This window comes from Suncus etruscus, chromosome 10, assembly GCF_024139225.1.
Source record: "Suncus etruscus isolate mSunEtr1 chromosome 10, mSunEtr1.pri.cur, whole genome shotgun sequence".
NCBI lineage: Eukaryota > Metazoa > Chordata > Mammalia > Eulipotyphla > Soricidae > Suncus > Suncus etruscus.
The window spans coordinates 70,633,075-70,921,432 of NC_064857.1; the positions used below are offsets into that span (position 1 = coordinate 70,633,075).

The window sequence follows — 288,358 nt, forward strand, 5'->3', positions numbered from 1 at the left end:
TTTTTTATTCTTAAACTTTTTGGGTACATAGTTTTTGTCAGTTAATAAGTCACTGGCTGTGCAGTACTGCTGGACATAGCACTGGACCCTTTAGGTCCTTTCTCCAGAGGCCACAAACATGGCATTCCACCCCTACAATCTCTTCTCTCTGCAGCTGAGCTGACCGACTGTATGAGATGTTGATAGTAGAAAGGACTATACTAGAAAAACACTCAACCCTAAAGTAGAATACCGATGCTGCTCTCGGCAGGCTTCTCGAGCCCAGAACCACATTAATTTCAATGTCAGGGCTTGAGCACTAGTATAGCAGGCTGGGCATTTGCCTTACACGTGATCAACCCAGGATCAATTCCAGGCACCATATGTGGTCCCCAGAGTGATCCCCAAATGCAGATCCAAGATAACAGCTCGGGGTGGCCCTAAAATTAACAAATAAAAAATCCTAATCTTGGCTCCTATGTGGCAAGCAGGCTCAGAAAGAGGACCAGAATTATTCTAAACAGAATAAAAGCCAAGACTCTTTTCTACATAGGCTGCTGAGCCAGGAAAATGATTTTTGAATTTGTTAGCTGTACTTTCATTAATCTGATCCCATATGGAAAATTGGAATAAAGGCAGGGGAAGGAATCTTTTCTAAAAACAGATATGTGACTTTTAACAATATATTCTTTTGGGGGTAGACTGTAATCATTGGCTGTTTGCATGTAATTGAAGTCATGATCACAGTTAGCTAATTAACACCCACAGTTACACTTTTAGTAACTTGACAAATTTGTAATCCATTCATAATACATTAGAATCTATCCACATCACACAATGAGTAACTCTCCACTGTTTACACAATAGTGACCCATTGATAACCTATTAGTAACACATTAATAGCCATCCAAAGCTACACAATTAGTAACCCTCCTAGGTTTACTCCTTAGAAGCCATTAATAACCCATTAGTGGGACCAATAAAAAAGCCCTAGTTTAGGGTTTGAACTATGACCTGCACAATAATCATGATCCCCAGTCCCAAAGGTCCGGCAGAGACAATTGTAACGGAATGGGGCTTTTGAAAGCACAAAGAAAGATGCTATCCTAGGTGCCACCCTAGGTTCAGTACAAAGACCAAGATCACCAACCACAGAAGATGGATTAAAATGACACTGAGGTAACAGAACCTCTAGAACCATAAAGACTGACTTCATCATAAGTCCCACCTCAGGATCTGTGCAGATACTGAGACCTCTAAACACAGAGCAGAAGTCTTCCACACACCAAAAAAAGAAAAAAAAAAAAAAACACCACCGGGAAAGTAAAGGATCCTGAGCAAAGTCTAGATTTGATCCCATGACAGTATGCTCCAAGGACGGAGAAACCCCATATCTCTTAGGCCAAGTGAATTCCTTTTCGAATGACCCCAGGGCAGGAGGGAAAAAACAAAAATACAAAAAGCACAAAACCTTGGTTATTATATATATATAATTTTTTTACCTCCATTTATTATTGTTATTATTATTTTTATTTACCTATCTATTTTGGTCGATTTCTCTGTTTGGGTGAGAGTATTGAAATTGTCCCCAATTATACTTATTTTTTTTCTCTTCCTTTCTTTTCTTTCGTTATGTGCTATGCCATGTTTCTCACTTCAAGACCATGGCGTGTTTTTTGTTTGTTTGTTTTTGTTTGTTTTTTGTTTGTTTTGCTTTTTGTTTGTTTGTTTGTCTGTTTTTTTGTGGTGCTTATCGATATAGCTTGAGCCCTCACTGGATATTTGACACTTCTTTTGGTACTGGTGGAGTGTTTCACCTTCTTTTTCTCCATCTCTCATCTCATCCATCGATGATGAGAGCCTCTAGAAGGATTCCAACCAGTTTCGGTGTATTAGACCCTTACCCCAGTTTATTACTTTTCTCTTTTTCAAACAAAACCACGCAACTTGAACTAGCTAGTCCTGCCTCCAGTTAGAGGGGGAACTAAGGGTGGCATCAAGACCAAACAGGTGCAAGACTACTAAGTAGTGGGTTAGATACAGAGGGGACCACATATTCTAGCCGCCCTGGGGTGAGGGAAGAGGAAATGGGAGGTAGGACAGAAACGGAGGTGTAGGGAGGACAATTTGGTGATGGGAATCCCCCCTGATTTTATGTAAATATGTACCTAAAATATTAATGTCAACACTATGTAAACCACTATGATCAAAATAAAAATTAAAATAAAAGAAAAAAAAATAACCCATTAGTATTCATCCACAGTTAGGAACCCTCTACAATTTACACAATAACAACACATTAGTGATACATACCCACACACAGTTACAAAGTCCCATTTTGGTGGTGAGAAATACATCTATTCAGAACCCAGGAAGCACATTACAGGGCCTATGCTCCACCATACACCCCACAACACTGTTATTTCACAAGGGGACATCCCACACTTTTCTGCACCGACAATACCAATGTAGGCTCATTGTAAGTTGGTTTCCTTGGGGGATTCCATCATAAGGGAGATGAGACAGTGTCTGACTTCTTTATTATATTGAACACCACACCTTCAAGTTTATCCATGTTGTCAGTGGCTGGTTAATCCTTTCCTGGTACGTTTCCTTCACCCATTCCTCTCTCACTGAGCACCCAAAATTCCAGTATCTTGGTTATTGTAAATAAGGCTACAGTGAGCGTGGATTTGCTCATGTAGGTTTCAGATAGTCTTTTCAGTTTTAACGGGAACTTTGCTAACCCACTAAATCAATGCTCTTGAGGCGAAAGGCGAATGCATGGAGTTTAGAAGCATGAGGATGGAAGTAAATAGGATTATGACTTAACTGTCAATTGACAAGAAAGTTAGCTAGAGCCACACTTGGAGCCAAGTCCTTTGACTACCAGGAGCTGCAGAAAGCAAGAGCAGGCAGGAACTTCATAACTGTGTCTGGGCAATCTGAAACACAGCCGATGCTAGCCTGGACTCCTCCTGCCATGGATGTAAGTGATGAAGCCACGAACTGACTCTATTCTCTCTCATTGGCTTCTCTAATAGTCCAGGAGAGACTTTAGTTCTGTAGGGGGAGACCAGGAGAGCACCCGCCGAACTGGGCCAGCAAGCTACAGGGCTCGGCTAGATCAGGACGCCACCTGGCGATAGAACCGGGCATAACAGGGCATACCAGAGAAGACACTGAGAGCCCGGTAAGTCACATCCATTGCACAGAGGTCAAACTCTTCTGCCGAGTGGTGGTGAGAAAAAAAGTTTTTGCTGACTTAGATTCCCACCCGCCTCTTAGGGTCCATCATTTCCGGCCCCAAGGGAACTCCCTTAAGATACAGCCAGAGGAATAAGCATCTCCAACATCTCCCTTTCGTTCCAAAGGGAGAGTGCTCCAAAATAAGCAGTGCTCTAAATACCATCCCCCAATATTCTCAGAAATGGGAAGTCCTTTTGGCATAACATGAATGCAGATATTTTGTATGGCTTCTTGGAACGGGTTCCAAGTCATTGCTTTAAAGTGGTGACTGTGATTCATTTTTGAACCAATCTCTCTAATACTCCTGCTTCTAAAATAGCACAAGATAGGGGAGAAATGAAATGAAATAAAATCTCTACACAAACTTTATTCTGGCAGAAATGATATGTTGAGAAAAAGAAACTATTTTGCAGTTCTGTCTATGATGTTCAACAAGAGAGATATACTCTTGGAATGAAGTAAATGCACTTTCTTGCCTGGGCTATGGGGAGAAATCAGGTTTAAAGAGGTCCACCAGCACCTGTTTATCCTACTTGAACACTATTGGATCCCAGAGTGAAGAGTGCCAACATGTTGGCTATGCCAGTGATGGACATGATATTAGAGCTGATGCTGTCAAGTCTCAGTCTCTGGTGGAAAGAACCATGAGGGGATTGGGAGAATTGTGATTCTTTAGGCTTCTGCCAAAACAGAGTTTTGTAATCATTCTGTTCTTTGAAAGAATGTTGCTTTCCCTCATTCCTACCCACTTCTTTCACAATAGCCTAACTAAAGATTCTTTCACAAATGCCTCTTTCTCCTCTCAATGCCCGACCTTCACCCTTCATCCTGCTCCCTGGAGCCTCCTTAAAGAGGCCCTTTCTTCCCTGAGTCATTCAGTTTTTGTTTATTTTTTATTTTTTGGGTCATTTCCAGAGATATGTAGGGGTTATTTCTGGCTCTTAGCACTGAGAAATTACTCCTGGCTGTGCTCAGGGGACCTTATGGAGTACTGGGGATTGAACCTGGTTGATGGCATTTGAGGCAAATGCTCTACCCACTATGCTATCACTCTGGTCCTCACTCTTTTTTGTTTTTGTTTCTTTTGGACACACCCAGTGTTGCTCGGGAGTTGCTTCTTGATTAGTCTTGGTGGATCTGTCTCATGTAAGGCAAATGCCCCCAATATATTATTGCTTGGGTCCTCACTCTTTTTTAGGGGGTGCACACCCTGTGACACTCAGGGTTACTCCTGGCTATTCACTCAGAAATAGCTCCTGGCTTAGAAGACCATATGGATGCCAAACCATGCCAAACCATGTGCTCCGCAGCTGTGCCATTGCTTCAGCCCCATGGTCTTCACTCTTTTTAAACATAATGGGTCCTGCAGGCAGCTTTTTTTTTTTTTTTTTGCATCTGCCTCTTTCTTTTCCTGGTTTTGAAGTTTTTCTCTCTCTTTACAGATTTTTTTTTCCAACTGTGGAAGAGAATTCTGTTCAGTATTCATGGCTCTTTTTGATGGGGGATTGGATGTGGGTTTCTCCAGGGGCTACCTAGAACTTGCCTTGGAATTGCTTGCTCTGGATGGTGGGACATGAGGACGGCAGTGGGGTGGTGGCGAGCTGTTTACTCCTGTGTCAGCTCTCAGGGTGATGCTGAAGCACCCTAGGTGTGAGAAGCTCACGGCTAAGATGTTGTCTCTTACTTCCCTCCTTCTACCTGTGTGCAGCCTCCCTAGATGCCTCCAGAGGAGCCGGCAAGCTCGGAATCTTTTCTGACAAATGCTGGAACTTTGGCAGGCGCATTTCCAGACATGTTTGCAAACCCAGAGGAGCCAGCAGGTACTAGTCCTAATGGGACTAGTCTTTGGGTGGGAGCAAAAGAAGCTCGAGCCAGCAGCTACTCAAAGCATCGGAGGCCTCAATCCAAGGTGGTCAGCGAGAACGAGTGCTGCTTTTCAGGGTTGTCTCCCCAACTTAGGGGCAAAAGGTGGGTGGGGACTTGGTGTGCCCTGGAACACTCACCGGGAGGCTTGCCAGGGGTGAATCAGCTCAGATTGTTTGGTTGCATATTAGAGGACTGAAAAAAATGCCATAGATGCTTATGGTTCAAAAAGATGGAAATTCATCTCCTCCCTTTAACATCTAAGGGCAGAAGTGTAATGGCTCACTAGCTTTTTTCCTGTGTTACTATTCTCTGTGGTTCATGCTCTAAGATGCTGCTAAGTTTTCAGCATCCTGTGCAAATCCGGACCCTCAAAGAGAAGAGTTGGTTGACTCTTGAAAGGCAAACAAAATTTAGGTGAATTTTTATTGGCTGGCACCTAGTCACGTGATTAGTGACAAGGAATGCTGGGAAACGTAGTCTTTATTTTAGGTGTTCCTGTACCAGCTAAAACCCAAGAGATTTGCTAGTTAGATTTGCGGGTTAGAATAGTCAAGTCTAGGGCCCGGAGAGATAGCACAGCGGCTTTTGCTTTGTAAGCAGCCGATCCAGGACCAAAGGTGGTTGGTTCAAATCCCGGTGTCCCATATGGTCCCCCGTGCCTGCCAGGAGCTATTTCTGAGCAGCCAGCCAGGAGTAACCCCTGAGCAACGCCGGGTGTGGCCCAAAAACCAAAAACCAAAAACCAAAAAAAAAAAAAAAAAAAAAAAAAAAAAAAAATCCCGGTGTCCCATATGGTCCCCCGTGCCTGCCAGGAGCTATTTCTGAGCAGCCAGCCAGGAGTAACCCCTGAGCAGTCTAATGTTAAGGTTCTAGGACAGACATATACTATTTCTAGATTCCCAGGACCACCCCAGAAGATCCCCTGAGTTCTTTTGTTAGTTGATAGATTGCTGATAGGCTGACCTCAACTTTCTTCTCTCTCTCTCTCTCTCTCTCTCTCTCTCTCTCTCTCTCTCTCTCTCTCTCTCTCTCTCTCTCTCCAACTCTCTCTCCCTCTCTCTCCAACTCTCTCTCCCTCTCTCTCCAACTCTCTCTCCTTTTTTCTCTCCCCCTCTCTCTTTTGCAGGTGGTAAGGATATGGAGCACATCTGATGATTCTTATGGGTTGGCCCTCTTTTTAATTAGATTCACAACGTGTAATATATCACATAGATCTCTTGGGTAGTAAATTCAAAATGGCTTATTTTGCAATGATGAGAATCCAATGCAGGGGCTGACACCTTCAAGGTAAGGGCTCTCCTTTTGAACCACACCTATATGCCCCTAAATTATAACTTCATTACTTCCTAAGTCCCACTTTGGAGACTTCTGAAACTGCAAGAGTCATCCTGTGATTTGTAGCAAAGTGGCAAGTAGTTGTGGTTGGACACATTACTGGATGGTAGTATGACTGAATCTCTGGTAGATTCCAGCCATTGGTTAGGGCACACCTGGAACCAAGCTGTCTTGCTCAGAAACTTCCATCTGGGTACCTCAAGTCCCAACCAACTCTTTCTGGGTTGCATGCTGGCTAGCATAAAGTGTGGAGGCATCATTATGTCCTGAAATATACTGGAGACAATGTTAAAATGTTCTAGGATGGGGCCTGAGAGGTAGTGGGTTAGGCTCTTACTTGCCTTGAATGTGGCCTTCCTGGGTTTGATCCAGCAGAAACACTGGGGAGTGATCCCTGAGCTCAGAGCCAGAAAGAAGCCCTGAGCACCACTGGGTGAGCCCAACCTCCTCATTCCTATCATAAAAGAGAGATGATAGAAAGTGAGAGTGAGAGAGAGAGAAAGAGAGAGAAAGAAAGAGAAAGTTCCTGGGCTAGATTCTAATCATGAAGCTGCAACAACAATGTCAGGTGAGCAGTGTGGAGGTGAGCAGGGAGTGAGATTAAATTTAGGGCCCAGTTCCAGACAACATGACAATTGATTGGAACTTCAATCCATAAAGCAGAGGACTTAGTAGGTGCAGGAAGAGGGCGTGGACCACCCCAAAAAGACTCACAGAAAGTATGTTCCTGCTCGCCCCAAAGATTTCCTCTGGGGGCAAATCTAGGCCTACCGACCAGTGGGAAGACTGTTCCCTGCTCCTTCTCTTGATGTGGAGTTCTGTGGGGAGTCCAGTCTGGAAAGACAGGAGGTCACTGTCTTCCCATGAGATGAGCAGAGGCGGGATGGGGGCAGAAGGTATTCACTTCGATTTTGGGGGAGGATGAGTTGATCAGATGTGTTCTATGAAAAGTGGTGGCCCATTGCTGCTTCAATGAACACCCTGCTTTCCTCTGTCAGGGCTTGAAGGCCCATATGGCTGTGCTGTGTTCTGCATATTTGCATGTAAATGTGTGTGCATGTATGCACAATCATGCAAGCATATATACACAACATGGGGTGGGGTGGCAAAGCACTATTACCAATGCCACATGCTGTCTACCTCAAATAACTTTCTTTTTAAAGCAGATTTTTTGCTTTTGTGGCAAACCCAGTGGTGCTCAGAGTTCATTCCTAGTGAGGCTCGAGGAATCATATGGGACGCTGGGGATAGAAACTAGGCTGGCAACATGCAAGTGGCCTTTGCACTGTGTTCTCTCCAGCCTGTGCTGAATAATTTTTAATATGGATCTGAGTAATTCCTTCATTTAATTGGAAAGGATCCTTGTCTGCTGGATCCAGTCTCTGGGAGGCCGGATTTAGGGCTGTTCGACTTCCTATGAACTCTTGGTGTTCAGCTGTTGAACAGATGAGTTTTTAAGGCTGGACATGTGGCCCCTTGGCAGAGGGTCCCAAGGCTATTTCAGGAGCAAGTCTAAGTCTAAGTCAGCCATCAGCAGTTTAAATCAGACTCTAGCTCCCAACTCAAAAGGCATCCAACAGATTCCACAATTTATTTTCATCTGCTTTTTCCTTTCCTTTAAGGAACCAAGATATGAAATTTGAAAGCAGTGTGGCTGGGGAGAGAGGCAAAGAAACAATGGGGGAACCCCCCTTGTGGTCCACAGTAATCTCTACAGTGGGATGTACTTGGGAAACCCCAGAAGTTACCCTCTTGTCCCCTAGCTGGGGGCTCAAGCCTCAATGACTCATATCTAGTGGCATCTAGGCCCACAGACCTGGCATTAGGCTCGGCTGTTGGGGTGCACACTCAGGCCCTAAGGGAGGTGACCTACTCAGAAGGTTGCTTCCAGCTCTTCTAAGAAAGCTCATGCCCCCATCTCCTCTCATTTCTTCTGCCAAAAAAAAAAACTCGCTTTAAAGTACAAAGCACAGAACAGCCAGGTAAGAAAAATAACTTTGTTATTAAGCATGCACAATCTCATCTGCAGCCGTTCAGAGCATCTTGGTCCATGATTAACAAAGCCTATGATTGCTTGGACGGTTGGTGTGAGGGGAGGGAGCCCCAGATGCTGACACAAGCCACTCTCAGGGCACCTTTGTCAACATTTGGGGGAGGAGCTTGAAAAGACCAAGATGTTATGTTAGAACCAGGACAACTGTGAGATTTGTTTTTCGTTTTTGCAGATGGAAAGTTCTTTTATGATTGGTTGTGAAGTCTGTTTGCTGATGGCATGAGGGAAAACGCCACTGATTTATTTCTATGACTCCTTTCTTTATAATAGATAGCTTTTCTCTCCTTACCTGTTTGCTATGTTCCTGCAGATGCATTTCTTATCTGAAAGGTGTCTGTAACTGCATCTCTATGACAGACTGGGGTGCCTGAAGAAGGGCAGGAGGAGGTGACATGTTCCATATCGTGGAGGTGTTTGCCATTAACCCTAATGTATGCCTAATTCTTAGCTGGGGCCAAAGAGGTTCAGGACCACCAGGAGTCTAGAAAGGGAACATGACTGGGTCTCCTTAACATACCTGCACCTTTATGACAATGGTCATGTTTGGCTGGGACTACACCAGTTGGCATCTATGTGATAGAGATGACCCGCAGCAGGAGTTGGAATGAATGTGTGTGTATGTGGCTTCCCATTGTGCCCCATTTTGGGGACATCAGCAACTTCTCAGGGACTGGTGGGGAATTACTTCTGGAAGGAAATGTCATTTTCAGCAACAGGACCCCATTTCCATCCCCCTTCCTAAAAAGAAGCCCTTATCAAGCCCAGTTATCAACTTCAAGTTACCAAGATACATAGAACTGAAACCAAAGGAAGGGACGGGGGAAATAGGCTGCACAAAAACTTCCTGCTCCCTCAAAAAACCACACAAGACTTCAGCAAAATTGCAGTAGATTTATCTTCCAACGGCTTTTCCATTTGTTTTTGCAAATTCCTGTCAGCATTATGCCTTATGAAGTCTTCTCTCTGGGCAGAGAATGGAGTCCCATGGTCTTAACTCATAAGGCACAATGTCCCTTAAATAGTGTTAGTGGTGACAGGCTGGATGATATAAAGCAGATTACCTGTGTTTTGTTGGAAAATACAGCCTAGAACAGTCTTACACATCCCCGATATTCCCATCTTCAGTTCATGATATATAGACATGTATAAATATTTATATATATGTATTCTTCTATTTTTTGCCTAGGGTCAAATGTAATGTTTGGTCATGCTTGATATGCAGCTGATAACAAAAATATAATTTTAAACAATCTTCTATTAACAAGGGTATAAAATTGTCGTTAAAATAGAAATGATGAGTGGCCAGAGTGGTGGCGCAGCGGTAGGGTGTTTGTCTTGCATGTGCTCACCTAGGACAGACCACAGTTCAATCTCCAGGTGTCCCATGTGGTCCCCCCAAGAGCCAGGAGTAACCCCTGAGCATCACTGGGTGTGGCCCAAAAACCAAGAAAAAAGAAATGATGAAGCCAAGCTAGATGGTTTCTTCTCATGCCTGAAACTGACTCCTCCCCATGTTCATCCTCCACCGAGGGCTGCACTCATCTCAGTTCTGATGGTCCAGGGCTGAGTTTTGGGGATGAGTGTCCTGGAGGCTGGCAGGTTCCTGCTGTGATCGTCTCAGAGACTGAGGCTGGGCAGGGAATAGGCTAGAGGTGAGTGGTAAGTGTATTTGGGGCATTTTCAGGTGTCAGGAAGATCAGGACATGCACTGCTCTGAACAATCTGCCCTCTGTGAACAGGAACAGCTACATAGATCAGAGGCCTGTGACCTGGACACACCCAAGCTTCCTGGGGAGCAGCAAAAGGCTTTCAAATACCAACAGGTTGGTGACTTTCTCTGAAAGAGCTTCCCTAGGGGAGCATGAAGGGGAAATACTATGGACAGTATCTCCCAGAAATGCAAAGCAGACAGCAGTGGGGGAAATGGAGGCACCAAAGTTGCTAGTGTGCTGAGACACTGTCATTGTGGGGCTCAGTGCCAGAACTTGGGGTCCCCATAGCTGTGTCAGATCAGGGAGGAGAGCTGGGCTGAAAGTCTGGGAAGCTGTCCCTGGACATCCTTCCTCCCTCCCTCCCTCCCTGCCTCCCTTCCTTCCTTCCTTCTTTCCTTCCTTCCTTCCTTCCTTCTTTCCTCCCTCCCTCCCTCCCTCCCTCCCTCCCTCCTTCCCTCCCTCCCTCCTTCCTCTTTGTTGTTTTGTTGTTTTTTTGAGCCACACTGGGCAATGCTCAGAGATTACTCCTGGTGGTGCTCAGGGACCATATGGGATGCTGGGGATTGAACTCAGGTGGGCTACCTGCCAGACAAATGCCCTCCCTGCTGAGCTATTGCTCCAGCCCCAGGACACCCATTTCTGAACCACATCCCTCTTAGCTGAAGAATGTCTGGGTGTCCCACTGGAAAAAATGTTTGAAAGAAGAGATGGAGGCAAAAAGCTGAGAAGGTTCTTGAAACAGTATCATTCCTTTCCCAGTTACTGGACCCGTCCTTTCTTTGTCGGAACAGCTGAAAGGGCTGGTGGAGATGCAGGTGGAGTGATGAGGGTGTTGATTAAGGGAAGACATCTCCAGGCCCCCCCAAGTCTCCCATTTCCATCCTCGTTGGTACATCATCTGCGGAGCCAAAGTCCAGGCTTTCAGGGGAGTTGGAGAATTCCTGAGGTGCAAGGAATTCATGGTCTGTGTAGACATGGGGACCCGATACCTGCTCCTGCAGGTCAGCGATGTCATTGCGGATGTCGGCCAGCATGAGCAGCAGAAAGTCGAAGGAGCCGGGGGGACCCTGCACACAGGGTGGCAATAAGAATCCAAATGGCCCTCCACACTTGCAGTTTCAGGGGCCACCTAGTGTCCCCCATGCAATGAGCCTAAGGCCATGTCACCACCATGGCATGACCACTGGCTCTAGTGACATTAGAGAGAAGGACATTCTTCCCAGGGGGGCCTCTCCAGAACAGAAATGAGTACATCAGACATTAGGGGCTCTCTTGGGTTTGAACCTGCTACTGCTGGGCTTGGTAGCCCCAGGTAGGTAAGTGAATGTCTTTGGGTCTGTTTTCATTTCTGGGCCCTCCCACAAAGGGCTCCATGAAGGTCATGGGTTGGGTGAAAAGTGAGTAACATGGAGCAGGTGATGCTCACATGCTCCTGAATACAGGGTCATGGGAGTGTCTGGAAGGACAGGGGTGTCACAGCACCCCCATGGGCAGAGAATGTGAGGGGAAGGCATTCAGCCCACACCAAGTAAGAGCTCTTTAGTACTTTCTGTGTGTCTTTCTTACTTAAAGTGAAATAGCATTGAGAAAATGGGGGATGGGGGTGGGCAGAGGGAAAGCAGAAGGGGCATGAAGGGGACAAGAAAAACCATGTCCCCAAGCAAGAACAGGAGCAGTACCAGATGCTCTAACATACTGACTCTGGGCTATACCTCAGCATGAGCCACTGGGGGGAGGGGCTGGTGCCCATGGCTTAAGGATGCCTCATTCACCCCAGAGGTTCAGAAGAGACATGAAGGGACAGTGCCACAATCAAAAGTGCTGCAATGGAGATGAAAACCCAGACCTACAACCTCTGAGTCCCAGGGGACCCAAGACCTGAGTCCTAGCTCTCAAGAGTGCCTCCATACTGGCATCTGCTCTGGACACTATGGGGGTTCATCTCAAAGTTCCAGACTCGCTGGTTCCTTTTGGGGGTTCTGGCCATCGGGCTCCCCTAGTGCTGGAATGCTTAGGCGGTCTTAGGGGTTTGGCTTCATCCCTCTTCTCCCTGCTCTCCTCTGGGACAGGGGATAAAACCCAGGACCTCACACCTGGCAGGCTGCCCCAGCTCCAGACTGAGGTTCCTTCCTCGTCTCTTTAACTCCTTATTTTATTTTATTTTTTGGGGAGGAGGCATTATTCGAGGTGCTCTTGGCTGGCACAGATGGAACAGGGTTTATGCCCTTCTGAGCACTTAGGCTTTAAGACATGCCCAGAAAAGAAAATAACGTAAGGGCAAAACATGGATTTTCAAAATAGTTTCCAAGAGGCTGCTTTGGGCATGCCTGCAGAGGGGATGGTGGTGTATGATGACAGTAAAGGGCTGGCTTTGCCAAGGAGTCCAACTTGTCAGTGTCACAGCTTCTGGAACATTCCAGCTACTTACTGGAGAGCCCCTGGGTCCCGGTGCTCCTCGCTCTCCCTAGAAAAAGCAGAGAAGGTCAGTTTTCTGAGCCATGCACCCTCTCACCCTTCCAGAACAGGTTCCAGCTTTAAGCACAGAACCATAGATGTTTTCCTTTTTCTTTTCTTTCTATTTTGGTTTTGGAGCCACATCTGGGAGTGCCCAGGGGTTACTCCTGGCTCTACACTCAAAGATCACTCCTGGTGGTGGTCAGGGAACCATATGAGATGCCAGGGATCGAGCCAAGGTTTGGCCACATGCAAGGCAAGTGCCTTACCTGCTGTTCTATCTCTGGCCCCAACACAGATGTTTTCTATGGGAAACTGAGGCAAGCTTGAAATCGGCCTGCCAAGAGCTCTCTTGGGCACAGAAACTATTTGAGTTTCCTCAGGCCACGCTGAGAAGCTTTGTATGCCTAGAATCATGGGAAGTGACTTCAAAGTTTCCAGAAAAACTCACCCACATTAGGACATAGGGGCTGGTTGAGAAAGCACCTGCCTGAATAGATGGGAACTCTGGGGTGAGGGTGCCAGCAGAGTGGCTTCCAGACACCAGAGGCCTGAGGCAGTGTGAGGGGTGTTGCCTGGTGTGTGGAACCTTCTCTCTTAGGAGCAGTTTCTCTGAGGGGCCTTTGTCTTTGCTGTGGCAGTCTCATATTTATAAGGAAAGGGGTCCACGGGGCCTGAGTCTGTCACATACAGCCCCGGGTGGGCCTCTGCTTGCTGCTCAAAGGAGTAGGTGTCCAGGGATGCTTGGGAGTGCTGGGCTGTGAGGCCCAGAGCTAAACTCACCTTGGCACCATGTCTTCCCGGGGCACCAGGCGGGCCCTGCCAGAGAAATATGTGGGTAAGTGGGGGACACAGGCTGGGTCCCCCTATCCCACTGTCCCCACAATACTGACCACAGGGCCCCTCCGGCCTTGCTTGATATGAGACAGGTCTGGAGACGGGCCCATGGGGCCTATGGAGCCTCGGGGACCAGGTTGACCCGGGGGACCGGGCATTCCAGGGAAGCCAGGGCTGCCCTTAGGTCCTGGAGAGCCTGCAAGGAAGACACCCCAAAAGTGCCCTCTGAGGGGGACAGAGGCCAACACTTTGGTAGTGCCCTATGAGGGGGACAGGTTCGGGGCCTGCATCCCTGATAGTGCCCTGTGAAGGAGCAGGGCTGTGTGCCCACAGCTGCCATCCCAATATCCATCCATTTCTCTTCGCTGCCCTCAGGCCTGCTCCTTCAGGTGCCTGGACTCATCAAACCATCAAATCCAACTTTCCTGGTCCCCTTCCAGGGCCACTTCCCCTAGCCCCCCATCTGCTGTCAGACATGTTCACACCCTCGATCTTCCTCCGGCTAGCAGTGCTAGGGAGTCCAGGCCAGCTGGATGTGGCAGGTGTTTCTCTGAGAAAGAGATGCTCGGCCCCCTCACAGCTAAATGCACCTTCCCCGCACCCCATCCTCACACAGTGTGAGTGGAGTCCCTCTCCTCCAGCCCCTCCTCATTGACTCATACATGTGTATATACCATGGCATGCATAAATTTAGGGGAACTCAGGAGGTACACCAGATGTATCCCCAGATTTCCCTGATGTGGACAGTTGAAATAACCCCCATGAGGTTTCTTAAAAGGCCCACTGTGAATGCTTCTTCCCCTGCGTGGATAGTTGAGAAATTCCTGAAGAGATAAATCCATGCTTGGTATTAAATTTTCTGTCATTATTTGGCTATCTCTCCTATGTAAAATCTCAGGCAAAAATATGACCTTAATCAAATTCTTTTCAGAAATCCCAGCACCAAAAATTACTAAGAGAAACCCTTTTCTAGATAATCAAAGACAATATTTTTCTCTTTTTTCAAATATGTCCTTGCAGCCTTAATTTCTGGTAATCAAGGATATAGCCAGAATACAGATTCTGAGCTATTGATTCTTCCCAGAAAATGGGAACTTCACCTTAGTGGATATAGCTCTTTCCTTTCCTTTACCACTAATTACAGCTAAAACAATAGAGCCATCTCAGCGAAGATCATGTTCCTAGATTTTTTTTTCTACTTCTTAATAATCCCTTATTTTGCATTCAAAGTTAGCTTACAAAGAGTTGCCTTGAGTTGTGATCTTCTCCTTTGGAACTCAGAATTCTTACGGCTCACACCCATAGCTTAAGTATTGTTTACTGTTAAACTTTGCTTTGTGATTGCAAACATTCTTCTCTATACCCATGGGTGGCTTTACCCCTTATAAAACCCCCTGCTTAAAAATTAAACTTGTCACACTCCTGCCAAAAGATGTGTTGACCCCGCATACTTGTGTGTGGTTTCACTGTTTCATATTTCACTGCCCGTGCAACCCACTCGCTCTGAAGTGGATTCGTTAAAATCCCACTGGAGCTGTAAGACAGAAGCCGCCTTTAGCATGTGTGACTTTGAGTCTCTGTATGAACATGTGAGTATATGTGTGTGTGCGACTGTGTGAGTGTGAGTATAGGTGTGCATGGCATTGTGTGTATGAGTATATGTGACTGTGAGTGTAAGAATATGGGTTTGTGTGCATGTGACTGCATATATGTATATGAATTTGTGAGTGTATGTGAGTATATGTGTGTGTGACTATGAGTATATGGGACTGGTGTGTGACTGTGTGAGTGTGTGTGAGGTAAAGAAAGAGCAGTGGAAGACTGTGGATGGGCACAAGGGAGGTCTGTGGGCTTGATGGCACATATCATGAAGATACCGGGTGTGTGCAGTGGTCCAGCCCCCCAACTCTGCTCTAAAGGATTCTTATATGATTAAATTATGTATGTATTATTAAATATCAATAAAGTTGAATAAAAACATTTAAAAAAAGCTCTGCCCATGCTCATAAATCATGGGGCAGGAGGATAAGGCGAGGCAGACAAGAACAGCACAGGGCATGAGCAGAGCAGGCAGTGGATAAGTAAGGGGTCATCTGTCATCTCACCTCTGTTCCCTCCAGTGAACAAAGCTGTTTCCCCACAACCTACAATGCAGACTGAGCCATTCCTTCCCCCATGGGCTCACAAAGTTCCCATCCTAGGCTCTAGTCTTGGGAGGCCTCTTCTTGCATTTTTTGGGGGGCACTCCTAGACTAGGCTTCTTCTGCTCTCCTCCCTGCATTGGAGCACCCCAGTAGCCCCCATGAACTGTGAACTCTGGACAGGCCTCTAGAGGCACCAGCCTTTGTCCCCACACTCACCAGGGGGGCCCTGGCCCCCTGGCAGGCCAGGGGGTCCAGGAAGGTACATGTTGGAGGCCAATGCCTTGTCCTGGGTGAGGTACTTGCCTAGGTCGGCTGCACTATTGGGAAACAGAGAAATCTGCAAAGAGAAGGGGGGCTGTGGGTCAGGAAGTGGGGCTCCCCTCTAGGTCTGCCCTTCCCTTGAGGCCTTCTGCAGCCCCTCCCTCCCAATTTTGCCCCTCAGTGAGGGGAAGGGGACTCACACATCCAAGGCTGAGCCTCCTGCTAGGTACTGCCTGAAACCTCCACAGTATCAGTTACCTCGTGTTCCCCATAGACTCAACACCCCACAATCCACAGAGGCTGTCCGGTGTGTTTGCTCCTCTGAGGTTTACTCAGACTTCTTGGGAGTAGAGGGGTAAGCCGGCATCCACACGGGGTCCCCGCTTTTCAAGATCTTGCAGCCTTAGGAGGCAGGACTGGGGTGCGGTGCATGGTTCTCCACATATTTCGAACTCACCTGGCATACCAGCTGGTCAGATCCAGGAGATCCAGCCCACCACATGGCCAGTCCACTTCTGAGAAGACTCCTGGCACCCCAGGACAGAATTACACCCAGGGGGACAGGCCCAGCTAGGATGACTCTGGACAATGTCTGTCATGGGGAGTCTAACCAGGAAAAATCGAGACCTCAAAGACCAGTTGCTTTCTATAATGCAGCCTAGAGTCAAGTCTGGGGTCCTATCAAACCCTATCTCTTCTGCAAATTCTAGCAGAATGGCAGCACAAGCTTGACCTCGCTGCTTCCAGGGGACTCGGCAGCAGGGTTAGAGTTGGGCATGAGCAGATGTGGGCCAGAGCTCAGACTGGGCTCGGGTGACAGGTGTCCCAGCACTGCAGAGAGGCTGATTCCACATGGACACAAAAGATGATCCAAACCACATTCCCAGACCCTGAAGGAAGTGATGAGCCCACAGGTGAAATGGAGGCAACTTTAGCTAGTACCCCTACATGGGCTTGTGAAACATGTTGATTTCTTCCAAGAGCCCTTTGGAGTCTGCTTGTCACTCAATGCACAATGGGGGAAGGCTGGCCCCCAGACAGCCGTGACACTGTCTCTCACTCACTCCTCCAGGTGGCCTCTTTGCCCACAATTGCTGCCCAGGTTGTGATTGGACTCTAAGTATATTTCCTTAGCTTGAGCTGAGTGCATCACCCCCTAGGTGGCCACCAGCCCTGCCAGGCCCTTTCTCAGCTTGGCCACAACCAGGGACTTCCTGGTCACTGTGATTCTCATTAGGGATGACCACGTGCTCACTCAAAGCAGAACCAGCCTTTTGCTCATTAACCCTCTGCCCTTTGCCAAAATGGGATGCATCACACATGCCGCTTTTCTGTGCCAGGAGCTCCAAGCGGAAGAGATTTAACAGACGTGTGCAGTTGCCATTGCCTTTCATCATCCTCAAAGCTGTTTCCAGGGCTCTGAGAAGCAGGTGACCTGCCTGACCTATGGCCTGAAATACCATCTACCTAGGCCCTGCCATGCTTTCCAGACCTGGCCACACAGCCCCAAACGTGGCTCACAGCTCAGCATCAAGCCCAGAAACAACTCACACTCATAGGGCTTTTAGTGCAAAGAGCCCCAGCACAGCCACTCTCCAGGGTGCATGGAACCCTGACAAAGGGCCTCCTATTTGGGAAGTCCTGAGAGCAGCAGACAAACCAAAATCCTTTGAATACAAAATCCCCATGGCAGGAAAGAGTCACTCTGCCCTTTATGGATTCTGCATTCATTTCATACCTATAGTAGCTACTTCTAGGGTTGCTACACTGGGGGAGGCCCAGGGGCCCATGATGGTGCTGGAATCACTCAGGATCTCACATATGGACCCTCCTACCACTGACCAGCCCCTTGTCCAGTTTTTCAGCTTTGCTGCTGAGGGCAGGTCTGACAGAGTGGACAGAGCACCCCAGGCATGTCTCACTGGTGACCATTTCAGCAAGAAGCCATTGGTGGATGGAATGGTATTCATGCTGCACAGGGTGCTATTGACTTTTGGTGGGGCTTGATGCTGACTTCCGGTGGGGCATAGATCCTCCCTTGCCAGCCAGCCACTCCCCCCCCCCCCATGCCTCCTCACTGCAGTTCTCTGCACCTACCTTCTGCTTGAGCTGCAGTAGTGTCTGCTTCATCTGGTGGAACTCCTTGCAGGTGCCACAGCAGGCCCCTGTTCTCACAGCACTCTCTGACTTCTCCTCATGCCCTGGGAGAGGAGACAGGCTCAGGGCAACACCAACACCAGCTAGGGGAGCAGGGGCAGCTGGTGACAGAGCAGCTGACAGAGATCAGAGACTTGACAGGTCTCTTTGAGCCCCACGGTTGGGACCCAGATCTCCCCACTCAGTCACTCCAGCCTCCTGTGGGGAGTGAATGTGCACTGGCCCTTCATTTTCCCAGTGGCTCTAATGAGGCCGCCCCACTGCAAAGGACCCATTTCTAAGTGACCCTCTAGTTCTTGCTTTGGGGTTTGGGGCAGGCCCCTAAAGCTGCTGTCACACAAAGGATCCAGCTGTTAGGAGACAGCGGGTCACAGAGGTGAAGGCTGGCCAGACATCTCACCCTGAGATGGGAAGATGCCCTTGAACCCCAGGAATATTACCAGGAGTGCCAGCAAGGGGCAGTGCACTGGGGCCTGAGTGCAAGGGCATATAGTGACTTCCCTCAGCTGCCCTCTGTGTTCTGGTTAGTGACCCTTGACCAGAAAACACTGGCCTGTGTGTAACCCTTTTGTGGAACTCTCAGAAGACAGAGAACATGCACACATCACAAAGAAGGAAAATAAGCAGTGCTAGCAGGGATGTGGAGAGAAAGGAACTCTTTTTCACTGCTGGTGAGAATGCCATCTAGTCCAACCTTTATGGAAAGCGATATGGAGATTCCTCCAAAAACTGGAAATTGAGCTCCCCTATGATCCAGCTATACCACTCCTAGGGATATACCCGAGGAACACAAAAATACAATACAAAAATCCCTTCCTCACATCTATATTCATTGCATCGCTATTTACAATAGCCAGACTCTGGAAACAAGCAAGATGCCCTTCAACAGATGAATGGCTAAAGAAACTGTGGTACATATACACAATGGAATATTATGCAGCCATCAGGAGAGATGAAGTCATGAAATTTTCCTATACATGGATGTACATGGAATCTATTATGCTGAGTGAAATAAGTCAGAGGGAGAGAGGTAGATGCAGAATAGTCTTACTCATCTATGGGTTTTGAGAAAAAAAGAAAGACATTTTTGCAATAATTCTCAGAGACAAAAGAGTTGAGGGCTGGAAGGTGCAGCTTACAACATGAAGCTCACCACAAAGAGTGCTGTTAGAGAAATAACTACATTGAAAACTATCCTAACAATGTGAATGAATGAGGGAAGTAGAAAGCCTGTTTTGAGTACAGGCGGGGGTGGGGTGGGGAGGAGGGAGATTTGGGACATTGGTGGTGGGAGTGTTGCACTGGTGAAGGGGGGTGTTCTTTACATGACTGAAATCATACAACTACAATCATGTTTGTAACCACGGTGTTTAAAGAAAGATTTAAAAAAAAAAAAAGAAGACAGAGAACATGATTAGTTTTCTTCAAGAGGCACATGAAGCTCCTAAAGACAATGGTCATCAGGATCTAAACCCTGTTCTGCCACTAAAACCTTCCTAATTGAAGTCTCGACTCTGGTATCACCCTTGGGAACAGGTGTCAGGACTCAATGACACCTGGAGATTCCAGAACTGTTTCCTGAGGGCAGATGTGCTGTAAACAAACACATTCCATGAATCAGCATACAGACTCAGTCACTGGTGGCAGCAGTGAGTACTATGATGTGTGGCACAGTGTCATAGGAGCTGTGTGCTACAATATGTCTCACAGTGTCACAGCTTTGTACTATGACATTTCAATGTCACAGGAGTTGTAGCTATGATGTGCCTCACAGTGTCACAGGAACTGTGTGTTATGACATGCTTCACAGTGTCACAGCTGTGTGTTATGGCATGTCTCAGTCATAGGAGCCATGTGCTATGATGCGAATTAGTGTCACAACAGCCATGCGCTATGATGTGTCTCACACTGCCTCAGGAATCACATGCTATGAGGACCTCAAAGTGTCACAGGAGCCATGTTCTGTGACATATCCTGCATTGTCACAGACACTGTGAACTCCAAGACACCCCAGTATCAGATATGGGGTAGTCCTGTGACAGGAACCTCCAAAAAAAAATGCCTTGAGCAGGTGTGCAGTGGCCTGGAAGAGTCTCCTCTGAAGAACTCATTGAGAAATCTGGGCCAATGCCACTGACCTTGCATGCCTCAGTCCTCTCAAGACTGTCGTCATGGTCTGTCACAGGTCTATGATGGGGACTCCCCACTTGTGGATTGCAGCCTCCAGGCTCCCCCCCCCCAAAAGCAGGACAGTATAGCTGTAGCACATGCACTAGCAGCAAACCTCCACAAGGGGACGTGCTACACACACACACACACACACACACTCACATACACACAGCATTAGAATTTCTTACATACTGTACTAGTAATATTTAATAAATCCAGGAACTACAGAATGTTTCCCTACATACTCCCATGAACAAGGCCTATTATGTTTATGAGCTGTTGTGCAGACAGCCTCAGACTCCCTGTATTGGCGATTTTTCCAGCCTCCCAGGTGAAGGCCATTGTATTAGCCAGGCTTTGAAGGTTATAAGAAACATCTGGTCAACCCTGACATTCTGAACCAGGGGTCCTCAAACTTTTTAAACCGGGGGCCAGTTCACTGTTCCTCAGACCATTGGAGTGTCTGACTATAGTAAAAACAAAACTTATGAATGAATTCTTATGCACACTGCATATATCTTATTTTGCAATGAAGAAACAAAACAGATACAAATACAATATGTGGCCCAAGGGCCATAGTTTGAATGGTCCCTAAGTGCTGCTGGGCATCATGGTCATGTTATCAGAAACTAACTAGAGACTGCCATAAGCTGAAAACTAGAGACCAAGATAATGACTGTGGAGCCAACATGACCTTAATGTCTCCTCCATCAGATCTCCCTGGGACTGGTTCCAGCTACATATTCCTAAAGAGAATTCCAGAGACATGGAACATACAGTCCGATCTTTCAGCCATTGGCAATATCCCATGCTGGGTCACAGATCACCCCTTTCTCTGGTCGAGCCCATCCTAGGGGCAACTCCTTTCTGCTTCCAGTGGACGATGGCCCGGATCTTTCATTCCTCCCACCATAAGGACACAGACCCTGGACAAAGCGAATTTAAAGGCAGCAGTGGCTGTGGCTAAAATGAGGGGCAGGATAGCTGGCTCCAGAGCACATGCCTGGAATGCTCCTGATTCTGAGTCCCAATTCAGACTCTCTGCTCTAGGAGCCTGGCTGAGTTCAACCAGCAGCAGGCCTGCTTGTGCCTCCTTCGAAGCACTTTTGGAGTGACCACATAAAAAAGCAAATGGCTCAAACTCAATATAGTAATCATTCTCCATAAAACAAAATAACTGCCATAAATACGAGGCCTATTCATCCAAAATAGACATACCCTGTTGGCTTCCTGTGATGTGGTAGACGTGCAGCCTTTGGATACCCATTATCCTTGTGCTAAGCACACCTCCATGAGAGTCTTCTCTCTGGATGTGCACATCATTTTATTGTACTTTATTGTATTTATTCAGTTGAGCCTAGTGACAGAGCGATAGATAGTACAGTGGGTAGGGTGTTTGCCTTGCATGCATCTGATCCAAGTTCAATCCCAGGCATCTCATAAGGTCCCTTGAACCTTCCAGGAGTAATTTCTGAGCTCAGAGCCAGAAGTAACCCCCAAACACCGTCAGGTGTGACTAAAAATAAAGTTGAGTCTGAAGCACTCAGGGGTTACTCCTGATTCTACTCAGCAATCACTTAGGCAGGTTCTGGGGACCACCATATGGGATGCCTGGGATCAAACCTGGTGCTGTGTGCAAGGCAAATGCCCTACCTGCTGTGCTATCACTGGAGCTCCATGGATGAGCACATCATTTTAGAGGCAAGTTACACACAAAACAGAAATAACTTACATTCTGAAGTTCAAAAAGGGAGGCAGAGAACCACTGCTTGACTGTGCAGCCCGCTAACCATCACTCCACATTGGGCATATTCTGGAAACTGGGTCTGAATGATTCAGGCTCTGAAAGTGTCACTAAGCACCTCACTTCATGGTATCCCCTACAGTTATTTTTGTTATCATGTTTGGTTTGGTGTAGGGCCACAACGGAGGGCACTTAGAGGACTGTATGCAGAGCGGGGATGGAGCCCAGCTTGGTTGGAGGCAAATCAAGTACCTTAACCCTTCTCCTGCCCATCCAGCCCAGGCTTGTCCATTGAGGGCTCCCCTGACTCAACTTGGTTGTTATCCTTGTGAGATGACTGGGCCCCAGCTCCAATGCCATCAATGTCAATGCTAATTCCCTGAGTTTAAAATCTCACAGGGCAGCTGGAACCACTCCCAGGAGCACACAGCCACTTCTGGGGCCATTATCTCCGGGTTTCCCCCAGAAGCCTCTTCCCCACTGGCCTGATTGGCACAGACCTCTGGGGTCCTGCCCTTTTATGCTAGAGGGAGATGGAGACATCTCTGAATTTGGGACTTGCAGCAAGGGTTGAAGGTGAGAGTGCAGGGCGCTTTGCCCCCTTCTCACTTATTTCCCTTAAATAAGCCACTGCACAATGCACCAGACCAGACTGTCCCCAGCAGTCATTCACTTCAGCTGAACTTGAATGCTTTGCATTCTCACACCTTCTCCCCCTGCTGCAACAGTGGCCTCTAGCAGTCTGCTCCAGTGCAGGGAGGCTGGGAGCTTTGCACCAGACTCAACTTTTTCTTTAGTCACACCCAGCGGTGTTCGGGGGTTACTTCTGGCTCTGAGCTCAGAAATTACTCCTGGAAGGTTCAGGGGACCTTATGAGATGCCTGGGATTCAACTCGGATTAGATGCATACAAGGCAAACACCCTACCCACTGTACTATCTATCACTCTGGCACTAGGCTCAACTTTTGCAAAATGCAGTGTTAGTAGAAGAGAAATGCTGAGCAAAGGATTTCCAAACACTCCTTCTCTACTGTGTCCCCCTCATGCCAGTGGGGACCCCATGTCCCTGGGCAGCTGCTTCAGTGCAGGGCAGCTAAGAACTCTATAAGCAAGCGGGGTGGGTTTTGTGTTGCTCAGGTAACTTTTTTCAGGTGTGGGAGACCCTTCTGTGAACTCACCCTAGCGCAATGCTTCTCAATTATTTTGTCATGCTTCCCTAGAAAGAAGAAAACATTTTTACACCCCCACCCCGCACAACTGTAAGTAGTATCTTTATTTAATAAAAACCTTTAACCAACAAAACAAAAATATATAAAAATAATTTGAGCTGATTTTTTAATCAGAGGTGATGTCTGGATCAATGGCTACAGTAGGCACATTTTGCAATGCATAGCTTTTCAAAGCGGGGTTTGAAGCACGACACAGCAACTCTTAGCTCCAGAGACATACAGAGACATAGACACGGGGCTTAGCTTGTTATGACAGTGTTTGCCGAGGTCAAACGCGCCCCCCTTTTACGGAGCCTGTGCCCCCCGGGGGGTGCACCCCACTATTTGAGAACCACACCCCCCAATGCATACCCCACCCCAACCTTTGCCTTTGGATTCCACCTTCTCCCACACTGCCCACCATTTATGCACTGCCCTTCCCAATGCTGTTCGTGGGCCCCCTGGTGCACCTGCATGAGAGTCAGGCTTGTACTCACCATTGTCCCTGGGGTAGCTGTCGGCTGGGGTGCACGTCCTGCCACCGTCCTCCTGCACGTAGCCTGCCCGGCACTCGCAGCGGAAGCTGCCCGGTGTATTGACACAAATGTGTGCGCACAGTGTGGCATTGCTGGTGGCGCATTCATCCACATCTGGGGGCGAACCAGAGGCAGGGCCGCTCACACCACACCGGAAGTTCCTCCTGTGTGCCAGGGGACTGGGAAGCCTGATTGGGTGTACCCGGGGGCCCCAAGTACTGGTGTTCTCAGCATAACTAGGAGTTCAGCAAGAAACCCGTTTACAGGGTAGAGTAACTTCTGCCTCTCTCATGATCCAGTGAAGTCCACACCTCCAGGATCCCACCCTTGCACGGCTAGGGACTCCATGAAAATTAGATGGGGATTTGAATATCTGGATTTTTTTGTTTGTTTGTTTTGGAGTCACATCCAGTGGTGCTCAGATCCTGACTCTGCTCAGGGATCACTCCTGGAGGACTTGGGGACTATATGTGATTGAACCCTGGTGGGGCATGTGCAAGGCTATGCCCTACCCACTAAACCATTGCTGTAACATCCTTGGTGGGAACATTTGAAGGAGAGAATGTGGCGTGAGAATTTTCTGCAGTCCTAACCATAACTCCCTAAAACCTACCCCATCTCTGTGCTCTCCTGTTCCCCTTCATGTTGAGAGTTACAAGCCCCTCCTGTGACCTAAATAGACTAAAGAGGATCTAGGGAAGCTGGACGTCCTGGGTGGGCCAGGGCGGTGACTCTGTGCACATGTGGCCTGGTCAGATTGAAGACATCATCCCAGTCCTGATCCCCACACGGGGACCTACCTAGAGGCTGGGCATACCTGTCCATAGAGAGGGGGTGGGCTGACCTGGAGACCTACTGCATTGAGCCCTGGATCATTTCTGGATTGATGGGTTTGATGACACCCCCTCAACCCCGCAAATCCTCAGCCTTTTCCTCCAGCCCCTGCCTACAGCAAAACCAAATTTCTGCCATGGTGTGGGTGTTTTTTTTTTTTGTTTTTTTTTTTTGAGGACTAACCGGTAGGGGCACTAGAGAGGCACAGGAGCCAGAAGTGGCCTGCAGACAGCACTAGAGAGCTGAGGAGGGAGAAATGTCCTGCAGGGGGTGCTAGAGAGCTCGGGAAGGGAGAATATCCTGGAGGGGGCACTAGACAGTCAGGAATAGAGCCTACTGTAAGCGTTGATCCCCAAGGGAAAAAAGGTGTTTGCAGGTCTCTATGGGACAAGCCCTGGTCCCCATGCCTTTCACTCAGTAGCCTCAACCCAGGCTTGGTGGACGTGTGTGACACCAGAAGTCCTCACCAGGCATCCCCTGGTTTTGTTGCATGTTGTGGGTACCATGGTTTTCTCATACACTGTTCACAACACCATAGCACCTGCACTGAATATATTTGTGAGCTGTGGTGTCTTTGGACTCGCTCACATAGACTCAGACCCATTTACTGCTGTCTCAGACCCAGTGCCCTGGAAAAGACCACAGAGTCAACACATTTTATTGTGTTTTCAGAAACTGAGACCCACTGAGACTCACTCTATGGCATTGCTGATTGGAAACTGTAAGTCTGGGACCTGTATGGCAAGGCGAAGCTGCCTGCAGCTAGAACTTCTAACAAGCTTGGACTGGAGTTGCTGTTGAGATGGGATGTGAAGGGACGGGAGTGGGGCTCCAACCAGTTGCTTAGTATCTCCTTATTTCCCCACCATATCTGCATGGTCCATTCAAAGCTTCCAGTGAAGATTTGAGAGGTATCCACAGGGCAGACTCTTGGGCCTTGAGTGTGCAGGGGGCAGGGGATCTAGTTTCCATGCAAGCCCCAAGATGCAGCCAGGCAGGTCAGTCTGGACTGCTCCCTTCTTTGAAGCTGCACTCCCCTCCCCCATGGTGCAGTGACCATTCCCAACCCAGAAACGAACCTGTGGCCTGAATTGACAGAGGCTAGGTTGCCTGCACCCTCCCTCCACTCTCATCTGCTCCTTCTTGCTGCTCTAGCTCATGTGACAATCACACTTGCTTGGCCAGGCCCCAAATGCTCCCAAATACCCCTGAAGCCTCATCCCTGAGCCATCAAGTGAGCGGCACCCTCAGCCCCAGCGACAGTGTCAGGACGAAGGTGCCTGGGAGTCAGGCAGGCACACACCCAGACAATAGGGCTTCTCCCTCCGGCGGTGCCTCTCGCGGTCGTAGCGGTACCCGGGGTAGCAGGTACAGAGCACGCGGCCAAAGTTGTCTGTGCACTGCTGCTCACAGGGTGCCCCGGCACACACATCATAGTCTGCAAGAAAGAGGGGTGTGCATCAGCTGGGGGCAGGGGGGCTGTGGGGTGACCCCCCCCCACTGCAGAAGCTCTTTTTGGTTTTGAAGCGGTGGTGCTCAGGGGTTACTCCTGGCTTTGCATTCAGGAATTATTCCTGATGGTTCTGGGCGACAATATGGGGTGCCAGGAATTGAACCCTGCTTGGCCACCTGCAAGGCAAGCGCTCTCCCTGCTGTGCTATCACTCCTGTCTCCTGGCAAAGACATTTGTGGGCAGTGTGACTTGCAGCTGAGGCTCATTTACTCCTTAGGTGCTGGGTCCCTGAGCAGCTCCACTGGGAGCTAGACATCAGAATAGATGTTAGAGGCAGACACACCTCCTTCAGGGAGCAAAAGTGCCCTTGGTGAGAGGGCCACTGGGTACATTCCAGTTCCCAGGGCGGTGCTACCAGCTGTCTTTCAATTGGAGCATTGCTCAGCACGGAGCATCCCAGGGCCAGTGTTCATGATGGGACAGGGGACAACCAGTCTGTGAGGTGGGCTGGCACTTCTGCTGTGAGTGCAGGAAGCCAGGCGGGGACAGAGAATGAGTGACTTGGCAGAGAGGTGACCTCTGGGTGCTGTAGCTGTGTCCTGGGGTGTGTGTGTGTCAGGTTTCTGCCTGCAGATAAAGGGCTGGATGGGAGCCAGTGGTTCAAGGTCTCCTGGATGCCTCCCCACTGCTTCTCGTGGAGGTGGGTCCCCAGGGTGGGCCCCCAGAGTGAGGCATGTCTCCCTGTATGCTTAATGAACCTCTGAGGGTCTGGCTGGAGGCAAGTGCTCTGGCCCATGCTGGCCGTCATGAATCACTGGGCAGACTCTCTAGGTGCTGACAGATGGACAGACCTGGACACAGCGCCTGATTGGGCTGCTCTGCAGGCAGCAGTGGAAGGGGGTTATGGCCCGGCTTTGGCTTTGGCAGTGTCATTCTGACAGGGAGAAACCCTGCATTCCCACGAGCCTGACTCAGACCTGACTTGACAGTGCTCCACCAGTGCCTCCACGAGCCTGACTCAGACCTGACTTGACAGTGCTCCACCAGTGCCTAGACTGCACGAGGCACCTGGACTGCAGTGCCTGGCCTCCTCGGAGGCCTTGGGGCCACATGCAGGTCTTGTGTCACTGAGCCACATTCCTGCCCCTCAATGATTATTATTATTTTTTGTTTTCTTTTGCTTTTGGTTCATATCTGACTTGGAAGCTAGCACAGGGGCTATTCCTGGCTCTGTGCTCAGGAGTGACCCCTAATGGGACTAGAAGGGACCAGATGTGGTGTCTAGCTCAAACTGAGATTGGTGAGATACAAGGCAAGTGACTTCTCTCTTGTTCTATCTCTCTGGCAAGCCCCCTCAGAACTTTAAGCAAATTTTTCATCAGTCCCTCTACCTTGATTTTTCCACCTCTTCTGGCACCCATCTCTGAAGAACAGGTTTTCTGACTCATTTCTGGTGTGAACTGGGCTACCCCGATTTTTTTTTTTTTTGATGCTAAGAATTTCTCTTTCCCCTTCTGCTCGGTTCCTTACTCTGCTCCTAGATTCTCACAGTTTCTTCATTATTTTTCTTCTATTCCTTGGCCCTTTGTGCTTACTGTAAATCCTTGTCACTGGGGTGGGTGTAGGGGGCACTGAGGATTCCCTTTCTGAAAGCAGCTGGTTAATGCATCTCTTTCGTCTTTCCCAGTTTTGTGACAGCATCTCCGAGCCTCTGACCTTGCACCTGCACCTGCAGTTGGCATCATCTTTCTGTGTCCTCTGTATACAAACCCTGAGAGCTGCTCACTCTGCCTCCCCACTACCCAGTGGGCTTAGTACCTCTCATGCCTGCATCCCACTATGCTCATTGCTGCCTCTGTGTAAGCTCTGTCAGGGTTGAGGGTGGAGCAGAAAGCACTGAATCAGGGAAAGCAGTTTCAGGAGCTGCTCTCTGTTCCTCTCTCGGGATCTCAGGTCTCTAAGCCTCAATTTTCCTTTCTCATAAACTAGGCAAAGAACAGTGGACATGGACTTGCCGATGCTTTGACAAAGACCAAATTGCTCAATGCATTAAGCCCAGTTAATGCATAACACAAAATGTATGCCATTGCTCTTTGAGGTCTTTTGTTACAAGTTGGGGTATCTGGCAGGGACTTAACTGCTACAGCACAATCTCTCTTTACAGTCTATATTTAATTAATAATTGCCAACAGAACAAGATTAATCACCCTACTTCCTGGGCAATCAAGAGACCACTAAGAGCAGTGGATGGGAATTTTTTTTACATTCCTGTGAATTTAAATGACATTTTAGTTCTTGATATAAAAACTCATGATTTTGCATTGAAGCACACAGCTTATAAACTAAGTACATGGAGAAAAATTAATCTCATATTTGAACTGAATTCACATAGATGAATGATTTCTTCTTTCTGGAGACTAATTTTATGGTGTGATTCATAAGAAAAGTATTTATTTGAGGTGACCTGAAATAAATCAGCATATATTCTATGCATATCCCCTTTCAGTGGTACAATGGATCAAAATTGAGTTAATATAATTTTTAGTACTTCTAACTGAAATCAATAAAAATACATGAGTCCAACTACAGAAATATCTGATAGTACCAGAATGATTCTATTACATTAGTGTTCTGTCATCCTTGTGCAGGGGTCATGCTAATCTTCTCTGTATTTTTTCAATTTTTAGTCTATGCTGTCAAAGTGAGCACTGTTACATCAGTGTTCTGTCTCCAATTGGTTATACCCACTTATATCTGCCACCAACATAGTTATATCCATCATCAAGACAAACTAGTAATACTAAAATCTATGTTGTTCTAGTATGAAAATAAAATAAACATATAATTTCAATCTGGCATCAAGAATGATTATGAAGCAATAAGTAGATGTTTACAACTTTTGAACAAATATTTCGCCCTCGGGCAAATATTTTTTGTAAAGAGACCATGAAAAAAATTTTGACTTTGCTAACTAACCTTTATGATGATGATGATGATGATGATGATGATACTCTATGACACCACTTTTTTAAAGTTATTTTTTTTGTTTTTGTTTTTTTGGAGCACACCTGATGACACTCAGGAGTTACTCCTGGTTATTTGCTCAGAAAATGCCCCTGGCTTGAGGGACCATATAGGACGCTGGGGATCGAATCACAGTCTGACCTAGGTCAGCCGTGTGCAAGGCAAACACCCTACCAATGCACCATCACTCCAGCCCCCTATGACACTATTTTTAGGGTCAAATCAGCCATAGATAATTAAGGAAATGGCGGTGGCTCTATTTCAAGAAAACTTTATTTGCAAACATAAGCAGGGGACCAAGGTCAGAGGGTTCCAACAGCCACATGTCACTAAGAAAAATGTTTAGAACACTCTAATTTCCTTTTACTGCTTGTGATGGTTAATTTTATGTCAGCTTGGCCCCATTCCCTGCATGGCAGAAGAGACAAATCCTAGGTCTAAATGTTTGAAACTGCAACTCCTACTGTTTAAGTAAATTAAGTATGTGATATCCACAGAATATATTTTTAGTGAGATTGGGCAAGGTCATGGTAACTTGGATTTTAGAGGGGTGGATTTAAACTTCATTTTCTGTGTCTCCTAAATGGAAGCACAAAGGCTACAGCTTGCAACCAAGAAAATCTATCTTATAAAAGAATGCAATAACTTGGACCTTTGTGGGTTTTTCCACCCATCGACAGAAGGGGGAGACCCCCAAGCCTCGTGAGCAGTCTCATACTGAGGATCTCCTAAACCTTTCTGAAAAAGTTTCTCAGAGGTCAAAGCTTGCTCCCATAAATAGGCAGGATCCATTAATTTTTCCTTGACAAAGAACTTGCTCTCCTTAAGATAACTTGGCTGGGCTCCAGATTCTTTCAAGAGACCAGGCTTCTTGGGTCAGAGTGAAGTTTAAAAGAAAGGGCATAATACACTGCTCAGTGCTGGACACACTCATCTGCCCTTCCAACCAGTTCCTGGGCTCTTCTACCCAGTCTGCCTTGAACCCTTTGCAGTTCTTCCTCCTACAGGTCTAAAGGCCTGTGAAGCCTTTCTTGGCTTTCACAGATCCAGGACAATATGTCCTCATGAGGCCACCTCTGATTGTCCCTGTATTCTATTCTTTGTTCCTTTGAACCTTTCCTGTGCTGAATGCCCCAATGGCAACACTAAGTTTTCTTCACGAGGACAGTTGTACTTCAGAGTCTCAATTTTTATCAAGTAGTGAACAAGAGCCAGCTCTGTCCAAGAACTTAACTTCCACCAGCATTCTTAAACCAATCATAGGAATCCAGGGCTAATGCTTTTTCTGACATAACTAAGCGATAGCAAGTATCATAGCTTGGAAGTTGTATGATGGCTTGAACATTATGTTTTCCTGAAGTTTCTATATTCAATTTCTACCTCCACATGCAGGTACTCGAAGAGAAGCACCTAGAGAAGGTGGTTATATTATGATAGTGGTGTCATTATGAAAGAGATCAGTGTCCTTATAAAAGAGATTTCTCAACACTGAGAAAAGACATAACCCAGACACTAAATCTTCTTGACCACAAACTCTAACCTCCTAGATTCCTGAACTGTCCATAATATTTGTTACAGAAGCTTCAGTGGACTAGTTATATAATGTGGACATGCGATTAAAATCCATGGGACTGATTGCAATGATGAGTCTTATCTCTAAAGTTTGAGGATATTCGCCTTGAGGACTGAGGCTAGAGAGATAGTAGAACTGGGAGGATACTCACCTTGCATGAGGGTGACCCAGGTTCAGTCCCCAACATAGCATGGTTTCCTGGGCACTGCTGAGTTTAGCTCAAAATTATGAACAACAACAGCAACCACAAAATCACTCAGGGTTTATGTGAATGTTCAGTAATAAAAAAGGTAGAGAGGTATATGTATAACCAAGTGACTTAAAATGATTTCATGTAAAAAAATGACACACATAGAGCTAAAGATACATACATCCCACAAACATCTGAACTTCACAGTGACTCAATACAATGCAGAGACACCATCTCTCTCACATCACATACCTTCTGGAATGCACTGTCCAAAAACAAATTTATATCCTTTGCAACACTTCTTCCTAAGAGAGAAACAAAAACAGATTTAAAACATGTAATTAGATAAAAAAAAATACTGTTCTTTTCAAGTTTGGATTTTGAAAGAAACAATTTGTGCGTGGGAAAATCTGGGCATAAAGAAAAAATGGGATGTGATGTGTGTGGCATTTCAAAGATAATGAGATGAAAAGGGAGAAAAGGATCAAAATTATATGGCTGCATCCTTGTAATAGCATGAGGTCCTTTCCCAAGTGACTGTAATACTCTGACATTTTTGAAGGGAATGAACTCTGAGCCTCAAGATATTTCTATGAGGTGATCAGAGGCTTATATGATCTAAGTATGAAAAGAACCTTGGGAGGGTCAAAAAGTCACAAAACTTGTAATGACAATAACAAAGAGTTGATGATAATGATGGATCATTATAACATGGTGATTGCTCATACAAATAGCATTAGAGAGTCAATATTCAGGGATAAATCCAGAACCCAAACACTGTGCCCCATTTTAGTGACTCCTCCCAGAGTGACTCTTTCCAGACTCTCCTAAGATTTGAAAGGTGCCAAAGTGAGCAGAGTGGTGAACACAGGCAACTGCTGCCTGAACTGTTGGGTCTGATGGTACATGGTATTGACTTGGTGTTATCAAAAGCGCTTACTCTGATGATATGTATCAGGCCATTTTAATAATTGGAGGTGGGAGGGAAGTGAAACAAATATTGTCTTGAAGAATTAACATGACTTAGTTTTGCTTATATCTTACTGAACTTTAAATAGTAAGCCTTAATGTGTACAATAAGCTTTCATATGTATTTTCTAGAAAAAGCTTTTATATATATTTGCTAAAAAATATTCCCTGAAGGAAACTGAGATATGGTATCCTGGGTATAGTATGCAAACCCCAAAGATGCATTCTCTGACTGAATATTTGAACTCCGAACAGCACAACTCTCTGCAGATAGCAATGAGCTTTGGTAGGAATAAAAGCAGACAAACCCAGAAGGAGAGGTGAATTGGTAGAGAAGGGATAGAATGCAGATCTCTTACTACTTTAGCTTTTGGGAAGTTGACAGATGTCCTGTGAAGTGACAAGTTAGGAACTCAGAAAATCTGCAGTGGTTTGTAGTTTGATCAGAGGATAATGGATTGGAATTATGAGGAACTGAGTGGGGCCAGAGAGCCTGAAATACACAGTACTAAAAGAGAACCCTAAAGTCTGTGTATCAGCTCTACAGAGGCTCTAGTTAATCCATAAACCCTGTGTGTGAAAAACAGACCTTTACCATGACAGCCAAAGACTAAAGGTACCAGACTTAAGCAGCCACCCACTGTAGTTTCTCACCATTGTCTACCCAGCTTTGTTGTCTGCTAACATATGAGAAATGCTCACACTTTTTTGGAAAATAAGGCAGGATACAGAGCCACTACAATATGTCTAACATATATAGAAATGAAACATTCTCAGGGTCAAAGACAACCAAAGGTGCAAATCCAAGGTAATCCATATGATGGAATAATCAAAGACTGTAGCCATTACAACTACGTTCAATGGTATATAAGGAAGCATAGTTACAATGAATGATGTCTCAACAGAGAACTAGAAATGGAGAATGAAAGGAAGTTCTAAGGAGGAAAAAGACACCTGAAATTAAAGAAAAACTTTGTTGAACAGGCTGAACAGTGGAATAGATATAGAATATAGAAAAGAATTGGTGAATTTGAGGAGGAATTAAAAATGATCCACTCTGAAAAGAGAAGATTCTAAAGAAGAGCAATATCTTAGAGAGTTATTGGATAGTACCACAAGGTTTAAAGTATGGTATTTGAATAGCTTAAGTGAAGAGAGAGAAGGAAGCAGAAATGGAAAACAATGATCTAAATGCCCACAATTTATTGAAATAATAAATAAGAAATATTTTAAAATGAAATTCATGTTTATTTTAATTGTAATGACACTTTCTTTTTTTTATTGTGAAGTGATGCTTTAATTTATATTTCAAGCAAGATCCTGGGTGAATATCATTTGAGTAGAAAAGATTGCTTCCAGAAACCGTCTGATTATCCAACTCGACATTAGCTGCAGGTAAACATTCTTGTTTAATAAGAACCCATTGCTACTTGTTATGCAGAATATAATGTGGTTAAGATGTGGTTAAGGCATAATTATTTACTAAAGAGATAGTAGTTTTGTCCTGAGCATAGAGCGCTCAGGACAACAACTCAGCTCAACAACTAGTCTAGTTGTTGGAATACAACTATTTGGGGGAATGTATGTTACATATCTGTCCTTTGCTTCTCCTTGTAATGACACTTTCATTACACCTTGAATGCCCTTTTGATGGAAGAAAAGAAAATCTATTTGTATGTGTTTGTTTTTTGGTTTTAATTTTTGTATTTTGTATTTTGCTTTTGGAATACAGCAGATGATGCTCAGGGCTTACTCCTTGCTCTGCACTCAAGAATCATTCCTGGGGTTAAAGTGGTATCACAGAGGTATGGCATTTGCCTTGTACACGGCTGATCCAGGATAGACGTGGTTTGATCCCCGGCATCCATATGGCCCGCCACACATTTTCTGAGCACAGAACCAGGTGTAATCCCTGAACACCACCAGATGTGCCCTCAAAACAAAAACAAACAAACAAACAAACAAAAAGGAATCATTCCTGGTGGTGCTTTTAAGATGCTGAGGATCAAACCTGGGTCAACTGCATGAAAAGTAAGCACCATAGCTCCTGTACTATCAACTCTGACTTTGAAAATAGAGAAATAGGATCTGTAGCTGGGAAGCTACAATCATAACATTATCCATGTGAGCATATATTCCAGCCAGCAGTGGACACCAAACTTTACCCTGATGGGGAAATGACCATTTCCTATGGCAGGGTCCCCAGAGCAAGCCTTCAAGAAGGTTACACAAGACCTCTATCTGTAGAATAAGATACAATCAATGCTTTAATACAACTAATTTTGGTAAAAGAAATTCAATATAACATGCTTTTCTACTTTTTAAATTAGTTTAATTGAACACATTGACTCTTGATGTCATCAGCTGTCCTAGACTGGACTGCTGAGGAGAGGACTACTCAGAGAAAAAACAAAATATGCCAACTCTGGGCAGCCATATGTGTCTCTCTTGCCTTCAAGGGGCTTCAGTAGTAGAGCTGTGCTTCACCAGAAAACACCAAACTAAAGTGTAGCATGAAAGTTTGGCAACAACGATTTTTTTTTGTTGTTGATATAGCCTGTGTGATGGGACATCCCCATGTGAGCCACTGGTGGACTGCCCCAGTGTCATTGTGCTCAGAAATTTCTGGCTAAAACTAACCCCATGATTACAGCCACCATTAATAGATGTTGTATAAAGCACCATTAAAATCACAGCTCACAGTCACCATGTTTGACAAGAAAAACTCCACAGACCACAGTGCAGCACCCAGTTGCCATTTCTCATGTACAGTAGAGTTATAGCAATTTGACAAGCAAAGCATGTGGCCTCCATTAGAAAAAAAGACATTTGGAGTGCACTGCAACAAACTTTAGTGAAACAGGTGATGGACTCCCAACAAAGAACTTTTTTTTTTTTTTTTTTTTTTTTTTTGGTTTTTGGGCCACACCCGGTAACACTCAGGGGTTACTCCTGGCTATGTGCTCAGAAGTTGCTCCTGGCTTGGGGGACCATATGGGACACCGAGGGATCGAACCGCGGTCCGTCCAAGACTAGCGCAGGCAAGGCAGGCACCTTACCTTTAGCGCCACCGCCCGGCCCCGCAACAAAGAACTTTTATGGGTTTTTGTTTTTGTTTTGTTTTGTTTTGTTTGCCTGCCTGCACTTTCCCACTTTCTATAAGGCTTTTTGTTTATAGGCCACATTCAGGTGTCCTCAGGACTTATTTTTGACTCTTGCTCAGCAATCACTCCTGGTGGGCTTGGGGGGCCATATTGGATGCCAGGGATCAAATATCAGTGTACCACATGCAATGTAAACACTATACCTGCTCTACTATCTCTCTGGCACCCTTTAGGCTTTCTGAATCCTTTTTTAGCATCTCTCTAGGAAATTTCCAGGTATGAATGTCATGCAGCCATGCCCCAAATTTTCCCGTATCAGTTCCCAGTATCTCTAACTGAAGAACAATTTTATGTGACAAGATAAGTTCACGGGGGCTAAGTTGCTACCTAGGAGGCTCTCTAACTGAGAAGGAATCTACCTTGACATTCCTTTGTGTCCCGTGATAAAGGCCACTTCAAGTCCCTAGCAAAGAAGATGAAAACTTGGTGTCATCGAGTGTCCATTAAAGTCTTCTGTTTTTGACATACTGTATTAATCGGGACTGTTCGGCAGAAAGCTCTGAAAAGAGAGCAATGAGTGCACTGGATGATGTGAAATCCAAGCCAGCCACTGAGCAACAGGAAAGACATGTGTTTTTGATCCTCTCATCGCAAGAGGAGCACCACATGGAGACATCTGGTTTTGCTTTGTCCTGCTTAAACATACCTTTAAGGTGTAGCCTCGCGGAGACGATGGATGGCATATCCAACGTCAGGAGCACAGATGCTCCCTCTACATCGGCGCCCTGAGACTTGGGCATTCCCACCTTCCCTAATCTTTCCAGGGCTCAAGCCTGGCCACTCGACTGACTCAAAGGAAACCTGCCATTTGCAGTTCGATGAACTTCTACGCCAACCACGTGATCGGACACACATTCAGATGGCAACTGAACTCGATCAGGACTGTCGTGTCCAGATGGGCAAGACTCATGGAAATACCTGCATAGTTCAGCATGAACTCCCTACCTGGGCCCCTTTTTGATGCATTGTTTAACTAGCACCAGCTTTGTGCTCTGGGACAGGAGGGTAGAGAACCCGTGGCACCACCCCCAACCCCCAGAGTTCCTGGGAATACCACATTATTCTGCCTATTAAGCACTAATCAATCACAAACTCCCATTCTTAAGTAAACAAAGAGCAATTCCAAAGTATAAAACAAAACAAATACTGGCTGCGTAGGTTTCACCCTTTCAAAGCTCCGATTCAGGCAGATTGGAGCCAACGGCTGCTTGTATTGCATGAAGGAGCATTGTCAGACCCAACTACAAACAATGCTCATGTGGTTTTTATCTTCAAGAAAAACAAACACAGATGAAGAAAGTACATGTGTGTATAGTGGTGGGTAGGAAGTTGAGTCCTTAACATACCTCATGTGTTACAGCTTGGATTTGCTGCTGCAAACACTTTTTTTTTTTTTTTTTTGGTTAACTTCTCAGCCCAGGAAGTGGTGATGATATGCTTGAGGTAAGGAAGGGAGATATTTGGAAATCAGAAAAGTCTGTAAAAGTGTCTTTTGGGTGCCCTTGAGTAATAACACATGGAAACCTTAACAGCACAGCCAAAAATATAGCCCATGTGTTTAGGAGGAGGAGAATAAAGAATCCGGAAAATGAAGATATCAGAGACCCCATCAGTTAATGGTCCTCTATTTGCAAGTCTAGAAAAAATATATTTATTTATTTGGGGGGGGGGGTTAGGGCCACTCCCGGTGACGCTCAGGGGTTACTCCTGGCTATGCACCCAGAAAATGCTCCTGGCTTGGGTTATATGGGATGTTAAAGATCAAACCCAGGTCTGGCCTGGATCAGCCAAGTGCAAGGTAAATGCCCCACTGCTGTGCTATCACTCTGGCCCCTAGGGGGAAAAACAAACAAATAAACAACAACAACAAAAATATATATACATTAAAAGTGCTTTCAGAGTTAAAGGACTTGAAGGAACCATGGCAGGTTATGTGAGGTAGGAACGAAATATTTCAACACTCAATCTAGTGCAACAGAGAATTTTCCTAAGATTTATTTGGGTTTTCCTCTGCATAGTTGCTCAGCTATGTACCAGATAGATTAGATTTGTTTTGAAACAAGAACGAACAGCATAAGTTTTTTCTTTTTTTAAAGACTAGTTTAGAGATATGGGTGCCAAGCTATCTGTAGTGGATTGGGGTTTTGGCTTTGAGGTCAAACTAATCAGTTTATAATTCCAGCTCTGTCACTTTATAGCTCAGGATACAATCCTGGGCTAAGATCAAATTCATGGAGCTACAGACAGCTTAGAGCTAAGCCCTAAATAAGTGTTTGCTTTGTGGACTCCATAAAGGCTCTGGGCACTGAAGATGCCTAGCACTGGGCCTATTAGCAGTATTCTCACTTTGTGAGCACAGCAGAAGCAAAGTTTCCAGATGGTTCCATCCCACGATTCATCTCTTTCTTCCCTCCTTGAGTGGCCTAGGTCATCTCTTTTCCCCAAATCAAGGGAGTGGGAAGAGGGTAGGAGGAGAGAGAGAAACATCTGATTTCAAGACGAGGTAAGGTAGCTTTTCTAAGCCTCTTTTAGAATTTAATTCCAAACAAGGAGAACAAGAAATGAAAACATGGAAGCTTAGATTCCAAGGAATTAGGAGACCTCTCTATCTCTGAAGCACAATATATGGAAAAGCTTCCTGGAAATATGAACAAGACTCCTGGATGAAAGTGTGGGGAGGGGCATTGCCCCTAGAACTTTGTCACAGAGAGGGAAAATGAGCTAGGCAAAGATATGATCTTCTGTACAAGGCACATTCTAGGACAACTGTCCCCAAAAAGTTCACGAGAGAATAGACTGAACCCTAGTCCAGAGGAGTCATTGTTGCTAGGCTTGAGTTTCCAAAAGTCTAATTTTATTTTTCATAAACAAATTTTGTAGTATGAATATATACCTAATTATATACCCTACTTAATTGATAGGGTTGGCCTTGCATGTGGCCAATTTTTTGGGGGGGCCACACCCGGTGGTGCTCAGGGATTACTCCTGGCTATTCACTCAGAAATAGCTCCTGGCAGGCACAGGGGAGCATATGGGATGCCGGAATTGGAACCAATAACCTTAGGTCCTTGGTTAGCTGCTTGCAAGGCTAACGCCGCTGTGCTAACTCTCCGGCCCCATGTGTGGCCAATCTTGGTTCAATCCTAGGCACCCCATATGATTCATTGATCCAGCTAGAAGTAATTCCTGGATTCAGGGCCATGAGTAAGTAAGCCCTGAGAATTGCATGGTTTGTCCCCCAAATAAAAACAAAAAATATAAAAAATGTTTATTTTCTGGACTACTGAAGACTTACTCTTAGGTCTGTACTCAGGTATCAGTCCTGGTGGATTTGGTGGACACTTTGTGTACCAAGGACTAAACTCAAGTCGTGTGTGTGTAAAGTGCAAGTGCCTTACTTGCTCTGGCCCATCCAAAGTGTTTTAAAGGAATGCTTGAATTTGGCATTTTATTTACAAAGGTGGAATCTGGCAATCTTTTGTTGAAGGTAAACTGATGGGTGCATTGCCTATTCTGGTCCTCTGGGAAGATGTGGCAGCCACAGAAACTGTAAAGTCTGACTTTTGTCTTGATTCTCAAGAGCTGAAAACAATGCTGAGTTTGCTGGTAGAGGTCCTCAGAGACAATTGCTTACTACCTTCCTTGTCCCTTCTTCTCATGGTAAATATGTTCTTAAGTTTTGCATGACTTTGTGTGAGCTACCAGAATTCTTCCATACCAGATGCCCTGAGAGCAGAACCTCATAAACTGGCTCACCTCCCCATGAGGCAAACTGAGTTCCAGCCTTTAACCAGAAAGAATGCTCCCCTGAGTTGAACGGAATAATATCATGTTTACTAGCAATCAGTAAAGGAAAATTAAACAAACAAAAGCAAACCTACCCATTTATTTCCTTACTGCTGAATCTCCAAGACAAGTTAGACTTTCATAAGGAGTCTATTAGATATCATTTGCTTTTACATTCACAACTGCCAATAGCTAGGATTAAATGAGGAAAAATGAGGACATCTTCAAAATATGAGATGGTTGCCCCATGTTCCCATAGCTTATCCTCAGAGCATATACCCCAAAGAACTGAAAGTGAACTCAAGCAGAGTAATATCTTTCTATTAGAGTTAAGTACACCAGCCAAAAGGCAAAGACAGGCGTTATCCATATTCAGATAAAGGATAAATTCAACAAGACCCATGCATACAATTGAACAGTACTTCATCTTAAAAGAACAGGTATTTTCAGGGGCCACAGAGAAAAAGAGAGCTCAGTGGTCAGTTTGCATGTCCAGGGATCTGAATTTTATCCCCATGAACCAAGACGACAGGAGGAGAGTGAGAGATGGCAGGGAGTGAGCTCTCAGGAAGTACTAAAACTAAGATGTGATTTCAAGAAGTTATGTTGTCATTAACCCAAAAGTAGACAAAAAGCATTTGGATACAACATTATAGACACAAAAACTCAAGCTAAGAAGGCTCCAGCTGGCACCAGCTCTGGCCCAAGAATTCTGGATCCTCCTCAGGAGAGGAGAAATTTCATCAGGAACAAAAGTCTGTGAAAAGGGCAATGAAAGGTCATTAGGAGACTTAATGTCTTTATTGATAATTTCCTGATGACCTCTGACATCTACAGAAAGGCCAAGACAACCTGAAAAATGTCCACCCACATGCATCCCCATCCCAACAGTCAATCAGGACTCTCTCCTCTTGAACATTTCTCTCTACAACTCACTCTTTCCTCCCTCGGGATTACTAAGCAAAGCTATTTTACTTCACAACATGTCTCCTCCTGAAATTCTTTCCTGTGAGGGGAGGCAACTAGATTTTCTGGAAAACCTAGTTAGGAACTGGGACTGCTGATCCTTCCCTGCAAAGAGCAATTCTCCTAAACTAACAGCTTCCAAGAAGTTGGATGACAGGGATCAGTTCCCATGCCAGACAGAATAAATGGGGCTCAGGAGCAGTCTGATGCCTGCAGGAGGAGCTGGTGAGACGTAAAGTCTGGGCCATGTAGGAATTCAAAGTAGACTTTCATCAGTCCTAAACTTCCTCAGGCACTGTCCCAGCTGACCACAGTGAGTAGAGAGGAAAGCAGTAAATTCCTTATCGAGGCTGCCACCTCTCTTCTTCCCATTTCACAACAATCACCTTCAACAGCCATAATCTCTAGGTCCCTTGCCCCCCCGTGGTGCTGGGCATGGACCTGGAGGCACTGGGAATGTCCTGATGGCACCTAATCCTGCAGGGCCTGAGCAGCAACAGTATCATAGGGCTGAAAATTGGCCTTTTTGTTAGTTGACAGAGCTTTTGCCAGTGGCCTTCAGCCTCTTGAAGGGATTCTCCTCTCCTGTCAAAGATGGAAGTTCTCATATAACTGTAGATAAAATTTTGAAAATGTGATGGTCAATGTGACCATACAAAAGAACCAAAATAGCCTAAAACACTCTTGATTCTAGAGCTTAAAGAGGAGGACAGAGAAGAAAAGAAATCAAGATGGGAAGGAAGATAAAGAGAAAGGAAAGAAATGGGGTAACTGGAGTCGGAGCTGTGGTTATATTGGTGATGTGGGAGAGTGGTGTAGCTCTACATCTAATGCAGATTTAACAACACTGAAAACATGAAATCTAAAGTGAAATCACCAGACTGTGTAATGTACTTATCAAAGTGGCAAACCGGGGGGTCGGGGTGATGTGGGATGACAAAGTATGGGAGCACTGGCTATGGAAGTTGGCACTGATGGTGGGATTAGTGTTGCCTAAAACTCAACTGTCAATAACTTTGTAAATCATTGTTTAACTAAATAAAAACTTTGTAGAGGAAAAAATATAGAACACTGCAATTGCACTGACATTGGGTCCTGGCAGAAGCCTGTTTCTGGAAAGAAGGGAGCAGGGGAATTGGGGAGATGGGGGAATGCTATTTCATGGAGTCAGACTTGTAAGATGGGAAGTGTGGAGATAGATGATATGATGATGGCCTAACTAGATGAGTGGGCATGAGTCCACCTAGAAATGGTGACAAAGGTACCAGAACTTTGGGGGTGTATAGTGTCACTTCTAAAAAACACACAGTGGTCAAATATCTCCTCCATGAAGGAAAAGTCGACAGCTTCCAGTCACTTTATTTTTTAGGCACCCTAACTGTGGTCAGGGCTTTTTCCTATCTCTACCAGGTAAATGCTCTATGCTCTGTCCTGTTCCCACTCACTTTTACAGTTGCATATTCCAGAAGCCCTTGCTCCTTGTATCTGCATCACTTCCGGTTGAAGTATCAAGTGTCAAATGCATTCTCATGGCCAACATGACAGAAGGAAATGCATCCATGGGGAGAGGCTGCTGAAATGCAACACTGGCCAGTTTATAGAGACCTGGTGGTGAAGTGACCTTTCACTTTGTTCCAGCAACAATAATGATAGTACAGGGGAGCCCTGCAGCTCTATGGAATGCTGACCCCTGTACCTTCACTGTCTGTGGGCTTCCTTGTCAACCATCTTGAGCAGAACGATTCTGCTCAGACAGGACTCTGAGCCCCTTCTCCTTGCAAAACTCTGCTGGCACAATGACTTAGACCATATAACCAGCAAGATCTGACTTCCCAGGTGAGAACTCACATGGGTACATGAGATATGAGCTCTCAGGCGAGACCTTGGGGTGGATAAACAACATCAACACAGAAATGCTAGATCTAAGTTCTCAAGCGAGACCTCCATATATATGCACCCCCATCCAAGGGACAGATGCAAACTCTGTGCAGGGGTCAAATCTGGGGAGTGAAATGAGAGCAGCATCAAGTTTCTCTTCTGATGACATTGAAAGACAGAGGGACCCTCTCTGAGATCTTTTGTCTGTTCATTCATCATGGTATGTATAATATGTCCTCTACAGGATAAAAACTTCCAGGAGAAGAAACTACAACTGACATTCATGCAGAACTGACTTGCTAAAAGGAGATACATGCGTGACCCTGAAGGTAAGACTCCTACCTCTGAGCCACTTGCAAATGGAGAAGGCATCTTCTTGTTCTTTTAGAAAGCTATATTCATATTTCTCCCAGAATATCAATTTCGGGTTGAAGAGAGAATACAGTGAGTACTTGTTTTGCACACTGTCCACTTGGGTCCAATCCCCAGCACCACTTATAGTCCTTTGAACAATATCACCATGAGTGATACCTGAGCACAAAGCCAGGAATAAGCTTTGAACACAGCCAGGTATTGACCCCCAAACCAATAATCCAAAAAGTTCCCCAAATAATGCTGAATTAGTTAAGAACTGGATTGATTTAACTGAGAGCTTTTCTTCCTTACCCTTTTCCATACACTGTTTGTCTTATCCAAAGCCTTCCTGACAACTGGAAACACAAAACACTTAACTAGCCTGTTTACATTTTCAGTGGAACCAGACAGGAGCCACCGTCCTCTCAAACTGACTGTAAGAGGAGAGGCTAGTGGATATATATGAACTTGATTCTTATTCTTCTTCCTGGTGTGAGTCCACCTAGCATTGTGGGAGTGGGGGATACACCTGCCTCACTGTTTCAGGGACCATGCAGGCAATTGCCTGGAGGATTATCCTGCAGGCAAGCATATGCTTCAGTCCTCCAAGTTCTCTCATAAGATGATGTGGGAATCAGCACTCACACCCAGACATAGAACTATGAGTCCAATTGAGGCATCATAATGGGAGGACGGTGTATTTCTCTTGTACACAGGGAAAGAAGAAAATACAGTGGCCACAGCAATGAATGTTTTTTTGGGGGCTCTCACACTTGAGAGCTCTATCAGGATCCATATAAGGGTCTTACCTTATGATCTATGGTCTTGGTACCCTTAGAGCACTGCCACACTGCCTAGAATCCCTAGTTAGCAGACCAAATTCTGCTGAACATGGCCCTGATGAAAAATACCAGAAAGCATGTATGAGGAAGCTCTGGCTTCTGGGTGTGCTATGGCCTCTGGGTCTGGTTTCTGACTCCCTTTGACTCTGCCCTTCTTTTTCCTTTTCCAGTTTCCAGAATCACACACCTGAAAGAGCAGCAGAAGGGAGGAGGGGATCTTGGGATGCTTCGCTGGGACACAAATGACTTTACCATCCTCTGCTTTCAGGGGCCACAGCCTGCCCTGGAATGGGCTGGAAGATGCCCTATACCAGAGAATGCCCTGTCCTTGTCTCTGCACTGCTGAAGCCAGAGCCTCAGAACAGGGGTTTCCTGATCATCTCCTGCCCTGGCTGCAATGACACTGACCCTGGATGTCCACTGGGTCTCTGCTGAGGTTCAATGCAGACCTCATCAATAAGTACAGAAAGAGACTCATGGTCTCAACAACTGTTTATTTGTTGGTTTGTTTTGCGGCCAATCCTGGTGGTGCTGGGGGAAACATATGTAGTGCCAAGAACTGAACTGAGGTTGGTTGGCTACAGTCAATATGCCTAAACCCCTGTGTGATCTCTCTGGCTCCCCAATTTTATATTCATTCCTGAATTAATGTCAGTTGTGGATATGTTACATTTCAGTTGTTTCTGAAAAAGAACATGTGGACTTTGTATGTGCTTTGATCAGACTGTCCCAAACACTGAATGGGTGGCTCAGCTTGGTAGATAATCTGGTGAAAGGAGAAGTCCAGGGAAGGAAGCTATTTGAAAATGGAGATACTTCTGGAAGGATGCTAATAGAAGAGGATCAGGGGATGCCCATGGAATCACGAGCCACACAGCAGCATTACAGCATTACTATTCACAGTAACTCTCCCAGTCTCTTCTTAATGTGGACTTAAAGAATATCTTTAACTACTCATAACCATTACAAGGAAGCATCCTGAAATCTTAGAATTCCTCAGAGTGAAACAGTGCTGTGACTTACATCGAGTCAGCAAGTAATCACTGATTGCCAGGTCTGGACAATCATTGATAGATGCCCTGGGAAAGACAAAGAGTCACAAGATAATTGAGCCTATCTGATGATCAAGGACATAGAACATAAGAAATATTCAACCTCAACATGATCCCAGATGAGTAGAAATGACTAAAGACACAGAAAGAATTGTGATTGATCACAAAGCACCCACGTGGGCAGCAGACCAAGCACAAGGCATCATGAAGGTTCATTATGAACAGAAAGTTGGTCTCAGGGGTAGCATGAGATGCATGGTAGAGAAGAGAAGAAAAGAGGGATCCACACAGGGATAGGGATGAGGGCCATGAAGGACAGACGGTACTGATCCAAGGTTACCCACCATCCAGCTCCCTCCTCCAAGACATATCAGGGACCCTGACCTGTATTCTAGTCCTGTGCATGGTTTCATACTCACACAGACCAGTGATGACACAGGCCTTAGGATACCTGCTGAGAAGTGCTTGGAGGGACCCTAAAGAACTGATGCCTCAAGTTAAGGAAGGAGGAAGACTTTTGAGAGAAGTGGGGACATTATGAGGGGACAGTGTCTCCTCTGTCACCCAGTTGACCTGCCCATGGCCCACTCTGTAAACTCTGCTTACAGGAATGGACAGTTGATGAGGCTCCAGTTTGGGCTAAGTCCCTCATTGATTTCCACAGTCATTGAGTGCTTGGTGAGAAGCACATGTGTCTCATAAGAAATATTCCATTCATCTGGCATGTGTAGTTTCTCACAGAGAGGCCAACAAAGCTCAGTATCCAGGTTTTGGAGGCATTCATGAGTAATTTACTCATGGGAGACCTGGAGAGAGGCTGAATTTGGGAATCAATCCACCAGCTGTCAAGTGTGACCATGAAATGTGATATCTCTAGAGGCCACAGTGAGGTTGTGTGTCTCTGGCCACAGAGCACACAGTCCCCTCACTGCCATGGGCTCCATGTCCTTTTCTTTGGGTCTGGTCCCCAGACCCAGCCAACAAGACTGCTAAGGTTTCGTCAAAGAGAATGATAAATAGGAACGTGCTGTGCCGTGGGTTGACTATCCCATGGGGTGACTGTTTTTTCTGACTCCCTCCACCCCCTCCAGAGCGCTAAAATCTTTTCTAACCTGTACCCCCTTGCCACCTCCTAGCCTGGGGACAAGGGCTCTCAGAAGTCAAAGAGGGCCTTTTTTCTTCCATCTCTTGTGGGTGGCATTTAAGATAAGGGCAAAGACACCAAGTGATTAAGTGAGTCACGTAATCCTTGAAGAAACTCTGAAGCCTTGAAGGGGTGGCCACAGAGCCCTGCTATGCCCACCCATACAACCAAGTCATGCTAGAAAGGCCAGAACCAGAGGCCAAGAGAACACGTACCCCAAGAAGATACCACAGTGCCTGGGTGGTGGCTGCTTGAGTAGGTGGCATCCAGGCTGCAGAGCTTTATAATGGGAGGGCGCTGGGTGGGGTGGGGTTAGAAAAGGGGGTCTTAAGGGTACTCACATGCGACACTCACTAAGCTATTGTTTCCCTGTGCAGATTCGTGGCCACTGGACTTGGGCATCTCTTTGTTTACCTTTGTGCCATAACGGATGGTGCTCAGAGCTTACTCCTAGCTCTGAGCTCAGGGATCACTCCTGGGGTGCTGGAATTGAAGCCATGTCAGTTGTGTGCAAGGCAAGTGCCCAATCTGACATTGAATACTATGTCTCCAGCCTAAGAACTGGGGCACCTCTAACATGGGTACATCCTTCTCTGCACAGCGACTGAAGTATAGGGGGTGTGCGTGACAGAAAAGGGGTGATGGTGGTTGATGCAAAGCTCCGATTAAATGAGCTGGGGAGAAGCCCCTATATCGCCCCAGGATATGGCTCAGGACTTAGGGTAGCTATGGAAAAGGCCATGGGGTGGTCTGACAGATGGGGCCATAGTTCTCCCACATCACCTTCACACTCCAGCAGGGTGTGCTGGTGTCCTGGAAGTCCATCCTGGACCATCCAGACAACCCCCCCCCCCAGTGCTAATTGAGCATGCCCCCCCCTCTACCACTCCCTAAACTGAGTATTGCTTATTGCAGGGTCCAAAGCACACTGGCCCCCAACTGTGTGAATCCCCCATTGACCACACCTGGCCCTGGTTTCTCAAAAGGGGGTTCTCTTGTAGAGGGACTACAGGCCTAGCAGGTCCTCAGGTGGCTTCCTTGTAGCCTGATGAGCTCACTTTTATCAGGGATGTGCTGCCTTGGGCTGCTTGGGGCCTCCTGAGATACTTCTAGAAGGCATCTCCCAGCAGGGGCAGAGCAGAGAGAGGAACTGCCATTTAGATCTTCCGAGCCCAGCATCGCCTGGGGGGCTTCTGTGGTGGACTCTTTCCCCTAACCGTACCAACTCAGTCTCATCAGCTGACATCCCCTCAATGGAAGAACAAAATACGGCCAGAGAGACGAACATCAGGGAAGGTGCTTGCTGCCACTGGGCCTGGTTTGAGGCTGGAACAGCTTATGATTCACTGAGCACTGACTGCTAGGAGAGATCCCTAGCACTATGAAAGTGATCCCCATTTACTGCCAGGAGTGGTCCCCGAGTATGTAATCCCTGAGCACTGCCAGGAGTAATCGCTGAGTAGAGCCAAGAGTGACTACAAGAGCACTGCCAGAAGTGATCCAGGAGAACTTCCAGGAGTATCCCTGAGTGCTACCAGGAGTGATCCCTGGGCACTGCCAGAACTGATTCCTGAGAAGAAGAGGAGTGATCACAGACACTGCCAGGAGTGACACTTGGAGTGAGTCTAGTCAGGAGCAATGTCAGAGCACAGCTGGGTGTGTATCTCCCTGCAAAATAAGCCAGAATTAAGTCCTGTTGCCCAGAGCCTGATTTGGGGAAGAGCTATGGGGTGGCAGAGACACCCCTCAGTATGGGATTGACACTCAGAGGGTCCCAGCCCCTGTCGGAACCCAACACCCTGCAGTCCACCCAGTGCCCCAGTACTGTCAAGGTGGGAAGGGCCTGATGGGGGACTCTCTGATCTCAGGAGAGATGTGGGAGCTGCCCTGGAGTCACACTGAGTTCTCCCAAAGGAAGGTGAACAAGCACCCCACATTGGCAGAGCCAGGCCAGCTGCCCCAAGGTGGGCAGTGTAGCTAGGTGTTGTCATGGGTGGAGGAACCTGAAAACAGAGGTCTAGCTGTACCCCCAGTTTTATGAGTATCTGGGGGGCTCTCTCCTCTCTGGAGTCAGCCCTCCTCCAGGACTCTGTAGGGAAACTGAGGTTACTGGTCTGAATCCTCAAACATAAGGCAGGATGGCTGGTAGGAGCACCCAAGGAACTGCAGGCTGCCTTGGGAACTGGAGGTGGGAACATCCCTGGACCAGCAAGTTCAATGTGAACAGTTTTCTTCTCTGTACCTGCATTCTGGGCCTGCACCCTAAGGCTTAGCCTGTTCTGCTCAGGGATGAGAACAGGGGTCTTTCCTGGAGGTCTGGGCTGTCCACTGGTGGGACCTGTTTGCTGGCCAGTGAGGCCTGTCTGGGACCTCTCCACCCACTCTACCCCCTGACTGCTGGAGACCCACTGAACAAATGTGCAGCCAAAAATGCCAAGGGCAGCTAAGGCTCACAAGGTTGCCTAGGTACGAATCAATGAGTAGCACAGGGCAAGTCTCTGCCAGGTGGGTGGGCAGCTCTGCAAGAGCTGGAAAACTCTGTCCTGCCCTGAAAGACCCAGGGGCATGTGAGGGGCTAATCAGCCTGGAGGGTTGGAAGGCAGGACCCGGGCAAACCTGGGAACAGCAATTTCTGGGCCAGGTCAGGCCTCTCAAAACAGAGAGTATGGTGGTATAGAGCCTTATCTCCCGTTTTCAATTAGGGAGCCTGCAGCCAGATTCCTCTTGCCCCGCTGAGGCTGGAGTCCTGGCAGCAATGCCTTTTCCATTCTATATCTAAATCAGGGTGAGCAGGAGGGCATTGGCCCATACTTGCCTTATGAACTTGAACCCAATTTCCAGCCCTTGAGATTCTCAAGCTTATATGACTGGGCCAGATGGATTCAATTTCCTTATTTTTTTTTTAAAAAGAAAAAAGAATAAGAAATGCTTTTGGAGAGGGGCACACTCTTCCGAGGTTGTAAATTCCACTGGAGAAGCAAGTGATGTGCCAGAGGCAAGTGCTGTGGACGCCCGGCCGGCCTTCGGCTATGTGGCACGATGCCTCCGTTGCTAGGCAGCTGCTACCAAACAGTGATAACTGCCTGGCAGGGACAGAGCCAGCTGAAAGCCTTCCAGTTTTCGCTGTCTCTCCACATCATACCATAGATCAGGGGCTTGGGAGACAGTATAGCAGGAGGAACGCTTGCCTTGCATGCAGCTGACCTGGATTTGATCCCAGCATCTCATGGGTCTCTTGAACCTCACCAGGAGTAAGCGCTGAGTGTAGAGCCAGGAGCCTGCCCTAACAACTACCTGTTGTGGCCCCAAAACAAACAAACAAACAAACAAAACCAAGAAATCAGTTTGTGAATGTGAGTGGGACCAGGATAGCATTGAAGCAGGCAGCACTTCGAGCCCTTCTCCCTGGGGATGGCCAGGGAACTGCCTATTTTACAGGATACCCAGAGCAGCTGAGGGAGCAGCTATAAAGAGCAACATGCCAGTGGAATGTGGGGATATTTGAGTGAGAGCAACACAGCAGGGCATCTGCTGTCATTCCCCAATTCTCATGACCTGCCCTTCATCCCTATGCCCCTTGCATTTTCTCCTTCCACTCAGGCCAGACTGTGGATGGGGACTCAGGATCTCAGACACTCAACATAACTAACAGGTGTCAGGGAAAGGCTATGCACCTAGTGTGACAAGTACAATGTTCTTTGACCTTTCCCAACTAGTCTCAAAAATCACCTAAAAATGTTTCTAGGATCCTCTGCTCTTCTCCTCTCTGTGCTAGTTCAATATCCCCCCTGAACTAGTTTCAAAGCCTCTTTGAATGGTATCCCTGACTCCTGTCTTGTCCCACATTCTAATAGGAACAAAAACTCCAAGATTCATCAGTTCTGAGTCTATGAAATATTGGTTTTCAGTTCCCATTGTCTCTAAATCCAAAACCTTTGCAGAGCCATCCTGGCCCAGGATTTTCTCCATCACTCCTCACTGGGACTTAGGACAACCCAATTCTGATTATCCCCAGTAAAACTCACTCCTTCCACCTTTCTGCCTCTGCACCTAACTCAGATGACCCTGCTCTCCCTGCCATTCCAGTACAAGATCCTCAATTGCCTCATGCAGCTCTATTTATTTATTTATTTATTTATTTATTTATTTATTTACTTTTCTACCCAGACTGTGAACTCCTAGGAGACACGAGGCTTGTCTTGTTAATCTGACATTTGCCTTGGATCCAGCATAAGTTAAATACTAGTACATGCTCCACGGCTGTTGTTGAATAAATGAACAAAATCTCAAAACAGAAAAACAATTAAAGATTCTTGAATTGCTGGACAACCAATTTTTACTTGGGTCTTGTTAACAATATCATTGCTCTAGATTTGTGCTATTTTGTTTACTCCTGGAACAACCATAAGAAATTATATGAAGAAATTAAATTATAGTAAAAGCCCTCTTTCCTTCATTTGATTGTGTATTTATCCTACTCCAAAGCTTTTTTATTCTATAAGGAAAAATTTTTTTCTAAACTTTGTTAGCTATTTGTATACAGTGGTATCTGATCCCAGAATGCTGATGTTCATTTCTTAGCCCAAGTACAATTTTCTTAGTAAACTTAGGTTTGTTAACCTTGGCTGTTTCCAGCTGTTGAAATAGGGAGCCATTGCCTGGGCCCCGCTTCCCAGAGTATGAATGTGTTTCCCAGAGACAATACTTGGTTGTTTATTTTCAGCCTCTTTCAGATTCCTTGGTAGGTATACTTCTATGGTATTCAGTAGGATGGAGTCTGGAACCTTTCAGGTCTTCCCAATGTAAAGTAGATTTGAACTAAACTCTGGCCTCACTTCAGGGTTTATCTCAATTTCCTCTTCTGTCCCTGAATTTCCACTGGTATTTGCTTTCTTTACCAACTGAACCACCCAAAACTCCTGTAGGAAATCCCAGGAGAAAATACACTGAATAAAACAGGCAGACAAATAGGGGTATATTCAACCTCTTGGGGTGCATACTGACCTATTGGAATATATATGTATTGAATTATTAGGGAGCTGGGTTCTGATTTCAGTCCTCTGGGCCTCTATTTGTTCTTAGCAATATGGTGGAGTTAACAAGAGAAGTACCAAAATGTAGAGCTTTAGGAACAATCCCAGCTATGACAAACATGAGCTTGGATGTTACATTTCTCCCAAAGGACCACATGATGACATCCTTGAGGTGGTCCGGCTGAGTTAGCAGGACCCTCTGTGGGCCTGATGCCACAACTGAATTAATAGGCTGTGAAATGCTCCTCGTGATGAAGTTGGATTATCACAATTATATACAAACCCAGAGGACAAAACAACTTAAACATTCTCTAGCCATGACCAATGAGTGCAAATGAAAGATATAATGCTTTATTTAGGCTTGCCAAATGTACATTCCCTTGAATGCAAAAAACATAGATGCTCAAAGTTGATTTCTCTAAGGATGAGTTTCAAACTGTAAATGACTTGGCAAGAGAAAGGGACATTGGAGACTTTTTCTTATAAAATTACACAACTTCATATCTTTAAAATAATTTATAAAATCTTCTTCAAGTGAGAACAAAAATAATAGTACCGTGGAAGGGAAAGGATAAAACACAGCAGCATGGAAGCTAAGAAAAGCTTCCACAGTTGGGTGTTATGTTTGCTTTTTCTGGGGGCTGGCGCAAAGAGTGCTCTGAGAGATTAGATCTAATGGAGATTTCTGTACAAGAGGAAGAAATGTACCAAAGAGCTGTTTATCCTCAAAGTTCCAACCAAAAAGAACAGACACTCGAAAGTGAGGCTGATCCAAGGGGAGGTTGTTTATGAAGAGACTAAAGTGCAAGTAAATGGTCAGAGTATTAGAGCTATCAGGACAAGTACAGGAACTCAGAGCTGACTGCCACTGGAAGAATGTTGCTGGGTGGCTTAAAAGACACAGAGGAGTGGCCAGTTGAAGACTGAGGCAAAGCCATGTGTGTGCAAAACAAGAAACAGTAAGAATTGCCAACAACCACACTAGGGAAGGTCCTAGGAGAACATCTCCCTTTAGCCCCCTGGAGCACTGGCCAGGACATGGAAACAGTCTCAATGCCCATGTCAGATGAGTAGGTATAGAAGTTGTGGGCTATAGTCACAATGAAATCTAGGTAGCTATCAAGAAATGAGAGAACCTTGTAATTAGCTGCAGTGTAGAAGGAACTGGAGGAGAACATGTGAGATTGAAGTCAGGCCTAGAAGAAGAATAGATAAATACTGGATGATCTCACTTATCAGTGGCATAGAGAGAAATAAAACAAAATGGTCAATAACAACTGAGCACAAACATTTGGCTTTGTATTACAAAAGTAGATCACCAAGGTGTGGGGAAAGAAGAGGTGGACTAAAGATAACATAGGGTAGTTATGGTGGATGTTGGGCACTTTGGTGGTGGGGAAGTGATGTTATTGTACATCAAAACCATAAACGTCAATGCTATTGGAACCATTTAAAACATTGTCATCAGAATAATGATGTAGCAGTAGAAAAGAATCTTCAGAGAGATGTAACCCAGATGACAAGCCTCTGACATCAGACATACCTCTGGTTGCCTAAACTATAAGGACACAGATTTCTGCTCTTTATGTTTTTTTTAGTAGTACCTTCAAGAAATGACTCTAGTACCCCATTTAGGGGAATTAGATCATGTTATGGTACTCAGGGGGCTGTATGTGGTGCTGAGGACTGAACCAGGATTGGTCACGTAGGGAAAATACCTTTCACACTGTATCTCTCCAGCCATGGAAGTCATTTTTAGCTACCTTTGACCTGGACATTGGCAGATAGCTGGTTGCTGGGCTCCATCAGAAGCCCCCATTCTTTTTTTTTTAATATTTTATTTAAACACCTTAATTACAAACATGATTGTGGTTGGGTTTCAGTCATGTAAAGAACACCCCCCCCCATTCTTATCCCTTGTCTTAGGAAGGCCAACATTCTTCCCTTGCATTACTGCTGTAAAGATAAGCAGAAAGAAGTGCAGAGACAATGGTTTTTCCAAACCAGCAAAGCTGAACACAGTGCTGCTGTCTCAAAACGTCCTTCATTCTTCTTTAATTGATCCCTTGAGAAGCTGACCACAGGAGGTTGCCAAGTTATTCTGTATTTATCAATATTGTTAGTTTACTCTTACTCATGGTTTAAGACCTGGCACTGGAATACAGAGCTAATGAACAAAAAGTGGGATGAGAGAAAAGAGAAGGCCAGACCAGAACAAAGGGAGAGAGGTTGGGGCATTTTGGTGGTGATGAGTGTAGAGATTTTGTGTTTCAATACTATAAACTTTTTGTTGTTGTTTTTGAGCTACACCTTGTTCTGCACTCAGGGATCACTCCTGGAGGGCTCAAGGGACCATATAGAGTATCAAGGATTGAACCCAGGCCTACTGCATACAAGGCAAACTCCTTGGCCATGGCACTATTTCTCTACCCCAAGATACCATGAACATTAACACTACTGTAACTTTATAAACTTTAATATAACAGAAAGCAAAAATTCATTGATTTAGCAATGTAAAGATGTCAACGACAAAAAAATTGTAGGCATGTTCAGTCATGCAGATGGTATCACTGACATTCTTTCTTGAAAGAAATTATTCCCTAAGTTTGCTGTCATTGAGCACATAAACCACCCCTATGTAAATATGTTACTAATACACTAAGCAAAATTTGGGCAATTATTTTTATGTGTATTGTAATGCATTTATAGGTGCATGATAAAGACCGAGACAATGTTAACATGTAAGCGTTATATATAATTAAAACAAGGGAATCAAGACAATGAACAATGACAAAGAATTTGGTCTCTTTCCAGAACCCCTCACAGGCACATACTGAGAGCATGAGCTTTGGGATGCATGTTGATGTGGGAGCCCACCATTGTTGGTGGCGGTTGCAGAAGCAAACAAACCACATGGAGAGGAACCTCAGTGCCTCTTGGAGACAAGCCAAGTCGTTGAGGAGGGGCTTGGAAGCAATGATTTCATGAGCAATTTCTAATAAACTTCCTGAAATCCAGATGGTTTCCTTTGCTCTGAAAAGTATTTTTAGATAGGGCTGATTTATGAAATGTTATTATTATTGAGCTGGGTGAGAAAAGGGGTGCTTGTTTAAGCAGCCCAACATGTTTTCAAAGTGATAGCATGGTGGTAGCACAGAAAACTCTGTGCTCTACCACTGTGCCCCAGAGATATGAAGGCTCCATTGGAAACATGAGCCACTGCCCCATAAGACCCAGGGCTCCCAACATTAGCAAGTTTAGCCTGGAACCCTCCTCTCGTTCACCATGAAAGATCAGGATCCCTTTCAAGGCCGCATATGGTACAGATACATAACCATCTGTTTTGTCCAAACTCTATGGGGGGCAGTGATCAACCACCATATTGAATTCTCAGGAAGGGAGGGTTTCAGAAGTCTGAGAACTTAATTATATTTGCTCCTTCTCTGCTCCCATCTTCTCTGTCTTTAGACCCAAACTCCTACTAGCCTCTGGAGAATGACCTTGACAAATATCAATTCCCCAACGCATCCATTGCAGAAAGAAGAAAGTGCAACCCCCCACTTTTTCCCACATAAATGGCTTAGAGCAGGGATTCCCAAAACTGATCTGACCCACCATTCTCTTTTCAGAAAACAGAAGCACTCAGTGTTCCCCTGGAAATCAATGTGAAAGGAACCAAGGGGAAGAAATCTCTAACTGTATGCGAAGATCCTACTTATACCCTCATCCATCCAGAGCTCTCCCTTCACAATAAGGTAATGCACACTTTGGAAAATCCTGGTGCAAAGGGTCCTCTGTGATGAGATTCCAGGGTTACTCTTCTTTAGTCCCATCCACAGTAAATTTCCCCTTCTCATACACTGAAAATTGACATTTTGCAGAGCACATCCAGCAGTGCTCAGAGGTTACTTCTGGCTCTCAGAAATTACTCCTGGCAGGCTTAGGGGACCATGTGGAATTCAACCCAGGTTAGCCACATGAGAGGAAAATGCTCTACCTGCTGTGCTATCACTCTGACCCCCAAATTGGCATTGTTAGGGAAAGTAAGATGGATTCTAGTAGTGGCTGATCTCAATTTACACCAGCATCAAACTGACCTAGTCCCAGACACTCACCCAGCAACCCTCCCCCCATGCCTGTAACTAGTACATCTCTGTAGAACTTTGCTACCTTTACTGATGACATCATTATGTCTCATGGCCACCAAAATTTTGTCCATTGTTTGAGACACCATTATTTTATAAAATACAAAGTACTGAAGTGGACAATTAAATGCCAACATAATGCTTATCAGGACAGTCTGTCACCCTAAAGCACCTCTTTTCATCTTAATTACAGGCACTAGTCATAAATCACATATGTGGAGCTACATCCAGGAAAATAAAAGGTTGGTTAAAGGGTTTTAAAATGCCACCACTGATAAGCTGACTCTAAAATCAGTAGTTTTGGGAAGAATCCTTCATTGGTGAGGTTTGCCCTCAAATTTTGAAATGGTCTCTCTCTTTCTCCCTGAACATCTAGAGCAGGGGGTCTCAAACTCAATTTACCTGGGGGCCGCAGGAGGCAAAGTCGGGGTGATCCTTGAGTGCAAAGTCAGTAGTAAGCCTTGAACATTGGGAGGTGTGACCCAAACAACTAAAACAAAACAAAACATAAAAGATTTATCTAGGGCAGGGCCACAAAATGTTGTATGGAGGGCCACAAATAGCCCACCGGCCACGAGTTTGAGACCCCTGATCTAGAGAAAACAGGTAGTGGGTGTGCTGTGAATGAGCAGTTCAGCCTCAAAGCCATCCATTCATTAGGGGATGCAGCATGTCCCAGGAGCAGCCAGAGAGTGGGGTTGGGAGGAAGCAAGTGGCATGGACAGGTGCCTGGAACAAGCTTGGGGGTTTTCCTGGCCTTGACTCCTGCTCCCAAACATAAATATACCTGCTCTGCTTCCCATCCCCTCTGGGTTCTTAGGTGTTTAGTCAACTGTGCAGGTGGAAGAACACATTCCCAAGTCTCCAGTACTTTCCACCAAACAGCTAAAACCTATGCACTTCTGGTTTTCTGAGGTGCTGGACAGGTGCCCAGAAGATATGCATTGCCCTGTGGTCAGGCCGCTCTCCCCAAGTGGAGAAGTTGTCTCTCACACTGTAACTTTGTTTCCCGGAGCTCAGCCTTGGTTTGGCCAAGCCCCATGACCTCTTGAGTCAGTCTGACTTGGAAGGCCTTGGTTGACATTTCAGCTGGCTCTGGCTGGGAGTTGGAGCTTATGCCTGGATGGGTAGGTAGCTTGTGGCCAGGACTTTGTTTGCTATGAAATCCAAACTTCCCAGTGGTGATTCAGGCATGTTTTCTCCTCAGCCCCTCTTTGTCTTAAAAAAAAAAAAAAAAACCACCACCACCAACAACAACAAAAACAAAAAAAAGAGGCTGCAACCCCAAATGGCATCTGTTGACTTGGGAGAGCCTACATCTAATCATTCCACAGATCTTCCTGACCACAAAACAAAAGGATTTTGGATTTTAATCATGAAAACACAAGGGTTATGATAAGATATCACTCTTGACAAATACCCTTTCAGATGTTGGGACCACTGTTCCTTAGGTGTTTAGTGATTCCAATTTATGACCTAATTCCAATTTATGACCCTTTTGGCCCCCAGCTGCCCTTGGGAGAATTTCAATTAGCAATATCTGTTGAAGCAAAAACCTCATGACCTTATCCCAGGATATTGGGGAAATGTGGGTCTGGAAGCAAAAGCCAACACAGGAAATAATCCACACATAGTTAAGGAGGTAAAACAGGTTCCACACGCAAGCCTTCTGCTCCTAGTATTAATACCAGCAAGCAGATAGCTCAGTAATGGAACACCAAAACCACAGCAGCTTCTCCCTGAGACCCAGGGTCTCCAGGGTCTTTATTCAGAAGCAAAAGACCACACCCTGGGGTGGAGAACAGGTAGAGTAAGGGGCCAATCCAAAAGATATTGTAATCCAAAGGTGCTTCCATCCAATGAGTGACAAATACCAGCAAAAAAAATTATCCTGTTGGTAATTCCAATGGTCTGTTGGCTTGTGGGCTGTCACGTTTGCAAAGCTGACAAACAATAAGTTGTATAATAATAACAACAACAATAATGCAGATTTTTATATTATATGTCATATAATATAATTATATCATAATAATTATTTTTTGGCTACATCAACACTGTTCAGGGGTTTCTCCTGGCTTCAAGCTTCGGGATCACTCCTGGCAATGCTCAGGAGACCATATGAGTTGCTGGGGATTGAACCTGGGTCATCCATATGCAAGGCACGTGCCCTACTGACTGTACCATTGCTCCATCTCATTTGTTGCTTTTGAATAAGATGTGTGTTGCCGGCTTTGTCAACACTGGATAGGTCAACCAGACTGAAACCGAACAATAATATACTAGACCTGAGGAGAGAAATGGAAGAAAGAGGCCTAGTGGATATATATAGGACACTCCACCCCCAGAAACCTGGATACACATTCTTCTCCAATGTACATGGGACATTCTCCAGGATAGACTACATGCTGGCACATAAAACATATCTCCATAATATCAAGAGGATAGAAATTTTGCAGACTACCTTTGCTGACCACAAGGCTCTGAAATTATTTGTGAATTCCAAAGGGACTCAGAAGAAAAACATTAACACCTGGAAGTTAAACAGCCTCATACTCAATAACCAGTGGGTCCGAGATGAAATCAAGGAGGAAATCAAAAGGTTCCTGGAAACAAATGACAATAAAGACACAAACTATCAGAACTTATGGGACACAGCAAAAGCAGTACTGAGAGGAAAATTTATAGCTTTGCAAGCACACATCAGGAAGGAAGAAGGAGCTTACCTGAGTAGCTTAATGACACAGCTAATAGAACTAGAAAGTGCTCAACAAAAGGACCCAAAAATAGGAAGACAGAAGGAAATAACAAAGCTGAGAGCAGAAATCAATGAAGTGGAAACCCAAAAAACAATCCGAAAGATCAACGAAAGCAGAAGTTGGTTCTTTGAAAAAATAAACAAGATTGATAGACCACTGGCAAACCTAACAAAGAAAGAGAGAGAGAGAAACTTGATAACTCGTATTAGGAATGAAAAAGGAGAGATCACTACTGATATGACAGAGATTCAAAGGGTAATCAGAAACTACTTTGAGAAACTCTACACCACTAAAAATGAGAACCTGGAAGAAATGGATAAATTCTTGGACTCTTATAATTTTCCACGGTTGAAGGAAGAGGATGTAGCATATCTAAACACCCCCATCACCATTGATGAAATCAAAACGGTAATCAAAGGTCTGCCGAAAAACAAAAGCCCAGGCCCAGATGGATTCACTAATGAATTCTTTCAAACTTTCCAAGAGGAACTACTACCAATCCTGGCAAGACTCTTTCATGAAATTGAACAAACAGAAACACTTCCAAATAGCTTTTATGAAGCCAACATCACCTTGATACCTAAACCAGACAGAGATGCTACAAAAAAAGAAAATTACAGACCAATATCGCTGATGAATGCCGATGCAAAGATCTTCAACAAAATCCTGGCAAATAGGATTCAATGCCTCATTAAGAAGATCATCCACTATGATCAAGTAGGTTTCATCCCAGGAATGCAAGGCTGGTTTAACATCCGTAAATCCATCAACATCATACACAACATCAATAACAAGAAAAATAAAAACCACATGATCATATCAATAGATGCAGAGAAAGCATTTGATAAGGTCCAACACCCATTCTTGATCAAAACTCTCAGCAAGATGGGAATGGAAGGAACCTTTCTCAATCTAGTTGAAGCCATCTACCACAAGCCAATGGCAAATATTATCCTCAACGGAGAAAAACTAAAAGCCTTCCCTCTAAATTCTGGTACAAGACAAGGCTGTCCTCTCTCACCACTCCTATTCAACATAGCACTGGAAGTACTTGCTATAGCGATTAGGCAAGAAAAAGATATCAAGGGAATTCAGATAGGAAAGGAAGAAGTCAAGCTCTCACTGTTTGCAGATGACATGATACTCTACTTAGAAAACCCTAAAGACTCCACCAAAAAGCTTCTAGAAACAATAGACTCATATAGCAAGGTGGCAGGCTACAAAATTAACACACAAAAATCAATGGCCTTTCTATACACCAATAGCAATAAGGAAGAAATGGACATTAAGAAAACAATCCCATTCACAATAGTGCCACACAAACTCAAATATCTTGGAATCAACTTGACTAAAAATGTGAAGGACCTATACAAAGAAAACTATAAAACTCTGCTCCAAGAAATAAGAGAGGACACGCGGAAATGGAAATGCATACCCTGCTCGTGGATTGGCAGGATTAACATCATCAAAATGGCAATACTCCCCAAGGCATTATACAGATTTAATGCTATCCCTCTAAAGATACCCATGACATTCTTCAAAGAAGTGGATCAGGCACTTTTGAAATTCATTTGGAACAATAAACACCCTCGAATAGCTAAAGCAATCATTGGGAAAAAGAATATGGGAGGAATTACTTTCCCCAACTTTAAACTGTACTACAAAGCAATAGTTATCAAAACAGCATGGTATTGGAATAAGGACAGGCCCTCAGACCAGTGGAATAGACTTGAATACTCAGAAAATGTTCCCCAGACATACAACCACCTAATTTTCGATAAAGGAGCAGGAAACCCTAAATGGAGCAGGGAAAGCCTCTTCAACAAGTGGTGTTGGCACAATTGGATAGCCGCTTGCAAAAAATTGAACGTAGACCCCCAGCTATCATCATGCACGAAGGTGAAATCCAAATGGATTAAAGACCTCGATATCAGCCCCAAAACCATAAGATATATAGAACAGCACATAGGCAAGACACTCCAGGACATTACAGGCATCTTCAAGGAGGAAACTGCACTCTCCAAGCAAGTGAAAGCAGAGATTAACAGATGGGAATATATTAAGCTGAGAAGTTTCTGCACCTCAAAGGAAATAGTGCCCAGGATACAAGAGCCACCCACTGAGTGGGAGAAACTATTCACCCAATACCCATCAGATAAGGGGCTAATCTCCAAAATATACAAGGCACTGACAGAACTTTACAAGAAAAAAACATCTAATCCCATCAAAAAATGGGGAGAAGAAATGAACAGACACTTTGACAAAGAAGAAATACAAATGGCCAAGAGACACATGAAAAAATGCTCCACATCACTAATCATCAGGGAGATGCAAATCAAAACAACGATGAGATACCACCTCACACCACAGAGAATGGCACACATCACAAAGAATGAGAACAAACAGTGTTGGCGGGGATGTGGAGAGAAAGGAACTCTTATCCACTGCTGGTGGGAATGCCGTCTAGTTCAACCTTTATGGAAAGCGATATGGAGATTCCTTCAAAAACTGGAAATCGAGCTCCCATATGATCCAGCTATACCACTCCTAGGAATATACCCTAGGAACACAAAAATACAGTACAAAAACCCCTTCCTTACACCTATATTCATTGCAGCACTATTTACCATAGCAAGACTCTGGAAACAACCAAGATGCCCTTCAACAGATGAATGGCTAAAGAAACTGTGGTACATATACACAATGGAATATTATGCAGCTGTCAGGAGAGATGAAGTCATGAAATTTTCCTATACATGGATGTATACGGAATCTATTATGCTGAGTGAAATAAGTCAGAGAGAGAGAGAAAAACGCAGAATGGTCTCACTCATCTATGGGTTTTAAGAGAAATGAAAGACATTCTTGCAATAATAAGTTCCAGACACAAAAGTGAAAAGAGCTGGATGTTCCAGCTCACCATAGGAAGCTCACCACAAAGAGTGATGAGTTTAGTTAGAGAAATAACTACATTTTGAATTTTCCTTATAATGAGAATGTATGAGGGAAATGGAGAGCCTGTTTAGAGTACAGGCGGGGGTTGGGTGGGTAGGAGGGAGACTTGGACATTGGTGATGGGAATGTTGCACTGGTGATGGGTGGTGTTCTTTACATGACTGAAACCCAAAAACAATCATGTATGTAATCAAGGTGTTTAAATAAAAAAATAAAAATTAAAAAATATAAAAAAAAAGAAATATTTGTAATTTAAAAAAAAAAAGATGTGTGTTGCACAATGTATGTTGTAGCTTCCTTCAAGGATTATATAAGGATGTATGTCGGGTTAATCAGCCTTCACCATAAACTATCATGGCCATGTTAATCTTCACCCTTAATAATGATGATTTTCCCTTTTACATGTCAAAGACCCACCTGGGTGAAAGAACTTCCATATAGGTTCTTTTTTTTTTTTTTTTTTTTTTTTTGGGCCACACCCGGTGACGCTCAGGGGTTACTCCTGGCTATGCGCTCAGAAGTCGCTCCTGGCTTGGGGGACCATATGGGATGCCGGGGGATCGAACCGCGGTCCGTCCTAGGCTAGCGCAGGCAAGGCAGGCACCTTACCTCCAGCGCCACCGCCCGGCCCCCATATAGGTTCTTTACCTAAGTTCCCTCCCCTGTCACCCATAAGGCTGGTCCTGACATTCCAATAAACACTGCGGTCAGCTGGCATCTCCCTCTTGCTCTGTGTGGTGGGAAGGTCTCTGGACCTGTGTTTCATCTCTTTTCAGCCTGGTTTGAATTATTTCTTGTTGTGGCCCTGCTCCAGTCCTGCTTCCCACTTCCCCATGGAATTACCACATGTGGACTTACTCACATTGAAGTATAATGAAATACACAGTGAGTGAGGGTCAGAAAGTAAGAAGAGTAGGAAAAGAAAACACTAACCCCTATAAAAGAGCCCAAACTAAAACACATTACAATCAACTCATTGGTATGGTGGGTTCTTAGCACTGAGCTGGTCTTGCCACTTGGCAAATAACTACTGTTTTATTTAAAAAACCACCATCCAGAATGAAATATAATCTACCAAGCAATTAAAATAACAGCTACTGGTGTTGGAGCAATAGTACAGTGGAAAGGGCACTTGTCTTGTATATGGCCAACCTGGCATCCCATATGGTTCCAGGAGTCCACCAGGAGTGATTCTTGAGAGAACAGCCAGGAATAACCCCAGAGCACTTTCAGGTATGGCCCCCAAACAAACAAAAACTAACAAATACTGAGGTTGAAGAAAAAATACAGCAGGTAAGGTGCTTGCCATAGTGCCATATAGAAGAACCCTGTTAGATGCCTGGTCCTATTTATCATCCCCGAGCACTGCTAGGAATGACCCATAAGCACAAAGCTATGAATAAGCCCTGAGAATCACTTATATAATCCCCAACTCACCCTGTCCCTAAATCAGTGAATTGCTTGTTCTCCAAAAGTTGGCACCAAACACGATATTGACTTACTTCCAATAATAGACCTGAATTACAATTTACCCCCAAACAGCGTTATTTAAAATAGTGTCATCATGAGATTTTCTTCTTCTCTGTCCTGATTTTCTCAGATGGGACAGGAGTTTACTGAGCTGGCAACATTCCTTGGCTTCATCCCCAAACCTCTCCTGAAACCTGCCTTGAACATGACTACAGGTGCTAGAGCCAATATGGCCTTTTGGTTTGCTGAAAATTAATTAAGGAGGGGACTGGATAGATAGCACAGCAGTACGACATTTGCCTTGCATGCAGCCAACCCAGGGCAGATGATGGTTCAAATCCCTGTATCCCATATGGTCCCCCAAACCTTCTGGGAGTGACTTCTGAGCACAGAGCCAGGAGTAACTCCTGAGTGCTTCCAGGTGTGACCCCCCCTAAAAAAGTATATATGGAATCTATTATGCTGAGTAAAATAAGTTAGAGGGAGAGAGACACAGAATAGTATGACTTGTCTGTGAGTTTTAAGAAAAATTAAAGACATATGGTAATAATGCCCAGAGACAATAGAGATGAGGTGAGAAGGACCGGCTCACAATATGAAGCTCACCAGAAATAATGGTGAGTACAGTTAGGGAAATAACTACAGTAAAAACTAGCATGACAATGTTAATGAGTGAGAGAAGTAGAATGCTTATGTCAATACAGGTAGGGGTGGGGTGGGAGCATTGGTGATGGGAATGTTGCTCTGGTGAAGAGGGTATTTTGTTTATGACTGAAATCAAGTACAATCATGCTCGTAATCATGGTGCTTAAATAAAGATTTTATAGAATAAAAATAATTAAACAGTTATATTCATAGCAGCAGAAAAAATTAAGGAGGTAGAGAAAAGGATCCTGGGGGAAAACAAACATTCCATTTAACATGCACCATGGTTTGTTTAGGTCAAATCCTGTGTCCTTGTAAAATCAGCTTGAGCTGGATGGAGGAGAAGTGACCCCAGGAAGGCTCTTTGAGTTCCAGTCCCATCTCTGCTACTGGTCCTCTGCCAGTTGGAGAAGTCAATTCCCCCGAATCTCAGTTTTCTCAATTAAAAACTGGCACAACATCTGGCAAGTTTGTGAGGGGAGATAGAAAGTGTTTAAGTAGGAAAAGTCTCTGCGTGGCCCTGGAAACTCTCTTCCCTGGACTCAACTCTGCATGGATGAACTGTCCTTACTCATGGAAACCCTCGCCAAGGACAAGGCTCTTCCTCTTCTCCTTCCTCCCTGGCTAGGAATGCAAATATGTCCAAGTCTCCACTCCAGCAGAGGGATAAGCAAGAGCCAGTGTGATGAGAAGGGCCAGCGCACATGTCAAGTGGCCGACAGGCGCTGCCAGTGTTTGCTGTTGCAACAGCCAGTGGATGGATGGGCTCATTAACATTCCACTGATAGGGGTGAGACAAACCGTGATGAAAAGGAAAGTTTGGGGGTCAACTGGGTTTATCTTTGTTTACTCCTGCCATAGCTCTTCTTCAGTGTCTGCTTCTCTTCAAGAGAAACCAGGCAGCTCATTACTGCAGACCTTCCTGGCTCACAGGCCACATTTCTGCTTAATTATCTTCCACAGGGTGACTGGGTTCCTGAGACATCAGGGACTTCTGAGGCTTTTCTGTGGTTTCCGTGGCTACGCAGGCATGGCTGGGATTGGCTGGTCATTGGTAAGGTAGGTTCGAGTCTACACCACTGCCCACACCTCTATGTGCCAGGAAATTCTCTGTCCAAACTTAGCTTTTTCATGGGTTCACACCATTAAAGTGTGGGACCCTCTTTCCTCCTAACTGCTCCTAACAGTTCTTGAAATGAACCCAATATTAAGATTCCAATATTATGAATTGGAATTTTATAAATTTTCATTCCCTGATAGTAAGATTCCTAGTCCAAACAAGACAGCTTGGATACCACTGTCTGTTCCATACATAAAACAGAAGCCAAGAATGCAAACCCAGAATGCCTGTTGTTTTTCAAGGGCAGGAAGGATGGTCCATTGGTAGTGGGTGTCTAGTATTGCCTGAGTCTCTTGATGTCTGTGTTTCAATGTTGGCAGTTTTGCTAGAAGGGGGACAGAGGATGCTGGGAGCAGAGTGGACTGTGTTGAAGTGTGTGTCAAGATGAACAACAAATGCATTGGTTCATGCTGTAACAAGTTTCTTTATACTGTTGTCTTCTCCTTATTAGGAATCCTGGGCATTTGACAGTTATTTTATTTGGAGGGGCACCTGGCAATGCTCCAAGTATATACACTCTTGAGTATATTTAGGAATCACTCCTGATTGTGCTTGGGATCAAAATGGGATCAGCCTTTTGATCACTATGTAAGGCTAGTGCTTTACCTTCTGTCTACTGACATGACCTCACATTTGGCATTCTGAGACTATTCAAAAGAATTCAGCTCTATGAACAAGATTGCCTTCTGTTGATGTAGGAGAATTTACATCAGTTTTTAATGTGTATTCACCAAGGTCTTCCCCAAAGAAGGTTCCTTTGGCTTTATGCTCCATATGAAAACTGTTAGATATTCAGATTAAGCACAGAAAGCCAGGGAGGTACCTCTAGGCCCTATACAACCAACACCAAGCCTGATCAACCATCTCACAGCATACTCTATGATAGCTTTAACATACTCTATAATCTTAGCTTTGACTGGTTAACTGTCCTTTGACCCAAAAGCCCCCTGCTCATGGTAACAGTGTCATAGCTAGTGAGGTCATTTCCTCTGTTTCTTTATTCCTAGAGTCAGTTGTCACTTGCACTGAAACTGGGAGCTCCCATGAGCACGTGTGAACACCGCAGATTCCAGTTAGGGCTTCTACTGCTCATTCATAGCCAGGATGACAGTGGTCAAAGCCATGGCTGCTAAGAGTCACACTTGTTGAGTTTTGAGTTTGGAGAGGTAGAATACCACTTCCTGACTCCCCAACACACCTGGTCATGGGATGGGATGGGAGTTTCAAAGAGCTAAAGAAGGAAGAAGGATGTTCTCAGTAGATTCAAGATTTGGGTGGCAGGGTAATACTCTCCATGACACTGTCCGTGGTTCTGAACCCACAGGCATTGCTCTGTAAGGTGGAGGAAACTGGTGGGATATTGTTCCAACTGGGATCAGCATCCAGAGGAAAGAATAAACGTTCTGTGTCTAGAGCAATAGGACTAGAAGAGTGCTGGACACTCTGGAGATTTGTTCCAGTATTCCAAGGATATGCTCATGGTAATCCCAGTTCTTCCAGGGTCTTAATGCCACCTCTTTGGGACACTTCTCAGGATTGTAGATGGAGTCAGATAAGATAATACAATGGTGCCAAACATATGTATGTAATGCATACATGACCTTCTATAGTCACTGTTTCAGTCACACACACCATGTATGCATATGCCCACATACATGTGTGAATCTACATTGGTCTAACAACAATTTAGTTTCATCTCCATCTCTTCCTTGACATGAGTAGAAAACAGGTTTCAAAGTACATATTTTGGGCCAGAGTGATAGTGTAGTGGGGAAGGCATTTGCCCCAACATCTCATATGTTCCCCTGAGTAATTTCTGAGGGTAGAGCCAGGAGTAGACCATGAGTATTGCCATGTGTGACCCCCCAAACAAACAAAATTAATCTTTAGGAGAGTCTTTCTTCAGAAGTCTTTACTCTTTGAAGAGTCTTTTATTATTATTTTGTATTTTGGGGCCACACCCTGAAGTGCTCAGGATTCACTCTTCATAGTGCTCAAGAGATGCTTTGAAGTATGGAGTAGGGTTGGGGGAATGACACTGGGTCAGAGCATGCAGGGAAAGTGGTTTCCTTGTTGTACTCTCTCTTCTTCCTGAGAATCTTTAACAGTTCTCTTTATTGCTTGCGTATGTGTTTAATTTGAGTGACTAGTTCGCATATCACAGAAGCCAGGAGCATAAAAGAGATGTTGAAGGAGAAGCTGACACTAAGGGAACCTCAACCCAATCCCCACACATTTACAGATGACTAGGCGGGCGTTCAGCTCTGCCTTGCTGCTGATAGGCTGTGATGCAGGGCAATCCCTCCCCTTGGGTGGGTAATGTTTTCCATCACTTCTTGAGTTCTCACCCAGTTTATAGTGTGCGCATGCTTACAGACTCTGCTTCAGAAAACAACTAAGTAACAAATAATAAGAGATTTCTGGTCAGGCTGTTTGCTAATTGGTACTCGTCCCAGTTTGGCCTTTTTGCTTGGTGTGTCTTTAATTTTTCCTTTGCCCACACGAAATGCTACAGGTTAAACTTACCTAGCCGGGATCAGTGTCAGCTGGGAGAGAGGGTGGTGGTGGGGTAACTGGCTCTTAAATCAACTGAAAAGTTTGTGGGCACAAGGGCTCTGAGTTATCAAGCTTCACGGAGAAGTAGAGATAGGCAATGTTTGAGACCCATCACTCATCTCAATATATAAATATTATGGGGTCAGGTTGCATCAGCAGGGCCTCTGTGTTGATTTTTTGGGGGACCTACTCTGGACATCAGAACGTGCATGCCTGTTGGGAGGGCTACCCAAAGTGAGGAAGAGGGAGCAATCGGGAATTCACACCTCTCAGCCAGTCTCTACCACCTAGGATGGGCAGCTCCATGACCCTGGGCCTAAATGTTGCACTATTCCCAAAGCCCCCCATGATTAAATTCCAGCTCCTCACCTGCTAACTTGCTTTATTGACCCCAGCACTGCAACTGCATTAAGTCTTATTCAAGTTGAGCCACTGTCGATGTGCAGTCAATGTGCATTTTCAAGCTGGTGTTAGACCTTCCCTTCTCAGAAGCGTCCCCAAATATATTATATATATACATACATACATACATACATACATACATACATACATACATACATACATAGAGAGAGAGAGAGCAATTATACCACATGCCCTTACATCCTTGTCTCAGGGTCTATCTCCAAGAACCCCAAACTAAAACCTATCACCAAGTCCCCTTCTGCTGTGTCAGAGCAGGAAAGAGGCAGACAAACAGTCCTGGCTCAGGGAGGTTGTGTCTATCAGCCTTGAAAGAGAACTGGCCCTGGGTCTCAGCCAGCACTCAGAATTCTACATCCTTCCACCAAAAATTTCATTTGAGATCAGTGGCACTTCTGAAGATCTCCAATGCACTCAGAAGAAAGAGGAGAGAGAAGAAATGAAAAATAAGCTACCGGTAAGTTGTACCTTCACTGTTCTATCACACTGTTCTAAATTGCTAAAATAATACAATAGCTAAGATACAGAATCATCCAATGACAGGTGAGTGGATTATAAAGATATGGTATATATACACAATGGGATACTATGCAGTTCAGAAAATGATGAAATGTAAAATTTGCTGCAATCTGGTTGGAACTGGAAGATATAATGTTGATTGAAGTAAGCCAGAAGAGAAAAGACAAACACAGGCTAATCTTACTCATCTGTGGCATAAAATAATTGTATTAGAAAACATAATGTAGTAAGGTGTGATGCCTAGATCACCCTTGACCCCAGAGCCTAAAAGAAAAGGACAGAGTAGAAAAGAATCAAGGTGGGAAGAAGATGAGAAAGGGAAATAAAGGTAGAACAGGGGTCTGGGCTTCAGTTATGGGGATGAGGAAGAGTAAAAAGCACAGACTCACCAACACCGATAACATGAGATCTAAGCTGAAACCACCCAACTTTAATGTGCCAAGGTGCCAGGCAGGAACTAGGAGAGATTGGTTAGGGGTGGAGATGGCAGAGTATGGGAGTACTGGTAATGGAAGTTGACACTGGTGGTATTGGTGTTGAAATATTATCTTCCTAAAACTCAACTACCAATAACTTTGTAAACCATGGTTCTTTAATTAAATTGTACAAAACAAAACAATAAAACTCTCCTCCTACCCACATATCCCCAACAAATAAGCAATCCACTAAAATGGATCATATGTTTTAGAAAAAATATGTTTAGCTAAATATATTCCCTATTGTTATTTTTAAAGTCAGCAGACATCTGAATCCACCCCAAAATATGCCTTTCCTTGTCCTCAGAATAATGCTTTCTGCCATGCAAAGCCTGGGTGTCACACATGCAAGGCAAATGCTCTGCTGCAGAGATGTGGCCCAGACACTGAGAATTTCATGTTAACTCTGAATTCTAGAGACAGGGTGTGAGAGAGGCTGGGTGGGTCTGCTCAGGCAGTAGACAAAGATGGATGTTGTTTTCTTTCTTTAGTTTTATTCCTGAAGTGTTGAAGAGCTTTGTAAATTGTATTACCATGTTGGTGCCAACTTACTGTCTACCCACCAAATATGTTTTAAAAATGACAGAAAGAATAAACTAAGCCCTGCCCTGGTTCCATAACCCAGGACATCAAACTGTGTTATTATTTAATTTTTTAAAAAAATGTTTGGCAATTTATTAGTTATCATTCCACTGAGAAGCTATTCACTTTATTTTACTCTGCATTTAATCCCATCCACTTATGTTCCTGATGGCTATAAAATCCCGCTATTTAAATTAATTAATTTATTGGTTTTCAGACCACACCTGCCACTGCTCAGGGTTTACTCTTGGAAAGCTAGGGAGACCGTAGGGGATGCTAGGCTCAAAATCAGGTGAGCCAAGTGAAAGATAAGCACCCTACTTATGTTCTTTTACTCTGGCCTGAATTATGCTAGTTTCAGACCAGATTCTGCTCCTAGGTACCCCCATCTTTACTTTTAAATGAGTATTTATTTTTCCCCACTTAGCTTGAATTGTATCTGTTAGCAGTAACCTGGTTTTACTGCTCTATATAGTACTCTCTGCTGTGCTGGTTCTGGCCCAAGAGCTGGATCCCTCCCACCTCTATGGCATATTTAAAGCAGCGTTTGGGGGCCTCATTTTTGTTTTTAAGATTTTCTCAAAATCAATGACTTAGTCCAAGTTTGAAAGTATTTTAAAGACTCTTAAGAGCAGGATGTTTGCACAATTAGAAAACCAGTTTATTCTTCACATTTTAGAAATGACAACTGTATCTTATCAACATTGACCTCACACAGTTTTCACTAAATTCCCCACGAGAAATGGCTTTTCTAAGAAGAATCCTACCTATTGTAGGGCCACCAAGTCCACAGCATGAAAAATTAAAACCATGAGCAAAATGAAGATGTCAAATCCAAGGTCTGGTTCAATAACCAGTAATTTTGGAATGAAATGTTCCATACCAGTGATGTCTACCTACTTGATTTGACAACAAATCAATGGCTATTTTAGGGGGTGTTCATACAGCAGTGCTGAAGGTTTATATTTGGTTTTGTGCTCAGGGATTACTTCAACAGTATTTGGGGGACCATGTGGGGTTTGGGAATCAAACACTGGTTGACAGTGTCACAGCAAACGCTCTACTTGCTGAACTATCTAGCCCATTAGTGATAATTTTTATTGATTTGGGGGCCACATACAGTGATGCTCAGTGGTTAATCTTGGCCATGCCCTCAGGAGTCACTCCTGACAGTGTTTAGAGGACCATATAGGATGCTAAGGATCAAACCCAGTCGGCCTCATGCAAGACAGTCACCCTACTTCCTGTTCTATTGCTCTGGCCTCCATCAGTGAAAATTTTGTTTAATAATAATTTCTTTACTTAAACACCATGGTTACAAAATGTTTTTAGTCATCAAGTGAATACCACCCTTCACCAGTATAACTTTCCTGCCACTAATGTTCCCCATTTCCCTCCTCCCTGACATTCTATTTCTCCCTCTCACTATCATTGTCACTTTTTATGTGGTTCTTTCTGTTTTGACTTTCTCCAGAAACATTATACCATAAGCACATTTTAGATAAATGTCAAACTATCAATGCATGTTTTACTCCAGCACGCACAGGCATGCACCAAGCAGGTGACAAGGCCCACAGAAGGAAAGTAGGCTAGCTGAAGGGCCCAGAACCACATGTAAATTTATGGTTTTTGATGGGGGTCACTTTCTCCAGACCACATAGCTCCAATTCCTTTATAAAAAAAAAGGAAAAGTTTTTAGTTGGGTTTCATCAGTCACCAAAGGATTGTAAAGCTATTTTTCTGGAACAATACTCTCTGAATGCTGAACCTCTCCTGTTACTCAATCCATCTGTCTTCATTTCTCCGCCAGAAGTGCTGATTTTACAGATGAAAGTGGAATCTTTAGCTTTCTCTGCCAACATCGAATCCCATGTGCTACACTCACAATTCAAATATTGCTCCATAAGAGTCCAGAGGACTATTTTAAGGAAACAAAATTTCTACTAAGTGGAAAATTAAGAGCCAAATTCTAAAAAGCACTGTCCACATAAAAATCCCCCTCCTCAGACTTTGATATGTGTCTGCACTGGGATTTGGGGTTTAGCTCACATTTCGACATTGCCTGCTTCTTGGTTGTGGTGTCCATAAAGTGATGCGTTCATGAGTTCAGGGATCTGCAGTGACCAGAAGCAGAGTCATCCTTCCAGGGGGAAAGGGTCACCTTTTTGTGGTTGGGGGGAAGCATTTAGCAAAGAAATGCAATGGAGTCTAGGAATTAGCACAATGGCCTGAAGCATCAGCAGGCCCCAAAGTCTCTTCTGTAGCATGTTCCCCACTTCACCTCACTTCTGTGCCTTGAGATTCATCAAGAATCTTCTGTTTTGGTCACTTTGAACTCAGGTGAAAACAAAAGGGAGTTTTCAAACAAATTTATATTACTACTCATCTCTTCCTGCATATCTTTACCTTGTTTCCCCTCATCCCTTCCCATTTTATTTTTGTTTGTTTGTTTGCTATTTTGTTTTGGGGCCACACCTAGCTGTGCTCAGGGATTACTCCTGGCTCTGCACTCAGAAATCACTCCTGGCATGATTGGAGGACCATATTGGATGCCGGGTATCAAACCTGAGTCAGCTGCATGCAAGGCAAACACCCTACCACTGTGCTATCTCTCCAGTCTCATCCCCCTTCTCATTTTCCTGGGGATCCACTCCACTCTCTAATGCATAAAAGCAAGTGCTCTACCTCTGAACTACTTCCCTGGCCTTGGTTCATTCTTTATATAGGAAGAGGAAAACTATAGGCTGAGAGATGAGAAGTCTTACTTTCATCTTTTTTATTTTATCAAGTTTTTTTTTTTTGCTTTTCTTTGTCAGTGATTTTTTTTTTAATTTGACCAAAGTGGATTACAAATCTTTCACAGTAATATTTTAGATACATAGCGACATTGAATCAGGGGCATTCCCACCACTAATATTGTCCTCCTTCCATCTCTGTTCCCAGAATGCATCCCATATTCCCCTCCTTTCCCCCCCCCCCACCCAGGCTGCTAGGATAAGTGGTCCCCTCTGTGTCTAGCATGTTGTAAACTGGGTAATGAGTTTATTAAAAATTAAAAAGTACATAGAACTTTAGAAGAAACACAATAGTCAACTTGTGAGGTGAAGAGGGTGACCATTTTCATCTTTATTATAGAAAATATGTCAGCGTATAGCACCCAACTCAAGTTTCTCATCCTGCTATTCCAGTGGATTTTATCAGTAGATAAATAACAACTTGTGAAAACAGTAAACAGCCCTGACTTTAACAGCCCTGACTTTAACTCTGGGAAGCCTGTGTCTGTGGCATAATAACAGTTTCATCTCTTGTGATTGTACCCACAGGGCTTCATAGTTTTCTTTAAAAATACTTTACTTGAGGACATGATTTCCCATACTATTCATGACAGGCTTTCATATACACTCAGTTCCAGCACCACACCTTCCACCAGGGTATCTGATGGCTTCCACTGCAGTCCCAGGATCTAGCACTTCCCAAGCCTTGTGAAGTTCAATTCTGTAGAGCAGATCTCAGGTTCTCTGTAACTTTAGGTCATCTGTTGCTCCCCTACTATGTTCTTTATATACCACATCTGTTTCTGTCCCTCTCATTGGGACAAACTTCAATCATGATACTCTCCAAAACCATTCAAGTAGCACATGGTATTGTCTAATTTCTTTATTGGTGATGTTGAATTAACTGTCCTCCAGGCTGAAGAATAAGTACTCTATAACTAAGTCATATCTCCAGCCCTTAAACTTTTAAAACAACATATTCATTGAGCTTAAAACATTTTCTCTGAGGACAAAAAAGTGTAAAGAAAGCCTATATTTTTTCTTTTTCTTTTTTTTCTTTTTTTGGTTTTTGGGCCACACCCAGCGGTGCTCAGGGGTTACTCCTGGCTGTCTGCTCAGAAATAGCTCCTGGCAGGCACGGGGGACCATATGGGACACCGGGATTTGAACCAACCACCTTTGGTCCTGGATCGGCTGCTTGCAAGGCAAACACCGCTGTGCTATCTCTCCGGGCCCAAAAGCCTATATTTTTTCTAAGGAACAAAATAGTAGGGATGATTAGACAACTTTGAACAATGTCACCAATGGACAAGCTAACCAATACTCCTATGTGTCTGATACCTTATTGTAGGAGGCATCCAGACATCCTCAAACAAGGCCTGTGCTCCTTAGACTCTGTTATTTTGGGAGCTGTTCTAGAAAGCTTGTATTTTTTTTTTTTTTGATTTTTGGGCCACACCCAGTAACGCTCAGGGGTTACTCCTGGCTATGTGCTCAGAAGTTGCTCCTGGCTTGGGGGACCATATGGGACACCGGGGGATCGAACCGCGGTCCGTCCAAGGTTAGCGCAGGCAAGGCAGGCAAGGCAGGCACCTTACCTTTAGCGCCACCGCCCGGCCCCAGAAAGCGTGTATTTTTGTTGTCACAACACATTTTGTGAACACATGGCATTTACTGGCAACATCATAAATGAATCAGGCAGGTTAATAAATCACAGTCGAGCTTTTCTCTAATTATTGTACATTTTTGTTGTCAGAATTTCTGCTACAAAGAGACACACGGTATTTAATAGATACCTGTGACAATATCCCTATCATTATCTATTCCATATTCCTAAACAGGATGCAAAGGCTCTTAATTGCTAAATTGTTCTCCAGCAAGAGAGGAGCCCACTGATGTGACATGGAAGGGCTGCATCTGCACTCCCCCTACCCCACGGTTGGCTGGAGCACTGTTCATGAGGCTGTGGAGGCTGGAGGAAGAGGCCAGGTGTGGGGGGGTCCCATTCCAGATAGCAGAAGAACAGAATGGGATGTTACACGGATAAAGTAGACTCACAACTTAGAGTCTTGTTGGGTCCTTCATCCTGGGAACCCCTTTTTCACAAACTAATCACATTATTCTTCTTTTCTTGATGCCTTTTAAACCTTTCACATTAATCGTCCTTGTGAAACGTAAGTTCCCAGATGCCATCTATAAATGACCATCAACTTGCTACTGACTGTGATTTGACTGGCTGCTGAGATTCAGGGTGAAGGGAGAACAGAACAGTCAGAACACTGGCTTCCCAGGCCACTTGCACTGGGTTCACAAGCTCAGGCCAGCACATGATATGCACAGCCCTGCAGTGAGGCCTCTGTGAGGGTTAGGGATATGTTCTGCCCTGTCTATTGGGTTGTGCAGTGAGTGGCCTCTCTCTGTATGACTGCAGCTGGTCTGTGCCCATCTTAGCTCTTGAGAAAGAATCTGGGGGCGGCGGGGGGATGAATAGAAACTGAGCTTCAGCATCTGCTTTACGCATGTTAGCCATAAGGTAAAAAGAGCTCAGATCACAGGCCTCTTAGAGATGCAGGGCCAGACTCTGCTTTCAGATCTCACAAGTCGTGAGGGCCTTGGTGGCAAACTGAATTCAGGAAACACAAGATCACTCTTTTTCTGCATTTTGAGGTCTGCACTCCACAGCCCACACACATACCATACCTCCATATTCTGTGCAACAAAGTTTCTCAAGAAATCCCTCTTGGTTGCCCAATCCAGTGGATAAGAGAAGTTCAAGCTCATCTTATGACTGCAGGTATCTTGGGGGCTGTTTCTGATGGGAAGAGACTATCTTTAAAGCTACAAGATCTGGACTGAGTAGCTCATCTGAGTTAATTCTAAGAAGAGAAAAGAACCCTGAAAGAGCTACCCCACCAAAATTCAAAAACTAAAAAACTCTTTGAGTTATGGTGTAAAGTCTTTAGAGTTATAGGTATCAAACTGGGACATATACCAATATCTGGATACCAATAGAGGGAACTTTCAGGAAGGAGGTGAAATATTAGAAATAACTATAGTTGTAAGTGAATTTTTTAGGCCATACCCACATTCCCTTTGCATTGTTTTCTTTCTTGTCCATTAAATATGGTGCAGTGGAGACAGAGTACTCCTTGCCATCATTCCCAATAACATCAGGATAAGTCCTGGAGCTTGTCCTGAGGCTTATGGGAAAACCTTGCTCCAGAGACCAAGGCCCTGACAACAAATACCAACCCTTACAGAACTATCTTCCATGGTCAAATTCTCTTCTAAGATGCTTGGAGAAAGACTAAGGCTCACAATTAAGATAATGAAATTTCATCAGCCATAATTGTTGAAGATGAGGCTCTTTATACCATATTTGAAATATAGTCTGAACAATTTTTAGTTCTGTGCTTTGAAAGGATGATGGAGACATTTGTGTTTTCGACATATGACCTAGGAAAGCCCAGTCAGTATCCAGGAGGATCCGACTACACCCAACTGGCCAAGATTTCTCCTGGGTAGGATGACTGGGCAGGCATGACCTCTAGGCCATGCTGCTATGCTTTGGTGTGGATGGTCTCTGCCTCTCCCAGCCCCAAACCGACTCTGCTATCTTAACAGAAACTCTCTGCATGCCCCCCCCCTTTGTATGTGCTATGAATTTGTCCCTTTTTTCTGCACATGAATGTGGCAATAAAACTTGGGTTCTCTGGAAAGCCTCTCTTGAAGGGTCTAAAGAAAACTCTTATCCCTTCAGAACTGGTAACTATGGTCTTTAGCATCTAGAACAGAAGAAGATAGGCCCTCAGAGGAAAGAAGCTGCTTCTTCTCTCCCTGTTCCATTTTTTAAGTCCCAGGTCAGATAATACCAAACCCAGTGTGGGGGCTTCACAGAATGGGAGTTGAGCACAGAGAACCAGACCTGTCTCCAGCGCAGGCCTCTGTCCAATGGGCTCTGATGGCTTCAGGGTGTGTTAAGCTTTTTGCCTTCCCATGGATAAATGTTAAGACTCAAATCCAACAATCAGGAAATGGTCTGAACAAGCCAGGAGACTAGGTTGTAAGAGGGACTGGAGCCTCCTCTTAAGCATTATGAAGTGACTGGAGGATAGGATGGCTCAGAGCTTGGCCTTAACCCCAGAGACCCTGTATAATATCCAGAGATGACTATAGAGAGCACATGAGAGCCTGGAGAGGTTACTCTGACTGGAATGGCAGCATCTGATGATGTCAAAGGGGGCACCATCCCAAAAGACCAAGAGAGAGGAAATGAGAAGACATACTTAGGCCCAAGTAGTCATCAGAAATTTACACATACACCTGCCATTGGGCTGGGTGTAGGGCATGAGACAAGGTCAGAGATGACTTCTTGAGCACTCTCCAAATAAAGGTGGCACAGGCACATGAGACTTTTCTTCACACCACTGATTATGTGGGCAAAACAATTAAATTGATAACGAAGTAAAACCACTATCCCGGTCATGACAGAAATGCAGATCAAATTAACAATTGAGGTACCTCTCACACCAATAAAGAAGGCCTCACTCATAAAGGCCACAAATAGCAAATTATGGGGTAGGGAAGAAAATGAACCCTAATTTACTGCTGATGGTAAGGTAACTCATTCAACCTTTTTGGAAAAGAGCATGGGGCCATGGCAAATTAAAAAAAAGAGCTACCGGGGCCGGAGAGATAGCATGGAGGTAAGGCGTTTGCCTCTCATGCAGGAGGTCATCGGTTCGAATCCCGGCGTCCCATATATGGTCCTCCCGTGCCTGCCAGGAGCAATTTCTGAGCCTGGAGCCAGGAATAACCCCTGAGCACTGCCGGGTGTGACCCAAAAACCACAAAAAAAAAAAAAAAAAAAAAAAGAGCTACCATGTAATTCGGCAGTTACACAATAAGGTTTTTGTTCAGAGACCACAAAAAACGCTCACCAGTAAAGATCTTAGCACACCTGTGTTTATTGCAGCATTATTTACAATAGCTACAATCTGGAAACAATCAGTGTGCCCCAAAACAAGATGCATGGATGACCAAGTTGTATATATACACAATGGAATATTTTCAACTGTGAGACATGGTAGAATCTTGCCTTTTTCTATGATAAGGACAGTCTAGGATGGGGTCATGCTAAGTGAAATAAGTCAGAGGAGAAAAAAACAACAGGAATTCTACAGGAAGAGACAGCAGGAAACACAGAGACCAGTGCTGTGAGGAGGATGGGGGCAAAGGTGAGGGACAGCATGAGCCTCCCCAGAGAAAGCCCACAAAGAGACAGACACCAGAGTCTGACATCACAGGGAAAACAAAAGGGTTTCACAGAGAAACAAGGGCCTGATAAACATTAAGTATGAATGTCACCTCAACTGCTGCTGAACTCCAGTACCATTGCCAAAGAGTTAGTGCTTGGAGCAAAGGAGAAAAGATGAAAATGAAGAGAGAGAGAGAAAATAGAGTAAATAACATGCATTCCTTCAAGAAACGTAGATGCCAAAAGAAAGGAGAGATGGACAAGAGCCAGCAGATTTTTTGGGATGAGCAGTATACAAAAACAGCAAGAGAGAGAGAGAGATAGAAGAGAGAGAGGATAGAGAAATGAGACAGAGAGATACAGATAGAGAAAGAGAGATAAAGAGAGAGAAATGACAGTATTTGGCCTCTTGGAGCAGTAGCGAATGAGGTCAAGGCTGAGCATGGCCTCAAGCTAGAAAGTAGAAGAATATGAATTTCCAATTCTCTTGTCTTTATTAGCTGGTTTTCATGAAACTTAGAGTGTAGAATTTTTCAACTTAGCAATATTGTATGCCATAGACAGGAATAAAGAAAGGGAGAGACATAAAATAAAGCACCATCTTCCATTTGGTCCACTATAGATTTTTTCCAATGCCTTTCTAATCAATAACACTCAATTATATTGCTGTTATTACAGATTACAGTTTTCAAATGACTTTGATATTATCTTGTGTTAGTTCTGAACCTCATGAATTCTTTTTCATTTTGTTTTGTTTTGGGGCCACACCCAGTGGTGTTCAGGGATTACTCCTGGCTCTAAGCTCAGAAATCATGCCTGGCAGTGCTTGGGGGACCATGTAGGGATGCTGAGACTCAAACCCAGGCTGGCTATGTTAAAAAAAACACCCTATCAGCTGTGCTCTTGCTCTGGTCCAAACATTATGATCTCTTGAATTAGCCATACCATTAGCTTTCTGGAACACAAAGTTTCAACAGAATGCCTAATGCTGACCAGCCAACCCTTCTGCAGCTCTGGTGGATTCAATACTGGGAGAGAAAAATACCCTCAAGCCCAGATGAAACTTTCTCTCAAGAGCCTGGTCTTGCTAAATTCTTCTGAGTACTTAGTGTTCTTCCAACTTAATGAAGGGTCACGGGGTAAGCAGAATTATCTGATATCCCCCCAAATCAACTTGTTGGCCATGCAATTACCAAACCGACAGGAACTCTCAACATTAGAAATGACCCAGATATTGGAAATACTGCCTCATCGCTGGCCCAGCCAGAGTGGAAGACGAGGAGAGACTCATTCTAGATAAAAATAAAACCACATTTACTTTCAACTTCATATGCTCTTTTTCCTTCTCTGCTCCAAGAATCTCCTGGGATATCAAAGCAGGAATATTAGAGAATCAAAGAAAAATGAGGAACAGAGAGAGGAAAAAGGAAACATCTTGCCCTCAGCATCACAAATAGAAAGATTTATGTTCAAGGGACTGTGTGTGAAAAGAAGGCAGGGATGCCTTCAAATGGCAATTTATTTCAAGACCAAAATGACAATATAGCATTAAAAAAGTCATTCAAGTTGGAATCTGGCTTGTATAAATGAAAAGTAGGATCCTGCCAGCTGCCTTGTCACTGTACCCTTCACTCCCCCGAGTCTGAGATCCTTAGTGAGCAGCAAAACCAACCCTCTCCACCTGTCATTGCCATAACCATAACCAAGAGAAGGGGAAATAATAAAGACCAAGACCAACCTGTTTCCATGCTCCTATCATATACTGGACAGTGAACATGCAACTCAGCCAGCGTCCCTCCCTGCTTTACGTTCTTGTGTATTTGACTGTCATGCTTTGATTGTCACCATGTCAGGCCACTGGGGAATGCAGAATGTAGCATTTTTAGGTTCAACTTTCCTCCAGTGATAATAGCATGAAACCAGAGATTGTTTTAAAGGCTCAGCCTAGAATCTCTCCACCTAGCCCCTTAATAGACCTAAGGTCTACTACATCTGCCTAGTAATCATAATCTTCTGTCTGGCAAGTCCCCAATACCTGTGGGCTTTAGAGTCCCACAGAGAAGGGGTGGGAAATCTCCAGGAGGAGCTCACAAGGAAGGGAAGTATTCCATTGGGTTATTTTCTTTTCATAATATTTTGAAGCTTTGGTCTTCAATATTTTCCCTCCCTAAGCTAGTCTTAGTTTTTATTCCATCACATTTGATATATGCTCAAGTAAAAGCTTAAAAACAAAAAAAAATAAAGTAGTTACAACTTGAAATGACATTTTATCCTTTGCACAGTAGTTAAATAATTGGCTACTGGAATGGTTCTGATTAAATGTAGTGTTAGTGGTATCACAAGGACATGCATGTGATTTTCTAGTCAGATCTGACATCTGATTTTTTCTTTTAAAATAGAAAATAAATATTTCAACCAGAGGCTGGAGAGAGGGGCTGGAATAGGAAGATGGAACCTCAATGTTTCAGGGTCCCCCCATCAGCACTTCTGGGTATGTCCACAGAGGTCACCATCACTGCTGAACCCAAACACTGAATCTTCTGGCCCTATTGATTATTGATGGGAATAACTGTAGAGCCCCCTGAACACTACTTGGGAGACTCCTCCAAAACAAATTTTATTATTATTTGGTTTGGGGCCACATCTTGTGGTTATGGCTTACTCTTGACTCTGTGCTTAGTGATCACTCTCTTCAGTGCTCAAAAGGATTGTATATGATGCCTGTTGAACCTGTGTTGGTTATATGCAAGGCAAGTACCTTAACCCTACTCTATTATCTCTCCAGCACCAGCCACACCCCCATAGATTGTTAGAAAACTTAAAATAATTAAGTTATCTCAAAGGAAACCAGAGAAGATAAATAGCACTAGCTTCCTAGTTTTCAAATTAGTTTTCAACCACTATATTCAAACAGATATATACAATTATAGATATATAGATAAATGTACTCTATTATGTGTACATGTATCTCTGAAAAAGAAATCAAGAAATATGGAAAGAAAATAATTTAATTACTCACATTGAAAACATTTTAATATGAGAGCAAATTCACCTAGAAATCAGCATAGAAGTTCTATATTTAATGTATCAAAAGAATGACCCGGTGTAAATGTCATCCAGATTGACAAACAGACCGTCACTAGAATCTCACAATTTCATTTCCATACCCATTGCTGTTGACATGTCTTAATAAAATTACGCAGTCAAAACACAATTACTCATTTTTCTAAACAAATCATGACTGTACTTTGTAATGGCAACCACCAAATGTTCCTACTATTACCTGATAAACACAGCCATGGATGTCGCCTGATCCATTTTCTTGGGAATATATCACATAATGAAACAATTTAAATTTGAAAAATCACACTAATGACCCCATTCCTCTGAAAAATTGTGAGTCATTCTTCATGACAAAGAGATGAAAATTTACAATTGCTGACTAATGATCAATAATGCACGCCCATTATCATCTAAGAATAATAATCAATAAAATCAATAATGCTCACCCATACATTCCTGTCCATACATTTCTGTTTTCCCTAAAAAGATAAGATACCTATGACATTAGTTCAAGCATGAAACCATTTAATAGTTGAAAGCTACAAATTTGAAATAAAGACCATATGCTATCTATTAACTTCCTCATCCATGAAACCTGGGTTTCACTTGGCTTAGAGTTGTCCTGAAATGTTGAGAAAACACCCACTTTACCGTAAAAGTGCAATTAAATAAGAATCATTCGTACACTTCCACCAGCCAGACCCTGGCCTGAAATGCCATAGCACTGTGGCAATCTAGAGCTAGATTGGCCCTTTGATCTGTGACAGTCTCTTGGTTTATTACCTTCCCTACTTTGGGGTACATTTTTATAATTTGGCAGTCATCAGCATGTGATTTTCCAGTATCATCACCTGGAAACTGGCCAGAACAGTAAAGTTTCAACTCTGCCTTGGCTGAAACAACAAGTCAGGCAATGAAGCTAGGACCAGGAAAAATTTCAAACCACTACGTTTTTGTAAAAGTCATCAATTAATCATGCTCATAAAGGAGACTATTTATAGAGGAAAAGGAAGTGGAGAGGGTCGTAAATAATGGAGCTAAAATTCAGAGGAGAAAAATGTTTTTCCATTTTTGAGCTCCACAATGAAAAAATTATTTTTAAGTTTTTGAAGGTAAATAAGATATTATAAGTTACTCCACATTATAATTTCTACATCAGTTTCTCCCAATAATTGAAGTCTAAGTACTAAAAAACATAAAAAATGTTTTTTAAATGATCAAGTTCAATCTTTTTAAATATTCTTTGAACATCAAAATGTTATAGTTTTGTTTCAATGATAATGAAATCAACAGCATAATTAAATTTTGATGCTGGAAAGGTAATAGGAAATATGGAGAGAGGGGCCAGAGAGAAAGAGAGAGAGAGTTTGTGTAAGGGGTAAGATACTGGACTTGCATGCAAATGACCTTGGATTGATCCCCAGAATAACATGTGGTTCTCCTGAACATTACCAGGAATGATCCCTGAGAATAAAACCAGGAGGAAGCTCTGAGCACCACTAGGGGTACCAAAAATAAATAAATAAAAAGAGAAAAAAAAGATGTTCCTCAATGATAGTGATAATTAATCAAATTTATTTCACACCTCTCAGAGGGATATAAGTATAAAAATAAGATGTAATCAAGTGTTGATAAGCATAGAGAGCAAAAGGAATTCTCTTACCCCTGCTGTGAGTGAAAATTAGCACAATCATTTGCAGATCAGTATGTAATGCCAATTGAGGTTGAAAATTCTGCCTAATATTCCAGTAGCTACAGCTCTAAAGGTGTCAAGGACTGGAAGACAGAGCAAAAAATTCACTCAAGATAGTTTTTAAAGGGGCAGGAGAGGTGGCACTAGAGGTAAAGCATCTGCCTTGCAAGTGCTAGCCTAGGACTGAATGTGATTCTATCCCCCGGTGTCCCATATAGTTCCCCCAAGCCAGGGGCAATTTCTGAGCACATAGCCAGGAGTAACCCCTGAGTGTCAAACAGGTGTGGCCCCAAAAAGCAAAAACAAAAACAAAAAGATAGGGGCTGGAGAGATAGCATGGAGGTAGGGTGTTTGCCTTGCACACAGAGGATGGCGGTTCAAATCCCGGTACCCATATGGTTCCCTGAGCCTGACAGGAGCGATTTCTGAGCATAGAGTCAGGAGTATCCCCTGAGTGCTGCTGGGTGTGACCCAAAAACCAAAAAGAAAAACAAAAAAAATAGTTTTTAAAAGTTAGAAAATTTGGTTTTAGCACAAATGTACAACTAGAGCATGAATAAACTGTGGCTTGTATATCTATATTTATGTCTATGTCTATATCTATATCTGTATCTATCTATATATCAAGCCACATATATATGAAATACACTACATGCCTTGATATTGTTAAATATAAAAAGCATGCTATAAAAGGACAGAAATAATCATAAAATCAGGGCCGGGAAGGTGGTGCTAGAGGTAAGGTGTCTGCCTTGCAAGAGCTATCGTAGGACGGACCGTGGTTCGATCCCCCAGTGTCCCATATGGTCCCCCCAAGCCAGGGGTGATTTCTGGGTGCATAGCTAGGAATAACCCCTGAGCGTCAAATGGGTGTGGCCCAAAAAAACAAAAAAAAATTCATAAAATCACTTATGTTGATGTTTAATACTTGAAAGAAGTTCCTACTGCTATGGAATGCAGGTTTATATCAACATTAAAGACATTTCTGAGAAAGAATAGGACACATATTTGGGCAGTGAGACTTCTTTGAGGGGAGGAAAGGGGGACACTACGGGTTTCCAGTGTGTATATATCAGTTTTTAGTTTTACAGGTGAATAAAAAGGGCCCTGATATTTTCTCACAATATTAAGGCCTGATCAAAATGTATGTTTTGAATCTAGAAAGTTATTGAAATATTAACTTAAACTTTTTAGTCATGGGTCTGATGCAACAAATTTTTGAGTCTTTGTTTTGTAGTCTGGGATGCGAAACTTGGAAGGGTCCAGGCAGGGGTCATTTTTGAGGTGCTCTATGTTTTGTCTTGTCTGACACACAACACTCAGGAGATCTTTGGGTCCCTATCTAGAGTTGTCTTTACTCCCTTTTCTGACACAACCAACCACTTACCTACAGCTTCTTTGTGAGGTTGCTTCCAACTTTGCTATAGGTGAAGAAATGATCCTTATTTGGAAATCCCCAAAGCAATGAAAGAGGGACTGTGGTACATGCAAGGGAAGAGAGGTATGTCTTGGGTTAAAGATATACCAGCTTGCCCAGATATATGAAAAGATAACAAAGTGCTAGGAGAATCTCATCCAGGTAAACAAATGAGAAGAATGATGGTCACATACTCAGTGGCTAAAATTGTCCCAAAAAGGCAATTTTACTTCTATACATGAACTCAAGGAACCAAAAGAACATTTAGGAAGCTTTGTTTCTGCTGGTTCATTTTGTTTGTTTGTTTGTTTTTGGGTCACACCTGACTCTGTGCTCAGAAATCACTCCTGGCAGGCTCAAGGGACCATATGGGATGCCAGGATTCGAACCACCATCTGTCCTGGGTCTGCTGCATGCAAGGCAAATGCCCTAATGCTGTGCTATCTCTCCGGTCCCTGCTGGTTCACTGTTTTAAAAATAATATATTTATTTAAGCACCATGATTACAAACATCTTTGTAGTTGGGTTTCAGTCAAAAAAAAGAACACCTCACCTTCACCAGTACAACCTTCTCACCACCAATGCCCCTCTATCTCCAGTAGAAAAAGCAAAATAATTCTTAGAGCACTGCTCCTTGGTATTGTAGGGAGACCTCTTATGTCATCAGTTAGAGATTTAAAAAAAAACTTTATGAGGCTGGGGCCCCCACCCCTACAATTAACCTCACTCATTTTCTATCAGCTCAAATCTAGGTTCAAGACCTTCTTTTTATAATCTTGTCTCATATTTCAAATGGAGACTCTCAGATTCTCTGTGTTCAGTCTAAGACGCAAGGCCAAGCAAACCAAGGTAACATACTTTGAGATCAGCAACTAAATTTTTTTCCTTTTAAAAATCAAGTTCACCATGGTCAGGACCTGACTCCAAAGGATCTTGGCTAATACTGCTTTCAGTACATTTTCCTTCTCATCCATCAAAGTGAGATTTAACCACATGATGCACCTTGGTCGAATCCAATTTACAGTTCCACCCCAGTGAACCATGCCCGTGGGCAAGGCACTTAACCTCTCAGCTGTCACTTTTTCTATCAGAAAAAGATGGCAATAAGAATTCTGACTTAGTAGGAAAGTTAGGGGAAGTCAGTGAGTGATATTTTCAAATACCTTGAAAAGTGTCCAGAGCATAGTGAATACAATATACATTTCGAAGTGAACATGGTTATAAATTAACTGCATTGACAAGACAAGGTGCTATTCAACAGGACAGCTTGCTTTTCATGAACTAGGCTCAATAGATAATGCAACTAAAGATTTATGGCCCCATATATCCATCATGTCGAGAATGATATGAACACACCTAATATATTATATAATTGCTCCAGTAAATGCTAGGAAACAGATGAGTTCATTCTCCAAAACTCCATAGTAAATTTCAGATACTCCACACTTCAAAGAACTCCAAAAAAATGTTCAACTCACTTGCCAAAATACACACACACTTCTTCCTCTTCTCATTTCCATCCTTAAATGTCTCCAGTGAAACCATTATTCTTCAGTCCTTTAATCCATAGAGCTTAAAGATCAACATTTGTGCATATATTTATTAGGCGCTTTCCAAAGAAACTTAGCAATGCAAAGACAATTCGGTGGGCTATCTGTCACATCTGTCACATCCACCTATTCTCTACAGAACATACAGACCATGTTCTTGACCCTTACTAAATACCAAATTCCCCAAAAGACAAATTAAGGACCTTGAAATATTTTCATTTGATTCTGGAAAGTACTAGCCTGAAGATGGCATGCATGGAAAGCTGGAAAATCAGCTTCCTGTGTCTGGAAGGATGAGATAGAGAAACTGAAAGTGAGCAGCATGATGTGGTGACACTGAGCTTACTTATAGGAAGAGTGTTCCCTGGACTGGGGGAATAATATAGGAAATTGTTTAGGTCCATGGGAAGCCAACTCTAACTTTTTCTTGTTATTGATGTTGTGTATTATGTTGATAGATTTACGGATGTTAAACCATCCTTGCATTCCTGGGATGAAACCTACTTGATCGTAGTGGATGATCTTCTTAATGAGGCATTGAATCCTATTTGCCAGGATTTTGTTGAGGATCTTTGCATCTGCATTCATCAGCGCTATTGGTCTGTAATTTTCTTTTTTTGTAGCATCTCTGTCTGGTTTAGGTATCAAGGTGATGTTGGCTTCATAAAAGCTATTTGGAAGTGTTTCCGTTTGTTCAATTTCATGAAAGAGTCTTGCCAGGATTGGTAGTAGTTCCTCTTGGAAAGTTTGAAAGAATTCATTAGTGAATCCATCTGGGCCTGGGCTTTTGTTTTTTGGCAGACATTTAATTACCGTTTTAATTTCATCAGTGGTGATGGGGGTGTTTAGATATGCTACATCCTCTTCCTTCAACCGTGGAAGATTATAAGAGTCCAAGAATTTATCCATTTCTTCCAGGTTCTCATTTTTAGTGGCGTAGAGTTTCTCAAAGTAGTTTCTGATTACCCTTTGAATCTCTGTCATATCAGTAGTGATCTCTCCTTTTTCATTCCTAATACGAGTTATCAAGTTTCTCTCTCTCTCTTTCTCTGTTAGGTTTGCCAGTGGTCTATCAATTTTGTTTATTTTTTCAAAGAACCAACTTCTGCTTTCGTTGATCTTTCGGATTGTTTTTTGGGTTTCCACTTCATTGATTTCTGCTCTCAGCTTTGTTATTTCCTTCTGTCTCCCTATTTTTGGGTCCTTTCGTTGAGCACTTTCTAGTTCTATTAGCTGTGTCATTAAGCTACTCAGGTAAGCTCCTTCTTCCTTCCTGATGTGTGCTTGCAAAGCTATAAATTTTCCTCTCAGTACTGCTTTTACTGTGTCCCATAAGTTCTGATAGTTTGTGTCTTTATTGTCATTTGTTTCCAGGAACCTTTTGATTTCCTCCTTGATTTCATCTCGGACCCACTGTTTATTGAGTATGAGGCTGTTTAACTTCCAGGTGTTAAAGTTTTTCTTCTGAGTCCCTTTGGAATTCACAAATAATTTCAGAGCCTTGTGGTCAGCGAAGGTAGTCTGCAAAATTTCTATTCTCTTGATATTATGGAGGTATGTTTTATGTGCCAGCATGTAGTCTATCCTGGAGAAAAGATGGCATTAAATCCCAGGACAATTCTTTCTCTCAACGTCAATGGACTAAATGCACCAGTCAAGAGACACAGAGTGGCTAAATGGATCAAAAAACTCAATCCAACCTTCTGCTGCCTACAAGAAATGCACCTGAATAGTCAGAACAAACATAGACTCAAAATAAAAGGCTGGAGAAAAATTATCCAAGCAAACAACACCCATAAAAAAGCTGGAGTGGCCATACTAATATCAGATAATGCAAACTTTATACTCAGGAAGGTGGTAAGGGACAAAGATGGACATTTTATATTAATCAAGGGGTATGTAGAGCAGGAAGAAATAACTCTCCTAAACATATATGCACCGAATGAGGGGCCAGCAAAATATTTAATACAACTGTTGACAAATCTGAAAAATAATATCAATAACAACACAATAATTGTGGGGGACCTTAACACGGCTTTGTCAACACTGGATAGGTCAACCAGACTGAAACCCAACAAGAATATACTAGACCTGAGGAGAGAAATGGAAGAAAGAGGCCTAGTGGATATATATAGGACACTCCATCCCCAGAAACCTGGATACACATTCTTCTCCAAAGCCAACTCTAACTACTGCAATTCCTGCCATTGTCTGCTGTCCTCAGGAACTTTTTTTCCCTTTGAGAGTAGCTGAATGTCCAATCTGTTTCTCATTAACCAACAGTCAACTGAGGGGACTTCATTTGTGGGATCAGATTCTAGAAGAGAGACCTCATTTTATCAGCTGCCTCTTTGACTTGTACTTGTTGGATGAAACCGGTTAAGAGGCCTACTCAGGAGGGATGGAGTTGGGATGACCTTTTTTCTATAGTGAGTGAAGAACTGTCTTTTTTCCAGCATCCCATGAGAAATAGAATCCTGCCAATAATCCACAGTCCAGCTGAGGACTCAGCATAGGCCTCAGCATAGGCTACAGAGTCTTAGTGAAGTCCCAGGCTGTAATGTACCTGGATGATTCACCTGTACAGAAGATGAAGCAATTTTCATCAGTTGGGGAGGCCTCTCAATCAATATCAGAGAGCCCACAGCCACTCTTGGGAGTTCTTGGTCAACTAGGTTACCATTTGTTGGATGCTAAGACCCAACAATGTGATGCCACTCTGGGCCTGTGGTGCTGGAGACGCCACACCATCTTGGAAGCACCAGAACTATCCTCAAAGGATGTGATGCTAAAGATGGAACTTAGGTCAGACCTGTGTGAGGCCCATGTTCTAACCTGGTACTAAATCTCTGGCCTCAAACATTTCTCGATTTTACCTTTAACTTTTGGTCTGCTTTTTAACACGGCCATTGCTGATGGATGAAAAGTAATTTTCATTTAGTAATTTAGTAATAGTGAAACTTTAGTAATAGTGAAAATCAGACAAGATGTAAAGGTTTAGCACAAACATCATCCTGATCTTCCAGAGTTGGACAATCTGACTTTATCTTCTGGGTTCTTTAGAACAGCTCAACTTCCATTTATCAGTTCAGAAACAAAAATTAAAAATAAATACCTTATTCTTCAAAAAATTGTATTACTTAATGGGCTTTACTGTCTACACAAAGAGTCAACCTATTTTTTTTTTTTTTGATTTTTGGGCCACACCCGGCGGTGCTCAGGGGTTACTCCTGGCTGTCTGCTCAGAAATAGCTCCTGGCAGGCACGGGGGACCATATGGGACACCGGGATTCGAACCAACCACCTTTGGTCCTGGATAAACTGCTTGCAAGGCAAACGCCGCTGTGCTATCTCTCCGGGCCCGAGTCAATCTATTTTTTTAAGTTCATTATAACCATGTCATATCAGATGAAGATATCAGTTGTTATTCTTTCTGTAGCTGTATTCTGAACACATTAACAAGCTTTTCTTATTTTAAAATATCAAATTATTTTATGCTTACCAGGATTTTTCTCAATTGACCTACCAATAGCCCCTGGTATGATTCCAAGTGGCATATTCTATAGGGGAATCAGGCCTCACTGTCTACCTCCAGAATCTTCTGGATTATATTTACTTGGCCATATAGAGCAGCGCAGAATGTAGAGCCCATAAAACTGAGTTCCAAGATAAACCTCTCAGTTTCCATGGTGAATAAAATAATGGGAATAGGAGACATTTATAAATGATAAGGGTATACTTAATCCACCACTGTTATCTTTGAGAAATTGCTGGACTTTCTATAAGCAGAATTCATTAATGCTTTTTGGGCATGGAAGACAGTTAAATATTAGGAGGATCTCCTATTGTTTGCTTTAGGTTTTATGTTCAGTTCATCATATTGGATCTAACCCAAAACAGACAATAGCTCAATTTCTTATTTATCACCTGAGAACATTATATCCAGGCCGCAGGAGCCAGTGCTGCTCTTATCTCTTACCAGTAAACAGAAATAATTTAGTATTAAATATGACCCAATGAAGTTGAGCACTAATAATATCTACTCTGGAGCTGGGCTGAGGCAAACCTTGTTCTTGGATGTGTGGTATTGGTGATTAGTGGAAGAGAGATATAGCTGCTATTTTAGGTTAGATTTGGGGTTCTTTTGATATTTGACACTATCCCCCTTCGTTTCCCTTTGTTGCTGTTGTGATGACTGAGGCCTGCTCTCACTTGGTTTTTGTGCTTGCTGGGGTCACATTTAGCTATGTGGAGACTGTACATTCTGCCCTGTCACTGGAGGTTTCTGATAACATTGTGTTGGTAGCATGTGGGTAGTACCAGGGATCAAACTCATGACCTCATACTAACAAGATTTTTTTTTTTTTTTAGCCACTGAGCCATCTGTGGGACCCTAATATTTTTGGTCATATCAGGAGTTGGGGTCATTCTTGGCAGGGCTCATGGTGACAGTGATTTGAATCCAGGTTGGCTGCATGCAAAGCAAGTGCCCTGCCTGTTGTACTATGTCTTGCCACCCCCATGACCCCATTGTTTCAGTTTCAAATGGCATGGTTTCAGTTAGACATTCACACAGTCCTTTTTCCATGTTGGTTTAACCACTTATATAAGAGCCCCTCATCTAAATTGATGCAAGATTTCATTTCTTTCTTTTTCTAGTGGTTTTTGTTGGTGGTGGTGTTTTTTTTTTCTTTTTGTTTTTGGGCCACACCTGGTGATGCACAGGGGTTACTCCTGGCTATGCACTCAGAAATCGCTCCTGGCTTTGGGGACCATATGGGACACCGGGGGATCGAACAGGGGTCCGTCCTAGGCTAGCGTGCACAAGGCAGATGCTTACGCCCTGTGCCACCACTCCAGCCCTCTTTTTCTAGTGTTTTTAAAAACATTAGTTACTTTATTTAAATACCATGTATCACCTAGTTTACATAGTTGATCACAATGCATTTGCTTCAGTAAGTGGGAATGAATAATATAATTAATAAAAAGAAGAAAGAAAAGAAAAAAGTGGAAAAAAGTAAGAATACATCAGCCAGAAAATATGTAAAAATTATGGTATTTTACAAGATTTCATTTTATTTCTAAGAGAATTCAAGTTCTAAAATGAGTGCCAGAAAAACAATGGCCCCCTTGGCCTATTTTTGTAAATAAAGTTTTATGGGAACAGCCATCCTTTCCATTGAAATCACAGGTATGGCTTTTTTTGTGTGTGACAAAGGCAGAATAAAGTAGCTGTGACAGAGACCATATGGCCCTTCAAGCCCACAGAATTTAATAGCTTGTCCTCTGTAGGAAAAGCTTGAGGATTCTTCCCCATATCCTGGCAGTAGAGACTAAGGAACAAACAGTTTCTACCCAGCCTGTGCCTCCTTACAATAAATAGAACTGTCAGAAAAATTCATCAAAGACATAGTCCAGGGGCCAAAGAGATAGTATGGAGGTAGGGCGTTTGCCTAGCATGCAGAAGGATGTTGCTTCAAATCCCGGCATCCATATATCTCCCGAGCCTGTCAGGAGCAATTTCTGAGCATAGAGCCAGGAGTAACACCTGAACACCGGTGGGTGTGACCCAAAAACAAAAATAAAAAGACATAGTCCAATTACTCCTTTCTGAGGGTCAGGTCTGAGCTTGGAGTTCAAAGAATCCCAGTCAAATCTCTAACTTCACCCCCCTGACACTGGGTTTACAGGCAGATCCCCAAGATTCTGTGACAGTTCCTTATTATCCTTTGCATGTCATGTCTAATATACCTCACGGGGCCACTTCATGACAGAACTCAGACAAGACCCCTGTGTGACTCACTCATCACTTTCCATGGTCAACTGCTCTGCTGTCTTCTCTGCCTCTTGCGCAATTAAAGCTCTCGTGAATGTGTTCATTTCAGTCCCCATATCTGTGTTCCTTATCAGCAGAGGAAAGAAAGCAATGTCATAATAAATGGTCTCATGACACAAAGCACAAAGAAAAAAGTGAAGTTCACAAGTCAAGGAGCTTCACAACTCCCCTGGGCAAAATTCCAGCAGAAATCACTGACATAGAACATTAGAATAACGAGACAGGAGGTGTGGCTCCATGACAATAAAATGGACTCATTAGGAAGAGTGGTTCCTAGATGTGAAGGATCTATACAAAGAAAGCTATAAAACACTGCTCCAAGAAATAAGAGAGGACACGTGGAAATGGAAACACATACCTGCTCATGGATTGGCAGGATCAACATCATTAAAATGGCAATACTTTCAAAAGCATTGTACAGATTTAACATGATTCCTCTAAAGATACCCATGACATTCTTCAAAGAAGTGGATCAAACACTTCTGAAATTTATTTGGAACAATAAACAACCTCGAATAGCTAAAGGAAGAGTGATTCCAATGCTTGTCATTGCCCCAGAGGCCCCCAGCCTTGTCAAATCAGACGTGTTATGGTATGACATATCTGGATTTCGACATTGAACAGTCTCTTAGAATATCTTGGAGGACAAGTTGGTAAAAACATTAACATGTTGAGGACAGACGGTTTCTTTAAAGCAACCAGGCCAAAGGGGACTTGGGCCTGGAATTTTCCTGCATCCTTATTAATGGAATGACTTTGACCAAAAAACTTGTCCAAATATGCAAGTTATTTCAAAGAAACTGCAGTAATTCTGCAGCTATGATTTTTATGGTGTCTTTCTGCTTAACCATTCCATATGCTCCTATTTTGGTAGCTACCTGTGACATGAGCTGGGTTTTGCAAAACCTGAACAAGTGGGTGCCATCACTGCCTTCATTTTCTAGAGGAGGAGATGGAGAATTTAGCTGATGGGACCAAAACTTAATAAGGAGCTTGTCTGGTCAGTCTCATTCTCTTCACTACACCATGAGCCCAGGAAGACTCCAAAGAATCATCAATCAGGCTGTAGAGAGTAAAAAGATAACAAAGTAGTACAGACTCTGGATTCTAGAAGCTAACTTAAAGATTATAATGAAGGAGAAGGGTCCTGATGTCTGTCACTCTCAAAAGTGTTTAAGCTCTTAGTCAACCAGAATTTTGATGAGCTATTGCAAATACCAGTAAGCTCTCCAAGGTGAGGTGACTCTTCTGCCATGGGTCGCAATGTGGATGGAACATGCTAAAAGAAACCAGGGGAGACACTGCACCCGATGGTATTCTGGGGCCACACCTGGCTCTCTTGGGAATTGCTTAAGGTGCTGTTCAGGGAACAAGCAATGTGTTGCCAGAAATGAGACCCTGGTCTCTCTCCAGCCCCCTACCACCTTGACAATGCGCTTCTCAAACTAACTGGAGAATTTGTTCTCACTTCTCTGTACTGGGGTAAACCTCACATTACAAAAGTAGAAGTCAACACACAATCTCTCACTTGTAAGGACAAGAGGAGATGGAAATGGGGGGGGGCAGTAGAGGAATTAATTCAAAGACTCAGAGAAGGAAATATATAAGACAAGTGCCAGCTCTGACTCATCAGCACAAAAGGCAGCTGGCAATAAGGGCTAGCTTTGTCCATGGCACTTTCTCTCATGAAACCTCTGGTTAGCTGTGCCCCCCCCCCCCGCCACAGTGGAGTGAGGTTACATGGATATGAACTGAACAGCAGACACACTCATGAGTCACACTTTCTGCAGACCTGCATCCCTAACACACACTCCAGACAATGAGAGAAGTAACTCTGCAAAACTTTAAGTTAGAAACACAAATGCAATTTAAGAGGCTCCAAATTCAATCACCAAAGTATGCTTTTCATTATACAAATGACAAGGGGCTCAAAGATCTTTATTTTTCCAGAATCAGAGAGAAATCACTGGAAGGACTAGTGAAGAGAAAGAGAGGTCAAGAGAGGTTGCAGGAGGCAGTGGATTCTTAGGTTACCAAGCAAAGTTGGTGCTGCTGCATCTCCCAATTCATTTCCACTTGATCCTCCCACCACCTCGCTCTGGTGTCTCTACCTCTATCTGCATTACCATGTATTTAAAAAGGGATTTGGGGGTCTGAAATGATGAGAGAGAAAAGGGGTGCCTTCTCCATGTGGGGAGACAGTCAGGACATGCTTAATCATGGCAGGGTCCTGCACCCCTATCCAGAGTGGGGTTGTGTTTCTGATGTCTCAAGGCTGCATATGTTTGAGGATTACCCTGCCAGGGTGGGGGCCTGCATATCTTGAAGATCAAGTCTGTCTGCAGAGGGTGGCAAGTGAGAAGCTACTGAAGTAGTGGTTGAGAAGGTACTAGAATGAAAGACACTCAATGGACAGATGGGACTGAAGCCAAAGAAGTGGTCAAAGGAAGTCAAAGGGGTCATTATGGACAAACGGATAGAAGTAACAATAAAGGAGACCATTTGGGAACTGATGTGAGCAGGGTGTGCTCACTCTAGACTTGGGATGGAAAAGACCTGAGACATTGGGAACTGAACAGGAAGGATTAGATAGGTGTGGGTGGTAAATGAAGAGTTTGCGAGAGAGACCGAGGACACTGGGCCGGGTCAGCTCTTAAGTTCTCAGGGAAGATTCTGGTCTGGGAAGGAAATAGCAACAATAGAGACATCATGGAGGGCCCCTTCCTGGGCATGCAGAGAGCTTAGCTGCAGTGAATCTGGGTGGTGAGCTAATGGGGAAGAAGTCCAGGCTTGTCAGTGTGTATATCCAGAAGGTAGCGGTGGAGAGAAAATAGGCTGGAGGTATCCAATGGGGCCACCATGGGTGTTGAGTCCCAAGTGCCAAGTTCTTGAGTGGGCATGAAAAGCAGTAGGTAGCATCAGAGGAGAAGCAGTTTTGGCAAACATCTCCTGAGAAACATGCAGGTGGGTGCTGCCATGAGGTGTGTCTGCTCTCATGAGCGTTGACAGGCTTTTGGCTATGTCCTTGCAAAGCAGTGAAGACTTGGGAAGTACATGAAAAGAGGGGGCCCAAACTGTGCCAAGGAAAGAAAGGTACCCAGGCTACCTGAAGACTCTGCCTCGTGAATTGCTGCTAGCTCAGAGAAGCCCCAACATGGGCCTATTCTGGTAATGATCACCTGTCCAGGGCATACATAGTGTGTCTCACCAGGTGAGTGAAGGAAGTCCCCATGGTATGAAAAATGAGATATTGAGAGGATTTGTGCCATCTACTCACAAGATGCCAGTTCTCCAGGGCCCTGGGCTGGAGAGTGAGTTCATTCCTGAGGCCTGAGGCCCTGTGGCCAGCAGGTCTGCCTGGACTACCCTTTTAGCCTCTTTCCTCTCCACCCTTAAGGAAAGGGTTTGTACCAGGAAGGAGCAAGTAGGAAGCTGAACCTGATAAGTGGGATAAATCATATTTTTGTTTCCTGCTTCCCCTCAGATGGAGTGAATCATTTCTTGACTAACCAACAGCCACAGACAGAATGGCTGAAATTCTTTAACTTGCTTCCATCTTCGACCCTCAGTTGTCAGTGTACCAAGGGTTGGATGCTGATTTCAAAACAGAACTTCCTCTTTGTTCCGGAAGCAGGAAGGACAAGAGGCAGGTGCTGGCAGGAGAGAGCCGCATCTGGGCCACAGACACCCACTTCTGTGGCTTCACTGGGAGCAGGACACTCTCCAACAAGCAACGCAATCCTGCAGGTCAGGTCACTTCGCTGGCTCAATCAACAACTCACATCAGCAAAGGGGATGGGGCTACTGTCCTAGCATAGGCTTTGGAAGGGTCTGGACCATTTGGTCCCTGATAACAGCTAACAGTGGGTAAAATGCCCATGTTCCCCCAGTCTATAGAGGGAGATGGGGGGATTTGGGCATGACTAAGATGCCCTGTTAGTCTATAAGGAGAACCACAGGAGGGTTCCTGATAATCTAGAAAGAGTGGTTTGGTGTAGAAAGAAATCAACTATAGAAAGCTCTAGGAAATGAGGGTTTAGGGCTAGAGAGATATTCCAGGGCTTAAGACATCTTTCTTGCATGTGGCCAGCCTCAATGGTAGATCCCCAGAATCATTGATGATCAGTCCCCTGACCACTACTGGAGAGATCTCTGAGCATAATCAGTAGGAAGCTCTGACACTGTCAGGTGTGGCTCACCCAAACTGAAGTTTAAGTCAAGAGAAACAGCCCTGTAGTGTTCTTTATTTCTCTTAGAAGCACAAACCAGACTCTTTGACAAGTGCTTTTGAAATATAAACTCATCTATGCTTCAAAATATCTATAGCTGGCTCATATATGGGCAGGTGGTGTTAGAAATCTATCATAGGGGAAGAAAAACCCACTGGTGTAAATGTAGATTTTCTCCAAGATCTTCTTGTTCTGTTGATTCTGGCTCTACTATCCTCCAAAGAATTCTGGCCAAATACCTCCAATGCACTGTAGACCTCAGGAGTAAATAACACAGATACTCCCTCACAGATCCCCAGACATGATAGGGAAACCAAAGAGCCCCTAAAAGGCAACCAAATGAAGAGAGATAATCATGGCACTTACAGGGTTGTATACCTTGGCCTATGGCAGTCCCTGGGAGCAACACTTGGAATCCCCTTTCCTAGGCAGCCAACACTCCTTCCTGGGTACCTTCTTGTCATGGAAGGCTCTGAAATACAGGTTGGTAGATGTTCAAGCTGAGCCAGTGGCCAGGGCAGCAGTAATTGTGTCCTGTTGGCCAGCTCATTAGTTCTGGCCAAGCTTATGGTCTTGCAAGAGCACTTTGCACTGACCTTGACCCTTCTCATTGGAGGATAGGGTTGGAGACAGCATACCAGGGATAACCTGAGCCCATTCTTTACCACCCCACCCTAATTATCTTCCAGAACAGCAAGCTCCAATTCACAGCAACTGACCCAGGGCTATATCCACTGGACCCAGCTTTCACTACACAACAGCTACCTGCAATGGGCCACTAGTCAGGTCCTACAGGCACCAGGTCAGCTCCCTGCACTCCCTCATCCCAGCCCTGTCTGGCCTCTTGCTGGACAAGCTTCCTCTTGCTCAGGAGTTGGCAAAGGTAGACCCACAAAAGGAACATGACCCACAGCCTGTTTTTGCCAATGCAGCTTTCTTGAAAGCCAGCAATGCTGATTTGTTTGCATGCTCTCTCGGCTGGGATCCAGCTACAGTGGCAGGTTGAGTTGTTGTGACAGAAACCATCTGGCCCCAAAGCTGTGGGGCCTATCTGGCACTATGCAGGAAGAGATTCCTGACTTCTGTTCCAACCAGAACTGCACTTTAGACTCACCCAGCATACTCCATGTGTCAGAATGCCAAGCTGACACCCTGTTCTGTCTTCTTCTTCCACACAAAGAATGAGCTGGAAAGTCTACCAGGGAGGCCTGTATATCTCCCACTGGGAAGATCCATCTGGGGCCTCAGAGAGGCAATACCTAGGGAGGCTACTTACTGGGAGGATGCTCTGGAAACCAGTGATCCATGAAGGATATATACCAAACCAGAACAAAATCATGACTTTACAGGTCTCTTGTCTCTTTATAAGAAACTGAGGGATTTTTTAAAAACATTTCCAGGGCCCTGGGACATGACTCAGGGGCTGAAACCCAAGGACATGAGTTTAGTCCTGGACTATCACATGAACATGATCCTTTATGATAAGACTTCCAGTTTTGCTGCAGTCAAATGTGAATGAGCATTGCAACTAGGAGGAGGACAAGCCCCAAGTCCAGGAAGTGGACATGCTGGACTTGAGAGAACTACAGAGACCCCTTGCCAGCTCTACTAGAACTACTAGCACAGCCAGCACTCCCTCCAGAACATGTGAACACCACCGGCACAAGAATGAGGTGCACCAGTGTGTAAGGTCAGTCCCAGAACAAGTGCAAGTGTGGAGTGCGAGCACCACAGCTAAGAGTGTATGCAACTCCTAGTCACTACAGCTGCCAGCGACAGGAACAGATGGGAGAGTGGGTACAGGGGGCATGTGGGCTTTATGGAGGTTTTAGGAAAATGAAATTAATCTATGACAGACATACGCCATCATCTATACCATCAAGCATTGTGAAAACACATCACTGGAGATGTCCTAGAAAGGATCATTGAGATTTGGTGAAGGAACTGTGATCCCTTCTGATAATCTAGCTGTGTCATGTGTCTGACCCAAAGAATCAAGAGGAGCAGCAAGCAGACAAGGTACAGAGGGAGCCAGTCCCCTTGGTAGGTGGGCAAGGCTCAGGATTGCTTGGGCAGGAGCCCTGAATTGGAAACCTGAGCCTGTTAGGAGGGCTTACCAGAAATGAAAAGGCTCTGGTCAAGCTTATTAGACCGAATACTGGGGCCAAAGTGTCAGTACAGAGGTTAAGGCAAGTGTTTTGTATGTGGCTGACCACAGTTCTCTTTGGCATCACAGATGTTTTCCTGGAGGCCACCAAGCACAACCTGAATAATCTCTGCCAACACACCCTTGGGTTCTTCACTGAACCAGCAGCTAAATTGCCTGAAAATCTCTACAAGAGAATCTAAGAGCTCCTCAGACACCCCAAAATGGAAAATAAGATACAAAATATTAATAATATCTAAAATATTAATTCAAAATATTATTAGCACCCAAACATTAATAATAAGATCCAAGTATTAATAATATCCAAAATATTAATAGTCCCAGTACTACTTATTTAACCAAATCCCAACAGCGAAAGCAAGGGAAAGCCCTACTTGCTTACTCAATCTCTGCTCAGGAGGGAGCTGTAGGCAGCAAATACCCAATTACGAACTCTCAGAGATGCCCAGGGTACCCCCAATTTGGAGATCCCTGCACTTCACCAGCAAGACACAAGGCCAGTGTAGAAGCCAGACATCTGTGTCCCAGATGCCTTGACCAGGCCTCCAAAATTCACAAATGGGGCTGCCCGACCTCCAGGTGGAGGAAGAGCTGTCAGCTGTTCGCTCCATATTCTTCCCCTCTTAGAGAAGAAAACAGGCAAACCGGGGACCTGACTGGACCCTGTTGCTATAGGAAAGGGCTAAGTTTCCAGGTGTAAAGATGTGGGCAGGCGGGCAGGTCTCTGCTTTTGCACCCCAGCTTTGCCAAGTGGCCCTGACTTGATTCCAGCTACTCAGCTCCCAGCTGCTTCTGCCGCACCGCAGCCTTGGTATTCCCATGCTACCAGCCTGGAGATCCAGGAGGTGTAAATAAAATTCATCCTCACAGATGTGAGGCTTTCCTGGCTCTGGCTTAGACCTGTTGAGAACTATGCATGGAGCACATGGCTGGTCGGTGCAAAGAGTTCATTTCTTTCCAGATGGAACGAGGACATAGAGCTGGCTCCACATCTTAAGCTCTTCAGTCCCATCTGATTGATTTTTTGTTTGTTGTTTTCTGGACCATACCCAGCAGTGCTTGGGGCATACTCTTGGCTCTGTGATCAGGAGTTACTCCTGGCTGTGTTCAGAGCACACTATGTAATGCTAGAAGATGGATTGTGGTTAGTTGCATGCAAGGCAAGCACCTTAACCCCTGTGCTATCTCCCTAGTCCTTGATCTCCTGGGCAGGTTTTCAAAACCTGAGCCTAGTTTATCTCACTCAATCCTGTCTATTCCATGAAGATCTTCTACATTGTGTGTCTATCTAACTGTCAGGCTTAGAACAAGTACAAAATATCCTCATGATGGCCAACAGGGATTCTGACCAACCCAACTAGCCCTACTGGCTCATAAGTGCTTCTGAAATTCCCCCTTTGCCTTGAACTGCTAGGCCCTGAGAGTGGCAGACCAGAGGCGAGTTGACAGGCCCAACTTACCAACTCTTGAGAACTCTGAGCTGGTGCTGCAAAGACCCATGAGTTCTAGAGTTGCTTCTCTCCATGGTATAGGAGGTGTGATGCTTCTACAGTCAGAGAGGACCAAGCTCCCTCTCCAGGACACAGGGTTGTGGTGGGGTGCTGGTGGAGATCCCAGGGTTGCAGGGTGGGATCCCTAGAATGTGTTCAGAACAAAGTAGGAGCTCAGCTGGCCCCACAGTCTGCAGGGAAAATGAAAATGGAGTTGCCAAATTCTGGGCTTCAGATGCTAGAGCGGGAACCAGAGGGAACAGCTTAGTGGATGCGGGTCACTGTCACTGAACACAAAACTATGGGAATCCCTGATGACTGATTCTGACGTCTGGTAGCTTCTGGCAAGAGTGTGTTTCTCATAGGCTAACTCAGTACATGGAGAGGGGCCCTTTCTGCCCTGCCCAGTGTGTATGGAACAGGGACTGCAATGCTTGCAATGGCACATTTTAACACCCCCCCAATACACCCACCACCCACTCTAAGGCAAAAAAGTCTTGAAGAACATGCAGATTCCCGAAAGGGGATCTGACAGAAGTCGTGGGCCAGTGCATGTGACAATCTCTCCCCACTCGGAGCCCCCTACCCCTGCATAGTGCTCACAACTTTTTTGTGCTGTATGCCCACCTGATTCTGGCTTTGTGCCGGATCTTGGAGGTCTCAGCACCAGATCCAAATACTTCCATCTTGTACAGGGGTAAAAGTAGGGGCATCTCTGCATTCACTTGAAGGTGTGTAAAGGATGTGAAACAATGTGGCTCAGTCAGAAATGCCAATCACTTTGCAGGGGAAGTTGCCTGCACATGGGGGAGAACAGACCAGATCCATCAGGAGCATCCAGCCCAGCCCTGTCTTGGCAGCCAAACTGGAGTTCAGCAGCATGGGAGTACGGGTTGGGGAGAGGTCACAGAAAGTTCTAGAACAAAGAATGAAATTCGCCATCTACACCCCCTCAGTATTCTCCTCCTTTCCAGGGTTACTCTCCAAAGCAGGATCCTCTGGGTCAGCCACACCAGCCTGGGCACCACTGTCCCACCCTCCCCTGACACCCAGACTCCTCTTAGGCTCCTTTCCTGAATGACATCCCAGTCGACCTATCTGCAACAGCTCTGGTATGGGTGTGCTGAGAGGATCTTTGTGAAATGAAGATTAGCCACGGCTGGCCCTGAGGTCTCTGCAGAACTAAACCTGAGTTGCTCAGGAGCCCAGCTGTGCTCTGTCTCCCAGGAGTGGCTGTGTGTGCTGGGGGACTGGCGGGGTGCAGCAAGCCCTGAGGTGACCCTTAGCCATGCTCACCTCCCTGGCATTCCTTCCTGCAGATGATTAACAGCAGTTCTAGGAGTGACCTTCAGACTCGGTAACTCCTTGCTGAAGGGAATGCAGCATTAGAGGCAGCTGGGACCAGAGCCCCTGGGGCAGGGTCCAAGAAGATGGGGAAGGACCCCAGGTTGGAATTTAATCCAAAGGTTTCCTGTCTACTTCCAAAGGAGCCCTGATTGGGGGAATCCAATCGGTTCTGAAATTCCCATTTAGAGTCTATGCACTCTTGTAGTTGGTCTCCCTGAGGTAGTCTGAGTTTACTGAGAGCATAAACTGAAACAAACAAACAAAAAAATCTTCTGTACTGTTGATGGAAACAGGATACTGGCCCTGCAGTCTTAATCTCTGTCAGCACAGGTGAGACCTCATTTCTTAGACCATCGGAGGCATTGAGTGGGGTGCAAAGATTAAGGGCCCTTGAGCCCACATGGCCATTCTAGGTTGGTACTGGGCAGCCTACTTGCTCTCACATACTGAGGTCTCCAACTTCTTGGCTCCAGGGTTGTGGGGAACAGGGGTCCCTGTTCCATACACATTGGGCAGGGCGGATAGGGCCCCTCTCCATGCACTGAGTTAGCCTGTGAGAAACACACTCTGACTTCATCAGGTCATTCATGTAGGGAAAGCTGGAGGCTGTGAGGCTACAAGAGGCAAATTCTGGCTGGTTCCTGTGGGTTTCTTCCCTACTGGGATTCCCCACTTTCTTTCCTCAGACTTGAGGTTCAGTGATGTGTAAAAGTCGCAGTTTTTGAAACTGCTCAGCCAACACCTACCCTGGTACAAGGCCAGGCTTCTGAAATAAACCCTTTCCAGTAGAGTTTTTGCATCCCAAAGTCCCTGACATACTGACATGTACCTAATATCACCAATGGTCCAAGAAAATGCTGATTTCTATTGGGAGATTTGTCACCATCAAGACAGCTCCTGAATGTCAGAGAAGAGTCAGGCTACGTCTCCCCCAACCCCTCAAAAACCACTCAAAGAAGAGCACAAGACTGACAGGTATGGATATCTGGGGTTTGGGTGTAGTACCCTGTGTCTCCTTTCTAAGTAATTTAGGGAGCCAGAAAGATTGGGAAGGTCACTCGCCTAGAGTGTGGCCAACTAAGGATCCCATATGGTGCCCTATGTACTACTAAGAGTGATTCTGACTGTCTTAAAAACAAAACCAAAAGTTATGCTGCATATTATATATAGTTTTTTGCTCCATATCCAGTGATGCTCAGGGGTTACTCTTGACTCTGTGCTCAAGAATTACTCCTGATGGTACATGGGGACCATATGGATAAAATTTGATCTCAAGAACTGAACCCAGGTTAGCCACATGCAAGACAAGCTCCCTACCCACTGTGCTATCTCCCTAGTCCCTGAATCTTTCTTATAGCTTAAATTTTATTTTTTCTGGAGTGTTTGTATATGCATGCATGCATGTTATAGTTAGAGGCACTGTGGCAAGACCTTGGTTGGTTGAAGAGGTCTTTACACATCACTGAACCTCAAGTCTGAGGAAAGAAAGTGGGGAATCCCAGTAGGGAAGAAACCCACAGGAACCAGCCAGAATTTGCCTCTTGTAGCCTCACAGCCTCCAGCTTTCCCTATATGAATGACCTGACGAAGTCAGAGTGTGTTTCTCACAGGCTAACTCAGTGCATGGAGAGGGGCCCTATCTGCCCTGCCCAATGTGTATGGAACAGGGACTACACCCTACAACCCTGGAGCCAAGAAGTTGGAGACCTGACATTTTGGAGTGTGGAGCACAGTCTTTTCACTCATGGAGTGCATCCACTGTACCCCTGTACACTTTCGACATCAACCCGAGTCCCCACTGCAGGACTGGAGCACTTGCTGTGTGAGTTTTAGGACCCACCATCCTGCAGCTTCCCTCCACTCATGGATCTCTGCTGACTGTGAGTATGAGCTGGGCTTGTGCAGAACAGCAGTGGTGGTTTCCCTGCAGGGGAGCTGGGAGGGCATCAGGCCGGAAGTCATGGGTGACTCCCTTCTCTTAAGCCCTTCGTGAATCTAGGGTTCATATGCCATGCTGCAGAGGGGAGTCTCACGTGAAGAAGAAGGGTGAGATCTGTCATCTTGACCTATCTGAATTGATTGCTGAGGACCAGGGTGGGAGAAGGTAACACTCTATCTAGTAAGGCGCTTACTGGCCTTTCAGATCACCATCTCTGGTTTGATCACTGGCACCACATATGCCTCATTGAGCCTCTCCAAACATGACCCCTAAGCACCACCAGGTGTGACCCCAAATAAAAAACAAACAAACAAACAAACAAGTAAAAAGGATCAGTTCAAAAGCCACAACATTCTCCTCATTCTCCTTTAGTTCCTGCACCCACAGCCCAGACCTAAGGGAAAGAATCTGAGGCTCTTTTTCAGAATACGAACCAGAAAAGTGACAACTCTGACTACACAAGAGTTGAGGAGGACAGTGGCCAGTCCCCAGCATGGACAAAGGCATGAGCTGAAGGTAGGAGGCTTCTCTCCTTGGACTCCACATTTCTACTTGCGCTTCCTTCCCACACAGAAGATGACTGCATTAGACCTAAGTTAGGAACTGGTTGTCATTCAAACCCATGACCACCCACCCCCAGCAGCTTCCCATCCTCTCAGCCTTCCCCAGCAGGTCACCCCCACCCATTCCCCTCACACCAAGAGCCCCTGGACCAAGAGCCCTGTGGCCTCTTTCAGGCTGAGCACAAGACCTGTCTCCATGGCCTGCCCAGGAGATAAAAAAGGCCATCTCTGATGCCTCACAGGGTTTGCCAGGGTCAGGAAGTTTCTTCCCTGACTCACCCTCCTCTCTGTTGTGAGCTCTGCTTCTCTCCCTGAGCCTGAACATGCCCCTTTAAGAAAAGGGACTTCCAGGAACTTCAAGTCTGTCAATGTGTCACTGAGTCTCAAGGCAATAGCAGCTATGGGGTTCTGGGGCTGAGGGCCTACTTTTGTGCTGTGGTGGCTGCACCTCTGGCATGAGCCAGTGAAGGAGGGGACAGCCACTTACCTCTTCCTGAGGGGACAGGAGCCCCAGGTCCACCTGCAGGGGAGTGACTGCCTGGAGCATGCTCCGTGCAGTATAGCTTCTTGCTGTACTGTGGGTTTCTAATGGGAAAGAGGGAACAAAGGGGAGAGGGAGGAGGAATGAGGGAAGAGAAAGAGGGAAGGAGAGAAGAGGAAGGGTACAGGGAGGGGAGTGGGAGACTTCCCAGTGTCTGCACTGCAGGGGATGAAGGGCCAGTCTGCTGAAAGGAACATGATGTGTTTTGTATTGTTTCCATAATAATTGTTTGCCACTGTGCATTCATTTGACCATCTGGACAACAGCTTAAGCAGACCCCCAAGCTGCCACTATCAAGGATAATTCTTACTGACTTAGGAAAATTATTAAATTAATAAAATACTGCCTTATGCCCCTTCCCCGAGTCAAAGTAGCAGAAAGTCAAACATGTGTGGCTTTCACATGGAATCTTGGGAAGTGCTGGATACAGTAAGCTGAGATCTTCCCCACCCCGTGTAAATGAACTGACTTACAGGGAAGAAAGTAAAAAAATGAGAGTGGGAGCTTTAAGCAGCCATGAAGACATTGACCCATCGTGGTACCATTTGCCTTCGACCAGCTACATTTTCAGGTGTTCACCACAGGGCTGGGAAGGGACCTGCAATTTCTTTCCCTGACTCCAAAGCTGTCTACCAGTGAGGTCAAGAGGAGAGTGTGACCCCATTCTGGAAACATCAGCAGCAGGGGGAAGGGAGAGCAACAAACCAATAAAAGCCAAAAATGGGGCTTTTGTCCAAGGATAGCCAAGGCAGTGACCTAGTGCATAGCATTAAAAGAAACATTTGAGGCCTTCTAGGAAGAGGGTCTTACACCTTGTCTCAAGTGAAGGCACCCCAATGACCACAACCATAAAGGTAATGGGGAGGGGAAGGCTTATCAACACAGCCTTTTTCCAAAGCGAGAAGAGCACAGAAGCCCAAATTACTTTTTGTATCCTTCACCCCCTTCTCATAATCATCTAGAATATTTTATATACCAGTCATGCCCTTCCTAGAACTGGCTCCACACCCCTTGCTCATCTACCCCGAATTAGCTCATCTATGTAGAGCAGAAACCCAAACAGTCTAAGACTGTGCTCAGCGGATCCCTACCTCTGGAGACCTCAGCTGTGCCAGTCTGCCTAGTGCCCTCTCTCAATAAGTTTTTCTCTGCCTGAACCATCTTGCTCTTCTGATCAATTATTTTATTATCTCATCCCTCAGATCCTGTGGGCTGGGTCCCACCTTTTGTTAGGGTAGGAGGGGATAATGGTCCCTTCCCAGACTTCTGGCTCCCAGCAGATCTTCTGAGCCTCCCAAGATCAAGATGAGAAATTGAAATAAAGAAAAAAAAAAGCAACCACTGAGTGTCACATCAGCTCCATAGGGTCACACAACCACAAATTAGCCTTTGCTCATGGGTTCTCTCCAGCTGTATCTTGAGGAGGCCCAAGAAAAGGGGCATTTCCAAAGTTTACTCTTGCTGTTTCTACTGAAAAAGCTATCACTTGATATCTCTTATTTGGTTGTTGCTGTCTCTGTGTTTTCCTGCGTAGAGATAAATGCTTAACCCTCCACCACATTATAAAATCTATGTGCAATAAAAGTGGTTAGAAGGACAAAGCCTACAAATGTTTTTTTCTGCCTTCTTATACTTTCAGAAGTCCTGGAAGCTGAAAGTATGCCCATAAATGCAGTCACCATGTCTACACCCAGTCAGCTCCAAAGATTGTTCTCAAAAGAGATATTATCCAAACTATGAAAAATTATGGGTACATCTGCCACTAAGCTGAAAGCTGGAAATCATGGGAGGAGAGGGAAGGCTAATACCCTACCCTGCTGAAACCACGTTTGTTACACACATCACCCACAATTGCTTCTTCGCCTATGGCTTTATTTTACCACTCTATAGTTCTCTGCAGAGACACCAATCTGACCAATTCCAGGTATGCTGGTATTTGGGCTGACATCACCAGGACTCTTCTGTAGTGAGTACAGATACCCTTCATCCACTTTCTTGTGCTTCTGGAAGACCTGACAGCTGAAAACAGACCCCATAAAAGCTGCAATATCAGCAATAATGCTTGGAATTTCTGGACTATGTGGCCGTGTCCATGACCTGTAACAACTACATTTTTATTTAATACAGTCTCCCCATAGGAACATGTCTATGTGTAGCTAAAGTCATCTAATGTTCAGAAATAAATGAAGTAACAGAGTGGCCAACTAGCAACAAGAGCTTACTATACCTTCTGACAATGACTTAGTGACCTCATTGGAAATACGATAATTTTCACAAATTTGCTTGTCGCTCTACTTTTTTCTTTCTTTTATTTTGTTATTTTTTCCTTTCTTTTAAAAATAAGTTTGCTCCCACTTATCTAGAAACAAATTATAATCAGCTATGTCAACAATGTTATACATGTTCTTCAAACTCATTAAAAAAATAGGATAAAGCCTACAAAGGAAGGAAAGTCAAGACACTTTACACTCCCACTCTCAGCTGCTGTTTTTCACATCACAGACAAGCTTTATTCAGTGAATCATGGAGAAGTATGTGCAGGAGAAAGTGGAGGGGAAGGCCGTGTTGAGGATTGGTACTACCCTGTCCTCCAGCCCCAAACTCCTGAATGGCCATCTGAAGGCACCCCATGATAAAACATGTTCTGCTGTTACAGGAGTCAGGTACAGGCCTATTCTATGCTTGGCCTTGTCAAAGTCTCTGAAACCAGATCCAAATCTTGCCAATCACATAAGTTTGCTCCATAATGACAGCAAGTCAGCACCCTGCTCTCCCATAAGAGGCCTCTGCATTACAGAGGATAGAGCACAGGGCCTCGTCTGTGCTGGCCAAGAAACTCACCATTCATGTGCCAGAACATGGCTCCAGAACATCTTTTTCATGCACTAATTTTTACTGAAATTACTTTATCAAAATGTACTTTCATTTGTGTCTGCTTATTTATAGATTAAAACAACAACAAAAAACAACAACAAAAACAAAAAGCCGAGAGACAGAATATCAGACAGAGCTATTACCTTGCACTGGTTTAATCTGGTTTTGATCTCCTGCAACCGATATGAACCCTTAATCCTGCTAAGAGTTATCCCTGAGTCTAGAGCTAAAAGTAAGCTCTGAATGCCACTGGGTATGGCTCAATTAAAAAAGAAAAAACAATCTAACAAACAAAAAAAACCTCACAAACTGCTGGGCTGGAGAGTAGTGTAGGAAGTTAACACACTTGCCTTATTTGCAACTGCAGCAATTGAGACCTGGTTCCATCCCTGGCATTGCATATGTTCCCCTGAGCACTTCCAAGAGCTTCTCCTGGCCACAGAGCAAGGAACAGGCTCTGAATATCTTTGGATGTGACCTTAAGATATATCCCTAAAAGGCCAGAGAGTGCAGGAGTTCGGCTCTTCTTTGCATGCAGCTGGCCCTACTTTGATTCCTGGTGTCATGTAGAGTCCTTCAAGCACTGCCAGGAGCAATCCCTGAGCACAAAGCCAAGAGTATGCTCTGAGCACTACTGGGTATGGTCCCCAACCCAAGGCAAACAAACAACTAAAAAAAAATAACTATTTTTTCTCATGTTTGAAATCCGAATCTATGAAGAAAGAACCACAGTGAGAAAAATCCCTCTGATGACAAGGTTGGTCCTTGCCTGGGGTCCTTCTGGAACGTTCCAAAGTGGAACCTCTCCTGTTTTTTGTTTGCTCAGGCTGCAATAAAATCCCACAGGCTGGGGAGGGAGTCAGACTCCCCCAGACTGTTTCTCACAGCCATGGAGTCCGGAAGATTGTACACAGGCTGCCCAGGGCCGTGTCCTCACGTGGCCTTTCTTGGAGCTTGTGCGTGTGGAAGAGAGGCGGCCAGCTCTGGGGTCTCTCCCTGCGGGACTCCACAGTGCCTGATGTCTACCCTTGGGGCTCACTAGACTGTATCTCCACATGGGAACTTATCTGATCATGTTGGCGGGGTGGGGCAGGGAGTCTACAAAGCAGGAATGAGGCTGGGGAGAGGGAGGAAACACATTGGTCTAAAGCCACCCCAGTCCCAAAATCTCAGTGACTGGATAAGAACTAGCTGGGGTTTTCTGCAGAACATCATCCCACATGGCCTGTGACGCTGCTTCTCAGAAGCAGATTACCCCAGGATCCTAAATCCTGATGACTGGTTTTGTTGTTTATGGGGTCACAACCAGCTTTGTTCAGGGCTTTCATCTGGGTCACAGCTGGCAGGGCTGGGGGACCATCTGGGATGCCAGTGATGGAGCCTGGGTCTACTGTGTGCAAGGCAAGTGCATTCTCCACTTTTCTATCTCTCAGATTCCAAATGGTGCCACCAGACTCCATTTTTAAAATGGTTGAGTCTTGAACCAATGGTGTAGTATTACAGGACTTCCTGAGGTGTGTGTGTTGGGGTGTGGTGTGTGGGGGTGTCTTTGAGCATCTCCTCAGACTGGCTATGTGAGCAGATAGGAAGATTTCTTAGTGAGCTTAGTCTGGGGGTTGTGGGAAGTCCCCGGAATCACCCTGTTCCAGGGTCAAAGCTGCTCTCCTTTGATGTCAACCCTTCGGGAAGTGGGATGGGGTGGTGGGCCCTAAAGTATAATGCATCCCTCAAGGCATGGTGCACTCCAAAACAGGCCACATGCTTGATGGAAAGGCTTCGAGAGCCTGGCTGCTACGAGGAGTGCAAAGGCCTCTCAGAAAAGCCAGGACTGGCTCGAACTAGCATCCATGCCTTCTTCTAGCACTTTCTACTGCACTTACTTGAGCCCTACACAGCTGCGAGCAAGATCCATTTCTGGAACAGCATCACCAGCATCTCAGTGTGACACAGCCAGGGCTGTGACCTACCAGAAAATGAAAGGGAAATTTTTTTGAGGAGAGGGAGGGGGAAGTAAGGGGTGGTGGCCAGATTTCCTAAGGAACCTGAGGCAGATCATCAAATCTATTAGAAGTCTGCATGTGGGTGGTTTCCAGGAAGGCCAGAGTAGAACTTCTGTTGGGCAAAGGAGTGACAGAAACCAAGCCTGAGGTGCAGCCAGACCCTGGGCCACTCACCGGCCAAGATGAAAATCCAGCCCAGTGCCCCGTCATCCATATGCTCTCCTCACAGTGACCTGGGCTGCCTCCTGCCTAGCCTGGGCTGCAGCTGGGGACCAGATTGCTTCAATTTCACACTCCATAGAAAGCTAAGTCCACTGCTGAATTTAAATATACGAACTTGAGCCAGAAATTCACAGTATTACTTAGGTGATAGCAATAGTCAATCCCCCCAAAATGAAGTGGGTTCTTTCTTGGAGGCATCCATCTTCAAGCCAGCCACGCTTTTGTTGTATTGATTAGATTGCTTATGGAGTCGGTACATACCAATGCTGCAGTGCAAGACTAGGATTTTTCCTGGTCATTTTTTTTCTTTTTCCTTTTTTTTAAAAAAAGTTTTGGGGCAGTGCTCAGCAGTGCTCAGGGGGTTACTTCTGGCTCTATGCTCAGAAATCACTCCCCTGGTAGGCTCAGGGGACCTAATGGTATATCAGGGATTAAACCCAGGTTGGCTGTGTACAAGGCAAACACCCTCCCCACTGTGCTATCACTCTGGCCTTTCCTGGTGTCTTTTTAAAAAAAAAGTTCATTTTTTAAATGTCTATGTACACATTTTTGCTAAACAGGAAAATGAGTCCAGAAAGAATGCAAGCTGCTGAATCATTCCAGGTAGACTGGCCTTTAGGCTGAGAATTCTGGGGCCTTTTTGGAATGGGGTGAGCAGACTCCTCTCTCTTTGCCAGAAAACCCAGTGGCCTCACCCATACTCCACAGAAATAGTCCAGCACAGAAACAATGCAGCTTCATATCTGAATGTCATAAACCTGCCACATTGTCCCAATTTCATATCTCTTAGAGTACGTGGCCAACACCTCCAAATTTCACAGTGCTGACAACCCAGCAAATTTGATGGGAAAGCTGTGTAGAAGCCCTCTGTGCTCAATGAGCAAAAACAATGACACAGAAAGCTGTTAGCACCAATCAGCTCAGTAAATCCTCACGCAATGACTTCTAGTGGCACCATTGTTACTAGAAATACAAAAATGAAAAAAAATGATCACACATTATTGATCTCTTTTGATGATTCCTTTTGGTTGTAATAAGCAATATGAATTAAATTGATGTCAGTTAAGAAGGCAGACATGGTCAGTGGGTGAGACCTTGGTGACACTGGTGGAGGGAAGGTTACACTGGTGATGGGATTTGTGATGGAAATATTGAAATGTCTGAAAACAGGGGCCAGGTTGATAGCACAGCAGGTATGGCATTTGCCTTGCATGCAGCCAACCCAGGTTTGATCTCCAGCATTCCATTTGGTCTCCTGTGCACGCCAGGAGCAATTTCTGAGTGCAGAGCCAGGAGTAACCCTGAGTGCCACTAAGTATGGACAAACACATACACACACACAAAAAAAAAAAAAAAGGAAAGAAAAGAAATGTCTGAAAACAATTAAAATATGAACAACCTTGCAAATCATGGCATTTAAATAAAAAAAATAATAAAAGTAATCCTTTGATGGTGGAGTCCATCAGTAGCTGATTTCACCATACAATATATTTATTTAGTACTAATTTTCTAATCACATTTTGAAGAATGATTGCTCAATGTATGCTCTGGATGTGGGAATTTGTTAGAAATGCAAGTTCTTAGGGCTAGAGTGATAGCACAGTGGTAGGGCATTTGCCTTGCATGTGGCTGACCCAGGATGAACTGTAGTTGGATCCCCAGCATCCCATATGGTCCCCCAAGCCAGGAGCAATTTCTGAGCTCATAGCCAGGAGTAACTCCTGAGCAAGTTATTGGGCCCCTACCTTAGACTCACACCTGGGGGTGGGGCTTAGCAATTTAAGTTTTTATTTAATTTCTTTTTTCTTTATTTTGGAGGGGGTTATACCAGGGTTTTTCCCTCACAGTGCCCAGGACCATGTGGTACAGGGGATCAAACTTGGGTAAGACAAGTATTTTAACACCCCTGCTATCATCTTCAGTTCCTAGAACTGCATTTGAATATCATCTAAACCACAGCTGCTTTATCTTTTCCACTTGTGACCCTTTTTTATCTGAGAAACACAACCTGGTCAAGACTGTCAGAAATGCATCAGCCTCATGGAGCTTGTGGGCTTGGATGAGTTTTTGGTTGCTGGTGTGTTCAGATACCTTTCTACCTTTACCAAATTTCCCTGTGGTTCCCCAACCTTCAGGGATGTGTGCCCCTTTGCTCATGACCTACAATCTAAGCAGTTGTCAAGTTCAGACACAGCTCACTCCCTGGGCTCTCAAGAGTACTTTTAATCCACTTCTCTTCTCTCAGAGAAGATTGACACCCAAGCAGGTCCTTGCAATGGTTGTTCTGGCAGAGGAGGTATGTAGAGAAGCAAACAAAAATGATTCTTGGCATGCTCTTGGCATTTTCATAGTTACTGAGCATAAAAATAAACCATGAAACCCATAACTGACTGAAATGTGTGTTTTTAGAAAAATGTCTGTAGCAGCAAATCAAGACCCAAGCAGCCTGAGGTGGAGTCGAATGTAGCCAGGCAATGTTATTGTAGCTGTCACACCCAGGGGCTTTCCTTGCCTATGAAGCTGGAACCAATTGTTGTTATAGGGAGACAAAATAAAAGAGGTCCCGAATTTCCTGTTATTATAGTCTTTTTGTGTGTGTGACATGCTAGAATAATATTATATATGGGTATTTGGGTTTTTGTTTTTTTGGGTAACATAATGAAACCCACCTGAAATGGCACTGCAGGCTTGTCCATGAAGTATTTTGAGAGTGTTTCCAATGAAAACACTTCAAGAAATAATGACTTGATAATAGATTCCCTCCCCCTACCCCATTTTTCATGTCCTCTATTATGGTTTTATATCGTGGTGATGGCTCCAGAAAAATATCTTCTTTATGTGAAATGTCAAAATAGGCCTATCAGCCCAGATGACATCTAGAATGTGGACAAGTGGGGTGGGATTCATTTCATTTACTTTTAGACTTCACCAACTTTAGCAAATACTACAAAAGCCAGGTCACCCAGAGGTTGAGTGGGAGTGGGGACCCAGTGATTTAGGACTATTTGGAAAGAGCCTCTTGGAACATTTGCCTTCCCTGGGGATTCCAAGTCTTGAAGATGCTGAAAACTGTGCATCCCAGGAGGTGGTTAACAGCAACTTGATGCCACTCAGGGTGGATTTAACACAGGGTGAGAGCAGTGGTTTCAGCAGCGGGTCTGCTGAAACTCCCAACCTGTCTATAGAAACAGTCTTGCTGCTGAAACATGGTGGTTTCAATTGTGGATCCATATGTGGTCCACGAGGCCCAGAGACTGGAAACCACGACATGTCTGGATTGCTGCAGAATGTGATTTTTGTATGCGAGGAAAATATTGGTGGTCTCATGCACAACAGATGACCCTCTGCTATGTGGCTAGACTACAGGGCATTGTGAACAATTTCAGAACAAATACAGGATTCTTGGGTGAAAGCATTCAGCATCTGCCTCAGTTCTCAATCTTTGCTCTTAAGGCCACAATGCCTTCTCTTACCTGGTTTTCCATACTCCTGTGAAGACATGTGGCTTGGTGTGGGTGCAGTGCTGGAGTGATGTGTGAAACACTACTATTAACAGTACTCTGAACCACAGTGCTGCAAATACCAAAATATTTAAATAAATAGAAAATCTATCCTTCCTTCTCAAAACATGCTCCAGGGTTGGTGTATATGGAGAAGCAACAGGGAGCTGCTTGGTTCCCCTGGAATCTGCATGCAAAGTGGAGGTACATTTCTCATTGTTTCTGAGATCCCACTGATGTGACTGCACATTTCACATGTTTTAGGGGGGAAAGGTCACAGCTTTTCAAAGTCTATGTTGTCATGTCACAAAAATCCACCCAAACTCCCATTTCCCCCCAGCACAATCCACTGCTTCTCCTTGTATATCCCAAGTGCTGGTAACCTCAGCTCTGAAGTCTAAGTCCAGGGATCCATTTCTGTTGAATACACCTGCTCCCCAACTTTGTTGCTTTGCCTGCCCCTCTTCAACTGAGATCTCATACTCACCTTCCTCTTTCAGATTTCTTATTTCCCTTAGCAAGAACTCCTGACTCCAGTTTTACCACCGTGACTCAAAAAGGTAAGATCCCATCCCTTATCACAGAACCATATTTCTATTGGTGTTACAGACTCCATCTTTAACCACTCATTTGATGCTGAGCACTTGGGGTTGTTTTCATGGTTGATGGGGGGGGGGGGGAACATAAGAAATACAGGCAGGAGTATCATGCCATGATTGGGCTAAGGCACATATGGGGAGATGCAGGAGTAGGGATGAGGCACATTTAATATGCTGGGCACTGATTCAGCTCCAATAAAAGCCAAATCTAGCAGCAAGTGGAAGTCTAAAGATTCATTGATAATAAATAGTCCTAGAAATATGAGGGTTCAGACAACAGGCCCAGACAGAGTGATGCCCTGTTTCTAAAGCCCAATATTCAGCTACTCTCCCCCATCCTTATACTTTAGAGCCACATTGGCTGAAAATGTGTTCGTTTGTCTACCAGAAAGACATGTGAGTCAAACCTGTGTGTTTCTAGGAATCAATTCTGCAGGTGTCTGCGAACGAATGTTGCCACTGTAAGAGCACATCCACCCATATTCATCCACACTCCCTGTGTCTTACTGGGAAAACAAGAGCATCCCTTGTAGTACTGTATCTGAATTAATTCTGAGCAGATGTCAAGAGGAAAAGAAATCAGTAATGTGATTTAATTTGAAATGAATTGTCATACAGGAAAGGTCTGAAATTGAAATGGCTTATGTGGAAGATACTTGCTTTTATTAGTACGAGTTTGGAGAAAATCAGAGTTCAAACATGGGTGTTTGTCACGTTGCCAGCTTTAAAACGGACCAATTTTTCAGGGACCACAGACTGAGAGTGAATCTTAGATTCACAAAACACAACACAATTTCTTAATCAACTTCTCTCCTAACGCTAATCCCCTTGACAAAAGACTGAATGGCTGGCTATTCATCTTTTGGACAACTTTTAATTCTTTTTTGGACAACATTGTAACTGCAACATTTGGCAAATGTGCCACAAACCTCTTGATTTATTGAAACTAGCCAGAAAGGCAAAAGCAAATCAAGCAGAAAGACAAAAATCGCAGCTATTAGCAATTCTGCGCAAGCAGAGTCTGTGAAGGATGCAGATACACCATATCTCAAGAGCAGTTTTTGCAACCTTCAAGGCTCCCAGAATTCCATGGGGGCATAGTCACATTCCTGATGCCTCAGAAAATACTCTCCTCTCTGCTCTGAGCATCACCTGATTATCCAGCAATGACAAACTCCCTTATGTGGGAATAGTGTTGTGGTTAGAAGCAATCTTGTTCAAATTTTCCACACATGACCCCTTTGCCTTCCTCAGAAATGTTTATGCAACCCTGGGTCTATCCAATAGGCATACAATTCCAAGGCTAACATGAAACTGGTACTGCAACTTGTTTCATTAAACCATATTTTAGTGAATCATTGGTGATACACGCATTGTCATATGTTAACTTGCCATCATGGTTTAAAAAATTGGGCCATACCCAGATATGCTTAGGGATTACTCTTGGCAGACTCAAGGGACCATATGGGGTTCCAAAGAGTGAACCTGGGTAAGCGATGTGTACAGTAAGTTCCTTACAAATTATACTATCTGTCAGACCCCTGAAAATCTGTCATTAGTCTGTTCTGTGGAGACAGGAGAACATGTCAGGAATGTGGGGACTGTCATTGCTGTGGGCCCTATGTTAGTGCACTGATTGTGCAGAAGCCTCTGGTTTCTGTGGATGAGATACAGCACTGTCAGAATCTTTCAGAAGCTCCTGTCTCCCATATTTGGAGAGCAAATCCCAGCTGACTTGAGAATTTTTTTCAATGGGATATGATGGTGGAAACTCCTCAAGTACATGTAGGGGGATGAGGCCCATGTCCCCCACAATTAGAAGGCAACTGAGACATTCAGGTCAGCATTTCATGTGACATGAGGCCCCAGAGATATGAAACACAGTCATACATCTAGGATGTCTAACAGGCCACAACGCTCACCCGGGTTGTGCTTTTTCTGTGAAACTGTCAACTTTGTTCCAATTCTAATCCTCACTCTGGGTAATTGACCCAAGGAGGAGCCCAAGCTATGTCAACTATGTTCTGGCCACTCAGCCTGATGGGGAAGAGAGGAGAGGCCAGAGGATTCAATCAGTGTCACTGATTTCCTGTCATCTGAACAGCAGCTGCCAAGACACTTGAAGCTGAAGTGACAACCACCCACTGAGAGAGAGCCAGGGGAGCTGGTGGGAGAAACAGCTATGTTACCCGTAGCTTCTGTTTCTGGTAGAAAACGCTCAAGATCACCCTATTAGGGCATCCACAGATTTCTGGAAAGTAGTCCCCACCCTTGCATGCTGGATGCCAGAAGAGAAAGAGAGGCACCCCAGAACCTGCTAGAAGATTGCAAGAACCCCACTCACTAGCTCACACAAATTTCTGAATGCTAATAAAAAATAGGGTCAAAATCAAAAGTGAATCACAGATTAATCTATGAAAGAGGCCAACAAGAAAGGTACCAGAGAATTTTTTCCACAATGAAGCATTTCACAGTGATCTTCTACCATAGTCCCTAGACTGGTACAGGTCTACTGGTGTAAAAAGGCTGAAAACCACTGGCCCATTGTGCACTGATAACTGCTGGTCCAGGAACTAGGAGGCAGGACAGGTGTTGGTCCACAGTATGGAAAGATAGAAGGTGTTAGCATGGAAAAAAGCAACTTAGAAGATGAAGAACTTAGATATAAACTAACCAGTAATGTTGCAAAACTCACACAAAGAATATTTCTATACACATTTGAAAGATAAATAAGAAGACTGGAAAAATAAACAAGTAGACATTAATCTTGGACACTGTGATCTCAATGTCCTAACTATGCCAGTTCTTAATTTATAAACTACAATAACAACATTACCAGCTCATAAATATATCAATGTTTTTGCTTTTTTCCCCACAAGTGCATACTCTTGTTTTAAGACACAAATGTGGAAAAATAGTTAAGAGAACATTAAAGAAGAAAAAGTAGGGCAAGAGATTGGGGAAATTGGCCTGAAAGATATTAAAATTTACAATAAGGTCTTATAACTTAAAACAGAATAATATTGGCACTGAAGAGGAGAGGTCAGTGGAATAGAGAGAAAAGTTTAGAAACAGCCCCAAGTACTGTGGAATGTTGTATCTCAGACCAATGGGATAAATATTCAAATGAATAAAGTGTCCACAGGCAACAGAAGAGCTATTTGGAAAAATTAAATCAAACCCATACTTCACTCCATACATCTTCAAATGGATCTGAGTTGTAACTAAAAAGTTGGAAACCACAAAATACTAGAATAAAGCACCGGCAAAATTCCTCTATAACCTGGAGCAAGAAAGCAGCTGATGACAGGCATTTAGAATGCAGCACAATTAATTCATTTGACTACATAAAAGTCAAGAAAAACCTTTGCCAGTGAAAAGAACTTATGCAAAGATAGCTGGCAGAGTGGAGCAAATACACAGCTGATAGTATATCTTTAACATCTATTCCAATTCCAGTGGGGGTAAGGGATAGCCAATAGTCCAGTTCGGAAACACAAACCAAATTCCTGAAAAACTAAGTCACAAGTTGTAAAATGGCCCACACATAGATAGACTCAAAGATGCCGAGCACACTCATGAGAGGAGCAAGATGACAGCGAGATGCCATCTTTTATCAGATTGGCAAAAAACACAATCCAACAGTTTGATGCCAAAACTGTGGAAGCAGCAGGCAAGCTCAGACAGTGTTTGTGGGGGTGCATATGGGCACATACTTTGCAGAGGGCAATTTGGCAAAACAGAAAACCAATACTGCACCAACAAAGACCTTAGAGAGCCTTTACCTCTTTTTTTTTATAATGCAATGTATTGTATATAATAATATATTGTATATACATTGTATTCCATTATTGAATAACAATATTTTTTTCTTAACACCACCCATCACCAGTGCAACATTCCCATCACCAATGTCCCAAGTCTCCCTCCTCCCCACCCGACCCCCGCCTGTACTCTAAACAGGTTCTCAATTTCCCTCATACATTCTCATTACTAGGACAGTTCAAAATGTAGTTATTTATCCAACTAAACTCATCACTCTTTGTGATGAGCTTCCTGAGGTGAGCTGGAACTTCCAGCTCTTTTCTCTTTTGTGTCTGAAAGTTATTATTGCAAGAATGTCTTTCATTTTTCTTAAAACCCATAAATGTGTGAGACCATTCTGCGTTTTTCTCTCTCTCTCTGACTTATTTCACTCAGCATAATAGATTCCGTGTACATCCATGTATAGGAAAATTTCATGACTTCATCTCTCCTGACAGCTGCATAATATTCCATTGTGTATATGTACCACAGTTTCTTTAGCCATTCGTCTGTTGAAGGGCATCTTGGTTGTTTCCAGAGTCTTGCTATGGTAAATAGAGCTGCAATGAATATAGGTGTAAGGAAGGGGTTTTTGTATTGTATTTTTGTGTTCCTAGGGTATATTCCTAGGAGTGGTATAGCTGGATCGTATGGGAGCTCGATTTCCAGTTTTTGGAGGAATCTCCATATCGCTTTCCATAAAGGTTGAACTAGACGGCATTCCCACCAGCAGTGGATAAGAGTTCCTTTCTCCCCACATCCCCGCCAACACTGTTTATTCTCATTCTTTGTGATGTGTGCCATTCTCTGGGGTGTGAGGTGGTATCTCATCGTTGTTTTGATTTGCATCTCCCTGATGATTAGTGATGTGGAGCACTTTTTCATGTGTCTTTTGGCCATCTGTATTTCTTCTTTGTCAAAGTGTCTGTTCATTTCTTCTCCCCATTTTTTGATGGGATTAGATGTTTTTTTCTTGTAAAGTTCTGTCAGTGCCTTGTATATTTTGGAGATTAGCCCCTTATCTGATGGGTATTGGGTGAATAGTTTCTCCCACTCAGTGGGTGGCTCTTGTATCTTGGGCACTATTTCCTTTGAGGTGCAGAAGCTTCTCAGCTTAATATATTCCCATCTGTTAATTTCTGGAGAGCCTTTACCTCTTGACCTTAGTGATCTCACGCACAGAGAAAGTGTCTCAAAGAGAAAATACACAAGCACCTGCCTATTCATTGCAGGATTATGTGTACTTGCACATAGAGAGAAGAGCAAACATCCAGCTATCAGGCAAGCTGAAGCAACACAAAATGGACCGTTCTGCTGCTGAAGAAAAAGAAAGAAAGAATGTCGACCATAAGAAATGAGGCACAGAAGAACATGCATAGCATACTGGCTTTATAGAATAGAGCAGGAGGTGGGACTTCGTTTGTCTGCCTACATTATAAATGCATCTCTCTCTTTTTTAAACATAGCTAAGGAGTCAACTTACAAGATAATTGAGGGAACATGATGTAAAAAAGATTAATGTGGCTTACCTTCTGAAACAAAGGTTTCACATAACTCAACAATATCTCTGGAAGGGTTGGAGGAAGAATAGGAGGTAAGAAATGTGCCTTGCGTGAGGAACCTTCAGCCTGGTGTTGTTTGATCCATGATACTCAGATGGTCCCCAAGGTCCGTCAGGGGTCACTTCTAAGCACAGAGACAGGAATAGTCCCTGAGCACTGCCACACATGGCCCAACTTGCTTCACCACCCACCCAAAGAAAGAAAAAGTCCCAGTAAAAATGAGCTTGTAACCAGCAAAAACAAACACATAGACAAAGAAACAACAGAAAAACAAATTGTGGGAGGTAACAAACCAAAGGCCCCAAGGATCTCCAACAGACAGATTCCAAGAGAGAAGAAGGGAGAGAGGGAAACCAGGAGAGTGAAGAAAGATTTGAAACTATTTGAATTTAAAAATGCTCCAATTCTACTATTGGGAGACATATATATGGGAGACAGAACAATGAGAAAATACAAGTCTGTGTTAGACAGAAAAGAGGTTCCTTTCGAAGGGGATATTTTGTGGTTTGGTTTGGGTGCCCAAGAGATTTCTACATGACCAGTGGTACCATTTCTTCACATGGGTAGTGATGGCAAGACAGTGGCACCTTAGCATGAAGCTGAACATGGGTCTTGAGTGATTTTTCTATCTGTTTCATCTAACAGTAAGAGGCTGGTTCTCAATTGTCCATTTTTATGCCGCTCAGTACAATTCCCTAATACACTCCTCCCTTGAAATGCCATCGAATAATGAATCTAAAATTTCGATTAATTTAAGGAAAAGATAGATGGGAGAGAGGCTTCCCACATTGCCAATGATAACCGCCAAAAGGCAGCCGAGTGCAGACCCTCTGTTACAAATTAATCTGTCTCTGTCAGCTGTTTCAGTTTATCTGCATGGCCACCCTCCTTCATAAATACAATAAACATAAATTTACTGTTCACTTTATTTTCTTAGAGGGGGTGGAAATAATCTCCATAGGTAGATAAGGCCCAGAGCTCTGATGGCAGACAAAGCCTGAGACTGTATGTGCTGAACACAGATCTAATCTGTGTAATCCTGTGTGCAGGCAGTCTGCGCATGAATAGCTGAGATTCTTGTTTTGTGCTGACATTTGAACACTTGCAGCTTGGTCAGGGGACCACAGGGCAAAACCCAGGCTCCTTCCACGGTACAGCTTTTAACAGTTGTGCTGACTGGAACTGATTAAACCAGTGTATTTGCTGTTGCTTCAAATGGCTACTGGAGGAGGCAGCCTCTGGCCATAGCAGCCATGGGATTAGCCAGCACCTGCATGGCCCTATTTTCCCAAAGAGGGGACTTCTTATTCAGTTGGAATCTGTATCTTTCCCCCAATGAATAGCCCCCTTCTCTCTTCAGCTTCCCTGTAAATCCAACAGAGGACAGACATTAGATTTTTTGTTTTGGGGCCACATCCAGAAGGCGCTCAGTGATTACTCCTGGCTCTGTGCTTAGAAATTACTCCTGGCAGGCTCGGAGAATCATATGAGATGCTGATGATGGAACCCAAATTGGTCGTGTGCAAGGTAAATACTCTTCCTGCTTTGCTTTTGCTCCCACAGAAATCATCCTTGTTAGGAAAACAAAGAAGGGAGTTCCTGGCAGCTGCTGGACCTGAGAAATTACAGGAGCTTTGTGAGATAGAAGCAGGACCTCTGAACCCATATGAAGATAGAAGAGCTTGTGATGTCCAGTTCCATGTGGGAACCTGAAATACAGTAAGACGATGCACTGATGACCTGGCACAGGCCTCAGAGATTCAGGCATTTTCCAGTCATCCCTGAACCAGGGAAGCCATCTACGAAACATCCAAAGTTGTCTATGACATCACCTGGAAGCAATCCTCTACCAGGAAAGACCCTACTGCTGCTCTGACATCGATTTTCTTAAAAGAGTCTTCCCTTAACACTGAGAAGATTTAAACAACAACAACGACCTGCATACTGGACAGGGCTTTCTGCATTGCCCTTCAATTGTGAGTTGAAATTATACGCCGCTCAGCACCACCCTGACTTCAATGTAGGATATACAGATTCCAGAATCTTCAGTACAGAAACATGATACCAACAACAGAGACTGTGAAAAATATAACTGTATCGGCACTACAGACAATGACCGGGATTGGACAAACTAGTTTGCCTGGTGCCTAGAAATGGTCTTATGTCAGGAAAGTTCAGGGGTAGGGTCTCCTTGTACTTAGGCCAAAGTTTTTCCTTTCCATGACCCCCATACTTTGGTGGGCCCATGCAAACGATAATTGCCACTCTAACATTGCTTTTACAGTGCTCCTTTGACTCTAAACCTTTAAGAAACCACTAGTAAAAATATCTGGAACTGCATATATGCTTTTAGTTACACTAGCATTCTGGGGGATAAAGGAGGGAGATAAGGGATATATTCTTGGGAACAGGGATGAAGGGAGGACAACACTGGTGGTGGAAAGGCCTTCATTTATTGTCACTGTGTACCTTAAGATTTGTAAGATTTGTAAAAAAAAATTTAAATTAAAAATGTCTCTCATAATGTAAGCCATTACGATAAAAATGTGTTTTAATCAGAAATGTTCTTGACTTACACATATTATTATATTATATTAATTATATTATATGTTATGTTATGTTACTATATTATGCTATGTTAGTTTACCTCAATATGTTAATCAATTTTGTCTCTTCAGTAAATTTTTACAAAACAAATTTAAAATAAAAAAAATTAAAAGACGATGCACTTGGCCCCATGGGCCCTTAGGTAGGAACCCAGCTTCTCATCACAAGTCCAGTGGCCTCCTGGCTCACCTTTTCTATCTCTTTTGTCGCCCTCAGCTGTGAAAGCAAGAGCTAGTAACTCCCCTAGGGTGAGAGAGGGAAGTAAAAGTGTTAGTTGGTGCTGGAATTGCCCTGCCAGGCAGCTACCAAGAGCGGGAAATAGGACACATGGGCACTGGCAAGAGAAATCCATCTTGGGGGCTGGAGCCATAGCACAGCAGTAGGGCGTTTGCCTTGCATGCAGCCGACCCAGGATGGACCTGGGTTTGATCCCCACATCCCACATAGTTCTGTGAGACTGTCAGGAGTGATTTCTGAGTGCAAAGTCAGGAATAACCCATGAGTACCACTAGGTATGGTTCAAAAAAACAAAAACAAACAAACAAAAAAAGAGGACTTTATCCTGCAGAAGTGGAAAACTTAGGAAGGAGTTGACCCACACAAACAAGGCACCAGATTCCTTTCCCAGATTCCCTGAAGAAGTGTGAGCCAGAGTCAACTTCTCACTGCTCAGATTGGGTCCCAGAATGGCATGACTGACTCTGTAGTCCTGGGTATGGGGATGCAGAACTGAGCTCCCTGAATTTGGAGGAACTAGAGAAGCTCATTGTGGCAGGGATCCACCAATTAATGTCAAGGAGACATCGGGGTCAGTGGCAACGGAAAGAGTTGTTGTAAATAAAGTCTGCCCTGACCTTTCTAAAACAATCTTCTGCTAACCCTGGGAGGAGGCAGACACTGGCCTTTGCGGATATGGGCCACGCATCTCTAAGTCAAACATCTGAGTTAAATTGAATCCTTGGCTTTCTACAGGGAGCCCAGCTCCTGGCTTCCAAGGCTTCCAAACTTTCACCTCTGGTATCATTTTCAAGTGTCTGCCCATCTTTAAGCAATTAGTGAGTTATCTGCAGTCCTGTGGACCTGCACTATTGCATCCAACAGGAACATAAAATCAAATTAGTGTCCTCTCCCGACCATGTTATCTCCTACCCCATGATGCCTCCCTTATCTTCTCTAACACACACAAGCGCCTTGTTTCAGAGAAAAGAGAATCTCTTCTTGCCAAAAAGTTGGAGAGGATCAAAGCAATAACTAGAGGGGCCCGAGAGATAGTACAGCAGGCAGTGTCTTACACAGCTTGTATGGAGCTGACCCAGCTTTGATCTGCATCCTTCAGGGTCCTAAAGCACTGCTAGAACTGATCCCTGAGCAGAGAGCAAGCAGTAAGCCATAAACACCCTCAGGCGTGGCCCCAAAACAAAACAAATCAATGCCTAAATAGGGTGATTTAAAGGCAAGGCAGACAGTATTGGGGGGCAGGTAAGAAATCAATCAGGCTAAACAGGACTTAAGCTCATGCCTCAGTTTCCCCAGATGACAATGACTGAACTGGGCAGACTACACTAAAGGTGAGGTGATTGATGCCACTGGTCTCCAATCCCAGATTCAATTCTATACTGGAAGGTGGCAAAGGTGCCCCTTCTATCTGCTACTCTCATCTTCCACAGACCTAAGAAAAAGGACTCAATGCAGAAAACAGAAGGAACAAGAAAAGGCATCCAATGGGGCTTTGGTACTTCCTGAAGAAGTTCAGGGCCACAAGGCTATTATCTGGCAGAGTGTGGCCAGCACCTCCTCTTCACAGTTCTTGTCTCCCCTACAAACTAATTGAGAAAACCCCCATTCAGCCTCACTTCAGTGCTCACTGTCAGATGACATCAGACTGGCACGATTCACCCAGGAATGTTCTGGGTCCAAACACTCACATTTCAGTGGAGAGCCAATTCTACCACCTCTGCCTGAACAGTAGTTACCCACGTCCCTTCTCTGCCTGCCTCACTCCACGTGGCCTCCATGTCCACATTGTAGGACACTGTTTGTTCCTCTCAGCTGTGGGGACACTAGTCCTGACCTCCAAAAGGGCCTTGCACTGTGTCCTCCTGAGAGCAGGTGAGAAACGAGCTTTACAAATGACCCTGAGTCTTTCTAAACTGACTTTGCCCTCTGCCAATTACTTCGAGGTTAAGGAGAAAAACCTGCAACAAGCTATTCAGTATAATATTCTACCCAGAAGAGTCCAGTAAGGTGTTAGGACTGTTGTTATGGACAACATTGCTTTCCCAGGATGACTTGAATCCTAAGTCAACATCCCAATGAACTCTCTCAGGTTCCAAAGTTCTACTTTCTGCTGGTGCAAACTAGAAATTATTTAGCAAACTGGGAGTTAATGGAAAACAAAATGATTTTATGTCTCAAATATTATCTTTGCCTAAAGAGAGGAGTTCCCCTTGATCTAAAGAGATTTGTTCCAGGGAAAAATCACAGAAATAAGAACTTTAATTTCCTGTCAGTGATGAGATGATCTGAGGGAGGTTCTTTGAGGATAATATTTACTCAAGAAAGATTAAAAAAATTTTAGGGGAAATTTTGAAAACTGAAGTGTGGGTGTTTCACATAAAGTCTTCAGATATTTATGATGGGTAAACAAGCATCTATATGCTCCCTATGACTTTCCAAAGCCACATCCCACAGCCACAAAATATAGGCCGTTAATATCCATTGGGTCCATTCATTCCTCAGTCACTGTTTATTCCTTCACACTTCACCATTTCTCCCTTCACCCCAGACACTCTCTTGTCTGGAAATAGATTTAGGTATATAGGATATAAAGTGTTTATATATTTAAGCTGCTTTTTCTGTTTAATCAACTACTCTGGTTATAGAGTCATGAGAAGAGGAGAGGATGACCTAGTAAGCAAGCTGAGTGTCTGTCAGGGAGAGTTCAAAGAGACTAGAACCTGGCTCTGATTGTCGCAACTTCCTGTAATGAATGATGGAAGTTACAGCTCCTATATCTAACATCATGATCTGCATTACATGTGACTAGTGTCCTGAATAATTCTGTATTTAAGTTCAGTGGACTTGAATAGTCACAAAGCATTACTACTACCACAATTCTGGGGAACTAAAATTCTTGTAGTGAAATTCTCTTGGAAAGACATTTCCTAAGCGTGGCAAGACATATTAGCACAATGCCAGGACCATCCTCCCAATTTCTCTTTCTCAGTTAGCCCTCCATGGCCAAAAAATGTCTGCTTTCCCCCAAGAGGTTGACTATAAACCACACCCTTTCCCATTACTCTCCTGTCAATCATGAGTTTCCCTTCTCCATTGGGTTTTTCCATTCAGCAGATGAACATACCTGTAGATCAACCTTCTTTCACCTCACTGTTATTCTCATTGAATTCTCTAGAGGACCAGAACCTTGGCATCATATTCTTCTGTAACTCCTTTCTCTTTTGGGGTTATAGTGGTTAAAAAACCTTGTGCTAAGTGGTCATAGTGGGGCTCGAACCTGGATTGACTATATGCGAGACAAATGCATATTTATTCATTTCCCTAGAACTCCTTTCTCTGTTCAGTATTTTCTCTTTCATCACCTGGCTCTTATTTCCAATCTCCAATGGACTTTGAGTTCTTGCTTATCTTCCTTTTCTGCAACTTCTACTAAATCTATGCTCCAGTTCCCTCTCCCTGACACTTCTCCACCACCAGGACAGAACTTATCTCCCTCTTTTTGGGGCTCTATGCTTCATATTGTTGTTGGGATCCTCTCAGAGTCCCAGTGGTTCTGTCTTCAGACATTCCTCCTTCTCATTGCTCTACTCCATGGACCCCCCACCTACTCCACCAGCCTCATGCACCCTTCATTCTCATTGACTCAGAGGCCTCTCTTCTCACATTGTCTCTCCTCGATTCCCAGACTCATCCATGGAGTTGTTGATTGGACAGCTCCTCTTATGTGTCTTAAATGAGACTTCATATGCTACACAAAATTTCCATTCCATCTAAAGCCAGGCAAGAAACATTATCTCCAGAACATCTGGTCTACTAAGCACTGGAGGTTCCACTACCTATTTATGGACTCTTTCTCTGAATACCTGTTTCATCAAGGACTTTATGCTTTCTGGCCTCTTTAGTTCAAACATACCTTTACTCCAACTCCCAACACATTCTTCATGTGATCATGATTTGTTTAAGTAAATTTGCCAAGTCTGTGCTGAGAGTGTCTACTCCTAATAAGAAACATGATGGGAACACAAATTATTCCGAATCATAAACTATCCCAGACACCCTGCCCTACTGACCCATCATAGCACAGTGGAAAGACATCAAAGTAGACCTACTGGGGTCATATTGAACCATTTGGGAAATAACACAAATCAACTAGTAGATGGGGGAAAAAACAGAAATAAACAGTATATTTCATTTTTATGAAGCTTAAAATGTGGGAGAAATATATGGCATTAAGAAGACACATACTTAAATAGTGGAAACATAAAAAGTGAATTAAAGATAAATCTGACTGGAACAGACTGCGCTGAGATCAGCAAGCCATGATGCAGGAATGTGTTCACTGAAATCTCACATCTTAAACTGGCCTAAAGGGCATTGACTATACTCTTAATTGTTGGAAGGTGATTTTTCCAGAGCAGGACTTTTCAAACCCCAAACACCAGCCTGTACTAGTCATACAAATCCACATCCTGGGCTCTCATCAAGAGTAGCCTTGGCAGAAGGAACAAGTAGTTTTTGAGCAGTGTTTGACAACAGCAGAGTCACCACAATGTTGGAATCCCCAGGGCTGATTGCGATAGACTTTATAGATAGATAGATGGGCTTGTTTGTTCATTTTCAGAAGGACGTGGAACTGGGCATGTTACATAACTGGACTTGTCTGACCCATCTTTCCAGAGCACAGGATTGGCACTGACAGAAACTTCCTGTGTGGGCTCCAAGGCCTGTTCAGAAAACCACCCTAACAATCTATGCCCCCGAGGGGACACTTGAGACTCACAGAGCAGAGGGGATGGAAAGGATGCTACAGACAAAGCTGCCTTCAGGCTGTCGTGCCCCCACTTCTGGACCAGAGCTGGGAGTTGCACGTCAGCCAGAGAGCACAACACTAAGTGCTCTAGGTGATTAACCATCCATTCAGGAGATGTCCCCAAGCCAATGCCCACTTTAGATTTTCATCAGTTCAAATTTTAATTTGAGATACCTGAGAGAAATGATTGAACTAATAACCTCTGAACTGACCGTGTATTACAAATCTCTTGCTCTGGCCAATAGAGACCAGGAGACCCGAATGTCCTCTACAGAGACACTTTTTTCAAATGGAAGATCCAGTTTTCAAATGAAAGATCCACAGTTCTAGAAAACACTGAGCCCTTAACTGCTAGAACTTGTTACTGCTATGGCCTAATTGTCCTGCAGAGCTGGAGCAGGCTGGGGGCTAACTGGGGGGACAGCTAGAAATAGGACATGATGACCAAAAGAGGGGACTTCTCAGAAGCTTGTTTGTCCCTGTGACCTTTCATTCAGACTTCGAGCACATCCCAGAAACAAAGATACAACAACCAACCAATGTTCTTCTGAAAGCAGTAGACCAAGCTTCCAAGCCTGGCCCGAGAAGCCCACACAAGCAAAATCAGTGAGTTCCCAAAAGCATTTTCTGCTTTTGTGACATTAGTAGCCAGGAACTTAACTGACTTTAAAACTGAACTCAGTACAGCAGGTAAGGCAAGAACCAGATCCTGGCTAGAATGGAGCAGGGGCTCCAACTGCAGGATGTGACTGGCCTATGCCATTTCTCTGCCAGTTCCCAGATGCAAGGAGCTGAGCATCCCTACCAGGGAGAGCCAGCGGACCCTCCCTGCTTCTGAACCAATCATACACATGCTTCATCTCCTGCCTTACAGAAGGAAACTGAAATACCCTGTGGTGCAGGAACTTAACCATCATTAGGACATAGGAGACAAAAGATCTAAACCTATTTCTTCACTGACCATACCCCTGCTCTGCCACACTGTTTTCAGAAAACCTTTGAGCACAACTGCCAGATTACCTAAGAGCATAAGGCCACTGGTTCTGTGTCACCAAGAGCATAAAAATGGGGTGTATGTATGTGTATGTATGTGGGGAGGTTCTAACCAGACCATTCGTCCGTCTTCTCCAGGAAGCTCATTGCCCATAGGTTCATCTTTCATTTCCTCTGGGTCTCACCTACCTCACATGTGTTACCTGTTGGGTAGAGAAAGGCCTGGGGTAAAGAGGGGGTCACTTAACTCACACATTTTTGTTTGCTGGTGGAAGGATGCATGCCCACTAGCAGCAACAAAAGGGCAGGGGTTTGTGTACAGCATGTTAGCAGGGTACACATGAACTCTGAGAAATGCCTGTTCTTGTAATCATGTTCACACATTCACACTGTCCATGGGGAGCCAGAGGGGCCAGCACTGTCATAGTTAATTATGTGATTTTCTGAAACAGGCTTCCTAGAGGAGAAAGACCCAAACCACAAGGCCCCAGGGACTAAATGGTTCCACATAATAAGGGGAGGATATTGGGCGGGGGGTCAGTGTGAGCACAGGAGTAGAGGGGAAAGAGGAGGGTGGTCTGCCCCACACACACACACATGTCAGGGTTACTAGAAATGCATGAAGCCTTTGGAGTATGCAGGAAATGGAGCATTGTCCTGCGAGTGGCCCAAAGTCTTCCCCTCTGTGAGGTTCTTTGTTTTCACCTTGTTGGCGAAACTTTACCACTGTAGCATCAAGTCTCTGGCCCAGGACAGAACCATTCTAAGGCCCTGATGGAATATTTGTGCCAAGGATCTGAGCTGGAGGGGTTAATGGGGTGGTGTGCAGGCACTTCACTAAACCAGCTGTCTAGTTTTCAGTTGTTTCTGTGTTTCAGAGATTTGGGTGCTGGCAGGATTATCCTCATTACTAACCTTCCTTCCGCTTGGGGCCAAGCTCACTCTCATGCTGGGGGTTGCACCCTCCAGGACTTAATGCTTTTATAGAATCAGGAAAAAGGATGACTCAGGACTAGGGCTCTGGAGCTCCCCATTTATCCACACCTAGCCAGAGCAGTTGACTCGGTCTAGAAGTCTTCGGACAGAGCAAAAATTAATAGCAATTGAAAAAGCTCAGATGATTGGACTGGTGGCTCAGGGGTCTTGGGTCAAATGACCTTGAATCTTGTGTTATCAAACTTCTGGTCTTGTAACTTTTCCAGGGGTGTTGTAGTAAGTGAGTACCTGCCTACCTGCCTGGTTGGAGAGCAGTGGAGGCGCAAACAGCAAATCAGGACCCCTGATGGGAAGACTCCACCTATGGCCCCAGGTTACACCCAGGCCACTGGGGGCTGGGGAGAAGGGTAACTGGCTTCTACTAGTTTTTAGATTGCGTTTAGATTTAGTTTTTAGATTGCGGACCCGGCTCTAATATGAATCCTAATGAGCCTGGGGTAAATGGAAAAGAAGGTCCTCCCAGGGGCACCACATTGCAGTATCTCATCTCAATCCACACACACAAAAAAAATCTGTTGTCTGTCTCTCCAAGAGCCCCCCACAATATTCCACTATTTCTCACCTCTTCCCCAGAGAACCCCCCAGCTGGGCCAGCCCCCATTCTCTTATCCAGAAAGGTCTTCTGCTTACCCCCCATATCCCAAACAGTCTGCTCCCACCAGCCTAGTGCCCCCATTAGGACACAGTCATTGGATCACTGTTCACAGCTCTTAGTGGCCCAAATAGTGCCCTGACATCACCTCTACCATCACTGTGGCTCTGTCCCAGCCTCCAATCTCAGGTCTTTTCACCATCTCAGTCATCTTACCACAGACTTCATGGAACTGACTGGGTCATTCTTGGCCGTGGTACAAATATTTCTTCTTTTTCCTCCCTTTGCCTTCTCTGTTCCACACTTGCTATAGCCCTACTCACTACCCATCCCCACTCCTTGCTTAAAGGACTCTCTGAGAAGCATATAGGTTTTTTCCAGAACCCACATATGCTTGATGGCTCTAAATAGCTTAGGGGAGCCATAGGGTTTGGGAGGGGACTTGATGAGGGGAAGAGGGAAGATCAAGACAGAATCCTCAGGCTCATTCCAAGTTTCAGCCTGGTTTCTCCCCTATGGTCAGGACAGGCTAAAAGTCTTCAGAGGAAAAACGAAAAAAGAAAAGAAGAAAAATTCCAGCTACAAGCCTACTTTCTATTTTGCAAGACTGCTGTCAGAGCATGCTTCACTTGCCCTCCAAGATCCAGCTGTGAGGGAAGAAACAGAAGTTTCTTGAGACCCAGGGGACCTGTAGTCAGTTGCCATGTGCTACAAAGCTGTGACAGGAGTGAGACCGGAGACCTCGATTCTTGTTCCTGCTGCATCAAGCTCCTTGAGATAAAAGGAGGCAGCCCGCCAACAGACTGCTGTTTTCCCTGGAGGATTTTAAATCATAAATCATTTCATCTTTTCTCATAAACAGCTCTTTTTATAGCACTTGGTGTTGAGATCATAGTCAAAGTCATTTTAAATGTGTTTGGTCTTCACTTTCTCATTGATTGGTGAAAGAGGTGGTACTTTGCTTGGGTCCAGTAGTACCGGGGCAACAGCCAGCTCCAACCCTAGTAGGTCCAAAAGCTGCATTTCTTATTCATTACAAAGCCTCTTCTCTGGATAAGGAATTCAGGCAGAGCTCAACTGGGTGGCTCTTCTGTTCCATGTGATATCAAGAGAAAAATCAGCTGACAAATGAACTGGAGTTTAAAAGCAGCTGCAGTCAAGCCCGGTACCTTAACAGGATGGCTGAACTAGGCAAGGATGATAAACCTCTACATGAAGTCTCCCCACATGTGGTTGGTGCCATTCACTTATGTGGATCTAGGCATCAAGTTTAAGGATTCCAATAAAGAAGGCTTCATTATCTTTTATGATCCATCTATGGGAGGTGCATTCCATTACTTCTGTTATATTTCATTGACCATTGTAATCGTAAGGGAAGAGAACTACCTTACTTCTCCACAGAAGGCATTTCAAAGCATTAGAGGCTAAGTTTTAAAACCTACACACATTTGGTTGTAATTTGCCCAATAGCTTATCCTTGCTTTTCTACTCTTCCCCCAGGCACCCAGCGGTCTAGCAGTATTTACTAACCTCCCTTCTAAAAAACTTAGCTAGTAATCTTTAAGCACTTATTAGCTTTCTAGTAGTGTATGAATGGCAGAGATTAAAACAAATGACATGCCCTTGCAATGAACTAATAAATGTTATGATCAAGATTATGGACCACCTGTTTTTCTCTGTCTAACATAGACATCTCCTTTGGAAACCAAGGATTCTGCTGGAGAAATTATTCTCCTTATTCTTTTCCTCTAAACAGTTCATGTGATTGGCTAGACATATTTCCTAGACCTAGTCAAGCAGAATTCAGCTTGTTTTCCACACTGCCATAGAAATTGGTTCAAGGATTAGGAGCCAGAGTGATAGTACGGCAGGTAAAGTACTTGCCTTGCACATAGCCAACCCAGGCTCTATCTCTGGCATGCAGAGACCCCACTAGGCGTGATCCCTGAATAAAGAACAAGGGTCAAGCCTCAGACACCACAAGTGTAACCCAAAACAAAACTACGGAAAAATAAATTGGTTCAAGGATTGGTTAGTAGTCCAATGATTCTTAACCAATGACTTTACATGCTTTGTATAAAACTAAGTGGAGGTGGGTAATATGCTACATAAAAATACATCAGTAAATGAAGCCAACACTAGAGAAGCAGAATGTCCAAGACAGAGTTCACAATATGATGGAACTCAGACTATCCCAAAGAGTTTCAGTTACATAAGTCCATAAGCTCCCTCTGTAAGCACAAAACTCATGTGAGCTGGGTTTGATGAACTAACTCATATCACACAATGCAAGCCCAAGTCTAATTAATGGATGGGTAGTTCACATCCAGTCATCTTGCTATATAACTCACTTCAAACTGTCCTCTTGAAACCTGCTTGAATGAAAGAATATGGGGATGAGGACATGGTGTGGACCATCATTGCCACCTTTTCCTACTACTTCACTTTTTCCACTGCTTCAGGGAGGCAGAAGGGGTTAACAAATCAACTGGAGTTATGACCCTTAACATGTATTGATAGTGTGGATGAGAACCTTAGAAGGAGAAGAAAAAAGGAAATGTGAAACAAGCAAAAACTTGGACTTGTCCCCATTTCTTTACTTCCTACTGTCAAATTCAGGCTAGACTACATTTGGTTCAAATCAGCATCTCTGTGAATAGCTGTAAGAATTTGGGAGAAAAAAATCTCATCACAAAGCCAAGACCAACCTACAATGTGTAAAGACCCAATGCAAAAGAAGGAATGAGTAAGAGTTATACTTTGTGCCCGAGGCTAGACTCTTCATGGACACCTGGTTCCAAATTCTAAGAGCCAGTCCAGGTGACTCACCTCCATGACAAGAAAACCAAGACTCAACAAGGTTGCACAAGGATGTCAAGAACATAGGAGCAGTGGCTGAGGGCTGGGAAATCAGACTGGCTCTTTAGAAACACGATTCTGAACTGGATTTGCATAAGAAACATGGCAGTTTGCAAAGAAGGAAGCTGTTCCCATAGCTCAAGGAAAGGACTAGAGAGAAAGGGACATATGGGAGGCTTTGTCATATTTTGGAAAATGAATTTCAGTACTTTGTGCTTAAATGACTTCCTCAGTAAGAGGAGGATCCCCCAAGAGGAATCTTCTTCCCTAAGACCATCTCTCAATGACGCACATGTCACACTCCCACCCAGGGAGAAGACCCATGTATGACAATGACCCGTAGTGCTGGATACAAATAGCAGTCAGAAAGCAGTAGAAGCCTCGAATAGCATCCAAAGATAATAATCTTTTATTATTATTAAGAAACACTCAAACTTTCATACTCCCTGTTGCTAAGCTTCTGACCAATTAGCTAGACATGACCACAGGGTAGCTGGCTCCCCACTCGTTGCTCTCATGTTTCTTCTGGATCTAGTTATTCCCTCCAGGATCATGGCCCTGACAATCAGGGTAGATCAGTTGCCCCCAAGATACTTGGGTTTGTACTGCTCCAAATCTAGGTGTAATCTAGAGTTTCCTTAATTCACTGCCTTATTTTTCCTCTTATGCACAAACTCCTCTCCCCACTGAGAACCAACACTTATCTACTTTAGCCTCATCTGAACATTTCATTAACCTGGGCTATCCAGCGCCTATGGATCATAGAAGAGTAATTGAAAGACACTCAGCCAGCTACAACCCCAGAGGCAAAACATTGAGAGCATTGTCAGAATTGTTAGGAGGTCTAGTAGCTCCTCAGAAGCACGTGCAAGGCAACCAATCCATCCAAAGACAGGCTGATGCTTCCTGAATTACAGATGCTTATATAATTTTGGTATTGTTTTTAAAACAATCCTTCTTTGCTTCATGTTTTTAAAGTGAAATATTAGATTTCTCTTGCAGAACCAGAATTCCCTTTGACATGGGGCCTAAACATATGTTTTTATAATAGCACAAACACCAAAGGATCCTGTGTTGACTTAATGGAGGAAAACATTAACCAACTTTGCAAGTAAATATCTGTGACCCCACGGGAGCCACAAGCAGCATGGAAAACAGGCCTTGCAGATGTGTCTACAAAACTGGGACTAGCAGTAAATGCGTGAATACAAAATGAGAAATTTTATGTCTGAACCTACTTAGGAACTTGGAACTAATAGGAAACAAAATCAAGGCACTCCCCAAATGCTGTGCTTCCAACTAAAACCAAACAGGATCCTTTTGAAGAATAGTAGCTAGACTCTCAAAGGGTCACACTATGGGTGCAAGGATGGAATAGGAGCACTTGTAACCAGTGATAAGCAGCAGCAAGAAAACATATCTGGGTGGGCCACAGAGCAGGTAGAAGGCAAAGGTCTTCCCACCTCTGATTCCCACCATGATTCCAATCATGGATCTATGTTCACACTGAATAAGAAATTTCTCAATCCAACTACAAGCTCTGGAGAGTCCAAACTACACAGCTATCCAAGACTTGTGCTCCTGGCAAAAGCAGGTGTGAGTGGAGATACACATCCTCCAGCCAGGTTGCTCCAATTCCTGCAGATTGCAACAGCTCAATATGTGCCTACAGTGAACAAATTACAGAACACAACAATTGGGCTAGAAACTAACCCACACACATATAAAAAGAAACAGAAGAGTCAGGATATCAGATCTGAATCTGAAAATAATAATATATACAAACCCCTATACATTTGGCATATTGTAAGAAATAACTAAAAACAAAGCATGAAAAAGGAATGCAAGACTCAAATGAGCAAGGAGATTGGAAATACTAATTAGATATTTCAAATACCAATATTCTAAATGTGTATAATATCTCTTGCCTAATATTAAAGACTCAGAACTGAGCTAAATTAGTTCAACAAAGATAAAGATTGAATTCAGGATCTGCAGGTGCTTCCTAGAACACAGCAAATAACAAAATAGTAAGGGAAGTAAGAAGAAGAAACTGATGTCTGATTGGGAATTAAAAATCAATAAGTAAATCAGTCTTTGAAGAAATCAGAACTGAAACTCACCATAATTGATTAAAGGAAAAAACAATTCAGATTCTAAAAGCACAACAAATTGTTAGAGAAAGAGGAAGTTATAACTAAAATACACACATATAAAAAAGGCAAAAGCTAATAATTATGAGTTATAGACACAATATAGAGATTAAGGTATTAGCCTTTCATACAACAAGCCTTGATTTGACCCCCAAACCACTATGGTCCCTCAAGCCAAGTATGGCCCCCAAACAAACAACATCAACAAAAGGAAAATTTAATGCAGTTTTATTTAGATTAATATAAATAGAAGCCCAATGATGGTCAAATAGCTTTTAAATGTTTGGACGGCTGGAAAGATAGTATAGCAGGTCGGGTGCTGGTGTTACACACAGTGACCCAAATTTGATCCCTGGTACCACATATGAACCCCACCAAAAGTGATTCCTGAGTGCAGAGCCAAGAGTAAGCCCTGGGCCGAAAGAGATAGCACAGCAGTGTTTGCCTTGCAAGCAGCCGATCCAGGACCTAAGGTGGTTGGTTCAAATCCCAGTGTCCCATATGGTCCTCTGTGCCTGCCAGTAGCTATTTCTGAGCAGACAGCCAGGAGTAACTCCTGAGCACCGCCGGGTGTGGCCCCCAAAAAACCAAACAAACAAAAAAAGTAAGCCCTGAGTACAGCTGGGTATGATTCACACACACACACACACACACACACACACACACACACACGAATAAATAAAAGAAAAGGCAATTACAATTGTCTATCAATCTATTATTTCATAATGTGCTGCTTAACCAGGATCAGAACTATAGTTGGACTGAGAGCATATTCATGCATGCACATACACTTCTCAGAGTTGAGCAAATATTGAAATGCTGAAAGCTCTTCTGTATAGACCAGAGGCTTGCCTTCCCAGAAAGTTCTCCTACCAGAAAGCTCTCCTGCCAGAAGGCTTGCCTTCCCCAGCCCTACTGCCATGGTCCCAAGAATAAAGAGAATGATCCTGCTTCAACAGAGAAGCTGTGAGCCACATACATCCAGCTGCTTACCCTGGCCCACTGACCAAATCTAAAAGCAGAATGTTGGAAATTCTTTCTGCAAACCAAGAAGTATAATCCTTAAGTTAAAGCCAAAACAAAATACAAACTTACTACAGAGTCTCACAGTTGCAGGACATAAGCAGTACAATTCATAAATGCACTCATAAGTATCTCCAAAACCAGAAAATGTGATTTAAAAATGTAATTTAGAAAAGTCTTCTTTTGTTAACTGGAGCACTCTCAGGAGGAGGTGGGCATCAAGTTCCTGCCCTGTTGAAGCCTCAGCAGTTGCACCCACAACCCACAATCACTGCCACACCAATGGCCCAACTTTATCACATTACCACTGAGTTCTGTAGAAATACCTATCTGACCAAAACTCCAGGTATGCTGCTACTTGGGCTGCAGTCTTCAGAGTTCTGCGAGAGTGTGTGTGGGCAGCCTTCCTTTGCCTTTTTGTGCTTCCAGAAGCCCTGCTAGCTGTAGCTATGCCCCACAGACACCACTCATGTCTGCTCATTGGCCAGCTTCATAGACTTATTTTATTCTTGAAAGAGACGTAAAACCAAGATGCAAAAAATCATGGGTATACCTGCCTCACAGCTGAAAACTGGGGCACTCTCAGAAGGAGGGGTAGGCCAAGTCCTTGTCCTGCTGAAGCAATGGCAGTTGCACCCATAATCCTCAATTGCCACTACACTGTCTTCACTACTTTACCATGGAGCTCTGCAAAGACGCCTAATCATTGAAACTCAAAGTATGACAGTATTTGGGCTGATTTCCAGGACTTCGTAGAATGAATGTGGGCAGCCATGCCTCACCTTTTTGTATAAATTTGAAATGCATATACTGGGGCCGTAGAGGTGACACTAGAGGTAAGACGTCTGCTTTGCACGTGCTAGCCTAGGACGGACCACGGTTGGATCCCCCAGCATCCCATATGGTCCACTCCCAAGCCAGGAGTGATTTTTGAGCTCATAGCCACGAGTAACCTCTGAGCATCAAATGGGTGTGCCCCCCCCAAAAAAAAGAAATGAAATGCATAGAGACATCATATGCTGCTTCTTTACTTATAGAAGCCCTGGCAGCCATTGCCACATCCCAGAGCTGTTATATGTCAGCCATAGAACTTGGAATTCCTAGACCATGTGACCACATCTATATAACCAAGCAATATCTCCAAAATTTTCAATACTGACATCCACATTGCAGAAGTCATCTTTATATAAAGTGGTGAAGACAGTATAGTGGCAGTTGAGGATTATGGGTGCAACTGCAACTGCTTCAGCAGGACAAGGACTTGGCCTACCCCTCCTTCTGAGAGTGGCCCAGTTTTCAGCTGTGAGGCAGGTATACCCATGATTTTTTGCATCTTGGTTTTACATCTCTTTCAAGAATAAAATATGTCTATGAAGCTGGCCAATAAGCAGACATAGCAGTGACTGTGGGGCATAGCTACAACTGCCAGGGCTTCTGGAAGCACCAAAAGTTAACGAACCAAACAACAGAATGATCAATTAGCAACAAACAGCTTTGTAAACCTTCAGACAATAACCCCATTGTGGGAATATAGTAATTTTTACAAATTTTCTTTTTCTGTATTTTTTCCACTAACTCCATTATCACTTAGTTGTAAAAAAGGCAATATAAATTATTTAGCATCCGCTAAGGGACAGGCTTGGGGTGGGTAGGAATCTGGGGACTATGGTGGAGAGAATGTTATACTGGTGATGGGGCTGGTATTGAAACTTGGAATGGCAGAAACATATTATGAACTGCTATGTAAACCACAGTGTTTAAATAATAAAAGTGGAAAAAATTTGTGTTATAGTAAACTGAACTAAAGGTCTATTTTATTTTTGTGAAAAAGAACATTTAAATGAGATCAAAGAATCTAAATAGTGGCTAAACATACTATGTTTTAGATAAGAAAGATTAATTTGCAAATAGCTAACTGAATTTTTTTCCTCTTTAAATTAAACTAATTTGGGTAAAATCTGACATACTCAAAGATTTAGAAGGAAATTTCAGTGCCATGAAGAGTCAAAAATAGTTCTGAAAGTAGAGAATACTTTGTTGTTGTTTTGTGGCCAAATCCGGCAGTGCTTAGGACTTCATCTTGTACTCTGGGATCATTCCCGTTGGGTCTTTCGAAACCATATGGGGTATCAGGGACTGAGCCTGGTTTAGCTGTATGCAAGGCAAGCGTCCTACCCACAATATTATCTCTCTACCTCTGGGAATACATTTCCCTGCCAAATATCAAGATACATAAGTCTGTAGTAACCAAAGAGGTTGATATTGGCACATAGTCAGATGGATGGTATGAGAGTCCAAAAACAGCATATGTGTGATGAAAACCTGATTTATGAGTTACAGCACAGAGATCAGATGAAATATCAAATAAGCAAGGCTTGCACAACTGGTTTCCCATGAAAGAACAACTTGCAGGTAGATCCCTAACTCAAGTTTTCCATGAGATCAGGTCCAGGTGGGTGGGAGATAGCTAAACTATAGAACTTTAAGGAGACAATCAGGATGAATATTAAGATGAAAAATGGAACTCCAGAGTTCAGTTTTATTAAAATTAGAAATGTGTGCTTATCAAAGACACCATAAAAAGTTTCTGCACCACATAAATTGGCAGAGCATAAGAATCAAAACCCAAAAAAACCAGAAAGAATTGCTAATGGGAAAACAATCTGGAAGAGAAATGAGGAGGCATTCATGGTAGAGAAACACCCAAGGTAGGGAAACTCAGCCACATTAAGAATGAAGAGTATAAATTAAGACCACATGCCAAGGCTGTGTGTGTATGTGTGTGTGTTTGTGTGTGTGTGTGTGTGTGTGTGAGAGAGAGAGAGAGAGAGAGAGAGAGAGAGAGAGAGAGAGAGAGAGAGAGAGAGAGAGAGAGAGAGAGAATCTGTGCTAGCCAGTTGCACCTGGCCAACTTGGTTCAATCCTGGCACTGCAAATGATCCCCCAAGCAGTTAGACCTAAGCATAGCTGGCTGTGGCCCTCAATGCACTCTCCAACCAATCCACCCCCAAATTTCCAAAGTCAAAGTTCCATCTTCCACTCGTATGAGAAAAATGTCAATGCCAGAAAATCCACTGTCAGGTGGTACAAAGCTAGGAAGCCCCTTTTTAGTTGCTGGTGATAGTGAAGCTACAGTGGGGGAAATGGGCATCTTCTAGCAAAATAAACTCCCTCTCTCTGGCTGCTGGTCCCCTCTTGGGGCCACCCTCAGGAAACTATCTTACCGACATCAACACCAGGTGGTGCCTGTAAGAACATTTAAAGCAACAATGTTGTAAGAGGAAGACATGGTGAGAACTGCCCAAATGTACATTCACATTAAGTTCTACAAGGAATAGCTTTCATGCAGTGGAATACTATGTGGTGGTGAAAATGTGTTAGTATAGAAAAAAATCTTTAACACACAATTTGAAGGAAGAGAAGTAAGTAATAGGGATAGCCTTAAGCTAAAACCATTTTTGGAATATAGCTTATTCCTTTCAAGAATCAGTGATCTTGGAATGGACAAGTTGGATGGGAAACACCACCAGACAATGATCATTTATCTTCAATTGCTTCTTTTATGCCTCCTCCCAGATATCTCTAAAGTACTATACACTTCTAATACACCTCTCAAAAAATCAATTACTCTGGGGCAAGGCACCTACATGTCATAAAGCAGAGACCCCAAGATTGGATTACTTAGAAACCAAAGTCTTGAACCAAGTGTTTTAAGTTATTTTTTGTTCACAGAGCCATTATCAGAGCCTTTTCTGAATCTCCTATTAAAACTACAATCTAAGTCTATCCATGTACATATGCTCACAACATAAACATGTATTTATGCTCATTTTATAGACCTGCTACGTAATTATCTCATGTTATAGACTCCAACCATACTCTACCTTGTTATCTTTTCATCAGCCCATGAGCATGTAATGGTATCAAATATCAGACTTTCCCAGACAAAACCAACCACAGAAACATCCTACTAGCTAAAGCTCTGCTGATCTGAAGCAATTTAACCATCGCTTGAAAAACGTCTTGAGACATAACATCTTCTCCAAACCCCAAATGCCCAGGACGTGGCTCTTGGGGTGAATGGGGGCATGTTTCTGGGTCATGTAATTTAGTGAAATGCTGCTTGAATCCAGCTCATGTTTCCAGTCAAAGGCAATTCTTTCCAGAACCTCTAATGGGCTAATACCTCCTGTGAATTGTCCATGCCAGTCTGGTTTCTAAAACTTTCAAACACAGACCTCGAAACAAGCCACAATATCTCATGTTCTTGGAACACAATTGAGATGCATGGGCTTGGATCAGTTCTAAAGGGTCTCAGTGGATGAAGTGAACATATTCTGATGCTTGGGAGCTCTGGACACTCTCTATGTTTCACCACATACACCTCGTTAGTTTTTCTAATACATCTTCCAATAAGGAGCTGCCACTCCAGCTTCACTTCCTGCAACACTATTGGTAGAGAACCACCACCCTCAGGAGAAGAACCTAAATTTGCACTTATTGCAAAGTCCATGTGAGTCACCCATTCAAGGACCATTTGCCACTTCAAAGCATTTGATCAACAGAGATTAAGCTGTAGAGGCTAGAGTGACCGTGCAGGAGGTCAAGCACTTGCCTTGCATGTGGCTGTCACAGCATTGACCTGGTTAGAATCCCAGGAACCACATATGATTCCTTTAGTACTGTCAGGGGTCACTCCTGAGCACAGAGCCAGGAATAGCCCCTGAGGACTTCTGGGTGTGCCCTCTCCCCATCCCACCCCCAAGATTAATCTCTAATTAATTGGTGCAATGGGAGGACACATCTCTATGCATAGATGTCTCTCCAATACCCTTTGATCCTTTTCTCACTTTATCACTAGCTGAGGAGATAGAACAGACTCCCCACTTCCCCCAATGCCCCCCACTAGAATAGTCCTGCTCACACTTAACTAAATATATCACATGGGAACAAAGGAAGCCTCTGAGAACAGAGCTTTATCCCATTTTCACAAGGTAGCCATAAAAAATTCTGGCTCTCATCTGTTTTTTCTACTAATGTAAACAGTAATGGTGAAAAATTATAAGCTGAGTATCAGCAGGCTCCAGTCCCCAGCTTGGAGAGCCTAGGAGTAGCGCTAACGTACACAAAGCTTCCACGGCTCCTACAACTGGACACTGAACACATACTGTGTGACAGGCCAGGGGAAACAGCTCACTGAGACCAGACCAGGTCCTTTTGTTGAGTAAGAGCAAGATTGTGAACCTACCAGTTACCTTTCCAAGTCATTCCTCTGAGCCCTCAGTGTCTTCCCAGACCTTCCTCCTATTTTAGAATCGTTTCCTCCTGAGTCCACCCCTGGTTCCTGGGTGAGGATATGAAAATTCCTTTTTATTGGACATCACAGCTAAAGCAGAATGGCCTGGAGATCTTCCCCATATTCCAAGGAAGGGGAAGCACCCTATTGGAGGCACATACAAGGGGATTCTGAAGGCAATTGGGCCTGAAGGACAGAGGATAAGTGCCTGGGGAATAATAGATGAGCTACTTAGAGCTCTGGGGCCACTCACATAGGCCGAAAGGGGATTGTGGCTGTGTCTGGTCTGATCCTTGGTCCCGCAAAGACCACCTTTAATTATAGCAACTAAAGTTTGGGACATTGACACCTGGCCCAGGAAGTTCAGCCCCACAAGCATGGGGGCAAATATGTAATTAAAGGAGCAAGCACCATGGCTGAGAGTGTGAGCCCCAAACATGCATGTGTGTACCTATCTTGGCAACACTAATGGGGAAGAGAAGGGTATTGGTGGGGGGAGACAAAAAGAAGATAGAAGAGATGGCTCTTCTGTGGCAAAGATCCAATGTTTATGTGTGTGTAGCAATATCACATATGCAAAATAATATTGGTTCTATTGTTAATTTATTTTAATTAAAAATGTGCTCCCATCCCTGTGGATGTGCTTCCCACCCAATAAAAGGGACTCTGGGGGACAATATCAGGCCCAGAAATGTCCTGAATGGGGGTCCTACTCAAAAGGACCACCTAGAGGAAAAGTACTCAGACCAAGAAGTAAGCAGACAAGAGCTAATATCTCAGAGCCACCACCTGAGCACCCAGAGGAGCCTGACCAACACACAGAAGATGTGGAGAGGGGAGAATAGAAGTTAATATAGGTATAAAACTAGAGGTACTTGGTACATGGAACTTAGAACTTCTCTTGGGAAAAAGATTGGGTGTGATATTAAATGCATATAAGCCTTGTGAATTGAAGGCAGAATTCTGCTCAGTCTCTTCTCAGTGATTCGTGAGCTAATATGAACTTCGGAGCAGCTGACCTAGAGATGTCCATCTCCTCTTGTTCGTCTCCCTCCAAACCTGAGGTTTGGGGAGTAGAACTTCATAGCAATGCTTCCAAAACTGTCCTTTCTAGTGGACCTCTAGTGCACTGATGTGTATCTCTTGACAATAGAAGGTCAACCCATTGACATTAGCTAGCAGCCATGCTGTTAAGGGTCCACAGTGTTGTACAAATCCAGAGGGAGAGAAGACAGAGGAAGGATGTGAACAGCTTTTCCCAGCGACATTCTGAGTCCAAGTCAAACCAGACTGAGTCTGGGGGCACACTAGCTTCAGCAAGGCAATGCCACAGGCTCTGACCTGTTGGTGTCCCCAAGCACTAAAGTAGAAACTCTATCAGTAATAGTCACGTTGGTTTTTATCTAATAATAGAAAAAGTGACTAAGGCAAAAATGTTGATTCTGGTGCTAACCACTTGGAAAAACAAAGCACAGTTAACAGTCTTCACCCCTGCCCCTTGGTTCCCCATTTCCATTTGGCTTCATTTCCGCATAAAAATATTCACCAAGTGTTCAATTAAAAATAAAATAGAAAACCTTAAAATATTCACCATGAGGAAGATAGGGGAGTCTGGTATAATGGTAGAGAAACCCAGATACTACAGTGTGTGTGTGTGTGTGTGTGTGTGTGTGTGTGTATAGCAGTATCACACATGCAAAATAATACTGGTTCTATCGTTAATTTATTTTAATTAAAAAATAACACAATGGTTCAGGAGGCTAGAGTGGATAGTACAGGAAGTAGATACTTGCCATGCATACTGCCAGTTTAAATCCCTGGCACCATAGGGTCCCCTGAGCACTGTGAGGAATGATCCCTAAACACAAAGCCAGGAATAAGTCCTGAGTAATGATGAATGTGGTTCCCAAATTTCAAAAAATTAAAAATCAAAAACATTCTAGATGATTCCAAAGTTCTTTTGTTACTACATTAAAAACTTTTAAAAACATGGTTTAGATATCATGTTTTTAATTTTGGAGAAATATTTATTTTTATGGGGTTTCTTTTTTCTACTACAATGCTCTTTTATGCCTGAATTATCTTCAGAAAGTTTTCTTCTGTTTACCCTATCATCTATTTCCTTGAAGTTGCTTATTTCATTGATTGGGGTCCTTTTATTTTCTTAAAAGGTTTTATTTATTAGTTTATGGACCAACACCCGGTGATGCTCAGGGGTTACTCCTGGCTCTGTGCTCAGAAATAGCTCCTGGCAAGCTCGGGGGACCATATGGGATATCAGGTATCAAACCAGGTCTGTCCTGGGTCAGCTGAATGCCAGGCAAATGCCTTGCCACTATGCTATCTCTCTGGCCCGGATTGGGATCCCAGTGGTGGAATGGGAGAACTTCTTCATGGTTTCTTGGGAGACCTGGTAATTGCCAGTCAACTGGGCTAGCAGCTCCATGCAAGTGCCTGAGGATGTGGTACTGCGTGGGCCCTACAGTGCTGGAATTCCCCAGGCAGCCCAAGCAGTATTTGGAGACCTCCAAGTCAAACCCTAGTTATACTGGGTTTGAGATGGGGCACATGTGCTCCTGGGAGCTGAGTCTGGGTTGGGCAAATGCTAGGAAAGAGCCCAACCTCTTTTCTTCACTATTATTGGCTTACGTGAAGTGATTTTTGGTTTTTATTCTTCACTTTAAGGTCATGAACATTTATATGTGTGCAGGAAGTCAAAAGAAGTCAAAATGCACTGATGACTTTGAATTAAAAAAATATTAAAGTGATAACAAAGTTTTATCATGAGCAAATAAAAAGAACATTCACCATAAATTGGTGCATTCAAAGTTATGCCAAGATGTTATGCTGCATTATTTTCATGACTGTGCTAATGTCCTGGGAAATAGTTCCCATATAATAAAATCATGAAGATTCAAACAATGCCTCCAGTGATAATGGAAACAGAATTCCACCTCCTGTCTAGTTCCCTCCAAATACACTTGCAGAAAAGCAAGTACTGGCACATCACCCCAATCTTCCATATGAGGCAATGATAGTGGAATTATGAACATGCTTTTATCCCTCTTCTGTATTTTCAAAGTTTTCTACAGTGAATAGTTAGCTTTTAAAATCACATCTGTAACAACCCAACTTGCTTCACAAGCCTTGTCCTTAGAGCTGGGTTAGCAGAAGACTGTGTTTGTTTATCCCCTCTCTGCAGAAAGCCCTGGCCACTTCACTTAATTGAGTGCAGAGTTGCAAGGGTGAATGAACATGCTATGTCCCAAACCTCCCTCCCCAGTGTCCCATGAAGGGTGGCTTCTAAATTATTCATGCACAACTTTCTACTCACCATCTAGGAAGACCAGAATTTCTAGAGTTTTCTATGGGGGGTAGGGGTTGGTGCATATTTCAATGTTCATGAAATAGACTAGATAATGTCAATTTGGTATCCAAAAAAATAAACTAGGCTTTCCACCTTAAAGAATTTTATGTTAATAAAAAATTTCCTTTAGAAAATGTCTGTGCTAGGTGAAGGCTGAGAAATAGAACAGCAGTTGGGGCTGAGGTAATTCAGTCCAGGCTCCATCCCTGGTACCACATTACCTCTCAAGGATTAACCACCACAAGGTATGATGCTAGTATTCCTTGAGCAATGCTCTGAGTACCACTTGAAAAGCCTTCCAATGTTTTTGGTTTGTTTTCGTTTTTGTTTTTGTTTTTTTGTGGCTTTTGGGTCACACCCGGCAGTGCTCAGGGGTTACTACTGGCTCCATGCTCAGAAATTGCTCCTGGCAGGCACGGAAGACCATATGGGATGCTGGGATTCAAACCGATGACCTTCTGCATGAAAGGCAAATGCCTTACCTCCATGCTATCTCTCCGGCCCCAGCCTTCCAATGTTTTAAACAGTCTCTGTGCATATGAGCTGCAAACAGACTTGCAGAATGACTGCTGAAATATTCCTAAACACTGAAAAAATGGTTTGGGTTCTGCAAATAATGCCACCTTCAGACTATTTCAGAGAGCAATTACAAATGAGCAAGACCAGCACTAAAACTATGACCAGGAAGAGCCAAAAACAAGCAAACAAACAAACAAACAAACAAAAACAGGTCAAGCAGGGCTTGGAGTAAAGGAGGAATGCATGGAAAATCCGGGGTCACTTAAATCACAGGTGTGGATACCACTCCCTGCTCAGAACCCTAGAGGAGAAACTGGCCCAACACGTAGGAGTTGGGCCACCTCACTCCTGACTGACCACTCACTGACCACCTCACTCTATCAGTGAAGACCAGACATGAGCCACACATTATTTCAGTTGTTCAAAGACCTTAGGAGAGGAAGGCTCGGTGAACCAGGTGATTGGACACTTGCTTGTAAGACTCGTCAAAGTTTGGATGTTTCTGGACCCCTGAGGCTATAAGCTGTGTGAACCTTGTATCAACAGCTGAGAGGGTTAGTTCACAGTGCCAATACTACAAACACCTTTAAGGTCTAGAAAAAGTTGGTTGAGGTCTGGGCAGACGGGCAGGAAGTGATTCAAGAAAGGGCTTCTCTGGGGGTTAGGTGAGAAAGGAAGTCCTGGGGGTCAGAACAAGCTTCCTACACTGTTATGGTGCTAGTTTAGTGGAGGTGTGACCCACAGTTACCAGCCCCTCCTCACCCCTATTCCTCCTCTGCACAATTATCTCAGGTTCAGGCATGCTGGGGGTTTTAAACAAGGTGGCATCCACAGAACTCCTTTGTACAAACACAAAACACAGAAACCAGCAACCAAAGGCTGCCCAGGACTAAAGTTAGAGCCATCACCATAGATAATTCCCACCAATCAGAATGGCCTGACTGATGCCTTTAGCTCCGAGCGCCTGCCTGCGCATGTAAGCATTTAAGCCTTTCCAGTGCCAGGCAACATAAAAAGTCCAAACTCAAGTTCTTTAAAGACTGTGGCTTCCAGAGGGCAGTTCTGAGGTCCTGACTCTGTTGCAACAAAATAAACAGAAAACACATGCAAAGTGTGGAGTCTGCTTGGACACCAAACTGAGAGTCATAGATCCAAGAGGGAGTAAACCAAAAAACCCAGAGAGGGACCAGGTTTTCCATGCTACAAACCTCTCCAGATTCCCCCAGGTTCCTACCTCCAGGTGAGCTGTGGTTAACCACCAGCTTTTAATCTCTCATGGGAAATCCAATAAGGATTGGGTTCAGAGGCCCAAGACAGATGGGCAAGGACGGCCTCTCATTCTCTCAGCATCAGTGATAAATGGTTCTGGGGACCTCAGCCCCACAATTTATTCAGGGTGATTTCCTCAGAAGTCATTATCCCAGCTGGGACTGGAATGTCCAAGCCTTTGTACTCCAGGGTAATGCTCTCCAGAACCCCATTTCTCTCATCTATTAACTGCTCAGATCCGATAGTCCCCACCTGTAAGGATGGAGTTTCTCTGTTTCCTCCATTCTCTCTGCCCACTTGAAAGCAGACCCTGAGTCCACCCAATCATCCTGCATCTGGGAACAGCTGGTGACATCACAAACAGGGCTGCAGCTTTTGGCTCAGGCAGCCACAGGGCGGACAGATGTGTTTCCAGGAGACAAAGATTCTCTTCTGTATGTGGAAGTGGGTCCAGGCTCTCAAGGAAAAGGCAGGAGTTCAGCTTGCGAAATTACAGAATCAGCGGAATGAGGCGAATTCTAGGAAGTTTACTAAAAATGGACCGTTGCCAGGCTGTAGCCACCTGGATGATATTTCTCAACTTCACCCAAGACAGTGATGACTTTTTATTCCATCCCCTTTCTCCGAAGGCCTCAAAATAGCCACAGCCAAGTTCAGACTCCAGAATGAAGTGGCCTAAAAATCCCACATTGCTCCAGGGAGTGTCCAGCTGCTGGGATGATTCTCCTTTGGACAATGAGGCAAAGCCAGGGAGAGGTTCTGCAAGCACTGGGATTGGCTGCAGGTGTTGAAAATCCAGCACACAGACACCTTGCTCAGAAACCATTGAGCCGGCAATGAAAGTGACTCTACAATATGTTTTCCCAGCTTGCAACTCATTCCCTTCACAATGAGTCTCGTATTCTTTCAAGGCATAGAACACAGGCAGGATTTCTCACTGCATGGCTCAATCCCAAGAGAATGTAGCTGAGTGTCCCTTAGTGAGGCTCTTTACAAAGCTGTGAAGTGAGTGACAGGTGACTGGGCTGGTCCTCTACAGCTGCAGCCTGATTGTTTACTAGACAAGACTCCTGGAGTCGAGAAAGGAAGGGCTTCAGGTACAAAGCACATGACTTTCAGAGGGGATCCAGTGGTATCATGACACCACCCAAGTCCTTTGACTACAGGCCCAGGGGCTCTGTAGGTGGAGTTCATGTCATTTTCAGTCTTGGGGACCTCATGAGAGACCTCAGTGCTCTCATTTTATAGAATGGACTAGAAGAATCAGGAAATGTTCTTCCTCTTTCCTAACAACCTGGTGGGTTTGAACAAGCTACGGTGTATAACTAACTAGTTATGGGCAGAGAGAGTTCTGTCATGTAGTCTGAGCCTTATCTGGGCTAAGGATAATGGAGGAATTACTTTCTTAAGCTCTTCCTATGCTCTTTGTTTTGATGCTCAGCAAAAGCAAGACAGCAACTGAGTTTCCTTTTAGACTTCTCCATTGTGAAATCCATGTTCTAGAATCACTCTAATTTGGCAATAAACCTAGAGTTTCCAACAATAACATTCTGGAACCATAGAAAGAAGAAGACTATAGCTGACCCCACTGTCACCTCTGACTCAGTCCTGAGCAGCAGGAGTGGGGGCAGCTCTTAGTTGCAGAAGGAGAAAGGGGTTTCTGTTGCTCTAGAACTGTAGGAGTGAACTCCACTGCCAAGGTGCTTTTGAGACCAAATCTGCTGAAGTTGCTTTGGGCTGCTGAAGGCCTGTAGCTTTCTGGTCCTTTTCTCAAACTGTACTCCCCCAAAGTCCCCATGAAGCTTGTTGGCACAGGGCAGAACCCAACACCCACCCCTTCCTCCACCCATACTTGCTCCTGCCCCCAGACCTACATAATCATGAAGTACCATGCCTATTCTGGGAATCCAGTGAGAACCATGTGAGGCCTTTCCCATCCAGGCAAAGGTATCTCCTTCAAGGCAAATGAGGCACCAATTTCTGCTTTCAATCAAGCACTCACTTTGCAGGGATATGTTTGAATTGTTTTTATTTTTTAAAGCCAGTTGCTGAAATAGAAAGCAACCAATTGGAGGGCTCATCACTTTTTTTTTTTTACTTTTAAAGAAAAGGTTTAACTTGCTCTTTATTTGCAGGGCACTACAAGAGAGGAAATCCTACCTGGAAATAAAAAATCTGCTGAGAGGAAAAGTTGCACATAGGATGTATGGTTTGGAACGGTTCAAGCAGAGTTTCATTGTAAAAAGGGATATAATAACAAACCACATGTTGAAAGAGCTCTTCAGAGGGAAATTATAAGGTGAACATTTATAGGGAATGTGGTTCACATCAAGCCTGCCTCAGGCACGTAATCTAAACATTACATGGCCCAGGAGGACCACCGAGGACTTGGAAGGGACAAGATTTGAAGGTAGGTTAGACACAACAGTCAGATCTTCCTCTTCCTCTACAGGGAAATTATTCTTAATCAAGTTCAATATCAAGTTCAATGCTACTTTGGGAAGATTCACTTGCATGGCTTTGTAAAGCTTTAATTCAGTCAAACCTCTGCTATCTTCAACCATTGTCCTAAGTTTGTCTAAGCTAGCTTCTCTGCAGCCCGCAAGATTGGAAATGGCTTCCAGAATAACTCTGGTGTTTTTTGTTTTTTGTTTTTTGTTTTTTTTTTTGCAGCTGGGAGGCTCATCAATGGCTCATCACAATCTAAATCACTTGGAGCAAGTTGTATAATATATTCAGCTGATCCAATTGTCTAGTTGCTTTTGTCTTAAAGTCTGCCTTGGAGAGAATATCAAGAAGAAATGAACTGATTTGTGATTCACAACTGACTGTGTTTGCAACTAACAGTCGTGTTCATTTGACACCATCCAAGTAGCCTTCTGTGAGCACTATTGCTGGAGCTCACTACTGCTGGCACAGACAGGAATGCTTCTGTATCTATTACAGATTGCACCTGTTCCTCACACCCTGTGACAGAACCTCCAATGGACCCTAGAGCAGATGTCACAATGGGTAATCCAGGGAGTTCCTAGAAGTTTCACACACTGGAGCATGGCTCCCTTTTTCATAAACATTTCAACTCATTCACTTGGACTAGCAGGAGTTCAATAGGTATCCACTGATACTTTTGGATCTTAATGTAGCAGCAGATGAACTAAGGAGGAAGAACTGACTGCCTGGCATCTTGCAGGTGTGCAGGATTCTTGTTTTAACAAAGATAAGTGTCCAAGTAAGATTATGCAAGTCTTCACATGCTAAAGATGACAGACATATGGAACAACAAAATCCAGCAGAGGCCCTGTGGCACCTCACTAAATAATTAATCATGGCTCAGAAAAGTGAGCTACCACCTGCAATGTTTCCTGGCTATCAGCCTATTGGGTGATGTTGGCATGAGGAGATTCCAACAGAGATGAATTGGAAAGCACTACCTCCATTGATTATAGCTATTCTAATACCACACATACACTCATACACTATTGTGGGTGCTGGGCATATTCAAACTAAATGGGATCAATGTATTTTTGCTTTAGGACATCAATTTTGGCATCAAACCTGATTATGTCATCCATGGGGACTATTTCTAACTTCCCCACAGCCTGAGTAGCTTGAATTCAAATGTGCTGCAGATGCCTTAGTGTCTTCAGCAGGCCATTTCATAGAGACTGGTGGTTGTGGTTTTCCTGCTATGGAACTGAAGCATCCTCAGGAAATGAGCTGACATCTCTGCTTTTCAGCATCTGGTCCTCCTCCCTGACTTTCCTCAGCTCCACATGAATAATCCACCTCAGTTCTGTACTCTCTCCCATGTTCCCGACTGTGAAGGAAGGTAGCTGCCAAGTGATAGCTCTCATGGGTGGGCATGTTTCTGAGACAAAGGGAGAAAGTAATAGGCCAGCTCAGGGCTCCACAAGCAGCTGTGGGGGATTATGTTACTTTTTAAGAAACTTTACTTAGGGGCTGGAGAGATAATAAAATGGGGAGGGCACTTCTCTTGCACAAGGTCAACCTGGGTTAGATCCCTGACTCTCTATATGGTTCCCAGAGCACCACCAAGAGTAATTTCTAAGCCTATAGCTAGAAGTAACCCCTGAACATTGCTGAGTGTGGTGTTGGGCGTTGTTTCTGAACATTAGAAAGCTTTGAATCCATGTTGGCATCTAAATTGGTTTGTTCCTACTGGGATGACAACATTCAAAACTTTGGAATTATTGTACAGTTGCATATGTGACATGCCATTCAAGAGTTACGATTTTGTGGCTACTATTATGGCTTTTGTGGGATGTGGTTTTGGCTATCAGGTCTTCTGAAGTATAAGAAGTATAAGTATAAGAAGGTGGGATGAGGGTATCCACACTCACTGTCAAACAGGTCCTGGTGATGTCAGCCTAAATACTAGTGTACCGAGAATTTTGGTCAGTTTGGCAACTCTTTGGAGATCAGTAACTAAGTGGTGAAGCAGGACCATTGGTGAAATGTAAGTTGTAGGTGGTCGGTGCAGATGGGGTAGATTCAGCTGGGCAGGAACTTAGCCTACCTTCTACTTCTGAGACTGAACAGGCTCTTTTAAAATAACTTCTTTGAACTATGATTTATAGTACTGATATTGATAAGGTTCTATGCATAACAGTCTACCACCTTTAATCACCCCCCTCCTGGTTGGCCACTTCCCTCTACCACTGTTGTCTGTTCTCTTCCCTATTCTATTTCTCCTCCCATGGAAAGCTTCTTACTAAAGACCAGCAGGCTTGTCCCTTTATGTAGAAAATCAGAAGCCAAACACAGGTTGTTCACCTGAGACAAACAGTGCCCTGGTGGGCAACTCATTCAGGATTCTCTGAAAAGGTTAAGCCTGATGTTCACTCTCTCAACATCAACCTGCTCTATCGTCCTGCCAGAGTAAAAGTTCTTGGGCCAGGCAGAGGCTGTGAATCAGTGGTAGAGTGTTATATTTTCAGATATGAGGCACTCAGTTTCATCCACTGCAAATCCCCCTCCAAAAAAAGAGAGAGAGAGAGAGAGAGAGAGATTCCCTCAACATCCCTGCCTTCTCCCAAACCACCATTCAGTGACCCTGGTCTCCCCTTCCAATCAATCCCAGGTTGACAACTCTAGGCAGGTTGGCTCTGAGAGACAATTCTACTCTATCTAGTTAACCCTACATTATAATTCAAAATGTATTTAAATATTAGTTTTACCATCTAACTTAACATAATCCCTCTGATGAGAAACAAAAAGCCCAATCAAAAGCAGAAGGACTAGAGAGACAATACAGGAATTAAAAACATTTGCTTCACATACAATCAAGTCCCTGGCATCCCTAAGCACCACCAAGATTGACCTAAGAGCAGAGAACCAGGAGTAAGCTGAGAACCATCAGGAGTGGCCTCTAAATGCACAAAAGGTAGGATATTGGGAGATTGCGTAATATTAACAAAATTTAAATGCTTTGCATAGAGTCTGCAGCCAAAGTGTCAGCTTGATAAGAAGCATCAGTGCAAAAAGCGACAACTCTGGAGGTTATATATATATGTAACCAGAAAGCTTTAGGCATTAAAGAGAAACATGTATGATTTAGTGGTTTCAATGACACTAGGAAATAAGGGTGTATCCTGGTTACTGACAGGAAGAGTTAAACAAGCCTCATTCTGTTTGATGGCTGAACCCTGATAAAGTCTATGGTAAAGCCGGCTCACACAGATGCAGAGTTTTCATTGCTGGTTCCTCCTCTTTGGCCCTGCAGTGCACCCTGAAAACATAGGAGAAATGAGGGAAATGCGGCTGTCATCCTGCTCCTTGGCATGTTCCATGTCTGAGGGTAATGTGGACAGACAACCCAAATGAGTAATGCCAGGGAGCCTGTCCTGAGCCTGTAATGCAATCTGATCTGGAGGCAGATTCTTGGTATTGGAAAGAGAATACCCAGGGTCACTGAATGGTGCTATGTTTGGATCACACTTAGCAAGGCCCCGGGCTCACTGTTGGCTCTGTGCACAAGGCTTACTCCTGGCAGGACTCATATGTGGTGCTGGGATCAAACCTGGATTGGCCATGTGCAGGGTATAAACCCTGCCAATTGGAACCATTTTTGTCCTCCCCCTTTGTTTTTTAGGCTACAAGCCTTAGTGCCCAGGGTTTTCTCTTGACTCTGTGCTTAGGGATTACTAGTGGAAAAGTTTGGAGGATCAGATGAAGTTCCAGGAATGAAACCTGGTCAGCCTGTGCAAGGAAACTGTACTATCTGTCTGGCACTCCTGAAGGGGGGATGCTAAGTAGTTTTTATCCTGCAAGGTTACCAAGAGACCCAAGAAAATGCAACAACACCCCAAAATTTTGCAGTTCACATTCTTATGAGCAGATTCCTGTTTCAGGGGACTCAAAAGGGTGCTAAACAGGATGGTGTAGGATTTGAGGGCATAGTTCACACTATCCAGACGTGTAAAGAATGGAGGAGAGGGAACAAAGCATTAGTACAGTGGGTAGGGTTTCTTGCCTTGCATGTGGCCAACCTGGGTTTGATCCCCAACATCTCATATGGTCCTCTGAGCCTGCCAGAGGGAATCCTCTCTGAGTATGGCAGTGCCTGGAATAACTCTGAGCGATGCCAAGAGAGGCCCCAAATCAAGAGTGGAGAATTTTAACACACACACACACACACACACACACACACACAGGATTCTCAGCTCTCACACCTCAAAGGGAGATGTAGGGAGGACTGGTTTAAGTTATATTTATGTCTTAGAAAAGCAACCAACTCTTGAGAACTTAGCTGCCTGCTTGATCTCTTGCTAAGTGCCAGTTTGCAATCCAGGGAAGGAAGCTAAGAGGCCTTCCAGGGAACTACAGCTTTAAAGATCAGTCTTCTAGGGAAAATTTTAGGACACAGTCTGAGGCCATGAATTCCGGGTCATTAGTTTTTGCTCTCAACGCTCAGGGCCCCAGCCAGCTGGGCCTAATTACTAGCATGTTCCTCAAAGTGGGCAATTGTTTGGCTTACTAATAGGCTTGAAGAGCTCAGCATTTTCAGTGGTGAGCCTGCAAACACGCAATCCTGTCATTTTCGTTTCTAGAACCAAATTCCTTCCAAACAGACAGCTAATGTCACAGGCTGCTTCTATCGCAGGAACTACTACCAGGTCAGCAGGTTTTCTATGAGGTACTTGAAGATTCTAACTCAGGGTATTTCACACTGTAACTGCCACTGGCTTCGCCAGAATAGAATTCCCAGGGAAAGACACAAATCAGGAGTCTCAATCCCTTTCTGCTGGCTTCAGAGCTTCTCCCTGGGCAGTTGAAGGGTCAGGTCAGGGTCTTGAATTTTCAAAGCCTGGAACCCCACCTGGAATCCCCTGTACCCATTAGCCTCTATACTGTCAAAAGCTGCCACATAAAGGGCCTCCCAGCCCAGGGCCTGGAGAGCTCGACACAGCTAGTATGGTGGGCAAAGGATGATTCTGTAGGGTTTACGCAGGTGGGCAGTCCTGTGATGGCTGGCAATAGTAAGTGTGGGAAGAGAAGGGGCTGGAGGGACAAATGGACCCTGGCCTCCCCCTACACCCTATACACACAGCAAGAAACCCTCTACTCAGGCAAGCACCTGGCTTTGCATCAGTGACCAGAAGTGCCAGTGCAAACTTTTGTTTGTTTATTTGTTTTGGGGCCATATCCGGTGATGCTCAGAGGTTACTCCTGGCTATACGCTCAGAAATCTCTCCTGGTGAGGGGAACCATATGGAACCCCAGGGATCGTCCTGGGTCAACCACGTGCAAGGCAAACACCCTACCACTGTGCTATTGCTTTAGCCCCTAATGTAAACTTTTTTTAAAATTTTATTTAAACCATTGTGATTTACAAAGTTATTCATAGTTGGGTTTGAGACAATGTTTCAGGACCAATCCCACCACCAGTGTTAAACTTCCCACCACCAATGTTCCCAGAGTCCATGTACCATCCTCCTCTCCAGCCTGCCAGCAAAACAAGCTCATTTTTTATTTTGATAAAGTTTGGGTCTCAGGATTTCATGGTTGTTGACTCTGGCTTGGATATTTCATTCATTCCTTTCTTACCACAACGAATGTACCTGAGACCCCTTGGCCGCTGTTCTTTTATATTTGTCTTTCTTCTCCTCCGCTCAATTTCTTTACTTCTCACTATCCTCTGGGCCCTCAAGTGTTCTCAACAATATTCCCATTTAAATCATTGCATTTCTTCATGCAGTTGTTCTAAATATCATATATTAAATATCATCCTGTATTTATCCTTGTTCTGGCTTCATTTAGTATATCTTCCAGTTCCATCCATGTTACAGCAAATTGCAGAATTGCATCATTTTATAGCTATGTAGTATTCTGTTGTATTAAAGTACCACATCTTCATGATCCACTCATCTGTTGTTGAACATCTAGGTTGACTCCAACTCTTAGCTAGTGTACCGAGTGCTGTGATTAATAGTGGTGTGCATAATCCTATTGGATCAGTGTTTTTTTCGGTCCTGGGGATAGAACCCCAAATGCAGGATTGCTGAGTTTTATGGCATATAAATTCTGAGTTTACTAAGAACTTTCCATACTGTGTTCCATAGGGGTTGGACCATCCATCAGTGGATGAGAGTTCCTGAAACTTCTTGCACGGACACTAGATGGCACTGGGTGGGGCACCTGCTTCTTTGTGACCTGGCACTCCTCCGTCATCCCAGGTCACTCAGGTCAGCACCACACCTCCTTCTGTGACACTATAAGAAGAGGAGACCCAGCACCCAGGCTGGTGAGCACCCCAAAAGGCTCTAGGCACCCGCACTTCCCTAACTTAACTCTCCCTATCCATCCTCATTACAAACAGGCAAGTGAGACTCAGGGTTCAGCTACCAGAGAGGCTCAGCACCCTGATCCCTCTACAGACCCATCTTGGAAAATGGCAAAGGCAGCCTTCGTCATGACCTGTGCTCAGTTGTCTGCGCTCATCTGAATTGGCAGGTGTCATGCAAAAGGCCACCAAGTGCCCTGACCTCTTGGAAGAAAGTTCATATAAGCACTACATGAACTGTACCTGGAGAGATTTCCGGAGAAAATGGGGCCCCCCCCAGTCTGAAATTGGTGCTTGTGCCACAAATGCACTCGAGACAAGACTGAAGCTCATTTTGATCTAAAAATTGGACCCACTGGTGAATAGAACAAGCCAGGATCCATTGCTCAGAAATCCACTGCACGGATTTCTTCTGCTGCCTTCAAACCAGCAGCTAATATTTCAAGGTTCGACTTTAGGCGCCTCTTCCTGTGGGAGGAGGAGCAGATCTACTGTCTCAGAAGTCCTCAGAGCCTAAATGAGGGGGTACTTGAGGGTACTTTTAGCAAACGATTGCGTTGCGGGTCAAAATGAAAACAGAGACGGCACTGCCAAGCTTCCACTGGAGCCTACAGAGCATGTGTGGGCTGAGAGTTGAGCCAGGTTGAGGTTGCATGTGGCCATGGCTGATACTTGAAGGGACCTAAGTGGGGTCTGGATGCACAGGCAGGAAGAGGATAGTCAGGAGAGTCAGCTGAGAGGACTAAGGCAGAAATGCTCTACTGCCTGAAGCAATCCAATGATGCACACAGGTCAAACATGTAGGATAAAGCAATGTGCAGAGGCTCTGCTTCCAGATCTGTATTTTTGCTACACTCAGTTCCTTTATCTCCATAACTCCCTACAGGGTCTTTTTTCTCAGATCTATCAGAAAGTGACCTGTCACCTGCCTCTGTGGTACAGGCCATTATCCTCAATTGGGCACCAGCTGGAGGAGCCGTGGGGAGTTGGGGGGAGCCAGTTCTATCCTGCATCTTTCTATATATCAGCCTAAAATAGACGTTCTCTTCATCAACTTAGTCAACTAACTCATTAAAAAGTTACTGAGGGGACCGGACAGATAGCACGTCAGTAAGGCATTTATTTGCCTTGCACACAGCGGATCCAGAATGGAAGGTGGTTCAAATCCCTGCATCCCATATGGTTCCCTGTGCCTGCCAGGAGTGATTTCTGAATGCAAAGCCAGAAGTAATCCCTGAGCACCACTGGTTGTGACCAAAAAATAATTACTGAGCAACCCCTGCAGAAACACCCCCCTCTTTATGCATATAGAAATGCTGCTACGGGGCCTGAGTGATAGCACAGTATTTGCCTTGCATGTGGCCAGCCTGGGTTTGATTCCTGGCATCCCATATGTTCTCCTGAGTCTGCCAGAAGTAATTTTTGAGTGCAGAGTCAGGAATAACCTCTGAGTGCTGCCAGGTTTGCCCCTAAACAAAACAAAAGCAAGAAATGTTGCCACTGACATCTGAATCATGCCAGTGCCCTGAGCAGTGTGTGGTGTCACCCACTGTGGGAAACCTAGGTAAAGGGTGTCCTTTTCCAAGACATAACTATCCTACATCAAAGCCTCAGGCCCACCTGGGATCAAGAATCTATCCATAGAGCTAAAATGAACAGTATTGTCTGGGAAAGCAAATGTTTCATCAATATATGCACTCAAAAAAGCAAATTCAGAACCACTTCCACAGAGCCTGAAGAGACCTAACAACTCCATCCCTGTCACTAAAGAAATGCGGCTTTGACCAATATTTCCTGCTCAGAGGCAGTTCCAACTCCTAAACACCAACTAGAACTGCTCTTTGCAGTCTTCCCCCTGCATTCTGCAGGGTTTGATTGCACAGAAGCCTCCTCAAGCCTACATTAAATCACTTTGTGTATATATAAACTGTTCTAACCTCTCTGTATCAAGTTCAGGGCACAAGTTCTCAGCGTTGAGATTCCCGTGTTCCTGGGGCTCCTCCATAAGGAAATGCACGTGCGATAAAGAGTCTGCCTTCCTCAAAGACCATCCCCAGAAATAAATGGAACCCAACCAGATGTTGCTTCCAAATTTATGAAGTAACCCCCCAAAAGCCTACTGCCAAAGTTAGATTCATAGAAATAATCGGGCTGGATGATTTAGATTTCTTTATAAATCTGTGGTCATAAGGTCAACCAGATTCACCAGTGCACTTTTCCAGACATGCCTACCCCCAGCAGACTTAGGACTAAAGTAAACACAAATACACACATTTTTGCAACTAAGACTCCCCTGAATACTTGTGGGTTTGGGGTTATATGTCCATGATTCCTTGGCCAAAACTCTTTCCCGGAAATGCTCCAACATGCTACTCACTGCTAACTTAGATCTAGCTGTGAAATTCATTCGGGAACTTGTGCAACTTAAAATAATTTAAAAAATACCTCAGTCATCTCTGGAGGTATCTCTGCTGGGTGGCCTGACCCAGGACCACAAACACACGCAGATTTGGTCTAGCTCAGGCAGAGATGCTGAACTGGTGTGATGAAGTGAGCATATTTGTTTATAATCATTGCCTGAAGTTAGGACATGCTGTTCAATCATTTTCTGGGGAGTGGGGGCCCAAGAGGTGAGGGAAGGGGAGGGTATATGCACGCACACAGGGCCTGACTCAAAGTAGGGCCCCATTAACAATGCCAGGGAAAAATCTTCAAGTCCTGTCTTCCTCAGTGTCTTCCTCGATGCAGGCCTGGAATTCTTGGAACCTTCCTTTCTGCACTGAGGTTCCAAGCGTGAATTCTCATGTGTCATGGTTGTTTTCTGGAAGCCTGTCAGGTACTGCAAACGGATTTGGTTAATACTGAGCACAGTCCCTTGGGGAAGTGCAGGGCTCAGTTCCTACGAGCCACTGGGCACGGTGTTCTGGTCAACCCATCAGCAAGCACAGGCCTTGCATGTGACTTATTAAACAGATACAGTGGGTTTGCCAACATTAAATCTTAGCCAGGAGTACTGGAACCCACATGGACAACAGCTATTCCCTACATGCATTTTCTCCTGAACTAAAGTAAGCTGCCTTTAGACTGAATTTCTGCATTAAAAATACCTAAGCAGTGGGAGCCTCAAACTAATTCCAGTGTGCTAAAGGGGACACAGAAAAGAATCCTTTCTTATAGGGTAAGATTTGATAGAAAAGTTCAATCTCAACTGGAAGTAGCAACCTGGAGACCCCATTTGACACTTATTTCAGATCGCTTATCTCAGATCCACAATTATGGATCTGGAGGCTGACAAATGTCGGCAAGCAGGTAACCTTGCAAATACGTAATGCACAAGAATGAGGCCTAAGCCTGTGCTATTCCCAAGTATGAATTGGGTCCCTCTCTCAAAGGTGCCCCTGGAGAGGATGCGATCCCACTTAGTCCTTCTATGTTAACACAGCACAGGAAATGGCCATCCCATCCACCCCAGCTATAACTGCCAAATATGAAAAAAAAGAGCAGAGGTTCTAGGAAGACTGATCCAATGGAATATTCTAGAGAAATATGAAAGCCCTAAGCCTTCCCTCCACACCCTGCTAGGCAGGACAGTGCATCAGGAGACCTCCAGGCTGCTGAGTCCTGGGGACCTAGATATTGGCTCTATTCTGAGCCCAAATCCAGAGTCTAGGTCCTTGCTATGCCTACCTCTAGCAAGTGGGATTCAGTAGCCAGGATGCACCATAGACTGTTTCAACTGGTTAAAGTGGCCAAGCCTGGGTTCTGGTTGGTCTTTGTTCAGGTCAGGATCAAAGGTGAGTTAAAGCCTGTGCAGGCCCCATGACCTCTGGATACTACCAATGCCTATCCTAACCCACTTTACTGACAAGTGCAAAGCAGGGCCAGGGGCTCAGGTACTGACCTACAGCTTTAGAGTTACAGTCACTTTCTGCTGAGAGATAAGATTATGTGGTTATAAAGACCTCACAACACAGTACAAATCTAACATTAATCCTACCCTGATCTTGCTCAAAATCAAAACCATTCTTTGTCTCAGTCCGCTGGGCCTATCACTTCTCTCTGGTGTGCATTCTTATCCTCATCCCTCCAGCTATGCAGAAACACTAAATGGAAGTGACAATTAAACCCTGACATTCCAATAAATCATAGCTTGGTTCCAAAGTATGTTTAAGAAAAGCGCTCCAAACAGGCTGTCCACACCGAGTGCCATCCCCCAACCATGGCTTCCATGAGCTGGCTCAGCTCCTCTAGCTGCCCCAAAAGTCTCATCACCAGCTCAACAGCCTGTGGTACCAATAGTGTTCTAACTATTTTGTTGCATTCTGTGTAGATGTGGTATCCATGCCTATCTTGTAGGAGACATTTTTATTTTTTTGGTTTTGGGGCCACAGCCAGTGGTGCTCAGGGGTTACTCCTGGCTCTACACTCAGAAATAGCGCCTGGCAGGCTTGGGACCATATGGCATGCTGAGAATCAATCTTGGGTCAGCTGAGTGCAAGGTAAACAAACACCTTACCAGTTGTGCTATCACTCCTAAGTACATTTTTAGATTGTATCCAAGTGACTTTTGCTTCTGTTCTCTGATGACTGAAATTTCCAAAGGCTCATTTACTCTGGCTTTACTGGAGGGGAGAAACCAAGTCATAACCCACAGCACAGAATTTTGCCTGCTGCCAGTCAGATACAACCGCCTTGGGGAAGGGGGTACTAGACTTCAGCATTCTGGGTTCAGCAGATCTCCAACCTGAGGAAGAGTGACCAGAACCTTTCACCCAGAGAACAAATGACACCTCTTCACTTGCTAGTTTCTCCATCTCTTTCCAACCCCAGTGATGTCCACATTGCTGAGATCCAGGACAGAGTCTCCACATCTGGGAGAGAGGTGAGAGGGTTGGTCCATGCAGAGTGAAATCTTAGCTACCAGCTACCCATGCCAGAAGGTTTAGACTTTCAGTTGGGAAGTGTGGCTAAAGGTAGAGCTTGTGTCTCACATGAGAGAGGCCTGAGTTCAATCCCCAGCACTACCACCCCCCCCACACACAAGGTTCAGACATTCTTAAAATACTGTCTACAAGACTAACATTGCTTTGGCTACTAGAAGACACCACCAACAGAATTAGGGAAGGAAGAACCAAGTGTTTGGAAGCACAAGACATTTAACAGGAACCAACAAGAAAGAAAATCAAGGCAGGGGCCAGAGAGATAGCACAGTGGAAGTGGCATTTGCCTTGGATTTAGTTGAATTTAGTTGAATTTAGTTGACCCCCCCCCCACAAACCTGCAAGAAATGATTCCTTAGAATGGAGCCAGGAGTAACCCCTGAGCTTACCACAGAAGAGCATCCCTCCGCAAAGGAAAAAAACAAAACCCCAAGACAAAAGGTGGCACAATATAATGATGGGAAGGAGAGGAAGTGACAAATCAAAGGCATAAATCACTCTCCCTATGGGTGCCCTGATGCAGTAGCAGACACATTAAGCATGACACAGTTAGTGACATAGTAGCCATGAGCACAGCACAGAGAGCCTGGGCAATGCCAGTGGACCATTATATTGTGGGGAGAACACACTCACAATGGCCACTTGCACTTGAAGACCCTTCCCAGAGCTGCACCTCTGACACTCACCCAGTCCACAAAGATATCTGGTCTTCACCTAATATAACATAACCTTCTGCTGACCGTGACCACTGGGAACTTCCCCCTGGGTGTTTATTGAGAGAGAGAAGAGCTACATGCTCCTATGTCTTCTTCAGGTCTTACCACATGTCTTTTCTCAACTGATCTATTTTTTTCTGCTGCCCAGGAACTCAGTTAAAAGGCCCACAAGAACCTTTGTGCACATTCTTATAGCTACAATCTTTAAATAAATTTTAAACTTTAACTGCAATCCTGGCTCCACTTCTCTAAGCTTTACATTGGAGGGGGGTGTGCTGTGGGGGGTATGATTAGGCTATCAGACTTAAGCTCTCCCTCATATTTTATATGTTGCAAAGTACATTTCATATCTGGACTAGATCCCAATATAGATCTGCATCTACCAATAATAAACATGGCTCTGTGTCAGGGGATCACTTTCTCCCGACCACCATGTGTGTTTCCTTTGCTCAGCAAACGGAACATGCATAGTGCTGGGCCCAGGGAACCCCAAAGATAGACAGTCCCAGCCACACCTGTCTTGGAAAAATGGCATAAGAAAAAGCTGGATCGTTGGAAGGACAGAAACTGCATAAAACATGGGCCTGAAATGGCAATGCAGAGGGTAAATCTGTGACGGGGAGCTTGAGGAATCTCTCAGAGGAAATAACACTGATTTCTCATTCAAATTTGGAGAGCATGTTTCTATAGCTGTCAAAAAGTTTCCCTCAGGCAGACAAAAGAGAATAGATGACCAAAGCCTGTCATTTATCGCAATGAGATTCAGCTGAATGGAGGCAGGATAGCAGGGGTTGAGAGTCCACAGGGAAGGCAGCAGTGCTTGTATCATGCAGAGTCTCAATGGTTCCAGGAAGGAGGATAAATTGTTGTTTCCAATGAGAAGCAACTAGAGGATTTTAGACCTAGATCAGCCACGCTCTATTTTAGGTGCTGGATTTCACTTTCTATCTCTTAAGAATAGACTATAGTAAGTAGGATAGGAAGAAAACGAAAGCCAGGCAAACAATAATGGTGCCCTTGGAAAGTGTCCACACTGCATGTGGTGAGAGAAAGACCAGATGCAGAACATGTTGGAGGTAGAATGGTCCTGAGCAAGGTCTATTATTTGTCCGAGCTGCCTACTGGGTTGGGGTAGCATCAGGCAGGACAGCAGAGGCTGGGCTGGGACAGGAAGTTAACTCATGATTCTATTTTAATGTATCCAGAAACATCCTCTAGATACTCAGTAAAGTCAGAAGATGAGCAGCTGAGGGTAGGGGTGGGGGGATAAGCCAAAAGTTCCCCAGATATTCTTGATGACAATAATCTCACAAGAGCTGACACGCAAGATGAGTATATCAAGGATGGAGAGATGATTCAAAAGACTGAGCACAGGCTTTGCAATCTCTGGGTTTAACCCTCAGCACCTCATGGTCCCCCAAAAAGGGCTGAGAAGCAATCCCTGGGCATGGGGCCAAGAGTAAGCACTTGAGCATCGCATGGGTGGAGGGGGGGGGTGACTCCTAAACCAAACAACACAGTGTTCACATGAGGAATCCAGCTTGAAACAGAACAAAAACCTATTAATTGAAGACAAATTTTACAAATATCACACATGGAGAAATAGTACAAGTGAGTAAGGTGCTTGCCTTGCATGCTTCTGATCTGGGTTCAGTTCCTGGTTCGGTATAGGGTCCCTGAGCACAAGGTGGTCCAAGAACACAGCATGGAGATGGCCCCAAAATAAGAAAAAATTCCGAGTGGAAAACCCTTTTGTGAAAGTAGGACTAAACACAAAAAAAGCAAAAGAGAAATTATTGAGTAGGTGAAGGCACCTGCTCTTTTTATCTTGCTAATATGGTCATAAAATATCTTAGTCTGAGATCAGTGCTTGGCAACCTTCCTGCATCTAATGATAGGCACCTGCTGACTATTCTACCTTAGGCAGATAACAAGCAGTTGGTAGTCCCCTGATTGTCTGTGGACCTGTAGCTAATACCACAGGCCTAGAGGCCTAGTGGCCAACTCCCAGCACATCTTTGGGATGCTCAATTTAGACATAACCTTGACCTTGACTTTTGGGCTGCTGCAGTCCAGAGCTTGTGACATCTAGACCTTCTTGGAATTTAGGATGATACACTCAGGTTGAGATGTATTTAAGCATGCAATCAAACTTCCTGAATACAGAATGCAGATATGAAACTCTAAATATGAGGACAAAAGATGAGAAAGATGAAATGATTCAGAGGGAGAGGGATAAGCATAGAATAATTGTGCTCATTTGTGGGATATAAAAAGATTGTATGGTAATAATATCCAGAGACAATAGAGACAAGGGACAGAAGGACTAGTCCATGGTAGGAAGATTGCCACAAAGAGCGAGGGAATGCAGTTAGGGCAGAGAAGAGTTTACTACGACAATGATAGATGGAGCTAATCACTCTGGATGAGAACTGGGTGCTGAAAGGAGATAAAGTGATAGGCATGATACCCCTTCAGTAGCATTGTTGCAAACCACATAGTCTAAAAGACAAGCTTGTTCGTGCATGAAATGCAGTGGTCTTCGGCCTTTCCCCTACCCTTCTGGAGCTGCACTTTCTAGGATTTCATGAGCACAGACTTCCCTACAGCCCCATTACAGCATCTCTGTTCCACTTGGCCTCAGGCAGACTAACTCAACAGTGTTGGGGCTTGGGTGAGAACACTGAAGCTTCGGTTGCGGAAACTTCATGCAGACCATTTAAAGACTTGCTATTTGCTGGGACACACAGCCTTTTCCACAGTCCGAGGTGGGATTGGGCAGGAGGAGGAGGAACATATAAAGGACTTGGAGTGAGGCGCTCGGCCAGCACACAGCTTTCCTCCTATCACACTGCGCGGGTGGGGGAAATGACCGCTTGATGCTTGCAAAGAAAGAAAAACACAGCTTGACACTGGAAAGCTTTCATTTACACTATGCTGAGTCGTGTTTATATCTGGGGAGAAAGTTCCTACAGCGTGGCTTACAAAGCAGAATGCTGTTTCTTTTTTCCCCAAATACACCCAAGGTCATTAAGTAGCTCTAGACGCTGGTGGAGACAAAACCTTGGGAAATGAGAAAATATGGAATGTGCATGGCAGGATGCAGAGCTGTTTGGGGAAGTTAGAACCCAGAAAAAAAAAATCTATCCTTGGAGCCAGCTGCAGACCTTCCCAGGGCTGTCCCCAAACCATGGTGCTACAGAGCTGAAAGGTGAAGCAAGGAGAAAGAGGCTGAATGACTTAAGGGATGAAGATGCTGCATGGTCCAGCTTCCCAGAGAACCAGGCACAGCCCAGAGCAGAGCCCCTTTCGCTGAGACCTAGACAGAGCCAGCTATGCTGCCTAACCCCTGGCTATAGCCTCAAATCCAGTGCTGCTTTTTCACTCAAGGCTACAATGTTGAGAGCTGCTTGCAGAATTTCAGGAATCTGACACCCACTTTCAGAGCTGTGGGGTGTGTCACTGCATATAACTGACCCTGGTTCCATCTAGCATCATATGGTCACCTGACTCAACCCAGAGGGACAAGGACCCGGAGCCAAGTGTCACCCCAAACCCAAACAAAAAGACGGAGGAAATGTGTTATTGAAGTTCCCTGTCTTTTGTGACAGCCCTGACGAATAGGGAGGGGGCATTTCCACATGTCTACTCTTGGGGAGCAGGTTCAGTACAATTTTTCACCAGAATGGACATTCCTGTCCCAAAACACCCTCCTCCTGAATAGACCTCTTTCATGTGCACCAACAAGAAAGGAAACCACAATTGTCATGTCTTTACAGAGTCCACGGGCAGGAAAAACGCAGGCTGTAGAGCCTGGTTGTCTGACTGAGGACTCTGGGCTGCTGCTCTGCAGCAGAGAGGAGAAGAGGAGGAGAGAGAGGGAAGAAAGAAGGAGATACAGGAGGAGAGGGGAGGAGAGAACAGAAAGAGAGGAGAGAGAAGAGGTGAGAGGTGAAGAGGAACGAAGAGGAGAGAAAGAAGAGAGAGGGAGAGGAGAGAGCACCAGCTTTATTGTGGAAGGTGTGCCTCACCCAAGACCATCTGAGGGGCTCCTCAGCTAAAGAGGTGTCCAGCAACCTGATCTGTCATTTGTCACCATGCAATTCTGCCCTGATATCCAAAGCTCCCTCCCCAGCACTCTGCCCACTCCTCCCTCTGTTTGCAGATAAACCCCCATGGCCTGAACATCCTCTCCAAAGTGCCTGCATCCTACACATTCGCTCTCTGTGCTATGTCCATGGAGCAGAATATACAAGCATGACCACACTAGAAATCGTCCGACTGTCAACATCGATTTTTACAGAACTGTTTATGGAAATCCTTCTTTCAGATAAAACTCCAAGCAATGTTCCTCTAATTCTTCCTCTAATTGTTCTAGGCAGACTCAGTGCCTGAACATTGCTGGATACACAGATCACTCCATCTTCACCCATGTGAGCACGCTTGTAGAGACTCCTAGGAAGGCAAGTCTCAATGTATCTTAGGATAATCCACTGGGTGGCTGCCCAGTGGAAGTGGGGACATGCCACTGAAAACCACTGCCTAGGGAAGAAAGGAAAAGGAGGGAGCAACAGGCCCTTGTAAAGTGGGCACACATGGATGATCCCCAGAGCCGCATTTGAAAGTCTGCTGCCTTTCTCAAAAACTTGTCTGTCTGTCCTTCCTTTCACCTCCCTCTGGCGAGATAAGAGGCCTAGGTCATTGCCTCCCATGTGACTTTAATATAAACTTTTCAACCGCCACCCCATTGAATACTGTCTTATCAACTTATACAGTGAACCTCTGTACACCAGTTAGAAATGATGTGTCCATTAGGTGAGGATTTTCTTGTCAGCAGATGATGAAACAGGTCTGATAAATATGGCGAGGTACCACTGATATACTTTCTTATAATCCTGCCCATCTGGTTTGACTATACTGTCTGGGTCTATCAGTATATGCAACACACAAAGCCTGTGCTAAAATCAACAGCTAGTTGCCAGACTCTCATTCAGTGGTGGGCAGTTTGAGTCAAATTTTGGGGAAGGTGTCAAAGTTATAAGTAGTTATAATCGTTGCACTGTAGTTACAGGTACTTTGGCTATTGCAAGGAGAGCTTTAACCCTTCATTGTTCAAGGGTTGACTGATCCAACCTGTTCTTCTTTACTGTATCCTAATAGTTAAAGAAATGCATCTCAGTACTTCTTTTTTCCATGTTCTTTCCTTCTCTCCACCCTCCTCCACCTTACACCATCCTTTATCCTTTGACTACCTTTTCCATTAGACCCAGGGTTTGGCATCATGACAGGCAGAGCTCACCTTTGTGCCTTTGATTTCCTATGTTTGAAATACTGGATCTACAAACCCACAATTCACTCAGTCCTGTACCCACCAAATTTGCAGATGGCATTTTCCCCAATAGTCAGTGCTCACTATGTGTATGGCCCATTTGGCAACTCTCACAATATTTCCAACTTTCTTTCTGACTCTTATATCTACTGTGGTGATCTAGGCTCAGAACTGGGTGGAACCACAAGCCTTGTGAGCTCATAGAGCTCACTCACAGTGACCATTCATCAGTGAAGATTCTGGCTTTAGAGACCAAGGTCCCTCAATTCCATGATATTCAGCACTATAAAAATGAGAACAATATGTAGCTCTAGTATGGCCTTTAAGAGATCAAGTGAAACATGTGAGGTCACATGTCTCTTCCTTTAAACCCAAAGCTACAATTAACTGCCTGAGCTTAGTGGAGAAGGCGTGCTAAAAGCTGAGAGAGGCTCAAAAGTGAGACCACTTACAACAGAACAGCCAGCCAAAAGTAGAACTACAAAGGCCAAGTTGTAGAAGGAAGTGTGAAATGCTTCTCCAATGAGTACAAAGGAAGGGCAACAGGTCTTCTAGCTGACTGACAGAAAGTCAGGTGACTGGGAGAGGACAACCAGTGCCACCACACTTCGTTTAGCTGAAGCACCCAGAATTGGCCTTCCAAATCTGCAAAGAGAAAGCCAGAAAGAAATATGAAGGAGCAGAGTCAGGGTCCCTGAGATTTAGGAAGTGAGTCTTCCCTATGACCCAGTTGTAGTCAATGGAGGGAAGAAGTTGCGGTAAGTTCTCCATGAGACCCAGTTGATGGAGGCGACATGGAATAGATTTTCAATGTAGACAACATACCCTTCTAGGGGAAGACATAGCCAGCTAGTACTTTTATAGCTACCAAGAATGAAAGCCTGGCTTCAAAACTTCAAAAGATAAATGGATAATCTCGAATGGGTTGGTGTCTTTAGCTGGAAGTTGATGCTTACCACTTTGAAATTCTCAGGCCATCAAGAATTCTGCTAGATCAACTCTGCCTATGCTCTCTAGAGAGAATAGTCTGGAGGACAGTACATCTGGTTACAACAGGATTTCCTGGGTAGCACAAAGCCACTGTTAGGACTCGGTACTCAGGAAAAAAGGTCCTTCTCTTTTGTTTTGGGGTCATATCCTGCAGTGTTCAAGGCTTATACCTGCTATGTACACACTCTTAGTGGGCTTGGAAGACCATCTGGGTTACAGGGGATGGAAACTGGGTCAGTTGCATGGAAGATAAGTACTCTATCACTAACCACTGTACTATTGCTTTAGCTCTGGGGAAAGTCTTTCAAAATGACTGCTCAGTAATGATACATCTGGTCACCCTTGAGCTCTGGTGGAGATGGATGAGGAGAGTGTATTCCTACCTACTTTTTTTTGGGGGGGGGCACACCCATTTGATGCTCAGGGGTTACTCCTGGCTAAGTGCTCAGAAATTGCCCCTAGCTTGGGGGGACCATATGGGATGCCAGGGAATTGAACCTCGGTCCTTCCTTGGCTAACGCTTGCAAGGCAGACAGACACCTTACCTCTAGCGCCACCTCACCGGCCCCATTCCTACCTACTTTTAACATGCATTCCTGAGCCCATGACTCAAAGAATCACTGTGACATTTAATTCTCAAATATAGTTTATAATGCTATACCAGTCTTATCTGATACAGATATTTCCCTGATACAGATGTCTCAGTATCTGGTGATCAGGGCAATGCACTTTGGAAACCTTCTGGAGACACTGTGTAGACATTCATGACTCTTGGGAGGTCAGAATAGCAACATTCATATGAACCTCACAGAGGTTGCCTCTCACAGAGGTCCCTTCTGCATGACTGAGGGACTAGAGACATCCAAAGAGAGAAAAAATGTAGATAAAATATGACTATTAAGGGAAGTAGCAAGAGAAAGGGAGCCTAATGACATGGTTGCACTGTGACAATCCCAAAGGTTTCATAGAGCAGGAATTGGTTCTTATGGATGAGCGGAAGGTCCTTTGGTCATCAGCATCACTCTTGATGAAAATACCGTAAACACCAAAATGACCCAAAATTCCATGAACACAAATAGGGTATTAAAAAAGGGTTTAGGGTGTCAAAGATTTGAAAGATTTGAGCTGATATCACAGAGACTGGGTTTAAGATGATGACTAATAGGATCCCTGGGAGTTGGAGGGGAGAGGAATGCAATGAACTGTGCGACATAGAAATCTCTTGGCAAGAGAATCAATCAATGCTGCAAATGTCACTGCTTAAGAAATGACCACCAGCTCACTGACATTCTGCAACTACCACAATATCCAGCAAGTCATTGTTCATCAAGATAAGACTCTCAGAGGTCAAAACCTGAAGACTCAGAATGGTGAGAACTTTTTTTTTTTTTTTGGTTGGTTTTTGCGTTACACCCGTCAGCACTCAGGGATACTCCTGGCTCTATGCTCAGAAATCGCTTCTGGCAGGCTCAGAGAACCCGGATGCCAGGATTTGAACCACTGTCCTGCATGCAAGGCAAATGCCTTACCTTCATGCTATCTCTCTGGCCCCTGGTGAGAGCTTTTTAAATGTGTGTGTGTGTTGCTTGGATGAAATAATGCCTTAATCCATTTAATAGACTGTGGTATTGTATAGGCTTAGCTTTCACAGGCATTGTGAAATGAGAGAGTTCATGTGGTTAATCCACTGAGAGTCACTTTATTGCACGATCTGGAATTAAACTCTCAATATCTCCAGGGAGTGTATTTAAGTCTTCATGAGCCTTTATTACAACAAAACAGCGGGCATTGCTGAAAGGCAATTAAGAGTCAAAGTTGATGAGTTTAATTACTAATGTATCATTCACAGTGTCACTGTGTCATGTATTATTACTTTTTATTCATATAAGAAAAATTTAATGTTGCAACTATGATTTAGAGCAGTATTTCTCAACCTTTATCTGACCCTGGCCCCTTTCTGCCCTTGTTTCCTTTTGTGGCCCCTCCTAACCTACTGGTCGGTTCCCTTGTGTCATGTCATGCATGTGCCCTAATTTATGCAATTTCCCCCAGGGATTCTTTTGGAATATGCTGAGGCCAATGGCCCCTGGTTGAGATATGTTGATTTAGAGTGTCTGTCATTGGTAACATCATCCAACATAAGCTATTATTTGTTTTTGAAGGTGACATTTTTTTTTTACTGTCAAAACTTAAAAATAAACTTGAAGTTTTTGGAACTGTGCTTCAAGTCAACAAAACACATGTCATGAGCAATTCACAAAAATCAGGAATTAAGGAAATGGAACTAAGCAAGGAAAGAGGTTCGCCAAGGCAATCTGGGGTTACTCAATGGGCATAAGGTTTATTGGGGGAATATGCAGAAAAGCAGCAGCACATTAGTAGTCCACCAATAAAATCAGCTCCCTAAAATCCTGATGACCTAATTCTGGAGCATCATCTACAATTGAGACTTCAAAAACCACACCAGCTCATCAACAGTTAGTTCCTGGAGAGAGAGAAACCAAGTCACAACCAGTGATGTTTAGGCCAAGAAATCCAAACATGAGGAAAAAAGGCAATCCCAAAAATACCCCACAAATACCCCAAGATGCTTTGACAAGATCCATCCAACATTATAAGTCCTGAAGAGCCAGGAACTTGTAACATGTGGACCCAGAGTCCCACTCCTGATGCTGGCATTGAGGAAATTGACAAACATTGTTTTGTAGAGGGGTCAGGTTAGGAAATATCTGAGGCTTCAAGGCCAAATAAGGTCTCTGTTGCACAATCTGTTTTTCAAACCCCTTAAAAAAAAAAAAAGCATTCTTCACATGCTTTCAACCATCCTTAAGAATGTCAGGGATCTATGGGTTGTGCTAAAGCAGCCCCAGTTTGCCCATTGCTGCCCCTTCTCCCACTCCTGAATGCTGAGAACTCTCCTGGCTTCCCACCAGTTCTCTGTTCAAGCAACTTGTCAGGGTATCAGCAGCTAAGTGGTTCTCAGAAGAGGAAGAATGGGGTTGCTTTACCCACCAGGGGCAAACAGACCAGCCCAAAGGAGTAGGGAAAGATGGAAATCGAAAGCAAGAATGAGACTGAATAGGGTCCTGTTTCTAACATCATGAAGAGCAGAGAAAGATGCTCCAATTTATCTCCTATCACATGTAACAGTATGGTCTATCCAATACATGTGGACCTCAAGCTGAACACATGTTCTTAGCCAATTGGACTAACACATAAAAAACAGCACTAGAATTGTGTTCATTAAATCACATATGCCAAGTATGAGTCACTAACAGTCTGCATCAGTGTGCATGTCTTGAACACGTGATCCTAACACTGTTCCACCCACCAGTTTCCAGGGTGGACAAAAATTGTTGAGAAGGTGCAAGAACACTGCTGCCAAATCAAGTGGGTCATTCAGAAAATCAACTTTCATCGGCTGGGCATGTCTCCTCACTGTATTTCCTGCGTTGGTGCCATTAGAAAGCCAGAGACGGGCCAAGATATTTATCCCTCACAGGGCCGGTTCTGAATCTGCCATCCACTCCACAGGAGAACTCACCTCCATTGTGACACCTTCACATTCCTGAAGTTCTCCAGAAAAGTCCTTTCCCTTTGTTAAGTCCCTGTAAAAGTGGTTTCCATTACATCATCACCCAACCTACTCCCCCTTTCTCAAGTCCCTTGCTTGGAACTATTGGGGGGGTGCTTTCCCTGAAAGACACAGCTGGGCCACAGGAAACTTCCAGCTTTAAGCACCTCTATTTTGGACACTCATCAAATTTGGGCCAAAGACATGCTTCATAGGTCCCACGGGATATCTTTGTCTCAAAATCCCTTTACACCAAGAGACTAAATTAAAATCCATAAATTCAGGAAGACAGAGGGTTGGGATTTTGTTCCATGCCTGCCTTGTTCACAGAGGCATTCTGAGTGCCTAGCTCTGCACTTGGTACATAGCAAGGTTGAGAGTTTGAATATGTGAATGAAGGCGGCTGGCGAAATGCTCTGGCTGATAAATAGCTTCATGGGAGAGAAAGGCGCTGGCTTGGCAGGAGAGACACCACAGATGTTATAGCTATTTACTTTTCATCCCCCAAAGAAAAGCAAGACACAGAAGGGAGACCTTTGTTCTCAGGGTAGTCAGTGAGGCCCCAGGCAGGCGCCCAGGCTCTCAAAAGCAGCCCGGCTGGTGGGCAGGAGGGCAGGGGTTGCTAGAGGACCAGGTCCTGGTTGAAATGCGAGCTTTCTCCTGAGAAAACAGAAAGCTGATTCGCAGTTTGCTTTTCCGGGGGTATGGAATGTGGTGGATGAGGGCAGTAGTCCCCTCCTCAGGAAGTTAGGCCTCAACAACTCAGGAACAATGGCAGCAGCCAATGTTCCAGTCTCCAAGGATGCAGCCCCGGAAAGCTCAGCCCTCTGTGGCCCATTCAGTAATACCCCATTTCCTATCTTTGCATTATCACTCAGAGTGAATGAAAAGTAATCCAGGACCAGCCTTTTGCCAGCTCTCTACCCACCTGCCTTCAAAGCATGAGATGAACTCCCAGAGGAGGGAGAGCCATGGTATCTAGTACTAAGATCTGCACCTGCCATTGGCCTTGCCCCAAAGTGCCAGCAATGCTCCAAAGACACACCATTGTCTTCAATTCAATGAACACACTTCACTTCCGGTGCAAGTTCAAAGAAAGCGAAGAGGGTTCTGGAAGGTTGAATAGTCTGGAGCCAAGTTCAAACTCTGTTGTGAATGTTTTTGTTATCCTGAGCCTCTGTAGACATAGTTTGACGAGAGGCAGATTGCCAAAACAGAGCCATGTCCATGTGTCTGGGCAGAGACACGCCCAAGCACTCCCACTGCTCACTCAAGTTTATACCATTGCCTGAAGGTAGAGGACAATTGTGAGGTCACAAACACATGTTCAGGGGCATTGTGGGATCTGACTGAATTGGGAGCCTCAGGGATTCTGAAGGCCTGGCCTGGTGTAATTTGGTTTACATGGTGAAAGCAGGGAAGGGGAGGCAATTTCTGGATAAACAAGAGCACCCTAGAAGCAGGCCCTGACCTTGACTCACTCACAGGCAGAAACAAGAGCAGAAATGGAGGCTTCAACCCAATTCTGTCTCCCTCCACTCTTCATACTAGGCCACTTCTGCCAACTGTAACCAGCCTCAGGTAACCAAGTGATGCTCCACATGGTTCTGTCATGATATTGGTGCTTTGAAAAGCACCTGTGCTCAAAAAAGCAGAGAGCAATTGCCATGATTCTGTCTGGGTTTGAGTTTGCTCCCTCAGAGAGTCTGCAGGGGAAGCTCATAAAACATCCTAAAATGCTACTGTTGGCTAGAGACATACTGCATGAATTCAATGATGATCAGGAGAGTCACTTAAACCCAGGGAGTCCTACACATGTGAAGTTGTAAGCTCTCAGCTGCCCTGTAACTCTGGTAACTGATGAGGTCCTCACTTCCAGCAGGTAAAAGCCAGCACAGAGGGAAAGATGCTGCTCCAGGTCACAAAACAAAGAAGTGAAGATTTGAACGCAGGCCAGTCAGTTACAGTGTGTTTTGACATTGAAGCCTGTTGGTGTAAGAACTGGAGAACCAAGCAGAGAGCACATTCCAGGACATCCGCCAGCCCTTCCACCAAGTTAGCCTTCCACAGAACACAGCAGCCTTGGCAGATAGAGCTCCTGGACCCCAACTCAAATTCAGAAAGTGAGGTCACCTAAACACATTAGCGCAACAGTGTTTGGCAACATTACTGTGTCTGTGAAAAGTAGAGATGGGACTTGGACAAGAACAGTGTTTCCAAGACACTACTGGCGGGACTCAGGAGCCACAGAGCTAAATATTACAATTAATGCAGTTTAGACAAGTCTGTAACACTAGGCTACAAAACCACCATGCCATGAGGTTTTTTGTTTTTGTTTGTTTTGTTTGGGCATGTTAAAGGGTTACTCCTGGCTTTACCTTCAGGGATCTTTCCTGGTGGTGCTTGGGGACCAAAGATGACAAGGATTAAACACAGGTTAGCCTTATTCAAGGCAAATGACTTATCTGCTGTACTATCCCCAGTATGATTGTTCCCTTTGCCCCCAACCATGTCTAGCTGCCTTCTCTTCTCTTCCCTATTGTTGATGGGACAGTAAGAACCATGTGGACTTAAACCCCCATCACATGTCATGACGTAACATTTTAAGAACCCCAAAAATCAAGTCTGTAACCAGACCAGGGAATATTCTTTTTTTTTTTTTTTTCTGAAAATCCAGTTTATTTTCCATGTTGTGGACAGATCCAGTCAATGTGATCAGTTTTTCTGCATGTGTAATAATTTATCAAAATAAGTTTTCCCACAAGATTCTTTTCCACCAGCCCAGAAAATCCTGGTCTGACAACATACCCAAATAAAGCTCTTAGAAATCACCTCTTAAAATTTGTAAGTGTGGCCAAGTCTTTCCTGTAACATTTACTGAACTACAAATGGCTAAAGAGCAATTATGTTTGGAAAGGTGACTAATACAACAGTTGAATTCATGAAATTAATTTTAGTGCACTTTGCTCCAGATTTAGCCAACATGCTACATTGTCCTTTGGGGGGAGGGGAGGGAATTGGGAGCGCACAAAGTAGACTTGAGGAGTTCCATTGTAAGAAAAAGGTATGACTCTGCAAGCAAAACAGTGTAAGCTGCCTTTTTTTCCTTAAGACCTGGACATTTTAAGACAGAAGCTTTGCAAAACATTACACAATTTTTTATTATTAAATGAGAAAAATCTCATTTGTTACATCGTCACATTGCTAGTCAGAGAAATGCTGCAGTGATGAAGAAGGTCAATGTTGGATCAACCAAAGTCCTCATTTCTACAACATTCATTTACAAAGAAATAAAGTTCAACACAGCCCAACACAACATTCTTGGGTTTTCTTCATATTGAAGTCCCCCAAAAAATCATCTTCTAATGGGGTTTTTTACTACATAAATTATAGTTCTTCATTTTTACAATTCACCCCAAATTGTATGAGATGTATCACACTAAAATTTCTAAAGCTGTTAGGAAATCCTTCACACATCATCATCATCTGATGTGTCACTGCTACTTGTTTCTGTGTCATCATTCTCAATAGTGGGTTTGAAAGTGCTGTTTTTCCAGGGTCCAAACTTGAAGTCACAGATCAGACCATTTTTCAAAATACCATTTTTCCGCAGGCCATTCTTCTGTAACTGTTCACTAATAACTTGGAATTCTCTCATTTCATCTTCAGTTAAAGGAGCACAAGTTTCATCATTTTCACTGTCTTCTTGCCAGCCCATCTCCTTTAACAATCTGTGTTCTGCTTCAAGTGAACTTGAAAGAACATCCGTTTGTGGGAAGGTAGAAGAACGAATGATCTGTTGAGATATCACTGAGGCATTGCCATTCTCTTGAGGAACTTCACTTTCATCAAAATTTCGGTTTATGTCCCTTTCTTGGCGAGTACTATTGCTGTTATGCAAATTAAACGAGTCGTCATCCTTCTCTGAACCAGCATGGCTTTCATCTTCATGTTCCTCTTCTACTCTGTCCCTCTTTAATGCTTTCAAAAATTCACTCTTCTTATCAGTACGCATACGGGTCAGTTTGGTTAGCCGAGGCTGCTCTTTTACTGAAGTTGTTGATGGACTATAATTCTTGGCAGTTGGTTTAAAAGCATTAAAGTTACCAACACTGTAAGTAGACTCATGAGAGAAAGAACTCCCAACTTTATTTTCTTTAGTTTGGCTTTTCCATTGTGTAGGTTTTGTAGGTGGAGCAGCAGGTTTAGGGACTAAGCCTTTATAAACACTTGGGCCAGTCCCATTCTTAGCTGGCTGTGACTGAATTGGGAATCCAGAGAGCTGTAAGTCTTTTGCATTACCTTTCTTAATAACCAGCATCCTTGGGGTTCTAGATTTAGGATTCGGAGGATATTCTAAGAGAGGAGCTTGGGAGATTTTTTTGGTTTGGTATGTGTGTGTCTGGGCGTGTAGGCCCCATACACCTGCAGCTAAAGATTTATTCTGATTTGGTTCTCTCTCATACTCAGGATTTAAAGATGGAAAATCTTCAGCCTCAAACTGTTTACGTTCTCTCCTATCATCTTTCCTCCCTGTTTCATTGTCAGGTATGCTGTTTTCGTGTAGTCCTTGGCTTTTTCCAGGATGAAAAATACTGCTACGAGAACGGGAACTTCCACCATGGTACCCCCCTCGATGATTTATGTTTTCTGTACCATTTCTTCCATGTGTACGCCATCCATTTTTTTCTTTCCTTCCAAAATTACCTCCATTAGGTCGTCCAATACCAGAATCAAAGCCATCTGAAGAGTTGTGTCGTCGACGATTCACATCATACCGATTTTCTGTCCATGAAAAATTTTCAGAATGCTTCTCAAAATTCAATGACGACTTTGTTGACGATGGCGGAGTAGGAAAATTAAGCCAGGCTGGTGCAAAGTCATGCTGCGCCATTTAGGTCCAGTCTCTCCGACTCAATGAAATAGGCTTCAACACCTCATGGCAAGTCCAAATTCCAATAGGACTGCACAGGAAGGTGTTGCGTTTTTCTCTGTAATCTTTATGTTTTCCAGTTTGTTTTTTTATTTTGTATCCTCTGAAATAATATCCAAGTTCTTTAAAGATACTTAATCTACGACTATTTGACATAGAGTTACTACTTCAAGTCAGCTACCCATACTTCTGTTTTAAAGTTTTCATATGGCTATCTTCAGAATAAGCCAAGTTCCTTGGATTTAAGATTCTATAGTCTTCTTGAATTATTCCATGTATTTGTCACAGTTGTACTTATCCACTCCAGATGAAATATCCAAGTTATGAGCCCAAAAGCAAAAACAAAAAGAAACTTCACATCTGAAGGGCATTCCTAAACATTCAGCATCTACAGACACATAGCTATCTCAATACTACCATGCTGCTGGGAAATGGCAACATCTTAAATCCCACTTAAATAAAAGATAGAAGGAGAAAGATTGTGTTTTTCAATGTCTTCATTTAGAAAATCTGTCCCATTGTGATCTGAAAAGGGTTGAGGTAAACAATTCCTAAAATTTTTAATAAAAGTAAAAATAAACTGCCATGGGACGTCAGAAATATTTAAACAGTAATTTGAAACTGTCGGAACTATTCAGTACACAAATCAAACATATCTTACAGTTCTGGCTGAAGAACACCAACAGAGAGGGTGGGGGAGGCAAAAATACCACCAGCTGCAATACTTGAGTATGTTATAGAATCCGTCTGAACCGAAATAGTGAAGCGGTGTCCGTCACTCTTTTTAAGCGGCTTGTAGAAACATTCACTACTATCAGAACACTTCCGAGACGATTCCTGCCGATCTTAAACTTCTGGGGCAAAATTATCCAAAAACATTGTAATTCCAAAATGGCCACTTGAAATATCCGAGGCCTTTCACACAAAACCTAGAAGAAAATCTTCATATCTGAGTAATTCGATCACCTTCGGCCGCACCAGAGGGGCTCCGGGCCTGGGGTGCCGCCGCGCTCGATCCCGGGAGGAGGTTTTCGGTACTTTGAATAATCCCCTTTTGCCGCTTTTCCCTCCCCCACCGCCAGTCTCGGTCCCAAAATGGCGCCGACCCGATCCGCAATCGGAATATTCTTATTCTTTAAGAATTTTCTAGAACCATTTTATACTCAATATAAAGTACAAATTCTTAATGCATCCCAAAACTGAAACAGAAGCTAGATAGTACTGAGATTATGGAACTTGCCTTGCATACACTATGGTCACAACAACGGTTTAAATCCTAGCATATATATTTTCCAGAGCAGTACGCCCCAGCCTCCCAGATTTTTATCAGGATGTTTATTGGGTATGGCCTCTTTCAGTAAAAGTAATATTTTAGGTAGGTCCCCAATACATAAGCATGTTTTCATAAAACCACTCAAGGCCAACTTAAGTGCCTGGGGTTGTTGGATCTCAGATGCCACCAAAGATATTCCCAGCAGTAGAAGAATAGGACAATGGGAAAGGGCATGTTCAGGGCAGACTCAGGATCTTGCCTTCCCTAAGACACATGCTTTAGCACCTGTGCCACCTCCCTGCCCCCAAGAAATATACAACAGACTTCAATTATGAAGGCATAATTATGAGGGATGCATAGCTTCCAATTCTCAACATTTATGAACTTGGCATGCTATGGGTTAAAGCAGAGTTCCCACACACATGCCAGACATATGTACTATCTGTGATCATATCCCCTTCCATTGTAAGTGACAAATTCGCCCATTTATTGACCCAAGACACAAAAAAGGAGAATTTGCTCCATCTACATGACTTAAGATTTTTTTAAAAAAAATCAACCTGTAATAAGTCTTAATAAATACTTAATTAATACCTAATAAATACTTATGTTGGACCCTAACTTTATATACTTGGTTTAACTATAGTAATTTAGTTTCTCTTTTGAAACTATATGCAGCATTGCTCAGGGGTTACTCCTGGCTCTGTACTCAGGAATCACTTTTAGAGGGCTTGGGGGACTATATAGGATGCTGAGTCTCAAACCACATAAAAGGCTGCTGTGTATCTCTCTTGTCCTTCGGTACATTTTGCTGGAGAATACCAACAGTTCAATTTCAAGATTTTCTCTGGTAGGAAGGAGTCTACCACTGTTCAATGCTCAACAAAGGAGCCCTTTGAGCTGGTTAAGCTGCCACTAACATTGATTTGACAAGTCTGAACTTTGGTATTTGGAATAAAGCATCTTGAGCTGGAGAAACTCAACTTAGACCCAGCACTTCAGAGAAAATTCTACAAGGAAAGAAAGCAAGGCGTGTTGAAATCAACTTAGTAAATCAAGTGATCCTGTAACTGCACCAAGACAGAGGACAGCAAGGCAGATTCCAAAAGTTCTGAGAATTTAGGATCCACCATTGGCCAAGATGTGTGCTGGGGTTTTCCTTTGCACTGTCCAGCCCTGGCAGCTGGCAGAATGGATGGTTTGTCTTCCTGAGTGAGATTTCAGGACCTGGAAAGCCCAGCTTTCTCCCTAGTTATTTTAGAGATAAGAGGCCCCAAGGCTTTAAAGCTGGAGCAACCCCCTGAGTTTGAGAGTTTGAGTCTTGACTCACATTAGCTGAGTGACCCTGGGGCAAGTTTACTTAATCCCTCTAACTGGGGGGGGGTGTCCCTCCCACTAGAGAACAAGATAATACCTCTGCTCAAAGGGGCTTTGAGGATTAGGGATACTGTGTGCAAAGTACACAGGTCACAAGTCCCCAAATTGTAAGGTAGGAAAAACTGAAGGTGAGGAGGGGTTAGGGGTGGTACTTAGGAGAGGTTGGACTTACAAGGTCTAGTCAAGGGGAGGGCAAAGTTAGAATTACTGCCCCCTACATCTTAGGTAGAACCTACAGAGCACCTTGTCGACCTTTACCAGGTTCAGTTTAGAGTGGTTTTTAAGTCACTTAAAACAAAATCCGGGCCCGGAGAGATAGCACAATGGCGTTTGCCTTGCAAGCAGCCAATTCAGGACCAAAGGTGGTTGGTTCAAATCCTGGTGTCCCATATGGTCCCCCGTGCCTGCCAGGAGCTATTTCTGAGCAGCCAGCCAGGAGTAACCCCTGAGCACCGCTGGGTGTGGCCCAAAAACCAAAAAAAAAAAAAAAAAAATCCCTATCCGGGCTGGAGAAATAGTATGGAAGTAATGTGTTTGCCTTGAATGCAGAAGGACGGTGGTTCAAATCCCGGACCCCATAAGGTCCCCAAGCCTGCCAGGAGCAATTCTGATCATAGAGCCAGGAGTAACTACTGAGAGCTGCCGGGTGTGACCCAGAAACAACAACAACAAAAAATCCTTTTCTCCAAGTTCAGCAGTAGCCATGTTACTGTATTTGCACTATAAACTTATCACCCAGAAGACAGTTGGCAAGGGAGGAAGTGGTGTCTAGTTGAGGTGTGTCATCCCTCTCCTTTCTCAAAGTTAAGAATTCACTGAGAGTTGGTTTCCAGTCTTTGTCCACTGGTGGTGGTGGTGGGGGGGGTGATGGTGGAAGAAGTATAAGTCAGCTGCTGGGCCACAGGTTGTGCTAGAGGGGCCTGACCCCTGACCCAGATGAGGGTCCATAATCCATTGCTTCTCAGCTGGATTGTACATACTACCCACAGGGTCTGGGGAGGGGCCAAGACCCTCGAAAGTTCCCTGTGCTGATTTCTAGACCTCCCTGGAGTGAGTCAGCATCTACAGTGCCAAGTTAACCTGAATTCCCCAATAGACAGCCTATCCTCTATTCTTGGATTCAAAAGCAAGACAGACAACCAACTTAGTGACTAACATATGAAAATAACCTGAAATGTGTAAGAACACAGAGCTCTTCAATGCCATTAAGTTAGAAATCCAAAAGTGTTGGGGGCATATCCTGTCAGGGATTATTCGTAAATTGCTGAGGGAAAATGGAGTGACAGGGATTAAATTCATGTGCAAGGCAAGAACCCTGCCTGCTAAAGGACCTTTCAGAATCAAGAATCAAGAACCCTGCCTGCTAAACGACCTTTCAGAATCAAGAATCCTAACATTTACAATTCTCCAATGAAGAACATTCCCATCCCATCTTCATTCCCAAAATGAAGTTTGTTTGTTTGTTTCCCTGAAAAAATTGACTGTGTTATGATATCTCAGCTCCCATAAGGCAATTAATTCTTTGGAAAGCATCAATGAAGACAGAGGGTGCTGCTTTTATCTTGAGATGTTTCCTGGAAAGGAACCTCAGGCTGTTTTCACAAGCCTGCTTAAACTGATGATCAGGGGCCTGAGAGATAGTACTTTCTCTCAAAATGAAACTTTCTCTCAGATAGTACATTCTTTCAGAGAGGTAGGGCTTTCTTGCATGTAGCCACACTGCTGTCCCAGGTTCAATCCCCAGCATCCCTGAAGCCCAACAGGAGTTCTGAATGCAGAGCCAGGAGTTATCCTTGAGCACTGCCAGGCGTGACCCACAAACCCTCCCCAAATTAAAACTAAATAAACTGATGACCAGTTGAAGTAAGCATGGCCTGAAGTCCCCACGTGGCAGCAACTGTTTTAAAAAAACTGGACACTGTATTGTGTCTTGGCTCTCCTGGTTGACAGGCAAGGGTACCTTCAAGGACTGAGCAAACAGCTAAATCTCACCATCTAGCTAGCAGCTGCAACAGAAAGGCTTTTCCAGTCTAGCTGTGCACTCCCACATTTTCAAGTTTCTCATTCTGTTCAGTGTTCACTGTCCCCGGACCCGTCCGGTACCTTCCTGCAGGCACCTGGCTCCCCTTTGCACCCTGAAGCCTTCAGCCTGAGCCCACTAAGGGCACACAAAGGTGACCTTCTTGGCAGTAGAGACCAATTCTGAGCATGAGGTCTTTTCCTTTTAAGTCTCCATCAGGGGACTGCCCTGTTACCTAGCACAGCACCCCAGTATTTAACCCTAAACGGAGAGAATTCGTGTGGATTCGTGTGGATTCCAGAAGCTTGTCTGGTCCCTTTATGAAGCCGCAACAAGAGTGTCTGGGCACGCGCCGGCTTCTTCAAGAGACCCCTGGGACCAAGTTATTTATAGCGGAAAAGATTGACCCCGACCTCCGAAGGGCGCAGAGCAGGAACCGAGTCTCATTTCGGGGCGAATAAGAACCACCTGGAGAGGCTTTTGCAGCCCGTTCGTCACTGCCCAGCTCGTTATCCTCTTCCACACCGTATCCTCATAAAGACTATTCTGGAAGAGTCACCACTACTCGGTTTTGTTCTGTGCACAACACAGTTTCATCAACAGCCAGCAAGCAATGCGCTACCTTCCTGTCAGCGGGCATTGGCCAGGGTAATGTTACCTTGTCCCTACTACAGAAGGTGACAGCCAGCGCAGACGCAGCAGCTCGCCTCTCCTGTGCCCTGGATTGGCACCTCGCAAGCGAGCAAAGCGGGGTCCCCTTTGCTTCGTAGACTCTTCCCTTCCACCCCTCTCCCCCATCGGGCGTCTAGGACTTTCAGTGAACATCCGATGAGCAAAGTGGGGGTTATGAGGTCTTTCAGGGAAACCAAGGTGTGCGCCCAGGAGACGGGGTTCCCCAACCGACCGAGTCCCCGTCGCTTAACAAAACCCTACTTCCCGCAGCTGCGCCTTCCCGGGTTACCTGAAGCAGGTGGTGAGCTCGCCCGAGGGCTTGAGACACGGGTACTTGGTGGTGGCGACCTTGTTCTCCGAGCACACCTCCCTGCGGGGGAAGAGCGAGGGGGTCGGTCCGGGCTGAGCGCGCGCGAGTCGGGGTGCGCCGGTCCCCGCGCGCGTCTGCAGAGGGGCCGCCCGGAAGAGCGGGGCCACCCGGGGACCCGCCGGAGGCTTTCGGTGGCACGGGCAGGGCGGGAGCACTGTGCAAGCAGGGGAGGAAGCCGGGCTACGCGTCGCGCCAGCCGCGCATCCAAGCCGGCTCTCCGCCCGCCCGCCCGTCCGTGCGCGCGTCGAGAACGGGGCGCCGGGCGCGCTCCACTGGCCGCACTGACCTGCCGCGGTCCTCGGGCTCCTCGCGGTAGCTCCAGGCGTGCCCCAGCGCCAGCAGCAGCAGCAGCGGACCCAAGCGCCTGCCCAGCTGCCCCGTCGCCGCTGCTGCCCGGCTCGGAGGCGGCGGCACCATCGGGGACGCTCCCGGCTCTGCCCGGCGCTCGAGCACCGCCCGGCCCGAGGCTCCCCGCTCCGCCCGGCCACGGTCCTCGGCAGGGGGCGCTGGGGGCAGCGGCGGGTGCGAGCGCCACCTGCCAGGGGCGCCGGGGGCTAGCTGGGGACCTGAGGGGGCAGGGGCGTCGGCTAGGGGCTGGGGTCCCCGCGCAGCTCACAGCGAGCCCGGAGAGTCCCTCTCGGGATGGGATCCTCGCGTCTCCTGGGCCGCCCTGCGCGACTGGGCTCTGGGCGGCGCTGGCCCTCCGGCCTCTTCCAGGGCAGGGGAGGAGGGAGGCGGCCGGACCCAAAGGCTTGTTTGCATTTGCAGGGGGGAGGAGGAGGAGGAGGAGGAGGAGGAGGAGGAGGAGGAGGAGGAGGAGGAGGAGGAGGAGGAGGAAGAAGAAGAAGAAGAAGAAGGGGAGGAGGGGGAGGAGGAGAAAGGAAGAGAAGGAGGGGGAGAAGAAGAGGAAGAGGAAGAAGAGGAGGAGATAGGAGGAGAGAAAGGAGAAGGTAGAAGAGGAGGAGGAAGAAGAGGAAGAGGAGGAAGAAGAGGAGAAGGTAAATGAGGAGAAAGAGGAAGAGAAGGAGGACGAAGAGGCAGAGGAGGAGGAAGAGGAAGAGAAGGAGGAAGAGGCAGAGGAGGAGGAGAGGAAGAGTAGACGGTAGAAGAGGAGGAAAAAGAGGAGGAGGAAGAGGAAGAGAAGGAGGAGGAGGAAGAAGAGGAGAGGAAGAGAAGGTAGAAGAGGAGGAGGAGGAAGAGGAGGAGGAAGAGGAGGAGGAGGAAGAGGAAGAGGAGGAGGAGGAGGAAGAAGAGGAAGATAGGAGAGAAAGGAGAAGGTAGAAGAGGAGGAGGAAGAAGAGGAAGAGGAGGAAGAAGAGAAGGTAGATGCGGAGGAGGAGGAAGAGGAGGAGAAGGAGGAGGAAGAGGCAGAGGAGGAGGAAGAAGAGGAGGAGGAAGAGGAGAGGAAGAGGAGACGGTAGAAGAGGAGGAGGAAGAGGAAGAGAAGGAGGAGGAGGAAGAAGAGGAAGAGAAGGAGGAGGAGGAAGAAGAGGAGAGGAAGAGGAGAAGGTAGAAGAGGAGGAGGAGGAAGAGGAGAAGGAAGAGGAAGAAGAGAGGGTATAAGAAGAGGAGGAGAAAGGTAGAAGAGGAGGTAGAAAAAGAAGAGGAGGAGGTAGAAGGGGAGGAGGAGGAGGAGGAGGAGGAGGAGGAGGAGGAGGAGGAAGGAAGGAAGGAAGGAGGAGGGGGATTCTCCCTGGAGTGGGGCAGGGAAGGGGACGCAGACGGGGAGCACTGGGATTCGACGCACGTCCTCCCTGTCTCATTGATTTCCAATGTGACCACTCCTCTCGGGCACCTCCAACCCGCTGCCCACAAGCCGACTTTTTCCTGGGAAGAACCAGGGAAGTTGAAAAAATGGAGGGGTATAGCCCGACCCCCCAGCTCCCTTGCCTAGTCGGAATCTGCACAAATTTACGGAGCATTTACAGCCTGGCCTCGTAAAGGCCCCTGGAAGAAATCCCCAGGGCCAATCGCTGGTTTCGCGTGGCTAGTTAAGCCGCTGTTTTCTTTATCACTGATGGTCGCGACGGGGAGGCGACCTCGGCCCCAGCTTTAAAGCCTCTGACCCGACCCGGGCCAGCCTTAATGATGCTTCAAAGCCTCGCCCACAGATGGGAGCCTGACACTCCTGCAAGCTCAGGTAGAAGGCCAAGAGGCACCCACTTCGGGCGCTTTGTTGTCCCCTCGAGGGAAGGCACGGGTATGGGTTTCATTCGCTTGCTGCTGAGTGTTCCTGGGCTTATTTTGAGTTCGAAAAGAATTCTCAGCCCCATCCGTGGCCAGATGCTGGACATTTTTCATAGCGAGGTTAGCCTCCTAACTCTACAGGGTGCTGTTTTCCAAAACTGGTATTTGATCATTGCAACAGCCCTTTAAGCTAAGAGTCAGCTCTGTGTGTGTTCGTTCGTTTGTTTGCTACAAACTTCCATGGATATAACGACCACAAAATAGACCTGATTCTAAATTACCTTCCAACATAGATGAAGGACATTTTCAGAACTGGCCATTCAGAAGCTTGGACAATCTCAGACTTTTATGAGCTCAGAAAAACAACAGCCGACTCTTGGGATTGGAGCAAAAGAGGCTCCATCAGAGCACGGCCGCTCCGCTTCGCTACGCGGCCGTGCGCTCCTTCTAAGAAAAGAACACCATTGGGGCCGGGCGGTGGCGCTGGAGGTAAGGTAAGCCTTACCTGCGCTAGCCTAGGAGACGGACCGCGGTTCGATCCCCCGGCGTCCCATATGGTCCCCCAAGCCAGGAGCGACTTCTGAGCGCATAGCCAGGAGTAACCCCTGAGCGTCACCGGGTGTGGCCCAAAAACCAAAAAAAAAAAAAAAAAAGAAAAGAAAAGAACACCATTGCAACAATAAGAAAAAATCACAATAAGAACTGTGCTATATCAGAGAAGCAAGCATTTCTCTCTGGACTGTCTTCTCTGTTGCATGCTCAGGCCTAAGATTTGACCCAGTGTGAGGCTTCATCCACGGAGGACTCCCCTCCCTTAGAGGCAAGCCAGCCCATCCAGAAAGGGAGGAGCCAGAGGAGTGTGCTGCCTACATCATATAGACAATGAATACCACCACAACACGTAGAAAAACCCACAATACAAGTGTGACAATGGGGAAACAACGCAGGCCAGCATCAGACATAGAGAATGAAGATGACAATTCTGAGGACCAGATAATGACTGAACAACTAATCAACCTCTCAGATAAGGACTTTAGACTAGCAATATGGAAGGTGCTCAACAGACTCCAAGAAACCATGGATCGAGTTGAACAGAACACTAATAAGAACCAAGAAAATATGAAGGCAGAAATGACAAAACTCCAAACTGAAATAACATGTCAACTAACAGGACTGAAAAAGTCAGTAAACGAAGTGAATGACAAAATGGATAAGCTCTGGGACAGGGTATCAGAAGCTGAGAATAGACTTGGTGCTGTGGAAGATGAGATACATAACAATTCCATACAGCAGGAGAGATTGGACAAAAAACTTAAAGCAAATGAGCAGACAACGGAAAAATTAGTCAAAGAATGGGAACAGATGAAAATAGAAGTCTATGATAAGATCAACAGAAACAACTTAAGAATCATTGGCGTCCCAGAGACCCAGGAAGAAAATTCCCAGGAAGAATCAATGGTCAAGAACATCATTAAAGAGAAACTTCCAGAGCTAAAGAATATAGGTGATCAAATCCTGCATGCTCGAAGAGTACCAACCAAAAGAGACCCCAGAAAAACCACCCCAAGACACATCCTAGTCACAATGACAAATCCCACAGATAGAGACAGAATTCTGAAAACAGCAAGATCAAAAGGGGAAATTACATTCAAGCAAGCATCCTTGAGATTTACAGCAGACCTGTCACCAGAAACACTCAATGCCAGAAAGCAGTGGTGGGATATTGTGACAAGACTGAATGAAATGAATGCTTCACCCAGAATACTATACCCAGCAAAACTCACTTTCCGGTTTGACGGAAGAATACATGGTTTCACTGACAAAAAGCAGCTCAGAAACTTTACAGACACAAAACCAGTCTTAAGAGAAAAACTGAAAGACCTAATTTAAGACAAGACTAACCAAAAGACACCAAATTTCGATATAAAGATGGCGTTAAATCCCAGGACAATTCTTTCTCTCAACGTCAATGGTCTAAATGCACCAGTCAAGAGACACAGAGTGGCTAAATGGATCAAAAAACTCAATCCAACCTTCTGCTGCCTACAAGAAACACACCTGAATAGTCAGAACAAACATAGACTCAAAATAAAAGGCTGGAGAAAAATCATCCAAGCAAACAACACCCATAAAAAAGCTGGAGTGGCCATACTAATATCAGATAATGCAAACTTTATACTCAGGAAGGTTGTAAGGGACAAAGATGGACATTTTATATTAATCAAGGGGTATGTAGAGCAGGAAGAATTCACTCTCCTAAACATATATGCACCGAATGAGGGGCCAGCAAAATATTTAATACAACTGTTGACAAATCTGAAAAATAATATCAATAACAACACAATAATTGTGGGGGACCTTAACACGGCTTTGTCAACACTGGATAGGTCAACCAGACTGAAACCCAACAAGAATATACTAGACCTGAGGAGAGAAATGGAAGAAAGAGGCCTAGAGGATATATATAGGACACTCCACCCCCAGAAACCTGGATACACATTCTTCTCCAATGTACATGGGACATTCTCCAGGATAGACTACATGCTGGCACATAAAACATATCTCCATAATATCAAGAGGATAGAAATTTTGCAGACTACCTTTGCTGACCACAAGGCTCTGAAATTATTTGTGAATTCCAAAGGGACTCAGAAGAAAAACATTAACACCTGGAAGTTAAACAGCCTCATACTCAATAACCAGTGGGTCCGAGATGAAATCAAGGAGGAAATCAAAAGGTTCCTGGAAACAAATGACAATAAAGACACAAACTATCAGAACTTATGGGACACAGCAAAAGCAGTACTGAGAGGAAAATTTATAGCTTTGCAAGCACACATCAGGAAGGAAGAAGGAGCTTACCTGAGTAGCTTAATGACACAGCTAATAGAACTAGAAAGTGCTCAACAAAAGGACCCAAAAATAGGAAGACAGAAGGAAATAACAAAGCTGAGAGCAGAAATCAATGAAGTGGAAACCCAAAAAACAATCCGAAAGATCAACGAAAGCAGAAGTTGGTTCTTTGAAAAAATAAACAAGATTGATAGACCACTGGCAAACCTAACAAAGAAAGAGAGAGAGAGAAACTTGATAACTCGTATTAGGAATGAAAAAGGAGAGATCACTACTGATATGACAGAGATTCAAAGGTAATCAGAAACTACTTTGAGAAACTCTATGCCACTAAAAATGAGAACCTGGAAGAAATGGATAAATTCTTGGACTCTTATAATCTTCCACGGTTGAAGGAAGAGGATGTAGCATATCTAAACACCCCCATCACCATTGATGAAATCAAAACGGTAATCAAAGGTCTGCCGAAAAACAAAAGCCCAGGCCCAGATGGATTCACTAATGAATTCTTTCAAACTTTCCAAGAGGAACTACTACCAATCCTGGCAAGACTCTTTCATGAAATTGAACAAACGGAAACACTTCCAAATAGCTTTTATGAAGCCAACATCACCTTGATACCTAAACCAGACAGAGATGCTACAAAAAAAGAAAATTACAGACCAATATCGCTGATGAATGCCGATGCAAAGATCTTCAACAAAATCCTGGCAAATAGGATTCAATGCCTCATTAAGAAGATCATCCACTACGATCAAGTAGGTTTCATCCCAGGAATGCAAGGCTGGTTTAACATCCGTAAATCCATCAACATCATACACAACATCAATAACAAGAAAAATAAAAACCACATGATCATATCAATAGATGCAGAGAAAGCATTTGATAAGGTCCAACACCCATTCTTGGTCAAAACTCTCAGCAAGATGGGAATGGAAGGAACCTTTCTCAATCTAGTTGAAGCCATCTACCACAAGCCAATGGCAAATATTATCCTCAACGGAGAAAAACTAAAAGCCTTCCCTCTAAATTCTGGTACAAGACAAGGCTGTCCTCTCTCACCACTCCTATTCAACATAGCACTGGAAGTACTTGCTATAGCGATTAGGCAAGAAAAAGATATCAAGGGAATTCAGATAGGAAAGGAAGAAGTCAAGCTCTCACTGTTTGCAGATGACATGATACTCTACTTAGAAAACCCTAAAGACTCCACCAAAAAGCTTCTAGAAACAATAGACTCATATAGCAAGGTGGCAGGCTACAAAATTAACACACAAAAATCAATGGCCTTTCTATACACCAATAGCAAAAAGGAAGAAATGGACATTAAGAAAACAATCCCATTCACAATAGTGCCACACAAACTCAAATATCTTGGAATCAACTTGACTAAAAATGTGAAGGACCTATACAAAGAAAACTATAAAACTCTGCTCCAAGAAATAAGAGAGGACACGTGGAAATGGAAATGCATACCCTGCTCGTGGATTGGCAGGATTAACATCATCAAAATGGCAATACTCCCCAAGGCATTATACAGATTTAATGCTATCCCTCTAAAGATACCCATGACATTCTTCAAAGAAGTGGATCAGGCACTTTTGAAATTCATTTGGAACAATAAACACCCTCGAATAGCTAAAGCAATCATTGGGAAAAAGAATATGGGAGGAATTACTTTCCCCAACTTTAAACTGTACTACAAAGCAATAGTTATCAAAACAGCATGGTATTGGAATAAGGACAGGCCCTCAGACCAGTGGAATAGACTTGAATACTCAGAAAATGTTCCCCAGACATACAACCACCTAATTTTCGATAAAGGAGCAGGAAACCCTAAATGGAGCAGGGAAAGCCTCTTCAACAAGTGGTGTTGGCACAATTGGATAGCCGCTTGCAAAAAATTGAACGTAGACCCCCAGCTATCATCATGCACGAAGGTAAAATCCAAATGGATTAAAGACCTCGATATCAGCCCCAAAACCATAAGATATATAGAACAGCACATAGGCAAGACACTCCAGGACATTACAGGCATCTTCAAGGAGGAAACTGCACTCTCCAAGCAAGTGAAAGCAGAGATTAACAGATGGGAATATATTAAGCTGAGAAGTTTCTGCACCTCAAAGGAAATAGTGCCCAGGATACAAGAGCCACCCACTGAGTGGGAGAAACTATTCACCCAATACCCATCAGATAAGGGGCTAATCTCCAAAATATACAAGGCACTGACAGAACTTTACAAGAAAAAAACATCTAATCCCATCAAAAAATGGGGAGAAGAAATGAACAGACACTTTGACAAAGAAGAAATACAAATGGCCAAGAGACACATGAAAAAATGCTCCACATCACTAATCATCAGGGAGATGCAAATCAAAACAACGATGAGATACCACCTCACACCACAGAGAATGGCACACATCACAAAGAATGAGAACAGGGCCCGGAGAGATAGCTCAGCGGCGTTTGCCTTGCAAGCAGCCGATCCAGGACCAAAGGTGGTTGGTTCGAATCCCGGTGTCCCATATGGTCCCCTGTGCCTGCCAGGAGCTATTTCTGAGCAGACAGCCAGGAGTAACCCCTGAGCACTGCCAGGTGTGGCCCAAAAACCAAAAAAAAAAAAAAAAAAAAAAAAAAAAAAAGAATGAGAACAAACAGTGTTGGCGGGGATGTGTAGAGAAAGGAACTCTTATCCACTGCTGGTGGGAATGCCGTCTAGTTCAACCTTTATGGAAAGCGATATGGAGATTCCTTCAAAAACTGGAAATCGAGCTCCCATATGATCCAGCTATACCACTCCTAGGAATATACCCTAGGAACACAAAAATACAGTACAAAAACCCCTTCCTTACACCTATATTCATTGCAGCACTATTTACCATAGCAAGACTCTGGAAACAACCAAGATGCCCTTCAACAGATGAATGGCTAAAGAAACTGTGGTACATATACACAATGGAATATTATGCAGCTGTCAGGAGAGATGAAGTCATGAAATTTTCCTATACATGGATATATACGGAATCTATTATGCTGAGTGAAATAAGTCAGAGAGAGAGAGAAAAACGCAGAATGGTCTCACTCATCTATGGGTTTTAAGAGAAATGAAAGACATTCTTGCAATAATAAGTTCCAGACACAAAAGTGAAAAGAGCTGGATGTTCCAGCTCACCATAGGAAGCTCACCACAAAGAGTGATGAGTTTAGTTAGAGAAATAACTACATTTTGAATTTTCCTTATAATGAGAATGTATGAGGGAAATGGAGAGCCTGTTTAGAGTACAGGCGGGGGTTGGGTGGGTAGGAGGGAGACTTGGACATTGGTGATGGGAATGTTGCACTGGTGATGGGTGGTGTTCTTTACATGACTGAAACCCAAAAACAATCATGTATGTAATCAAGGTGTTTAAATAAAAAAATAAAAATTAAAAAAAAAAAAAAAAAGAAAAACAACAGCCAAACCTGGATTCAAACCCAGCCTGTGTGATCATCAGGTGTGTGACTTTGGGCAAGTTGCTAGACCTTTCTGAAAAGGTTTTCTTTTCTGTAAAATGTTGATCCTTTACAGTGTTTGTGCTAATAAATAAAATCATTCACGTGAAACCTTTTTCAAAGTGTCAGGCATGCACTGATGTTCAATAGACACTATTAGTATATTGGGGAGGTTTTTGTTTGGGCACACTTGGCAATTCTCAGGGGTTACTCTTGGCCCTGTACTCAAGAATCACTCTGGCAGTGCTCAAGGGACCAAAGGGGCTTCGAAGATCAAACCAGGTAGTACAGCCTGTAAGCAAATGCCCTACCCACTATATTATCAATCTGGCCCTGACACTATTATTTTAAACATAGATTATTGTACTGTACAGAATTTTCCACTTTAGCTTTCCAATCTCTAGGCCAGCACTCATTTCCTAGTAGTTGCGACATGACATATAGACACCTTCTGGAGTCTATAAAGATGGCATCACTTTAGATCATGCTATGGCAGTGTTTTATTTCCCATGTTAGGAAAAATAAAAACATTCTGCAGAAAGTCTACTCTTCATCACTCTATTTTTTTAATATCTTGCCATCTTTTTCCCATCATCTTTGCACATTTTCTGCAGTGGAAGTAATATTAGATCTACAAATAATAGAGTTGGGTGAAGGAGTAACTTAACAGCTCCATTAGTTACCAGACCACGGATGAGGAGAAAGTAATTCTGATGTAAAGGTGCAAACCACATCCATATTCCCAGCTGAAGCCAGAGCCAACTTTGCCACCTCTGCATCTGTGCTGAGAGAGGGCAGGAGACTAAAAAGAAACCCCAGGGTGGATGGTTAAAGTGGTTCTCAGAGAGGTGAGTGAAGGCCAGAACCTTCGTCTGGAGTCATTTAAACTTTATGGCAGCTACTGATAACAATGTTCAGAGTCAATCTGGGTGACTGGGCCAGAAAACAGTCTAGTAGTAGAGGTGAATGGCCATGGATGGGAATCAATGTACTCCCCTACCCCCATCTTCCAAAATTCAATAAACCTGAAAAAAATCAAACCCTGCTTTTGCTCAGGCTGCAGCCTGGATGATGCCAAGCTGAGGTTGAGTTGTGATAAGATGTTAAGTTTTCTCTGGACAGTCCAGCTCTTTCATTACTGTGCATGTCACCCCATCCCCCAATCTGGGTCCTCCTCTTATTCATGAAGCACTCTGAGATGAGAGAGCTCACCCCTGCCTCTTGCAAAGTAGTGTTACAAAGATTAATGATTGGAACCTAACAGGTCCTGGGGGAGGCTCCGTTTGACTCTTTCCAGCATTCCAGCTTTGCAATGTTTCCCATAGAGGCCTGTCAGCTTCTGTGAGACAAGCCAGAGAGCTTAGACTGATACAATTTTCCACATCCAAGGATTGGGAGACCAGACCTAGGACTTTGAGGTGTAAACTGCACCAGAGATTATAGACTCCTTAGTGGCCCAGATTGGTCCAGATCTCTATGAGTGTTACCTGGTCTGGGCAGCAGAAGGGGGAGAGTTGACCAAAGAGCATACAAACACCAGCATTCAAAGTGAAATGAAGGGAGGAAGAAAAGCAAGTAAGTTCTTAGAGCCAGGAGAACCCTTTTATGTATGAACAAGCGCTGATTCTTGTCTTTTTTTTTAAGCTTTCAATTTTTTTTAACAATTGAAATAGAATTGACATAAAAGATTTCATATGGGGCCCAGAGAGATAGCACAGCTGTGTTTGCCTTGCAAGCAGCCGATCCAGGACCAAAGGTGGTTGGTTTGAATCCCGGTGTCCCATATGGTCCCCCGTGCCTGCCAGGAGCTATTTCTGAGCAGACAGCCAGGAGTAACCCCTGAGCATCACTGGGTGTGGCCCAAAAACCAAAAAAAAAAATTTCATATGTACAATATAATGAGTTGATGTATGTATATATTGGAAAATGATCAGCACAATAAATCTACTTAAATTCTACCAGGCAGTTACAACATTGTTCTAGTAATGAGAACTTTTAAGATCTACTCTCTTGGATAATAAACAAGACGGTATTATTTACTACTAGTGTCTAATCTGTTCCATTCCCAAGACTGTCTTAGAACTGGACACTTGTACTTTGGATCTCCTCGACTCATTTTTGAAGGGACCTCAGCATTTTTATGTGATAAAGTCAGCAACATTAGGAAAGCTAAACCAAGACAAAAAGCTAAGTAACTACTATTCAGAACCAAACATCATCAATAGGGTGCATGATTCATCTCTGGTCTATTTAAATGTTTTTCTTATGAGAACTTGTGGTTGCTGACCAAAAATACACACTTTATAGTATATAAAGTATATTTGCATTAGATGTTGTAAAGCAAGATTAGATTAAGCAGTGAGGGCAAAGGATAAAGTCAGCATCAAGTAACAAAGTGGAGCTGACAGGAAGTTAGTTGTTAGTGTTGCAGAAGCAAATCAGTTCTCTGATTCTCAGGATTCAACTCAGGAACTGTGCAGGATCACAAGATATAAAGGAGGCAGCTTTAAAAGTCAGGGGGCAGGAATCAACCATACAGCAGGAGGGTTCATGCTTTGCACACATTAACCCAGGTTCAAGGCATATGATCCCCTGAAGACTACCACGAGTGATTCCTGATTGAAGAACCCGGAGTAATCCCTGAGCATCGCTGGGTGTACTCCCCTCCAAAATAATCCAACCTCCCCCCAAAAACAAAATTCTCACAAGTCCAGGAGCTTGTCATCTAGCAACTCGGACATGCCTAGTATGCCCCAACTTGAGTCAATTCCTGGCACCACATGGTCCTGTGATCCTTACTGGGTACCACTCTAGAGCATCACTGGGATGACAGAATCATCCCTAGCAACTGCAGGGCCTGAGCAACATAACATTTGTGGACCCTTGCATTGACTTACTGATTCTCTTGGCCAAGAATTGCTGAGCAACGCTTCAGTAAATAAAAATAAAACACAAGTCTATATATCATTTGCCCCAAGCACAAATTTACACTGTGAAATAGATTTTTATCCTGAAGTATAGAAAATATAGCAAATAATTTTAAAGTAATGGTCTTGTCGTAGAACAGGACTCATGCAGGAGCTGGAATGATAACACAGCAGGAAGGGCATTTGCCTTACATACCACTGGCCCTGGTTTGATCTCCAGCATCCCATATGGTCCCCAAGAACTTCCAGGAGAAAACCCTGTGTGTGGCCCAAAGGAAAAAAAGAATCAAACTAAAATAAGTGTGGGCAGAACTGGTCTGTGCTGTGAGTGACAGACCAACACTATAATATCCCTAAAATCAACAGTGCCTTTCCTTCAATTTCACCTTTGATTGACAGGGCAAGTCTGCTCAGAGAATCAACTTTCCATGGAAAGTGCTGGTGCCCAGATCCTCAACCAGTGAGAGGAAATGCTGCAGGGCAAGACATCTACAACCTTAATCTAACAAAAAGGATTTTAGAGTCCTGAATTTGTGGTGCTTATTATTTTTGTACTTCCTTAGCCTTTAACGTTCAGACTCTCAAAATCCAAGGCAGAAGTGGGGAGTTTCTCCCAATGCAGGAAGAAAAATTTGATTTTGGTCTATGGCAGAATCACAATGTTTTTACACATTTCCTTTCTTTCTTTTTATTTTCTTTGAAATAAAGTTTTATTTTCTTTTTAAAAATATTTTATTTTATTGAAACAAGTGTGATCTACAGAATCACCCTTCATAGTTGAATTTCAGATATACAATAGTTAGGGTCCTTCCCACTACCACTGTCAACCTCCCTCTACCAATGGACCCAGAGTGCATCTTTTCCCCCATTTTTTTGCCCCCAGGCCTGCCAGTGTAACAGACCCCTTTAAGTTTAGATTGTTAAAGTTTAGGTCCTTTGATTCTATTATTGTTGACTTTGGCTTGAAAGTTTTTGCACATTTCCAAATGAAAGAATTTTTTAAAATTAGTTATGGGCTGCAGAGATTGCTAGGGCACTTGTTTTGTATGTGGCCTACACTAGTTTGATGCCAGGTTCCCAGAGCATTTCTGGGGTGAGCCCTGGAGGCCTCTGAGTAACCCCAGACCATGCCAGATGCAAGCAACGTAGCAATCTCAGACCCTTGCACTAAAGTGTCAGCTTGAGGGGCGAAAACTCACTGGGATCAGTCTTTGAGCATCACTTGTTAACACACACATGACCAAATACACAAGAAGAGCAGGTGGCAGTGGGAAATTAAATAAACTAAAAATGAATCTTATGTGTATTCAGGTTGCTAAAAACATAAAATTAAAAGAGAAACTTCTTATTCCTTGAATGTCTCAAAAAATAAAGATAGATCATGTGACTTGGGTGTCATAGTTATTCTAGAAAGTTCTTATATCCACCTACACTGAGTCCTTGTCTGGGTTTCTTCCAGGGAGGAAGTTGATAAGCCAACAGGTGTTGGCAATGGTCCTCCCCTTGACTAGTCAAAGCTGTCTGGTCAGGGCCAGAGAGATAATACAGTGGGTAGGCCATTACCTTGCATGCAGCTGGCCCAGGTTTGACCCCCAGCACCCAATAAGATCCCGGAGAACAGCCAGGAGTGATCCCTGCATGAAGTCAGATGGATAATCTGAGCACTGCCAGGTATAGCCTTAAAACAAAGCAAAAGGCTCTATGGTTAGATTGAGGGTTTCAGAAGTGTGTTATTATGCAATCCAATCCTTTCTGGATAAAATGAAGATCATAGCTGTGCACCTAGGGTGGCCTGGTCTCCTGGGGTCCCCACAAGCTTGACCAAGAAAGAATAATAGAAACGCAGAAGTTGAAGTTAGGCCCCTGGGTTCCTACTGCCAAGCCTCTGGCTGAGAAGGTGGTGTTAGAAATATCCCAGGATTTATGAGTTGCTCGTGTATGTATCAGTAATTCTAATAACACAGCTTTGTTTTTGTAGCACTAACTCTGTTTCTATCCCTTAAGCCCATTGGGGTAAGTGCGCTTACTTAATGTTTATTGAGAACTAGGGGATACTCCACTTAATAACAGATAGGAAGTCAATATGAAGGGTAATAAGAATGTTGATTTTAAATGCTTTCTCTTCCAAGACAGGCTATCTTTTATGGTGAAGTAACTATAATTCTATTACTCATGCAACAGCATAGGAGGGCTTATCACTAAAAATAAATTTCCTTTTTCTGGATCTAAGAAATAGATTTAGGCAGTAGTCAGAAATGAATTTTATTGCCTTATTAGCATTATTATTTTTTGAGCCATACCTGGCAGTGCTCAGGGCCTACTCTTAACTCTGCACTCAGGGCTAACTTCTGGAGGGGATTAGGGAGCCCTAAGAATTGTCGGGATCAAACCAAGGTCAGCAGCATGCAAGACAAATGCCCCTCCACAAAAAAAAAAAAAAAAAAAGTAGGAGGCTGGAGAGATAGCACAGCAATAAGGTATTTGCCTTGCATGCAGCTGATTCAGGATGGACTGTGGTCCAAATCCCGGCATCCCATTTGATTCCCTGTGCCTGCCAGGAGCTAATTCTGAGCTCAGAGCTAGGAGTAATCCTGAGTGTTGCAGGGTGTGGCCCAAAAATAATAAAAAAAAAAAAAAGTAGGAACAACAATCTCTCACTCACAGAACTGAGAGTAAGTTATATATACATATGTAGATATATATGTATATATATGTATATGTATATGTATATATAGTACCACAAACGAGAGATGACACAATTAGCTCTTATTCTCTTCATTCTCCACCCATTTAGCTGCAGTGCTTCTCTATTGGATTGGATTGGATTTCCACAGGAGATGCTTTAGGAAGTGGCCAGCCAAGAATCAAGAGAGACCGAAGCAGACTAAAATCTAAGTAGGCCAATGACATGGGGGACATTACCACTTTCCTTGGAAGTCAGAAGTTGGCAAATTCAATAACAGCTGCTAGAAATTAGAAAATTGCTGTGCTTCTGAGTACTGTACTTGTGTCAAATTTTTTACAGGTTTGATTTGATTTTGGTTTGAAGCCAAACCTGATGGTTCTCAGGGCTTACTCCTGACTCTGTGCTCAAAGTTCACCCCTGGCAGTGTTTATTGGAGACATTGGGTTGGCTGTATGCAACTGCTTTACCCTCTGTACTATCTCTCCAACCCTTTTATAGATTTATAGTTTATAGATATGTGTTCAGATTCTCTACCATAGTCTCTACCATATTCAGCACCATCTGGTGAGGGCCTGGTCTGGTTTGATTCTTCATCTGTGGCTGTGTTCCAGGTGGCTGCCACCCCCAAGCTTTGCCCAGGTGTCTCAGCTGACCAGTCTCTTGTGGCCTTGCTGAGCTGTATGCCCTGATCAGTGCTCCTGGAGCTGGGCTGTGGATTTTCAAAATATTGCTGGTATGAGAAGATGATGAAGTTGATCATGTTCAACAAATTTAGCAAATGACTCTATCAGCCAAGACAGGCCTTTGCAAACTTCAACCTTCCACAGTGGAAGATAAGATAGAAGAGAGAGAGAGGCAGGGACAGATTTGGTCTACTGGGATCTTTATTGAGGGGATTTCCCTGGCAAGGTCTGAGTGTAGAAAGAGATTTGTGCTGATACATCCTTAAGCAGCTGAAAAGTTCCCATCTCCCCTCCCAGCTGGTCAAGTAGGGTTCCGTGATGGTCCTTATCATTCAGAGTCAGGCTGACATCCCGTTATTACCTTGCAGTCAGTCCTGTGATTTGCTGTCGACTCCCACATGCAATGTCTTCAGGTGTAATTGGCCGGCCATTCTTCTGGTGGGGGTGGGACTACATGACTGTTTTCCCCGCCAAGTCTTACACAAAGGTCTTGGAGATTAGGGCAGAGAAAGCACTTGGGGGGGGGGGTGTTTTCATAATTTAACATATACCCACACACACAAGTGTGCACAATATTCACATGCTCATGCTCATGTACACAGAAGAACCACCAAAGGTCATGTAGGATAGAAGACGAAGACCAGTTGCAATCAGGACTGGCTGAGGTGAGAGGCAGGACCTTGGGGATTTTTTCTGGCCCCTTACAGCCCTGTATGTAGCACTGCAAGTTGTGTTTGGATCATTCCGAATTCCAAATCAGCAGAATTGGCCTCTTTAAACCCTAATCTTGACCAATAAATGCAGAATCCCAGAGGAATGCCAGAGCCGAGAAGCGGCCTTGGTTTAGACTCATTAATCAGCCTGCATCCTTGTTTGACTGAGGGTGGGGTGTTGGGGGTGTGTGCACGAAGCCTGGAAATCTATTAGCTTCTTTCTGCTTGGTCCTTGCTATTTGGGCTTTGTGTAGCTTCTGGTATTGTTAATTTGCTTGGGTCCACAAAAGGCATCTTGATAACATGTCAGAATAGAATCTGGGCCTTTCTGATCTCTCCCTTCCTGCTCTTCTCAGGAATAACAAGCCTGAAACATTTTGTATGTGTGTGACATGCCTTTTCTTCCATTTCTGACCCAAGACCCCCTTCACCTTCAGACCCCCTCTCATGAAGCCCCTCTCCACAGGGCTGTTTCTTCCCTGTCTGCTGGTGCCATTCCAGTTCTCCTAACATTTTTGTCATCTTCTCAGACCTTCTCAGATACTCCCTTTTCCCACTCATGGCGCTATTTCCTCTTCCTTCCTTTATTTCCTGACTTCTACGTTTCTTCTCTGGAATTTTCCTTGGAATTTTCCTTGACCTCTCATCAATGCCTTAAAAATCTCTCTCCCCAGGGCCAGAGAGATAGCATGGAGGTAGAGTGCTTGCCTTGCATGCAGAAGGATGGTGGTTCCGGTCCCGGCACCCCATATGGTCCCACGAGTCTGCCAGAAGCGATTTCTGAGCATAGAGCCAGGAGTAACCCCTGAGCACTGTCAGGTGTGACTCAAAAAAACAAAACAAAAACTGAAACAAAAATCTCTCTCCCCTCCCTTGGGAAAAAAAACCCCTGCAGGTATCAAGTACATCCTTATCATGTACAACCTTTCCCATCTTGTTCCCCCTCTAAATCACTCAACCTTCAAGTAGGGAGGGCCTTTTCCCTTTATCAGAAATTCTGATTACATCTGTCCTGATAACTGCATAATAATGAAATTTTCCTATACATAGATGGACATGGAAACTATTATGCTGAGTGAAATAAGTCAGAGAGAGACAGAGAGATACAGGATGATCTCACTTATCTATGGGTTTTAAGAAAAATAAAAGGCATTATTGTAATAATGCCCAGAGATGAGGGATGGAAGGACTGGCTCACGATATGAAGCTCACCTCAAAGAGGGGTGAGTGCAGTTAGAAAAATAATACACTAACAACTACCATGACAATGTTAATGAGTGAGAGAAGTAGAATGCTTGTCGCAAATACAAGTAGGGGGTGGGAGGGAGATGGGGGGCATTGGTGGTCGGAATGTTGCACTGGTGAAGTGGGGTGTTCTTTTTGTGACTAAAACCCAACTACAGTCGTGTTTGTAATCATGGTGTCTAAATAAAGATATTATTTAAAAAAAGATAAATGCATGCGCAGGAAGTTAATTCACAATCAATTAAAAAAAAGGAAAGTTTGCATTGTCCAGAGAGGTTATCATGAATGGAGAGGAAAGAGATGGTGGAGTGGGACAGACAGGGACCAGAGTCCTGCATCCCTTCCCTCCCCCACAGCCAGTGTCCTCTTCACACCATAATGGATTGTCTGAAGTGAGATATCAGCAGTGAGGTGATGAAACCCTCATCACACATGATTCATTTCTGAGCTCTTGTGTCATGGTTTATCTACTATTTCCCAGTCCCAGTTGCTTAATCCTGCCCCTGTGTCTTATTTTTCCCTCTCTGTGTCCAACTGGTCCTCTGGGTTTCCTCTTCCTTGGCCAATTTCTATCTTACCTTTCAACCTGGCCACACCACTGCTCTGAACTCTCTCCTCCAGCTCCGGATTTTCAGCAGGGACTGCATCTCCCAGCTGCCCTGCATGTCTAGGGCTAGATGCTCCTGGCAGGGGGATTAGGTTCTGTTGGGGACATTATGTCCCTTGAGATTCTTTTGTTTTTCCAAGTGACCAGATGTTGAGTAAAGCCCATATGCTTTGCTGTGAAGTCTTATAAGCATATTACAGGGCCCAGCAGGTACAGTAGAGGTGATGAGTGTTATTTGAGCTCTTCCTGCATCTCCCATCTGGATTCATATTATAGCAACCTCTCTCCTCTGAAATGGGAACTACTACCCCCAAAATTCATAGTTTAAAAACAATGATACGGGGCCGGAGAGATAGCATGGAGGTAAGGCGTTTGCCTTTCATGCAGAAGGTCATCAGTTCAAATCCCGGCATCCCATATGGTCCCCCGTGCCTACCAGGAGCAATTTCTGAGCCCGGAGCCAGGAATAACCCCTGAGCACTGCCGGGTGTGACCCAAAAACCACAAAAAAAAAAATAAATAAATAAAATAAAAATAAAAAAAAATAAAAACAATGATACCCAGCTACTAACCCAAAACAAAGGCATTCCCCCATCTTCCTCTTTCCTTTGAATCTCTCTTTTGAAATGTAAATGTGCACCTGGATAGAAACTTTTGTCTCTCTTAAACTTCCTCCTGTTGAATTGGGAATGGGTTCATAAAGAAAGAGCAGTTTTAGCTGGGTGTCTTAGAGATACCACAAGGTGAGAAGCAAATTGACTCCATGACTCTTTCCTGATGGGCTTGGTTGTTGTCGTTTTGTTTTGTTTTGTTTTGGGGCCATACCCGGCAGCACTCAGGGATTATTCCTGGCTCTACGCTCAGAAATTGTTCCTGGCAGGTTCGGGGGACCACATGGGATGCTGGGATTCAAACCACCATCCTTCTGCATCTAAGGCAAATGCCCTACTGCTGTGCTATCTCTCCCATCCCCTGGCTTGGTTTATTAATCCTTCATGGCTACCTGCTTTAGATCTATCTACCTGGGGTTGGCGATATGGTGTGTGAGGTGATCTCACAACTCTGGGTATTTATTTTACACAAGATAATTTTACACTTTTGTCATTTGATGTGTATTTAGGTTTGTTTTGATCAATTAGGAAAATCAGAAGAGTGTTTCTGACATAGTCTTTAAGGCTGTACAGGTGAGGAAGAAAGGGAAGAGAAAAACCTCCTAGCTTCACTGGTGGTCCAGTTCTCATATGAAGATAAGGTCAAGGCTTCCAAAATCGGTACACTTACTCTGCAAGACCCGCAGGTCACAGAAAAGGGGCCTTAGAGCTGACCAAAAGTGTCAGCCCGAGTCTCCTTAGCCATCAGAACCAGTCCCCACAGACCAAGTTGTGGAGCAGAGTGCTGGTCTGTTATAGTGTTACTCTTGAGGGAAGAGGGACCTCTGCTTGCACAGCACCTCACTTCCTCTGACACCTTATCATCACCTCCTCCAGCTGGGGTTTTGGGAGACCTTTGCTTCTCCCTGGGAATCTCCCGAGCTACAGTCCTATTTCATCACATCTGCAAAGCACCTGGTATAGTCTCATTAGAAGCAGGCAGAGAGAAACTGGGTTTGGCTATGCAGGCATGGAAAGGGGTAGGCATGGGGTGGGGGCTTCAGAAAGGTGCTCATGTATTCTGAACGGGTTCATGATTGGTTCTGAAGGTGAGGGGGGTCTTGGGTCAAAAATAGGGAAATAGGCATGATAGAGGAAGAAGGAGGGGTTTTGCTACTGTGTCTTCTCACTGGGCCCAGTGGCAGCTGAGGTGAACCATGGCACCTCCTCTGTGGGGTGAGCCTTAGAGCCCACCATTAGCTTCACACTGGACTCTGAGGAGTCTTTTCTTCTTGAATTTGGATACGAAGGTGTGAGGGGAGGCCATGAAAATCATAAACTCTGAGAATGTCCCCCTGTAATGGACCCAAGTCTTGTCTTTTAACCTAAGTAAGGCAGGGGGCCAGAGAAGATAACAGTGGGTAAGGCTCTTCTCTTGTATATAGCCATCCCAGATTCAATCCCAACATCACCTATGGTTCTTCAGCATCTCCCCTGAACTGAGACTTGAACCCTCCCCAGCCCCTTCTCCCTTCCTGGAAGCCTTGGAATGGCCACTCAGTGGAGAACTTCTTGTATTTGCTTGGGAGCATAGCATTCTGCAAAAGGAAGTCTGTGTTTGTGTGACCCTATGACCAAGGCCCCCAAACTTCTGTTCCTCTTTGCTGACCCCCTAATTTTTCGTGACAACTCCTAGCTCTCTGTTATTCTGTCTTCTTACACAAACACATTTCAAAGAAAAGGCTCAATCATGTTTCAAAGAAAAGGGTCAGAAGGCAAGTGATTTAAACTCCCCTGATGAAACAGCCCCTTCCTGCAACATCTCTTCTCTAGCACTTCAAGCCCAGCTCCTGGCGGAGAGCAATGAAAGAGTCTGAGGTGAGGAAGTAGAAAGGGAGGTTGTGTCTGCACTCCCCTCCGTCTCCTCCACAGAGCATAGAAATCCAGATACTGAGTTTGGAAACTGTTTTCATTCTCACAATGATTAGGTGTCCATCTCCACCCCCCTGGAATTTATAGCTTAAAGTCAGTATGTGGAGGCTGATGTCTATTTTCCTTTGGGGCTGAGTTCTCCTGAAACACAAGGTCGGGGTTACGAAAACGCAGAGTCACAGTCTAGGGTCTATAAGAAAAACTCTTAGTTTCAACCCCAAATGTTTCTGTCAAGAGAGTTAGAAGGAAACATTGGGGTCAGAGAAATTTTCTTCTTGAGATCCAAAGGAGGTCAAGCAGACTCAAAATCCCTTTCTCCCAAGTTTTATCCCTGCATACTTTCCCATGACTGAGCAGCTGTCCCGGGGGGTCCTAATGACTGAATGACACTGTTACCTTTGTCCAGGCCAATGCTGGGGCCCTCAGACCTGTGATTAAGGTGCCTTCTTTCCAGATCCTGAGAGTTGAAGCTTGAGATGAGAACATATGGGCCAAAGTGTTCCTATGAAGGTGAACTCATGTTCTGTAAGGCTACAGAAACACTGCTACCAACCCTTGACGGGCTGTTCCCAGGCTGTCAGCACAACACTGTCCTGAAGGATTCTCTGATGTGTGGTCGTCCCGTCATCACCACAAGCCCACCAGATGTCATCCCTGTTTCATAGATGAGGAGATTGAGGCAAAGAAAAAAGAAAAAAAGAAAAATGAAAATCCAAATACTCATGCGGAGAGGGGCAAAATCAGAGGCCAGATGCCTACTGGGGACCCATGAGTGGGGATGGGGACCCAGGCCTAGCTCTCACCCCACAGCCTCTGATTCTTATGAGAAGGGCTGTTCTGCACAAAGAGCCACCAGTGCCCCCCCCCCCATTGGAAACTTCATTTGAGTCAGTCACCATCAATTCATTGACAGGTCCAGACTTTACACTGCGTTCTAGGACATCCCGAGAGACTTGAGTCACCAACCAGAACATCTGGGCTTTGCCTGAGAAGATCAAGGGGAGGCTTGAAGGAATGAGGAAATGAATCAGGAATCTGATGTGTCCTGAGCCATTCGTGACTGGTAGACCAAGTTCAGTGATTCACAGAATGGAATCATTCTGAGACAGGCCCTTGGTTGAGTCCAGACCACCAGCTGTGTGAGGAATTTCTGGCAGCTACCTGCCAACTAGAAGTCCTTGGGGACTTGTGAGCAAGCAGAAATGTCACCATCACCAGAAACCCTTTATAGTACTCTGGGGGTGGGGTTCAGGTTGGGATTGTCTTGTGGAACTGGCCATGCAAACAGAAGCAGGACTTATCACTGGATTTTCACACACACACACACACACACACACACACACACACACACACACACACACACACACAAATACAGGGCCTTGCAGGTTCTGTCTACCCCAAGTCAGAGTTAAAGACAAAGCTCTATATATGTTTTTTAATATTTACTCAGATAAGCATAAAGCTTAATATATTATAGCATAATGCTATAAAATAATAACAGAATAAAGAAGACAAACATTCAACTTAGAACATCGTTGTATTTTTCTGGCAGGGGGGACATTTGCTCTTGCAATGGTTCACCGTAGTTGAAAGAGGAATCAGATTATCTTCACTGTATGGGTCTGTCTGGAAGCCATTGTCATCATCACAAATTATGATCAAATTATGATCAATAATATCAGCTGCTCTGGGGATTAGTACTGAGAGTTGGTACCCAAGGGCACTGGTACCACATCTATATCCCTTGAGACAGCTGGAGACAGGAGGCCAGGATGATTCTGGTTACTTCCTGGTTACAATCTGGCAGAATTGGTTCTGGAGTCTGAGAAAAAATAAGCTCACCTTAATGGAGACACTCAGGCTTCTAATATTTGATTTTTTTATTTTCGACCCCTTTCAATCTTCCTGCTGCAGAATCACAATTAGTACTGGGTTTCTTTTTGTTTTGTTTTGTTATTGAGAAACATGAAGCATTGCTCAGGGTTTACTTCTAGCTCTGCACTCAGGTATCAGTGCTGGTGAGCTTGGGGACCATAAGGGATTGAACTCCGGTTGTTTCTATGCAAGGCAAATGCCCTCCCTGCTGTGCTATGGCTGTGGTCCCAATAACTGGCTTTCTTATAAAGAAAAACACATATAATAGAGGGTTGGTGGGGCAAAGTGACCTCAGACAAAGATGTCACAGAATCCCAGAGACACAAATAGGTGGTATGCTAGCAGAGGCTAGGCTGGGAGCTGTTTCCTGGATCAGCACAGGGGACTTGTGAGCAAGGAAGTGGAGGGTCCAAGGCTCCTCTGTAGCTGGTGGAGGAGGTGACCTGCATTCTATTCTATCTTTCTCTGCACATCCAGGTGAAGGCTCATAGCTCAGGCAACAATTAGTTCTCGTGTAATGAACAGATTGATGAAGATTCTAGGCTCTCACTGCTCCGTCATGGGGGTTGGGAATCCTGGGACAAAGAAAATAGAAAAATTCCTTCCAAAGTTTTCCCTATGGCACGGGTCTGCTGGAAACAGAGACAGGGCTGGAAGCTGGGCTTTAATGAGGTGTTGTGATTGTTGAAGGTGGACTGAGCCCTGGCAGGAGGTTACTGTAAGCACAGTGAGGTCTGCCAGAGGCAAGGAAGGGGGTGGCAGCAGGGAGGCGACATCTGTATGCTGAGTCCCTTGCAGGCAGCCCCCCTTCTCAGGATCAAAGTCACATAAACTTTTGATGAGCACCAATATGCCCTTCCTCTACTCCACGGCCAAGAATCCAGGGAGACGGAATGGAAACAGCGTTGTCACTTCTCTGGGCTGAAACAGTAGGAAAAAGTCTTGTAAAACAATCGAGGGGGTGGAGGATGGAGCTGCTCAGTTATCCTTTCACCCTTCCTCTCCCCCCCACACACACACACTTCAAGGCCTGTTCCTGGGACACTTTCCCAGAACCTCATAGAGCACCACCAGGAGTTGTTTTGCTTGGGTTTTGCTTTGACATTGTGGAGGGCAAAGGGTTTTTGCACACGCAGTTGAGGAACCAGCCTGAGAGAAACTAGGGATGGGGGGAGGGGAGCTTCCCAGAAGTTGGGGTAAAGCCTCTGGGCTTTGACCTCACCACAGAGCCATTCGCCTATGATCACCACTGCCAAGGTTGACTCTCTGTACTCATCTTCTTCTCTGTCCCTAAGTGTTTTCCCAGAATCCACTGCTGCTGGGAGTGGGGGTGGGAGTGTGTGAGTGTGAGTGCTCGGATTAGAAATCTCAGCCTTTGCTCTTGGTCTGATTTCTATACAGAAAATTGCTCCTATGCGAGCAGGAAATGCTAGAGAGGCATTGGATCTAGGGACACCTCCACCAGGCAGCCACACTTGTTGAGTCCTGGGTCTGCTGAGAGGTTGAGGATGTGGAGACCCTTAGACGTACTAGGCCAGGCCTGGACGTGAGGGGGAGCCTGCCCCGCAGCAGGAATTGTCACACACAAGCTGTGTCAGAGGTTGGGACTAGGATTTGGAACAGCTGTCTGTTATACCCTTGAAGCATCATTTTCACCGCTCACTGGCTAAACTCATTTTTGAATGCATGGTGCATTCCAGAAAGATCCTGGGCAAAAGCCTAGCCATAAAAGAGACAGGAAAGAGTACTAGACAGGTTACTAGATAGGGAAGGGACTAGAATAGAGATGGCTTAGGACAAGAAAAGGCTTGGAGTAGCCTGAAACTTCAATTATTTAACCTCTTCATCTTCTCAGTCTTCTACACCTTTCTCTCTTTTCTTTCTTTCTTTCCTCTTACTTTCTTTCTTTCTTTCTTTCTTTCTTTATTCTTTCTTTCTTTCCTCTTTCTTTCTTTTTTCTTTTTTTCTTTCTTTCTTTCTTTCTTTCTTTTTTTCTTTCTTTCTTTCTTTCTTTCTCTTTTCTTTCTTCTTCCTTTCTTCTTTCTCTTTCTTTCTTCCTTTTTATTTTTCTTCTTTCTTCTTTTTTCTCTTCCTCTCTTCCTTTCTTCTTTCTTCTCTTGTATATTTCTATCATTCTCCCTTCCTTTCTTCCTTCTTCCTTCTTTTTTAAATCTTTCTCTCTTTTTCTTTTTTTCAATCTTTTTTTTATTTGAGGTTTGAGGGGCCACCCACAATGGCACTCTTACTCTTGGTTCTGCACTGAGAAATCATTCCTGTCAGGCTCAGGGGACCATATGGGATGCTGAAGATAGAACCCTGGTTGGATGAGTACAAGGCAAGTGCTCTACCCACTGTGCTATTATTCAGGCCCTGTCTTATACATCTTTAAACTAGAGGAGATAATTTCCACCAACAAAGATTATTGTGCGGGCAGAGAGAGAGGAATGTCCCACACTGGGCAGGATATTGGTCATATAAAATGTGTTCAGTAACAGTGTATCCTTTATGCTTTATTGCTCTGAGTGGATGTACTTAGTGATTCTAAAAATCTCAATAAGCATTGAGATTTTATGAGCATCCTAAGAAAGTTCCAGCACTATCTCTGTGTGTCTAGTATCTTCCTCCTAAAAAAGAATGTGCTTATGTCAAAGACAGGGGTGATTCCTAACAGAATATTTAGATGGTACTTTGAATGTGAAGGAAAAACATATTAGCACTGAATGTAATTCTGCTGAGTTTTATCCTCAAGACTCGCATCAGTGATCTTGTTGGAACTCGTTTTCAGTGGATTTTATAAAACATTCTACCTGTGAGTTTATTTCATATGCTGCATTTTCTGGGTATCACTTAAGTACATACCAACCTCCAACCTATAAGCACTGTGAGTTGGAATAACACACACAACAGAAATGTCTGTGCAGAAATAAATTATTTTCTGATTATCCATTCATCAATAAGCTTCAGGGTTTCCAAAAGTGCTTTCTGGGAGTGTCGGAGTTCTGAGGAGATCAAAGATGTCCTCATTGGTGACTCAGGACCATGCCATGGGTCTGCAGCTGGAATCCATGGAGCAAATTCTTCTCATCAAGCTTCAAGCTGGGAAATAGCTTCTTCTGCTTTGGCTGATCTTTGCCTGAGAGGGACTCAATTAGCCAAGTTGCAGTGGAAGTAGGAGTCAGGAAAATGTATCCTGTCCTGTCTGTTCCCAGTCACCCATGTGATTACAGTGGGCTGGATCACTCACGTGGAAATTCAGAAACATCCAGAAAACCATACTTAATCCTAGAGGTGCCCTGATTGATGTCATGACCCCCAGAGGTAAAGATTCTCTGCTCTCAGGATGTTCATGTGATCCTCTTCAACTCTGGAGTTCAAATAGAGTATGTGTTGGTAAATGACCAGAAGGGAATTTTCCGTTCCATTCTATTAATTAAAGCCATCCCACAATTACAGAAACACAAGTTTTATTATGAATTTACTGTCCCCAGCTAAAAAATCAAAACAAATACAGAGGATAGTTGGGACTTTGCTTTCCATTTGCTAGTGTTATGAGGTGAATTTGTGCCCCCCACCACCATATGTGGGAGTTCTGACCTCAGAAAGGGTCATTGTGGGTGAGATTAGTTGAAATTATGTCAAATTGGAATCAGGAGTACCCTGGATCCAAGGCTGAGTGATGGTCACATGAAAGGTGACAGAGGCAGAGACTCCTGTGATGTGTCCACAAGCCAAGGAATGCAAAGGGTTGCTAGGGAAAACAAGTTAGAAGTGGCAGAGAGAATTGGCCCTAGGGAAGGCTTGAATTTGGATTTCTTGCCCCTAGAAATCTGAGACAAGCAATCTTTGTGGTTAAAACTACCTAGTTTGAAATTTTTTGAAACCATCAGGAGAACATGTGAGTTCAGGATAAGCTAGGTAGGTAAGATTTTCTATTTATCTCTCTCTTCCTCTTTTCCTCTCTCTCTCTCTCTCTCTCTCTCTCTCTCTCTCTCTCTCTCTTTCTAACACTGTAGTGCTCAGGCTTAATTCTGGTTCTATGCTCAGGGATCAGACTGGCAGTACTCAGAGGTTCCTATGGGATGCTAAGGATAAAATTTAGGTCAAACTTGTGCAAGGCAAGTTCCTTAATAACTTTATTATTTTTTCAGCCACAGACAGGATCATTTAAAGACTTACTGTGAATATATTTAGGTGTAAGTGTACTTTGACTTCTGTCCTGGCTTTTGAGAAGTAGTTGAATTGATTTAGCCACTATGTTCCAGTGAGAGTTGTACAACATCAGAATTTGACCACTAGCTGGGATACATTCCTTTTTTCTTATTGTTTTTCAAAGAAGTGAAATACAAAGGGCAGAAAGCAGTGACTTAAGAGGAAAATTGTGTAGCTCTAGCCTACAGACAAGCAGGTACAGAAAGGTTGAAAGCCATGGTCTGCCACCTCCATTAGAATTGCCAGTCCATGGACAAGCACACAAGATGGGCACTGACCTGCAAGTATAAAGAGATGAAAAAAGTCTACTTAAAGTGGTTGGGTCAAAAAATAACCCCAATGTGCTGCAATATTTGACTATTACTAAAGTTTTGTTTGCAAAGAATATTTAATTAAATGGCATGGGAAATGATTAATATAATAGTATATAACATTTTGGTGAGAAAAAAACAAAATAAGAAATTCATAAATAGTTTATCAATCAATGAAAACAAAATCTGTGCACAGAAGGTTAATAGTGACCTTTGACCTTTAATATGTGGTGAAATTTCAATTTTTTTCTTTTTTCTTTTCTTTTGGCCATACCCAGAAATGCTCAGGGATTACTTTTGGCTCAGAATTTATGGATTATTCCCAGTGGTGCTTGGAGGACCTTGCAGAGGTGGGCATGAAATCCAGTATCTTCTGTATACAAAGCATATGCTCAACCTATTGACTGTGTTTAACTCTCAAGTTATTTTTTCACTTGAGAAATTTTTTTCCAAATATTTTTTGTGAGAGGGACACATTTTTCATATAGGCAAAAATATTTTATTAGCTTTGTAATTAAAACTCAACTTAAACATTGTATACATTTATGAAAGGCTTAACTTTAATGGATGCCTGGAAGGTATCAAAACTACTTAATGTAGTGACCTATTAAAATTGGAACTGTAGCTTAGGAATAGAGAGTTTATTTTCCACATATAAGGCCCTAGGTTCAATCCTCAGCATCATCATTAAAAAGAATTAGAAAGAAAAGAATGAAAGAAAGGACAGAAGGAGAAAGAAACAAGAAAGAAAGAAACAAACAAAGAAAGAAAGAAAGAAACAAAGAAACAAAGAAAGAAACAAAGACACAAAGAAAGAAAGAAAGAAAGAAAGAAAGAAAGAAAGGAAGGAAGAAAGAAAGAAAGAAAGAAAGGAAGGAAGGAAGGGAGGGAGGAAGGAAGAGAGGAAGAAAGAGAGAAAGAAAGGAAGAGAGGAAGAAAGAGAGGAAGAAAGAGAGAAAGAAAGGAAGGAAGGAAGGAAGGAAGGAAGAAAGAATGAAAGAAAGAAAGAAAGAAAGAAAGAAAGAAAGAAAGAAAGAAAGAAAGAAAGAAAGAAAGAAAGAAAGAAAGAAAGAAAGAAAGAAAGAAAGAAAGAAAGAAAGATAGAAAAAGAAAGAGAGAAAGAAAGAAAGAAAAAAGGAAGGAAGGAAGAAAAAAGGAAAGGAAGGGAGAGGAGGGAGAGAGAAAAAAGAAAAAGAAAGAGAAAGCAGAAAGAAAACAAACAAAGAAAGAAGAAAGGTAGGTAGGAAGAAAGAAAAGAAAAAGAAAGGAGGAAGAGAGAAAAAAGAAAAAGAAAGAGAAAATAGAAAAAAGAAATGAAAGAAAAAAGGGAGAAAGAGATAAAGAGAGAAAACAGAAAACAGAAAGAGAAAAGAAACAAATGAAAAAAGGAAGGAAGGGAGGAAGGAAGGGAAGGGAAGGTAGAAAAGGGAAGGAAAGGGAGAAAAAGGAAGGGAAGGGAGAAAAGGGAAGGGAAAGGTGAAAAGGGAAGGGAAGGGAGAAAAGAGAAGGGAAGGAAAAGAGGGGAAAGGGGAAAAGAGGGGAAAAGGGAAAAGAGGGGAGAGAGGGAAGGAAGAAAGGGAGAGGGAGGGGGAGAGGGAGGGGAGAAAGGGATGGGAGAGGGAGGGGAGAGGGAGGGGAGAGAGGAAGGGGGAGAGGAAGGGGGAGAGGAAGGGGGAGAGGGAGGGGAGAGGGAGGGGAGAGAAAGGGGGAGAGGGAGGGGAGAGGGAGGGGGGAGAGAGAGGAAGGGGAGAGGGAGGAAGGGGAGAGGGAGGGGAGAGGGAGGGGAAAGAGGGAGGGAGAGAGGGAGGGGAGAGGGAGGGGGAGAGGAAGGGGGAGAGGGAGGGGGAGAGGGAGGGGGAGAGGGAGGGGGAGAGGGAGGGGGAGAGGGAGGAAGGGGAGAGGGAGGAATGGGAGAGGGAGGGGAGAGGGAGGGGAGAGAGGGAGGGGGAGAGGGAGGGGAGAAAGGGATGGGAGAGGGAGGGGAGAGGGAGGGGAGAGAGGAAGGGGGAGAGGAAGGGGGAGAGGAAGGGGGAGAGGGAGGGGGAGAGGGAGGGGAGAGAAAGGGGGAGAGGGAGGGGAGAGGGAGGGGGGAGAGAGAGGAAGGGGAGAGGGAGGAAGGGGAGAGGGAGGGGAGAGGGAGGGGAAAGAGGGAGGGGGAGAGGAAGGGGGAGAGGGAGGGGGAGACGGAGTGGGAGAGGGAGGGGGAGAGGGAGGGGGGAGAGGGAGGAAGGGGGAGAGGGAGGGGGAGAGGGAGGGGGAGAGGGAGGGGGAGAGGGAGGAAGGGGAGAGGGAGGAGAGAGGGAGGGGGAGAGGGAGGGGGAGAGGGAGGGGGAGAGGGAGGGGGAGAGGGAGGGGGAGAGGGAGGAAGGGGAGAGGGAGGAAGGGGAGAGGGAGGGGAGAGGGAGGGGAGAGAGGAAGGGGAGAGGGAGTGGAAGAGGGAGGGGGGCGAGGGGGGAGAGGGGGGCAGGGGGAGAGGGGGCGGAGAGAGGGAGGAAGGGAAAGAGGGAGGGGAGAGAGGGAGGGGGGAGAGGGGAGAGAGGGAGGTAGGGGGAGAAGGAGGGAAGAGGGGGAGGGGGAGAGGGGAGAGAGGGAGGAAGGGGGAGAGGGAGGGGAGAGAGGGAGGGGGAGAGGGGAGAGAGGGAGGAAGGGGAGAGGGAGGGGAGAGAGGGAGGGGGGAGAGGGAGGGGGGGAGAGGGAGGAAGGGGAGAGAGAGGGGAGAGGGAGGGGGAGAGGGAGGGGAGAAAGGGAGGAAGGGGAGAGGGAGGGGGAGAGGGAGAGGAAGAGGGAGGGGGAGAGGGAGGAGGGAGGGAGAGAGGGAGGAGGGAGGGGGAGAGGGAGGAGGGAGGGGGAGAGGGAGGAGGGAGGGGGAGAGGGAGGGGGAGAGGGAGGGGGAGAGGGAGAGGGAGGGGAGAGAGGGAGGAAAGGGAGAGGGAGGAGAGAGGGAGGGGGAGAGGGAGGGGAGAGAGGGAGGAAGGGGGAGAGGGAGGGGGAGAGGGAGGGGGGGAGGGAGGGGGAGAGGGAGGGAGGGGGAGAGGGAGGGGGAAAGGGAGGGGGAGAGGGAGGGGAGAGAGGGAGGGGAGAGAGGGGGAAGGGGGAGAGGGAGGGGAGAGAGGGGGGGAAGAGGGAGGAAAGAATCCTGGTGTCCCATATGGTCCCCTGTGCCTGCCAGGAGCTATTTCTGAGCAGACAGCCAGGAATAATCCCTGAGCAACGCCGGGTGTGGCCCAAAAACCAAAAATAATAAATAAAATAAAATAAAATAAAATAAAATAAAAGCATTCCTGGTCTCTTCTTCCTAAATATCAGCACAAATATCATACCTTTCCAATATGACAGCCCAAAGGGTCTCCAAATATTTCCAAATCTCCATGGAGACACCAAAATCATCCATCACTGAGAACCACAATTTCAGAGAAAAATAGAGTTAGATTTGATTAAGTCAAATGGTATATAATGATAGAAATCACTTGCCAACTTTTAAAAGTCTAGGCTTATAATGATTCAGGCAACTATAATAAAAGATGCAAGAACATTATTTTTAATACAACCTGGAACTCCAGGATTTTTTATTTTTATGGTCCTCTGGAGGACATCTGTTATTGATGCAGGTGGGAATGAACAAAATATATTCACAGCAGGGCCAGTAGAATTCCTGCACTTATTTCATTCACTTATTGTTTACTCTGGAAGTAGTTTGATAGAGACAGGCAATCTTGGTTCAGTATTTCTTAGATTGTAACAACATGACTAGCTTAATACCTCATAAAAATTGAACAGAGATGATTGAAACTCTAACAGTCCATGGGGAACTTTAAATACCACTTTATCCAGAGATTCTGTTTCTATCCAAGGATTAAAATAAAACACAATTTTAATTTCCTGAGAGTGTATGTATATACTGCTGTAGGAACGTGGAACCAGGTCAGAGGACAGTTGACAAGGGCACGTGTGGTTAAAATTCATATTTGCAAAAGGATCTTGTATTCATGATAATATCCTTATGGTAGAACTTGGGTGAGTTTGTTGAACTCCACCTCACCTCTGTGAGTTCAGATTTTCAATTTTCCAACCCTCCCTGCAACTGGACTCTGGGCTCATTCATTATGATTCTGTAGGATCAGAAGGTTGTGCTAAATAGGATCTGTGAACCCTTTCATCTCAAGCATTCTTTGAATTATATAACAGTTCATCTGTCAGTACAATCATCCATAACCAAGGCAATGCAGGATGGGGAGTGTCTTATCTGGCTTATGCTTCAAACAGTTTGCCCAATATTTTTAGACAAAGCGCAAATTCCATTAAGAGAACTCCTTCATTGTCTTCTGGGGTGGATGGAGAGGGTCAGTGAAGAACCAGTATGTCAGTGAGGTGAGAAAGAAGCATTGATTGGTCACTGAAAACCGAAAAGAATTATGTCCTCTGCCCCACCTGATCCCTTGGAGAAAAGTACTCAGGTAATTAAATTCTTAAGTACAAAATCAAATGAGAAAGAAATCCGGGGAATAATGATGGCAAACCAGGACTGATTTTTAAAAACATGAACCCATCCACTGTATTTATTGGATGTGAGATTTTATGAACATGCTAAAGAAAGAATTTTTGTAACATTTATTGAAGAATAGTAGCAAAAAATATGCATTTTTCCTCAGAGTGGTTTTAGGTTGGCTCTGATAGGCTACGGGAAGAGCAAAACTTCCTGAAAAGTTCAGCCCCAGTGTGGATACTCATTAAGCGCAGGAGTTTGGGGGGGGGGGGTTGTTCATTTTAATTTTACTGGATGCAGGGATGGGGAGAGTAATATCCAGCAGTTCTTAGGGGCTTTGTGTTTGGAGGTGGTGTATGGGGTCCATGTAGGAGGTGGGGGCATTTTAACTTGATTCTCTGAAGAGAAGCAAATGAAAGGGTTGAGTGGATTTCCTTCAATCTGCTGGGGAAAGAGTGGGACTGTCCAACCTCAGCTATGGAACAGTATCATGATGGGTGTCAGGGAGAGACTATGTCATCTAGTCCCCAAGGACTTCATCTCAAAAGTGCCCCTGCTCAGCCCCACCCCCCTGTTCCCTGCCCAAACCCTTACATGCTTTCACTGTGCAGTGTGAGTGGGTACATTCATCCAGGCTCACTATTGTAACCAACCTATTTTCTTTTTTCCTATCTTTCCTTCTCTTTTTTATACTCTTCCTTCCTTTGTTTCTTCCCTTTATGTTCTCTTAAATCCTTCCTTCTTCCCTTCCTTCCTTCCTTCCTCCCTCCTTTTTCCTTCTTTCCTTCCTTCATTACCTCCTTCCCTTTTTTCTTCAATCCCTTCCTTCCCTCCCTCCCTCCCTCCCTTCCTCCCTCCCTCCCTCCTCCCTCCCTTCCCTCCCTCCCTCCCTCCCTCCCTCCTTCCTTCCTTCCTCCTTCCTTCCTCCTTCCTTCCTTCCTTCCTTCCTTCCTTCCTTCCTTCCTTCCTTCCTTCCTTCCTTCCTTCCTTCCTTCCTCTCCTGACTCAGGGATCTTCTTGTGCTTGTGGGACCATAGGTGCCCCTATGGTCCTATAAAATGAAGGCATTGACACGGAATTTCTATTGTTAATTTATCTTCGTTTAAACTGTATTTCAATTCCTTCCTTCAGAAGGGAACTTAAATTTGATTCCAATTTGTGCCTTCAAAGAGTAACAAAGAAAGCAAAATGCAAATAAACTGACCATGGGTAATAGCCTGAGGGAAGCCTGGCAAAAACCTCCGAATGCGAATGCATGCTCTGCCCTGCTACATTCTTGTTTTTGGGAAATATCAAAAATACTTTATTTAGTTTAACTGATCCAACACTTCAAAAGAATTGTTAGTTGTCTTGTTTGCTCCAATAAACAACCAAATTTCTTGTTGCTTAATAAAAACCCACACTGACAGTTTGTAAATACCAGAAAGTATAAAATCTTGAATTGAACTTAAGATTTGATAGTTCCAGTCTTTTCTGAAGATCCCTCCTATGGGAGAAGCCTTTTTTAGAATTCTACAGTGTCTGAAAAGAAAACTTCGGAAACCTGCTACAAGTTGGCCAACAATTTTTTCAATTCCAATTCCAGTTTATATCTACTGAAAGATTTGGGACCATGAAGAAGCCAGCAGGGTGGTGACTTCAAACTTATTCAATTTAATTCTGAAGCTAATGATGCGACCAAGTAAAACAACAAACATTTAAAATTTAGTCATATTTCCAGTTCTCTTAGCTCTGGTCTAAGATGTATTTTAAAGAACCATATTTTTCAAGAACGATAAAGGAGAGAACTAAGTATAAGCAACAATCTGAATAATGCATGCAAAGAAATGTACTTAAAAATATAGAGTCCATGAAAGATTCTCTATTATTCACATTGGGAGGCTCCACATTGGGAGATATGAATGGATAAGATACAGGTTAATAAGAAGTGCTTGTGGAAGTCAGATTTCCAAATGAACCTCAAAAATATTTTGCTCAAATTCTTTCGACTATGACTACAAAGAGAAGAATATGTGTCCAGTATCAAATCGATGGCAATGAGATTTTTTTCAGGTGCATTTAAGGTTACTAATCAGTTGCTCTGGAGCTGGTGAAAAGAGAAATGATCTGGATACACCAGGCATGGAATCTTCAAAGAAGAGCATTTTCTCCAGATGATGATAGAGGGATGGGAAACAGAAAGATCTGATCACTGCTGGGGCTAAGGATAACTTGAAAATGGAGGGTCTGGAGGAACAAGGAAAACACAAGGACCTTTAGCAGCTGACAGTGACCCCAGATGACATTCAGTATGAAAACACCAACTTAGTTCTATGAGATAAGGCACAAAATGTCAACAATCTGAATGAGTCTGGAAACAAATTCTCCCTCAGATTTCCCATGCTAGGATTAGTTGGGTTGAGCCTCTTATTTTTGATTTACATGGTAAATCGCTCAGACTTTTATTTAGCCTCCAAAGCTGGGAGAAGACATGAACATTGCCTTCAGCCACTAGTTTGCTTGGTATTTGTTACATAATAGAGAGTGATACAGAATTCTCTGCAAAGTTTGAGAATGTCAGGACATAAAGGAATCATCCTATACCTCTTTGGGTTCATCAGACACTAAACAGGTCAACAAATGAGCATCAACTTGAGAAGACAAAAAAAAATAAATAAGATGATAGCAACTGCATACATGGGAGAAACTAGAAAAAGAAAGTCAGATATATATATATATATATATATATATATATATATATATATATATATATATATATATATATATATATATATATATATTCACAGCCATAGGAAGTAAGCTCAGCTAAAGCAGAGGACAGAAAGGAAAAGGGAATGATGGCTGAGGAAGGTTGTCAAGGAAGATGCACTCAACAGACTTCACTTCTATTTATCATTGAGTTGCTAAGGAGATGGGAATTCCAGGACACACTTTAAGGAAGGGCTTTGTATATAAATATCCATTTCCACACTACTAATATGGCCCTTTCTATGAAACTAGTCTTTGCCAAAGACAGATTTGGAGGTGGCAGATTGTTGCTCCCCTCTAAATTTTTTTAATGTGGTGGCAATTAGAGCCTTCCAGTGGTGTTCTGAAAGCCCCAGCAACCCAGTTCAATGCAGGGACTGAGGAGACAGTGCTTAAGGCTCCACAGTTTTCAGGTATCTCCAGGACTGTGTCAGCAATGCTCTGAGAACCATTTGATGTCCAAATGGTACCCAGGTTAACCACACACAAGGTATGTATGTACCAATAGCTTTTTACGATCTCTCTCGTCCAAATAACTATAATTTTACAATGTGACATACAGGAAGGGGCTATCCGTGATTAATTTTTCTCTTTTTCTGGAAAATAATATCTTTCTTTAAGCACCATGATTACAAACATGATTGTAGTAGGGCTGTAGTCATAAAAAGAACATCCCCCTTCACCAGTGCAACATTCCACCACCAATGCCCCCATCTCCCCCACCTCCTGTCTGTATTTTTTTTCTTGTGGAAAGTTTCAGAACACATATTTATCAATGATTACCCACTTGCCCCAGTATACCTGAGGGAGAATAGAAAAAGAGGGGGCAGAGGTATGGGGTTGGGGGAGACCCCATGTAGAAGGCCTTCTCCCTAACTTGGGTGTGCTGGAAGCCTTGATAGGCCCCCAGTCTTCCCCTCTTCTGCCCCCGGCCTTCAGGCCTTCTGGGGTGGCAGCCCAGGCGGCCAGACAAGGTGGGTGTTGGGGGGGGTCCCTCCTGGATGAGGTCCCAAGCTTTCCCCACCCTCCCTCAGCTCTAGGGTGGGAAGGGCACAGGGTGTAGGGTGGGCAGATCCTGGCTTCTGGCCTTCTGGGGTGGCAGCCCAGGCGGCCAGAAATGGTTGGTCCTAACTTGGGGTGTGCTAAGATTTGCTCGGTTGCACTAAGTTTGTCACTGGCAATTTCTGACCACTCTGCATATGGAAAACCGTGCGGGGGCGCTAGCACTGCATATATTAAGAGTATTCCTTATCTTTATGTTATGTTTTGCGTATCCAGAATGTCTATTTTGTATTCTGCCCTTTCCCACACCCCTACAAAGCTCATTTTTACTCCTTAACTCTCTCACCCCCCCAAACATCACTAACCCACATTACTCTTTTTAACTCCAGTATTGCACAATCCTAATCACAGACTAAAGCCGTGCATTGTGTGTAACAACCCCAAACTGTTTCAAAATACATAAAATGGACACGTAATTCTTTAGAATATTTTGTGGTTTTTTCTCTGACAACTATAAGTCTTACTAAATATTCTCTTATACAGTGAAGATTCTAACCACTTTTTATCTTCTCTTTATGAGCTGTTCAACAAGGAATTTTGTTGAAAGAGTCCCCCAGTTTAATCCTTATGGTAGAACCATTTCATGGGGCTTGTTGGACTTGTTCTTATGGCCCCCATATGCATCAATAACACCACATGGCATTGCTTCTTTTTTGCATAGGCACATTAAAATGGGAAAATACTATACATACAAATAAGATTCTATCTAATAGAGATTGAACACACAAATCTTTAGTGCAAAGGGACCTTACACCCTGAACATTGACATAATGACCTGGCACAGGACTCAGAAGAAAGGGCATTTTCCATTCACCCCTGAACCAGGGAAGCCACCCACGAAACATCCAGGTTTGTCTATAACATCACCGGAAGCAATCCTCTACTACGGAAGACCCTACCACTGCTCAAACATCGACCTGCTTAAAAGAGACTTCCCTTAACACTGAGAAGACTCAACAACAACAACGACTTGCTTACAGGACAGGGCTTCCTGCATTGCCCTTTAATGGTGAGGTGAAATGAGAGGACGCTCCACATCCTTACTTCAATGTAGGATATGCAGATTCCAGGATCTTTAATACAGAAACATGATACCAACAACAGAGACTGTGTGAAAAGTGTGTTGGTACTAAGGACAATGTCTTGGATTGGACGATCTAACTTGCCTGGAGCCTAGAGTTGGTCTTATGCCAGGAAACTTCAGGGGTAGGGTCTCTTTGTATTTAAGCCAAGGTTATTCCTTTCCATGCCCCTCATATTTTGGTGGGCCTATGCAAACAACAATTGCCACTCTAACACCATTTTTACTGTGCTCCGTTGACTCTAATCCTTAAAAAAAAAAAACTTAAAATTTGAGGTTAACTTAAGCTAATATGCATGTACATGGAAATGTAAAAAATACTATGCCTCTAATGTTTAAGGAGTTACGTAAGTTTTATGGCTTTAGATTGCCTTGTGTGCTGTTAAGAAATATTATAATGTGTTACAATCTGGGGACTTGAGGGACAAAGTAATTGTACATGGATTCTGTTTTATTTATCTTAATGTTCTTTGGCTGAAAGTTCAAAGTTAAGTTATCAGCAAGGGGACTTCTTCTGAGAATTATGTTATGGGTGATTGTCCTTCCACTGTAACTTTACCTTGTTCTCTTTCTTTGCATCTTTGTTCTCATAATTAAAAATAAAAAAATAAATTAAAAAAATTTAAAAAAGAGGAGGCAGGGAGAGACATCACCCACATCATAGATTTGTCTGTGGATTAAATGAGTAAATATGAGTAAAATTATATTAAGTACTCACATGAGCATAATTATACTATCATTCTCACCTGTACTTTTGTATACTATACCTTTTTTAGTCTTTTAATATTACCTAATATAAAAATTTGAGGAAAAGTCCAATTAACTTCTGTTATAACATACATACTGACTTGAAAGACAAGTTGTTTATTATTATTATTACTACTACTATTGTGTTGTTATAATTATTTGTACTGTAACTAGTTATAATTATATGAGATATCATCTACCAGTAAAATAATACTATTCTTAAAATTGTGTTCTGGAACAAATTAGCTAGGATTTTCTATAATGGACAGAGTTATTTGCTTTTTCTATAAAGAAACCTGAGTACTTTTTAGACTTTTACAAATAAATAATTGGATTTATTTTGACATGATAATGTTACCATACATAATTCCTTTGGATAATCTTCTCTTGAAGCATAATACCATTGGTGAGGTATCAGGTTCTTAGTGTTTTGTTTGTTTGCTTTTCCCATGACCCAAGAAGGAAATTCTCCCCAGGAGGAAATCCTATTTAAATAAATGTGGCAATTGGTTTAAAGAAAGTAGGACTTCTTGGTGATGGCATTCTTACAAGAATGCTCACTTGAATTCTCTGTCCTTTAATGTCTTAAGTTTCTTTACTTAAAAAAAGGGGGCTGATTTACTAGGTACTATCTTAGGACAAAAGATAGACAGTCTAACCCTTAGGAAGTTTAAAGAAACTATGAGCTCATATTCATTACGATCTAACGTTCGTTACAACTTAACAACTCTAGGCATGACCCTTTTTATGTCTAATAATGTTTCTTTTAATCCTCATAGCTTGACATCTCTATATCACTCTATGTTACAGAAGAATAAATACAACTGCAAGTCACTTACTCAAAGCCACACAGCTACAAGAAAACCAGGTTGGAAATCTAACTTGACTTCAAATCAGGCTCTTATTCCTCCCCTGCTGCCTCCCTTCCCCCAAAGACTTAAACTTAAGCAAGCCAGCCAGGAGTTGAACCTACTAGAATCATCAGACATTCTCCAGTATATTACTAGCTTTAGCATTCAATCAAGATTCTTAATGCTATTCTTGCCATTCTTATGTTCTTGTTAGGTGGTTCACTTTGTGTTCCATACACAAAACTTCCTCTGCCTCTGTTCTTTCCAGGCAAATAAAACTCAAATGCACCCCGACCCCAACAGGCTAGATCTAACCCAGCCTTTCATTCAGTGTGTCATTGACTTCCTAAGCCATCTTATTTCTTTCTCTAGCATCTAACATTACATTACACTTTTCTCCCTCTAGAGGCATCAACGCATTTTATGCAGTCATCAGATGCTTCAAATTTCATGATAAAGGTCCCCTGAAGACCTATGTTCTCTTTGCTTTCATCCAAGCCACAAAACTTAGGCAGAGATTTAGGTTCTTAGTAAATTACACTTGTATTTTCCATTGCTAAATTGGCTCTAAAATCATGAATAGAGTCATTGAAAGAATAAATTGGTAACCTAGTTAAGAGACAATATTTAAAAGTGCTTGCTTCATTGATCCTCTCTTCTTCGATCTCTTTCTGCCATTGTCAGAACATTCCATAGCTGTGCACTTTGCATGACTGGTTCTGTAATGACCACTCAATCCTGGTTTACATAACTGTAGTCTAGGCTTGTGCTTAGACTTTAAGTCTTTGTGACAAGTCTAATGCTGAGGTCACTGGAATAACCACTTAACCTAAAATAAAAGATCAGATACTCAAGAGACTGTCATTGGCTGTTTCTTGTCCTCTCTCATAGCTGTGTGTTTTGCAGACTCTGGACATGTCTAGCTCAGTCTCTGGAGCCAGAGTGCTCAGAGAAACTGTTGGCTGGTTCTAGATTTATTGCAGACATTATTGCTGGGATTTCTCTAGAAATGTTTAGGGCTTCCTAAGTGTTGATAACATCTGGCCCCTCAAAGCAGGGCTATCTTCTCACTTTTGGAAGTCAAGACTCAGCTCTTAACTTCTGCACTCCACCTTTCTCATGAATTCTCCTGTGGGTCATCTAATTTTGTGTGCTTGTTGTCATGACATTGAAGAATTACCTTGTTTTGTCTCAGAGAGAGAAAGTCTGAAGACAGAAACATTCTAGGGATTTCACTTATTCTCAATTCATCTCTATTACTTGCCATATCTTAACCTCAGCACAGAAAGCCCACATTTTAATTTCTCTCTGAAGAGAAATAGGAAACAGTTATATACTACTCTGAGGGATACCTGGGGTGCTAGCAGGAGAATAAAGCCCCCCTCAGTTCCCCAATTCTAGGGTTGCCTCTGGGAATCAATTTTTCTACTGGGAGGAAAATGGGAGCAAAAATCTTATAGTTAGTTGACATTCTCCTTCCCTTTCATGTCTGCCAAAGCTGGTCCATGTCACAGCCAGATTGTCTTAGAGCTGGTATCAAACCAACAACCCACACGGCTCTGTATCTCTCCATTCTCAGGCAAGTAGTTACAGAACCTGCCATTGGGAAAAAATGTCACAATGAAAATTCTCTTCTCCCTTGCTTCTCTTTCCTCAGACACTCTTTAGATAACACAGTCTTCATGTCCATTCCCATGGAGGATTCCAAGTGATGACATAGGAGGGGGATTAGAATTCCCTTTCCATGCTTTATTTGATTGCAAGTGGCTCTTCCTGATTTGCTCACTCCAGTTCTTTATGGATTTGGTTCATGAACAATTTCCTGACCACATATTTCCTCTTTGGAAAATGTGAATGAGCCCCCTTTAACCTTTTGTCTCATTTATCAACTCTTTTCACTCATCTCTGGTTCTGCCTCCAGTTGGGTACTTGAATTTTGGCATTGGTGGTTATTCCCTTAACAGAATAGACAGTGTGTTAGTTCCCCGGGTCTTCTTTCCTTTTTCGCCTTTTTATAAAGTTGTTGCCTGGAAGGCACTCTCAGGAATTGAATGTAGTTTGGCTTCAAACTCAAGTGGTCAAACAGCACATGAGGCCGCACCCTTAATCATTATCCGAAGAAAAACTGTTGAAAATTTAATGGAGACCACCACCAACTTGGTCTGCATTCCAAGAAAGACAATCACTTCTAGGTAAGCCAAAGATGAAATTATTTCATAGACCATCAAGAAGTGTTAGTCTAAAATTTTGCCTTATTTTTAATTATATTTTCCAGTGCCATAGATTAAATGCAAGGCCTCACACATAGTCTGCTTTTTTTAAACAAGAGAAAATTGTACTCCATATAAATAAGATACCAGTTCTCACAAGAATGTTCCAGTTGAGTAATCAGAGTGTACTCCCTCTTCTGTGGAAGATGTGTGTTGTTTGCTGAATCTGCATGGTAACATATAGGCTAGCTTGCAGTGACTAACTCAGCTAAAATTAAAAATGCTTCCAGCAATAGAGTATCTCTTCCTATTTTATACCATGTCTATAAAACACAATGTTCACCTGAAAGCACGGCAAGACTGTGATAAAAGAATTGTCACTTTTTATGCTTTCTGAATCATACTTTCTTGTTCTCCGTGTCATTGACTCTGGGCAAGGAACGTTGAGTAGGAGATGCTCAGTCTTGGCTGACCTGTAACTTTCTCTCAGGAAAAATCTCCTCTCACAGTCACCCTCTGCAGGAAAAGGGACAACACTTTGAGTCTCCTTGGTTATATGTGGTACGAGACTATCAAAAGCTTCTGAATTTTATATAGAAAGTTACTTATATAGCTCTATATAAGTGTATGTCCTTGTCTCGAGTTAATTTTTGACTTTTCTTCCATTCCATTAATTCCCTCATAGTTTCTCATTTTTAGCTCCAACAAGTTCCAAAACACAGAGTTCTAGGAAAGTTGTTTAGGGCAATTTTCTTCTTGTCATTAAAGGTTTTAGCTTGATTTCTCTATTTGAACTCATTTATTTTAATACAAATTTAACCAGAGGTCCTGTTAACACTGATAAAAAACAAGCTGGGGTTTGGCTTGTAGCATTTCCTCATCCCCTGTTGCCTTGGGGGACTTGGGTAGCCATATATTGTGACAAGAATCAGACCTGGGTTGACCGCATGTAAGACAAGTGGCTTAAGGTTTGTATTATATCTCCAGCCCTTAGAGCAGCCATTTTAAAAACACCTTTGACTAGTGAGAAAATCTTTGATAGTGACTTTCTCCCCTTGGCTCCTTGGTCTGAATTACAGAACTTAAAGCTTTTCCAAATCATAATGTTCTACTTTATATTGTTGCCCAAAGTGGTTTTGTATTCAGATTAGTCACAAGTTTTTTGCTAAAATGCAGAGATTTCCATCCCTCATCTCAGACCATTTCCCTCAATGCCATTCTTTCTATGTGTTCTGATGTCTCTGAATGGGCCAAGTAAAGAGCTGAATATGCTTCTTAAGACCTTCATGCCAAGATCTACATGTTTCCATTTCATAGAGGTGAAAATAGACCCTCTAGGGTAAATGGCTTCTCCAAGGACATAACCTAGATCTTGAACTTGATTCTTTATTCCTCACTAGTAGAGAGAACAATGTCTTTGGTAACTCATTCTGGTTTATATTTCCTACTATGATGAGCAAATCTGTCCAGAGGACTCCCCCCATCTAATCCAGAAGTAGAACAAATTGGGAATTTGCTGGTTTTCATGCTAGCAAAATGGCCCCACAGGAAGTGAATCAAAAAGCATTTCTGGAAATGTCATTTGGCTAGTTCAACTGAAATAATAGTCTTCAGCTTGGATTTGTTTGACCCTTCTTCCAATAATTCATCTCCCCATCCTCTTAACTTTATTCTTTCATCCTCCTCCTTCCTCTCCCCTCTCTTCGTTGTGGGTACCAGTGAATATTACATTTGTTAGTCATCTGTACAGTGAAACAGGCTGTCTGTGACTCAGCTTCCCTTGGAATAGCCATGTCAGAGGGGTGCTATCTCTCTGAAGAACAATATAAAATTAGAACTAGAAAACTACTCATATGCCTTAATCTTCAAGTCTCTGTGATCCATTCAAAGCCTTCAATTTTATCCACAAGTGATGTCCAAGGGGGAAAAAAATGAGCAATCATAATGTATGATGCTTTTGAGAGGAATTCTAAACTGGAGAGACAATACAGCAGGGAGGATGTTTGCTTTGCATGCAATCAACCCAGGTTTGATCCCCAGAATCCTGGCAAGCCCTGCCAGGAGTGATTCATGAGCATGGAGCCAGAAGTAAGCCCTGACCACTGCTGGGTGCTTCTCACAACAAACAATCAACAACAAAAATAAAAGATACATATGATCTCAAATATGACAAAGTAGCCAAATCAGAATAACTATTATTTGAAAAATATAAATGCTTTTTAATCAATATGGCACTTGTGAAAGATCGAAGAAACCAAGCAGCCTTTGTGTTTCAATTCCAGGGATTGTTTAGGCAAGTCAAAGAGCCAGTCTGGGAGGGTTTGACTTGGGAAGAAACTGTTCTCCTAGGGGTCCAGAAAAGCTGGGTATGTTTCCAAAGGAAAAGAAAATAGGCCACTGAAGAATTCTTTGTATTCCCATGAAAACTGTAGCATTATACACAATAGTGGAGGTATGGAAACACTCTAAAATGCCTATCAACATATGAAAGGGTCAAGAAAATGTGGTACGTATTTAACAGTTGTTAACAAAGAAAGAATTGTCTCTCTTGCCCTACCTAAAGGAAAATATAGAGTTGGTTCCTTTAAAGCAGTATTGAAGGGTTCAGGGTTTAACTGAGGGGGCTAGTGTATGTGCTTTGCCCTCAGGAGGCCCAAGTTCTACCCCTAGCTGTTACAGATGCCAGTGCCTCCAAACAGATTCTTCGTGGAGTTCGGGAAACCTTCACGGGTAGAGAGTGGGTACACGAAATGGCGAAAAGACGGAACAATATTGTAGAAATGAATGACCACACACAAAATGCATGGGGACTTGCATCTAGAAAGACGAAGACAAATTTATTTTTTGAGCTGGGCTGCTTTTAAGGTTGAGGTTTGGAATGCAGGGTGTAAATTTTTGTCATCAAAAAAAATGGGAACAGAATGAAAGACCCTGGCTAAAATTAGCATATTAAAGAACCGATACTGAAGGTGAAAAAGCAGTTTCTGTTATGTGTTTGCTTTGTTTTGGGTAAGCAGGGGAAAACAGGTAATTTTCAGGGAAGTGGGAAGAGAGAGGAGTGTTTTAGAGTTTTGGGGAAAACTGAAAATTGCTTTGTTTTGAGTAAGCAGGGGAAAACTGAAAATTGCTTCACTCATGAGCTAAGTGTTTGGAAAAACCTGATCTTGGCGCCAAAGTAGCAAAGATCACAGGAGCTGGTTAATGGGAGACTTTTGGCGGGATTTGTACTGTCCTCCTTTGTTAGAAAGAATTACTAAGGCTTGATTTTTAATATTGGTTAAAAATAAAGAGAGAGATAGTTACAGCCACATATTAGAATTATGGCCAAACAATCCACGCAAAGGGTCAACTGATTTTGACTGCTCTAAGCGGGCCTTTTTTGGCAAATAATTCTCTTTCAGGAGTGCAACACTTTTTTGATGTGTGCCCTTCCTGAGTGGGGCGCAACACCTAGCACCCAGTGTCTCCTGAGCACTGCTGGGAATACTGCCTGAAAAATATGGGAGGCATAGTCTTCAGCAGTGCCAGCCTTCACCTCAAAAGTAACAAACTAAACAAACAAAATGAAACTAAAAAAAATTTTTAAGTAGTATGTGAAAACTTTATCCCTCAAAAAGCAGTATTTGGGACTTAACTATTTTACAGACAGTAGATTTGTTGAAACAAATACCCTTTTGTACATCATTGTATATGCTTATATTTCTTTAACTTATAGAATATGATGTCAACTCAATTCAAGAGTTTTTAATTTTTAAATTTTATTTTGGGACCATATCTAGTGGTACTCAGGGCTGACTCCTGTTTTTGTGCTGCCTATGCTCCAGGGACCATATTTAGTGCAAGGTGATTGATCAGAGGAGCTGCCTCATCCCTCTGAAGAGAAGAAAATTTGCATAGAGAACTCCCAGGTAAGTGGAAGGTCTCTGTGTGCTAGTGACATTCCATATTGGTGAAACTTAAGAGCATGACCAAGAATGACTCTGGGGGAATCATGAAGAGTTCTGCAGGCTCAGGGCTGCCACAGAAGCAGCGCCCTCTGGTGCGAGATGTTGGCAGCACGGGGCTAGTGACCTTACTTTAGGCTCAGTCTTGCCATAAATCTAAAATTGTTTTCCCCAGAATAAAGTCTATAAGCAAAATAAAGAGAAAGAGGGACTCCAGTAGAACCGTATATATTAAACCTTGGGTTCAGGTCCCACCACAACCAAGCAGACCCCCATACAAAAAATAAAATAGAGAGTCTGAAATTTTGCTTAATTTTGTCATTTTTAAATTCCAGAAAACTAAGAGAAACAAACAAGACATTACCCTGGGGGGTAATCTAATGTCTTTGCCAAAAAGCTCCCTTTCCCTTGAGCCTTAATGGGGTGCTGATCCTGACCTGTGTCCCCCTCACACCCTGTTTTTATTTCTGTCACCTAGGAATGCCCCCTTTTCCTTCCCTAATCACTAATCCTTCTTGTCTTTCCAGTTCCAAAGGAAATGTCTCTCCTTCGTGGAACATTTTATAGCACGAATGATAACAATCAATTATTCTTTAAACTAGAAGCAAGATAGCAGTATTTAAGTTCCTCACCTCTCAGAGCTGACTTGAATATAATTCTATATCACTCAGCATTCTCTCCTAAGCAACTTATCTTCCTATGCAACACTTTCTGAAAATCTGTTTCGGTGTTTTTTATTTACTTAAATTTTTTTTAATTTAGACACCATGAAATTACAGTTACTCATGATTGAGTTTCAGGCATACACTCCCTTCACCAGTGTTCAGGTCCCTCTACTCCTCTCCCAGCTTCCACCCCCCACCACCACACTCCCCTTCTTCTACTCACCAGTCTGAATTTAGGAGGGCAATTTCCACCATTCAGTACCTCCTCTTCCTCTTCATGAAGCTTGCTTCCACTATCTTGTCCTGTGTCCCAGTCCCCTCAAGTGGCATAGGATGAGGGATTTTTTTTAATATTTTTTCTATATTTTTTTTTTAGTTTTGGGGCCAGACCAGTCAGTGCTGAGGGATTACTCCTGACTCTGAGCTCAGGAATCAGTCCTGGCAGGCTTGGTGGACTATATGGGATTCTGGGAATCGAACCCAGGTTGTCTCAGGTAGGCTGTGTGCAAGGCAAACGCTCTACCACTATGCTATTACTCCAGCTCAGGATTAGTTTTCTTTAAGAACTTTGATATCAACTTGCCCCAAATGAAAATCATTAACTCCCACTCCCAGATCTCCTTCCTCCCATCCAACCTAGAAGCCAACAAGGAGCTCTGACCTTCCTTAGGGCAGGATTTCATTGCAAGATTTCCTGTGAACCAAACCGTCCTCACATTCAAGTTGCACACTTATGGCTATCCCAGCAGTACTGAATTCCCAACCAAAGAGTTTTAAAAGAAGCATCAACTCACTGGGATAAAGAGTCAGTGAAGAGAAAACAGCAACACAACCTGGAAGTAGAAAAACTATAAAGAAATCCTCACTCAGCAAACCCAAGAAAAATTAGAACTTAAGTCTGGGGAGAGGGAAATGCTCCAAACAAGCTGATTAACACAGATGAAGGCGGGAGACTCCAGAGGAGACCTTAGGTACTTCTCTGTTTGTATTTAGGACATGCCACCCTGAGGTGCTCAGGGCTTCCTCTTGGCTCTGTGCTCAGGGATTACTCCAATAAGCCAGGGGATCATAAGGAGGAACCAAATTGGCTCAGTTGTATACAAAGCAAACCACCTACCTGCTGTAGTATACCTCGGGTTCCACTGGGAACTTCTTAAACAATCAAGCAAATTCAGAGAATGTCAGAGACATGGGAATTCAGAAGCAACAGAGCTTTTGGCACATCTTCTCAGAGAACATCTGGAGAATGTGCTGCATCAAAAGGAGAGATTTTTGCCAAGAGTCGAGGTGGCATTTCACAGAAAAGGGAGTACAAGCTATTTTGGGTTGCTGGGGCAAGACCAGTTGAGCACCAAAGCCATTGGTGCTAGTGATTTGTTAGTTTTTTTGATTCTTGCTTAGACAAAAAATCATATTTTTAGGATCACCCACAGAGTGTAGTGAGTTTTAGATTTAATAATTCTACCCCAGTACATCAGCTGCCAATGCATGAGAAAGCATTTCTATCATTCTGGAATTTTGAGCCAAAGGACACACTACAAGCTCTGAGTGTTCCAAGACATAAGCTTACAACGAGAATTAGATGAAATAATCACCCAAAGAGTTTGTCCAGTATCTGGCACCTGGGAACCTAAATATTTCTGTTTTGCTTCTAGTTAAAAGAATAATAGATTGTTATCTTTATTACTGCTATGAAATTTCCATGAAGGAAGGACATTTTCAATGGAGCTGAAAATACAAGAAGTATTAATGATTGGGGAAGGAAAAGGGGGCATTCCAAGATGACAGAACTGAAGAACAGAGGCACACATGGTCCAGGGTGCTTGTCAAAATAACCCATCACCAATTCACTACACTATTGCACTTGCCAAAGTTTGCTTAAATGTTTGGGATTTGAAGGAAATAAGCACATTTTGTGTTTCTCTTAATACCGTAAGCCCTCTCCCTGAAGTCAATTAGATCATCACAAGGCAACAAATCTGAACTCTATTATCTGAACTCCCCAAGGAGTTGCTTTCATAGAATTAAGATGAATGAGATGTTCTTGGACTTTGGAAAAGGGGAATTAAGTGTTAATTTGAAATATATTTTCTTTTTTTTTTTGAAAATCACACATTGTAGACACTGCATAACATGTTACTAATCCCAAAAGACTCTAAAAAGAACCTTTCCCTCAGAACATTGGCATCCTTGTTTTATCACTCAAAGACAATGTCATAACTCAAATGAGCACTCTGGGGCTCTAATTTAATGCACACCAAATGCTTCTGCACTGCAGCCTTTCTATACATATATAAAATTAAGTATTTTTTCAACCATAGTAGTTCAACAGGTTGACACATGCTTTACATGTGGAGACCCAAAGTGCAACCCCCACAACCTTATGGTCTTCTAATCAATAAGCTAGGTGTGGTCCCCAAACTACCAGATGTTATTACTCCCAAAATTAATTTTCTACTTTTCTTTAGACCACACTTGGCATTGCTCAGGGCTTATCCCCTGGCTCTGTACTCAGGGATCACTCTTGGTGGGGTTTGGGAGGCCATCTGGGGGAGAGATCAGAGATTAAACCCAGTTTGGCCATATGTAAGGCAAGCACTTTATCCCTCTTCTATCATTCTGGTACCATAAAAGGATTGCGTTTTTAAGCTCTAAAGCTAGCAAGAAACATTGGGGACCCTAAAGCTCTACGGCAGAGAGGCTTCTCTAAGCCAGAGAGGCTGGCTTGGAATGAGTGACTCTCAGGGCTCCATTTCTACCCTTGCAAAATCAAACATAAAACAAACAAATAAGGCCAGAGCTAAACAGCGGGTAGATTAAGTTTACCTTGTACCCGGTTGACAGGGTTCAATTCTGGCATCCACCATATGGAGTAATGGTTCTCTGCGCCTTCTCAAGAGTAAATCCTCCAGCACAGAGCCAAGAGAAATCCCTGAGTACTACCAGGCATGGCAAAGGAAAAAAGAACCCCACAAACAAAACTGTAGGGCAAGTTAGAATATTGTTCAAGTTACAATATTGTTCAAGTTTGGATTGTAGGGAAGGCTTGGTGGCCAATGGCTTTTGCCTTGCCAGTGTGAGGCTCTGATTTGGCTCCTTGAAGCTGCCCATTTGTAGCAAGGACAATCCATGGGGATGTTCTATCTTGGACCCCTGGTACCAAATAGAATGTTTTATCTTGGATTCACAGCAGTTATCTGCCAGACCCACATTATAATGTGCAGCCCATATGAGCACGGATACTAGAAGATGTTTGAACACTGTTGCCAGAAAATGCCACTCTCTGGCAAGCACATGTCTGAGTCCTACAGTGAGCCCAGTGAGTGCTAGAAGTCCAATGTATGTGAACACCACAAATCAAGAGCACTGCAGATGAGTTTGCAAGTGTGCAAGCTACAGCTAATTTTGGGTCTCACCCGGTGATCGCTATAACAACAGGGAAGGGATGGATGGGGAGAGAGCGCCAAGGAAATGATTGTCGTCTCCTGTTTCCATGAGTGCTCCGGTTTCTGAGTGTTTGATTGATTGAGCAACCTCATAGCCTAGACAAATATTGTGGCCACAGGAGGAAACAACAATGTGCCAGAGGACCAAAGAAAATAATAATAGTGGGGCCGGGCGGTGGCGCTCGAGGTAAGGTGCCTGCCTTACCTGCGCTAGCCTAGGAGACGGACCGCGGTTCGATCCCCCGGCGTCCCATATGGTCCCCCAAGCCAGGAGCGACTTCTGAGCGCATAGCCAGGAGTAACCCCTGAGCGTCACCGGGTGTGGCCCAAAAACCAAAAAAAAAAAAAAAAAAAAAGAAAATAATAATAGTAAGTTTCCATTCCAACCCCATTTGGCCAGTCATGAAGCTGGAAGTACTTCTCTGGGGTTGATGCTGGAACATAGCTTGGTGCTATTTATAAACTTGAGGAGAGACTTTCTAGATCAAAGATATAACTGTAAAGTGAAGGTCTTTGAGCCTTAGGCTGTCCAGGTTCTGAATGGGCTCATTTCCCTTCGCATTTGATAGTCTCAAACTCGCCAACAAGACTGTTCATGCTTCATCTGGTGAGTGGCAGGTCATTTACTCATGAAAGAGAACGTGTGGACATGGAAACATAGTGTTTTCCACAGCTGGATGGAACAAAGGCATCATCAGAAGTGTTTGCTACTTGGAGACACTCTAGAGGCCAAGGTTTCCTGACAAAGCAAAGATGATCGGCCAACATAGTTCCCAGGACAGGATGGAGCGAGGACGTTCCTAGGAGGCTCAACCTCTCATCATGCTTAGGCCTTTTCAGGTTCTGTGTCAGGGCAGGAGTCTGTCCCTGATGGGCAAGGATTCTAACAGGGTGAAGAGTTCAGGGTTCTAATAGGGTGAAACAGAGCACACATGTCTGTGTGGACTCAGCAGAGTGAAGAAAATGCTAGTAGTGTTACAGCATGGAACAGTTCCTGGGCAATCAAGGTTGAAAGCCAACAAGTGGATACAAGATGGCTGAACTCAGTCTAAAGTTTAAAAAAGGACTGGAAAGGCAGGAAGGGCATAGAGGCATAAGGTATCTTAAGTAGAAAGCCAGGAAAAAGTAGAAAACCTTTTTATAGTCTCTTTACTAGGGGAATAGGTGAGCACTCTGTATTGGGCTTAAGACATACAAGTCTGTAAGACAGAGGGACTGGAATAGAGCAAGTTGTTTGAAGGATTATGTTCTGTATATCCTGGGTGTATATCTTGGGTACATTAATTCTCTGGAATTTTTTTCTGAGGTGATTTTCTGGGGTCATAATCTCACTCTGTCTGTTTTCCTCTTATTATTTTAGTGGGCTGGGAACAACCAAACTAATTTGGTGTGGAGAAGTGTGGGTCAAGGATAACTCTGGAGGACAGTTGAGGACTCATTGGGGGCAGTAGAGAGAAGCCAACTGGGGAGATTTTACACAGGAACCAGTATCCACTGAGAGGCCCTGATTTCTTCCAGCCAGAACTGTTTAAGCAGTGTGGGCTTTGGCCAATGAAGACTGACAAAAGTGTCTTAGTTTTGGGCCTGGAGGAATAGCACAGCGGCGTTTGCCTTGCAAGCAGCCAATCCAGAACCTAAGGTGGTTGGTTTGAATCCCTGTGTCCCATATGGTCCCCCATATGGTCCCCCATGCCTGCCAGGAGCTATTTCTGAGCAGACAGCCAGGAGTAACCCCTGAGCACCGCCGGGTGTGGCCCAAAAACCAAAACCAAAAAAAAGTGTCTTAGTTTCTTTATTTTCTCCTTGGCATATATATTTGGGTCCTCATGTGAGAAGGAAGATGCTTTTATTTGGTAAAGGAAACAACATTATGCTCTTTAACCACAAGGGTAACAGCCATTTCCTGAGGTTCTGAAGAGAGACCAGCTCACAGGGTCCCATTTTCCCTGCAGGTACCTTAATAACTTCAGGATGACAAAGAGAAGCTGGAACTGTGACTGTAGAGGCTGAGAGGCTGGGGGAATATGATGAAATAGAGGGAAGAAGAGAGACACAGCGACCTGGGAGGGCCCATGAGATAGGACAGCAGGTAGGAAACTTGCTTCATGCTTTAGGTTCATTTTTGATCCCTGGCAGCCTATATGTTTCCTCAGAAGTAATCCCAGAGTGCAGGGCCAGTACTAAGCTCTGAACACTACTAAGTGTGGCACAAAAAAGCAAAGCAGCCTTGTGAGTAGACACCAAGGGCCACTTTTGGATCCCATGACTGAGGAGCATTTCCCTTGCAGGAACACCCAAATTCACCTCTTAGGCCCAAGGCTGAAAGCAAGCCAGTGGCCAAGCCTTGGGCATCCTAGAGCAAAACACCCAAACATGGAGAAGGCTCCAGAAAAGAGGGCCCCACAGCTGCATGTGTGAGAATCAACTTCCTCCCTCGACTCTCCCCTCACTGCCCAGGTCCACTCGCAGAACCTGTGGTCTGGCACACTGGGTGATGGGGACAGTAGACAGCCACTGAGGCAGGGAACTCGATGACTGAGAGACCATAATTCATGGAAAATGAGAAATGTCTTGTGACATAAATGTAGAGTGTGTCTTGATGCTTCAACCTATCAAGGTCATAAAGGACAATGTATTCCAGGTTCAAGAGACATGACATGGAATTCCTATACTTAATCAGGGCTTGGATCCTATTGGACCAGGAGGACAGCAGGGGAATGGGGTGTGCAGGAATAGGGTGCTCTACAGAAAATCCTGAGGCCAATTGAAAAAGTATAATATGGACCTTATAAATCAGAGAAAAATATTGTTTCCATGAAAATAAATAGTATTAAGTATTAGGTTAGATTAGATAAAAAGTATTGTTCCAGTGAGAATGTATAGTATTAGTGATTATAAAAGAGCCTGTCCCTACTGATAGGAAAGAGAGGGAGGGAAAAAAATGAAGAGACGGAGGGAAGGATGGTGGGAAAGAGAACTCAGACAGACAAACAGATAGACAGACAAAGAGACAGAGAGAAATAGAGCCAGAAAATGCTAACCAAGGACAAATCTGGTTAAAATTCATTGTATTTTTATTTTTGGGAAATATTACTAGCAATTTTTCATTCTAATTAGCACAATTTGGGCCTCAGACCTAGTGCTGGGGGATTGTACTGCTTGCTTTGCATACTGCTGAACCCAAGTTGATCCCTGAAACTCATATGGTTTCCAGAACACTGCCAAGGGTTATTACTGAATAGAGATTGGAATAACCTTTGTGTTAGTTTTCACCCCCCCACTAAAACAAAACAAACAAAAACAAGCCAACACGTGTGAAAGTCAATGGAAAATAAAGTTACTAATATACCTGAGGCTCAGGGTAGCTGGGTGGTAGAGCACATGCCTTCCATCCATGAGGTTTGGCCTGGAATATCCAAACGGCACAAAACTAAAAGATACCTGAGCATTACTCAATGGCCCAAACACAGAGTCAACCCAGATGCTTATGATGAAGAAAGCTGTAGTCTCTGTATCCAATGGAACTCTGCTCTGTTATAAAAATAAATAAATAAAATAGAGACCAATGTGATAAGTCAGTGGACAAGGCTCTTGCTTTGCACAGGACCAACCTGGGTTCGATTCCTGGCATATGGCTCTCTGAGCTCCACTAGGAATGATCCCTGAGCACAAACGAGGGGAAATCCTTTAGCACCGCTGTACATGGCTTAAAATAAATAAAAAAATTATGCCCTTTGAGACCAAATGAGTGGTGCCTGAGATGCTGATGCTGTCAAACTAGTAAGGAAGTAAAAGACAATTATCAGATGGTTTTATTTATTTGGTCTATAAATGACTAATGCACACGAGCTGAGAAAAGGTAACAATTATAAAGTCCAGGGTGAGTGAAAACTACGGGGGGTGACCAGAGGGGAGAGGAAAAGTGGGAGGATGGTGTGGGGGTCTTTCTTGTGATAGAAGTGCTAACAGTGACATAGCCATGTGTGGATCTGAATGGCTGAAATTCTGTAATAAACCAAGTATCAGTCTATGGGAAACAAGAACTCAATGATCAGGCCTGACCCACTGCCAACCACATGATGGTGGGAAAACCAGAAGGCTGTTGAGGGTGACATCAACTTGTGTGTTTTTGTTGGTCTGTTTAGTACTGAAGCCTGATGGGTGGAGCAGGAGATAAAGTAGAGATAGGAAACAACCATTGAACACAACCGACCTTTCAAGGGCTTCTTGCTTCTCACACAGAAGGGGATTCATGCAGCAGAAGCAGAAATGGGGAGACCCTGAGAGGAGGCTTTATCTTTGAAAGTCTGCCCCATCTCTGTGTGTCACAAAAGCAATATCACTACCCAAAAGCTTAGTCTTCAGAGAATAGGGCATTTTAACCACTTGTGTGCAAAGTACAGTGATTGAATGATGTTCCAGTCAGTCAGTACAAAAAAAGTGCCACGTGTGAAACAGTGAGAGAATCAGGGACTCAGGTGCTCACTTTGCAGTGGCTGCCCATGGGTCAGTGACTGGCACCACCAGCAACGATTCTTTTTTGGAGGGGTTGGCTTTTTGGCCACACCCAGTGGCACTCAGGTGTTACTCCTGGCTCTCAGGCTCTAGGGACCATATGGGATGATTAGAATCGAATCCGGGTCAGTCCTGGGTTGTCCCTGGTTGGCTGCATGCAAGGCGAATGAACTACCACTGAGATATCACTCTGGGCCCACCAGGAATGATACTAAGCACAAGCTCCTGAGCACAGAACCAGGAATGACCCCAAAAGAACAGAAATAGAAATCCAAAATATGCCTGTGTCTTGTCTTTTAAAACTCATTCTCTAGCTAATACTTTAATATTCTATTTTCATAGTAAAAAGAAAAATAAATTTGAACCAGTTGATCATGACTTAAGTCTTTTGAATCCTTACATTAACTTTATGTTCAACCTTTGAACTGATTAATTATTTACCTCTGCTTAAGTGATCTCAAAAGACAAATTATTATTAATGTTATTGTTCAGAATGATATTTTGGTTTGTCCTCTATACTCTCCTTCCCTAAGACAATGGAAAATGAAATCTTCAGGTAATTTTAACCCATTAATGGTTAAAATGTCACCAAGAATCTTAGCTGGATTCCCCAGGACTCCACAGCAGCTATCCAGGGATGTGGGGAGGCTCTTGCTACTATCCTGCTGCATTTTCTGTATCATTAAAGCTGATCAAGAGGTTTGAGTTTAAAGACTGTCATCTCTGGCCCACTAGATGTCACTCTCCTCTAAACAGTATTGTGGATATCACAGCATCACAGATATGCTTCATCTGTGAACTGCGAGAAAGTCAGGACACTACCACTAGTTGTAATGGAATATAAATAGCCAAAGCAAATGAGTTGGCACACAGAGCAAAATAACTGAGAATGAAAATGATAATGCCTTATGGTGGTTAAAATTATGCTGAGAAGGTGAGGAAAAAGGAGGTACAAGGAAAAGTAGGGTCATTTTGACAGTGTGATGGTGGCAGGAGAAACTTAGTGAAACTTCATACATCATGTGACACTGTAGACTTTTATGAAAAAGACAGAGAAATCCATTTTATTTTTTAATAGTGATTGAACAGGGGCTGGAGTGATAGCACAGTGAGTAGGGCATTTGTCTTATATATGGTCGACCCAGGTTTGACCCCTTGCATCCCATATAGTCCCCTGAGCCTGCTGGGAGTAATTTCTGAGTGCATAGCCAGGAATAATCCATGAGCTTTGCTGGGTGTGACTCAAAAAAAATAAAGTGATTAAAATGATGGTCAATTTCAAATGTCAGAAATTATTTAGCATGATTTACACAATATGGGTGAGAAACAGGTTTCCAGAAGTTTCATAGAAATAGAAGCCTCCAACAATAAATAATTTTGTGCCCTTGGGCCAAGTCTTCAAAATCTACATTCAATACTCACACAAATGTAAATAACAAGGAAGCACAGATAAAAGCAAATTAAAGAATTTTTATTAAGTGATCTATCCTGAGAATGTCCTGGAAAGTTAAGGGAGAGCTTGAAAGCTGTTCCAGAATAAAGAATCTAAGGAAATGCCATCTGGGAGCCCAGCTCCACCCAGGGCTGACTGCTTTGGGATGTACGCATGATGCTGGACAAGACTGGGAAGGGAATGTCTGTTTCTTCTTTGATGCCTGCCTGGATGGTGTGACAGAAACTTTGTTCTAGGAGTAACAGTCTTAAATTTTACCACAGTAGGGGCCGGAGAGATAGCATAGAGGTAGGGCATTTGCCTTTCATGCAGAAGGACGATGGTTCGAATCCCAGCATCCCAAAAGGTCCCCCAAGCCTGCCAGGAGTGATTTCTGAGCGTAGAACCAGGAGTAACCCCTGAGTGATGCCGGGTATGACCTAAAAACCAAAAAAAAAAAAAAAAAAATTCACCACAGTAAAGAGTCCTGGCTTCCATTCAAGAAAATCACCCTCTCTCCCTGTTCAACTCCATACTTAAAAAAGTTGACTCAGAAGTGCAAATAGCATTTAAGGCTAGAGTGGACAGTTGCCATCCATTGCATTCTGTCTTTTTACTAAATAGTTGAAAGATGGAAGAAATCTACCAAGTCAGACAACTCAATGACTAAGGGGCCTGGATTGCAACCATGAGGTTTGAAGTTTGACCTCTGGTGTCACCACATGTATATGTACATGATTCTTGGACTACCAGCGATTTCTCGATACAGTGAAGCTAAGTGTGTGCAAGTAGCACTGCCCTGAATTGCTGTGTCTAACCCTGGTCATGGCAACAACAGCAGAGGAAAGTGAAGGAGAGTACTGGGGTGACTGATTGCTTTCAGAGTTGGGACCCAGTGGCACCTGGAGACAGTGGCTTTGTGTAGGGGAGGGGACAAACCCTGCTTCTAACGTTTGCGATGAGCACCTGTAGCAGCAGCAGCAACAAAGGCATAACATTGCACTTTAGAAATCAGATGAAAGAGCAGATCCAGGCCAGGCAACATCCTCTGCACAGCTAAAATCCTGCTAAAAACAGTTCTGGTCTGTAACATTCAGAGGGACTAGGGTGAGATTGGCCAGTAGAAGACTCTCAGTTATTGCCAATCCCATGTGTTAAAGGAACAGACAAGGAGGTGAGAGTGACTGGCCTTCACCTTCATTCTGTGCAAAAAGAAAATCTAGTGCAGATCCAAACAGAAGACTTAGCAATCGATTTGATTTGAGGAAACTTGGAAGAACAAACCCAGAAATGAGTTCCAGGGGGTGCTCACAAGACCTTGAAGAGCATGTGTGCATGGCCCCCCTTTCTGGGAGGTGTCTTAGCTCACTTCTCACTTGAGATTGCCCCCCCCTAAAGCTTGAGGGGCGAAGGCCATGGAACTTCACTTCTCATGTATTTATTTTGACTTCCTAGCTGTCCTGGCCACTCCCAACTGGAATCTCTTTCTCCAGAGGCAAGCGGGGGAGGGTGGGTAGGAGAGAAACCGGAACATTGGTGGCAGGAAACATGGGTGGGGTACATTATATGACTGAAACTCAACAGTAAATAAATTTATAACCATGGTGCTTAAATAATGTAATTATATTAAGAAATAAAAATCTGGGCTGGAGTAGTGGCGCAGCGGTAGGGCTTTTGCCTTGCACGACTCGGCTGATCTAGGATGGACCACGGTTCTATCCCCCGACATTCCATATGGTCCCCCAATCCAGGAGCGATTTCTGAGAGCATAGTCAGGAGTAACCCCTGAGCATCACTGGGTGTGGCCAAAAAAAAAACAAAAATAAAAATAAAAATTAATTTTTAAAAATGTAAACCCTGGGAGCCGGGCAGTGGCGCTGGAGGTAAGGTGCCTGCCTTGCCTGCGCTAGCCTAGGACGGACCACGGTTCGATCCCCATGCATCCCATATGGTCCCCCAAGAAGCCAGGAGCAACTTCTGAGCGCATAGCCAGGAGTAACCCCTGAGCGTCACAGGGTGTGGCCCAAAAACCAAAAAAAAAAAAAAAAAAGTAAACCCTGAAGCCTGGGCAGATAGACCCGAATTAAGGCACTTACTTTGCCTGATGTCTTGCATTCCACTGAACCTAGTTCCATTTCCATCACCACATAGCCTCTCTTAAGTACTAGCAGGGCTCATTCCCAAACAAAGATTAGTCACTGAGCACCCCCAAGTGTGGCCTCTTCTCCCGCACACCCTCCAAATGGAAATGGGATCTTCAGGACAGACATATTTCCCCTATGTGGCCATAAATATTGCTACTTAGTGAGTCATTTATAAAAGAAGTTTGGGAACAGGGAAGAAGCAAGAAAGCTCTGGGGTTTCCAGGATGCGGCTGATGGAGTTTCGGGAAAGTGAGAGATAGAGGCACTTCTCTGGAAAGAAGCTGGGTGGGTGGCCACAGGGAGCCCCCAACAGGGTTGTCTGGTGATTTTTGAGCATGTGCCTTTGCTTCTGTGACCACTCAACATTCTGGTCTTCCTTCTGTTATGAGTGTGGGTGAGGGCGGGAAGGTCTGCATGAATGCTCAAGGCACTGTCCTGGGTTCTGAAGAGCCCCTGAACATACTCATTTTAAATAAACCATTCAAGAGCTTACAATAGAGTTAATGTTTATGCTTTAGATATGCAATGTCATGGCACCACACCTACCACCAAAGTGCTAATACCTCTCCACACTGCTGCGTCCCTCACTACTGTGCCAGGTCCTGACTCATCGCCAGCCTGCTCCTGCCCAGCCCCGGTCCCCACTTTCTTAGCAAACTCAGTTCTACTGACAGAGTCTAAGGGTCTGTTTTCCTTGGCCGTTGCCTATTCCCTTGCTTTGTTTCTTTCTGTTCCAGCGTGGTCATCTGGTATTTGGCCTCCTTCTGACTCACTTGGCATTGACCTCTCATCCAAAGCATAAATAGTAAGCAAGCTTTTATCTTCTCCATAGCTTGATTGTGTCCACATTGTATTCACATGCCACACAATTGTCCACTCATATGTGGTCAGATACTTGAGCTGTTTCCAGATCTTGGCTATCATGAATAGTGCTACCAAACAAATAGCTTTGTCTGTATGTATGTTTCAAAATTAATGTTCTTATATTCCTTTGATTGTTGGGCTTTTGGAAAGCTTCAAACCCAGTGGCACTCAAGGGTTACTCTTAGGTGAATAAATGGAATAATTCTTGGTGAGTTCGAGGACCATAGGGGGATGCTGGGAATTGCATTCAGGTTGTCTATGTGCAAGGCAACTGCCCTATCTGCTGTACTATCTCTCTGCCCGAATATGCTCTTATATTCTTATAGGGTGCAATTATTGGTTCCTATGGTGGTTCTGTACCCTACATTGCTTTAGTTGCCCCAAACTTTTCTCATAGAGACAAAGTTGCCAAAGGAAAGTTCAAGAGGGGAACATTAATTTTCCAGAGGAGAAGGTTCTACATTGACTCATGTACCACATGGCATAGAGATTAACTGATGCCCAGTTTTCACTTCTTGTTCCCTGCAAAGTAAACTTTTCAAGAAGATTTTTACCCTGGTACTCTGAAGCATTGATTCATGACTCTTAGGGGTCCCTCTGAATGAAATCTCATAACTTCTGCAAGAGAGAGGTGTCTTCTGGCTGTCAGCTCAAGCTGCACAGGAATATCATCACTGCTCATAGGTTCAGGAATCCAATCCACACTTGGTATTTACATATTTGACTCCCCTAAACTTCACTGTTCATAATCTGATGCTAATCAGAAGTCTCATTAATAAAAAGTCAGTTAACACATATGTTATGTAATACATGTGCTATATTCTGTTTTCTTACAATAAAATAAGCTAAGCAAAAGAAAGGCTTATTAAGAATATTTGAGGTCAGAGACATAGTACATAGATAAAACACTTCTCTTGCATGAAAGCAATCAGTGTTAGATCCCTGATATCTTATATGCTCATCTGAGAACCACTGGGAGTAATTTCTGTGTGCAAATCCAGATATATCCCCTGAGCATCATGGGGTGTTACCCCAACACCAAGTCTCCCCAAAAAAGGCAAGAGAATCATAAGAATGTAAAAGTACATTTACAAATTCATAGAGAAAAGTCCACACACAAGTAGTCTCAGGCAGTCCAACCTATGTGGTTACTACACTAAAATTTGCCCATAGGGAGTTTTTAATGTTCTAAAGCAATCTAAAGTTTCTATTCACTAAAAGCCAAATTCTGGAAACAATGCCAGTGCCCAAGAGCAAAGGAGTGAATAAAGAAACTGCATTCTATACAGAACAAATATTACTAAGCTACAGAAAAGCAAAATCATGCACTTGTCATGACATGGATGAAACTGGAAGTTATTACACTGAATGAAGTTAGTCAGAAGATGAGAAATACAAAATGGTCTTTCTCATTTATGAGGTATGAATAAACAGATAAGGAACAACAAATGACCAAAGGCTACAGAACCGGAGAATTACTCTATAGAATTGAAATTACCAAGCTACAATGGTGGAGATGGAGGGGGGTCTGGAGGAGAGCAGGGTCCTTGGGACATTGGTGGAAGAATGCAGACTCTGATAGGAGATGTGGTGCCAGAACATTCTCTTCACAAAACCCTATTATTAATATTACTGTAAGCCATGGTGCTTCAAATAAAAACAAATAGCTTTTAATTTTTTAAAAATCAAGTGTTTTCTTGGTTCTGTTAATTTGATATCAATTTTCTATTATTTTCTCAGGCTTTGCTGTCCAGTTTATTGCTGTAGCTTTTTATTCAGGATGGTAGTCTGCTCCATAACCTTTTCATTCAAAAGAAACATTACCTGCCTAAGCATTTGCTTCAGAAGTTTCTTTTTATATTTAACTTAGATGTTCCAAAATAAAGTTAAACACAATGACACTGTGCCCAAGATATTAGGACTCATCAACCATAGACACGCAAATCTGAGGGGGCAGGGGTGGCAAACTGTGAAAGATTTTATGCCAACTTTCTCTTTTGCAAATGGCCTTCCGGTTCGAGCTATGATATCTTGTTCATTTCTGCACATTCTTCCCTCACACCTACTCTGCCTGGGCTTCGCACTTGGTGCTCAAGAACAGATCAAACACTGTCACTGCCAAGTCCAAGTGCTCCTTCTAGCCTGAACCTGAATGAAAGCATGTCCTGGGGAGAGATGGACTGATTCCAAAGGTTTGGGACCCAAGCTGACCACTAAAGTATTACTATTATCTGGCCTACCAGGTTGGTACTGGGGTGCTAAGAGGCCAACACCACCTGCAAACATGAGCTACCATGCCCCAGTCCAGGTTCAGAGTTCATGACTCAACTAGGGATAGGAGAAACTTGTCCTTGCTAGGGATCATCTGTACAAGGTCATGAGTCTTGAAGCTTTGGTGTCACCATGTGCAGAGTGTGAGTATCCCCCAAAGCACACGGCCTCATCTGTTTCCACTTGTGGATCAAAAGGCAGCTGAGCCCATGGGAGCGAGAAGCATGAGAGATCATACAAGAACGCTGTTTACTGTTCTTGGCCATAAACCCCGAAACATCTCATGCAAGTCCCTGGCACTTGGTTCCAGGCTGCCTGGCAGCCTCTCCTAGGAGTGAGTCCCTCTGTCCAGGGCTGAACACTCTCTACTGAGCTGTGCTCTCTGCTATGCTGTACATGGGCCACACATGCCATCTCCCTTCCCTGAACCCCAGCATTCTCTTCATTCTTGGCAGCCTCTGTATCCTCAAACCATCCACAATGTCCACCCCAGACACCACACTAGTTGAGACATTTTCTCACGCATCTTTTCCTTTTTCTCTTTTTTCCCATAAATTCCACCTCCTGGGTGGAACTGGGGCTCCCTCTGGCCAGCCTGCCATGCTTTACCACTACTGAGGCACCTGCTCTGGGTCTCTGGCTTCCTCATCTCAGTTTGTCTGTTTGTCTTCCCCACAAGATAAAATGCTCATTAAAAGCTGAAATGTTACTTACCCATGACATTCACAATACAGTACTTGGTCCAGGAAGAATGTTCAGTATCTGAGTACCGACAGCTACCAAATTAGAGGATGCAGATTCCACAGTGGCTTTTGCCCTGATTGATCCTCCCCACCCAAATGTAGACACAGGTTGGCAATCTATCAGTCCTGCCACAGATTTCTCTCCAGGTCTTTCTCTTTTCCCCACTCCTCACATACAAAGAGTTGTATAACATTTCTCTGTTTCCTCATGTTTTCTCAAAACTCGATGCAATTAGTGTATCTGGCTTGGGTTTTAATAAAAAGAATTTCGTGAGGAGGGAAGGACCACACTTGACAGTACTCTAGGAACCATATGTGGTGGCAGGGATTTGAACCAGGATTGAGGCCACCACAGCTACATGCATGCAAAGCAAGGGTCTTCCCTCTAGTATCTCTCTGGCTCCTGAAAGAAAATTTGGAAGGATTTCAAAGAGATGCAAATTAAGTTTTCCTTAAATGTTAGAGCACCTTACTAGAGATATTTAAGTAAATGACGCCCTTCAAATTCGAATTCCAAAGCCAATGCTAACAAACATTCTGTTTTATGTTTGTTTGACTTTTCTGGCTCAAAAGTGTGGTATCCACATTGAATTGGTGTCACACTTGGCTCCACACCCCAAACTTCAGTGTCAATGTTCTGCATTCATCACAAGAAACAGATGACTTTTTACTGTTTTTATGCATGACTTTCTCTTATATAAACAATTGCTTTCCCCGAAATTGACCATTGTCTTTGTGCTAAAGAAATAACACAAGGCTTAGATCCAGAAACACAGAATGTCTTGGAGGAAAACTGTATTTGATAGATTGATTGTGCATAACTGCACAATCAGACGGGACTAGGTTTGGAGTGAAGGATATTAATGAAATAGTCTATTTATTGTAGCCATTTTTCAGGAATGTCTCCAACATGGAACCTTTTTCATTTTGGCTCTATTGAATTCAGAGAGAGAGAAAGAAAGAGATTCCTCAGCACTTCAGTAATCATCGGCTCCTAGTCAGGCTTTGTTAAGTTCAGGAAGAATTTATGGTTTAGAAAAATAATCTTCTTGGCAGTTAATGGCACATGAATGGGTAGCCCAGACTTCACCCACAGATGGAAAAGATCAGGAAACTGATGTCGAGAAAACCAGCATGCAGCATTTTCATGAGACTCTGCAATGATTTTAAAAATAAAGAAGAAAGCAGCCGATACAGACACAAGGAGAACATCAGATATGTTGTTGCTAAAGATATGTGAGTGTATGCTAAATAAAAACTATATTTGAGACCAGAATAATAGCATATTCAAACACATTGAAACACAATGGTGTTTGCCTTGTATGCAGCCGACTCAGGTTCAATCCCTGGAATCCCATATGGTCCACTGAGACTGCCAGGAGGGATTCCTGAGTGCAGAGCTAGAAGTAATCCCTGAGCATTGTTGGGTGTGTCCCCAAAATGAAACAAAATAAAAACTATATCTTACTCCTATGTGTAGCATTAAGCCCTTTGGATGGGCTTGGATGGAGGGGACGCATATAGGTGCCTTTCTCTGCCATCCCAGGCCACGTGGCTACACCTCCTTCTCTAGCTGGTGGGTCAGCAACTTCAGGTAGAGGCAAAGAAATCATTCAGACAGGTTTCATGAAATATCAGCTTTATTTGCCCTGGCCAACATGTGTGGCCTATATCATAACCATTTACGCTGGTTTCCTATTCAGCCCTACATTGTACCTTCTTCCTCAGCCATCTCTCTATCTTGCTTTCTCCTCCATCCTCCATCCAGGCAAATCCCCTTTTGCCCCTCAGGCAAAACCTTTTATGACTTCCTCAAGACCCCTCCCAGAAATGGGAGGGTCTTTCTTGTAGGTAAAGTTACACAAAGAATAGGTGTAGGGTTACACTATGCACCGTCTCTCCCTTTTTATTTTTGCAGAATGATTGTAAGAAAAACAGCTGCTGAAAAAGTATGAAAGTTGCAATAAAATGGTTGGTGTTGGGCAAGGAAGGACCTTCTCTGCCCAGCTTACTGCTCTGGGGACTGTTTAGAAATATTCCCACAACTCTGATTCTCTAGATGCTCCACTGCCTCTAACCAACACCTGCAGGATCCCAGCATTCATTGACTGAAATAATAAGCCAACACTTGTTGGTGTACCTAGCTGAGACCCTGGATTTGGGTGTAGCTACCTAAGACCCACCCATTTCTGGGAGGGGTCTTGGGAACTGAATATTAGGTGTTACCTTACCTGCAAGACCCCGCCCATTCCTGGGAGGGGTCTTGGAAAAGTTAGTTAAGCCTTGGACCAAGGGGATTCAGGCTTTTTCTGCGCTGCTGGGCGCTCTGGCTTTTGGGCCTCTGTGTTCTGGTCTTTGACCAGCATGGAGCCCAAAGGGAAGATGGCTAACAGGAGATAAGACGCAGGGCTAGCAAAGTATTGCTGTGCTTGAAAGGTTATGAGTAGGCCACACATATGTGGTGGATAGGGCATGAATAAAGATGATGCTTCCTAAGGCCTGCCTGTGAGTGAGTCTTGATTACGCCGATCACCTGGGCCTGAAACCTGCCGGTTCATGGGGGTTGCTGAGCCACGTGGCCTGGGATGGCAGAAAGAAATCCATGGCCATCCACCGCCATCCAGCCCCATCGTTAATTATTTAATGCAACAAACACTGACAGAAATTTTCATTTCTTCTGCCTTTTGCCATGATCAGATACAAAGGTGATCAACAAGTAGCAAGAAATGAGATTCTAACTCAGAGTATACATCTAGTATCTGGAAAATCTTGATGTAATGTCTATTTGTAATCCTGGGCTTTATTTAGTGCTTGTTTAGGAAACTTTCATGCTGTGGTGTCTTTGTTAGTGGCTACAAGAGTAGACAAGGGACCAAAGAGATAACACATGGGTTAAATATTGCATGTGACCAAACCCAGTTGGATCCCTGACACTGCAGAGAGTTCCCTGAGGCTCACTAGCAGTGGCCCCTTGAGCACAGAGCCAGGAATAAGTCCTGAGAAGTGCTTGTTGTATATCTAGCCACTGCCTCTCTCAACAACAAGAAAAGTAGAACAAAGGCAAAATTTTCTAGGGACAAGTGACTAGAATGTTTCAGGTATATGCAACATAATTTAACATTTTCTGAGTTTTTCTCTTTCTCTCTCTAAAAAATACACAAACTGATTTTTTATATCTTTAAGTTCTCCACTATTTGGGGGAGTCCCAATTTTTTTTTCCTTTAACCTTATTTATTTTTAATGCTCCTTCTGGTGTGTGCAGGTGGGTCTGGGAACAGAGAGTGTTGTTGGGGCATATTGAATCCCCTTAAAGCCTTCATTAGGCCCTTTCTTATTTTTGTTCTATGACACCAGCAATTCTGGGAAGAATCACTCTTTCAGAATGAAGTCTTTAGCACCTCCATGAAGATGCAACCCTGTCAGTATTTCAACTTTAGAGATGAGCAGCATAAAGAGCTAGAAGAGCCAAAGGCTCTTGACCAGGGCTGCAAGCTTGCAGGGACTTTCTTGTGAGACCAGATGTTGGGTCTCCAGATCTCCAGTGATGTCCTGCAGAAACCTTTACAAGGTGCTAAAGACTTCATTCTGAAAGAGTGTTCCTGCAGAACACCACTGGAGATCTGGAGACCCAACATCTGGTCTCACAAGAAAGTCCCTGCAAGCTTGCAGCCCTGGTCAAGAGCCTTTGGCTCTTCTAACTCTTTATGCTGCTCATCTCTAAAGTTGAAATACTGACAGGGTCGCATCTTCATGGAAGTCTGTAAAATACTCAGGAAAGAGGAACTGAGACTGTGGCTAGACTGTGTCTGGGAATGCTGGGAAAGAGAGCATTTGGGAAGTACTAGGGCATTCTCAGTGAGGAAATAGCCACAAACCTGAACTTCCTATCCACTTTGGCTTCTTCCTTTTCCTCTCTCTCCTGACACTTGACCACCCTGGCTGCTTCTCATCTTGACTATTATTTCATCCACCTAATCTGTCTGTTCCTCTAAGGCAAGAATGATGGCTATAATTGGGGCCCGAGTGATAGTATAGCCTAACGGTAGGGCATTTACCCTTCACGTGGCTGATCCAGGACGGACCTGGGTTTGATCCCTGGCATCCCATATGGTCCCTCAGTCAGGAGCGATTTCTGAGCACATAGCCAGGAGTAACCCCTGAGCATCAACAGTGTGGCCCAAAAACAAAAACAAAAAACAGTAACATAGAAAACTCAACTAGCACCAATCACAGCCCAGTCAATCCTTAGATACTGACTTTAGTAACACCACAGACAATAGTTTGAAGGTCCCTGGGCTAGGGTTTTAGCACATGGGAATAAGGCACTTGTCTCACACATGGCCAATATTGATTGCTATCCCAGTCACCACATAGAGTCTCCTGAGCATTGCCTGAGCACAATTGGTTATGATCAAATGCCACTCTCTTCAAATGCAATGCTGAAAGGCTGGGAGATAGTTCAGTGAATTGAACTATATGCTTTGTAGCAATTTTCATCCCCAGCATTACATGATCCTCTGAGCATCACTAGGAGTGACCCTTCCTAAGTACCAAGCCAGGAATAGTCACTGAACACCCTTGGTTACGTGTAGAAATTCACCATTATCCAGTACGTTACTGCAGTAAGCTACAAGTCCTCCTGCTGCCCGGCTACTGCAAGGCTGCAGAGGCCCAAGGCTGCTAGGGCCCAGTGTTGCAAAGTTTCCAGAGGCCTATAGGGCCCAGATGCTTGTTGGTGTCTCATGCCCACCTAAGAACACCAATATGTAGTGACTGATAGCTCACCTATAGAAAGAGAAATCAAGTATACTTTTTAATTCCTTCTGGAGTTTGAGGCCTGCTGGGCTGCCCAGAAATTTCTAAGAGAGAGAGAAAGAAATAGATGGAAATTCATTGGCCAGAGGTGGCTTGGAGAAGCCTGATTCAAAAAAGAAAGAGAAAGGGATAGATACAAAGTAGGCAGCATCTTTCCTATGCTTTTATCTTTGGCCCACTGCAGATGAGCAGGCTCTACTCTGGTCACGACCCTGGTCCTCCCTTCCAACTGTCCAAGATTTTCTTTATACCTGGCATGACAGTGGTGTTCTAAATGGCATGTTCATGGGTAAAAGTCCAAGTTCAACTATCATTACAGTAGTGTTATCCAAGGTGCATGCCCAAGTCCAACTGCTGCCATACATCAACAGTTACACATCCATCCCCAAATTACAATATTGTCCCTATTATAATGCAGTATCTTCCCACTACTGGTTGGTGAGCCAGAGCTGGTCTGCAAGTGTAAAAAAAGTTGACAACCATTGCAATCAAGCACCTCTTTGTAAACTTATAAAGACAGTTCAGTGGAAGCCAGTTTTCAGCAGCAACCATTTTTGAAGGAATGGACTAACCAGAGGCTCCTGGTACAAAGTGCTGATGCTGCCTTGGATTTTTCTCTTTTTCTCCCATGCTTCCAAAGGAGTCAGAGTTGCCCCATGTGTCAAAGAACAGGTTGGGCTCTGAGGTTAGGGATTTGGATCACAGTCTTCCCTGGCTGTCTCCTTGCAGACACCAGACCTAGCTGGGAGGCTATAGGGCTTAGTCAGCCTTGCTGGCATGTGCTCCTGGAATTGGCCATAGAGAGGAGGAAGAGGAGGGTCAGCCACGTTCCCACAGACCTTGAAGAGAAACATCTGTTGCAGCTCATGGACTGAACTCAGCAGAGAGGAGCCAGGTCTGGGTTAAGTTGGAGTTCAGAAGTGGGGTCTTTCTGCACAGCTGAAAAAATGGCTCAGCAGGGATCTCTGGGGACATATTGACATCCTTAGGGCCATGGCTATCTTAATGATTTCTTTCCTTCTGGACTTGAAGCAGCAGAATTATGTTGTCCTAAGTGGAGTCCAAAAGATTATTGTACATTCAACCAAGTAGACAAGTCCTGGAAGAAATCAAAGGACAGTGAATCCAAAAAAAACAAGTCCTGGAAGTGATCAGAGGACAGTGATATGGCACTGGGACCTCCAGAGTCCTCCATGGCTGAAAAGGGAGTATAGGAAGCAGCAGGGGTGAGAGCCAGCCCACCTATGCCCACAATCCTGCAATTTATGGGAACACGTCAAATTCCAGTACCTTGATGGCTCAGTCAATGAATTTATCCTGTGGATGAGAAGTTGCCAAGAACTAAACTTGGAAAAAGCACTAACCAAAGGAGCCAGGCTTGTCCTCTCCCCGTGACCTTAAAGAGGTCCCATCTTCTCTGCCAGCACAATGAGGGTTACAGATTTTTTTTCCTCCCTTGACTCACCCTGTTGTTTTACCCTATTTATGTCATAGAAAAGCAGCTTAGAACTTGCTATGGGACAGGCAGTTACATCAACACACTAAATTCTCGGAACAATCCCCTGAAAGAGGAAGTACCATTATTGTTATTGTTAGTGTGATTCTTCCTCCATGAACAGATGAAGAACCCAACACACAAAAGTTAATGCAAGAAGAGGCTGAGGAGATAGCTCTATAAAGCATTGGAGCCCAGACTTTGTATGCAGGAAAACCAAATTCAACCTAATACCATATAATTCCTTGAGCATCATGAGGAATAGCCATCCAAGAACAGAAACCAGGAGTACTCCCACCCCAACTGAACAACTGTGAGTGACTAATATCAAGAATTCTATTTCCGGGCCCGGAGAGATAGCACAGTGGTGTTTGCCTTGCAAGCAGCCGATCCAGGACCAAAGGTGGTTGGTTCGAATCCCGGTGTCCCACATGGTCCCCCGTGCCTGCCAGGAGCTATTTCTGAGCAGTCAGCCAGGAGTAACCCCTGAGCACCGCCGGGTGTGGCCCAAAAACCAAACAAAAAAAAAAAAAAGAAAAAAAAAAGAATTCTATTTTCTTCTAAGTATAAAACTAATATTTCTATCACAATTCTGTGATACCCCGTCAAAGCAACTTTTCACACTGGATCTAGATCTTAGGCTGCCTGAAACTCAAAGAATTTATAAAGTTCAGGGGCCAGAAGTTATCTAGTGGGATAAAACACAAACCTTGTTTTTGGTGGTGGTGGGAGACATTGGACCATACCTGACAATGCTCAGGAATCACTCCTAGTAGAGCTTGAGTGAACATATGTGGTACCAGAAATTCAACTGGGGTCAGTTGTCTATAAGTCAAATGTCTTAATTCCTGGATTATATCTCTGATCCCTGATATACATACTTTGTATGAAGGAGGTCTGAGTTTAGTGTATATAACTGCATGCTCTACAGAGTACCAAGCCAGGCAGAGAGCTCGTGTGCACTGAACTGTGAGTAGTTCCTGAGTACTGGTGGGTAAATGATGAGAGAAAGAAGGGAGAAAGAAAGAAAGAAAGAAAGAAAGAAAGAAAGAAAGAAAGAAAGAAAGAAAGAAAGAAAGAGAAAGAAAAGAAAGAAAGAAAGAAAGAAAGAAAGAAAGAAAGAGAAAGAGAAGAAAGAAAGAAAGAAAGAAAGAAAGAAAGAAAGAAAGAAAGAAAGAAAGAGAGAGAGAAAGAAAGAAAGAAAGAAAGAAAGAAAGAAAGAAAGAAAGAAAGAAAGAAAGAAAGAAAGAAAGAAAGAAAGAGAGAGAGAGAGAGAGAAAGAAAGAAAGAGAGAGAGAGAAAGAAAGGAAGAAATAAAGAGAGAGAGGAAGGAAGGAAGGAAGGAAGGAAGGAAGGAAGGAAGGAAGGAAGGAAGGAAGGAAGGAAGGAAGGAAGGAAGGAAAGAAGGAAGGAAGGAAGGAAGGAAGGAGGAAGGAAGGAAGGAAGGAAGGAAGGAAGGAAGGAAGGAAGGAAGGAAGGAAGGAAGGAAGGAAGGAAGGAAGGAAGGAAGGAAGAATGAAATAAGGAAAGAAAAAGAAATGGTACTCAAGTTCAGTGAGGTATCTATCTAGGTATCGTCCTTGTAAGCCAGTCAACTGCAACATAAGCACCCAGTGGAAGGAAGGCCTTGAAGAAAGATGCCTTTTCAGGTCCTAGACCCAGAAAGCCTGAAGAAAGCCGGCCCTGCCCAAACTTAGATTGTGGCTTCCAGCATCCAGAATAGATCATGGAAAACAAGGCTCCCTTTTTATCAGCCCATGTTTCTCAACCTTTTCCTCATCATGGCCTCTTCCCACCTTGTTTTCTTCCTGTAGTCCTGGTCTTGACTAGGCCTCCTAGTCAAGCTGTGATTCTCCTCTATGTGATTTTCACCTGTAATCTTCTTGAACATCCTGGGACCCCTAGACAAATGCTCTAAAGCAGGGGTCCTCAAACTAGAGACCACGGTCGAGGACATTTATCCAGCCCACAGGTGTTCTTGCCACCGCTGCCTCTCCTGCTTAGTAGTCAACTCTTCCGAGCCCACAGTGTGCATGTGTGGGATGTGTGGGATGTGGCCACATTCTCTGCCTCCCCTCCTTCTCTCTGTCTCTTAACTCCTCCTCTCAGTCTTGGACTGAGGACCCATTGAAATAATGGTAAGTTTGTTGATTTAATTTTATTTGTTCTTTATTTTAAATATTGTGTTTGTTTCCACTTTTTTACTTCAAAATAATATATATGCAGTGTGCTAACTATCATGACAATGTTAATGAGAAAAGTAAAATGCCTGACTCGAGTACAGGCAGGGGTGGGGGAAGGAGGAAGATGGGGGGCATTGGTGATGGGAAGGTTGCACTGGTGAAGGGAGGTGTTATTTTTATGACTGAAACCCAACTACAATCGTGTGTAATCATGGTGCTTAAATAAAGAAGAAAAAAAAAGATGAAGTTTCATAGTTTTGGTCTGAGGGAGAATGAACTGACTTCAGTTTAAAAAGTTTGAGGACCCCTATCCTATATGGTTCCCTGCCAGGAACGATTTCTGAGTGTAGAGCCTGGAGTAACCCCTGAACACTGTTGGGTGTGACAAAACAAACAAACAAACAAACAAACAAAAATAATCAACAGATGAGGGACAGAGAGATAGCATCATAGTAGAGAGTTCGCCTTTACTTCTTATCCTCAATCTTTTCAAAAAGTCTAAGAGAAAATTCTTTCACAAGGTTTTGATACCAAAGCCAGACAAAGGAGAATAAATTACAGTTCAATATCTCTGATGAAGTCCATGGTAGGAAGCTTGCCACAAGGAGCCAGAGAGTAAGTTAGGGCAGAGAAGGGACCACAAGGACAATGCTAGTTGGATATTATTGCTCTGGACAAGAACTGAATGCTGAAAGGAGGTAAAGTGATGGGTATGAAATACCTTCAGTAACCATATTGCAAACCACAGTGTCTAAAAGGAGAGAGAGAGAGAGAGAGAGAGAGAGAGAGAGAGGGAGGGAGGGAGGGAGGGATGGATGGAGGGAAGGTAGGAGAGAGAGAGAGAGAGGAAACTGGGACATTGGTGATGAGAAATGTGCACAGGTAAAGGATGGTGTACATTGTATAACTGAAACTCAATTATGAACAACTTTGTAACTGAAAAAAAACAACAACTGTATTATGAACAACCTTGTAAGCACAGTGTTCAAAATAATTTTTTTTAATTTTTATTTTGACCAAAGTGGATTACAAATCTTTCACAGTAATATTTTAGGTACATAGTGACATTGAATCAGGGGCATTCCCACCACCAATGTTGTCCTCCCTCCACCCCTGTTCCCAGCATGCATCCCACATTCCCCTTCTTTAAACCCCCCCCCCGGGTTGCTAGTATAAGTGGTCCCCTCTGTGTCTAGCATGTGTTTAAAATATTTTTTAAAAACTAAAAATAGGGGCCGGAGTGATGGGGTGGTGCAGTAGTGGGGTGTTTGCCTTGTACATGGCTGACCCAGGATGGACTGTGGTTCATTCCTCCAGCATCCCATACAGTCCCCCAAGCCAAGAGTGATTTCTGTGCACATAGCCAGGAGTAACCCCTGATGTCACCGAGTTTGGCCAAAAAAAAAAAAAAATCTCTGATAAACAAGGATGCAAAAATCTCCCACTAAGACCTGGCAAACTGAATTTCAAAGCATGTCCCAGGATCATACAGGCATGGTCCTGGGCAGGAAGGCAGCTCATGGGACTGACCACAGTGCTCCTTTGTGGCCTGAGATCCTCATTTGATCCTCGGCTTCATCTGGTGTCCTGAGTATAACTGGAAGTCACCCCCAAGCAGGATGCATCCTTTGAGCAATTCCAGGTGTGCCTCTCAAATTTATTTTTTTAATTTTTTTTCTCTAAAAGCCTCTCAAATTTTAAGAAAAATTATTAATAAAACAGTTTTTAATTTGTTCTTAAAAGTCTTTAAAACTTCTCTCCAGGGCTCCTTCCCTGTATATATTTGACTGTTGGATTTATTTTCCATCCTGCACCTGGAATCAATCCAAAGAGTCACCTGTATTCTTCTCTTTATTGCTTTAATTTTGTTTTGCTTTGAGTTTCTGCCTTAATCGTTGTTGTCTTTATATTCATTTGATTGCTCTGTAATTTTATTGTTAACAATAGTCACAAAGAAATCTACAACTTGTGGTACCAGATAAGGATGTACATATGTATATGCACATATGATAACATTATTATATACATGTATTATGTAAATACATACTATATATAAATAAATACATTTTATTATATAAATACAGTTAGATGCTCTTTTGACATGCAGGGACAGGACCCAGAATCTCACATATTCTTTTCTTTTTTTTTTTTTCCAATAAAAACGACAGAACTACAAGTTTGATTAAAAAAAAAAAAAAGCCTGGGAAAGTTGCTTCCTACCATGATTTATCCCAACTCCTATCACTGAGCTTTTGATCCCCAGACCTTGAATTCATCACCCTGGTTCTGAAGTTGGTCCTTTGCTCCTGGCTTATGTTTTCTCCTTCGATTCCTGGACAGGAAACAAACAACAACAACAAAAAAGTACTAGTGATTGATTTTCTTCTGCAAGTTTGCTCCATGAATATTGGTGCCCTGGGAGTGGAGCTTAGAGCTATTATGTTCTTGAACTATCTACCTCTGCATATAAACATCACTTCAGTGTCTCGGGCCCAATATAAATTCCCTTTAATCAGCCTTCACCCCTCCTTTTACTGTATTCCTGGCATAGAGCGCAACGAAGGCCTTTTCTCTGGAGAACTGAATCCGGGACATCGTATTCCATTTGTATGACGAGATGCATATTTCCCAACCAGAGACAAATCCTTCATTTCAAAGGATGGTAGTTCTAAAAGATTCCAGCTGGTTCCATGAAGGGCACTGACAAAAGTTCACTTGAACTCTTCTTGGCTCTTACTCCAGAGCAGTCTCCTTTGATTGCGAATTTTGCTACTCTGGCCTCACATTATTTTAAAGCTCTGATTGAGACAAAGGTGCTTGCAGTTTTGCAAGGTCAGTGCATGGTCCAAATACAAGGGGAAGATAGGCCCATTCTTCCAGACAAGGTTTCTGATTGAGTTGTGCAGGAAAATGGAGGGAAGGACACTTTGTCTCTTCTTCTGTGGCTCTGTCTCGCAGGTCCTGTCTCTCTGTCATGGTTGACCTGCATCCCAGTACTCTGTGTACATGCCTGTCTCCTGCCTTCTCCCTCTCTTTGCTTCATTAATTCACAAGGCAGAGCCAAGTACAATTCCTAAGCTCCTGCTGCAATGGTAACTGTTGAAACCCAAGAACTTTAACTTTGGAAGAACATAAGCTGAAGATGTAACACATAAGTAAAGCGCTGAACTCATGTGTTATAAGGTAATTGAACTTGACCCTGGTTCAATCCCTAACTGCACAGATGGTCCCCTGAGCAGGAAATAGCCCTAAACACACCCTTGTGTGTGTCCCCAAAACAAAATAAATAAATGAAATTGGAAATACAGATTCCTAAACCCTTTCTGATTCTCAACCAAAAAGTTAAATCAGACTATTCAAAGAGATGAATCTCAAAGATTAGTAGACTAATATGTTTACTATTTTTTCTTTAAAAAAGAAAGAACGAATGAACTAATGAAAGAGAGAAAGAAAGAGAGAGAAAGAAAGAAAGAAAGAAAGAAAGAAAGAAAGAAAGAAAGAAAGAAAGAAAGAAAGAAAGAAAGAAAGAAAGAAAGAAAGAAAGAAAGAAAGAAAGAAGGAAAGAAGAAAGAAAAAGAAAGATATATTTTTTAATTTTTTATTTTTAATTATGAGAACAAAGATGCAAAGAAAGAGGACAAGGTAAAGTTACAGTGGAAGGACAATCACTCATAACATAATTCTCAGAAGTCCCCTTGCTGATATCTTAACTTTGAACTTTCAGCCAAAGAACATTAAGATAAATAAAACAGAATCCATGTACAATTACTTTGTCCCTCAATTCCCCAGATTGTAACATATTATAATATTTCTTAACAGCACACAAGGCAATCTAAAGCCATAAAACTTACATAACTCCTTAAACATTAGAGGCATAGTATTTTTTACATTTCCATGTACATGCATATTAGCTTAAGTTAACCTCAAATTTTAAGTGTTTTTTTTTTAAAGATTAGAGTCAAAGGAGCACAGTAAAAACGGTGTTAAAGTGGCAATTGTTGTTTACATAGGCCCACCAAAATATGAGGGGCATGGAAAAGAATAACCTTGGCCTAAATACAAAGAGACCCGACCCCTGAAGTTCCCTGGCATAAGACCAACTCTAGGCTCCAGGCAAGCTAGTTTGTCCAATCCAAGACATTGTCTGTAGTGCCAACACACTTTTATTTTTAACACAGTCTCTGTTGTTGGTATCATGTTGAAAGAAAGATATTTTAAGGGGATCACATTAAATCTGTATAATGTTTTGGGGAGTATTGCCATTTTAATGATGTTAATCCTGCCAATCCATGAGCAGGGTATGTGTTTCCATTTCCATGTGTCCTCTCTTATTTCTTGGAGTAGGGCTTTATAGTTTTCTTTGTATAGGTCCTTCACGTCTTTGGTCAAGTTGACTCCAAGATATTTGGGTTTGTGTGGCACTAATGTGAATTGCCTTCTTGACTTCCTTCTCTTCCCTATCATTATTGGTGTATAAAAAGGCCATTGATTTCTGTGTGTTAATTTTGTAGCCTGTCACCTTGCTATATGAGTCTATTGTTTCTAGAAGCTTTTTGGTAGAGTCTTTAGGGTTTTCTAAGTAGAGTATCATGTCATCTGCAAACAATGAGAGCTTGACTTCTTCGTTTCCTATCTGGATTCCCTTGATATCTTTTCCTTGCCTGATCGCTATAGCAAGAACTTCCAGTACTATGCTGAAGAGGAGTGGTGAGAGTGGACAGCCTTGTCTTGTACCAGAATTTAGAGGAAAGGCATACCCTTGACATTCTTCAAAGAAGTGGATCAAACACTTATGAAGTTCATCTGGAACAATAAACACCCTCGAATAGCTAAAGCACTCCTAGGGAAAAGGAAAATGGGAGGCATTACTTTCCCCAACTTTAAACTGTACTACAAGGCAATAGTTATCAAAACAGCATGGTATTGGAATAAAGACAGACTCTCAGATCAGTGGAATAGGCTTGAGTTCTCAGACAATGTTCCCCAGACATACAATTACCTAATTTTTGACAAAGGAGCAATAAATCCTAAGTGGAGCAGGGAAAATCTCTTCAACAGTGGTGCTGGCAGAACTGGTTAGCCACTTGCAAAAAAGCAAACATAGACCCCCAATTAACATCATGTACAAAGGTAAAATCCAAATGGATTAAAGACCTTGATATCAGACCTGATACCATAAGGTATATAGAACAACATGTCGGTAAAACACTCCATGACATTGAGACTAAAGGCATCTTCAAGGAGGAAACTACACTTTCCAAACAGTGGAAGAAGAGATCAACAGATGGGAAAACATTAAGCTGAGAAGCTTCTGCACCTCAAAAGCAATAGGATACAAAAGCCCAGGATACAAAAGCCACCCACCGAGTGGGAGAAGCTATTCACCCAACATCCATCAGATAAGGGGCTAATATCTAAAATATACAGGGCATTGACAGAACTTTACAACAAAAAGACATCTAATCCCATCAAAAAATGGGGAGAAGAAATGAACAGATGCTTTGATAAAAAAGAAATGCAAATGGCCAAAAGGCACATGAAAAAATGCTCCTCATCACTAATCATCAGGGAGATGCAAATCAAAAGAACGATGAAATACCATCTCACACCACAGAGATTGGCATACATCACAAAGAATGAGAACAATCAGTGCTGGCGGGGATGTGGAGAGAAAGGAAATCTTATCCACTGCTGGTGGGAATGCCATCTAGTCCAACCTCTATGGAAAGCGATATGGAGGTTTGGAAATTGAGCTCCCATTTGACCCAGCTATTCCACTCCTAGGGATATACCCTAAGAATGCAAGAATACTATACAAAAACCCCTTCCACACACCTATATTTATTGCAGCACTATTCACAATAGCCAGTCTCTGGAAACAACCAAGATGCCCTTCAACAGACAAATGGCTAAAGAAACTGTGGTACATATACACAATGGACTATTATGCAGTCGTCAGGAGAAATGAAGTCATGAAATTTTCCTATACATGGATGTACATGGAATCTATCATGCTGAGTGAAATAAGTCAGAGGGAGAGAGAGAGACACACACACAGAATAGTCTCACTCATCTATGGGTTTTAAGAAAAATAAAAGTCATTTTTGCAACAATCCTCGGAGACAATGAAAGGAGGGCTGGATCTTCCAGCTCACTTCATGAAGCTCACCACAAAGAGTGGTGAGTACAGTTATAGAAATAACTACACAAAGAACTACCATAACCATGTGAATGAACGAGGGAGCTGGAAAGCCTGTCTGGAGTACAGGTGGGGGTGGGGTGGGGTGGAGGGAGATTTGGGACATTGGTGGTGGGAATGTTGCACTGGTAAAGGGGGCGTTTGTTACATGACTGAAACCTAATCACAATCATATATGTAATCAAGATGTTTAAATAAAGGAAAGAAAGAAAGAAAGAAAGAAAGAAAGAAAGAAAGAAAGAAAGAAAGAAAGAAAGAAAGAAAGAAAGAAAGAAAGAAAGAAAGAAAGAAAGAAAGAAAGAAAGAAAGAAAGAAAGAAAGAAAGAAAGAAAGAAAGAAAGAAAGAAAGAAAGAAAGAAAGAAGGAAGCACTATTTAGGGTCAGAATGATGGCACAGAGGTAGGGCTTTTGCCTTGCAAGAGGCCTACCCCGGTTTGATTCCCAGCATCCCATATGGTCCCCTGAGTCTGCCAAGAGTGATTTCTGAGTGCAGAGCCAGGAGTAACTCCTGAACACCGCCAAGTGTGACCCAAAAACCCAAAAACAAGCAAACAAACAAAAAACACTATTTAATTCATTATTAATAATAATCCCCAAAATGGGAATCACAAATGAATTCTGGACCCCCACATAAATTGTTCCTGTTCTATTACTCTTGCTTCCCCCTTAAAGACTGAAAGGAGCTCCTTTTTATATTCCTCCTGGTACGTAATCTCTGTCCAGTTTCCATCTTCTATAGTCACCCTTTCATCCATCCCTTTGCTCCTGGGAAATGAAACCAATGTCACAGCCCCCACCACGGATAACTTCCATATTTGCATCATCATGTCCACCATGTGGTAGTTTGGGATGTGCTCAGTACTCAGTCTGACGAGTAAATTTGCAGCTCCAGCTTCCCTCATTTTTACCTGAATAGGATTTAAGTCAGACACTTCATAGATTCAGATTTCCAAACCAAGAGAGGCTGCATTTCGGCCAGTTATTAGTGTGAGTTGACACTATCAGGCTCTTCCCATTCCTGAGAAACATCAGACAAGATCTCAAGTACAGCCAGGGGAATAGCTTAGTGTCTTAGAATGCATGTCTTGGAATTCTATGGCCCAGAGTTCAAGCCCCCATACCACCACCACGACTAAAATAAAAAAAATGATGTCAGCCGTATGGCCAATAAGTGCAACCTTGTGAGCACATGTGTGGATGCCACCACCAAAGCCTGTGTGGCTCTATTATAAGTCCAACCACTATGAGCATGTAAGCAGGCAACATGCTGAGTGTGTGAGAACCACAGCTAACTTCACCCACAATGAGCTCCACAGTAACAATGTGTGAATGTCACAGTCAGGTGTGGGTGTGACTCTGACTATTTAAACATCAACGTTGAGGAATTGGATGAAAGAAAGAAATATCTCAAATACTGCTGATTGTCAATAGACCTTTGACTTCATGGGCTGTGGACATGGACAAATCATGTTAGGAAAAAATTCATGCCGAGTTTTCATTTGTAAAAGTAACTTTTAAGGATTGGTTAATTTTAACATGCCAAGGAATCTATGGCCAAGATTTCCAAATTGAAAATTTGGAAATTCCAAATTGGAAATTTTCAGTTGAAGAAGTTACAAGGTAGGGGTCTGGGTTCAATCCCAGGCACCTCAGAATTCCCAAGCACAGTTATGCTAGCTGTGGAGAACACAGGGTGTGGCCCTGGTGACTGCTGGCATTTCAGATCAAGCAGCACCATGTCTTTAAACCAACCTAGTGCTGAGCTGCCAGTCTGGATGAGCCATTGTCATCAGCAGTAGCCTCTGATCCTTCTGAGCACTTATGAGCCAACCCCTCCCCATTGTTATATATCTCTATAGGTCTGTCGTTTTTTCTTTTCCCATGGTTTTAATTAAATAATTAGTTAATTATTTTGGTTTGGGGGCCTTAACCAGCAGTGCTCAGGGTTAACTTCAGGCTCTGGGTTCAGGGATCACTCCTGGTGGTGTTTGAAGGACATTATAGAATGAAAAATGGAACTTGGGTGGGCTACCTCTAAAGTAAATGCCTTATCCATGGGACTAGATCTTCCTGGCCCTCTTTCGCATGGTCTAATGAAATGTAATAAAAAATATCACTATAAAACTGTGCTTTAGCACTTGCCAAAAGGAAAAACATATCTGTGGTTTCTGCAGGCTGAATGCCATCAGATCATCTATAAATTCTAAAAGCAATAACGAGCCCTGACCTACTTCTGCCCTGCCCTCCCCCACTTCAAGGAGATTTGACCAGAGAGATAACACAGGTCAGATATTTGCCTTGCACATGGCTGATCCCATTCAGTTTTAGCACCACATATGACCCCTGAGCACTGTAAGAAGTGATCCCTGAGCATGAGCCAAAGACTAAGCCTTGTGTACCACTAGGTGTGGTTCCCACACCAATGGATTAAAAGGAAACATTGGGAGTAATGAGTCTCAGTGAAAGGTGGTAGGTGAGTTCAAGATGTCCTTTCTTGGCAGTGGGAAACCCCCACTGAAAGGCCACAAACTGTAGAGGCCCATATAGCCCACAAACAGGAAGACAGTGGTAGCCCATGAAGTCTTTCCACCATAAATGCAGCATTTCCTTTTAATCTAATAAATAAATAGTACCTAGTAAGTGACTATAATGATATACCCGGTAAACATTTGTTAGCTAAACAAAAGAAAATATTAAATTACTGGGGCCACAAAGGTAATACAGGGATTAAGGTGTTTGTCTGTATTCAACAGATCTGGGCTCACTACTCAGCACCCCAAGTAGTCTCCCCAAGCCCTGCCAGGACTGATCCTTGCATATCTGTGCCAGGAAAAAGTCCTGAACACCTCTGGTTGTAATCTGAAACAACACAAGACAAATATCTTCAGTAACCTTATTTTTTCTTTTTGGGCCACAGCCAGAGGTGTTCAGGAGTTACTCATGCCTCTATGCTATGAAATTACTACTGGCAGGCTCTGAGGACCATATGGGATGCTGGGGATCAAACTCACATTGGCTGCATACAAGGCAAACGTACTACCTGCTATGCTATTGTTCTGTCCCCTCAGTAACTATTTTTTGTTAATTTTTAAACTCACTAATTTGGCTTCATTAGGGCATTAGTCAGTTTGGAACTGAAAATGGAAAATAAAGATCACATGGGTGGGTGGACTGTTGTACAGATGGTGAGTGAAGCTAAACTGAGCCTTTAAACATTACTGGAAGGAGGGGACAGAAATATAGATCAATGGACTGAAAATGTGCTTTGCATGCACAAGGTTTGGATCCAGTGTCTAACTCTGCATGACCAAGAATGAGCCTCAGGCACAGCCAGAAGCAGGCCCTGAGCATTGCCAGCTGTGGCTTAAAAAAAAAACAAAACCAAACAAAAGCAAAAGCAAGTAAAAAGCAAATAAGCCTATGGATGAATTTCATGAGTTACAGAAACCTGACTTTGAGTGTGTGAGGCCAGTGTGAGCAGCAGTGAAAATAGACGGAAGGGATATTCACACCGGCCAGGAGGAAAATCTGGTCTGACTGGAGGGCCAAGACTGCAGGATGGCAAAATGCCTTCCTGGATGGAACCAGGAAACAATGGGGCCTGGTGACTCTTATAGGTGAGAGGAAAACAGCACAGGGTTTTTGATTCCTAGGAAGGGACATAAGTAAGTGAGGGCTGGGGGTGGAGCATAATCTTTCCTTTTTCTTGTTTTGTTTTGTTTTTGTTTAGGGCCACACCCAGCAGTACTCAGGGGTTACTCCTGGCTCTGTTCTCAGAAATTACTCCTGGCAGGCTTGGACCATATGGATTGCCTGGGATTGAAGCCAGGTCGGCCATGTGTAAGGCAAATGCCTCTTCCATTCTATTGCTCCAGCATGTTTCCTTTTTCTTTTTCTTCTTTTCTTTTTTCTATTTTTGTTCCATATCCTGCTGTGCTCAGGGTTTACTCTTGATTCTGTGCCAAGGGATCATCCTTGATGGTGTTCAGGGGACCATATGGGGTGCTGGGAAGTGAGCCTGGGTTGTCTGCATGCAAGACGAGTGTTTAACCTGCTGCACACTCTCTTTCATCTGAGATGAGTCTTTTATTGGGGTGGGGGGAGGAATTGGCCACACCTTGTGGTGCTCAGGGGTTACTCTAGGCTCTGCATTCAGAAATTATTCCTGGCAGGTTTGAAGGAACATATGGGATGTTGGGGATCAAATCTGGATTAGCTGTATGGAAGACAAACATGCTACCTGCTGTGATATCACTCTAGTCCCCCTGAACTGGCTTTAAATGTGAGCAGAGCAAGTTTAAAATCCCACATCTATTACTTACCAGCTGTCTGCCATTGGGAAAGTTGTTCAATGCTGACAGCTCTATTATTTCTTCTGTAAAGCTTCAGAAAGATGAGCCATAAATAATATAATGCATTTAAAGTCATTATAATGGTGCCGAGTCCCACCCCGACTGGTTATATCCACCCCGTCCCAGTTACCCTCAGAGATGCTTCTTCAAATCTTTCCAGTCCAAAACAACATAATATAGTCTCACGGGTTCCCATGGTCATTGCCCCGAGTATAAAACTTCTCTGCTGATGCATCAGGCTGATTAATCGACAAGCTGTAATCGCTATTGACAAGCAGGAAACCTAGTTTGTGCCACAGCCTGATTTATTTGCCCTGAGTGGGAAGCTATTGCTGCCAAATTGCTTTCTTTTCTGGAAACCACAGATAGAGACCTTAAATTCCTCTCAACATATTCAGTGACTAACAAAGCAAGTTCAATAATGCAACAATTGTTTGAGGTTAAAATTGATCGACTTGGTTATTGTTATCAAGGATCCTGCTTAAGGGGACAGAAGCTCTTTGTGAGGACTGGGCCAGAACTATTAGTAGCCAAGAGTCAAGTTGATACTTACATGAGCATTTCTTTAAGAGTCCATCACACCTCGCTCTACTGACCAAAGGCCAAGCTACTCTTTGTTTTAACTCGGATGCCACCTTTAATCTGTCTCTCTGTTTCTATCTCTGTCTCTTACACACACACACACACACACACACACACACACACACACACACACACACACACACACACACACACACAGTTCCTAAGAAGAAAAAAGCAACTCTTTTCTGAAATGTTACCTTCTGGTTTTGATTAACTGAAAGGGTCAAGACAAAGTTTTGATAAATGGCAAAAAGCAGATCCTGCAAGAATTGTGCTTTGCTGGCCAAAGCCTTAATTGGAGAATGTATGATAAGAAACAGGAAATGAAAAAAGAAAATGAAAGTCTTCTTCCATTGTAAATGGTCAATAACCATCTGGAGCTTGTTTCTTTTCAAACAGCCAGAAATAGGCTCTTTTGGTGGCTTCCTGACACACAGAGAATTATTTTTTTAAGAGCTATGGAACCAAGACCTACACAGATTTAGACCAAATTTAAAGTTACATTTTCTATGTGACTATTAGTTTTGTCTCTTTTTCTTTCTTTATAATTCGAGTCTCCTTAAAGTAATAAAGAGAAGTTTCTATCCCTCCTCTAGAAAAAAATTAGAGTTCTATTTACTTTCACTTGTTTATGATGTATTCATTCAACCAACATTGATTTTAAATATTTATTACCTTTAAAATAGACTGAGACACATTCCAATATTTTTCATTTTCTCTTGTCCTGAGGACTAAAGGTTGCCTATAGAGCCATAAATATGTGACAGACCAGTCAATGGTTACCTAAGAATAGGAATATCAGGGGCTGGAGAGATAGCATGGAGGTAAGGCGTTTGCCTTTCATGCAGAAAGTCATTGGTTCGAATCCCAGCATCCCATATGGTCCCCCAAGCCTGCCAGGAGCAATTTCTGAGCGTGGAGCCAGGAGTAACCCCTGAGCACTGCCGGGTGTGGACCCCCCCCCCCAAATAGGAATATCAGAATCCAGGGAGCAGAAATGATGGACGTTCCTTCACTCCCTCTAAATGAGGCAAGTTTTCTGGGGCCGGAGCAATGGCATAGCTGTAGGGCTTTTACCTTGCACACAGCTGACCAAGGATGGACCTCAGTTTGATCCCCCGGCTTCCCATATGGTGCCCCAAGCCAACAGTGATTTCTGCGCGCAGAGCCAGGAGTAACCACTGAGCATCACTGGGCGTGACCCAAAATTAAAAAAATTAAAAATGAGGCAAGTTTTCATTGTGGTTTCCCTGATCAGCTCTCGTTTATATGCTTGTAGTTCTCTGGTAACTAATCTGTTCTTTGGCAGTGTCAGGTTGTGAATAATATATAATTTAACTGAATTTTTGAAAATTCTAGGTTTGTATTAGGAAAAAACACTCTCTCTTCAGGTAAAAGTACTCTAAAAGGCTGAAGGCAGAACACCCTGGCATCTCTCTGTCCCCTCAACTTTTCTAGATCTGAAGAGGATAGCAGAGGGAAAATGGCTGGTTCATGACTACAGTTGGAAGCAGGAGCTGAGCTTCCTCAGTTCTTCCTTTTCTGTGTTTTTTCTCCTTCAGATCTGGGTGCCAAACAAAGAAAGGGTGTTTCTGGTCTCCTATCACTGGATTGGTCTGAAATGGACCTGTTTCAGTACTTGGTGGATAATATCCGACTGCCTTATTTGGGGATAGATGTCACTGAGTCTGTTAGTCCTTATAGTTGATATTTTTCCGCTTAATGAGCTCCACATGGTCATTTGGATCTTCATGGGGTTCCCTCTTATGTCTTATTTTTCATTTTTTTAATTTAAAGTCATCTGTTGAACTCCCAACTCCAACATAATGGTAATTTAGCTAAGAAACTACTGCATAAGCACAAATATTATGGTTTTTAGTTCAAATAAAATGGAGATATTGTTGCTTCTCTACTGGAAAGGGCGGGAATATTCAGCTCTGTATTTAGAGCTTGGCCTGCTTTAAGCTACCAAGATATAGCTTGACTTGTTTCCAGGCAGATTAAATCTGGCATTAGTTCCCCAAATAAGTTTTTGAGCCTACTAAATAGAATAATAATCCCTCTGTAAAACAGAGGAATAAAGTCATCATAAAGTAGATCTTTAAAATATTTTCCCAAGACAGTGTGTTCTGGGGAGCCAGAATGCTGAGATTCACAGGCTTGCTTGACCTAAGCATAAAGACCTGCAATTCACTTCTGAGCTAGTCAGGATGTACAATGAGAGTGTATAATGATTTCTTTACAATTCTGAATAATTGTAAGGCTCCACACAACGTAATCCAACTCAATAGAATGGGTCTTAATCAGCATCACTGAGAGAAATTAACAAAGCCAAGCAAAAGGGTGAAAAGTGTGGAGTAGAAGGGCATCCAACCTCCTGGTCTGGAGCCAGTCAAACTGACCTCTCTTTATTGACCATTTCAATACACAACCGGGCCGGGGAGGATCTGGAGACAGATAAAGTACCTATCTCAAGCTAATCAAGTCTAGGTGGGCTTTTTACATGTAAAAAGGGGTAGGTGAGCAATAAGGAGGGACGGGAGGGAAGTCTTCATTTTGGGTAAAACAGGGTAAAACCCAACAATGTTGATTTCCAACTAAAAATGTTTTCTTTAAATGTTTTTACCTTGTTAAAATTCATCCATTTATATTTTAAATACAACATATTTATGTATTTAAATGCAATCATATATATCTCTGATTGACATAGTAAGGAAGCATGTAATCTATCCAAATGAGTGAATAAATCAGGGAGAAGATAAGGGATGTAAAAATGGGGTGAGCCAAGAGAAAAGACTAAGAAAATGAAATGCCATGAATGCTGATAAAGGGAAACTTTGGGAGAACATCACCATGTTCTTGAGACTTTGAGTGTACCAGGCCAGGTTGAGGATATATTTTAATTGCTAAAAAAAAAAAAAAAATACTGCTGGCTGTGATTTTGGAGCTAAATTAATGACCCCTGGTCTAATGCAAAAAAACCCACATAGTTCATTAGACTATATACTTTCCTTCATTATTGTCCCAAAGTCCACACACACACACACACACACACACACACACACACACACACACACACACATCATTCTCTTCATCCTCCCTCTTCCCACTGTGGTCAGCTTCCTACTGAAGACCAGTTCTCAGTTTCTGTTTTTCCAGTGGCTTTTGTTATTGTCTTATTTTATTTCTTTATATCCCACAGATGAGGGGCATCATCCTGCACCTGTCCCTTTCCTTCTGACTCCCTTCACTCACTTGCTCTTCTGTGTTCATTGCAGCATTATTCACAATAGCTAAAATCTGAATGCAGCCCAAGTGTCTAAGAACTGTTTGGCATTAAGGAAAGAAGAAATAATGCAATTTGCTGCTTTGTGGATGAATCTTGAGAGTATCCTGAGACCTTCTTGACCCAAAACGACTAATTCTGATCTAGTCATGAGGAAACAATTCAATAATTTCAGGTTAGGGAAATTCTATACCGCCCCTTGCTCTGGGTCTTTAAGGAAAAAAAAAATCCATGTGTGGAAAGAAAATAAAAGAGGAAAGGCTGTTCCTGATGGAAAGAAACTCAAGAGATTAGAGCCCAGTGTGAGTTGAATCAGATCAAACACTATGTCATGGGGAAGTGACATTTGGTTATAGTTGGGGGAAAGGGAAGAGAAATTGTAGATTGTATGACAGTATGAAATTCATGTTAAATATTTGGGGGAGTTAGGCCACACCCAGAAGTATTCAGGGCTTACTCCTGGCTCTGTGCTTAGGGCTAACTCCCGCAATGCCCAAGGAGAACATATGGGATTCCGGGGATTGAATCCAGGTTGGTTGCATGCAAGGCAAAGACCCTACCCTCTGTACCATAATTCCAGATCCTCATCTTAAATTTTAGAAATGATATTTAGAGATTTCAGAGAAAAACTATGTAGGGAAGTGCTTTATTCTCAGGAGAAATAGACTGGCACACTTAGAGATGATATAATCTACCAGAAGCTTCTTTTCATATGTTTTTAGCTGAGAGAAAATGCAGTATGTGTGTGTATGCATAGAAAAAGAGAGCAAAACAAGGGAGAATGGGGAAAAACACAGGCATCTTATGTACTTACCTATGAGATTCTGTGTTCACCCTCTGGTTTATAATTCCCCCAAAATATTGACAATAATTGGTTAATCTATATGGAAAAAATAAATGTGTGGCTAGAAAGATAGTACAGTGAGTTAAAGATTTGTCTTGCATGCAGCTGACATGGGTTCCATTTCTAGCACTGCATAGGGTCCCCTGAGCACCACCAGAATTGATCCCTAAGAATAGAGCTAGGAGTAAAGCCTAAGCACCACTAGTTGTGGCTCTGTCCTCCTACCCCCATGATTTTTTTCCTTCAATGTGTTCAGGACAGGGGCAAGGAAGATGAGTAAAAGTAATGAACCCCTGCAACCTTCCATGGGGGACCCCCGACCCGCTGGGGTGTGGGAATGAAGGTCGCTATTATACGTGAAGAAAACTTGAGAAGTTAGTAAGAAAAGTCCTCAAGACAACACATGCTGTTCAAAAGGGGTTTATTGTCGGGGAGATCAGCTTTTAAGGGCTGAAATACGTCAGAGGGTGTTACAGGTTTTCCACCAATTACAATTGCAAGCATTCATTAGCATAAGCTGGGGGCAGGTAATAGGGAGGGGCAAAGAGGTAGAGAGCACATGTTTTACCTGAAAGCATAAGATTCAAACAGAGTTCTATAAATTTTACTCAGCAAGCATAAATAATAAAATCAGCTGTAAACATATTAATCTTTTGCTAACACAAAGGCAATTTGCTCTATGATTTTCTTTCTGGCTGGATGTATTGGGCTGCTTTGAATTACTTTAGTATTTGTCTATTTCCTTTGTTCTCAGGGCATGGGCGCCTCTGGTCACGTGGGTGACAAGGTTAGGGATTTCTGAGGTGTCCTTTGTTCTAGGTTCCATCAGCTAGGCTCCCCACAAACCCCAGCTTGAGTCCCAGAACTGCATAATCATTGAAGCACTGAGTCAGGAATTTCCCCCTTCAGCATCCCTAGGTATACACCCCTCAATAAAATAAATGTGTTCAATATTTTTGTTGACTTAAAATGTTTTCAAATAAAAATCATCCCAATATAAAAGGGGTCTGGCAACATAGAGCAAGTCTCCCCCTGAATGCAAAAAAGTGAGAAGAGAGAGAAGATGGGGTTCCTGGCTTACAGTCATTGTTTACTAAAGGCAGAGATTGCTACATGGTTTTCCATTCTTAAACGTGCCCTGAATTCCAATACAACAAATAGTTCTACCAGAGTTCCAAAATGCCTGACTGTTTTCAGACTCTGGGCAAAATATTATATTCTGGGGACTCAAACAAAAATTATCCCCTCCCACATGGAACAAAACAAAATAAAGTGAAAGAACAAATAATCATGGCTCTACTGAGGGAAGGGCTTGAGCTTTGATGGTTGAGTGAGAGTGAGGATTCTCCTTGGAGGAGAGAACAGGAACCAGTGCTCGAGTTTCTTTAAGATAAATTCAGAATGTGGCTGGCAGCAGACAAGATCTCCTGTAGAGTGGCTGGAGGGCCTGGCAACCAGAAGGAGAAAAATACCACCTTCTCTTCAATAATATTTCCCTTTAGGCCTGTAGATTTACTGACAGACAGAGCCCATGGGTCTGTGTAAGAGGTTGACCGGCAAGTTGGCCAAAACCTGAAAAAGTGCCTTCCGGACACCAGACCTGGTGCATCATTTGCTGAAGTAGATTTAAAAGTGTCGACTACTTTGCCAGGGGAAGACGACTATGTGGCAATTTAATGATGGCTCTTCAGACAAACAGGAAAATGGCAGCCAGATGTTCCCGTCTGCCAGAGGACAGGAAGGAAAGGAGGCCTGTCATCATGAAGGAATGCATTTCTGGGAAGGTTGCTAAAAAGGGATGGGCATTACCAGAAGGAATTGTTTCTAGACAGAGGGACCCTCACAAGGTGATTCATGGACTGGTTATACATATGTAGAAAGAAAATTTTAGTCAGAGAAAAGTCATTGACTCAGAACATTTCTAAGGCTTTGTTTAACCAACAACTACTTTTATCATTATTTTTTAACTTTTTATCAACTTGCAGAATTATGAAATGCCAGGATCTTATGTTAGGAATATATGTATATATTTATATATATATTTGTATGTATACAATACTATATATATACATATATATAGTATTGTGTTTTGTGTTCCTAGGATATATATCCTTAGTAGTGATATTGCTGGATCATAAGAGAACTCAATTTCCAGTTTTTTGAGGAATGTTTACATTGTTTTTCAGAAAGTTTTTAACTTTTGTTTTTTGGGGGTGTCACACCCAGCACTCAGGTGTTACTCCTGGCTCTACGCTCAGAAATTGCTCCTGGCAGGTGCGGGGAACCATATGGGATGTCCTTCTGCATGGAAGGCAAACACCTTACCTCCATGCTATCTCTCCAGCCCCCTTCAGCTTATTTTTAAGCTTTAAACTTATGAAGCTTATCACAAAGAGTGGTGAGTGCAATTGGAGAAATAACTACATTAACAACTATCGTGTCAATAGTAGTGAATGAGGGAAGTGGAATGCCTATCTTGAAGACAGACAAGGGTTGGAGGATGAGGGAGATGGGGTGAATTGGTGGTGGGAGGGTTATACTGGTAAAGGGAGTGTACTTTTTATGACTGAAACCCAACTACAAAGATGTTTGTAAATAAGGTGCTTAAATAAAGATATTATAAAAATAAAATTAAACAGTGAATTTCACTGTAATGATAAGTACTAAAAAAACAGAAATAATAGACACATTAAAAGAAGTTTTATAGAATCTAGATACAGCACAAAGGTAGAGCATTTGCCTTGCATGCAGCCAATCGAGGGAAGAGGTTGGTTTGAATCCCAGTACCTCATATGGTCCCTGTGCCTGCCAGTAGCAATTTCTGAGCATAGAGCCAGGAGTGCTTCTAGGTATGACCCAAAAAGAGAAAAAAAGTTTAAAAAAAAGTTGTACACAGGGGCCGGAAAGATGGCGTGGAGGTAGGACGTTTGCCTTGCATGCAGAAGGAGAGTGGTTCAAATCCCAACATCCCATATGTTCCCCCAAGCCTGCCAGGAGCGATTTCTGAGTGTAGAGCCAGGAGTAAACCCCCTGAGTGATGCCATGTGTGACCCAAAAACCAAAAAAAAAAAAAAAGGTGTTTACATACATATATATATAGATATAAGCATATATCTATATATATGTATATATGTTTTACATTTACATTTCCTCCTCAGAGAGCCCGAGCAGAGATGGTGACAGGAACCTGACTCCAAAGCAGTAACTCAATCCTGGGAGGGCTGTATTAAACATGGGAGCCTGAATGGGGTGCTAAAAGGAAGGAGTATTGATCTTGATTCCCGGGCTTAAGCAGCGTTGGACTGGCTGAGTCACTAACTTGCTGGACTAACCCCAGGCTTATCCAATTTTTGACCCGTGGCCTATTTTTATAAATAAAGTTTTATTGGGACACACCCATGCTCTTCATTTACATATTGCTATGAACTCATCAAACCATAATAAAGTAAGTATGACAAGACTCTATGCCCCCCCCAGACCTAGAACTTGATCACAGGCACGCCAGAGATAGGTTACTGCTTCTCCTATTGGATCATTTCTTTGGAGACTCTTTCCTAAGGTTCTTTAAGAGTCACATGATCTGAGACTCTGAGGATAGGAGACACCGAGCTACATTCCTAGCACCACCTCACGTGCCAGCTTCTTCCTAGGATCCCGAGTTACAACTACCAGCGTTATCTCTGGATAAGCTTTGCAACTAAGGAGTGGGATTCCTCCACTGGGTACCACAACCAAGTATTATCCCATTACTGCATCAATAACAAACAACCAAAGAGATGAGATGTTAAAATATAAAATAAGCTTGTAGGACTTCCATGGGGGGGGGCTTGTGAAAAATACTTATTACCAAGTCTAGTCCCTGGAAATTCAGATCTAGTTATTCTGGAGGTGTGCACTGGGGATCGGGGTAGAGGGGTAGACTGCCATCTCTCTTTTCAACCTGCAGAAACAGCTCAAGGTCAATACTAGGGGTCCTTCAAGCCACAGATGCATCCTGGTTTACTGAGCTGGGGCCTCCTAGGGATGGATTCTTCTAGTCACACTGCTTTTGATAAGCACCGAGCAGTTTGAGTTCAGGGAGGAAGGTGAAGGTAATGGTGTTTCCAAGGTCCAGAGTGAAAATATAGCGGTGAAAGTACGTGCCTAGCATGCTGCGGATGAGTCAGATACCCCAAGATTCAGGAGATATCCCTGAATATGGACCCAGAGTCCTTGATCACTACGGGATGTAGCACCCCAAACACCCCCTGAAATAAATAATATTAATATGCTGCAGGAGAAGAAAGGACCAAGGAGTAGATAGACCACGGGGTAAACCTCTCCTCCATGAGTTCAGGGACGCGGAGGCGTTGGCCCTGCTTGCTGTGCATTCTAGAACCTTCAAAGGGTCACAATACGTAGCTGGGACAAACATGTGTCCCCTGCCCAGAATCCCAGCCCGCGGCGCTCCCGGAGCAACCAGATGATTTATGACGCTCATTACTTGTGTTTGCTTTTTGCTCCGCTGCATCTGGTCTCCCTCACTCGCCCACATGAGCCCGGGTCTCTCGTGCCAGGTTCTCTCTTTTAACAGCCGCAGCTTTCTGGAGCACTGTCAGATGTGCTCCTAACCCCTGCAAGATTCAGCAAAAATGACTCTCCGAGGGCCTGGGGCCGTTTCCTCTAGGAGCATCCTGGGCACGCCTGTCCGGGAGGGAGTTGAACCCTCGAGTGGAGTTAAGAAGCAAAAGAATGTCCTGGAATTTGGCTGGACCCTGGTTGGGGGAGAACGCAATCGTAGCACCCTGGAGCAGTGCAGTTGGCGGCGCCTACCAGAGCATCCTTCGCGGTCGGTCCCCAGGCTGGTCCCGTCTCTTTCTGCTGGACTCATAGCGCCATCTATGGGTCAAGGTGAGCCAGGGCGCGATGACTCCGAGCTGAAGGCGCTGTGGTCTAGAGATCCCTTGCTGAGTTTCCTCATCGTATCAGCAAATCTCTGCTCTGCCTTTGATTTTGGATCTGTGTACCAGTCTCCAAACGTAGCTGAAATTCCTTATTCCTCCAATTAATGGGCAAAGATGTAAACGTCAGGTAAATGTTAGGACAACGGCTGGAGCTGTGAGGAAGGTGGTAGTGAATTAATGTTCAGTTCAGATTAAAACATCTGATTCTGCTTGTCTCAGAGGCAAATTTCAGGTTTTCTGCCCATTCTGCTGTTTGAAGTGGTTGCTGGGAACTAAGGCTGGTATTTTGCTGTGATAAAAGAACTCGGAGATGCTTGCAAAGCATGTTTTCAGATCACTGCAAAGCAAGTTTTCAGATCATGTTTTCAGATATCTCTCCAGCCCTGTAGACTTTTTTGGGGTGTAGATGAGGGCAGGATTTGTGGCCACACCCAGCAGGCCTTGCTGGGTTCTGTTCAGGCTTTGCTCCTGGTTCTGTGCTCAGGGATTAATTTCTTTTATACGGTAATCTGCCATGTGTTTTTCCCTCTGAACAATCAGACAAGGAGCGAGAGAAAGGGGGAGAAATGGAATGTGGGATTCCTCTGAGAAGGTGGTTGGCATGCAACGCTGATGTTCTTGCAGGCCCCTGGAAACCCCACGTGAATTTCAGGAGGGTAGAATTGTGGGGACTTTGTATCTTTGTGATATGGTTGTCAGAACAGAGGCCAGAGGAGCAGGCCTGTCATAGATGTAGCAAAAACACCATGTTTGTATGAGGTCTAGGGCCAACCCCCATGAAGAAAAGGAAAAAATGGAGAGGAAGGGGAATAGAGAAAGGGAGGGAAATAAAAGAGAAGGAAGGGGCAGGGAAGGGAAGGAAAAGAAGGGAAAAGAAAAAGAAAAATGATGAAAAGACAATGGAATTCGTTATTCAATAGGTCACAAACTGCAGATTTTATCTTCTTTATCTCCTTTATCTTCTGCTTGAGGCCGAGCAAACTGAGGTGGTGGGGACCAGGTTCTGCAGTCTGTTTCTGTCCTGGCCGTGCCATTGTCTCTTGTCAACAAATCCTCACACATCTCCCTACTCCCAGTCTGTGTTTAAGAGTGCCTCTGGTCAGGAACACTGAGATTTTCCTTTCTTCAAGTCTGAGCACCTGAGGGTGTCTGGTGAGGACCTCAGTCTCCCTGGGGTGGGGCAATCAGCCTGGGATCATTGTCCTGTCTGATGAGGCCACCACAAACAGCTCCTGGGCCCATAAATATCTGCTCTCTTTCTTACCATCTGCTGGCTTCCTTGAATCAATCCTACTTCCTTTCAGTCAATATAAATGAACTAGTTGAGATTATTAAAGGAAAAGAGAAAAACACAAAGGTGGTGAAAATGACCGAAAATTACAATATCTAGAGTCAACTGTAAATTGTTCTCATGGGATACATATCTGAGACATCTAACATGTATTTCAAATAAATGAAATTTAATATTCTGTTTTCACTCAACAATATATAGCTAAGTATAGATGTACAAACAGTGTACCTGCATGTACTCATTTATTTATTTATTCATTGAGAACACTAGTTGTTTTCTAAGTTTTGTTTTTGTTTTATTTTTTTTTGGGGGGGACCACCCCTGGTGATGCTCAGGGGTTACTCCTGGTTATGTGCTCAAAAATTACTGCTGGCTTGGGGAACCATATAGGATGCCAGGAATTGAACCGAGGTCCGTCCTGAGTTAGCCGTGTGCAAAGCAAATGCACTACTATTATACTATCGCTTCGGCCCCTAAATTGTTGTTGTTTTTTTTAATTTGACTACATGAAGGTATGTTTTGTGTCCCAGCATATAGTGTATATTGTAGAACATCCCGTGTGTACTTGGCTTTTAAGGAATGAAAAGCCCTAGATATAGAATTACTAAGCCTTTCTCTTCCACTTCTTCCTTCAAAGCCAATATATCCTTGCTGAGCTTTAAGTGGTGACAGAGTGTTGAAGTCTTCAACTACTATTGTGTTGCAGCCGAAGTCTTTCTTCAAGTCTACTAGCAGTTATTTTAAGTATTTTGTTGGTCCCTCATCACGTACTAATATGCTTAGATGTGTGAATTTTTTCCTCTTTTTAATGTTATTTAATTTTTATATCTTTATTTAAGCACCATGATTACAAACATGTTTGTAGTTGGATTTCAGTTATAAAAAAAGAACACCACTCTTCACCAGTGCAATCTTCTCACCACCAATGCCCCCCATCTTCCTTCCTGTATTCTATTTCTCTTACTACCATTATCATGATAGTTTAGTATAGTTATTTCTGTAACTGAATTCACCACTCTTAACTTTTAATATAAAAACTTCTGCTATTTTTTTTGTAAGTTGGGGGAGCTCCCAAACAGTGCTCGCAGGCCCAGAGGACCCTCCTGATGATTCTCAGCCAGCCAGGCAGATGGTTCAACTTGGGATCTAAGATTGTGGTTTTCCTTAGCCCTGCTATGCCAGGAGTTTCCTGAGCTACTTTGCACCTCGCAGTGGTCGGCAAGCCGCGGCTCGTGAGCCACATGTGGCTGCCCCAGAGTTCTGACTCTGTAAAGAGCTCTTCTGTGTGCTGGGCGGTCGCTCCAGGAGTCGGCACACAGAAGAGCCGCATTAAAAAGTGTAAAGAGCCGCATGTGGCTCGTGAGCCGCGGCTTGCCGACCAGTAGGGCCCCCACCCAGAGGTGCTGTTGGATCATGTGCTGCCAGGGATAGAACCTGGGTCAGTTGCATGCAGGGCACATGCCTTAACTCCTGTTCTATCTCTCCCACCCCAGAGTTTTCCTTTGAAACAAGTATTTTTCATAAACATACCTTTCGACTCTTCAGCAAACATATTCTTCATGAAGTCCCAGTGGAAATACTTCAGGTAAACAATATTGACAAACCCCATGTTGAAACCTGCTGCCTCAACCTTTTCTGAATGGATCATATAGCTCTGAGTTGTGTGTTCTGGAGTGCTCAGTTTCCTCACGGCTTTATCGGGCAATACCTGCAATTTCACCAAGTCAGAATAAAAAACAAATAATCTCTTCATTAATTATAAGATTTCCATTTAATTTTGTACTTTTAAATTTTTACATTTTAACTCCATGAAGCAAGTAGTACTTTTTCTTCTTTCCATTCTTTCATTTGATTTCTTTTCTCTATCACTTTTCTTTCTCTTCTCCATCTTTCTTTCCTTTTTCCTTCTTTTATTTTTCTTTCATTTTCTGTCTTCTCCGTATTTCTTTTTATTTTGTTTTCTCTTCTACCTCTCTCATTCTTTCTCTCTTCCTTTCTTTTATCTCCCTTTCTCTCGTCTGTAGTGGCAATACACCTCCATTCCTCACATAGTCTCTGTTGTTGGTATCATGCTTCTGTATTAAAGATCCTGGAGTCTGCATATCCCATATTGCAGTCAGGATGGTGCAGAGCATCCTCTCGTTTCACCTCACACTTAAGGGGCACTAGAGAGAACCATGTCCTGTAGAGCAGGTCATTGTTGTTGTCAAGTCTTCTCAGTGTAAACGGAAGTCTCTTTTTAGGAGGTCGATGTCAGACCCTTGGTAGTGTCTTTCCTGGTAGAGGACTGCTTCCAGCTGTTGCTATAAAAGACCTTGGATGTTTCTTAGATAGCTTGCCTGGTTCCGGCGTGAATGGAGGATGCCCATTCTTCTGAGGCCTGTGCCAGGTCATTATATCAATGTTCAGGGTGTAAGGTACATTGTACTGAAATTTATTAAATAAGAACTTATCTGTATGTATAGTGTTTTCCCATTTTAATGTGTCTATGCAAACAAGGACATGCCATGAAGCGTTACTGGCGCATCTGGAGGCAATAGGAACAAGACCAGCAATTTCCATGACATAGATCAATCATAGGCATCAAACTGAGGGACAGTTCCATCAACAATCCTTACTGAACAGCTTACAAAGAAAAGACAAGATGAAAAGTGGATAGAAACATCATGGTAGAAGACTATATAGAGAGTTACAGCAGTTAAAGAAAATACACAAAATATTCAAAAGATATATGTGTTCAATCTATGTCCTTCTAAATAGTTCTGGGATTGTTAGATCCACTGTATGTCTTTGGTCAGAGATTATAACTGTGTGTTACTGAAGTTAAGAAGGGTAAATCTGGGGTACTGATGTTTGGGAGGAGTATATGTTTTCGCCACCGCGTGGTTTACAACATGTAGACTAGTATGAAATTGCCAGTGATAGCCTGAGTATAGCTGAGCAGCTATCTGCCACCCCCCCAGATCAAACTCCACCCCCTAAGCCAACCTCTGGAGCCGGCCTGGGAGTGGGGAAAACCCAGGGTGCCCCATCAGCTCCTCCCAGGAACCCACCTGGAGATCCGGAGGAAAGAGGGAGAGGGGGGTCGGTGACCCAGGTCCGAGCCCCCCTACCCTAGGCCGGGCCAAGAGGCCCCTGGCACATGTGGAGGTCTGCCAGGGACCAGCCCTGCCGGCTAAAACTCCTGCTCCAGGAAGGGAGAAAGACCCTCCCAGGCCCGAAGGGCAGGAGTTCAAGCCCCACCCTAGGCCAGTCTCCAGACCCGACCTGGGAGTGGGGAAAACCCAGGGTGCCCCATCAGCTCCTCCCAGGAAACCACCTGGAGATCCGGAGGAAAGAGGGAGAGGGGGGTCGGGTGACCCAGATCCGGGCCCCCCTACCCTAGGCCGGGCCAAGAGGCCCCTGGCACATGTGGAGGTCTGCCAGGGACCACTCCATAGCTTCTTTTTACAGTCAGTCTTGATCTCTGTTGCACAGTAGTCTCATAGGGTGCTTCTTATAATCCTTATATTTGTGACTTTGTGCAAGTTAGATTTGTGTCTTAAGGCATAGGCTATTCTAGAGAATGTTCCAGGTGCACTTGAAAAGAATGTGTATTCTGTTTTCTGGGGTGAAGGGCCCTACACAAGTCTATTAATCCTAGTTCTTCTAGTTTTTCATTTAGTTTTTTTATGTTTTTGCTAGTTTACTGCCTGGTGGACCTGTCTACTGGTGATAATGGAGTACTGAAATCTACTACTACTATCACATTTCCTTCCATATATTTCTATAGGTCTGTAAGCAAATGCCTTACATATTTTGCTGGCTCTATATTTGGTGTATAAATGTTGATCAGAGTTAGTACTTGGTCATTAAATAACGACCTTCTTTGTCTCTGAGTACTTTTTTGAGGTTGAATGCAATTTGGTCTGATATAAAAATGGCTGTCCCAGCTTTTTTTGTTTTCCATTGGCTTGAATAATTGAACTCCTTCCTTTTATTCTAATTCTATGACTATCCTATTCTTTTAGGTGCATTTCTTGAAGGCAGCAGATACCTGATTTTTGTTTTCTAATCCAACTCTCTACTCTGTGTCTTTTAATGGGGGGGGATTTATTCTGTTGACATTTAAGGAGATTATTGATAGAGCGAGTTGCTGTGCTATTGTATTGAGTAGAGTGGTTACTGTTACAATTGGGGGGTGGTTGGATTGTGGTATACATCTTTGAGTAGTTCATTTAGAGTTGGTTTGGTTAGCACAAATAGTGCAAGTTCTTTCTTGTCTGAGAATGTTTTTAGTCCTCCCTCCCATATGAATGAGAGGTTTGCCGGTTAGTGGACTCTAGGTTGGAGGTTTCTTTCATTCAGTAGTTTAAATATGCCATTCCACTGTCTTCTTGCTTGGTTTCAAATGGGAGATCTGGTTTGATTCTTATACGCCTGCCTTTGTACTTGAGAGTTTTTTTTCTCCCTTATTGCTTTAAGGCAGGGGTGGCAAACAAGTTCGACACAAAGAACCAAAAGTTTAAACTGTGAGAGTCAGAGAGCCACACCACGCCTGCCAAAACAGACAAACACGCATATTGCATTTTGCCATTTTGAGTGAGGGTAAAAATCCTGCAGTGATGGTGAGGGCGTGCTGCGTCCTCCACACTAAGAACTAACGGCAAGATGTGACACAACATGTGCCACACAGGTCCTCTTCCCCCCCCCCCCCACTGCTTGCTGGGCCCTGCAGTTGTTTTCGAGGGATGGGAGACTGGGAGACGGGATGACGCAGCCTGGGGGCGGGGCTATGCGCTCAGAGAACTCTCATCAGAGGTCCCTCCTCAAAGCAGCATAACAAAATCCAAACTTGGCAAAGAGCCACAGTATACTAAATAATAAGAGGCAAAGAGCCGCATTCATTTTGGCCGGGAGCCTCATGTGGCTCGAGAGCAGCGTGTTCGCCACCCCTGCTTTAAGGAATTCATCTTTCTTTGTTGTTTGCCATTTGGATTACTCTATGTCTTGGTGTTGGTCTGTTATGATCTATTTTATTAGGGTAGGGGGTGGGGCGCAGGTCCACTTGGCTTGGTCAGGGAGAGTTCCCTCTGTTCGGGATAGGGGGAAGGGCAAAGATGCACATCTCCTGGTCCCAGAGAGTTCCCTTGGTCTGGGGTAGAGTGGGGAAAAGACACACCTGGCTTGGTCCCAAAGAGTCCCCTGGGCTGGAGTATGGTGGTGGGACATGAACGTACCTGGCCTGGTCAGGGAGAGTTTTATAATTTTCATGTTTCCTATCTACTAAGCCAGTAAAAATCTTGCTTTTTTTTTTTTAAACCATGAGATAAATCATTGTTTCCCAAAGAGGCACCTAAAATTAGAATAACCCATGGTGAAATGGGATTTTTTTTTCCATAATAGGATAAGCCAAATCAGTTCAGGACTCCCTGAGTTACATAAGCATAGGCCTTTAAAACATGAAGTGGGGCCAGAGAGACAGTGTAGCTGTAAGGCTTCTCACCTTACAAGCTGCAAGCCCTGGTTTCATCCCTGGCATCACTAGGTCCGAAAACATTCCTCACCCCCATTTAAACATTTTTGTGGACATATTTCCTGAGCTCTTAAATATATTGTTTTATGATTCTTGATTTTAAGTATTAAGTGATTATTTGTTGTTTTCATGTACCCGTGTCTCTGCCTGGTAACAGAAAACATTCAGGGCAACCCAAAGGCAAGGTTGATCTACCTCTTGATCTACCTCTGGTTGAAACTGACTTTATGGGCCTGAGCAAATTAGGCTGAAGCAAGTAGTATTTTCTGACAAACTTGCTGTTGTAGGATGTCCCCAACCTCCTCTTTTCTCTTCTAGATCCCAGCTATCGTTCTTTTCACTCTGATGGGTATGGCTATGATGCCTTGGGGATGAACCCCACGATGAAGCATGAGATAGGTGGCCATCACCTGGTGCTTATTGATGGTCTGCCAGATCAAGACAATGCCCAGGACTGATGACAGGAATGCCCGGCCGCCTTGCCCAGACAAAGAGACGCCAAGCCCCAACCCACCTCGCCACGCACTCACCATCCATGTGTCCAGAAAAGGCAGAAGGCCTACCACTTGTGCCACCGCTGCAGCCCTGGATTTCCTTTCTTTTGGGGTGGTGTTTGGTCCACACCTAGTAGTGAGTGCTCAGGGTCCATTCCCAGTGATACTTAAGGGACCAAATGTGTTGCTGGGGATTGGAAGTGGGATTGGCTATTGGCAAGGCAAGTGCCTTAGGAAGCTACATAATCAATCTCTCCAGCTCTGGCTTCTGTTGTATTAGCTGCTTCATCTATTTGGATTTGCCATTCTGGAGTTTGATGAATTTGTTCAAATACCACTTACACATTGTCGACTGTTTGAAACATTGAGATTCTATTCGTGCATCTTTTAAGAAAGTTCATAGTTTGGCACCGGACGGACAAATAGCATGGAGGTAGGGCATTTGCCTCGCATGCAGAAGGACGGTGGTTGGAATCCCAGCATCCCATAGGGTCCCCCACACTCTGAGACTGCCAGGAGTGATTTCTGAGAGTAGAGCCAGGAGGAACCCCTGAGTGCTGCTGAGTGTGACCCCCCACCGAAAAAAAAAAAAAAAAAGAAAAAACGGCCGGGCGGTGGCGCTAAAGGTAAGGTGCCTGCCTTACCTGCGCTAGCCTAGGACGGACCGCGGTTCGATCCCCCGGCGTCCCATATGGTCCCCCAAGCCAGGAGCGACTTCTGAGCGCATAGCCAGGAGTAGCCCCTGAGCGTCACCGGTGTGGCCCAAAAACCAAAAAAAAAAAAAAAAAAAATAGTCTAAAAGAATTGCTAACATTCTAACCAGTAGGCAATACTATTATAATGGAGAAAGTGGTTTATTAGTATGCTGTTCAGAGATTACTCCTGGCAGCCTCAGTGACCCTAATGTGATGATGAATCAAATCTGGAATGACTTGTGCAAGACAAGTACCTACCCTCCTCTGTACTATTGCTCACTGAAAATCACTTTTTAAAAGACACTATTAAAAATTAACAAAATGTTAACTACATTCTTTTTCTCTGACCCTAATTATCTTAATTCCTAAACTTAGAAGTGTGATATACCAAACTTCACAAGCATAATTATAATTCCCAATCTTTAATCAACTGAACAAAATATTTTCCAATTGCCTAAATATGAACTTAAAATTATATTATCCTTCTTTAAGAGAAACATTTGAAAACAAATACATATGAACAATGAATATCACAGCAACAACAAAAGAAAGAAAATAAAAAGGGAGAGAGGAAGGGAAGATAATTTTATTTTACTCCAAGTGAAAACAATGCAGCCAATACAAACTGGTAGTATTCTGCCAAGAGGTATTTTAATTTGTGCTGATAACATATTAAAATGATATTCATTTACTAAAAGTGTATTAATTCACTAACATGGTCAAATCTAGGAATGCCTATCAACCTAAACCACTGTGGGGAGCTTAAATCAGCTGATGTAGTAGTATGAAACACACATACATACAAATGGCTGATATTTCTGGTGGCTGGTTGTTTAGATGGGGCAAGTGTTCTCCAAATCTATTATAGTCCTCTTATTCCCTTGGTTCCTGTCCCTGGAGACAGTGAGTATCCATTTCCACTATAATGTAAAACAAATCTTATCTGTTCTAAGAAAACAATTGTTTGGTCACACAATTTGATATTCAAACAGTTTTATGTATTATTCAAGAAGCCAATCTCATACATTAAGAACCTAATAGAAGCATTTTTTGTTTGTTTGTTTGTTTTTGGGCCACACCCGTTTGACGCTCAGGGGTTACTCCTGGCTATGTGCTCAGAAATCGCCCCTGGCTTGGGGGGACCATATGGGACGCCGGGGGATCGAACCGAGGTCCGTTCCTTGGCTAGCGCTTGTAAGGCAGACACCTTTACCTCTAGCGCCACCTTCCCGGCCCCTAGAAGCATTTTTTTTTTCAGTAAACTGCATGTACATGTTTTTTAAAAAAGAACATCTAAAAAGAAAATGGAAAATATACCAGAGACTCCACAAGTAATCAATCTACCTATCAGAAAAACAGAACCTTTCAGATAGTGAATGCACTCTCAAGTCAGGATATTCTTATACTCTACAATTCACATATCCTGACTCAACTAGCTTTGTTTCTATCTAGTTCCTATTAAACATATATGCCTTGATAATAGAACTAGTTCAGCACTTTCCCACGCTTCATAGTGTAACTGTATTTAGATGAACTGACAACTCATTCCATTACCTTGTCTGAAAAACTTATTTTAATTCATTAGTATGACTAAATATTATAATCTTTTAGCTCCAAATCCCACATTTGAATTATTGGTTTTTCATTGCCTCTATCCTAGCATAATTATGCATATCTCATATATTTAAAAGGAACTCATTCAAGTGACTTAAATGGCTCCTTAATTTAACTTTCTGGTTTTTTTTAATTTTTTATTTTTAATTATGAGAACAATGATGCAAAGAGGACAAGGTAAATTTACAGTGAAAGAACAATCGCCCATAAACAGAGTTCTCAGAAGAAATCCCCTTGCTGACGCCTAAATATTGAACTTACAGAAAAAAATTAAGAAAAATAAGGCAGAACCCATGGACAATTACTTTGTCCACAAGTCCCCAGATTGTAGTACATTATAATATTTCTTAGCAGTACACAAAGCAACCTAAAGCCATGAGATTTATGTGACTCCTTAACTTTGAAGGCATAGTATTTTTATATATTCATGCACATACATATTTAAGCTAACATCAAAAGTTTAAGAGGTTTGTTTTTTTGAGGGTTAGTCAAAAGGGCACAGTAAAAACGGTGTTAAGAGTGGCAAATATTGTTTGCATAGGCCCACCAAAATATGGGGGTCAAAGAAAGGAATAGCCTTGGTCTAAATACAAGGAGACCACTACCCCTGAAGTTTCCTGGCATAAGACCAACTCTATGGCCCGGAGAGATAGCACAGCGGTGTTTGCCTTGCAAGCAGCCGATCCAGGACCAAAGGTGGTTGGTTCGAATCCCGGTGTCCCATATGGTCCCCTGTGCCTGCCAGGAGCTATTTCTGAGCAGACAGCCAGGAGTAACCCCTGAGCAAAGCTGGGTGTAGCCCAAAAACCGAAAAAAAAAAAAAAAGACCAACTCTAGGCTCCAGGCAAACTAGTTTATTCAATCCAAGTCATTGACTGTAGTGCCAATACAGTTTTATTTTTCACACAGTCCTATTGTTGGCATCAGGTTTCTGTATTAAAGATCCTGGAATCTGCACATCCTACATTGAAGTCAGGCTGGTGTGGAGTATCCTCTAGTTTCACCTCACAATTAAGGGGCAATACAGCAAGCCCTGTCCAGTAAGCAGGTCATTGTTCTTGTTAAGTCTTCTCAGTGTTAAGGGAAGTCTCTTGAGTAGATCGATGTCAGAGCAGCTGTAGGGTCTTCCCTGGTAGAGTATTGCCTCCAGGTGATGTTATAGACAACCTTGGATGTTTTGTAGATGTCTTCTCTAGATCAGGGGTGAATGGAGAATGCCCATTCTTCTGAGGCCTGTGCCAGGTCTTTATGTCAATGTTCAGGGTGTAAGGTCCCATTGCACTACAAGATTTGTGTGTTCCCATCTCTATTAGATAAGAACTTATTGGTATGTATAGTATTTTCCCGTTTTAGTGTGCCTAAGCAAACAAGAAATAAAGCCACGTGATTTTATCTGAGTATATGGGGGCCTAAGAACACGTCTAACAATACCCATGACTGGGTTCAAACATAAGCATTAAATTGAGGGATTCTTTCACACCAAATTTCATATTGAGCAGTTCACAAAGAGAAGATAAAAAAGGGGGGGGGATCATCACTGTATAAGAAAATATTCAGCAAAAGTTATAGCCATCAAAGAAAACACCCATAAAATGTTGAAAAGACATACGTGTCCCTTTTATGCCTTTTGGAATAGTTGGGTGGGTGTTAACTCCAGGGAACCACTTTGGTCTGTGACTTAGGACTCTACAGCACTTAAGGTAGAAAGGGTAAATGAGGAATAATGATGATAGGGGTTAAGGAAGTTAAAGAGAAAAATGATCTTTTGTAGGGGTGTGCAAAAGAACAGAGTACAAAATGGATATTCTGCATACATAAAAACATAATTCAATGATAGTGAGTACTATTAATGTATCTTGTATTTTGAAAATACCAGTAACTGCGTCAAGAAGCTGGGAGGCCAGAAGTTCAAAGTCCCACCCAGACCCTCCCTAAGGAGCTGAAAGGATAATGGGGGAAAGCCTAGGGTACCTTCAAGCTCCGCCAAGGGGCCCAAGTCACTGGCTTGCCTAGGCATGTGGCCCGGGGAAGCACTGGAGATCTGGAGCAAGGCGGCAGAGGGGTGCTGGGGTTACCCAAGTCCCACACTCCCCCTAGGCCTGGTTAAGAAGGTCTCCTGCATGGCGGAGGCCTGCCGAACCCCATACTGCCAAACTCCCAGCTCCCAGGAAGGAGCGAGATCCTTCAAGAAGCTGGGAGGCCAGAAGTTCGGAGCCCCACCAGACCCTCCCTAAGGAGCTGAATGGATAATGGGGGAAAGCCTAGGGTACCTTCAAGCTCCGCCAAGGGGCCCAACTCACCAACTCACTGGCATGTGGCCCAGGGAAGCCCTGGAGATCTGGAGCAAGGCGGTAGAGGGGTGCTGGTGTTACCCAAGTCCCGCACCCCCCTAGGCCTGGTTAAGAAGGCCTCCAGCATGGTGGAGGTCTGCCGAACCCCATACTGCCAGACTCCCGGCTCCCCTTAATTTAACTTTCACACTTCTCCTGCCAATACTGGTTGAGATGACTTTTTCTCAAGTTAACATTATCCTAAAAAATTAAGTTTTTATTTGATTTTTTGTTTTGTTTTGTTTTGTTTTGGGCCACACCTGGTGATGCTCAGGGGTTACTCCTGGCTGTCTGCTCAGAAATAGCTCCTGGCAGGCACGGGGGACCATGTGGGACACCGGGATTCGAACTAAGCACCTTTGGTCCTGGATCGGCTGCTTGCAAGGCAAAGGCCGCTGTGCTATCTCTCCTGGCCCGTGTTTGTTTTTTTTAACCACAACTTTTCATAAATACATTCTACACAACCCTTTTTATAATTTCAAAAATCACAAGCATTGGAGGTGTAGAGATAGCATGGAGGTAGGGCATTTGCCTTCCATGCAGAAGGACGGTGGTTCAAATCCCAGCATTCCATATGGTCCCCCGAGCCTGCCAGGAGCGATTTCTGAGCTTAGAGCCAGGAGGAACCACTGAGTGCTTCCGGGTGTGACACAAAAACAAATTAAATCACAAGTATGTATTAATGAACTGGAGTGCACTATGACAAAAACATGCAATGAAAACATGCCCTATGGGCCATAGAGATAGCATGAAGTGGCCACCCTTAAGTAAAGAAGGAAGTTTTTCAGTGTTTTAGCAGATGTCTTATACACAGGGCTTTGATTTGATGATTTTAAATCACTCTGACTTTAAGATAATTGTCTTTTGATTTTTATCTTGATCACTGTAGGGTTTTAGAAAGCAGAAAGCCAAGGTCATTATAGACTATAGTTTATTCTAGTAGCAGAATTTAATTGCATCACCTTGATTGAATTACCCACCAAAAGAAATTTACAAGATGGAGGGTAGAAAATGGGACTAAGAGTTATGCTTCTCGAGTCCTTATTTAACTTCCCTGTTAAATAAGCTGAAAGGTAATGTCAGGCTCTGCCACAATCACTACATCAACATTCCCATAGGAAATGAGAGGTGGAATTTAAGAGATGCTAGACTTGGTAGAAGATATGGTATTTGAGTATTGTGTGTATAAAACACTATCATGCACAGGATTGTAAATCACGATGCCTCTAATTAAAAAAAAAAAAAAAAAAGTCTTCCAGTAGAGGACTCCAGGGCTTTCTCACCTTGGGAGGGAAAACAGGTATTTTGCTGGAGAGGCCCAGTTCCTCTCTCTTTCTCGTCGTGGATAGATTCTTAGTTACCAGAAGACCCCATTTCTAGGATAGTATTAAAACTATCATAGACTAATAATGCCTAACCTTGCTCACAGAATTGACCTGAAAACATGAGATCAAATGTGAATATCCCATATTTTATAAAACATCAAGAGCTAAAAAAGTAAAAGAAACATAAAACTATAGAATACTGGTGCTAAAGCACTTGTACTTAGTATAGGCAATACCTTTGTTAACCCTAAGTTGACTACTACCACAGATAACCTGAAAGTATAGGTATTTAAGTACATAAGCCATTTGCTGACTAATATATTTGGGGTGGGAGTTGACCCCTTCCTGTAGGGGTGGTCCTCATTGCTTATTCCTGAATCTGTGACCAAAAATAACTCCTGGCAATGAGATTAAGTCAGGGTCAGCTGTGTGCAGGGCAAGCACCTTATAACCCTTGCTTCTAATAAAGTATAGAGGGTAAGGCACCTGTCTTGTATGCGGTGGACCCAAAAAGACCTCGGTTGGAATCTCACCATTCCCAATGGTCCCCCAAGCCTGCCAGGAGCGACTTCTGAGTGCAGAACCAGGAGGAACCCGAGCGCTGCCTGGTGTGACCCCTAAACAAACAAAAAATAAAAAGCTATGCAACCTTAGACCAAGTAGACAGTCCCCTGAGCACTGTCAGCCAGGTGTTGTCCCCACAACCCCTTCCAAAGGAAAAGTTAACATCCTAGAAAACCCTAAAGTTAACTTTGGCACTAGATAAGTTCTTCCCTTCAGGATACATGCATGGAAATAAGTAGCCCTGTACACAGGGCTGTTCATCTGGTTTTTCTTGCTAATGCCCTTGCCATCTCCTTTGTTACATTCCTAGAGTCTCAGAGAGTGGGTTCTAATTAAAAGGAGCTGATAGGTAAAGCTTGAAGGGAAAGGGCCAATTGGTGCCTGATTGTCTGGCCCCTTATCACTGAAAGTAAACTTTTGATGGCAGTGAGGAGTAGGGCAGCTCTTCGAACTGGGGCCAGCCTGGGATGCCAACTATGAGGTTGTGACCCTCTGCATTGGAAGGTTAAGGAAAGGCTTTCTCAGCCTCAACTGTGAATGGAGCCTGTTCATACTCCCTACTTCTGAGCTCAGTGGGACTGAGTCAATCGTTTCCATTTACAAAGCACTTACGTGGGAATAAGGATCCCAACTCTAGGATGACAAATCATGCATAAAGGAGCTAGCCTCTGTAACCTGGCACCTGGTGCTGCATCTTTGGTTGGATCATAACCATGAATCCTTACCTACAGATATCTAAACCAGGAGTGGTCCACCAATCAATACAATTTGAGGATGTTAAAGCCTTGCTGTTAAAACAGCAAGGATATCTGTTCTACTGAAAAAAAAAAAAAAAAAAAAAAGGATTGCTGATTGCTTAAGTTCCAGGTCCAGAACTCCAGGATCACTCTCCAAAAAGCCCAGTGAAGGGAGAAAACAAGATTACCTGTTCTCAGGCCCAGCAGGCAGAGTAAATGGAGCTGAAGGCAAAGCCTTCTGCCTACTCCAGTGATTCCTCAATCCTAGGAGTACAGGCATACACAACTAGGCCAGAGAAACAGCAGTACATGCTTGGCGTTGGGCACACTGCTCCCAAGACTACAATGGGCATCATTCCATAGGAAGTGGGTTCTTCAGGGGCAAATGAAACAAAACTGCTCCTGGAAGTGGGATGCGCCCTCTTAATCTAGTTGACAACTCGTCAGGACTCCAGCACTGGGCACACCAAGACTGAATGAAAGGCTGTACCGTAACTTTTTGTGAACTCTTGCTTTTTAATAGACAAAGCCAAAAGAAAGCTGGATCACGAGAATGACCATTTTTGACTGTGGAGAGTGCAAATGGGTCACCTTTACTATCATGTCTGTCTATCCCAACTGTTCTGTCACTGGTACCTGCCTAACTTGACAGCATGTCAGAAAGTTTGGGGCTGAGTTGATTGACAAATCCATGAAGCACATCAGAGCCTGGTGAGGCAAACTAAATCTAGCCTTTGAGGCCCCAGAAAAGCCACAAATGGCTCAATGGCTCAGCCTGACAATCTAGTCTAGATTGAGTGAGTCTCCCTCAGTACAATGGTGGTAGTACTTCTTGCTATGACCAAATAATTTCATGATAGGCACTATCAAATGGATAGGCTTTAGAGGGGAAGGATTCTTTACATTGATGTATGTATCCATACATAACCATCTAATGTAGCAAAGCAAGGAAGAAAACATCCCTGAACATTTTTTATCCCTTTAAAAGTCACAAGTCTGGCCACAAAGCTTGCATCTTTTTTAGGACAAATCCTGAGACAAATTTGGAGTTTTCCATCGAGGTTTGGACGGATCACGTTTTCCTCAACCGTTTTTGAAAACTTCACCCTTTCTGTTCTGTGCAGCCTCTCCTTAAGTATTTCTCAATAGAACAAGGAGTAAGCCCTGCACATCTCTGCAATGGCCAACCCAAGATCCCAGGATTCCATTCAGGAAACAGGACTGCATTTGGCCCACATTTCTCCAGTTTTCAAGAGACTGATTTGCGAATCTGACACCTTTGTACATATTTCAGCACAAAAAAGGACAGTTCCCTGGACTTGGGACTCAGAACCATAGATATCTGTCCTGTCCCGCAGAACTCAGTAATTAGTGGGTACGTGAGGGGGGGTACCAGCCTAAAAAATAAGGAGAAAGAAACGCGACCCAAGACAAAGAGTCTGATCAAGGGCCAAATTTATTGAAGCAGACGACCGGCTTATATAATCCGGTAGAGAAGGGGGAAGGAGAGGGAAAACACAAGAGCAGCCTTTGTATTACAGATGATTTCATGTACATAATTTTACAAGGTACAATTTGATATTTTCTCAAGAACATTTTGTGGTCAACATAGGTCAAACCTGGAACATTTGTGTACATCCTATTCATACATTCTGTAGCCAACATCTGATTCTCATAACTTTTGACAAGCAATGTGTTGTTTCCATACTTAATTTCTATAGATGCAAATGTCGCAAGTTCTCAGAACATAATCTACAACAGGATCTGTGCTGTTTCCTTTGACTTTGAAACTGGGCAAGCGCCTCTGCAAAAGGTCAGGCACGTATGCATGCTACACAAAAGAAAAGTTCATGCTTTAGGGAGAGAAGGCAAGCCATACAAAGTCCATCTTGAGTCTGCCCCTGATATTCCTATTCTGATCTCAAAGATATCTTTGTGGGCTCACAGAACTAGAAGAGGTTTCTGGGATCAAACACAGGTTGTTTGCTTACAAGGATGAAGATTAATCAAAATAGCAAACATACTCTGCTAGAGTTAGCTGGTGTAATAAATAATGAATATACAGGCATCAGTGCCTTGGAATTACTTATAAACATCTCTTTATCTCACTGTTCACTGCTGCCTTCAAGGGCAGACAGTCAAAGGAAATAGTGATGTCTTGGCGATTCCAATTGTCTGCATATTGAGACGCTGAATATAGAAGATTCAGCCTTTGACAAATTAGAATAGCAAACCTACTCTGCTGGAGTTAGCTAAAGTGTAATAAACAATGAATTTACAGGCATCCATGCCCTGGAATTACTTCTAAACATCTCTATCCACTGTTCACTACTGCCTTCAAGGGCAGACAAAAGAGTCCAAGGAAATAGTGAAGTCTTGGTGCTTTCAGTGTCTGCACACAGAGTAAATTCAGCCTATGACATATTAGAAAAGCACACCTACTCTGGAGTTAGCTAAAGTGTAAGAGATAATGAAATTACAGGCATCCGAGCCCTGGAATTACTTCTAAACATCTCTATCCCACTGTTCACTACTGCCTTCAAGAGCAGACAGAAGACGTCAAAGGAAATAGTGAAGACTTGGCGCTTTCACTGCACATAGAGACACTGAGAGTAGATAAAGCCTAAGATATATTAGAATACCATACTTATTCAGCTGGAGTTAGCTAAAGTGTAATAGGAAAAATTGTACATGAAAATCAGAAGCCTCAGTGAATAGTCTGCAGTTCCTCTCTGAGCAAAACATATAGAGACATTGAGAGTAGATTCAGCCTATGACATATTACAATACCGTACCTATACTGCTGGAGTTAGCTAAAGTGTAATAGGGAAAAATCTACATGACAAATTAGAAGCCTCAGTGAATGGTCTGCAGTTCCTCTCTGAGCAAAACATAGAGAGACATTGAGAGTAGATTCAGCCTATGACATATTAGAATACCGTAGCTATACTGCTGGAGTAAGCTAAGGTGTAATAGGGAAAAATCAACATGACAAATTAGAAGCCTCAGTGAATGGTCTGCAGTTCCTCTCTGAGCAAAACATATAGAGACATTGAGAGTAGATTCAGACTATGACGTATTAAAATAGCACACCTACTCTGGAGTTAGCTAAAGTGTAATAGGGACAAATTTACATGACAAATTAGAAGCCTCAGTGAATGGTCTGCAGTTCCTCTCTGAGCAAAACATATGGAGTCATTGAGAGTGGATTCATCCTATGACATATTAGAATAGCACACCTACTCTGGAGTTAGCTAAAGTGTAAGAGATAATGAATTTTTTTTTTTTTTTGGTTTTTGGGCCACACCCGGTACCGCTCTGGGGTTACTCCTGGCTATGTGCTCAGAAGTCGCTTCTGGCTTGGGGGACCATATGGGACACCGGGGGATCGAACCGCGGTCCGTCCAAGGCTAGCGCAGGCAAGGCAGACACCTTACCTCTAGCGCCACCGCCCGGCCCCAGAGATAATGAATTTACAGGCATCCATGCCCTGGAATTACTTCTAAACATCTCTATCCCACTGTTCACTACTGCCTTCAAGGGCAGACAGAAGATGTCCAAGAAAATAGTGAAGACTTGGCGATTTCACTGCCTGCACATAGACACATTGAGAACAGATACAGCCTATGACATACTAGAATAGCATGCCTATTCTGCTGGAGTTAGCTAAAGTGTAATAGGGAATGAATCTACGTGACAAACTAGAAGCCTCAGTGAATGGTCTGCAGTTCCTCTCTGAGCAAATCATATAGAGACATTGAGAGTAGATTCAGACTATGACATATTAGAATAGCATACCTACTCTGGAGTTAGCTAAAGTGTAAGAGATAATGAATTTACAGGCATCCGTGCCCTGGAATTATTTCTAAACATCTCTACCCCACTGTTCACTACTGCCTTCAAGGGCAGACAGAAGATGTCCAAGGAAATAGTGAAGTCTTGGCGATTTCACTGCCTGCACATAGGCACATTGAGAACAGATACAGCCTATGACATATTAGAATAGCATATCTATTCTGCTGGAGTTAGCTAAAGTGTAATAGGGAATGAAACTACGTGACAAATTTGAAGCCTCAGTGAATGGTCTGCAGTTCCACTCTGAGCAAAACATATCCTCAGGAAGCCCCAACTATGGTTCTGGATTTCAGAAAAAACATGGGACTGTGCACTAAATATCACACCATTATTCCAATTTCCGATGCTCCTATGTTTATACTCAGAATTCCATCCTACCAGTAGAGGAATTCCTAGAATAGAGTTAGATGCCTTGAAATGAGTACTTCCAAATCTGAGCATGTGTAATCCAAGTAGGTCATCGAATTAATAGTGATCATTTCCTTCTGTTGTGGCTAGAAAATAAATTAATTTATTTTCTTTTTTCTTTTTTTTTGGTCTTTGGGCCACACCCAGCGTTGCTCAGGGGTTACTCCTGGCTGTCTGCTCAGAAGTAGCTCCTGGCAGGTACGGGGGGACCATATGAGACACCGGGATTCGAACCAACCACCTTTGGTCCTGGATCAGTTGCTTGCAAGGCAAATGCTGCTGTGCTATCTCTCCGGGCCCAGATTTATTTTCTTAAGAGAAAGATTGAGCAAAGCTCTGAACACTTGCACCTTTGCTGCAGAGAGGTGTATACTGGTTAACGTGTGTGCACACAAGAAGACTTCGGTTTCTACATCCAGCATGCATCAACTTCTTGGAAATAAATCGGGTTCGTCTGAGGAAGGTTACCACTTTTTTTCCTCAGTTGATATGCTTGGACAGACAGGATGCTAACTGCAACTTCCCTTTCAGTCTTGTGAGCTAAGAAACTTCAGAATTTTTTTCCCGTGGCTTGGAAAGCTGGACCTCCTTCAAGATCTTTTGTCTTCCTTCTACCTCAGCGGTCATCTGCACCAACTGCTCAGTGTCCTACAATCTCAGTTGGATTTACTGAATCTACCTTCATGTAATCTTTCTAATATAGATGCCACCATGTTGTCCCAGAGATCTCAGCTCAACCACATAACAAGAATAAATCTGAGTGACTATTTCAGGAAGGTTATTATCCATTCCAGATTCTGCTGCAGAGGGCCTCAAGAACTTCAGCATCCGGAAATCAGAAGCTGCCAAATCAGATTCTGTTCTCTGCTATTCTCTCATATCTGAGTTGCTGCTCTGAGCTCCACGTCTTTTTCCTTTTCTCTCAATCCCATCTCAATGAGTGCACTAAAGAGTTTTTGCAAAAAATAGCCTGTATGAAGCTTCAGAAAGTGGTTTGTCCTATCCCTGTCGATTGCTATGAAGAAGAAAATTCGCATATCTTCTAGAATCATCTGAAACTTGAGATGTAGGCCCAAGTGAAGCTTGGGAAGTCAGAAGTCCCAAAATCAGTAGCTTACCACTTTTATTTTTTTTGGTTTTTGGGCCACACCAGGTAGCAGGCATTACTCCTGCTATGGACTCAGAAATTTCTTCTGCCTTGGGGGAACCATATGGGATGCTGGGGATCGAGCCCAGGTCTGTCCTGGGTCAGCAGTGAGCAAGGCAAAAATGCCCTACCGCTGTGCTATCGCTCCAGCCCATTAATCACCACCAGTATTTTTTTTTTTGATTTTTGGGTCACACGAGGGAGTGCTTAGGGTTACTCCTGGCTCTGTATTCAGAAATTGCTCCTGGCAGGCAAGGGGGACCATATGGGATGCCAGGAATAGAACCAACATCCTTCCTGAATCAGCAGTGTGCAAGGTAAATGCCCTACCACTGTACTATCTCTATGCCCAGCCCCCCTTACCACCCCTTTCTAAGACAAAAATTACTCAGTATCCCCTTGGGATTATAAGAGACTAGAAAATGCCCCTCCTGAATTGTACCCAAGGTTGCTATTACCACCTTCATTCCATCATCCCGAAGAATGGTGCAACCTACTTTAGGAACTTGAGACTTGAGATAAATCTGTTAATGTGCCTGTTAATGGAGTCTTACCAGTTATCCTTTGAATTTTTAGAAGCAGCTGTTTCTAAAATAATGTCTGGCAGGTAAAAGGAAGACAAGTCAACATGCCAAGAGTTTGCTCTGGAGCTGCAACTGAGAAAACATTTGTGCCCAGTCCTGCCTTTATAATCTCCAGAGGAGACACAGACATCAGCAGGCTATGGATTTCTGTTTCTTTTTGTTTTGGTTTGGTTTTTTTGGGTCACATCTGGCAGCGCTCAAGGGTACTCCTGGCTCTATGCTCAGAAATCACTCCTGACAGGCTCAGAGGACCACATGGGATGCCGGGATTCAAACCACCATCCTTCTGTATGCAAGGCAAACACCCTACCTCCATGCTATCTCTCTGGCATTTGGATTACTGTTTCAACTACCTACTCCCCTCCCCACAGAGGGTGGAATATATAGGGTAATGATAGCTAAGCTAGGGTTTCAGGAAGCATCTCACAAGAATTCAGGATCCATACTGAATGGATTTTCTAGAGCCTACATAGATTCTGGAGTTTGTGACAGCATCTCAGCCGTAAGATTCTGGGTTCAGCAGACTTCATGAGGTCCAGGACAACTGTAGGTGCTGATGTAGTTCTCTGAGAGCTGGTACTGCTGCAGCATGAACTTGGCTAGTGTCTAACAGCTTGGAGGATCTCCAGCGCCAGTGAGGACACTGCATAGTCAGTAGATGAACTGAGGGAAAAAAGTTGAAACGCTTAGGCATCTGCAGGTGAATGGCGCCTCTGTCAAAGGGGCAGGCCCCTTGCACTGGATAGATATGGTACTTAGATCCATTTGCACTCAGGTTCCATCCTACAGCACCAGAATTCAAAAGTTACAGGCTATGAAGAAAATGCTCAGTGCACAGACTTAGTGGCACTCAGCATTAGCCATACCAGTCATTCTAGGTAAGGACTGAGGCTCCAGTCAGACCCACACTAGTCAGTGTCTGAATCACCTTGACAGCCTTTAGGACAAAGAGTGGCAGGTAAATGGCCTCAAGATCCAGGTTCTTGGACATTTTACTTGCATTTTACTTGGACAAAACAAGATCCCAGACCTCCAAGTGCCAACTCTTTCAGAGCAACACTGCCTCTTCCTGGCCAGTCAGCCAAGAGCTGTGGGGTTGTGATTATCAGGTGTGGGTGGGTGTGTGATTAAGAGGTTCAATTGGAAATGTGATTGGTGGAGCAAGCACATTTGAACCTGCGCCTTAACAGTTGCTTACAAAGAAAAGAATGACACACGGGCCCGGAGACATAGCACAGCGGCGTTTGCCTTGCAAGCAGCCGATCCGGGACCAAAGGTGATTGGTTCGAATCCCGGTGTCCCATATGGTCCCCTGTGCCTGCCAGGAACTATTTCTGAGCAGACAGCCAGGAGTAACCCCTGAGCACTGCCGGGTGTGGCCCAAAAACCAAAAACCAAAAAAAAAAAAAAAGAAAAAAAGAAAAAAGAAAAAGAAAAGAAAAGAATGACACATAGTATAAAATGAGCTCCTGATGTGGAAACAGAGCAGTTGCCAAATAAATAGGGACTAAGGGGGAGAGAATGCTGCTCAAGAGGTCACAGTGGATGGGCCTGTGGCCAGGAGACGGTGCCATCCATCTATTCCTGCTCAGGGCATTAAAGGTCCTTTGGGACAGTGGAATTCTTTTGAACTCAGCCAGTTTCTAGCTGAGCCCAGGCTAGTCTGGTGGGGCTTATCTGCTACTCATTCCACTGGTCAGAGGAGTGCCAGAATTCCAGTTGACAGTCATGGAGAGCCACACATTCACTGGTGGAGGTAAGAAGTGTGGTTGGACTATTTGAAAAAGAGACTAAATGAAATGTTCCCAGTGGCATCGTTCTTGGTC

The 288,358-nt window shown here is 43.8% G+C and overlaps 2 protein-coding genes and 1 non-coding gene across 3 annotated transcripts; all 3 read right to left on the reverse strand.

Annotated features, from left to right (window-relative positions):
- Nucleotides 1–10,688: 10,688 nt before the first annotated feature.
- Nucleotides 10,689–178,172, reverse strand: CCBE1 (collagen and calcium binding EGF domains 1). The gene is made up of 11 exons (XM_049782057.1): nucleotides 178,042–178,172; nucleotides 177,675–177,755; nucleotides 31,031–31,083; nucleotides 25,842–25,976; nucleotides 23,666–23,818; nucleotides 17,988–18,091; nucleotides 15,846–15,966; nucleotides 13,542–13,681; nucleotides 13,432–13,467; nucleotides 12,623–12,658; nucleotides 10,689–11,261 (listed from the first exon to the last, which is right to left on the reverse strand). Exons 1-11 carry the CDS (start codon nucleotides 178,170–178,172, stop codon nucleotides 11,031–11,033), a joined length of 1,221 nt encoding a protein of 406 aa, XP_049638014.1. The 3' UTR covers nucleotides 10,689–11,030.
- Nucleotides 28,595–28,698, reverse strand: LOC126021732 (U6 spliceosomal RNA). The gene has a single exon (XR_007500214.1). It is a non-coding gene; the product is annotated as a U6 spliceosomal RNA (small nuclear RNA).
- LOC126020570 (vasculin-like) lies at nucleotides 169,757–173,152 on the reverse strand. The gene has a single exon (XM_049782056.1). The coding sequence runs from the start codon at nucleotides 172,002–172,004 to the stop codon at nucleotides 170,580–170,582; it is 1,425 nt and encodes a 474-aa protein (XP_049638013.1). The 5' UTR covers nucleotides 172,005–173,152; the 3' UTR covers nucleotides 169,757–170,579.
- Nucleotides 178,173–288,358: the final 110,186 nt, after the last annotated feature.

Excerpts from the sequence above, each read along its gene's own strand:
- CCBE1 (XM_049782057.1), bottom strand. The coding sequence starts at position 178,172 with ATGGTGCCGCCGCCTCCGAGCCGGGCAGCAGCGGCGACGGGGCAGCTG. Across the intron at positions 13,682-15,845 it reads AGGGGGCCAGGGCCCCCCTG|GCTCTCCAGGACCTAAGGGC; the intron begins GTGAGTGTGGGG and ends TCTTCCTTGCAG. Across the intron at positions 13,468-13,541 it reads AAGGCCGGAGGGGCCCTGTG|GGCCCGCCTGGTGCCCCGGG; the intron begins GTCAGTATTGTG and ends TTTCTCTGGCAG.
- LOC126020570 (XM_049782056.1), bottom strand. The coding sequence starts at position 172,004 with ATGGCGCAGCATGACTTTGCACCAGCCTGGCTTAATTTTCCTACTCCG.